Raw genomic sequence first — 288,358 nt, 5'->3', positions numbered from 1 at the left:
GTCTACACAACCGGCGGCTCCTGGCCGAGATGAGGTTTCCCTTAGTACCATTCTGTCTTCCCTCATTAAGCTGCATGCTGCTGTCAACGTCATGGGTGCATCTGTGTCAGATATGCAGACTAGGCTGAAGAATGTCGAGGCCCGGCCTGCAGCGTTCGATACAGGAATGCAGACGGTGCCCGTCGCCGGTTCATCAGCCTCCGCAGCGCCGGGTGGGTCCAGCCTTTCTTCTACTATAGCACCATCCCATTTCGTACCTGCTAAAATCCGGCAGGATATTCTGGAAGGAAAGGACGTCAATCTGGCGTTTCTTCTCGTGTCGACACACGAAGCCCCGGACAACAAGACCATATCCTGCGGAGAGGTCTCTATTGTGCTCAAGTCTAGGGACACAAGGCTGAACAGGAAACTCAATGTTGCCAAATTTGTGTTGGCTTTCAGCCTCTACTGGGATGTGGTGTGCTCTGTTAGCCCCCTTAGGAGGGAGGAGTTTGACCTGTATTTGTTTAAAGTCGTTGATCTAGGGTACAAATATGGAGGCACTGCCTTCTATGACTACCACCACTCCTTCTCGGCCAAGGCAGCGGCCACACTCGCTCAGTGCAAGCATGTCATAGATTGGTCACGGGTGGATACCGAGTTGTTTTGCTGTCACTTTGCGGGCCTGAAAACTCCAACTTGCACTAATTGCGGTTCTTACGCCCACACGGCCGGCTGGTGTTCAGAGAGCGGTAGCGCAGCTGGGCCTTCCGTATCTAGCGTTCTCCCCACCCAGCCAGCTAGTAGGGTTTTCGCGTCCATTGACAAGTTGGGTCGCCTGGTGAAGTACCTCGGCAAGTCACCGTTGTGCAACAACTTTAATTATGCAATATGCCACTACAATCAATGCAGATTGTTGCACTTATGTACCCTGTGTTTCAGGGCCCACCCCCGCGTTGCTTGCACGCAAAGAGAGGGGAGTCACGCATGACTAAGCGTGGTTAACGTGGATCTCCTTGCCTGTTTCCTAGCCGGACATCCAGACTCAGCTTGGGTACAGTTTGTGCTCAACGGTTTGCGGTACGGCTTCCACACAGGCTTGCTTGCCCTTCCTCAAGCCCCGCATGAGTGCAGAGATCCCGAAACGGTCACATAATTAATTCAACTCGAGCTAGACAAGGGTTATGTAATCGGCCCAGTGCAGCAGCCTCCATTTGATTGCTGGAGGGTTAACCCGGTCGGTGTGGTGACTGGTGTTAAGGCCGATTAATTGGCCTGTATTTGTGGGAGGGGCACGGTTGCCTATATCATGGCACCTCTGCCCCTCCTTCAATGAACGACGTGTCAAACTCTGGCCTCGTTCGGTGCGTGAGGATTGTCTCTGGTCAAGCTCCCAGAAGTTCGTTTCCCAGAGGTTCGTTTTGTGCGCAAGCTACTGGATCAGGTAAGTGACTGCCACGCTTTGCAGTCTCGATCTCACAAGTCCGGCCGGGAGTGCCGGCTCCCTAGGTAAAGGGAGAGCCACACTGCACTGGAGCGTCTGCCAGGCAGCTTCAGCTCCCACGTGGCATGAATCGTAGGGTGCAGGGGTCAGCGTGATCCCGATTCGAATTCCCCCCCCCTTCAATGTCTGGCACAGGCCGCTGTGCCACTAGTTAGGCAGGGTCCTTGGCAGCAGCATGGTTCCCCCCCCCCCATTTATGCCCGCACTGGCCCCATGTCATCTTGCAGCACACTTACCCGTGCGTTCCTGCTTGTGGTCTCCTCTGCTGTCTGGACGAGCTACAGGTGGCTGGTAACTGTGTGGGCTCCCCCTGGTGGCCGCTGGAGCCGATACAGTCCATGAGCAGCATTGGATGGTGCAGGCTCCCTCTTGTGGTGACTGCCGGCAGTGCAGTCCATGGCTCTGTGCTCTGTGTTGGCTCCATCTAGTGGCCACCAGAGCTATGACCACCTTGGGGAGATTTAGTTAGGGTTGTTAATAAAAAAAAAAAAAAAAAAAGGGGAATAAATAAAAGAGAAAAAAAAAAAAAAGAGAATACATGCTTTTTGATTGATATAGTTGTGTTTTAGGGAAGGGGCGTCACACTTGTTCAGTGCTAGTTAGAGGATCTCCGTATTGTTGGGCGCACGCCTCTACGCCTGGCGGTATGTCGTATGCAGGGATCTTACATGTGATTTATTCCAGGATCTGTGTCGTCCTTCTTCAAATATATTCTGCACGTTGTTCAACCATCAGGGTACAGTATGGCAGTGGCTGTGTCGTGTTACTATTCCTCTTCTCTCCTTCTGGTGGTGGGTCAGTTGTGCCACCGTCAGACTCATCAATCACTGGGGTGTTCTAGGTTCAGCTATCGCTTCTCCTTGGCTCAGGTCCTCTCGTCCCTTTTCACTCGTATTCTTCACAGTGGCATGGGTCTCGACCTACTCACAGCTTACGTCACATGATCCCGGTGTCGGTTGACAGTCAGGGCTTGATTTGTGCATACTGTATCCACAGGATATGTCACGTGCTTCAGACATAGTGGAGACTTCGGTCGACTAGAACCCCGCCAGGATGTCAGAAGGGGGCAGTGTGTCGTCTCTTCGTAGTTGGACGGTCCCTAGGCTGATGACGGAGTTGTCCAGAAGGGGTATTTCGTATCCCGCTTCTGCTAGGAAGGCTGAGTTATACCGGTTACTGGTCGTTAACTCAGGCCCTCAGCAGCAGGAAGAGGTCCCCATGGTCACAGTTCAGCATTCTCTGACACAAATCCATCTGATGTTGAATGAGAGAAGGGAAGAACTTGATTTGTATTTATTTAGGATAACGGAGTTGGGATACAAGTATGGTGGTAGTTCCTTCCACGACTACCATTGTTCTTTCTCGGCCAAGGCAGCGGCCACTTTAAGTCAGCTCCAGTTTCTCACAAATTGGGCTAACATTGATACAGAGATTTTGTAGGCATTTTGCCGGGCTTAGGGCACCTTCGTGCTCCCTGTGCCATTCAGTTGACCATTCTACTGTGTGGTGTCATAAGGCTGTTTTAAGTGAGGGGTCCAGTTCTACAGGTCCTGTTCCGGCCCGTCCGATTCACACAGATCCTCTGGTTTAGTTGGCAAGCTGGGTAGACCCATCAAACTACTCGGCAGGTCACAGATTTGTAATAATTTCAACTACGCATCCTGTAACTTCAGTCAGTGTCGCTTGCTACACATATGTACTAAACGTCTTCAGAGCCCAGTAGTCTGTTCATTAATGTGTGTTGTTAATATAGTTCGGTTGCAGCAGTTCTTACGCAGGTATTTCTGACCCAGGCTTCGTGGAGTTCCTTAGTACAGGGTTTAGGTTCGGTTTCCACACCGGGGTGGTGGCCCTTCCAGAGTCTACACACGAGAGCAGGAACTTACAGTCCGCTGACCATCACCCTTTGTTCCCACAATATCCGACAACTCCACCGTAATTTTGTCCGACGCCACTGCCAATACAGGTTTCGCGGCTATTTTTGGCAACCATTGGTTAGCAGACAGATGGCCAATCGAAGTTAGTTCCATTTCTGGGGTTTTCCGTACCTCAGCAGTTTGTGAACTCTACCCCTTAGTGACAGTGTCCTATACCTGGGGTCAAAGTTGGTCAGGTCAGACTGTGTCCTTCGTGTCCGATAATACAGCCGTCATCGAGATTCTCAATAGTGGTTCTTCTAAGTCTCCATGTGTCATGTTATTTCTTCGGCGCCTGGTCCTTCTGTCATTACAACACCAATTTTGTTACGTAGCTTTACATGTAGCCGGTAACCACAACGCGTTATCTTGTTTAATTTTACCCCTTTTTTCACAGATCTGTCCAGAAACAGACGCCATCGGGAGCCCAGTCCCTCCATACGCTGCTCTAATCCTTCCATAGACGCTCATCTCGCCACCGCTCGGTCACTGTTACTCAAGTCCCTCTCACCCAATACAGCCAGAGCCTACCAGACAGATTGGAGAGCCTTCCAGAGATTTCAGGACTCTTGTCCGCAAGGTGACACCGAGTTCGTTCCGTACATCCTGGCGTTCATAGGTTACTGTCACACCAATCTGAAACTATCCCACACCATGGTCAAGTCCTACCTCGCAGGGGTACAACATTTTAGAGCCATGAGTTTCCCTCAGTCAGGTTCATTATTTTCAATTCATGCCAGTTAAGCTACTCTGAGGGGTCTCGAGAAAAGCGACTGCGAGTCACGCACTTGCCGGCTACCCGTCACTGGCCAGCTTTTCCGCGACCTTTCCGACTTGTTAGACAAAAACCATTCGGTGCCCTGCATAGTTTGGTAATAAAAGCTGCCATGTACCCGGCCTTTTACGGGTTTTGAGACCGGCCGAGTTTACTTCCCCGGCTAACAGTAGCAGATACGTCACTCTCAGTCAGCTCTCGGCTTCGAGAGATGGTTTCATACTTTCGCTACCCACCACCAAGACCTCTCAGGTAGGCCCCCCGACCCAGGTGTTTTTCTTCCCGACCTCTCATCATTGATGTCCCGTGCGCGTGCTGCAACAGCTTCTGTCCTCTCTGCCAAACAAGCCGCCCGACAGTCCTTGCTACCATTCAACAATACTCACCTTACCGGTCCTCAATTCATAACTCATATTCGTGTTTATAAATGTTTATAGCTTTGCGATATGATAGGAATTGTTGTTCTTTTTGGCCTCCTTCAGCTATCCCTTCGACGTTGCGGTTTCGGCATAACTATAACCGCTTTAGCTAGCCAGCAGGTAGGAGTCCTTCTTTCGTGAGTGCCCCGACCACAAGTGTTAAGGCCGATTAATTGGCCTGTATTTGTGGGAGGGGCACGGTTGCCTATATCATGGCACCTCTGCCCCTCCTTCAATGAACGACGTGTCAAACTCTCCCACCCTACCCACCCTCAATCTCAGCTTCACAACAAGGGGATGGCCTCCTTCAGCTATCCCTTCGATGTTGCGGTTTCGGCATAACTCTAACCGCTTTAGCTAGCCAGCAGGTAGGAGTCCTTCTTTCGTGAGTGCCCCGACCACAAGCAAATTTTCCAATAAAAAGAGGTTAGTTTACGACTTGTCGGCCCCACATTCCATACCAGTCCCCAGTCTGAATTCTTTGACCCCCTCGGAAGAATTCTCCATGAGATACGCCTCTATCGATGAGGCTAATGAGGTCATACTCAGGTTCAGGAGAGGGGCCTGGTTATTTAAGGCGGATATCACAGATGCCTTTAAACTGCTCCCCATCCAGCCGGATCTCTGGCAGTGGCATGGGTTTAAGTGGCAAGGGCAGTACTACTTTGCCAGCAAACTGACCTTCGGGTCCAAGTCCAGTCCATGGCTCTTTGATCAGTTGGCTAGCGCTTTGCATTGGGTCTTGTCAGATGTCTTTAGGGTCAGCCATGTCACTCATTACCTGGGCGACTTTCTTCTTATCGAGCCCCCGGCACGGCAGCCTCAGGACTTACAGCGCTTGTAGACGGTATTTTCAGATCTTAATGGGCCAATAGCTTCTCATAAAGTACAAGGCCCCGACACCGCCATTACCTTTTTGGGAATACGTTTAGATACAGTGCGCTTGCAAGCGAGTCTCCTACCTGATAAGTTAGACAGGATTAGGCAGGTCGTGCATAGGTGGGCTCAAGTGAGAGTGGCTTCCAGAGCGGACCTGCAATCCCTGTTAGGCATGCTCAATTTCGCCATGCACATTATTCCCCAAGGTAGGTCCTTTATATCTAGGCTCTTGGCGCTGCTCCAGCAGGCCCGCGCGCAGGACGATATGGTACGTTTAGGTCCAGAGGTTATGGCTGACCTGGTGATGTGGGATAGGTTTTTGACACACTGGAACTGTGTGTCACTCTTCATGCCGGTGGTCTCGAACCAGTCTCCAGTAGTCCACACTGATGCCTCGTCGTCAGTTGGCTTCACCGCACTGCACGGCAACTATTGGTTCGCTAGTCCTTGGCCGCCGGAGGTCTCGTCCATCCCAGGTTTCTCTTCATGTTCCGCCTTGTTTGAGGTATATCCCTTAGTGGGGGCAGCAGTGGCCTGGGGCGAGCTATGGAGAAATTGTACGGTCCTATTTCTCACTGACAATACGGCAGTTGTGGACATCATCATGAAGGGCAGGTCTAGTTCCAAACTGGTCATGTCATTCGTGAGGAGGTTCGTCTGGCTATCTTTGATGCAAAATTTTCGTTTTAAATGTAGACACATTAGTGGAGACCACAACATCGCTGCAGATGCCCTGTCCCGCCTTAATTTTCCACTTTTCTTTCAGGTTTGTCCAGGGGCAGATCGGTTGCCAATGCCAATTCCTCACCAGTCCCAGCTGCGCTTGGACTAGTCTCTCATCCCACCGTAGCTAAGAGACTGATGGCCAATTCCTTGTCCAGTAATACTCTGAGGGCTTACAAGACAGCTTGGCGCCTCTTTCAGGAATATGAGAACACCTACCCGGCCACTGGCCTGGGGCCTATCACTCACCTATTGGGCTTCGTCGGGTTTTGCCACTCTCAATTAAACCTGTCCTATAGCACTGTTAAACTATACCTGGCAGGTATTCAGCACCATTGGTACATTCTACATCCGGACCTACCGTCACTCTTCTCTGCCCACCCTATCAAAGCGGCGTTGAAGGGTTTGCGCAAGGTGTCTGTTGTGAGACGACATGTGCTTCAGCCATTTACCGGTAGCTTGTTCAGGTCATTGACAGACAAACTGCAGGGTAAACCGTTCGGCTCGCAGGTAAGCGCTCTGGTAGAAACAGCCTTGTACCTGGCCTTCTATGGATTCCTCAGGCCAGGCCAGCTCATGGGCACCAATACGCCGGCTGGGTGCTTGCGAAAGGTCAGCTCATCCGGCGCGGGTCCATCTGTGTCCTCACCTTGGCCTTGTCCAAGACGACGCGGCTGGGGGAATCGGTGGAGGTCAGATACTTCCCCACGGCCAACAGATGGTGTCCGGTGCAGGCCTTGGATGCTTGGCTGCGTAGTATTGAGTCCAAGCCGGCATGTTCTCCCTTACTCGAACTAGGCAATGCCCGGCTAACCACCGCGGCCTTTTTTAGGTACATTTGGGTTTTGTTGACAGGTTCAGGGGTCGACCCTCTCTCGATCACAGGATATTCCTTCCGCATGCAGCTGCAGCGTCCATGCATAAGGTGCCAGTACATGTCATCAAACGGTTGGGTCGTTGGAGTTCCGCGTGTTACATGCGTTATATCCCGGATCCTCAATACGAAATGTCACTGGCTTTCCGAGTTTTGGTTTTGTAGTTTTCTGTTATTAAAGTCTTTTCAAACTCCTATGCATGGTTATTTTGGCCCCTTTAGACTACCCTTCGATAAGCAGTTCCGGCATAACTCTGCTGCTTCTAGGTAGGGGGGGGGGGGGGAGTATAGGCTTAGGTAGGGTATCCTCTCATCATGAGCCGATCCGAGCACAAGTGGTAGGCAATTAAGAGTGCCGTGTTTGTGTGAGGGGAGGCGGGGCTTTGACTATTTAAACCTGGCTCTCCTGCCCCCACTTGTCGGTTCGAACGCTTTCGACCCACCCAGGAGCCCTCCCTTCTTTTCAGGACTCATCATTGATGTGGCCCCCTTTAGGCTACCCTTCGATAAGCAGTTCCGGCATAACTCTGCTGCTTCTAGGTAGGGGGGGGTATAGGCTTAGGTAGGGTATCCTCTCATCATGAGCCGATCCGAGCACAAATATATATTGTCTTTTTCCACTAATATACAGAAAAAAGGGCTTTAGAACAGATAACTGCACCGTTGAATGGCAAATATATTTTACTTGCCACTAATACACAACAAAAAGGGCTGTGATTTTCGCACTTCACCACACAATGGCTAAAAAGCCCTTTTTATCCCACTAATACAAGCCATAAAATGCTTTAGAAAATATAACTGCACCGCATAAGGACAAATAAGACGCAGAAATATTGCCTTGTAATAAACCCTGTAAATGCCTGTATCAAACAACACTTGCACCCTAATAAGAATGGTTTGCTGGAATTACAGAGCTGTAAAATGGCAATTTGGATCCGTAGTCAGTACTGCAAGGTGTAATAGGATTGATCCTATTACCCAGGCTGTAACCTCCCCTACTGAACCCTGTTCAACATAAATGCTGTGGAATGATTCCTCCCTATCCTTTCCTGGAATATTCTTTCCCTGCACTTGTAAATCTTTTTTTTTTAGCACAAATACGTTTTTTTAGCACTGTCCCTAGCGCCTGCAGACGTCTTTCTCTGCAGTAAGTACACTGCTAAATGGCGGAATCTAAGATGGCTGCTGCTATTTCTAGGGCTGTGACATCACAGGGCTGGCTGCTGATTGGCTGCATGCATGTCATTATGGGTGATCCCGCTTTCCAGAGTTCCTTTCTACATGTCCTCACACGTGCAGCACCACGAAGCGCGAGGAAATTTGGCTTCGGAGCTAATCAAATTTTTACTGAAATTCGGATTGAATTCCACTTCTTCAGCTTCGACTTTTGATCAGAAGTTAATTAATGTGTATTATTATTGAAAATATTTTTTAGGTGAAAAAAAAAAAAAAAATGTTCAAATAAAAGTGTTTATACAAATATTTTGTCATTTGTTTAATTACCCAAATTTCACAAATTATTAACACAAAGTGCAGCGTCCCACTCAGGACACGTGGGAACTGCAAAATAGCTTTAAAACGGCATTTTCGTATTGCATGTCATTTTGTATTACAACACCTGTTGTATCCCTGTTCATAGGCTGGTCTGGTGTCATTTATAGATCCCACCAATAGATTGGGATAGCACTTAGGTCATATAAATACCTAGGTCAGGCCTAGTGACACGATTGTTGATTAGTAGTCAGTCAGTCTGTTGCTGAGTTTGAGAGAGTGCAGATCTAGCACTTCTGCTCAGATAAAAGTCTAGTCTAGGAAGGGACAAAAGAAAGGAAAGACTAAAACCCAAAGGATAAAAGCCACAAACCAGGCATAAAAGACCTTTGGGAATCCAGGTAAAAGATACTTTAGCCACAGGCAACCTCACCAAATTACTCTGGTTTACTAGGGACCTGAAGCAAAGTCACCTACCAGAAAAATTTCTACAGAACCTTCAAGCTAAGCTAAACCCAGCCAAACCTATTAAGAGTGGATCAACAGAATTCCTCTAAATTGCAAAAGACTGTATTCTGTCTGGATGTATATGCCACAACTGGAACCAACATCAGTAAAAGTTGTGAGTTGTATCCGACCACTGTCTACTTCATTCTTACCACTGGTTGTACCACCATTAACGGTACTGGCGTCACGACAAATAACACCAAGGGACCCAGCCGCCACAAGCACCCCAAACACCACTGCCATCAAGGGCATCTCGACCTTCATCTAGGCTGGTGCTTCCCTACCACAGAGTGTGCCCCAGAGGATTTTGTGCTGTCTTCCTCGACACTGTGCTGCCAGCCCAGGGAGGCCTGTGCTGCCAGCCCAGGGAGGCTTTCTGCTAACCGTGAGTAAACCGATGAACTGTGTTATTGTTTGCCTCTCATCGGCCCACCGTGCACCTCACGTGTTGCTCCTGTGGTTCTGGCTGGCTGCATATCTTTCTTGGCGTCACAAACAGGATATTAACCCTTGCGCCATATTTGAGAGACTGTCGTATGAGAATAAGCCCCTTTGCTTTATTGAGAGACTTTTACTTATCGTGCACTGTATTGGGCTACAGAACTGTTTAAACTGTTTGGAAATTGCATATAAGTGCTATACTAGTCATCAACATAAAAATCGCAGTGTTAAAAGTGAGAAAAGCAGACATTTGTGTGTCACTAAAACGGCTTGCTGTCATTGAATAGACTGTTTCTATACACTTAAGATGGCCGCCGGAGGCCTTCTTGTTTGAAAAAAATACTGCACCATCACTGTGGATAAGTTAGTGACACCCCTGAAGAGTGGGAAAATATAGTGCCGCCCATTTATGCAAAATTGTCCGGCCAGCCCTTCCTATCTTTGCTGTGTCAATTCCGAGAGGCCAACCCTGTATGCAAACGCAGCGCCGCCTCCTCTGCTTGTAGCCACATCAAAGTGAGACGCCACACACGGAAGGAGAGTGTGACATGCGTTTAACCTAAACATCGCAACATTTTCAAATGCGAGTTAACGGAGAGGATCGTATTGCTTGCCGTCCCCCAAGTAGAAATCACAACCTGTGAGTACTCCGATTTGCCCCTGCTAAAATAAGGGAGCCTCGATAGCCAGGAGCGCTGTCCAAGATTTAAACTAGCGTTGTTCAAACACTGTATTCAGCCGGCACCAAGTTTCTTAACGGGCCATACACCCGCAAGATAGCGGTTGCCCGCCGCGCAAGGAAAAAAATGTGTCTACAGCCACAGTTAACATACCTAATCATAATTTACCTGCTGTTACCATGTCAGTGCAGGAAGATAACGTGCAGCCTGACCTCCGTGGACCTCCTGCGGCAGCCGCAGCTGGTCCCAGCGCGATACCAACTGCTGCAGCACCAAGCTTAATACCTTTAACCATGCCTTATTATTTTGGGGCCCCCTGGTTCCCACGGTATTCTGGAGAAGTTCATACTTTAAGGGACTTAAAATTTTTGCTGTGTTCAGATTATACCCTATATCCCCAGAACAACAGATGGAGATTCTCCTTGCGCAATTGGAAGGAGCTGCTCTCAGAGAAGTGAAATCCTGGCAAAGCTGAGAGAGGAGGACACTGGAGCAGATATTTGAATGTCTATTCACCACCTTTGAACCCAGAACCGTGTCAGAGGTCAAGATGAGGATCTTCAGCAAGAAACAGCAATCGGGTGAGTCACTCAGAGACTTTGCATTATCTTTGCAGGAAGCCCTTAGAGTTGTTGTCCAAGAAGACCCCCATGAGGCAGAGAATTCGGATAAAGCCCTGAAAGAGCAATTTATTGAAGGTTGACAAAATGTCGCGGCTCACTGCTGTTAATGGATGATGCGGTGCTGCAAGCTAAAATTGAGGACGCCTCACCTCAATGTAAAAAAGGCTGATAGAATAGAAGAGCGAGCACTCACTCTGTGGCAAAATACTCAGATTTAATGATAAAAATCAAAAATCAATAAACAATAACACAGTAAAAAATATCACAATAAAAATAATAGTAATAAAATGCGAATAAAATATTACAATAGTAAAATGTTTGGTCGACCAGATTAGTACCGCATTCCACCTTGATAGAGGGGCATAGCTCAATAATACAATAACGGTGTCTTGAATAAGATTGAACGTGATACTAAACTGTGAATTTAAATACAAGAATATAGATCCGATGAATTCTCCGTGCAAAATGAACAGTGCTACAAATCAACAGTGCAGTAGTGTGATCAACACATATTGATAACATATAATAGAAATAACATTTAATAAAAGTAAATGTGATAAAGTGATAGGACACCTAATAGGCTTTGAGGGCCAAGAAGTTCCTCCTGTAATACTGAATAACCGCAACCAGCAGTGGCCAAGTCAGCCGTTGAAATGTCTCAGCTTAATAGCTGTATCACTTTCAATAATGGCAATAATGTAACTGTCTTTGTTCCAAAAGGTAAACTTTCCTGGGTATGGAGTCTTACCTCCTATGATAGTATACTGCTGCTGTGCACGTGTGTAGTCGTCCACTTACTGTTTGTTTGAAAATGCCGGCACTCCGCTGTGCGAGACGCGCTGACGTCCGCGCTCTCGTAGGTGCTGCTTGTAAGGCAATGGCGTCTGGTCTCGCGGTGTTACGAGTGAGACTTCCGTCCGATCTCTCTATCCGCTCAGACGCTATACAGCAGTTTGGTTATCCCAGCAAAAGTAATTATTAAAAAGTCTATTAGCGCATGGCCATGCGAAAATTCTTTCTCCTGGAGGTTATAGCTGAGTATCGCCCAGACACGTTTCGGGACTGTTCCGGTCCCTTCCTCAGTGGTAATGGCAGACACTCCTAAACCTCCTCCTTTTTAAACAATTCCTTGGTAAATGACAAGTCCCGGTTGAACAATCCAGGCGGGAATAATAGTATGTAATTATCGCCATGTTGCGATTTGGTTGCGTTTTTCATGCGTTTTTTTTGGGGGTGATGCGTTTTTTATGAAATTAAGTTCTACCTATTGCAATACATCTATGTATATAATTAAAACTCCTTAAATCAATTAAAAATCAATTAAAAATATGTAAAACATGGCATTAATCAATAAAATGGCATTGAATATAAGAATTCATCACATGTTATCTTTACAATATGGTAGAATTGATATGGAAGAGGTCGGACTGGGTGAGGGTCCCAAACCAGAGGGCGAGTCCCAGTGCCGATAGACGGCCTAACTTGGGACTCGACATCGGGGATGGGGCCCCCACCTACTATATAAAACCGAACAGTTCCATCTCTGAATTCAACCCATAAGGTATTGGAGAACCAAACTCATAGATCTGTCTGGACTCGGCTCTGGACATTCTATAAATCAAATCGCCCCCTCTCCAATGTTTTTTAATTTTCTCAAGGCCAAAAAACTGTAAATTCTCTGGGTTACTGTTATGTTTTTCTTTATAGTGTTTTGACAGTGAGTGTTTCTCATATCCTTTCTTCACATTGGAGATATGTTCCCTAATCCTTATCTTCAGGGGGCGTTTTGTCCGGCCTATATACTGACGGTTGCAGGGGCACTGGATCAAATAAATTACCCCTGATGTATTGCAAGAAATGCAATCCTCAATAGTCCATCTATATTGATTTTGGGTTGAGTGAACTTCTAGGGTCTTCCGCGGTGTAATGCTGTTCTTACACCCTATACACCGTCCACACTTATAAAATCCCTTCATTTTCATGAAGGAGCCTAGGGTGGAATTTTTCTGAATTTTTTCTGGCACTGATGGAGCTACTTTCAAGCCTAAATTAGGAGCTCTAGTAAAAGTGATTTTTGGTGTATGTGGTAGAAGGTGGCCTATCATTTTGTCACTTAACAGATATGACCAATGTGACCTTATCATTTTCTGAATTCTCTTATAATTATTGTTGAATGGGAGAATTAGTCTTATATTTAAAAATGTGTCCTCTATCTGTTGCAATGGTTTTTCTTTAAAGAATTCCTGTCGGTCTAATTGTCTTACAGTACTTAAAGCCTCATTGATTATTCCTGTGGGATATTGTTTTTCCTCAAAATAGCCCTGCATCTTTTTAGCTTCTTCCTCAAATTTTGCGTCTTCCGTACAATTACGCTTAATACGCCTAAATTGTCCCGTAGGGACATTAATTAGCCACCTCGGAAGGTGACAACTTGAGAAGGGAATAAAGTTGTTAGAGGCTGTGGGTTTTTGAAAGGTACTGCAAGAATATCTTTCATCTATTGTTTCTACTGATAGGTCTAAATATTCTGTTCTATCTTCTATTTTTGAAGTAAAAATCAGACCTTTATCATTACTATTTATGCATTTCAGGAATTCTTCCAATGAGGTCCTGTCTTTCCTCCAGATGAAAATCACATCATCGATGTAGCGCCGCCATAGGACCAGGTCGCCACCCAGTTTGTGATCAATCTGATTCATCTCCCAATCAGCTAGAAACAAATTGGCATAACTGGGGGCATACCTGGTACCCATGGCGGTGCCCCGATGCTGTAGATAATAGTCTCCCTCAAAATAGAAATAATTATGTTGTAAAATATATTTAATAGCCAACACGATAAAATCAATCTTATCTAAGGAGTCATCTCTAGTTAATTGTCTCTCAATTGCATCCAGTTACTGCATCCAGTAACTAGAGATGACTCCTTAGATAAGACTCAGATTGATTGCCTTAGATAAGACTCAGACGCCATTGCCTTGCAAGCAGTACCTACGAGAGCGTGGACGTCAGCGCGTCTCGCACAGCGGAGTGCCGGCATTTTCAAACAAACAGTAAGTGGACGACTACACACGTGCACAGCAGCAGTATACTATCATAGGAGGTAAGACTCCATACCCAGGAAAGTTTACCTTTTGGAACAAAGACAGTTACATTATTGCCATTATTGAAAGTGATACAGCTATTAAGCTGAGACATTTCAACGGCTGACTTGGCCACTGCTGGTTGCGGTTATTCAGTATTACAGGAGGAACTTCTTGGCCCTCAAAGCCTATTAGGTGTCCTATCACTTTATCACATTTACTTTTATTAAATGTTATTTCTATTATATGTTATCAATATGTGTTGATCACACTACTGCACTGTTGATTTGTAGCACTGTTCATTTTGCACGGAGAATTCATCGGATCTATATTCTTGTATTTAAATTCACAGTTTAGTATCACGTTCAATCTTATTCAAGACACCGTTATTGTATTATTGAGCTATGCCCCTCTATCAAGGTGGAATGCGGTACTAATCTGGTCGACCAAACATTTTACTATTGTAATATTTTATTCGCATTTTATTACTATTATTTTTATTGTGATATTTTTTACTGTGTTATTGTTTATTGATTTTTGATTTTTATCATTAAATCTGAGTATTTTGCCACAGAGTGAGTGCTCGCTCTTCTATTCTATCAATTTATTGAAGGTGTCAATACAGACAATTTAAAGAGCCAGCTAAAAATGCTAGCCGCCCAGCATCCAAGTGCTGCTTTCTTTAAAGAATTAGCTATCAGTATACTAGGGAAAGTCCACCAACAGAACCTTTTGGGTTTGCTGCAGTGCCAGTAGCACACCTGGTCACCCCTGTAAAACCTTTACCTGTCGTCAGTCAGGCAACTCAAGCCCCAATTCCTGAAGCAGTTGCTGCCCTTACTGAGCAAGTCCAATTCCTGACTAAAAGTCTGGAGAAAGTCCACCAAAAGTTGGAACAGTGGGAAAAACCATTATTGCTGGAGGATGAGAAACCTGTGTCCAGAAGGCTCTTCTCTCCGGACTATAAAGAGATTTATTCCAGAAATTTGGGCGGACGCCCTTCTGACCACACTAGCACCCCTAGGCGGCCTATCTGCACATACTGTCACAAGCCAGGCCATACTGAAGCAACCTGCTGGCAGTTAAACGGGCGACCCCCGAGGCCAAGGACCACCCCTCGGGAGGTAAATCAATAGGTCCAGAAGACCCCTATTGGATGCCAAGATATATAGGATCCTGTCCAGAAGTGACACTTCAAATAAATGGAGTTCCTTTTGTTGCCCTAGTTGACACAGGATCCCAAGTCACTACCATTTAACAAGCAGCATTTTAAAAATACTGGGACCAAAATCAGCTTACCCAGCCCCCAGAATCCTGGCTGAGTCTCATAGCCAGTAACGGCAAACCCGTACCAATACTTGGTTATTGGGAACCTACCATTCAAGTAGGAGGAACTACACTACCTCGACAAGGCATCATTGTGGTACAAGTCAAAGAAAATAAAAATAACCCTTTAATAGTCCTAGGAATGAATGTCCTCAGGAACTGTTATGTTGACGTGCTGGAAGCCTTGCACCAGTCAGTGCCTACTGCCTCTTCTGCTTCTAAGAAGGTAATCCAATAAACTATCCATGTACTAAATGCACAACAGAGATTCGCCAATGAAAAAGGAGAAATCTGCTGTGTCCGCATCCGAGATAATCAACCTGTGATTCTCAAACCCAATACTGAAACCCTCCTGTGGTGCCAAGCTGTAGTCGGAATTAAAGGTCAAGACTATCAAGCCCTGGTAGAGCCAGTTGTGTTGGAAGACTATCCTCTAGTTAGAGCTGCAAGAAGCCTAGTAACCGTCTCTGAAGGTAAAGTGCCAATTCGACTCCTAAACTTGAGTGATCACAGTGTAACATTAACAAAATACCGTTCCATTGCACAGCTGATCCAAGTTACATTTCAAGATGTCATCAGCGTGGCTACAGATACCAAAGAGCAACTTACTAAGAAACAACACGCACAGGACCAAAATGTAAGCACCCCCTGGTTGAAAGAACTTCATGTGGAAGATGCTTCAACGCAAGAACACCAATTGGAGGGAGTACTGAAAACCGTGAAGGAGCATCATCGTGCCTTCAGTAAGCATTCTACAGACTATGGAGAAATAGATATCATAAAACACTCCATCCCTACAGAGGGATCTGGATAGATTGGAGGCTTGGGCAGATAAGTGGCAGATGAGGTTTAACACTGATAAATGTAAAGTTATGCACATGGAAAGGAAAAATGCAAGTCACCCGTACATACTAAATGGTAATACACTCGGTAACACTGACATGGAAAAGGATCTAGGAATTTTAATAAACAGCAAACTAAGCTGCAAAAACCAGTGTCAGGCAGCTGCTGCCAAGGCCAACAAGATAATGGGTTGCATCAGAAGGGGCATAGATTCCCGTGATAAGAACATAGTCCTACCACTTTACAAATCGCTAGTCAGACCAGACATGGAGTACTGTGTACAGTTCTGGGCTCCTGTAAACAAGGCAGACATAGCAGAGCTGGAGAAGGTCCAGAGGAGGGCATCTAAAGTAATAACTGAAATGGGGCAACTACAGTACCCTGAAAGATTATCAAAATTAGGGTTATTCACTTTAGAAAAAAGACGACTGAGGGGAGATCTAATTAATATGTATAAATATATCAGGGGTCAGTACAGAGATCTATCCCATCAGCTATTTATCCCCAGGACTGTGACTGTGACGAGGGGACATCCTCTGCGTCTGGAGGAAAGAAGGTTTGTACACAAACATAGAAAAGGATTCTTTACGGTAAGAGCAGTGAGACTATGGAACTCTCTGCCTGAGGAGGTGGTGATGGTGAGTACAATAAAGGAATTCAAGAGGGGCCTGGACGTATTTCTGGAGCTTAATAATATTACAGGCTATAGCTACTAGAGAGGGGTCGTTGATCCAGGGAGTTATTCTGATTGCCTGATTGGAGTCGGGAAGGAATTTTATATTCCCCTAAAGTGGAGAAAATTGGCTTCTACCTCACAGGGTTTTTTTTGTTTTTTTTTGTTTTTTTTTGCCTTCCTCTGGATCAACTTGCAGGATAACAGGCCGAACTGGATGGACAAATGTCTTTTTTCGGCCTTATGTACTATGTTACTATGTTACTATGTTAGGTTCACACCCACCGATCAAAGAAAGGTATCGGCCTATACCACCAACTATGTACCAATCCGTAAAGCAAATGATCCAGGAGATGAAAGACTCCAATATCATCAAAGACAGCCATAGTCCATGGGCTGCACCACTAGTCCTTGTCCGGAAAAAAGACGGCAACATCAGATTCTGTGTAGATTACAGAAAAATTAACCAAATCACTCACAAGGATGCTTACCCTTTACCACACATAGAGGAATCCTTGACAGCGTTAGGATCTTCAGCCTATTTCTCTACTCTTGATTTAACCAGTGGATACTGGCAAGTACCAATGGCACCTGAAGATCGTGAGAAGACTGCATTTACAACCCCTATGGGCATATTTGAGTTCAACTGCATGCCTTTTGGACTTTGCAATGCGCCTGGAAATTTTTCAAAGATTAATGGAGCGTTGTCTGGTCCGCAATTTTTTTTAAACTGTCCTGTTGTACTTAGATGATGTCATAATTTACTCCAAATCTTATGAAGGTCACTTGAAACATCTGGCCGTAGTTTTTCAAGTTCTCATTAAACATGGACTCAAAGTCAAACCATCTAAGTGTTATCTACTCAAGCCAGAAGTCAAATACTTAGGGCATATTGTTAGCTATGAAGGTGGTAAACCAAGTCCAGAGAAGATAGCCACAGTACGAAATTGGCCTGCTCCTACTACGGTGAAAGAAGTGAGAAGTTTCCTCAGTTTCGCAGGATATTACAGACGCTTCATTCCTTACTTTGCGCAAATTGCACAGCTAATATTTGAACTTCTGAGCGGACATCCTAAATGGTATCAGAACTCTCCAATACCAGTTGAATGGAACACCGAAAGAGAAATTGCCTTCCAGCTCCTGAAAAAGAAGTTAACAGAACCACCAATCTTAGGCTATCTGAATTACCAACAGCCATTACATCTTTACACAGATGCCAGTAAGAAAGGCCTGGGAGATGTCCTGTCTCAAATACAAGAAGGTAAAGAAAAAGTCATTTCCTACACTAAGTAGATCTCTTAAAGGTACTGAAAGAAACAACCAAAACTATAGTTCAAATTGGAATTCCTCGCACTCATGTGGGCTGTTACAGAAAAATGTAAAGATTACCTTGCCGCAACACCCTTCGTGGCCTTCACAGATAACAACCCGCTAGCGCATCTTAACACCACCAAGTTGGGAGAATTAGAACAAAGATGGGCGTGAGGCCTTGCTAACTACAATTTCACAGTGAAATACAGAACAAGAAAAACAAATGAAAATGCGGATGCATTATCCCGTCTGCTGACCTAAGAAGATCTTACTACTAGAGTTGAGCGAACACCTGGATGTTCGGGTTCGAGAAGTTCGGCCGAACATTCCTGGAAATGTTCGGGTTCGGGATCCGAACCCGATCCGAACTTCGTCCCGTACCCGAACCCCATTAAAGTCAATGGGGACCCGAACTTTTCGGTACTAAAAAGGCTGTAAAACAGCCCAGGAAAGGGCTAGAGGGCTGCAAAAGGCAGCAACATGTAGGTAAATCCCCTGCAAACAAATGTGGAAATGTGGAAATTAATAAAAATAAAAATTAAATAAATAAAAATTAACCAAAATCAATTAGAGAGAGGTCCCATAGCAGAGAATCAGGCTTCACGTCACCCACCACTGCAACAGTCCATTCTCAGATATTTAGGCCCCGGCACCCAGGCAGAGGAGAGAGGTCCCGTAACAGAGAATCTGTCTTCATGTCAGCAGAGAATCAGTCTGCATGTCATAGCAGAGAATCAGGCTTCACGTCAGCCACCACTGCAACAGTCCATTGTCATAAATTTAGGCCTAGCACCCAGGCAGAGGAGAGAGGTCCCGTAACAGACAATCTGGCTTCATGTCAGCAGAGAATCAGTCTTCATATCATAGCAGAGAATAAGGCTTCACGTCACCCACCACTGTAAGAGTCCATTTTCATAAATTTAGGCCCAGCACCCAGGCAGAGGAGAGAGGTCCCGTAACAGACAATCTGGCTTCATGTCAGCAGAGAATCAGTCTTCATGTCATAGCAGAGAATCAGGCTTCACGTCAGCCACCACTGCAACAGTCCATTGTCATAAATTTAGGCCCAGCACCCAGGCAGAGGAGAGAGGTCCCGTAACAGACAATCTGGCTTCATGTCAGCAGAGAATCAGTCTTCATGTCATAGCAGAAAATCAGGCTTCACGTCACCCACCACTGTAACAGTCCATTTTCATAAATTTAGGCCCAGCACCCAGGCAGAGGAGAGAGGTCCCGTAACAGACAATCTGGCTTCATGTCAGCAGAGAATCAGTCTTCATATCATAGCAGAGAATCAGGCTTCACGTCAGCCACCAATGCAACAGTCCATTGTCAGATATTTAGGCCCAACACCCAGGCAGAGGATAGAGGTCCCGTAACAAACAATCAGGCTTCACGTCAGCCACCAGTGCAACAGTCCATTGGCATATATTTAGGCCCAGCACCCAGGCAGAGGAGAGAGGTCCCGTAACAGAGAATCTGGCTTCATGTCAGCAGAGAATTAGTCTGCATGTCATAGCAGAGAATCAGGCTTCACGTCACCCACCACTGTAACAGTCCAGTTTCATAGATTTAGGCCCAGCACCCAGGCAGAGGAGAGAGGTCCCGTAACAGACAATCAGGCTTCACGTCAGCCACCAGTGCAACAGTCCATTGGCATATATTTAGGCCCAGCACCCAGGCAGAGGAGAGAGGTCCCGTAACAGAGAATCTGGCTTCATGTCAGCAGAGAATTAGTCTGCATGTCATAGCAGAGAATCAGGCTTCACGTCACCCAACATTGGAACAGTCCATTGGCATATATTTAGGCCCCGGCACCCAGACAGAGGAGAGGTTCATTCAAATTTGGGTAGCCTCGCAATATAATGGTAAAATGGAAATAAAAATAGGATTGAATGAGGAAGTGCCCTGGAGTACAATAATATATGGTTAAGGGGAGGTAGTTAATGTCTAATCTGGACAAGGGACGGACAGGTCCTGTGGGATCCATGCCTGGTTCATTTTTATGAACGTCAGCTTGTCCACATTGGCTGTAGACAGGCGGCTGCGTTTGTCTGTAATGACACCCCCTGCCGTGCTGAATACACGTTCAGACAAAACGCTGGCCGCCGGGCAGGCCAGCACCTCCAAGGCATAAAAGGCTAGCTCTGGCCACGTGGACAATTTAGAGACCCAGTAGTTGAATGGGGCCGAACCATCAGTCAGTACGTGGAGGGGTGTGCACACATACTGTTCCACCATGTTAGTGAAATGTTGCCTCCTGCTAACACGTTGCGTATCAGGTGGTGGTGCAGTTAGCTGTGGCGTGTTTACAAAACTTTTCCACATCTCTGCCATGCTAACCCTGCCCTCAGAGGAGCTGGCCGTGACACAGCTGCCTTGGCGACCTCTTGCTCCTCCTCTGCCTTGGCCTTGGGCTTCCACTTGTTCCCCTGTGACATTTGGGAATTCTCTCAGTAGCGTGTCTACCAACGTGCGCTTGTACTCGCGCATCTTCCTATCACGCTCCAGTGCAGGAAGTAAGGTGGGCACATTGTCTTAGTAGCGTGGATCCAGCAGGGTGGCAACCCAGTAGTCCGCACGCGTTAAAATGTGGGCAACTCTGCTGTCGTTGCGCAGGCACTGCAGCATGTAGTCGCTCATGTGTGCCAGGCTGCCCAGGGGTAAGGACAAGCTGTCCTCTGTGGGAGGCGTATCGTCATCGTCCTGCCTTTCCCCCCAGCCACGCACCAGTGATGGACCCGAGCTGCGTTGGGTTCCACCCCGCTGTGACCATGCTTCATCCTCATCCTCCTCCACCTCCTCCTCATCCTCGTCCTTCTCGTCCTCCAGTAGTGGGCCCTGGCTGGCCACATTTGTACCTGGCCTCTGCTGTTGCCAAAAACCTCCCTCTGAGTCACTTCGAAGAGACTTGCCTGAAAGTGCTAAAAATGACCCCTCTTCCTCCTCCTCCTCCTCCTCCTGGGCCACCTCCTCTTCCATCATCACCCTAAGTGTTTTCTCAAGGAGACATAGAAGTGGTATTGTAACGCTGATAATGGCGTCATCTCCACTGGCCATGTTGGTGGAGTACTCGAAACAGCGCAACAGGGCACACAGGTCTCGCATGGAGGCCCAGTCATTGGTGGTGAAGTGGTGCTGTTCTGTAGTGCGACTGACCCGTGCGTGCTGCAGCTGAAACTCCACTATGGCCTGCTGCTGCTCGCACAGTCTGTCCAGCATGTGCAAGGTGGAGTTCCACCTGGTGGGCACGTCGCATATGAGGCGGTGAGCGGGAAGGCCGAAGTTACGCTGTAGCGCAGACAGGCGAGCAGCAGCAGGATGTGAACGCCGGAAGCGCGAACAGACGGCCCGCACTTTATGCAGCAGCTCTGACATGTCGGGGTAGTTGTGAATGAACTTCTGCACCACCAAATTCAGCACATGCGCCAAGCAAGGGTTGTGCATCAAACTGGCTAGTCCCAGAGCTGCAACGAGATTTCGCCCATTATCACACACCACCAGGCCGGGCTTGAGGCTCACCGGCAGCAACCACTCGTCGGTCTGTTGTTCTATACCCTGCCACAACTCCTGTGCGGTGTGGGGCCTGTCCCCCAAACATATGAGTTTCAGAATGGCCTGCTGACGTTAACCCCGGGCTGTGCTGAAGTTGGTGGTGAAGGTGTGTGGCTGACTAGATGAGCATGTGGAAGAAGAGGAGGATGAAGTCGAGTAGGAGGAGGTGGCAACAGGAGGCAAAGAATGTTGCCCTGCGATCCTTGGCGGCAGAAGGACGTGCGCCAAACAGCTCTCCGCCTGGGGCCCAGCTGCCACTACATTTACCCAGTGTGCAGTTAGGGAGATATAGCGTCCCTGGCCGTGCTTACTGGTCCACGTATCTGTGGTTAGGTGGACCTTGCCACAGATGGCGTTGCGCAGTGCACACTTGATTTTATCGGATACTTGGTTGTGCAGGGAAGGCACGGCTCTCTTGGAGAAGTAGTGCCGGCTGGGAACAACATACTGTGGGACAGCAAGCGACATGAGCTGTTTGAAGCTGTCTGTGTCCACCAGCCTAAATGACAGCATTTCATAGGCCAGTAGTTTAGAAATGCTGGCATTCAGGGCCAGGGATCGAGGGTGGCTAGGTGGGAATTTACGCTTTCTCTCAAATGTTTGTGAGATGGAGAGCTGAACGCTGCCGTGTGACATGGTTGAGATGCTTGGTGATGGAGGTGGTGGTGGTGTTGGTGGTACATCCCCTGTTTGCTGGGCGGCAGGTGCCAATGTTCCTCCAGAGGCGGAGGAAGAGGCCGAGGCGGCAGCAGCAGAAGAGGTAGCAGGGGGAGCCTGAGTGACTTCCTTGGTTTTAAGGTGTTTACTCCACTGCAGTTCATGCTTTGCATGCAGGTGCCTGGTCATGCAGGTTGTGCTCAGGTTCAGAACGTTAATGCCTCGCTTCAGGCTCTGATGGCACAGAGTGCAAAGCACTCAGGTCTTGTCGTCAGCACATTGTTTGAAGAAGTGCCATGCCAGGGAACTCCTTGAAGCTGCCTTTGGGGTGCTCGGTCCCAGATGGCGGCGGTCAGTAGCAGGCGGAGTCTCTTGGCGGCGGGTGTTCTGCTTTTGCCCACTGCTCCCTCTTTTGCTACGCTGTTGGCTCGGTCTCACCACTGCCTCTTCCTCCGAACTGTGAAAGTCAGTGGCACGACCTTCATTCCATGTGGGGTCTAGGACCTCATCGTCCCCTGCATCGTCTTCCACCCAGTCTTGATCCCTGACCTCCTGTTCAGTCTGCACACTGCAGAAAGACGCAGCAGTTGGCACCTGTGTTTCGTCATCATCAGAGACTTGCTGAGGTGTTATTCCCATGTCCTCATCATCAGGAAACATAAGTGGTTGTGCGTCAGTGCATTCTATGTCTTTCACTGCTGGGGAAGGGCTAGGTGGATGCCCTTGGGAAACCCTGCCAGCGGAGTCTTCAAACAGCATAAGAGACTGCTGCATAACTTGAGGCTCAGACAGTTTCCCTGGTATGCATGGGGGTGATGTGACAGACTGATGGGGTTGGTTTTCAGGCGCAATCTGTGCGCTTTCTGCAGAAGACTGGGTGGGAGATCATGTGAACGTGCTGGATCCACTGTTGGCCACCCAATTGACTAATGCCTGTACCTGCTCAGGCCTTACCATCCTTAGAACGGCATTGGGCCCCACCATATATCGCTGTAAATTCTGGCGGCTACTGGGACCTGAGGTAGTTGGTACACTAGGACGTGTGGATGTGGCAGAACGGCCACGTCCTCTCCCAGCACCAGAGGGTCCACTAACACCACCACGACCATGTCCACGTCCGCGTCCCTTACTAGATGTTTTCCTCATTGTTATCGTTCACCACAACAACAAAAATATTATTTGGCCCAATGTATTGTATTCAAATTCAGCTGAGTATCAATTTGAGGCCTAGTATTTAGGCGCTGGGTGACCGGTATAGATTTACTGACAGAATTAGACTTGGAAATGCACAGTAGCGTGTGTGTGAAGTTATTCTGAATGACCCTATGTGCACCTTGAATATTATATACCCTTTTAGGGATAGATTTGAAATAGCTCTGATACAGCAGAAACCACTAAATTAGGAAATTGCTAAATTGGGAATTGTATTTCAGCCCAGAACAAAAAATGTGCTTTGACGGACACTAAATAACTTGCCCAGCCAGAACAGTACAGCGGTAACGACAGATTTAGCGGGATATAAATTTGAGGCCTAGTATTTAGGCGCTGAGTGACCGGTATGGATTTACTGACAGAATTAGACTGGGATATGGCCAAAAAATAACCACACTATTGCTGGTTAAATGCACTTGGTGTGACAGCTTGACCAACCACACTACTGAGAGTTAAATGCACTTGGTGACAGGCGCAGCTTGCCCCTGATGTAGTATATGGCCAAAAAATGAACAGACTATTGCTGGTTAAATGCACTTGGTGTGACAGCTTGACCAACCACACTACTGAGGGTTAAATGCACTTGGTGACGGGCGCAGCTTGCCCCTGATGTAGTATATGGCCAAAAAATGAACAGACTATTGCTGGTTAAATGCACTTGGTGTGACAGCTTGACCAACCACACTACTGAGGGTTAAATGCACTTGGTGATGGGCGCAGCTTGCCCCTGATGTAGTATATGGCCAAAAAATAAACAGACTATTGCTGGTTAAATGCACTTGGTGTGACAGCTTCACCCTGATTTAGGCTTTAGCCAAAAAACAACCACACCATTGAGGGTAAAATGCACTTGGTGACAGGCGCAGCTTGCCCCTGATGTAGTATATGGCCAAAAAATAAACAGACTATTGCTGGTTAAATGCACTTGGTGTGACAGCTTCACCCTGATGTAGGCTTTAGCCAAAAAACAACCACACCATTGAGGGTTAAATGCACTTGGTGACAGGCGCAGCTTGCCCCTGATGTAGTATATGGCCAAAAAATAAACAGACTATTGCTGGTTAAATGCACTTGGTGTGACAGCTTCACCCTGATGTAGGCTTTAGCCAAAAAACAACCACACCATTGAGGGTTAAATGCACTTGGTCGCAGCTTGTGCTGGCGCACCACAAGACACAAAATGGCCGCCGATCACCCCAGAAAAAAGTGACTGACAAACGGTCTGGGCAGCCTAAAAACAGTGAGCAATTGAATTTCAGCAGCTCAATGATGCACAGCTGCAGATCGATCGATTAATCAAGTCCTTTGGAGGAGTTAATCTGCCTAATCTCGCCCTACTGTCGCAGCCGCAACCTCTCCCTACGCTAATCAGAGCAGAGTGACGGGCGGCGCTATATGACTCCAGCTTAAATAGAGGCTGGGTCACATGGTGCTCTGGCCAATCACAGCCATGCCAATAGTAGGCATGGCTGTGACGGCCTCTTGGGGCAAGTAGTATGACGCTTGTTGATTGGCTGCTTTGCAGCCTTTCAAAAAGCGCCAATAAAGCGTCACAAAAGCGCCAAGAAATCGACGAACACCGAACCCGAACCCGGACTTTTACGAAAATGTCCGGGTTCGGGTCCGTGTCACGGACACACCAAAATTCGTTACGAACCCGAACTATACAGTTCGAGTTCGCTCATCACTACTTACTACACAAGAAGATGTTTGGGAAGAGGTAGAAATGCCATCCTTCTACAAGAATTTTGCCCACCAAGACATTATCACCATCAAAGGGAAAAAGGTCCTTAACCTTCAACAAGTGGATCCAAAATCCCAAGTGGACAAAGAAAGATGGATCAAGCTGCAAAATGAAAGCAGAGTGTTGGGTAAACCGCAAGATTTCTTCACCAGTGGAAGAACACCAGAAAGAATCCGCAGGAGGAATGCTAATCCAGAATTGTCAAAATTATGGAGATGCAGAAAACACTTCTTTCTACAGAAGAGCCTACTATTAAAAAGGACTTTAGATCGAATTACCTGGGATTGTCTGTATCAAATATTAATACAACGCCGAGATGCAAGAATAATTCTTGAGATGTACCATGATCAATCAGGACACTTTGGCATGCAGAAAACAGAAGCCACCATCCGTAGATTCTACTGGATCGGGATGAGAGAAGACATTGAAAAGTGGTGTCTAGAGTGTTCCACCTGTGCTGTTGGAAGAAATGAAAAACATGACCAAAAAGCACCCTTACATTCCATTGTAAGCCAAACACTGCTAGAAATAGTTGCAATTGACCATGTGAAGCTGGAACCAAGTCGCTCAGGTTACACATATGCTATGACCATCATTGATCATTACACTAAATTTGTTGTAGCCGTGCCTGTCAAAGACCTGACCGCCAAAACTACTGCAGATGCTTTCTGTAAACATTTTTTGTTGCCATATGGATGCCCAGAAAGAATCCTTACAGATCAGGGATCTGCCTTTGAGTCGCAACTCTGTAAAGAACTGTGTACCTTTCACAACTGTCAGAAAATCAGGACCACAGCATACCATCCCCAAGGGAATGGGCTATGTGAAAAAAACCAAACCTTAATTGAGATGTTAAGAGCAGTACCACCTGCTACAAGATTGGCCTACTCTACTTCCTCAATTGATGTACACCTACAATAACACTATTCATTGTTCTACTGGGTATACACCCTTCTACCTTATGTCGGGCCGACAAGGTACATTGCCTGCTGATCATACTTTAGGCGTACAAGTGCCTGATGCAATCAACCCTCTACCAAAAACTGATTGGGTGAGTGAGCACCAAAGACATTTGATTGATGCAATTGTTTGACAACGCATGGAACATGCTCATGAAAAACAACAGAGAGATTATAACCAATCTGCCAAAGCAGAACCTCTCAAAATTGGTGATCGTGTGTGGTTAAAAAATAACCATCATACCAGCAAATTAGATAGCAAATGGGAGAGAGAACTTTACACCATTACCGCTATTCTTAATCCAGAGACTGATACTTATGAGATCACCCAAGAGTAGAGTTGAGCGAACACCTGGATGTTCGGGTTCGAGAAGTTCGGCCGAACATCCCGGAAATGTTCGGGTTCGGGATCCGAACCCGATCCGAACTTCGTCCCGAACCCGAACCCCATTGAAGTCAATGGGGACCCGAACTTTTCGGCACTAAAAAGGCTGTAAAACAGCCCAGGAAAGAGCTAGAGGGCTGCAAAAGGCAGCAACATGTAGGTAAATCCCCTGCAAACAAATGTGGATAGGGAAATGAATTAAAATAAAAATTAAATAAATAAAAATTAACCAAAATCAATTGGAGAGAGGTCCCATAGCAGAGAATCTGGCTTCACGTCACCCACCACTGTAAGAGTCCATTTTCATAAATTTAGGCCCAGCACCCAGGCAGAGGAGAGAGGTCCCGTAACAGAGAATCTGGCTTCATGTCAGCAGAGAATTAGTCTGCATGTCATAGCAGAGAATGAGGCTTCACGTCAGCCACCACTGCAACAGTCCATTGGCATATATTTAGGCCCAGCACCCAGGCAGAGGAGGGAGGTCCCGTAACAGAGAATCTGGCTTCATGTCAGCAGAGAATCAGTCTGCATGTCATAGCAGAGAATGAGGCTTCACGTCAGCCACCACTGCAACAGTCCATTGGCATATATTTAGGCCCAGCACCCAGGCAGAGGAGGGAGGTCCCGTAACAGAGAATCTGTCTTCATGTCAGCAGAGAATCAGTCTGCATGTCATAGCAGAGAATGAGGCTTCACGTCAGCCACCACTGCAACAGTCCATTGGCATATATTTAGGCCCAGCACCCAGGCAGAGGAGGGAGGTCCCGTAACAGAGAATCTGTCTTCATGTCAGCAGAGAATCAGTCTGCATGTCATAGCAGAGAATGAGGCTTCACATCAGCCACCACTGCAACAGTCCATTGGCATATATTTAGGCCCAGCACACACACAGGCAGAGGAGAGAGGTCCCGTAACAGAGAATCTGTCTTCATGTCAGCAGAGAATTAGTCTGCATGTCATAGCAGAGAATGAGGCTTCACGTCAGCCACCACTGCAACAGTCCATTGGCATGTATTTAGGCCCAGCACACACACAGGCAGAGGAGAGAGGTCCCGTAACAGAGAATCTGGCTTCATGTCAGCAGAGAATCAGTCTGCATGTCATAGCAGAGAATGAGGCTTCACGTCAGCCACCACTGCAACAGTCCATTGGCATATATTTAGGCCCAGCACCCAGGCAGAGGAGGGAGGTCTCGTAACAGAGAATCTGGCTTCATGTCAGCAGAGAATCAGTCTGCATGTCATAGCAGAGAATGAGGCTTCACGTCAGCCACCACTGCAACAGTCCATTGGCATATATTTAGGCCCAGCACACACACAGGCAGAGGAGAGAGGTCCCGTAACAGAGAATCTGTCTTCATGTCAGCAGAGAATTAGTCTGCATGTCATAGCAGAGAATGAGGCTTCACGTCAGCCACCACTGCAACAGTCCATTGGCATATATTTAGGCCCAGCACCCAGGCAGAGGAGGGAGGTCCCGTAACAGAGAATCTGTCTTCATGTCAGCAGAGAATCAGTCTGCATGTCATAGCAGAGAATGAGGCTTCACGTCAGCCACCACTGCAACAGTCCATTGGCATATATTTAGGCCCAGCACCCAGGCAGAGGAGGGAGGTCCCGTAACAGAGAATCTGTCTTCATGTCAGCAGAGAATCAGTCTGCATGTCATAGCAGAGAATGAGGCTTCACGTCAGCCACCACTGCAACAGTCCATTGGCATATATTTAGGCCCAGCACCCAGGCAGAGGAGGGAGGTCCCGTAACAGAGAATCTGTCTTCATGTCAGCAGAGAATCAGTCTGCATGTCATAGCAGAGAATGAGGCTTCACGTCAGCCACCACTGCAACAGTCCATTGGCATATATTTAGGCCCAGCACCCAGGCAGAGGAGGGAGGTCTCGTAACAGAGAATCTGTCTTCATGTCAGCAGAGAATTAGTCTGCATGTCATAGCAGAGAATGAGGCTTCACGTCAGCCACCACTGCAACAGTCCATTGGCATATATTTAGGCCCAGCACACAGGCAGAGGAGAGAGGTCCCGTAACAGACAATCTGGCTTCATGTCAGCAGAGAATCATTCTGCATGTCATAGCAGAGAATCAGGCTTCACGTCACCCAACATTGGAACAGTCCATTGGCATATATTTAGGCCCCGGCACCCAGACACAGGAGAGGTTCATTCAACTTTGGGTAGCCTCGCAATATAATGGTAAAATGAAAATAAAAATAGGATTGAATGAGGAAGTGCCCTGGAGTCCAATAATATATGGTTAAGGGGAGGTAGTTAATGTCTAATCTGGACAAGGGACGGACAGATCCTGTGGGATCCATGCCTGGTTCATTTTTATGAACGTCAGCTTGTCCACATTGGCTGTAGACAGGCGGCTGCGTTTGTCTGTAATGACGCCCCCTGCCGTGCTGAATACACGTTCAGACAAAACGCTGGCCGCCGGGCAGGCCAGCACCTCCAAGGCATAAAAGGCTAGCTCTGGCCACGTGGACAATTTAGAGACCCAGAAGTTGAATGGGGCCGAACCATCAGTCAGTACGTGGAGGGGTGTGCACACGTACTGTTCCACCATGTTAGTGAAATGTTGCCTCCTGCTAACACGTTGCGTATCAGGTGGTGGTGCAGTTAGCTGTGGCGTGTTGACAAAAGTTTTCCACATCTCTGCCATGCTAACCCTGCCCTCAAAGGAGCTGGCATTGACACAGCTGCCTTGGCGACCTCTTGCTCCTCCTCTGCCTTGGCCTTGGGCTTCTACTTGTCCCCCTGTGACATTTGGGAATGCTCTCAGTAGCGCGTCTACCAACGTGCGCTTGTACTCGCGCATCTTCCTATCACGCTCCAGTGCAGGAAGTAAGGTGGGCACATTGTCTTTGTAGCGTGGATCCAGCAGGGTGGCAACCCAGTAGTCCGCACAGGTTAAAATGTGGGCAACTCTGCTGTCGTTGCGCAGGCACTGCAGCATGTAGTCGCTCATGTGTGCCAGGCTGCCCAGGGGTAAGGACAAGCTGTCCTCTGTGGGAGGCGTATCGTCATCGTCCTGCCTTTCCCCCCAGCCACGCACCAGTGATGGACCCGAGCTGCGTTGGGTGCCACCCCGCTGTGACCATGCTTCATCCTCATCCTCCTCCACCTCCTCCTCATCCTCGTCCTCCTCGTCCTCCAGTAGTGGGCCCTGTCTGGCCACATTTGTACCTGGCCTCTGCTGTTGCCAAAAACCTCCCTCTGAGTCACTTCGAAGAGACTGGCCTGAAAGTGCTAAAAATGACCCCTCTTCCTCCTCCTCCTCCTCCTCCTCCTCCTGGGCCACCTCCTCTTGCATCATTGCCCTAAGTGTTTTCTCAAGGAGACATAGAAGTGGTATTGTAACGCTGATAACGGCGTCATCGCCACTGGCCATGTTGGTGGAGTACTCGAAACAGCGCAACAGGGCACACAGGTCTCGCATGGAGGCCCAGTCATTGGTGGTGAAGTGGTGCTGTTCTGTAGTGCGACTGACCCGTGCGTGCTGCAGCTGAAACTCCACTATGGCCTGCTGCTGCTCGCACAGTCTGTCCAGCATGTGCAAGGTGGAGTTCCACCTGGTGGGCACGTCGCATATGAGGCGGTGAGCGGGAAGGCCGAAGTTACGCTGTAGCGCAGACAGGCGAGCAGCAGCAGGATGTGAACGCCGGAAGCGCGAACAGACGGCCCGCACTTTATGCAGCAGCTCTGACATGTCGGGGTAGTTGTGAATGAACTTCTGCACCACCAAATTCAGCACATGCGCCAAGCAAGGGATGTGCGTCAAATTGGCTAGTCCCAGAGCTGCAACGAGATTTCGCCCATTATCGCACACCACCAGGCCGGGCTTGAGGCTCACCGGCAGCAACCACTCGTCGGTCTGTTGTTCTATACCCCGCCACAACTCCTGTGCGGTGTGGGGCCTGTCCCCCAAACATATGAGTTTCAGAATGGCCTGCTGACGTTTACCCCGGGCTGTGCTGAAGTTGGTGGTGAAGGTGTGTGGCTGACTGGATGAGCAGGTGGAAGAAGAGGAGGAGGAAGCCGAGAAGGAGGAGGTGGCAACAGGAGGCAAAGAATGTTGCCCTGCGATCCTTGGCGGCGGAAGGACGTGCGCCAAACAGCTCTCCGCCTGGGGCCCAGCCGCCACTACATTTACCCAGTGTGCAGTTAGGGAGATATAGCGTCCCTGGCCGTGCTTACTGGTCCACGTATCTGTGGTTAGGTGGACCTTGCCACAGATGGCGTTGCGCAGTGCACACTTGATTTTATCGGATACTTGGTTGTGCAGGGAAGGCACGGCTCTCTTGGAGAAGTAGTGGCGGCTGGGAACAACGTACTGTGGGACAGCAAGCGACATGAGCTGTTTGAAGCTGTCTGTGTCCACCAGCCTAAATGACAGCATTTCATAGGCCAGTAGTTTAGAAATGCTGGCATTCAGGGCCAGGGATCGAGGGTGGCTAGGTGGGAATTTACGCTTTCTCTCAAATGTTTGTGAGATGGAGAGCTGAACGCTGCCGTGTGACATGGTTGAGACGCTTGGTGACGGAGGTGGTGGTGTTGGTGGTACATCCCCTGTTTGCTGGGCGGCAGGTGCCAACGTTCCTCCAGAGGCGGAGGAAGAGGCCGAGGCGGCAGCAGCAGAAGAGGCCGAGGCGGCAGCAGCAGAAGAGGTAGCAGGGGGAGCCTGAGTGACTTCCTTGGTTTTAAGGTGTTTACTCCACTGCAGTTCATGCTTTGCATGCAGGTGCCTGGTCATGCAGGTTGTGCTCAGGTTCAGAACGTTAATGCCTCGCTTAAGGCTCTGATGGCACAGCGTGCAAACCACTCGGGTCTTGTCGTCAGCACATTGTTTGAAGAAGTGCCATGCCAGGGAACTCCTTGAAGCTGCCTTTGGGGTGCTCGGTCCCAGATGGCGGCGGGCAGTAGCAGGCGGAGTCTCTTGGCGGCGGGTGTTCTGCTTTTGCCCACTGCTCCCTCTTTTGCTACGCTGTTGGCTCGGTCTCACCACTGCCTCTTCCTCCGAACTGTGAAAGTCAGTGGCACGACCTTCATTCCATGTGGGGTCTAGGACCTCATCATCCCCTGCATCGTCTTCCACCCAGTCTTGATCCCTGACCTCCTGTTCAGTCTGCACACTGCAGAAAGACGCAGCAGTTGGCACCTGTGTTTCGTCATCATCAGAGACATGCTGAGGTGGTATTCCCATGTCCTCATCATCAGGAAACATAAGTGGTTGTGCGTCAGTGCATTCTATATCTTTCACCGCTGGGGAAGGGCTAGGTGGATGCCCTTGGGAAACCCTGCCAGCGGAGTCTTCAAACAGCATAAGAGACTGCTGCATAACTTGAGGCTGAGACAGTTTCCCTGGTATGCATGGGGGTGATGTGACAGACTGATGGGGTTGGTTTTCAGGCGCCATCTGTGCGCTTTCTGCAGAAGACTGGGTGGGAACTAATGTGAACGTGCTGGATCCACTGTCGGCCACCCAATTGACTAATGCCTGTACCTGCTCAGGCCTTACCATCCTTAGAACGGCATTGGGCCCCACCATATATCGCTGTAAATTCTGGCGGCTACTGGGACCTGAGGTAGTTGGTACACTAGGACGTGTGGATGTGGCAGAACGGCCACGTCCTCTCCCAGCACCAGAGGGTCCACTAACACCACCACGACCATGTCCACGTCCGCGTCCCTTACTAGATGTTTTTCTCATTGTTATGGTTCACCACAACAACAAAAATATTATTTGGCCCAATGTATTGTATTCAAATTCAGCGGGATATAAATTTGAGGCCTAGTATTTAGGGGCTGGGTGACCGGTATGGATTTACTGACAGAATTAGACTTGGAAATGCACAGTAGCGTGTGTGTGAAGTTATTCTGAATGACCCTATGTGCACCTTGAATATTATATACCCTTTTAGGGATAGATTTCAAATAGCTCTGATACAGCAGAAACCACTAAATTTTTAAATTGCTAAATTGGGAATTGTATTTCAACCCAGAACAAAAAATGTGCTTTGACGGACACTAAATAACTTTCCCAGCCACAACAGGACAGCGGTAACGAGAGATTTAGCGGGATATAAATTTGAGGCCTAGTATTTAGGCGCTGGGTGACAGGTATGGGTTTAGTGACAGAATTAGACTTGGAAATGCACAGTAGCGGGTGTGTGTGAAGTTATTCTGAATGACCCTATGTGCACCTTCAATATGATCTACCCTTTTAGGGATAGATTTCAAATAGCTCTGATATAGCAGAAACCACTAAATTATGAAATTGCTAAATTGGGAATTGTATTTCAACCCAGAACAAAAAATGTGCTTTGACGGACACTAAATAACTTTCCCAGCCACAACAGGACAGCGGTAACGAGAGATTTAGCGGGATATAAATTTGAGGCCTAGTATTTAGGCGCTGGGTGACAGGTATGGGTTTCGTGACAGAATTAGACTTGGAAATGCACAGTAGCGGGTGTGTGTGAAGTTATTCTGAATGACCCTATGTGCACCTTCAATATGATCTACCCTTTTACGGATAGATTTCAAATAGCTCTGATATAGCAGAAACCACTAAATTATGAAATTGCTAAATTGGGAATTGTATTTCAACCCAGAACAAAAAATGTGCTTTGACGGACACTAAATAACTTTCCCAGCCACAACAGGACAGCGGTAACGAGAGATTTAGCGGGATATAAATTTGAGGCCTAGTATTTAGGCGCTGGGTGACAGGTATGGGTTTCGTGACAGAATTAGACTTGGAAATGCACAGTAGCGGGTGTGTGTGAAGTTATTCTGAATGACCCAATGTGCACCTTGAATATTATATACCCTTTTAGGGATAGATTTCAAATAGCTCTGATATAGCAGAAACCACTAAATTATGAAATTGCTAAATTGGGAATTGTATTTCAACCCAGAACAAAAAATGTGCTTTGACGGACACTAAATAACTTTCCCAGCCACAACAGGACAGCGGTAATGAGAGATTTAGCAGGATATAAATTTGAGGCCTAGTATTTAGGCGCTGGGTGACAGGTATGGGTTTAGTGACAGAATTAGACTTGAAAATACACAGTAGCGGGTGTGTGTGAAGTTATTCTGAATGACCCTATGTGCACCTTGAATATTATATACCCTTTTAGGGATAGATTTCAAATAGCTCTGATATAGCAGGAACCACTAAATTATGAAATTGCTAAATTGGGAATTGTATTTCAACCCAGAACAAAAAATGTGCTTTGACGGACACTAAATAACTTGCCCAGCAACAACAGTACAGCGGTAACGAGAGATTTAGCGGGATATAAATTTGAGGCCTAGTATTTAGGCGCTGGGTGACAGGTATGGATTTAGTGACAGAATTAGACTGGGATATGCACAGTAGCGGGTGTGTGTGAAGTTATTCTGAATGACCCAATGTGCACCTTGAATATTATATACCCTTTTAGGGATAGATTTTAAATAGCTCTGATATAGCAGAAACCACTAAATTATGAAATTGCTAAATTGGGAATTGTATTTCAACCCAGAACAAAAAATGTGCTTTGACGGACACTAAATAACTTTCCCAGCCACAACAGGACAGCGGTAACGAGAGATTTAGCGGGATATAAATTTGAGGCCTAGTATTTAGGCGCTGGGTGACCGGTATGGATTTAGTGACAGAATTAGACTTGGAAATGCACAGTAGCGGGTGTGTGTGAAGTTATTCTGAATGACCCTATGTGCACCTTGAATATTATATACCCTTTTAGGGATAGATTTCAAATAGCTCTGATATAGCAGGAACCACTAAATTATGAAATTGCTAAATTGGGAATTGTACTTCAACCCAGAACAAAAAATGTGCTTTGACGGACACTAAATAACTTTCCCAGCCACAACAGGACAGCGGTAATGAGAGATTTAGCGGGATATAAATTTGAGGCCTAGTATTTAGGCGCTGGGTGACCGGTATGGATTTAGTGACAGAATTAGACTGGGATATGGCCAAAAAATAACCACACTATTGCTGGTTAAATGCACTTGGTGACGGGCGCAGCTTGCCCCTGATGTAGTATATGGCCAAAAAATGAACAGACTATTGCTGGTTAAATGCACTTGGTGTCACAGCTTGACCAACCACACTACTGAGGGTTAAATGCACTTGGTGACGGGCGCAGCTTGCCCCTGATGTAGTATATGGCCAAAAAATAAACAGACTATTGCTGGTTAAATGCACTTGGTGTGACAGCTTCACCCTGATGTAGGCTTTAGCCAAAAAACAACCACACCATTGAGGGTTAAATGCACTTGGTGACAGGCGCAGCTTGCCCCTGATTTAGTATATGGCCAAAAAATGAACAGACTATTGCTGGTTAAATGCACTTGGTGTGACAGCTTCACCCTGATGTAGGCTTTAGCCAAAAAACAACCACACCATTGAGGGTTAAATGCACTTGGTGACAGGCGCAGCTTGCCCCTGATTTAGTATATGGCCAAAAAATGAACAGACTATTGCTGGTTAAATGCACTTGGTGTGACAGCCTCACCCTGATGTAGGCTTTAGCCAAAAAACAACCACACCATTGAGGGTTAAATGCACTTGGTGACAGGCGCAGCTTGCCCCTGATTTAGTATATGGCCAAAAAATGAACAGACTATTGCTGGTTAAATGCACTTGGTCGCAGCTTGGATGCACTTGGTCGCAGCACCGCACAAGACACAAAATGGCCGCCGATCACCCCAGAAAAAAGTGACTGACAAACGGTCTGGGCAGCCTAAAAACAGTGAGTGAGCATTTGAATTTCAGCAGCTCAATGATGCACAGCTGCAGATCGATCGATTAATCAAGTGAAGTCCTTTGGAGGAGTTAATCTGCCTAATCTCGCCCTACTGTCGCATCCGCAACCTCTCCCTATGCTAATCAGAGCAGAGTGACGGGCGGCGCTATGTGACTCCAGCTTAAATAGAGGCTGGGTCACATGGTGCTCTGGCCAATCACAGCCATGCCCATAGTAGGCATGGCTGTGACGGCCTCTTGGGGCAAGTAGTATGACGCTTGTTGATTGGCTGCTTTGCAGCCTTTCAAAAAGCGCCAAGAAAGCGTCACAAAAGCGCCAAGAAAGCGACGAACACCGAACCCGGACTTTTACGAAAATGTCCGGGTTCGGGTCCGTGTCACGGACACCCCAAAATTCGGTACGAACCCGAACTATACAGTTCGAGTTCGCTCATCCCTACCCAAGAGGACAAATCATGTGTAGTACATCGAAATCACCTTAAACTGTGTCTCAAGGAAGATACCCAAGAATAAACTCTTCAAGAAGAAACTGTTCAAGAGGAAATTCAATCTCCGTAGTGCTTCCGTGGGGTTCCATTCTGTGGTTCCGTTCCATTCCGCACCGCATCTCTGGATTTGCGGACCGATTCAAGTGAATGGGTCAGCATCTGTGATGTGGAATGCACACGACTGGTGACCCATGTATTGCGGAACCTCCGTATGCGGCCTGCAGCACAGGCACAGAGCCCTTACTTTTGTGTGAAAGAGGCCTTATAGAGGAAGTGATGCAATTACTAAGGCGTTGGCTGAATAGGCAAATTTTAACTCAAAGAATACCAATTTAACTCTTTAACTTCAAAATCTTGCATCCAGATTTGAAACACATTTTACAGCAATGTTAAATAAAATATAAAAAAACACAAAAAAAAACCCACACACACAACATCCACACACAAAAAAAATGCATCAAACACGCAATAGTTTGGGAGACAAAAAAATATGGAACTTATCCTGATGACTATCGAATGTTATGCATCCCGGAATCCATGTGCATTATGCTTGCGGAGTGAAATTGCAACTTTTTTGCGACTTTTTAAATAGTTCCAATAATAAATCTGTCTAGAGATTCATTTACATAAGAACACGCCTACTTTCAGAAAACTGGCGAACATAGTGCAGAGCAGAAAAAAGTTGCACATTTGTGCGGAGTTTTAGCGTTTGGGACTTATTTTGGGGGCTTTTTCACTCCATTATTCTGACCTGAGCTAATAATAAATCTGGCCCTGCAACTTTTTCGTAAAGATGTGCAACTTTTGTAAAGCTGCTTACTGACGGATAAACTGCTATTGTCAACCCACATTTATTACAGTCTTAAAGGGCCGATCATAAATCTGACTTGGGTAAAACTGTCTTTAGCCATATATTAAAGTGGAGTGAGCTGTCAGAGTCATGATAAATCTGGCCCATAGAGTCCTTACACACATGAATTTGGCTTTGGTGTTTTCTTACTGGCAAAAAAGCCAGAATAAATGTAAGATATAAAAATTTGATTTCTTAGTTAATACCTTTGAATGGATAGCTGAAAGGATGATAGCAAAATTGCAAGCTTTCGAGACTACTCTGGTCTCTTCCTGAATAGACTCAAAAGCTTGCAATTTCATCATCTTTTCAGTTAGCCATAAAAGGTATAAATTGAGGAATCACATTTTGATATCTTCTTTTTACTGGCTAACAGGGTACAAAGATATTTTTAGCTTCAGCAAAATAAGTGTATGCATTTTTCTCCTGGTGCCTAAGTTTGTTTGCTGTGGTTTTTGTGGCATTTTTTCCTGGTATTTTTTAAATGCTATCCGCTTTTGCTGCTTAGAGAATGTGTTGCAAATCTTTATTATTGCATCAATGTAAAAAATAGTGGAAAGGGAATAAATCCAAAAATATATCCTCCTTAGGTCTGATAGGTTTGCCTCCAGTAATACCATTGCTCCCCTGGCAGATTGATCCAATGTCGGTTGTGCCGCCACAATTCTGGTGGTGGGCGCATTGTTGCTGTTAGAATACCAGGTTATGCTATCTTGTTGATCTTTGGGCTCCTGATGAAATAGAGAGAAATGCGTCGAGCCAGAGAATGTTTTAGATAACTAGTTAACATTGATACAATGCAACAATTTTAGCAAGTCAGTGTAGGAGTACATGGTGGGGGCGTTTGGTCTCTCTCGGGTTACAGACGCTCGAATCTTGGGAGAGATACATATGTAGATATGGTTGTCACTCTCATGAGCAAACTGAGTGAAATAACTACATTGTAATTATATTACTTCCTGCACAACTTCTCCTTCACATAGTACTGCATTTAAGGCAGATTGATACTACATTGCCTGAGTAAGAGGGGGATGTGAAGACAGTTATCTGGTTCAGGTTCTGCTCCATGCCCTGCTGCTGCTGGGTGGTTTCTTCCTGAGGTGGCTGAAGAAAACTGCTCATCAGAGACTCAAGACTTAAGTTGCTGCTGATGGAGCTGGTGCTGCTCCTGCCCCTCCAGCCCAGCAGTCAAGGCAGTGGAGCATGAGCTTCGTGAGAATGAGAGATGGCATGAGTAGGCAGTGACCAACCAACTACAAAGGATAGTCTCGATAGTAGTTGAGTTTTGCATCTCTCTCAGAAGGTGTAAAAAAAGGCCAACATTTTGGACCCCGTAGTGAGGGTCTAACATTGCAGAAAGCCAGTAGTCATCTCTCTGCTTAATAGTGATACTGCAGCTGTAACTACGCAAGTGACTCAGCATCCATCTGGCAATTTGCACAATGGACTTGGAGGGACTCCCTGTCTCCATCTTTACTGCGTACTGCCATGGTCTGTTGGGGTCAACTGTGTTGTTTTCATCCCCCTCTAGCACCTCCTGCTCCTCTCCTGTTGGATGGGCAGATAAACCACCTTGTTCTGTATAGAATTCCTGGGTGTTTATGTCCCCCTCTTCGTCCTCCTCCTCCTGTGTTAGTTCAGCCTCCACAGTGCTCAGGTGACTGCAAGATGTAAGCACTACATCTCTTGTCTCTTGCCAGTCAGATTTATCAGCATCCACTCCACGATGTGAAGGAGTGGAATGACATCCTCAAAGGGCCTGAACAAACGGCAGGTGACATGCAAAGTTACACTGGAGAGTAGTCCTGTCCGTCTGACATCAAGAAATCGGTCACAGGTTTCCTCTGCTAATACAGTCAGTCCAACATGTGGAGGTGGAGTTCCAATGTGTGGAAACATTGCATATGAGTAGAGTTGAGCGGACACCTGGATGTTCGGGTTCGAGAAGTTCGGCCGAATTTCCCGAAAATGTTCGGGTTCGGGATCCGAACCCGATCCGAACTTCGTCCCGAACCCGAACCCCATTGAAGTCAATGGGGACCCGAACTTTTCGGCACTAAAAAGGCTGTAAAACAGCCCAGGAAAGGGCTAGAGGGCCGCAAAAGGCAGGAACATGTAGGTAAATCCCCTACAAACAAATGTGGATAGGTAAATTAATTAAAATAAAAATTTAATAAATAAAAATTAACCAAAATCAATTGGAGAGAGGTCCCATAGCAGAGAATCTGGCTTCACGTCACCCACCACTGGAACAGTCCATTCTCAGATATTTAGGCCCCGGCACCCAGGCAGAGGAGAGAGGTCCCATAACAGAGAATCTGGCTTCATGTCAGCAGAGAATCAGTCTTCATGTCAGAGCAGAGAATCAGGCTTCACGTCAGCCACCAATGCAACAGTCCATTGTCAGATATTTAGGCCCAGCACCCAGGCAGAGGAGAGAGTTCCCGTAACAGAGAATCTGGCTTCATGTCAGCAGAGAATCAGTCTTCATGTCATAGCAGAGAATCAGGCTTCACGTCACCCACCACTGTAACAGTCCATTTTCATAAATTTAGGCCCAGCACCCAGGCAGAGGAGAGAGGTCCCGTAACAGACAATCTGGCTTCATGTCAGCAGAGAATCAGTCTTCATGTCATAGCAGAGAATCAGGCTTCACGTCACCCACCACTGTAACAGTCCATTTTCATAAATTTAGGCCCAGCACCCAGGCAGAGGAGAGAGGTCCCGTAACAGACAATCTGGCTTCATGTCAGCAGAGAATCAGTCTTCATGTCATAGCAGAGAATCAGGCTTCACGTCACCCACCACTGCAACAGTCCATTTTCATCAAATTTGGGCCCAGCACCCAGGCAGAGGAGAGAGGTCCCGTAACAGACAATCTGGCTTCATGTCAGCAGAGAATCAGTCTTCATGTCATAGCAGAGAATCAGGCTTCACGTCAGCCACCAATGCAACAGTCCATTGTCAGATATTTAGGCCTAGCACCCAGGCAGAGGAGAGAGGTCCCGTAACAGACAATCTGGCTTCATGTCAGCAGAGAATCAGTCTTCATATCATAGCAGAGAATCAGGCTTCACGTCAGCCACCAATGCAACAGTCCATTGTCAAATATTTGAGCCCAGCACCCAGGCAGAGGAGAGAGGTCCCGTAACAGACAATCTGGCTTCATGTCAGCAGAGAATCAGTCTATATATCATAGCAGAGAATCAGGCTTCACGTCAGCCACCAATGCAACAGTCCATTGTCAGATATTTAGGCCCAGCACCCAGGCAGAGGAGAGAGGTCCCGTAACAGACAATCTGGCTTCATGTCAGCAGAGAATCAGTCTTCATATCATAGCAGAGAATCAGGCTTCACGTCAGCCACCAATGCAACAGTCCATTGTCAGATATTTAGGCCCAGCACCCAGGCAGAGGAGAGAGGTCCCGTAACAGACAATCTGGCTTCATGTCAGCAGAGAATCAGTCTTCATATCATAGCAGAGAAACAGGCTTCACGTCACCCACCACTGCAACAGTCCATTTTCATAAATTTAGGCCCAGCACCCAGGCAGAGGAGAGAGGTCCCGTAACAGACAATCTGGCTTCATGTCAGCAGAGAATCAGTCTTCATATCATAGCAGAGAATCAGGCTTCACGTCAGCCACCAATGCAACAGTCCATTGTCAGATATTTAGGCCCAGCACCCAGGCAGAGGAGAGAGGTCCCGTAACAGACAATCTGGCTTCATGTCAGCAGAGAATCAGTCTTCATATCATAGCAGAGAATCAGGCTTCACGTCACCCACCACTGCAACAGTCCATTTTCATAAATTTAGGCCCAGCACCCAGGCAGAGGAGAGAGGTCCCGTAACAGACAATCTGGCTTCATGTCAGCAGAGAATCAGTCTTCATATCATAGCAGAGAATCAGGCTTCACGTCAGCCACCAATGCAACAGTCCATTGTCAGATATTTAGGCCCAGCACCCAGGCAGAGGAGAGAGGTCCCGTAACAGACAATCTGGCTTCATGTCAGCAGAGAATCAGTCTTCATATCATAGCAGAGAATCAGGCTTCACGTCACCCACCACTGCAACAGTCCATTTTCATAAATTTAGGCCCAGCACCCAGGCAGAGGAGAGAGGTCCCGTAACAGACAATCTGGCTTCATGTCAGCAGAGAATCAGTCTTCATATCATAGCAGAGAATCAGGCTTCACGTCAGCCACCAATGCAACAGTCCATTGTCAGATATTTAGGCCCAGCACCCAGGCAGAGGAGAGAGGTCCCGTAACAGACAATCTGGCTTCATGTCAGCAGAAAATTAGTCTGCATGTCATAGCAGAGAATCAGGCTTCACGTCACCCAACATTGGAACAGTCCATTGGCATATATTTAGGCCCCGGCACCCAGACAGAGGAGAGGTTCATTAAACTTTGGGTAGCCTCGCAATATAATGGTAAAATGAAAATGAAAATAGGATTGAATGAGGAAGTTCCCTGGAGTACAATAATATATGGTTAAGGGGAGGTAGTTAATGTCTAATCTGGACAAGGGACGGACAGGTCCTGTGGGATCCATGCCTGGTTCATTTTTATGAACGTCAGCTAGTCCACATTGGCTGTAGACAGGCGGCTGCGTTTGTCTGTAATGACGCCCCCTGCCGTGCTGAATACACGTTCAGACAAAACGCTGGCTGCCGGGCAGGCCAGCACCTCCAAGGCATAAAAGGCTAGCTCTGGCCACGTGGACAATTTAGAGACCCAGAAGTTGAATGGGGCCGAACCATCAGTCAGTACGTGGAGGGGTGTGCACACGTACTGTTCCACCATGTTAGTGAAATGTTGCCTCCTGCTAACACGTTGCGTATCAGGTGGTGGTGCAGTTAGCTGTGGAGTGTTGGCAAAACTTTTCCACATCTCTGCCATGCTAACCCTGCCCTCAGAGGAGCTGGCCGTGACACAGCTGCCTTGGCGACCTCTTGCTCCTCCTCTGCCTTGGCCTTGGGTTTCCACTTGTTCCCCTGTGACATTTGGGAATGCTCTAAGTAGCGCGTCTACCAACGTGCGCTTGTACTCGCGCATCTTCCTATCACGCTCCAGTGCAGGAAGTAAGGTGGGCAGATGGTCTTTGTAGCGTGGATCCAGCAGGGTGGCAACCCAGTAGTCCGCACAGGTTAAAATGTGGGCAACTCTGCTGTCGTTGCGCAGGCACTGCAGCATGTAGTCGCTCATGTGTGCCAGGCTGCCCAGGGGTAAGGACAAGCTGTCCTCTGTGGGAGGCGTATCGTCATCGTCCTGCCTTTCCCCCAGCCACGCACCAGTGATGGGCCCGAGCTGCGTTGGGTGCCACCCCGCTGTGACCATGCTTCATCCTCATCCTCCTCCACCTCCTCCTCGTCCCCCTCGTCCTCCAGTAGTGGGCCCTGGCTGGCCACATTTGTACCTGGCCTCTGCTGTTGCAAAAAACCTCCCTCTGAGTCACTTCGAAGAGACTGGCCTGAAAGTGCTAAAAATGACCCCTCTTCCTCCTCCTCCTCCTCCTGGGCCACCTCCTCTTCCATCATCGCCCTAAGTGTTTTCTCAAGGAGACATAGAAGTGGTATTGTAACGCTGATAACGGCGTCATCGCCACTGGCCATGTTGGTGGAGTACTCGAAACAGCACAACAGGGCACACAGGTCTCGCATGGAGGCCCAGTCATTGGTGGTGAAGTGGTGCTGTTCCGCAGTGCGACTGACCCGTGTGTGCTGCAGCTGAAACTCCACTATGGCCTGCTGCTGCTCGCACAGTCTGTCCAGCATGTGCAAGGTGGAGTTCTACCTGGTGGGTACGTCGCATATGAGGCGGTGAGCGGGAAGGCCGGAGTTACGCTGTAGCGCAGACAGGCGAGCAGCGGCAGGATGTGAACGCCGAAAGCGCGAACAGACGGCCCGCACTTTATGCCGCAGCTCTGACATGTCGGGGTAGTTGTGAATGAACTTCTGCACCACCAAATTCAGCACATGCACCAGGCAAGGGATGTGCGTCAAACCGGCTAGTCCCAGAGCTGCAACGAGATTTCGCCCATTATCGCACACCACCAGGCCGGGCTTGAGGCTCACCGGCAGCAACCACTCGTCGGTCTGTTGTTCTATACCCCGCCACAACTCCTGTGCGGTGTGGGGCCTGTCCCCCAAACATATGAGTTTCAGAATGGCCTGCTGACGTTTACCCCGGGCTGTGCTGAAGTTGGTGGTGAAGGTGTGTGGCTGACTGGATGAGCAGGTGGAAGAAGAGGAGGAGGAAGCCGAGAAGGAGGAGGTGGCAACAGGAGGCAAAGTATGTTGCCCTGCGATCCTTGGCGGCGGAAGGACGTGCGCCAAACAGCTCTCCGCCTGGGGCCCAGCTGCCACTACATTTACCCAGTGTGCAGTTAGGGAGATATAGCATCCCTGGCCGTGCTTACTGGTCCACGTATCTGTGGTTAGGTGGACCTTGCTACAGATGGCGTTGCGCAGTGCACACTTGATTTTATCGCTTACTTGGTTGTGCAGGGAAGGCACGGCTCTCTTGGAGAAGTAGTGGCGGCTGGGAACAACATACTGTGGGACAGCAAGCGACATGAGCTGTTTGAAGCTGTCTGTGTCCACCAGCCTAAATGACAGCATTTCATAGGCCAGTAGTTTAGAAATGCTGGCATTCAGGGCCAGGGATCGAGGGTGGCTAGGTGGGAATTTACGCTTTCTCTCAAATGTTTGTGAGATGGAGAGCTGAACGCTGCCGTGTGACATGGTTGAGACGCTTGGTGACGGAGGTGGTGGTGGTGTTGGTGGTACATCCCCTGTTTGCTGGGCGGCAAGTGCCAACGTTCCTCCAGAGGCGGAGGAAGAGGCCGAGGCAGCAGAAGAGGCCGAGGCGGCAGCAGCAGAAGAGGCCGAGGCGGCAGCAGCAGAAGAGGTAGCAGGGGGAGCCTGAGCGACTTCCTTGTTTTTAAGGTGTTTACTCCACTGCAGTTCATGCTTTGCATGCAGGTGCCTGGTCATGCAGGTTGTGCTAAGGTTCAGAAGGTTAATGCCTCGCTTCAGGCTCTGATGGCACAGAGTGCAAAGCACTCAGGTCTTGTCGTCAGCACATTGTTTGAAGAAGTGCCATGCCAGGGAACTCCTTGAAGCTGCCTTTGGGGTGCTCGGTCCCAGATGGTGGCGGTCAGTAGCAGGCGGAGTCTCTTGGCTGCGGGTGTTCTGCTTTTGCCCACTGCTCCCTCTTTTGCTACGCTGTTGGCTCGGTCTCACCACTGCCTCTTCCTCCGAACTGTGAAAGTCAGTGGCACGACCTTCATTCCATGTGGGGTCTAGGACCTCATCGTCTCCTGCATCGTCTTCCACCCAGTCTTGATCACTGACCTCCTGTTCAGTCTGCACACTGCAGAAAGACGCAGCAGTTGGCACCTGTGTTTCGTCATCATCAGAGACATGCTGAGGTGGTTTTCCCATGTCCTCATCTTCAGGAAACATAAGTGGTTGTGCGTCAGTGCAGTCTATGTCTTCCACCGCTGGGGAAGGGCTAGGTGGATGCCCTTGGGAAACCCTGCCAGCAGAGTCTTCAAACAGCATAAGAGACTGCTGCATAACTTGAGGCTCAGACAATTTCCCTGATATGCATGGGGTGATGTGACAGACTGATGGGGTTGGTTTTCAGGCGCCATCTGTGCGCTTTCTGCAGAAGACTGGGTGGGAGATAATGTGAACGTGCTGGATCCACTGTCGGCCACCCAATTGACTAATGCCTGTACCTGCTCAGGCCTTACCATCCTTAGAACGGCATTGGGCCCCACCATATATCGCTGTAAATTCTGGCGGCTACTAGGACCTGTGGTAGTTGGTACACTAGGACGTGTGGATGTGGCAGAACGGCCACGTCCTCTCCCAGCACCAGAGGGTCCACTAACACCACCACGACCATGTCCACGTCCGCGTCCCTTACTAGATGTTTTCCTCATTGTTATCGTTCACCACAACAACAAAAATATTATTTGGCCCAATGTATTGTATTCAAATTCAGCTGAATATAAATTTGAGGCCTAGTATTTAGGCGCTGGGTGACAGGTATAGATTTACTGACAGAATTAGACTTGGAAATGCACAGTAGCGTGTGTGTGAAGTTATTCTGAATGACCCTATGTGCACCTTGAATATTATATACCCTTTTAGCGATGTATTTAAAGTAGGCCTGATACAGCAGAAACCACTAAATTAGGAAATTGCTAAATTGGGAATTGTATTTCAACCCAGAACAAAAAATGTGCTTTGACGGACACTAAATAACTTTCCCAGCCAGAACAGTACACCAGTAACGACAGATTTAGCGGGATATAAATTTGAGGCCTAGTATTTAGGCGCTGGGTGACAGGTATAGATTTACTTACGGAATTAGACTTGGAAATGCACAGTAGTGTGTGTGTGAAGTTATTCTGAATGACCCTATGTGCACCTTGAATATTATATACCCTTTTAGGGATAGATTTCAAATAGCTCTGATACAGCAGAAACCACTAAATTAGGAAATTGCTAAATTGGGAATTGTATTTCAAACCAGAACAAAAAATGTGCTTTGACGGACACTAAATAACTTGCCCAGCCAGAACAGTACAGCAGTAACGACAGATTTAGCGGGATATAAATTTGAGGCCTAGTATTTAGGCGCTGGGTGACAGGTATAGATTTACTGACAGAATTAGACTTGGAAATGCACAGTAGCGTGTGTGTGAAGTTATTCTGAATGACCCTATGTGCACCTTGAATATTATATACCCTTTTAGGGATAGATTTCAAATAGCTCTGATACAGCAGAAACCACTAAATTAGGAAATTGCTAAATTGGGAATTGTATTTCAACCCAGAACAAAAAATGTGCTTTGACGGACACTAAATAACTTTCCCAGCCAGAACAGGTATAGATTTACTGACAGAATTAGACTGGGATATGGCCAAAAAATAACCACACTATTGCTGATTAAATGCACTTGGTGTGACAGCTTGACCAACCTCACTACTGAGGGTTAAATGCACTTGGTGACAGGCGCAGCTTGCCCATGATGTAGTATATGGCCAAAAAATGAACAGACTATTGCTGGTTAAATGCACTTGGTGTGACAGCTTGACCAACCACACTACTGAGGGTTAAATGCACTTGGTGACGGGCGCAGCTTGCCCCTGATGTAGTATATGGCCAAAAAATGAACAGACTATTGCTGGTTAAATGCACTTGGTGTGACAGCTTCACCCTGATGTAGGCTTTAGCCAAAAAACAAGCACACCATTGAGGGTTAAATGCACTTGGTGACAGGCGCAGCTTGCCCCTGATGTAGTATATGGCCAAAAAATAAACAGACTATTGCTGGTTAAATGCACTTGGTGTGACAGCTTCACCCTGATGTAAGCTTTAGCCAAAAAACAACCACACCATTGAGGGTTAAATGCACTTGGTGACAGGCGCAGCTTGCCCCTGATGTAGTATATGGCCAAAAAATAAACAGACTATTGCTGGTTAAATGCACTTGGTGTGACAGCTTCACCCTGATGTAAGCTTCAGCCAAAAAACAACCACACCATTGAGGGTTAAATGCACTTGGTGACAGGCGCAGCTTGCCCCTGATGTAGTATATGGCCAAAAAATAAACAGACTATTGCTGGTTAAATGCACTTGGTGTGACAGCTTCACCCTGATGTAGGCTTTAGCCAAAAAACAACCACACTATTGAGGGTTAAATGCACTTGGTGACAGGCGCAGCTTGCCCCTGATGTAGTATATGGCCAAAAAATAAACAGACTATTGCTGGTTAAATGCACTTGGTGTGACAGCTTCACCCTGATGTAAGCTTTAGCCAAAAAACAACCACACCATTGAGGGTTAAATGCACTTGGTGACAGGCGCAGCTTGCCCCTGATGTAGTATATGGCCAAAAAATAAACAGACTATTGCTGGTTAAATGCACTTGGTGTGACAGCTTCACCCTGATGTAGGCTTTAGCCAAAAAACAAGCACACCATTGAGGGTTAAATGCACTTGGTGACAGGCGCAGCTTGCCCCTGATTTAGTATATGGCCAAAAAATAAACAGACTATTGCTGGTTAAATGCACTTGGTGTGACAGCTTCACCCTGATGTAAGCTTTAGCCAAAAAACAACCACACCATTGAGGGTTAAATGCACTTGGTGACAGGCGCAGCTTGCCCCTGATGTAGTATATGGCCAAAAAATAAACAGACTATTGCTGGTTAAATGCACTTGGTGTGACAGCTTCACCCTGATGTAGGCTTTAGCCAAAAAACAACCACACCATTGAGGGTTAAATGCACTTGGTGACAGGTGCAGCTTGCCCCTGATGTAGTATATGGCCAAAAAATAAACAGACTATTGCTGGTTAAATGCACTTGGTGTGACAGCTTCACCCTGATGTAAGCTTTAGCCAAAAAACAACCACACCATTGAGGGTTAAATGCACTTGGTGACAGGCGCAGCTTGCCCCTGATGTAGTATATGGCCAAAAAATAAACAGACTATTGCTGGTTAAATGCACTTGGTGTGACAGCTTCACCCTGATGTAGGCTTTAGCCAAAAAACAACCACACCATTGAGGGTTAAATGCACTTGGTCGCAGCTTGTGCTGGCGCACCACAAGACACAAAATGGCCGCCGATCACCCCAGAAAAAAGTGACTGACAAACGGTCTGGGCAGCCTAAAAACAGTGAGCAATTGAGTATCAGCAGCTCAATGACCCACAGCTGCAGATCGATCAATAATCAAGTCCTTTGGAGGAGTTAATCTGCCTAATCTCGCCCTACTGTCGCAGCCGCAACCTCTCCCTACGCTAATCAGAGCAGAGTGACGGGCGGCGCTATGTGACTCCAGCTTAAATAGAGGCTGGGTCACATGGTGCTCTGGCCAATCACAGCCATGCCAATAGTAGGCATGGCTGTGATGGCCTCTTGGGGCAAGTAGTATGACGCTTGTTGATTGGCTGCTTTGCAGCCTTTCAAAAAGCGCCAAGAAAGCGTCACAAAAGCGCCAAGAAAGCGACGAACACCGAACCCGAACCCAGACTTTTACGAAAATGTCCGGGTTCGGGTCCGTGTCACGGACACCCCAAAATTCGGTACGAACCGAACTATACAGTACGAGTTCGCTCATCCCTACATATGAGGCGATGTAGGGGAACACCATTCTGCCTTTGCAGGTCAAGGAGGGCGTGTTTTGCACAGTAAAAGTGGCTAATGTGCATGCACAGTTTTCTTGACATTTTCAAGATATCTTGCAGTTGGGTGGAACCGTGTGACAGCCAGATTGAAGACGTTTGCCATGCAGCCCTACTTCATGAAGTGTCGACAAAATGTTCTTACCCTTATCGGTGAACATGGTTCCTATCTCCAGTTGGTGATGAGATTTCTTGGTTGATGACGCGGAGCAGTTCCTGCCTGGTGTGACCCAGTTCACTCAGGCTGAACAGGTGCAGAACCGCCTGACAACGTCGTGCTTTGCATAGGTTAGTATGATGAAGGACCACTCTGAAATGTGCATACAGTTTAGGCCTGAGGAAAAGGTGGAGGATGAGGAAGCAGAGGATATTGGCACAGAAATCCTATGTTTAGGACTTGTAGGCGGCATTGCCATCACCTGACTAAGTTGCTGGTGTGCCTGGGCCAGAACCACATTTACCCATTGGGCTGTAAAGGACATATATTGTCAATGATCATAGTTACAGCTCCGCACATCAGTGCTGAAGTAAACTGTACCAGACGCCGAAAGGCTCAAGGACTGGCCCACCTTCTGCTTAACATACGTGTGCAGAGCTGGTATGTATTTTTTTGGAAAAGTAATGATGGCCTGGGATTCTCCACCTTGGGTGGGCACAAGTCATCAGTTCTCTGAAATGTTTAGAGTCCACAATATGGACAGGGAGGGACTGTAGTACCAGCAACTTGGCCAGGTGAATGTAGGTATTATTATTATTATTATTATTAATATTATTATTAATAAAGCTCCATTCATTCCATGGCATTGTACATATGAAAAAGGGTATACATACATAATACAAGCAGGTGCAATCAGCATGAACAAGATGAGTCACAAACTGGTACAGAAGGAGAAAAGACCCTGCCTGCGAGGGCTTACAATCAGCTTCAGTACCGTTTGATAAGTTTACACATACTGTTGTCTCTTTGCAATTGCCTCAGTGATCGATTGCTGCCGAAACATGTGACAAGTAGGTAGAGGAGCATTAGGAGCAATAGATGAAGGGAAGGAAGAACAGCTTCCTTCTGCTGAGGTTGAGGAGCCCTGACTGCTGGAGAAGGGGTGGTGATGCTCCATGTGTTGACTCAGGGTGGTGGCGCCAACTTAGCACCCTGACCGTGCTTCACCTTTTTCCCACATATCACATAAACCAGACTTATGGCCACGTCCCTGACCACTCGCAACATGTTCTCCCACCCGACTGTCATTATCATTAGCTGCACGCCTAAGGGATGAAGTCTGTGCTGACCTGTAGTTGCTGACTGTCCTCACTAAGCTTGTCCTCACTGAAAGTGAGAAAGACCACGGCACTTGGATTTTAGATATACAAATTGCTTGTTTATTTTAATCCATCCAAATGAAGTTATAGATAGCTCTAGCCTGCTGCTGTGGCTGCTGCTACCACCATCCCTCCTTCTGCTACTCTTTGTGCCAGCTAAAGCAACTTTTTTGCCACTGCCATTGTTTTTAAGGGCCCAGGCAGCTGTCTGTTGGCTATAGTGTGCAGTAACTTAATCAGTAATGTAACTATGTAGTTAAGTATGAATGACGCAGCAGGTGAACTAGATAAATGTGCCTATATATTAGACCACCTGTTGACACTGAGTCTGATTATGTAAGGCTATGTATAACAGAACAGATGAATAATGAATGGTGCAGCAGTTGGAAAATATAGACAGGGTGATTACACTGAGCCTGCACTATCCCTGCAGTCTCCCTATGCTCTCTCCACAGTGTCTAAAAACTCTCCTTACAATCTCCCTACACTGTCCTTGCACTCTCCTTATCCAATATTGTACAATTGAAAGCTTTCTAAAACACTGTCCCTAGCCCTTACCATGTCTCTCCCTGTGCTCAGTTCACAGTGAAATGGCAGCTACCGCGTGGGATGAAGCTTAGGGCCGCAACTTCACAGGGTATGGCTATCTGCTAATTGGCTGGCTACATGGCATTATGGGTCATATCAAATTCCTGGGCTTCTTACTTTCACTTTGTAACAGCCATTTGTAGCTTTGTAGCATTTGTAGACAAAATCCAAGCTTATGGGATTTTAATGTCACTTTTCGTTACTTGAAATGTATCTAAAAAAGTTTAGAGAAAAAAGAAGATAAAGAAGTAGGGAGGATATTTCACTTGTTAGTCTGGGAAATTCTTATGTTTGCATGCTATTTAGTGTGAGAAAAACAACCAAAGTTATTTATCACCTGCTGTAGGCTGGCATTAAGAAGGAGGTTGGCGCGCTTCTCTTTGCTGGATAAGCAGAGCTTCTCTGCAGGAGAGAACAGCTTTATACAGTAGTATAAAGACTTGGTAAACTGTAGATTTCCATAAACATCTTTTCTTTCAGTAGCAATGTTAATTAAGATTCTGGAGTGTGATTTTGGAAATGTGTGGGTGAAGTAGTAGGTAGAGTTGAGCGAACACCTGGATGTTCGGGTTCGAGAAGTTCGGCCGAACATCCCGGAAATGTTCGGGTTCGGGATCCGAACCCGATCCGAACTTCGTCCCGAACCCGAACCCCATTGAAGTCAATGGGGACCCGAACTTTTCGGCACTAAAACGGCTGTAAAACAGCCCAGGAAAGGGCTAGAGGGCTGCAAAAGGCAGCAACATGTAGGTAAATCCCCTGCAAACAAATGTGGATAGGGAAATTAATTAAAATAAAAATTAAATAAATAAAAATTAACCAAAATCAATTGGAGAGAGGTTCCATAGCAGAGAATCTGGCTTCCCGTCACCCACCACTGGAACAGTCCATTCTCAGATATTTAGGCCCCGGCACCCAGGCAGAGGAGAGAGGTCCCGTAACAGACAATCTGGCTTCATGTCAGCAGAGAATCAGTCTTCATGTCATAGCAGAGAATCAGGCTTCACGTCACCCACCACTGTAAGAGTCCATTTTCATAAATTTAGGCCCAGCACCCAGGCAGAGGAGAGAGGTCCCGTAACAGACAATCTGGCTTCATGTCAGCAGAGAATCAGTCTTCATATCATAGCAGAGAATCTGGCTTCCCGTTACCCACCACTGGAACAGTCCATTCTCAGATATTTAGGCCCCGGCACCCAGGCAGAGGAGAGAGGTCCCGTAACAGACAATCTGGCTTCATGTCAGCAGAGAATCAGTCTTCATATCATAGCAGAGAATCAGGCTTCACGTCAGCCACCACTGCAACAGTCCATTGTCATAAATTCAGGCCCAGCACCCAGGCAGAGGAGAGAGGTCCCGTAACAGACAATCTGGCTTCATGTCAGCAGAGAATCAGTCTGCATGTCATAGCAGAGAATGAGGCTTCACGTCACCCACCACTGCAACAGTCCATTTTCATAAATTTAGGCCCAGCACCCAGGCAGAGGAGAGAGGTCCCGTAACAGAGGATCTGGCTTCATGTCACCAGAGAATCAGTCTGCATGTCATAGCAGAGAATCAGGCTTCACGTCACCCACCACTGCAACAGTCCATTTTCATTAATTTAGGCCCAGCACCCAGGCAGAGGAGAGAGGTCCCGTAACAGAGGATCTGGCTTCATGTCAGCAGAGAATCAGTCTGCATGTCATAGCAGAGAATCAGGCTTCACGTCAGCCACCACTGCAACAGTCCATTGTCATAAATTCAGGCCCAGCACCCAGGCAGAGGAGAGAGGTCCCGTAACAGACAATCTGGCTTCATGTCACCAGAGAATCAGTCTGCATGTCATAGCAGAGAATGAGGCTTCACGTCAGCCACCACTGCAACAATCCATTGGCATATATTTAGGCCTAGCACACAGGCAGAGGAGAGGTTCATTCAACTTTGGGTAGCCTTGCAATATAATGGTAAAATGAAAATAAAAATAGGATTGAATGAGGAAGTGCCCTGGAGTCCAATAATATATGGTTATGGGGAGGTAGTTAATGTCTAATCTGGACAAGGGACGGACAGGTCCTGTGGGATCCATGCCTGGTTCATTTTTATGAACGTCAGCTTGTCCACATTGGCTGTAGACAGGCGGCTGCGTTTGTCTGTAATGACGCCCCCTGCCGTGCTGAATACACGTTCAGACAAAACGCTGGCTGCCGGGCAGGCCAGCACCTCCAAGGCATAAAAGGCTAGCTCTGGCCACGTGGACAATTTAGAGACCCAGAAGTTGAATGGGGCCGAACCATCAGTCAGTACGTGGAGGGGTGTGCACACGTACTGTTCCACCATGTTAGTGAAATGTTGCCTCCTGCTAACACGTTGCGTATCAGGTGGTGGTGCAGTTAGCTGTGGCGTGTTGACAAAAGTTTTCCACATCTCTGCCATGCTAACCCTGCCCTCAGAGGAGCTGGCCGTGACACAGCTGCCTTGGCGACCTCTTGCTCCTCCTCTGCCTTGGCCTTGGGCTTCCACTTGTTCCCCTGTGACATTTGGGAATGCTCTCAGTAGCGCGTCTACCAACGTGCGCTTGTACTCGCGCATCTTCCTATCACGCTCCAGTGCAGGAAGTAAGGTGGGCACATTGTCTTTGTAGCGTGGATCCAGCAGGGTGGCAACCCAGTAGTCCGCACAGGTTAAAATGTGGGCAACTCTGCTGTCGTTGCGCAGGCACTGCAGCATGTAGTCGCTCATGTGTGCCAGGCTGCCCAGGGGTAAGGACAAGCTGTCCTCTGTGGGAGGCGTATCGTCATCGTCCTGCCTTTCCCCCCAGCCACGCACCAGTGATGGACCCGAGCTGCGTTGGGTGCCACCCCGCTGTGACCATGCTTCATCCTCATCCTCCTCCACCTCCTCCTCATCCTCGTCCTCCTCGTCCTCCAGTAGTGGGCCCTGGCTGGCCACATTTGTACCTGGCCTCTGCTGTTGCCAAAAACCTCCCTCTGAGTCACTTCGAAGAGACTGGCCTGAAAGTGCTAAAAATGACCCCTCTTCCTCCTCCTCCTCCTCCTCCTCCTGGGCCACCTCCTCTTCCATCATCGCCCTAAGTGTTTTCTCAAGGAGACATAGAAGTGGTATTGTAACGCTGATAACGGTGTCATCGCCACTGGCCATGTTGGTGGAGTACTCGAAACAGCGCAACAGGGCACACAGGTCTCGCATGGAGGCCCAGTCATTGGTGGTGAAGTGGTGCTGTTCTGTAGTGCGACTGACCCGTGCGTGCTGCAGCTGAAACTCCACTATGGCCTGCTGCTGCTCGCACAGTCTGTCCAGCATGTGCAAGGTGGAGTTCCACCTGGTGGGCACGTCGCATATGAGGCGGTGAGCGGGAAGGCCGAAGTTACGCTGTAGCGCAGACAGGCGAGCAGCGGCAGGATGTGAACGCCGGAAGCGCGAACAGACGGCCCGCACTTTATGCAGCAGCTCTGACATGTCGGGGTAGTTGTGAATGAACTTCTGCACCACCAAATTCAGCACATGCGCCAAGCAAGGGATGTGCGTCAAATTGGCTAGTCCCAGAGCTGCAACGAGATTTCGCCCATTATCACACACCACCAGGCCGGGCTTGAGGCTCACCGGCAGCAACCACTCGTCGGTCTGTTGTTCAATACCCCGCCACAACTCCTGTGCGGTGTGGGGCCTGTCCCCCAAACATATGAGTTTCAGAATGGCCTGCTGACGTTTACCCCGGGCTGTGCTGAAGTTGGTGGTGAAGGTGTGTGGCTGACTGGATGAGCAGGTGGAAGAAGAGGAGGAGGAAGCCGAGAAGGAGGAGGTGGCAACAGGAGGCAAAGAATGTTGCCCTGCGATCCTTGGCGGCGGAAGGACGTGCGCCAAACAGCTCTCCGCCTGGGGCCCAGCTGCCACTACATTTACCCAGTGTGCAGTTAGGGAGATATAGCGTCCCTGGCCGTGCTTACTGGTCCACGTATCTGTGGTTAGGTGGACCTTGCTACAGATGGCGTTGCGCAGTGCACACTTGATTTTATCGGATACTTGGTTGTGCAGGGAAGGCACGGCTCTCTTGGAGAAGTAGTGCCGGCTGGGAACAACATACTGTGGGACAGCAAGCGACATGAGCTGTTTGAAGCTGTCTGTGTCCACCAGCCTAAATGACAGCATTTCATAGGCCAGTAGTTTAGAAATGCTGGCATTCAGGGCCAGGGATCGAGGGTGGCTAGGTGGGAATTTACGCTTTCTATCAAATGTTTGTGAGATGGAGAGCTGAACGCTGGCGTGTGACATGGTTAAGACGCTTGGTGACGGAGGTGGTGGTGGTGGTGTTGGTGGTACATCCCCTGTTTGCTGGGCGGCAGGTGCCAACGTTCCTCCAGAGGCGGAGGAAGAGGCCGAGGCGGCAGCAGCAGAATAGGCCGAGGCGGCAGCAGCAGAAGAGGTAGCAGGGGGAGCCTGAGTGACTTCCTTGGTTTTAAGGTGTTTACTCCACTGCAGTTCATGCTTTGCATGCAGGTGCCTGGTCATGCAGGTTGTGCTCAGGTTCAGAACGTTAATGCCTCGCTTCAGGCTCTGATGGCACAGCGTGCAAACCACTCGGGTCTTGTCGTCAGCACATTGTTTGAAGAAGTGCCATGCCAGGGAACTCCTTGAAGCTGCCTTTGGGGTGCTCGGTCCCAGATGGCGGCGGTCAGTAGCAGGCGGAGTCTCTTGGCGGCGGGTGTTCTGCTTTTGCCCACTGCTCCCTCTTTTGCTACGCTGTTGGCTCGGTCTCACCACTGCCTCTTCCTCCGAACTGTGAAAGTCAGTGGCACGACCTTCATTCCATGTGGGGTCTAGGACCTCATCGTCCCCTGCATCGTCTTCCACCCAGTCTTGATCCCTGACCTCCTGTTCAGTCTGCACACTGCAGAAAGACGCAGCAGTTGGCACGTGTGTTTCGTCATCATCAGAGACATGCTGAGGTGGTATTCCCATGTCCTCATCATCAGGAAACATAAGTGGTTGTGCGTCAGTGCATTCTATGTCTTTCACCGCTGGGGAAGGGCTAGGTGGATGCCCTTGGGAAACCCTGCCAGCGGAGTCTTCAAACAGCATAAGAGACTGCTGCATAACTTGAGGCTGAGACAGTTTCCCTGGTATGCATGGGGGTGATGTGACAGACTGATGGGGTTGGTTTTCAGGCGCCATCTGTGCGCTTTCTGCAGAAGACTGGGTGGGAGATAATGTGAACGTGCTGGATCCACTGTCGGCCACCCAATTGACTAATGCCTGTACCTGCTCAGGCCTTACCATCCTTAGAACGGCATTGGGCCCCACCATATATCGCTGTAAATTCTGGCGGCTACTGGGACCTGAGGTAGTTGGTACACTAGGACGTGTGGATGTGGCAGAACGGCCACGTCCTCTCCCAGCACCAGAGGGTCCACTAACACCACCACGACCATGTCCACGTCCGCGTCCCTTACTAGATGTTTTTCTCATTGTTATGGTTCACCACAACAACAAATATATTATTTGGCCCAATGTATTGTATTCAAATTCAGCGGGATATAAATTTGAGGCCTAGTATTTAGGCGCTGGGTGACCGGTATGGATTTAGTGACAGAATTAGACTTGGAAATGCACAGAAGCGTGTGTGTGAAGTTATTCTGAATGACCCTATGTGCACCTTGAATATTATATACCCTTTTTGGGATAGATTTCAAATAGCTCTGATATAGCAGGAACCACTAAATTATGAAATTGCTAAATTGGGAATTGTATTTCAACCCAGAACAAAAAATGTGCTTTGACGGACACTAAATATCTTGCCCAGCAACAACAGTACAGCGGTAACGAGAGATTTAGCAGGATATAAATTTGAGGCCTAGTATTTAGGCGCTGGGTGACAGGTATGGGTTTAGTGACAGAATTAGACTTGGAAATACACAGTAGAGGGTGTGTGTGAAGTTATTCTGAATGACCCTATGTGCACCTTGAATATTATATACCCTTTTTGGGATAGATTTCAAATAGCTCTGATATAGCAGGAACCACTAAATTATGAAATTGCTAAATTGGGAATTGTATTTCAACCCAGAACAAAAAATGTGCTTTGACGGACACTAAATATCTTTCCAAGCAACAACAGTACAGCGGTAACGAGAGATTTAGCAGGATATAAATTTGAGGCCTAGTATTTAGGCGCTGGGTGACAGGTATGGGTTTAGTGACAGAATTAGACTTGGAAATACACAGTAGCGGGTGTGTGTGAAGTTATTCTGAATGACCCTATGTGCACCTTCAATATGATCTACCCTTTTAGGGATAGATTTCAAATAGCTCTGATATAGCAGAAACCACTAAATTATGAAATTGCTAAATTGGGAATTGTATTTCAACCCAGAACAAAAAATGTGCTTTGACGGACACTAAATAACTTTCCCAGCTACAACAGGACAGCGGTAACGAGAGATTTAGCAGGATATAAATTTGAGGCCTAGTATTTAGGCGCTGGGTGACAGGTATGGGTTTAGTGACAGAATTAGACTTGGAAATACACAGTAGCGGGTGTGTGTGAAGTTATTCTGAATGACCCAATGTGCACCTTGAATATTATATACCCTTTTAGGGATAGATTTCAAATAGCTCTGATATAGCAGAAACCACTAAATTATGAAATTGCTAAATTGGGAATTGTACTTCAACCCAGAACAAAAAATGTGCTTTGACGGACACTAAATAACTTTCCCAGCTACAACAGGACAGCGGTAACGAGAGATTTAGCGGGATATAAATTTGAGGCCTAGTATTTAGGCGCTGGGTGACAGGTATGGGTTTAGTGACAGAATTAGACTTGGAAATACACAGTAGCGGGTGTGTGTGAAGTTATTCTGAATGACCCTATGTGCACCTTCAATATGATCTACCCTTTAAGGGATAGATTTCAAATAGCTCTGATATAGCAGAAACCACTAAATTATGAAATTGCTAAATTGGGAATTGTATTTCAACCCAGAACAAAAAATGTGCTTTGACGGACACTAAATAACTTTCCCAGCTACAACAGGACAGCGGTAACGAGAGATTTAGCAGGATATAAATTTGAGGCCTAGTATTTAGGCGCTGGGTGACAGGTATGGGTTTAGTGACAGAATTAGACTTGGAAATACACAGTAGCGGGTGTGTGTGAAGTTATTCTGAATGACCCAATGTGCACCTTGAATATTATATACCCTTTTAGGGATAGATTTCAAATAGCTCTGATATAGCAGAAACCACTAAATTATGAAATTGCTAAATTGGGAATTGTACTTCAACCCAGAACAAAAAATGTGCTTTGACGGACACTAAATAACTTTCCCAGCTACAACAGGACAGCGGTAACGAGAGATTTAGCAGGATATAAATTTGAGGCCTAGTATTTAGGCGCTGGGTGACAGGTATGGGTTTAGTGACAGAATTAGACTTGGAAATACACAGTAGCGGGTGTGTGTGAAGTTATTCTGAATGACCCTATGTGCACCTTCAATATGATCTACCCTTTTAGGGATAGATTTCAAATAGCTCTGATATAGCAGAAACCACTAAATTATGAAATTGCTAAATTGGGAATTGTATTTCAACCCAGAACAAAAAATGTGCTTTGACGGACACTAAATAACTTTCCCAGCTACAACAGGACAGCGGTAACGAGAGATTTAGCAGGATATAAATTTGAGGCCTAGTATTTAGGCGCTGGGTGACAGGTATGGGTTTAGTGACAGAATTAGACTTGGAAATACACAGTAGCGGGTGTGTGTGAAGTTATTCTGAATGACCCAATGTGCACCTTGAATATTATATACCCTTTTAGGGATAGATTTCAAATAGCTCTGATATAGCAGAAACCACTAAATTATGAAATTGCTAAATTGGGAATTGTATTTCAACCCAGAACAAAAAATGTGCTTTGACGGACACTAAATAACTTTCCCAGCTACAACAGGACAGCGGTAACGAGAGATTTAGCAGGATATAAATTTGAGGCCTAGTATTTAGGCGCTGGGTGACAGGTATGGGTTTAGTGACAGAATTAGACTTGGAAATACACAGTAGCGGGTGTGTGTGAAGTTATTCTGAATGACCCAATGTGCACCTTGAATATTATATACCCTTTTAGGGATAGATTTCAAATAGCTCTGATATAGCAGAAACCACTAAATTATGAAATTGCTAAATTGGGAATTGTACTTCAACCCAGAACAAAAAATGTGCTTTGACGGACACTAAATAACTTTCCCAGCTACAACAGGACAGCGGTAACGAGAGATTTAGCAGGATATAAATTTGAGGCCTAGTATTTAGGCGCTGGGTGACAGGTATGGGTTTAGTGACAGAATTAGACTTGGAAATACACAGTAGCGGGTGTGTGTGAAGTTATTCTGAATGACCCAATGTGCACCTTGAATATTATATACCCTTTTAGGGATAGATTTCAAATAGCTCTGATATAGCAGAAACCACTAAATTATGAAATTGCTAAATTGGGAATTGTACTTCAACCCAGAACAAAAAATGTGCTTTGACGGACACTAAATAACTTTCCCAGCTACAACAGGACAGCGGTAACGAGAGATTTAGCAGGATATAAATTTGAGGCCTAGTATTTAGGCGCTGGGTGACAGGTATGGGTTTAGTGACAGAATTAGACTTGAAAATACACAGTAGCGGGTGTGTGTGAAGTTATTCTGAATGACCCAATGTGCACCTTGAATATTATATACCCTTTTAGGGATAGATTTCAAATAGCTCTGATATAGCAGAAACCACTAAATTATGAAATTGCTAAATTGGGAATTGTACTTCAACCCAGAACAAAAAATGTGCTTTGACGGACACTAAATAACTTTCCCAGCTACAACAGGACAGCGGTAACGAGAGATTTAGCGGGATATAAATTTGAGGCCTAGTATTTAGGCGCTGGGTGACCGGTATGGATTTAGTGACAGAATTAGACTGGGATATGGCCAAAAAATAACCACACTATTGCTGGTTAAATGCACTTGGTGACGGGCGCAGCTTGCCCCTGATGTAGTATATGGCCAAAAAATGAACAGACTATTGCTGGTTAAATGCACTTGGTGTCACAGCTTGACCAACCACACTACTGAGGGTTAAATGCACTTGGTGACGGGCGCAGCTTGCCCCTGATGTAGTATATGGCCAAAAAATAAACAGACTATTGCTGGTTAAATGCACTTGGTGTGACAGCTTCACCCTGATGTAGGCTTTAGCCAGAAAACAACCACACCATTGAGGGTTAAATGCACTTGGTGACAGGCGCAGCTTGCCCCTGATTTTGTATATGGCCAAAAAATGAACAGACTATTGCTGGTTAAATGCACTTGGTGTGACAGCTTCACCCTGATGTAGGCTTTAGCCAAAAAACAACCACACCATTGAGGGTTAAATGCACTTGGTGACAGGCGCAGCTTGCCCCTGATTTTGTATATGGCCAAAAAATGAACAGACTATTGCTGGTTAAATGCACTTGGTGTGACAGCTTCACCCTGATGTAGGCTTTAGCCAAAAAACAACCACACCATTGAGGGTTAAATGCACTTGGTGACAGGCGCAGCTTGCCCCTGATTTTGTATATGGCCAAAAAATGAACAGACTATTGCTGGTTAAATGCACTTGGTGTGACAGCTTCACCCTGATGTAGGCTTTAGCCAAAAAACAACCACACCATTGAGGGTTAAATGCACTTGGTCGCAGCTTGTGCTGGCGCACCACAAGACACAAAATGGCCGCCGATCACCCCAGAAAAATGTGACTGACAAACGGTCTGGGCAGCCTAAAAACAGTGAGCAATTGAGGATCAGCAGCTCAATGATCCACAGCTGCAGATCGATCAGTTAATCAAGTCCTTTGGAGGAGTTAATCTGCCTAATCTCGCCCTACTGTCGCAGCCGCAACCTCTCCCTACGCTAATCAGAGCAGAGTGACGGGCGGCGCTATGTGACTCCAGCTTAAATAGAGGCTGGGTCACATGGTGCTCTGGCCAATCACAGCCATGCCAATAGTAGGCATGGCTGTGATGGCCTCTTGGGGCAAGTAGTATGACGCTTGTTGATTGGCTGCTTTCGCAGCCTTTCAAAAAGCGCCAAGAAAGCGTCACAAAAGCGCCAAGAAAGCGACGAACACCGAACCCGAACCCGGACTTTTACGAAAATGTCCGGGTTCGGGTCCGTGTCACGGACACCCCAAAATTCGGTACGAACCCGAACTATACAGTTCGAGTTCGCTCATCCCTAGTAGTAGGCATTTGATATATGAATATAGTTATACATTAATTTCATATATTAAAGTTGCTTCCAGATCTCCAATTCACAAAAACAAGACAAAACATTGTGTACGCACATGTGACATGATCTAAGGAAAAAAGACACATAATGTATCACCTTTTAAATGGTATCTGTCTGCGGATTTGTACCTATTAAACTGGCTGATCTGTTACATGTGCACTTGGCAGGTGAAGGCATTTGTGTTGGTCCCATGTTTAGATGTGCCCGCATTGCTGAGTAAAATGATGGTTTAATATATGCAAATAAGCCTCTGGGAGCAACCTGGATATTGCTATTACACCAGGAGGCTCTGCTCTCTCTGCAACTGATGTGCCATCTCAACTTTGATTTACAGGACCAGGCATCATCACAACTGACCCTGTCAATCAAAGTGCAGAGAGTGCGGTAGTTGCAGAGAGAGCAGAGTCTCTAGGTGTAACAGCAACACCTCCGTTGCTCCTAGAAGCTTATTTTCATACATTAAAATATCATTTTTCTCAGAAATGCAGGCACATTTGAACATTAGGCCAACAGAGAATCATTCAGCTGCCAAGCACACATCTTAGAGATGACCACATTTTTTAAAATTTGTTGAATAAAAAAATAAAACAAAGTGGCTGATTCTACACAAATCAAATGGGCTCTAATTTGCCTGCAAAATTCTATATGACACTCTAAGATCTCCTAGGTCTCCTGACCCCTTTTGATTGCCTGCATTGTATTTGCCCTACCCCTACTGAAACCACTGTAGCTAAAAATGCCACCACTACTGCTACCACCAACACAGCTATGCATGGGGTCCTCCAACTACACCTGATACTCCTCTTCATGTCAGTCTAAATGCTTATGCTGATGCTTCTCACACAACTCATTAACAGGGAGACTATCTTGAGTTTCTTCTATAGCCCATGGGGTTATGTTGCCTTTTCTCAGAAAAAAATCAAAGACAACCCACTAGTAGTGGGCAGAGAAGACAGATATGATTCAAGTGAAAGGCATTTCTGGGGCTGCAACAAGGTGGAGAAGAAGGAATGCTGTGACCCCTGTCTACAAGGCACGGTGTCAGGCTCAGAGGTGACCTCTGAGCATTTCAAGCCACAATTTCATCCTCTTTGTCCTCAATAATGTGACACCTATTAGCAGCAAGCAAGAACTGTAGCCTATTACTATTACCACTGGCTGGATGACTGGTGCTGCCACTGCTGTTTGCACTACTACCCTCATTCTGACTCTCAGATGATTAGTCATGGGTCTTTTGTTTTCCACTCTTCCATTTACCAGACATTTTGTTATGGGGCCTATAAATGAAAAGTCTGCAAATGTTATTTCAGATATTTAAAGAGAGAGGCACAATTAAATGTCCCTCCCCTTCTACAAAGACACTGCACACTGATAATAACATTTTAAAGTGGTAATACAATGTGTGGAATGAAACGGCTATATTAATGTAGTTATTACAGTACAATTCACTAATAATGCTCGGTATGTTGATGCAATACAATGCATTAACGGCTAACTGGTATGTAAATGCTGCTGTTGCAGCACAATGTGTTCAGGAATATGGGTAATTTGATGTAGTTAACAATTAACTAGTATATAAATAATGTTATTGCAAAACAACGCATTCAATAACAATGCATGGAAATATTGACGTAATGCAATTTGTTAATGGTTGTCTGGTATATAAATTCTGTTATTGCAGCACAATGCGTTCAGTAATAATGCGGGTATCTTGATGCAATACAGTGCGTTAACTAGCAAAAATGCTGCTGTTGCAGCAGGTGTTTAGTAATAATGCACAGTAATCTTGATGCAATACAATGAATTAATGGTAACTGGTATATAAACGCTGTTATTGCAGCACAAACTTTTAGCTTAGTGAAGCAGACACAGGCAGGAGCCCGATTCACTCAGCTAATCCTGGCATAGCACATGGTTACAGGGTACCCATTGCTGTGCCAGGATTTAGTAAGCCTCTGGAGGGCACGGGCCAGAGCAGCAATGTTCGCAGCTCTATGCGCTGCGGCCCCATTGATGAACTGTAGAGCCCGTGCTGAGTAGTCAATGGTGTACAGTAAAGTGTAAGGGAAAGGTGCACTTTAGGGAGGGAAAAGTCTATTAACTCCTTAAGGACACAGGGCGTACAGGTACGCCCTTGTGCCCTGGTACTTAAGGACACAGGGCGTACATGTACGCCCTGTGCATTTTCGATCACTGCCGTGCGGCTGGCAGTGATCGGAACCCGGTGCCTGCTCAAATCATTGAGCAGGCACCTAGGCTAAATGCGCGGGGGGGTCCCGTGACCCCCCCATGTCAGCGATCGCGGCAAACCGCAGGTCAATTCAGACCTGCGGTTTGCTGCGATATCTGCAGTTTATGATCCCCGCGGTCCCTGACCGCGGGGATCAGAAACTTTAGGATTCAAAACGTTGTCCAGTATTCCTCCCCCTGCACCCCTGAGTTATTTGGGCACGGTGGGAGGTGCAGGGGGAGGGTTGCGGGCGGTGCGGGCGGTGCGGGAGGCGGGCGGTGCGGTAGGCGGGATCGCGATCCCCCGCCCGCCTCCCATTGCGTAATCGTTGGCGTCTAGTGGGTATACCAGGGTGCCAGCACATTGCTGGCACCCTGGTATAAACGGCTGACATCGGTGATGCGATGTCAGCCGTTTAACCCTTTCCATACAGCGGTCCATACGGACCGCTGTATGGAAAAGGTTAACAGCTCAGGGAGCTCCCTCCCTCTCCCATCGGGGGGCTGCTGTGCCTTTGCAGTCCCCCGAATGGAGAGGGAGAGAGCTTTCAGGCAGCCCCCCAAGCCCCGTCCTTACCCTTCCCCGTCTGCGCAGTTCTGAACACTACTGAGCAGACGGGGAAGGTTCCCATGGCAACAGGACGCCTTCTCAGGCGTCCTGCTGTCCATGGTTCTGAACAGATCTGTGCTGAAAGCATAGATCTGTTCAGACAAAGTGTAAGTAAAATACAGTACAGTACAATATATATTGTACTGTACTGTATTATGCAGACATCAGACCCACTGGATCTTCAAGAACCAAGTGGGTCTGGGCCAAAAAAAAAGTGAAAAAAGTGAAAATAAAGTAAAAATCAAAAAACACATTTATCACTGATTAAAAATGAAAAAAATAAAATTCCCTACACATGTTTGGTATCGCCGCGTCCGTAACGACCTGATCTATAAAACGGTAATGTTACTTTACCCGAACGGTGAACGCCATAAAAATAAAAAATTAAAAACTATGATGAAATTGGAATTTTGCCCACCTTACTTCCCAAAAAAGGTAATAAAAGTGATCAAAAAAGTCGCATCTACGCCAAAATTGTAACAATCAAACTGTTATCTCATCCCGCAAAAATCATACCCTACCCAAGATAATCGCCCAAAAACTGAAAATGTTATGGCTCTTAGACTATGGAAACACTAAAACATGATTTCTTTTGTTTCAAAAATGAAATCATTGTGTAAAACTTACATAAATAAAAAAAAGTATACATATTAGGTATAGCCGCGTCCGTATTGACCGGCTCTATAAAAATATCAATTGACCTAACCCCTCAGATGACCACCGTAAAAAAATAAAAATAAAAACGGTGTAAAAAATGCCATTTTTTGTCATCTTCCGTCACAAAAAGTGTAATAGCAAGCAATCAAAAAGTCATGTGCACCCCAAAATAGTGCCAATCAAACCATCATCTCATCCCACAAAAAATGAGACCCTACTTAAGATAATCGCCAAAAAATTGAAAAAACTATGGCTCTTAGACTATGGAGACACTAAAACATTTTTTTTGTTTTAAAAATGAAATTATTGTGTAAAACGTACATAAATAAAAAAAATTGTATACATATTGGGTATCACCGCGTCCGTGACAACCTGCTCTATAAAATTACCACATGATCTAACCTGTCAGATGAATGGTGTAAATAACAAAAAAAAAAAACGGTGCCAAAAAAGCAATTTCTTGTTACCTTGCCGCACAAAAAGTGTAATATAGAGCAACCAAAAATCATATGTACCCTAAACTTGTACCAACAAAACTGCCACCCTATCCCGTAGTTTCTAAAATGGGGTCACTTTTTTGGAGTTTCTACTCTAGGGGTGCATCAGGGGGGCTTCAAATGGGACATGGTGTCAGAAAAACCAGTCCAGCAAAATCTGCCTTCCAAAAACCGTATGGCATTCCTTTCCTTCTGCGCCCTGCCGTGTGACCGTACAGCGGTTTACGACCACATATGGGGTGTTTCTGTAAACTACAGAATCAGGGCCATAAATATTGAGTTTTGTTTGGCTGTTAACCCTTGCTTTGTAACTGGAAAAAAAATATTAAAATGGAAAATCTGTCAAAAAAGTGAAATTTTGAAATTGTGTCTCTATTTTCCATTAAATCTTGTGCAACACCTAAAGGGTTAACAAAGTTTATAAAATCAGTTTTGTATACCTTGAGGGGTGTAGTTTCTTAGATGGGGTAACTTTTATGGAGTTTCTACTCTAGGGGTGCATCAGGGGGGCTTCAAATGGGACATGGTGTCAAAAAACCAGTCCAGCAAAATCTGCCTTCCAAAAACCGTATGGCATTCCTTTCCTTCTGCGCCCTGCCGTGTGCCCGTACAGCGGTCTACAGCCACATATGAGGTGTTTCTGTAAACTACAGAATCAGGGCCATAAATATTGAGTTTTGTTTGGCTGTTAACCCTTGCTTTGTAACTGGAAAAAAAATATTAAAATGGAAAATCTGCCAAAAAAGTGAAATTTTGAAATTGTATCTCTATTTTCCATTAAATCTTGTGCAACACCTAAAGGGTTAACAAAGTTTATAAAATCAGTTTTGTATACCTTGAGGGGTGTAGTTTCTTAGATGGGGTAACTTTTATGGAGTTTCTACTCTAGGGGTGCATCAGGGGGCTTCAAATGGGACATGGTGTCAAAAAACCAGTCCAGCAAAACCTGCCTTCCAAAAACAAACGGCGCACCTTTCACTCTACGCCCCGCTGTGTGGCCGTACAGTAGTTTACGGCCACATATGGGGTGTTTCTGTAAACGGCAGAGTCAGGGCAATAAAGATACAGTCTTATTTGGCTGTTAACCCTTGCTTTGTTAGTGGAAAAAATGGGTTAAAATGGAAAATTAGGCAATAAAATGAAATTCTCAAATTTCATCCCCATTTGCCAATAACTCTTGTGCAACACCTAAAGGGTTAACAAAGTTTGTAAAATCAGTTTTGAATACCTTGAGGGGTGTAGTTTATAGAATGGGGTCATTTTTGGGTGGTTTCTATTATGTAAGCCTCGCAAAGTGTCTTCAGAGCTGTAGTGGTCCCTAAAAATTGGGTTTTTGTAAATTTCTGAAAAATTTCAAGATTTGCTTCTAAACTTCTAAGCCTTGTAACATCCCCAAAAAATAAAATATCATTCCCAAAATAATTCAAACATGAAGTAGGCAAATTTTTCCAAATTTTTGGTAAATTTGACATTTTTTTATGCAAAAAAAATTTTTTTTTTTTTAACTATTTTTTACCAGTGTCATGAAGTACAATATGTGACGAAAAAACAATCTGAGAATGGCCTGGATAAGTCAAAGCGTTTTAAAGTTATCATCACTTAAAGTGACACTGGTCAGATTTGCAAAAAATGGCCTGGTCCTAAGGTGTAAAAAGGCTGTGTCCCTAAGGGGTTAAAAATACAAAATGCCTTAATGAAGTATATTACTAAAAGTATTATTATAGCATTAGGGACATTTTACCAAAAAGTTAATCAAACATTTAGTTACTCGTTAATTACATTTTTCTCTGTATCCTTTTAGTCCCCCTTTCCTACATTCATTGGTAAACCCACATGCTTAGTAGCTTCCCTGCTCCTTCCCCTTCCCTAATTACTGTCATAGGGATCTCATTGTGAAGATACCTTTTTATTCATTCAATCCTAACTTCTACATTCAGAAAAAGATACAGCTCTATCTCTGTCTAGACAGTAGTGAAGAAAGTTGTGGGGCGTTATGCATATGTATCTCTGAGGCTATATGTGATGGACAGTTTTCTATGTAGGGGAAGTTAAGCTAATTGTAATACATCCTGGGAGATGCAGGTGCTTGATGTTCTGCTGCCCACCCACAAAAAGGGAAGAAAGTCCTGCAGATAATGTGAATAAAAAGTTTACATTTTTGTATGGAAACTCTGTTAAATTTCCACATGTCATCTAAGAGCTAATATCTGATCAATTGCTGTGAGCACATTCTCTACATTTATCTTGAATTAGTTTTGTAACTATCTGCCATTATATTTCAAAATTATCATCAAATATGAACATACAAAAATAGGGCTGCTTTTCTCTCTCTACCAATATACAAGTGAATTGTATTTGTTATAAATTAATATAAAGGTTAATATTAGGTTTATTGCTGTATTTGTGTTATCATATCATTACCGTGTTATATAATTCTGCCACCCTGTGGTCATTCTTGTTATAGTTTTTCTTGACTGTATTATGTAAATCCCATTGCCTTTGCTCTCTGTTCTACTCCTCCATTTCAGTGACATCATATCCTGTTTGTTCTGTTCCTGTGTGCTTTCTTCTACAGCAGACTCAGAGCTGGTGAGAGCATTTCGTTTTGACCTCTAATATCCAATAATGTCCTCTATATGTCTTTGCTCAAGGTAAACTCAATAAATTACCAAAGCATTTCCATTGTATCCTCCTCACTGGAGCTTCACATGCAACTGGTACCACGACCAAGGGATATTAGGGATCATCTGTCTACCATTGCTTGTACAGAGATTACTACTCACAACCAGCCAGAGACTTCTCTAATCTACATCTGTGGCAGAATAGTCAAAACGAAGCCTAAATCTACAGTGTTTGCATGTCTACTTGCAGTCTGCAAGTAGGCAAGCATAGAGCTGTCCGCCATCTTACATGCCCGTGGCTGCATAAGCACAGCGAGTAAGCTGAAATACTGTCTTAAAGAGACAGTACAACTTTAACAGGATTAACATGTCCACAAGAGGCTCCGTGGATTTCTTGGTGACTGAACATACAGAAACTCAGCCTGTTCCCAAAAACTCAGATATACAGGAAGCAGAGTCCATGTTCACTGAAGAACAAACTGTACGATCTAAATATGTTATCAAACCAACACAAATGATTAGAGAGAACTTTGAGGCAACCAAAGAAGAGTTCAGTGACAATTTAAGGCTACTTTCACATTAGCGTTCGGGGCTCCGCTTGTGAGTTCCGTTTGAAGGCTCTCACAAGCGTCCCCGAACGCATCCGTACTGCCCTAATGCATTCTGAGTGGATGCGGATCTGCTCAGAATGCATCAGTCTGGCACCGTTTGTCCTCCACTCCGCTCAGCAGGCAGATACCTGAACGCTGCTTGCAGCGGCAAACGGATCCGTCCAGACTTACAATGTAAGTCAATGGGGACGGATCCATTTGAGGTTGACACAATATGGCTCAATTTTCAAATGGATCCGTCCCCCATTGACTTTCAATGTAAAGTCTGGACGGATCCGTCTGAAGCTACTTTCACACTTAGAATTTTTCTACAATATAATGCAGACGGATCCGTTCTGAACGGATCCCATCGTCTGCATTAAATGAGCGGATCCGTCTGGGCAGACCCCAGACGGATCCGCTCTGAACGCAAGTGTGAAAGTAGCCTAAATGAGTTATGGCAAAGAACTGAACACTATATAGCAGCTCTTTCACGCTATAACAATGATGCATCAAAGTTAACCACTGCGTTAAATCCTTTAACTAACGCCTATGTTCGCTGTCAGCGACTGTCTGCAAAGTACATCACCTTTCTGAACGATTCCGATTTTGATGATACTTCAGAAGAGTTGAGAGAGAGAAAGAATTTCCTCAAAGAGAAGGATGCCTTAGTACAAGACTCTAAGAGTAAGGCAGAACTCCACATTGCACACTTGCAAGCAGTGAGATCCCATCATTCAACTTCAACCAAATATACGCTTGATCTTTCAAAACCTCTCGTTCCAGAAGGTCAGCGTTACATGACAAGCTTATAGAGATCCAGGCAGAAGCAGAGTAAGCTAGTGTTAGAAGTTCCTTTGCTAAGAAGGAGGCAGAAATGGCAAAGAAGAAAGCAGAAATGGAGGCAGAGGCAGAAACCCAACTAAAAATTCTCCAAACTCAAAGGGAAGAAGCAGCTACCTTAGCTAAACTGAAGGTCTTCGAGCAAGCATTAGGGCAAGGCACCGACCTAGACTGTTTAATCCCAGGAGAAGTGGAAGACTCAGCCGACCGCACTGCTCCCCCTGCTAAATCGCATGTACCAACGCCACTTCTAAATCACCAACTGGGTGAACCCACAGAACACCAGATATCGTCATCCATCAATCACAATGTCATTTCTAGCGTCAAGCCAGCTGATCCTCCAGAGACTAAACCACAGCTTAAACCTTATGCCACATCATTCTGTCCTGATCAATCTAAGGTTTATATGCCAGAGCCCCTATATGCCCCAAAGACACCACAATGCAATCCAGTTACAAGGAATGGGTGATCAGACATGTTGGACTTTGCCAGATACATGATGCACAGGGAGCTGATAAACATTAGTCTCTCAAAGTATGATGACCATGGTAAAAACTACAGAGCCTGGAAATCAACCTTTAAATCAGCAACCAGCGATCTTTACCTTACTGCCAAGGAAGAACTTGACTTGCTTGTCAACTGGTAAGGCCCAGAATCTGCAGAACGCATAAAGACTAGTGAAGACCAAGCATGCTCGACTGAACAACACCAGTTCGGCTCGAGCATCTCAATGCTCGGCACATGGTGTTATTCGGCCGAATACCTCATGTGCTCAAGCGCAATGCTCAAGTCTCCGCCCTGCATGTTTCTTGGCTGCTAAGCAGCCAATAAACGTGCAGGTAAGTACTACCCTCACTGTAATGCCATAGCCATGTTGGCTTGTGGCATTACAATGATTGGCTGACCGTAACGCGTCATCGGGTGCTATATAGCAACCGATGACGCATGTTCGGCTCATTCTTAGTCAGAGAGTGCTGTGCTGAGGAAGGAACAGACAGTGTAGGGAGTGATTGAAAAGTTTTGGTGGTAAAAATATTCTTAAAAGACCCAAAAGTCCTTTTAATAACTATTGTGTGTGGCAGCAGCAATCTATATTTTTAGCGCAACCTAAAAATATAGAGAGAGGACAGCAGTCCAGTGAGGGAGGGATCTGCTGCACCGCAACAGACTGGAAGAGGCAGTGGGGTGGCAAAAGGGAGAAAGTGGGCCACACCAAACAGGCCCGCAACTGTTCCACGGAGCACCCGCTTGCGGAAATCTCTCTTGCCAAGGGGTAGGTGTTCTGCAGTATGCACTTTTTTGAGGAAAGTGCAGACGACAAAAGAATAGTATTTTGCAACCTGTGCCATACCGAAAGGATCTGGGGGCGTGAACACTAGCAACCTCACCACCATCAGCATGATCCACCACATGGCACCATAATAAGTGGGACAAACTCCTGGGTCCACAATCTGTGTCTGCGGGTCACACCACTGCCTCCTCTTCCCCTGTGTTACGTGCTGGCCAATATACTGTCAAAGGCACAGGCCCGGATACCTCCCGTCCTGCAATTGAACTTTCGCAAGCACCATCTGCGACCACATCCACTGCCGTGTCCCAGCGCAGCATCCAAATGTCCTTACCCCAGGCATTTGAAGCGCAAATACCCATCTACCCACCCACAGGCCATGCGCAGCTTTCCAAATTGCTGGACCTGGAAATGTTGCCATTTAGGCTTGTGGACTCAGAGGCCTTGTGATGGACGAACATCGGCTGGGACAATTCACAAACACGATCGCGCAAACTCGATCAAATGTTCGCAAACTGCAATTTTGCGTCGGGCCCCATTCATTTTAATGGTAGGCAAACCTAAAAGTGCACAAATCATCCCACAACATGGACAGCGACATGCCAGAGCGGGGTCAATGGCAAAAAATCCCCCCAAAAATATATATTTTAATCAGGGAAAAATGTTATGCTTTTTAAAGGGAAATTCGCAGAAATGTGCCCTGCTGGAGCCTCGAATTTTTTTATTTTAGGTCTTAAAAATTAGGCATTCAGAAATTGTGATTATGTGGCTCAAGGTGCATTATGCGGTCAATGGATAGAAATTTTAATATAGGCAACTGGAGTACAGGCCCCAAGCATTAGACATTCACTGGACAGAAACGAAAAAGTAATTGTGGCTGGAGGTATATTAGACGGTCATTGGATATCAATTTTACTGCAGGCCAGTGGACTACAGGCGCCAAAAATTATTCACTCACCGTGCAGAAAAGAACAATTGATAATGTGGCTGGAGGTACATTAGGCGGTCAACATATAACAATTTTACTGTTGGCCAGTAAAAACAGATGTCAAATACATATGTTTAAAATAACAAAAAATATAAAATTGGATTAAAAACATGGCTAACGAAATCCCCCTCTTGAAAAAAACCCAAATGATAATAGTTGAAATTTGATAACATTTGGTCGTCACAGGTCTTGAATTCCTACGAAGTCCCAAACATCAGGCATTCACTGAACAGAAAAGAACAAGTAATTATGCGGCTGGAGGAATATTAAACGGTCATTGGATATCAATTCTACTGTAGGCCAGTACAAATAGATGTCAAATACATATGTTTAAAAGAACAAAAAATATAAAATTGGATTAAAAACATGGCTCACAAAATCCCCTCTCTTGAAAAACTGCCAAATGATAATAGTTGAAATTCTATAACACGTGGTCGTCACTGGTGTTAAATTCCTCCAAGTTTTTCAAGGGTCGTGCGACCTAAGCGTGGCTTGAACCACCCACTGACTAATTTTTTATTTTAGGTGCATAAAAATTATATCTTTATTATTTCTATTTAAAAGTTGAACTCTAAATGTGATTAAAAGTCCTCAGAATGAGCGGTGAGACTATTGTATATGTTTATATACCCCTCTTGGTATATGTCACTGGATGGGATAGCTCCTGATACAGTTCTCAGGGCTTGCCCAAATCCCTATCTCTTTATAGCAACTTTATATTTAGTTGCACTATGTCTCTACTATGAGGGCTCACTCCGCTCAGTCTGATTCTAAAATGTGTGCGCCCGCTTCCCTACATGTTTCGCCGAGCCTTCGGCGTCCTCAGGGGATATGCAGGTTTGGCGTATCCCCTGAGGACGCCGAAGGCTCGGCGAAACATGTAGGGAAGCGGGCGCACACATTTTAGAATCAGACTGAGCGGAGTGAGCCTTCATAGTAGAGACATAGTGCAACTAAATATAAAGTTGCTATAAAGAGATAGGGATTTGGGCAAGCCCTGAGAACTGTATCAGGAGCTATCCCATCCAGTGACATATACCAAGAGGGGTATATAAACATATACAATAGTCTCACCGCTCATTCTGAGGACTTTTAATCACATTTAGAGTTCAACTTTTAAATAGAAATAATAAAGATATAATTTTTATGCACCTAAAATAAAAAATTAGTCAGTGGGTGGTTCAAGCCACGCTTAGGTCGCACGACCCTTGAAAAATTTGGTTATATATTGTAATAGCGTGGCCACCCCCTGTAGGACCTATCAGTCTGTTGCACATATAAAATTCCTCCAAGGTCCCAAACATTAGACATTCACCGGACAGAAAAGGTCTTTTATGCCACTATATTTACCTAAGACAAGGACCATCATTTGTTCTGGGTGGTGGCGGATATTTGTGGGCTGTCATGAGGAAATTTAATTAAACGTGGTCATCACAGGTGTTGAATTCCTCCGAAATCCATGCCTCATTCATTTTTAGAAATGTGAGGTAGTCCACACTGTCGTGAGCTAGACGAGTGTGCTTATAGGTTGCTAGGCCTGTTGGAGACTTTCGGTTCTTCTGTGTTGTGAATGTATCAGTTGTCTCCACCTTCTGAGACCATATTAAGGGACCGTTAGGGTCAGTAGGGCCCAGGTACAAGAGTATGAGCCCCCTACCATCGACGGTGGCTCATACAGTTAGGAGGTCAGGGGTAGGATTTAGATATGCTTAGTTTGTTACCAGCTTCCTTTTCCCTGTTTCCACTCCTAATTGCTACCTTACTTCCCCTCATTGTACGGGGGAGAAGTTTCCCCCACTCCCCACCGTGATAACCAGTCAGTCATCAGTCGGTAGCTGGAAGCAGTGTAGCAGTGCAGTGTGGAAGTGGCAACAGGCCTTGCTGAAGTTGATATGCTTAGGGGACAAACAGCACACTGCCGCAGAGCTGTGGCAGGGGATAAGATAACTTACTGAGCCGTGACTCTCACCACTCAACCTAGAACCAGGCTTGGTTGTGTCTGATAATGGCCATAAGTTGGTGGCGGCTTTGGAGCTCAGCAAGCTCACACATACCATGTCTAGCCCATGTCTTAAACTTAATGGTTCAGTGGTTTCTCAAAACTTACCCCAATTTGCCTGAGCTACTGGTGAAGGTGTGCCGTGTGTGTGCACAGTTTATTAGATAAAGTCCCTTTTAGGAACCCTCGGGATATTATTAGTAATAACACATCTATGGTCTATTCAGACCCTAAATTCCCTGTAGGGGTCCCTAACTGAAAATAAAAATATTTCTTTATTAGTTATTATTTTAAAATAAATGAACCAAACAACTATAGAAAACTATTAAAATAATCAGTGTCTGATGGAGGGTACAATTGGAGTGTATGAATGTATTTGCCTTTGTCACATGTAGCCACTATGGAGTGCAGTGCCTCCCATTCATTTATATGGGGTATAGCTGCACTTACAAGCCTCTGCTAATACTTTGTTTGTGCATTCATACAATGTGATGGCAGATTGGGCTCTCCTATTAAGATCCTTTTATCGTTCGGCCTTTAAATTCAGGCTGGACAACACTGAAACAATGTTGCTAGGTTTGTGTGTACTTTTGAAGCTGCCACTAGTCTGCTCAATTCACTTGTCTCTAGGCTACACTCTACACTTTTGTGCTACTGACTGCTCTATTTCATCCATAGAAGTCACTGTTCGCGCTAAACTGCTCATGTGGCATGCTCAATTCCACTCCTCAATGTCTGGTGCTGTCTCTGCAGCGTACTCTTTTATTACTAGTCCCTAACATTTCAGGCACTGTTTAAAATACAGGACGTCATACCACCCCTCCCGACATGTTTCGCCACGCTCGGTGGCTTCGTCAGGGGATGTGGGGTATGTGGACGCCGCGCGCATGTCTCGACCCTCCTAAATAAATTTCTAGGTCCCGCCCACCTGTCCCAAGTTTCCCTTCAGCCAATCACTGTGGGCGCTCCGGTAAGGTCCTCAAGTCAAAGCACAGGATGTCTCTCTGACACACATCCTGTGCACTATTCTCCTCCCCCTTAGTGACTCACTGCTGACGTCACATTTGTTTCGTCAGATGACTAGTGGGGCGGTACCCACCAGGGCGGTACCCGGTAAGGTCCTCAAGTCAAAGCACATGATGTCTCTCTGACGCACATCCTGTGCGCTATTCTCCTCCCCCTTAGTGACTCACTGCTGACGTCACATTTGTTTCGTCAGATGACTAATGGGGCGGTACCCACCAGGGCGGTACCCGGTAAGGTCCTCAAGTCAAAGCACATGATGTCTCCCTGACGCACATACTGTGCGCTATTCTCCCCCCCCCCCCCTTTGTGACTCACTGCTGACGTCACACTTGTTTCGGCAGATGACTAATGGGGCAGTACCCACCAAAGCGAATTAGGTGAGATCGTCACTTCTCTCCACCTTTTGTTCTCCCAACCCCATCTCCTTCTCCTTAATTACACTTTTAACCCATCCATGTCCCTCATTGACATACTATATTTAATGCATGCCACCTTACTGTATACACCATTAGGTGCAGAATTAGTCTGCAATTTACATTCTGTATGAGGGGGACGGACAAGCAGCGTTTTTGGAGTATGGGGTTTAACACTCTGTCAGTCACAATGGGTTGATGTTTTAATATTAATTATATTTTCAATATAACCTATGGAGTCCCCACTATTTTTAAGGATATGTCCACAGGGGCTCCACAGACATCTGACCTGTATTTGGACCCATTCTCGGAGCTGCCTATATCAGTTGTCCACCATACTTTATACATGACCAAGAGAGCTCTTTTGCTCTAAATCATATATATCCATGCGTATGATGCTACGGCTGTCTCTTTTAATATGGATTAGGTGGTATTTTGATAGTCGGGCCGCAATAATTCCTCAATTAAACTGGGGTCTGAGATGCAATTTTTCCTAGTTTATTGCTTCAATTTCTTATCACAGATTATTTTAGTTTGCAATCAAGTATGTATATTTCCTTAAATTGTGCTATGTCAGATAAAGGCCGTATATGAGAAACCCTCATTAAGGCCGCCCGGACTCATAGTTTGTAATCTGTGTATCCATCTGGCCTCCTCCTGCAGAAGCTTTATGTCCAAATTCCCACTCCTAGGTCCCAGGGTTTTTCTCTCCAATCCCCAGAACTTAAGGACTTCCAAATTACCACCATGTACATATGTTATATGCCTGTAGAGTGACGTATCTTTACCCGTGTTGATGGTGCTAATGTGACCAGATATTCTACGCCTCAATTCCTGAGTGGTTTTACCCACATATAACTTTGGGCAGTTGCATGATGCAATGTAAATAATGCCACTGCTTCGGCAATTAAAGAACTCTTTGATAACATAAGTACGTCCATCCATGGGGTTTTTAAATTGTTTTACTTTAGGTAGGAATTTGCAAAAGGTACAGTTCCCACAGGGGAAGGATCCAGTGATACTGGATTTCAGCCAGCTTGTGTTTGTCATTTGTCTTTCAGGTAGGAAGCTATGGACGAGTTTGTCCCTCAGATTTGGTCCTCTCCTATACGTCACACTGGGGTATGATGGTGATACGTCTCGCAGTTGTTCATCACTGGTAAGTACCTGCCAATGTTTCTTTTCTCTGTGTGTGTGCACATTTCCAAAAGTCATTGACAGCTTGAGCCGGTCTGTCAATGCTGCAGCAGCTTTTGAAATTGCCAGCTCACCGGCTGTTGTTGCTAAGTGAGCAGGCGCTGGAACTCTACATTTCACATGTTGGCCAGGCTTAGTGAGCAGCAGCAACATGGTTGTCGCCTTTCCAGTCAGCTTCCACTATTCAAAAGCAAGGAGTGGGCATGGATGTCTGACCTCTGTGAGGTTTTAAGAAACTTTAAGGAATAAACACAGATGTTGAGCGATGATAACGCTATTATCGGCGTAACTATCCCACTTCTATGTCTACTCAAACGCTCGCTACTCCCAATAAAGGAGGGTGCTTTGCATGTGGAAGAGGTTAAAATTGGGGAAGACATTACACAGGGTGATAGCCAGACCACTATCAGTTCGTCTTCTCAGCGCAAAATCGACAATAAAGAGGAGGAGGAGCAGGAGACGGTTTTCTCCGCTACAGAGGGTAGTACCCATGAAAGTTTAATTCCACCTGTACCAACAGGGTGGGTGGACAGAAGAGGAGGAAGAGGATAAGGAGATTGAGCGTGATCCTCCTGATGACGACAGCAAAGTCTTGCCTGTTGGTACTCTGGCACACATGGCTGACTTCATGTTAGTCTGCCTTTCCTGCGATCCGCGCGTTAGACGCATTTTGGCCAACATGGATTACTGGTTGTTCACCCTTCAACTTCTTATCTCTAATTCCTCTGGTGGAGAGGATGAGCAAAACGGTAGACCCAGAAGATCCTTGTTGAAAAATTGCTCCAAAAAATTTCATCTGACAACACTGGCGGCATATTCCCTAGTTCCTTGGCCAACCGAGGAGGAGAGACAAGGGGAACACACAGCAGTTCCAACAGAGGCAGGGCAACACTCTCCAAAGCCTGGGACAGCTTCATGACACCCCGCCAGCACCCTCACCCTGATGCTCGGCCTAGTGTCACAAGGAGGGAAAATTTTGGTAGATGGTGAAGGAGTACATAGCAGACCATGTCAGCGTCCTCAATGATCCCTCAGTGCCTTACAACTACTGGGTGTCGAAGCTGGACACTTGGCACAAACTCAGTGCCTTACAACTACTGGATGACCAATCTTGACACTTGGCACAAACTGGCGCTCTATGCCTTGGAGGTGCTGGCCTGCCCTGACGCCAGCGTTTTGTCTGAGCTGGTATTTAGTGCTGCTGGTGGCATTATAACAGATAAGCATATCCACCTGTCAACTGAAAATGCTGACAGATTGACTTTTAGAAAAATGAACAAGGCCTGGGTTGAGCATAAATTCTGGACTGCACTAGAGGAAAGCTAATGAACATAAAGGCAATGTAAATGTGTTGTTTATAATCTACTGAATACACTGTATTCCCATGCACCCCTTCCACCACAAACAAGGGTATATGGTTGAATCTTCCTTTTCTCATCCTCCTTCTCCTCTTCCATCATATCAACATGCTTATTTATGGCATATATGCCCTTCGCATATAATGTTTTTGTCACGGCCTATGGTGTGCGTAGTGACATTTTCCTTCACTTGGTTGCCCGTGACTACGTTTGGTGTTGTATGCATGTGGTGGCAATGTATCGGCTTTCTGGCTGATCCCCAGGACATGGTTGCCACGCTTGCCGTTGCCCGCGGCAACAGGTGAAGTGTGTGTATATGTGTGTACTTCCCCTTTAAGTGGCCGTCTTCCCTTGCTTTGTGTTGGAAGGGTTAACTTCCTTCCTAATGTGTGTGCACTGGGTGTGTCTGTGTGTGGGTGTGGCTACATGGGCTATAAAGTCTCAGTTAAGATCAGTAGTCTGAGGGGTACTTCAGCCATGGCTAGCTGGAGTCAGCCTCCTGTGTTATACCATCTGCCAGTGGGGGCCACCCTTGTGGTCATAGGTTCATGTATGGTGTTGTGAAGATGTTGCTTTGGTCTCTTTATTTATTGCAGCTTATGGTTTCCTGGGTTCCCGTGTGGTGTGTGCTGTGTCCTTTGTGTTGTTGTGGACAACAGCACTTGTACATGGGTTCCAGGTTGTGTGTCTGTGGCAGGTAGGTGTGGCACTAGTTTCACTTACCTGCCATTGCCATATGTCTGTTTATGTTTCCCCTTTCTTTATATAGCTTGGCCAGTGAGACTCTTGTTCATCTAGGAGGAACAGGTAGTCTTACCCAGCTCCTAGTCCAGGGCCACCCTGAGGGCTAGCAGGAATATCAGGTTCCAGAGTATGAGCCCTCCTACCATCAGGGTCGGCTCATACGGCTAGGAGACAGGGTCAGAATTAGGGATTGATAGGAGGTGACCTGCTCCCTGATTCCTGTCCTGGCCTTGCATCGACCATCCATCTTCTGGCATCGCACGGCTGAGGGTTTTCCCCATCCTCAGCCGTGACAGTTTTACAGGGTCAGCTCAGCTGCAGGCCCTCGTATAAAAATTTTTTTAGAGGGTCAGCTTACCAACAGGCCCTCACCTATAATGTATTACAGGGTCAGCTCACCAGCAGGCCCACACCTAAAACGGTTTATAGGGTCAGGTCCCCTGCTTGCCCGCACCTAAAATCTTTTCTAGGGTCAGCTCACCTGCAGGTCCTCACCGAATTATATCTAATAGGTAATATGCGTGCATGCTGCCTTGCTTGGATGTGGTAGAAGTAGCCATTTCTCAGGCTCCCTCTCCGGAATCGAACACTGATTCACTGTTTGAAATAGATTGAAGTGGATAGCTCACCACTTTTCTCAGTGTGGTAAAGGTGCTCAAGTCAAAGACTGATCACCCAATCAGTCAAGGTAAAATGGAAAAAATGCAAAAGAGCGACTGGCACTCACTGTGTGGGTCACAACATCGGCAAATGTATTGACATAAAATTACAGCAATACAATTCTATCAATATAATTAAAAGTCTCTGTATCCCAGAGTGTATTCATAAAAGATATTTTGAAATAATGCATGCAAGTTAATACATAAAATATCCCCCCTAAAAAAATGAGTTAAATCAAATAAAATCCGCTTTCCACTTGTCTATCAGTCCTGGATAGATGACGTGTGCAACTAATTTAGTCACTGCCTAAGTTGAAATATCCATTGATAAGATATATCGATTTAGGACAATGTTCCTTTAACTACAAGCAATTGGCATCCGGACGGTACTGACTTCTTTCAAGTCTGTGTATTCAGATAAAATCCACCAAGTGTGGCGTTCAGTCTTTCCTCACCGTAGTTAGGTTGTATAGGGTGGTCACAGGCTGTGGAGAGATATTGCTCACCGGTGTCTGCAGATGTCCGGCACTCTCGTTCACCTGCCTTCCACACTGTGCTGCTGCACTTACTTCTGGCGTCCTCGCACTCTGTTCTAGGTCACGTGCTCCTTGTTGACTGTCTTCAATGAATGGACTTGTAGATTCTGGACCTTCTGATTTCTCATTCTCTCTGAAGCACCTTTAAGCTACATGCCTTTGACCGCAGACTCGTGAGCCCAGGAACGCTGCCGACACCTGCCTGCATGTGTGGTAGGTAGAAACAAGTTCCTGCATGTGTGGTAGGTAGAAACAAGTTTCGTCTTGTTTCTACCTACCACACATGCAGGCAGGTGTCACACATGTGGTATCGCCGTACTCAGGAGAAGTTGGGTAATGTGTTATGGGGTGTCATTTTACATATACCCATGCTTGGTGAGAGAAATATCTTGGCAAAAGACAACTTTTCCCATTTTTTTATACAAAGTTGGCATTTGACCAAGATATTTATCTCACCGAGCATGGGTATATGTAAAATAACACCCCAAAACACATTCCCCAACTTCTCCTGAGTACGGCGATACCACATGTGTGACACTTTTTTGCAGCCTAAATGCGCAAAGCGGCCCAAATTCCTTTTAGGAGGGCATTTTTAGACATTTGGATCCCAGACTTCTTCTCACGCTTTAGGGCCCCTAAAAAGCCAGGGCAGTATAAATACCTCACATGTGACCCCATTTTGGAAAGAAGACACCCCAAGGTATTCAATGAGGGGCATGGCGAGTTCATAAAAAAAAAAATGGGGGCACAAGTTAGCGGAAATTGATTTTTTTTTTGTTTTTTCTCACAAAGTCTCCCTTTCCGCTAACTTGGGACAAAAATGTAAATCTTTCATGGACTCAATATGCCCCTCACAGAATACCTTGGGGTGTCTTCTTTCCGAAATGGGGTCACATGTGGGGTATTTATACTGCCCTGGCATTTTAGGGGCCCTAAAGCGTGAGAAGAAGTCTGGAATATGAATGTCTAAAAAATGTTACGCATGTGGATTCCGTGAGGGGTATGGTGAGTTCATGTAAGAATTTCTTCTTTGACACAAGTTAGTGGAATATGAGACTTTGTAAGAAAAAAAAATAATAAAATTTCCGCTAATGTTGAGGGAAGTGTTAGATTTAAATATATATGTATATATATGCCCTTACATATATGCATGAATATTGGCCCTTTTATATTGTGTATATGTACATGCAGGTAGATGTGCCCCAAACATCTATATGTGTGTATCTGCCATGGCTCTCCCCCAGATATATATATATATATATATATATATATATATATGGGCCTATAACTGCCCATGTATGCCCCAGGTTTATAGTGAGCATATATATATATATATATATATATATATATATATATATATATATATATATATATATACTTAATATTCCCCCCATAGGCACAGCGTTCAGCCAGTTCCTGCAGGGGGGTGGATATGTCTCCAGGTGACTGGTGACTTCAAAGGCCTTTTGTTTAGTTTATCAGCCTAGTTACTATGTTCTGCCCCTCCTTATGTTTGTGACATGGCTGGGCGTGTGGTGCTGCTAGCCTCAGGGGGGCCAACTGGCAGGCATACGTCACAGTCACACTATGATGTCACATCCCTCAGGAGGGTGGGGTGTTTGAGGCTGATATAGGAGCCTGAAACCAGGAACAAGGGTCTCTTGGAATCTGGACTACAATGAGGGAACAGCTCGCTGAAGGAAGAGAGGCCACATGCGGCCACATGCTCCTGGAAATGGCTGAGTACCAACTATCCCCACCCCTGGCTGCTGACCTCATGTACCCTGGAAGCAGCCCAGACACCCCCTTATAACCCTTGGTTACCCCCACCTCTCCTGCCCTGAGTTCCCCCTATAATCCTAATATCCCCTGTGTTCCCCCAGGATTGTAGATCCCTCATATCCCCTGTTCCGTAATACCCCTGGTTATTATTGCCAGGATTGGGTGGGCTGCTGGAAAAGTGTATGCATGTGTATTATTTCAATTGTAGTTAGAAGTTGGGGAGGACTTGGGACTGTGTTAGTGTAGTATAGTGTGTGTACTTATATTGTTGTGTGCTGCTATAAATATATATATCTATTGCATTGATATAGATATATATAGTTATAAGTAGGGATGAGCGAACTCGAACTGTATAGTTCGGGTTCGTACCGAATTTTGGGGTGTCCGTGACACGGACCCGAACCCGGACATTTTCGTAAAAGTCCGGGTTCGGGTTCGGTGTTCGTCGCTTTCTTCGCGCTTTTGTGACGCTTTCTTGGCGCTTTTTGAAAGGCTGCAAAGCAGCCAATCAACAAGCGTCATACTACTTGCCCCAAGAGGCCATCACAGCCATGCCTACTATTGGCATGGCTGTGATTGGCCAGAGCACCATGTGACCCAGCCTCTATTTAAGCTGGAGTCACATAGCGCCGCCCGTCACTCTGCTCTGATTAGCGTAGGGAGAGGTTGCGGCTGCGACAGTAGGGCGAGATTAGGCAGATTAACTCCTCCAAAGGACTTGATTAACTGATCGATCTGCAGCTGTGGATCATTGAGCTGCTGATCCTCAATTGCTCACTGTTTTTAGGCTGCACAGACCGTTTGTCAGTCTCATTTTTCTGGGGTGATCGGCGGCCATTTTGTGTCTTGTGGTGCGCCAGCACAAGCTGCGACCAAGTGCATTTAACCCTCAATGGTGTGGTTGTTTTTTGGCTAAAGCCTACATCAGGGTGAAGCTGTGACACCAAGTGCATTTAACCAGCAATAGTCTGTTCATTTTTTGGCCATATACAAAATCAGGGGCAAGCTGCGCCTGTCACCAAGTGCATTTAACCCTCAATGGTGTGGTTGTTTTTTGGCTAAAGCCTACATCAGGGTGAAGCTGTCACACCAAGTGCATTTAACCAGCAATAGTCTGTTCATTTTTTGGCCATATACAAAATCAGGGGCAAGCTGCGCCTGTCACCAAGTGCATTTAACCCTCAATGGTGTGGTTGTTTTTTGGCTAAAGCCTACATCAGGGTGAAGCTGTCACACCAAGTGCATTTAACCAGCAATAGTCTGTTCATTTTTTGGCCATATACAAAATCAGGGGCAAGCTGCGCCTGTCACCAAGTGCATTTAACCCTCAATGGTGTGGTTGTTTTTTGGCTAAAGCCTACATCAGGGTGAAGCTGTCACACCAAGTGCATTTAACCAGCAATAGTCTGTTCATTTTTTGGCCATATCCCAGTCTAATTCTGTCACTAAATCCATACCGGTCACCCAGCGCCTAAATACTAGGCCTCAAATTTATATCCAGCTAAATCTGTCCCTAGTGCTGTAGCTGGGCGAGTTATTTAGTGTCCGTTCAAGCACATTTCTTGTTCTGGGTTGAAATACAATTCCCAATTTAGCAATTTCATAATTTAGTGGTTCCTGCTATATCAGAGCTATTTGAAATCTATCCCAAAAAGGGTATATAATATTGAAGGTGCACATAGGGTCATTCAGAGTAACTTCACACACACCCGCTACTGTGTATTTCCAAGTCTAATTCTGTCACTAAATCCATACCGGTGACCCAGCGCCTAAATACTAGGCCTCAAATTTAATTCCCTCTAAATCTCTCGTTAACCACCGCTGTACTGTTGTTGCTGGGCAAGATATTTAGTGTCCGTCAAAGCACATTTTTTGTTCTGGGTTGAAGTACAATTCCCAATTTAGCAATTTCATAATTTAGTGGTTTCTGCTATATCAGAGCTATTTGAAATCTATCCCAAAAAGGGTATATAATATTGAAGGTGCACATAGGGTCATTCAGAATAACTTCACACACACCCGCTACTGTGTATTTCCAAGTCTAATTCTGTCACTAAACCCATACCTGTCACCCAGCGCCTAAATACTAGGCCTCAAATTTAAATCCCTCTAAATCTCTCGTTACCGTTGTCCTGTTGTAGCTGGGAAAGTTATTTAGTGCCCGTCAAAGCACATTTTTTGTTCTGGGTTGAAGTACAATTCCCAATTTAGCAATTTCATAATTTAGTGGTTCCTGCTATATCAGAGCTATTTGAAATCTATCCCAAAAAGGGTATATAATATTGAAGGTGCACATAGGGTCATTCAGAATAACTTCACACACACCCGCTACTGTGTATTTCCAAGTCTAATTCTGTCACTAAACCCATACCTGTCACCCAGCGCCTAAATACTAGGCCTCAAATTTAAATCCCTCTAAATCTCTCGTTACCGTTGTCCTGTTGTAGCTGGGAAAGATTATTTAGTGTCCCGTCAAAGCACATTTTTTGTTCTGGGTTGAAGTACAATTCCCAATTTAGCAATTTCATAATTTAGTGGTTTCTGCTATATCAGAGCTATTTGAAATCTATCCCAAAAAGGGTATATAATATTGAAGGTGCACATAGGGTCATTCAGAATAACTTCACACACACCCGCTACTGTGTATTTCCAAGTCTAATTCTGTCACTAAACCCATACCTGTCACCCAGCGCCTAAATACTAGGCCTCAAATTTAAATCCCTCTAAATCTCTCGTTACCGTTGTCCTGTTGTAGCTGGGAAAGTTATTTAGTGCCCGTCAAAGCACATTTTTTGTTCTGGGTTGAAGTACAATTCCCAATTTAGCAATTTCATAATTTAGTGGTTCCTGCTATATCAGAGCTATTTGAAATCTATCCCAAAAAGGGTATATAATATTGAAGGTGCACATAGGGTCATTCAGAATAACTTCACACACACCCGCTACTGTGTATTTCCAAGTCTAATTCTGTCACTAAATCCATACCGGTGCACCCAGCGCCTAAATACTAGGCCTCAAATTTAATCCCTCTAAATCTCTCGTTACCCCGCTGTACTGTTGTTGCTGGGCAAGATATTTAGTGTCCGTCAAAGCACATTTTTTGTTCTGGGTTGAAGTACAATTCCCAATTTAGCAATTTCATAATTTAGTGGTTTCTGCTATATCAGAGCTATTTGAAATCTATCCCTAAAAGGGTATATAATATTGAAGGTGCACATAGGGTCATTCAGAATAACTTCACACACACCCGCTACTGTGTATTTCCAAGTCTAATTCTGTCACTAAATCCATACCTGTCACCCAGCGCCTAAATACTAGGCCTCAAATTTAATTCCCTCTAAATCTCTCGTTACCCCGTGTACTGTTGTAGCTGGGCAAGATTATTTAGTGTCCGTCAAAGCACATTTTTTGTTCTGGGTTGAAGTACAATTCCCAATTTAGCAATTTCATAATTTAGTGGTTTCTGCTATATCAGAGCTATTTGAAATCTATCCCTAAAAGGGTATATAATATTGAAGGTGCACATAGGGTCATTCAGAATAACTTCACACACACCCGCTACTGTGTATTTCCAAGTCTAATTCTGTCACTAAACCCATACCTGTCACCCAGCGCCTAAATACTAGGCCTCAAATTTATATCCCGCTAAATCTCGTCCCTTAGTGCTGTTAGCTGGGCAGAGTATTTAGTGTCCGTCAAGCACATTTTTTGTTCTGGGTTGAAGTACAATTCCCAATTTAGCAATTTCATAATTTAGTGGTTTCTGCTATATCAGAGCTATTTGAAATCTATCCCTAAAAGGGTATATAATATTGAAGGTGCACATAGGGTCATTCAGAATAACTTCACACACACCCGCTACTGTGTATTTCCAAGTCTAATTCTGTCACTAAACCCATACCTGTCACCCAGCGCCTAAATACTAGGCCTCAAATTTAATCCCTCTAAATCTCTCGTTACCGTTGTCCTGTTGTAGCTGGGCAAGTATTTAGTGTCCGTCAAAGCACATTTTTTGTTCTGGGTTGAAGTACAATTCCCAATTTAGCAATTTCATAATTTAGTGGTTTCTGCTATATCAGAGCTATTTGAAATCTATCCCTAAAAGGGTATATAATATTGAAGGTGCACATAGGGTCATTCAGAATAACTTCACACACACGCTTCTGTGCATTTCCAAGTCTAATTCTGTCACTAAATCCATACCGGTGACCCAGCGCCTAAATACTAGGCCTCAAATTTAAATCCCTCTAAATCTCTCGTTACCCACCGCTGTACTGTTGTTGCTGGGCAAGATATTTAGTGTCCGTCAAAGCACATTTTTTGTTCTGGGTTGAAGTACAATTCCCAATTTAGCAATTTCATAATTTAGTGGTTTCTGCTATATCAGAGCTATTTGAAATCTATCCCTAAAAGGGTATATAATATTGAAGGTGCACATAGGGTCATTCAGAATAACTTCACACACACCCGCTACTGTGTATTTCCAAGTCTAATTCTGTCACTAAACCCATACCTGTCACCCAGCGCCTAAATACTAGGCCTCAAATTTAAATCCCTCTAAATCTCTCGTTACCGTTGTCCTGTTGTAGCTGGGAAAGTTATTTAGTGCCCGTCAAAGCACATTTTTTGTTCTGGGTTGAAGTACAATTCCCAATTTAGCAATTTCATAATTTAGTGGTTCCTGCTATATCAGAGCTATTTGAAATCTATCCCAAAAAGGGTATATAATATTGAAGGTGCACATAGGGTCATTCAGAATAACTTCACACACACCGCTACTGTGCATTTCCAAGTCTAATTCTGTCACTAAATCCATACCGGTGACCCAGCGCCTAAATACTAGGCCTCAAATTTAATTCCCTCTAAATCTCTCGTTACCCCCCGCTGTACTGTTGTTGCTGGGCAAGATATTTAGTGTCCGTCAAAGCACATTTTTTGTTCTGGGTTGAAGTACAATTCCCAATTTAGCAATTTCATAATTTAGTGGTTTCTGCTATATCAGAGCTATTTGAAATCTATCCCTAAAAGGGTATATAATATTGAAGGTGCACATAGGGTCATTCAGAATAACTTCACACACACCCGCTACTGTGTATTTCCAAGTCTAATTCTGTCACTAAATCCATACCGGTGACCCAGCGCCTAAATACTAGGCCTCAAATTTAATTCCCTCTAAATCTCTCGTTACCCCCCGGTGTACTGTTGTTGCTGGGCAAGATATTTAGTGTCCGTCAAAGCACATTTTTTGTTCTGGGTTGAAGTACAATTCCCAATTTAGCAATTTCATAATTTAGTGGTTTCTGCTATATCAGAGCTATTTGAAATCTATCCCTAAAAGGGTATATAATATTGAAGGTGCACATAGGGTCATTCAGAATAACTTCACACACACGCTTCTGTGCATTTCCAAGTCTAATTCTGTCACTAAATCCATACCGGTGACCCAGCGCCTAAATACTAGGCCTCAAATTTAATTCCCTCTAAATCTCTCGTTACCCACCGCTGTACTGTTGTTGCTGGGCAAGATATTTAGTGTCCGTCAAAGCACATTTTTTGTTCTGGGTTGAAGTACAATTCCCAATTTAGCAATTTCATAATTTAGTGGTTTCTGCTATATCAGAGCTATTTGAAATCTATCCCTAAAAGGGTATATAATATTGAAGGTGCACATAGGGTCATTCAGAATAACTTCACACACACCCGCTACTGTGTATTTCCAAGTCTAATTCTGTCACTAAATCCATACCGGTGACCCAGCGCCTAAATACTAGGCCTCAAATTTAATTCCCTCTAAATCTCTCGTTACCCACCGTTGTACTGTTGTTGCTGGGCAAGATATTTAGTGTCCGTCAAAGCACATTTTTTGTTCTGGGTTGAAGTACAATTCCCAATTTAGCAATTTCATAATTTAGTGGTTTCTGCTATATCAGAGCTATTTGAAATCTATCCCTAAAAGGGTATATAATATTCAAGGTGCACATTGGGTCATTCAGAATAACTTCACACACACACGCTTCTGTGCATTTCCAAGTCTAATTCTGTCACTAAATCCATACCGGTCACCCAGCGCCTAAATACTAGGCCTCAAATTTATATCCCGCTGAATTTGAATACAATACATTGGGCCAAATAATATATTTGTTGTTGTGGTGAACCATAACAATGAGAAAAACATCTAGTAAGGGACGCGGACGTGGACATGGTCGTGGTGGTGTTAGTGGACCCTCTGGTGCTGGGAGAGGACGTGGCCGTTCTGCCACATCCACACGTCCTAGTGTACCAACTACCTCAGGTCCCAGTAGCCGCCAGAATTTACAGCGATATATGGTGGGGCCCAATGCCGTTCTAAGGATGGTAAGGCCTGAGCAGGTACAGGCATTAGTCAATTGGGTGGCCGACAGTGGATCCAGCACGTTCACATTATCTCCCACCCAGTCTTCTGCAGAAAGCGCACAGATGGCGCCTGAAAACCAACCCCATCAGTCTGTCACATCACCCCCATGCATACCAGGGAAACTGTCTCAGCCTCAAGTTATGCAGCAGTCTCTTATGCTGTTTGAAGACTCCGCTGGCAGGGTTTCCCAAGGGCATCCACCTAGCCCTTCCCCAGCGGTGAAAGACATAGAATGCACTGACGCACAACCACTTATGTTTCCTGATGATGAGGACATGGGAATACCACCTCAGCATGTCTCTGATGATGACGAAACACAGGTGCCAACTGCTGCGTCTTTCTGCAGTGTGCAGACTGAACAGGAGGTCAGGGATCAAGACTGGGTGGAAGACGATGCAGGGGACGATGAGGTCCTAGACCCCACATGGAATGAAGGTCGTGCCACTGACTTTCACAGTTCGGAGGAAGAGGCAGTGGTGAGACCGAGCCAACAGCGTAGCAAAAGAGGGAGCAGTGGGCAAAAGCAGAACACCCGCCGCCAAGAGACTCCGCCTGCTACTGACCGCCGCCATCTGGGACCGAGCACCCCAAAGGCAGCTTCAAGGAGTTCCCTGGCATGGCACTTCTTCAAACAATGTGCTGACGACAAGACCCGAGTGGTTTGCACGCTGTGCCATCAGAGCCTGAAGCGAGGCATTAACGTTCTGAACCTGAGCACAACCTGCATGACCAGGCACCTGCATGCAAAGCATGAACTGCAGTGGAGTAAACACCTTAAAACCAAGGAAGTCACTCAGGCTCCCCCTGCTACCTCTTCTGCTGCTGCCGCCTCGGCCTATTCTGCTGCTGCCGCCTCGGCCTCTTCCTCCGCCTCTGGAGGAACGTTGGCACCTGCCGCCCAGCAAACAGGGGATGTACCACCAACACCACCACCACCACCTCCGTCACCAAGCGTCTCAACCATGTCACACGCCAGCGTTCAGCTCTCCATCTCACAAACATTTGATAGAAAGCGTAAATTCCCACCTAGCCACCCTCGATCCCTGGCCCTGAATGCCAGCATTTCTAAACTACTGGCCTATGAAATGCTGTCATTTAGGCTGGTGGACACAGACAGCTTCAAACAGCTCATGTCGCTTGCTGTCCCACAGTATGTTGTTCCCAGCCGGCACTACTTCTCCAAGAGAGCCGTGCCTTCCCTGCACAACCAAGTATCCGATAAAATCAAGTGTGCACTGCGCAACGCCATCTGTAGCAAGGTCCACCTAACCACAGATACGTGGACCAGTAAGCACGGCCAGGGACGCTATATCTCCCTAACTGCACACTGGGTAAATGTAGTGGCAGCTGGGCCCCAGGCGGAGAGCTGTTTGGCGCACGTCCTTCCGCCGCCAAGGATCGCAGGGCAACATTCTTTGCCTCCTGTTGCCACCTCCTCCTTCTCGGCTTCCTCCTCCTCTTCTTCCACCTGCTCATCCAGTCAGCCACACACCTTCACCACCAACTTCAGCACAGCCCGGGGTAAACGTCAGCAGGCCATTCTGAAACTCATATGTTTGGGGGACAGGCCCCACACCGCACAGGAGTTGTGGCGGGGTATAGAACAACAGACCGACGAGTGGTTGCTGCCGGTGAGCCTCAAGCCCGGCCTGGTGGTGTGTGATAATGGGCGAAATCTCGTTGCAGCTCTGGGACTAGCCAATTTGACGCACATCCCTTGCTTGGCGCATGTGCTGAATTTGGTGGTGCAGAAGTTCATTCACAACTACCCCGACATGTCAGAGCTGCTGCATAAAGTGCGGGCCGTCTGTTCGCGCTTCCGGCGTTCACATCCTGCTGCTGCTCGCCTGTCTGCGCTACAGCGTAACTTCGGCCTTCCCGCTCACCGCCTCATATGCGACGTGCCCACCAGGTGGAACTCCACCTTGCACATGCTGGACAGACTGTGCGAGCAGCAGCAGGCCATAGTGGAGTTTCAGCTGCAGCACGCACGGGTCAGTCGCACTACAGAACAGCACCACTTCACCACCAATGACTGGGCCTCCATGCGAGACCTGTGTGCCCTGTTGCGCTGTTTCGAGTACTCCACCAACATGGCCAGTGGCGATGACACCGTTATCAGCGTTACAATACCACTTCTATGTCTCCTTGAGAAAACACTTAGGGCGATGATGGAACAGGAGGTGGCCCAGGAGGAGGAGGAGGAGGATGAGGAAGAGGGGTCATTTTTAGCACTTTCAGGCCAGTCTCTTCGAAGTGACTCAGAGGGAGGTTTTTTGCAACAGCAGAGGCCAGGTACAAATGTGGCCAGCCAGGGCCCACTACTGGAGGACGAGGAGGACGAGGATGAGGAGGAGGTGGAGGAGGATGAGGATGAAGCATGGTCACAGCGGGGTGGCACCCAACGCAGCTCGGGTCCATCACTGGTGCGTGGCTGGGGGGAAAGGCAGGACGATGACGATACGCCTCCCACAGAGGACAGCTTGTCCTTACCCCTGGGCAGCCTGGCACACATGAGCGACTACATGCTGCAGTGCCTGCGCAACGACAGCAGAGTTGCCCACATTTTAACCTGTGCGGACTACTGGGTTGCCACCCTGCTGGATCCACGCTACAAAGACAATGTGCCCACCTTACTTCCTGCACTGGAGCGTGATAGGAAGATGCGCGAGTACAAGCGCACGTTGGTAGACGCGCTACTGAGAGCATTCCCAAATGTCACAGGGGAACAAGTGGAAGCCCAAGGCCAAGGCAGAGGAGGAGCAAGAGGTCGCCAAGGCAGCTGTGTCACGGCCAGCTCCTCTGAGGGCAGGGTTAGCATGGCAGAGATGTGGAAAACTTTTGTCAACACGCCACAGCTAACTGCACCACCACCTGATACGCAACGTGTTAGCAGGAGGCAACATTTTACTAACATGGTGGAACAGTACGTGTGCACACCCCTCCACGTACTGACTGATGGTTCGGCCCCATTCAACTTCTGGGTCTCTAAATTGTCCACGTGGCCAGAGCTAGCCTTTTATGCCTTGGAGGTGCTGGCCTGCCCGGCAGCCAGCGTTTTGTCTGAACGTGTATTCAGCACGGCAGGGGGCGTCATTACAGACAAACGCAGCCGCCTGTCTACAGCCAATGTGGACAAGCTGACGTTCATAAAAATGAACCAGGCATGGATCCCACAGGACCTGTCCGTCCCTTGTCCAGATTAGACATTAACTACCTCCCCATAACCATATATTATTGGACTCCAGGGCACTTCCTCATTCAATCCTATTTTTATTTTCATTTTACCATTATATTGCGATGCTACCCAAAGTTGAATGAACCTCTCCTCTGCCTGTGTGCTAGGCCTAAATATATGCCAATGGACTGTTGCAGTGGTGGCTGACATGAAGCCTGATTCTCTGCTATGACATGCAGACTAATTCTCTGCTGACATGAAGCCAGATTGTCTGTTACGGGACCTCTCTCCTCTGCCTGGGTGCTGGGCCTAAATTTATGACAATGGACTGTTGCAGTGGTGGCTGACGTGAAGCCTGATTCTCTGCTATGACATGCAGACTGATTCTCTGCTGTCATGAAGCCAGATTGTCTGTTACGGGACCTTTCTCCTCTACCTGGGTTCTGGGCCTAAATTTATGAAAATTGACTCTTACAGTGGTGGGTGACGTGAAGCCTGATTCTCTGCTATGATATGAAGACTGATTCTCTGCTGACATGAAGCCAGATTGTCTGTTACGGGACCTTTCTCCTCTGCCTGGGTTCTGGGCCTAAATTTATGAAAATTGACTCTTACAGTGGTGGGTGACGTGAAGCCTGATTCTCTGCTATGATATGAAGACTGATTCTCTGCTGACATGAAGCCAGATTGTCTGTTACGGGACCTTTCTCCTCTGCCTGGGTTCTGGGCCTAAATTTATGAAAATTGACTCTTACAGTGGTGGGTGACGTGAAGCCTGATTCTCTGCTATGATATGAAGACTGATTCTCTGCTGACATGAAGCCAGATTGTCTGTTACGGGACCTTTCTCCTCTGCCTGGGTTCTGGGCCTAAATTTATGAAAATTGACTCTTACAGTGGTGGGTGACGTGAAGCCTGATTCTCTGCTATGATATGAAGACTGATTCTCTGCTGACATGAAGCCAGATTGTCTGTTACGGGACCTTTCTCCTCTGCCTGGGTTCTGGGCCTAAATTTATGAAAATTGACTCTTACAGTGGTGGGTGACGTGAAGCCTGATTCTCTGCTATGATATGAAGACTGATTCTCTGCTGACATGAAGCCAGATTGTCTGTTACGGGACCTTTCTCCTCTGCCTGGGTTCTGGGCCTAAATTTATGAAAATTGACTCTTACAGTGGTGGGTGACGTGAAGCCTGATTCTCTGCTATGATATGAAGACTGATTCTCTGCTGACATGAAGCCAGATTGTCTGTTACGGGACCTTTCTCCTCTGCCTGGGTTCTGGGCCTAAATTTATGAAAATTGACTCTTACAGTGGTGGGTGACGTGAAGCCTGATTCTCTGCTATGATATGAAGACTGATTCTCTGCTGACATGAAGCCAGATTGTCTGTTACGGGACCTTTCTCCTCTGCCTGGGTTCTGGGCCTAAATTTATGAAAATTGACTCTTACAGTGGTGGGTGACGTGAAGCCTGATTCTCTGCTATGATATGAAGACTGATTCTCTGCTGACATGAAGCCAGATTGTCTGTTACGGGACCTCTCTCCTCTGCCTGGGTGCTGGGCCTAAATATATGCCAATGGACTGTTGCAGTGGTGGCTGACGTGAAGCCTCATTCTCTGCTATGACATGCAGACTAATTCTCTGCTGACATGAAGACAGATTCTCTGTTACGGGACCTCTCTCCTCTGCCTGGGTGCCGGGGCCTAAATATCTGAGAATGGACTGTTCCAGTGGTGGCTGACGTGAAGCCTCATTCTCTGCTATGACATGCAGACTAATTCTCTGCTGACATGAAGACAGATTCTCTGTTACGGGACCTCCCTCCTCTGCCTGGGTGCTGGGCCTAAATATATGCCAATGGACTGTTGCAGTGGTGGCTGACGTGAAGCCTCATTCTCTGCTATGACATGCAGACTAATTCTCTGCTGACATGAAGACAGATTCTCTGTTACGGGACCTCCCTCCTCTGCCTGGGTGCTGGGCCTAAATATATGCCAATGGACTGTTGCAGTGGTGGCTGACGTGAAGCCTCATTCTCTGCTATGACATGCAGACTGATTCTCTGCTGACATGAAGCCAGATTCTCTGTTACGGGACCTCTCTCCTCTGCCTGTGTGTGTGCTGGGCCTAAATATATGCCAATGGACTGTTGCAGTGGTGGCTGACGTGAAGCCTCATTCTCTGCTATGACATGCAGACTGATTCTCTGCTGACATGAAGCCAGATTCTCTGTTACGGGACCTCTCTCCTCTGCCTGTGTGTGTGCTGGGCCTAAATATATGCCAATGGACTGTTGCAGTGGTGGCTGACGTGAAGCCTCATTCTCTGCTATGACATGCAGACTAATTCTCTGCTGACATGAAGACAGATTCTCTGTTACGGGACCTCCCTCCTCTGCCTGGGTGCTGGGCCTAAATATATGCCAATGGACTGTTGCAGTGGTGGCTGACGTGAAGCCTCATTCTCTGCTATGACATGCAGACTGATTCTCTGCTGACATGAAGCCAGATTCTCTGTTACGGGACCTCTCTCCTCTGCCTGTGTGTGTGCTGGGCCTAAATATATGCCAATGGACTGTTGCAGTGGTGGCTGACGTGAAGCCTCATTCTCTGCTATGACATGCAGACTGATTCTCTGCTGACATGAAGCCAGATTCTCTGTTACGGGACCTCTCTCCTCTGCCTGTGTGTGTGCTGGGCCTAAATATATGCCAATGGACTGTTGCAGTGGTGGCTGACGTGAAGCCTCATTCTCTGCTATGACATGCAGACTAATTCTCTGCTGACATGAAGACAGATTCTCTGTTACGGGACCTCCCTCCTCTGCCTGGGTGCTGGGCCTAAATATATGCCAATGGACTGTTGCAGTGGTGGCTGACGTGAAGCCTCATTCTCTGCTATGACATGCAGACTAATTCTCTGCTGACATGAAGACAGATTCTCTGTTACGGGACCTCTCTCCTCTGCCTGGGTGCCGGGGCCTAAATATCTGAGAATGGACTGTTCCAGTGGTGGGTGACGGGAAGCCAGATTCTCTGCTATGGAACCTCTCTCCAATTGATTTTGGTTAATTTTTATTTATTTAATTTTTATTTTAATTCATTTCCCTATCCACATTTGTTTGCAGGGGATTTACCTACATGTTGCTGCCTTTTGCAGCCCTCTAGCTCTTTCCTGGGCTGTTTTACAGCCTTTTTAGTGCCGAAAAGTTCGGGTCCCCATTGACTTCAATGGGGTTCGGGTTCGGGACGAAGTTCGGATCGGGTTCGGATCCCGAACCCGAACATTTCCGGGATGTTCGGCCGAACTTCTCGAACCCGAACATCCAGGTGTTCGCTCAACTCTAGTTATAAGCAAATACATATAGTGTGTGAATAAATCCCTGCAGAGCATTACACCTCTGCATTGCTTTGTCCCTGCAGAGTCCTGACCATTAACCCCTTCACAACATGAGGCCCAGCTTCTGCCCTGCAAGTCCCTGCAGAGCATAAACACCCTTTCCTGAGAAACCCTTGCCCCGCCTTACCCAAAACCCTGTGTTCCTTGGCCTGCAGGTATTAACCCCTGCAGGGCCACAATTGTGTGATTAACCCACTTGTGCCCCCGTAGGGACAGTGAGTAGCCAGGCGGGTGTATAACCGATAATTGTATGTATGTAAGTGCATTATTGTAAGTATAGCTAGTGTGTGGGGTGGAATTTGGGGTTGTGCTGTGTAGTGTAGTTAGGTTTGTATTGTGTTTATTGTAGTACCGTTTCTATACTGCGGTGTGTACTTCTATATGTATATATATTCATATCCATTGATCTATGAATATATATAGATATAGCATATTGTTAGACTTGTATAATTGTATTGTGTAATAAATATTCTTTATTGTTCATAATACAGTGTATGGTGTTTTTAGTAGTCGCCGCCGTAGTATAGTGATAGTAAGTCGCACGTAGTGTAGTTCAGTGTAGTGTATAGGTAACAGAGGTAGTTAACATAGTTAACCTATTTATATATTATGATGAAGGCATAAATAGGCGGAGTCATCACTAGACGGCTCCTCCTATTTATGAATATTAATTATTGAGATTTGCATAAATATCAATAATTAATATCCCCTTTAACAGCTAACTTGGGCCAAAAAAATGTCTGAATGGAGCCTTACAGGGGGGTGATCAATGACAGGGGGGTGATCAGGGAGTCTATATGGGTGATCACCCCCCTGTAAGGCTCCATTCAGACGTCCGTATGTGTTTTGCGGATCCGATCCATGTGTCCGTGGATCCGTAAAAATCATACGGACGTCTGAATGGAGCCTTACAGGGGGGTGATCAATGACAGGGGGGTGATCAGGAAGTCTATATTGGTGATCACCCCCCTGTAAGGCTCCATTCAGACGTCCATATGTGTTTGCGGATCCGATCCATGTATCCGTGGATCTGTAAAAATCATACGGATGTCTGAATGGAGCCTTACAGGGGGGTGATCAATGACAGGGGGTGATCAGGGAGTCTATATTGGTGATCACCCCCCTGTAAGGCTCCATTCAGACGTCCGTATGTGTTTTGCGGATCCGATCCATGTATCCGTGGATCTGTAAAAATCATACGGATGTCTGAATGGAGCCTTACAGGGGGGTGATCAATGACAGGGGGGTGATCAGGGAGTCTATATGGGTGATCACCGCCCTGTCATTGATCACCCACCTGTAAGGCTCCATTCAGACATCCGTATGTGTTTTGTGGATCCGATCCATGGGGTGATCATGGGTGATCAGGGGTTCATAAGGGGTTAATAAGTGACAGGGGGGGTGTAGTGGTGTAGTGGTGTTTTGTGGTACTTTACTGAGCTACCTGTGTCCTCTGGTGGTCGATCCAAGCAAAAGGGACCACCAGAGGACCAGGTAGCAGGTATATTAGACGCTGTTATCAAAACAGCATCTAATATACCTGTTAGGGGTTAAAAAAATCGCATCTCTAGCCTGCCAGCGAATGATCTCCGTTGGCAGGCTGGAGATCCTGTCTCTTACCTTCCGATCCCGTGAACGCGCGCGCCTGTGTGCATGCGTTCACAGGAAATCTCGCCTCTCGCGAGATGACGCACGGATGCGTCCAGGAGGAATAAATCAACTGCCTCCCAGACGCATCCGTGCGTACAGCGGTCGGGAGACGGTTAATGCTCGGGTTCTCCCATTGACTTTCAATATACTCGGGTGCTCGGTAGAGCACCCAAGTATCCTGAGGTGTTTGGCCAGAGCACTTGATCAACACTAGTAAAGATATCAAGAGCAGTTCATGCAGACCACTCAAAGGAAGGTCTCGCTGCAGCATGGGAGAGATTTGAAAAGACCTATGGCAGTTCTGAAGCTATAGAAAGCGCCTTATTTAAGAGACTTCAAGCCTTCTCAAAAATAACTGGCAAGGACAATTGCAAGCTCCAGGATCTGAGAGACCTACTAAAGGAATTAGAATTGTCTAAAATGGACCCACATCTGCCATGACTGAGTTACCTTGATACTGCCCATGGTGTCAATCTAATTGCATTGAAACTACCACACGGCATGCAACACTTGTTCTGGTCATGTAGAGACTTATGGCAGAAGAGTCACTGGATACCATCTCCTCCATAAAAGGGAACATTCATATACCCTTGCCAACATTGAATGTGACCAGAAACCTAATGAAAGATATGAAATTCCTACTCCAGAAGCTGCATACCATCATTCCCACCTGAAACATCTAGCTAATGAGATTTCTCCTATGGACATGAATACTGACATCGTACTCTTGCACGGGAGAGACATTCTGAGGGTCCACAAAGTATGGCAACAATGCAATGGTCCTGACAACTGCCCATATGCACAAAGACTCGACCTAGGCTGGGTGATTGTGGGCGATGTATGTATAAATAAGAGCCACAAACCATCTCAAGTGAACTCCTTCATAACTTTTGTGATAAAAAATGGTCACACAACTCACTTTGAACCATGTGTTGATTATTAAGAGGTAAAGGAAAAGCTTTCTAACCTCATTAAGACACCAGACATCATTCCTACCCTTTATGACAACTTACGAAGATAAGTGTTTTGTACAACACCAGAAGACAACAGATTGGCCTTATCCATAGATGACAAAGAATTTTTTAAAATAATGGACAATGGTTTCTTCAAAAATGCATCTAACCTCTGGGTTGCACCTTTACCTTTCCGTGCTATAAGAGACAGACTTCCTGATAACCGGATACAGGCACTATCCAGATTTATCTCTTTGCTAAATACTTTAAAAAACATACCCAAAATTAAAAATCATTTTGTGGCCTTCATGGAAAAGATATTTCACCATATTTGACCATGCAGAGCTGACTCTACCTTTGCAAAAGCATGAAGAATGCTGGTGCCTTCCCTCCTCTGGAGTATATCACCGACTGAAACCAAACCAGATAAGAGTGGTATTCGACTCAAGTGCCAAATATAATGGCGTATCTCTGAATGACGTTCTTCTCACCAGTCCAAACCTGACGAATAATCTGGTAGGAGTACTTACTGCAGACATTGAACAATTATTCCACTGCTTTATCATATGGCAAAAACACAGAAATTATCTCAGGTATCTTTGGCACAGAGACATTGAAACCAGCAAGGAAATGGTTGAATACTGCATGAAGGTGCACGTGTTCGGTAACAGTCCTTCACCTGCTGTTGCTACATATGGCCTATGTAGGGCTGCCTCTGATGGGGAGTCAGTGTTTGGGGAAGATGCCCAAAACTTTGTTGAAAGAGATTTGTACGTGGACGACGCACTCAAATCCTTGCCCACAGCAGAGGAAGTCATAGATCTGCTCAAAAGGACAGCACAAGGTCCGGAGTTTTTGCTGAACCAGGATAAAGAAACTCCTACTCAAGACATCTTCAATCTCCAAGACCCTCATGAAGATCCAGAGATTCACCCTGAAGTTAGCACCCTTGTCACAAAGTCTGAAAGGACGTCTGGTTTGGGCTGTCACCGCTTTGAACGCTTCTCCAGATGCCAGTGGGTCAAAGCTCGTTCACACCATTGCAAGGTTAGTCAACATTGTACATTGCTTTCGTGCTGACAAACATAATGCTGAATGTTGCAGTTTGCACATGCACCTCTCACTGCAGAAGATATTGTCCTAAGTGAGTTGCTTGTGTTACGTAACGTACAGCAGAGTGCCTTTTATATGGAACTGAAATGTATACATGACAAGCAAGATATCCCAAAAAACAGCCCCATTGTCAGCTTGAAACCAGCAATAGACGATCACGGCATCCTGAGGGTTGTTGTTCACCTAAACAAGGCTAAGTTAGAAATTTCAGAAAGGAATCCCCTCATTATTTCTGCCAATCACCATGTTACTACACTGCTGATACGGCATTATCATGAAAAAATCAAGCACCAAGGCAGACATTTCACTGAGTACTTAACTCTTCTTCGAGGATTAAGGAAGTGGCAGCAGGTCAAGCCAAACTTACAAATACAGCCAGATCCATAAATATTGGGACATTGACACAATTCTGAAATGTTTTGCTCTATACACTACCACAATGGATTTGAAATAAAACAAACAAGATGTGCTTTAAATGCAGACTGTCAGCTTTAATTTGAGGGTATTTACATCCAAATCAGGTGAACGGTGTATGAATTACAACAGTTTGCATATGTGCCTCCCTCTTTTTAAGGGACCAAAATTAATGGGACATAATAATAATCATAAATCAAACTTTCACTTTTTAATACTTGGTTGCAAATCCTTTGCAGTCAATTACACCATGAAGTCTGGAACGCATAAACATCACCAGATTCTGGGTTTCATCCCTAGTGATGCTCTGCCAGGCCTCTACTGCAACTGTCTTCAGTCCCTGCTTGTTCTTGGGGCATTTTCCCTTCAGTTTTGTCTTCAGCAAATGAAATGCATGCTCAAATCGTATTCAGGTCAGGTGATTGACTTGGCCAATGCATAACATTCCACTTCTTTCCCTTAAAAAATTCTTTGGTTGCTTTTGCAGTATGCTTTGGGTCATTGTCAATCTGCACTGTGAAGCGCCGTCTAATAAGTTCTGCAGCATTTGGCTGAATATGAGCAGATAATATTGCCTGAAATACATCAGAATTAATCCTGCTGCTTTTGTCAGCAGTCACATCATCAATAAATACAAGAGAACCAGTTCCATTGTCAGCAATACATGCCCATGCCATGACACTACCACCACCATGCTTCACTGATGAGTAGAGTTGAGCAGACACCTGGATGTTTGGGTTCGACGGGTTCGGCCGAACTTCACAAAAAAGTTAGAGTTCGGGACCCAAACTTGACCCCGAACCTGAACCCCATTGAAGTCAATGGGGACCTGAACTTTTGAGCACTAAAATAGCTGTAAAAATGTCATGCAAAGGGTTAGAGGTCTGCCAGCAAAATATGGTTAAGAGCATGACAAGTGCTCTGCAAAGAAAAGTGGATAGGGAAATGACTTTAAATAACATAAAATACGTAAAAAAAAATAATAAAAATCTTGATCTAGGAGGATGAGGTCCATATGGAGTAAGAACTTGAGGAGGCGGTGGATGTAGCGGTGTAGGTGTAAGCGGCAGTAGAGGAGGACAAGCTCAGGCCATGTGTCCAATTTGGAGACCCAGAAGTTGAAAGGTGCAGACCCATCATTCAGTATGTGTAGGTATGTGCAAACATAGTGCTCCACCATGTCGCACATCCCCGTGATGTTCACAATGCAATTGGATATCTTCTCTATCAACTTTCGATGTTCTTTTATGCACCGACCATGGTGATCATGGGTGGCAGGGATTCAGGGTTCCAGGCCGGAGATGGAGCATGAGAAATGGATACCACATCCAAAGGAGGTCAATGGATGAAATTAAATGTAATCGAGCGGAAATGTGGGACAAAGTATTGAAGCATAAGCTCCCAAGTTAAGGAGGGGGCGCGCGGCAATTACCCACTCCTGACTCTGGGAAGTAGTGACGATAAATAACAATAAAGGACTCTTAAGATGCCCTGTTATTGGAATGATTAATAAAAAAATTATAGGGAATAAGACTGTGGTATTTTGGATTTGAAAACGTTAGCCAGGAGAGCCCCTGCTGCCGCTTTGCTGACTCTAGATAACTTCTGCCTGATCGCACGTCCCTGTGATGTCCACCATCCACCATCCATTTGAATATCTTCTCTATCAACTTTTGATGTTCTTTTCTGAGCCTACCATATTGATCATGGTTATCGGCAAATCAGGGTTCCAAGCCGGAGAGGGAGCGTGAGAAAGCGAGACCACTACCAAGGGAGTTTGTTTCAAATTAAATATGATAGAGTGGAAATATGGGACAAAGTATTGAAGCACAAATGTTAAAGTTTAAGCATTTAATGAAAGGAGGTGGCGCAAATTAATTAAAGAAGAATTTCTGAAATTTTGTTCTCTGTCACCTATGCACAGCAGGGGTTTATATCCGGCAAAATTAGAAAAATGTCACCTGACAATGTAACAGACAATTTTTAGAAATGTATGTTCCTGTCACCTATGCAGAGGTGCCCCCGTGACGGCAACCATCCATTTGGATATCTTCTATATCAACTTTTGATGTTCTTTTCTGAGCCTACCATGTTGATCACGGTTATCGGCGAATTAGGGTTCCACGCCGGAGAGGGAGCATGAGAAAGAGAGACCACATCCAACGGAGATAAATGGATTACATTTTTTTTGATCGAGCGGAAATATGGGTAAAGTTATTGAAGCGCAAATGTGGGGCAAATTATTGAAGCGCAAATGTGCGACAACTTCTTAAAGTTTGAGCATTGAATGAAAGGAGTTGGCGCGCATCAATTAAAGAAGAATTTCAGATTTTTTTTTCCTCTGTCACCTATGCAGAGCAGGGGTTTATTTACGTCCAAAATTGTAAAATGTCAATCAAAAAATGTAAAATAATTTTTTTTGAAATTTATTAAGCTGTCTACTAGGTATAGCAGTGGTACATCACACCCAAAAATTTATGAATTTCACCAGAAAATGTAACAAATGTGTGAATTTTTTAAAACTGTCTACTAGGTATAGCAGTGGTACATCACACCCAAAAATTGGTGAATCTCACCCAAAAATGTAACAGACAAATTAGTGAAATGACATAAATAAAATAAAATATGTACAAATAAAAAAAGAAATTGGATTTATGAGGTGGAGGCCCATATGGAGTAGGAGTTTGAGGAGGCGGTGGACGTAGCGTTGTAGGTGGAAGCAGCGTTGAAGGAGGACGAGGTAGCCAGCACTGGTTTTTGGTTTCATTTTTTATTTTTTTTATTAGTTACACTCCAAAAGAGTGTGAAATATCCAAAATACAACAATGAGCAATTGCCAATTGCGCTGTAGTATAACAATGGCTGGTTAAGGCCGGTATACATGTCTATTCTGCACAAGGTACGGACAAGTCCTGTGGGATCCATGCCTGGTTCATTTGAATGAACCTGAGGTTGTCCACATTGGCCGCAGACAGGCGGCCGTGCTTGTCTGTGATGACGCCCCCTGCCATGCTAAACACACGTTCAGACAATACACTGGCTGCAGAGCACGCCAGCACCTCCAAGGCATAAAGGGCAAGCTCAGGCCATGGGCCCAATTTGGAGACCCAGAATTTGAAGGGGGCAGACCCATCAGTCATTACGTATAGGAGTGTGCACACATACTGCCCCACCATGTTGCACGTCCCCGTGATGTTCACAATCCAATTGGATATCTTCTCTATCAACTCTCAATGTTCTTATCTGCGCCTACTTTGTTGATCATGGTTAGTAACAAATAAGGGTTCCACGCTGGAGAGGGAGCGTGAAAAAGGAATACCACATCCAAGGGATGTTAATAGTTTTAAATTAAATGTGATTGAGTGGAAAAGTGGGACAAATTATTGAAACGCAAATGTGGGACAAGTTGTTAAAGTTTAAGCATTGAATGAAAGGAGGGGGCGCGCGTCAATTAAAGAAGATTTTTTATAATTTAATTCCTTGTCACCTATACAGAGCAAGGCTTTGTATACGGCAAAATTGGTAAAATGTCACCTGAAAATGTAACAGACGATTTTTTGAAATTTATGTCCCCATCACCTTTGCAGAGCAGGGCAAAAATGGTCAAATGTCACCCACAAATCTAACAGACAAATTAGTTAAATGTTTTTACCTGTCTACTAGTTATAGCAGGGGTATATCACAGCAAAAAATTGATGAATTTCACCCGAAAAATTTTACAGACAAATTAGTGAAATGACATAAATGAAAAAAACTAATTTTGATTTATGAGATGGAGGTCCATATGGAGTAAGGATTTGAGGAGGCGCTGGACATAGTGGTGTAGGTGGAAGCGGCGGTGGAGGAGGACGAGGAAGCCAAGACTGTTTTTTGGTTTTAAATATTTTTTTTTATTAGGTTACGCTACAAAATAGTGGGAAATATCCAAAATACAACAATAAGCAATTGCGCTGTAGTATAACAATGACAGGGTAAGGCCGGTATACATGTCTATTCTGCACAAGGTACGGACTAGTCCTGTGGGATCCATGCCTGGTTCATTTTAATGAACGTGAGCTTGTCCACATTGGCTGTGAACAGGCGGCTGCACTTGTCTGTGATAACGCCCCTGCCGTGCTAAGCACACATTCAGACAATACACTGGCTGCAGAACAGGCCAGCACCTCCAAGTCGTAAAGGGCAAGCTCAGGCCATGTGCCCAATTTGGAGACCCAGAAGTTGAAGGAGACAGACCCATCAGTCAGTACGTGTAGGTGTGTGCACACATACTGCTCCACGATGTTGCTGAAATGCTGCCTCCTGCTAAGACGTTCCATCAGATGATGGTGCTGGTAGTTGTGGCGTGCTGACAAAGCTTTTCCCCATTTCGGCCATGCTAACCCTGCCTTCTGAGGTGTTGGTGGTGCCCCAGCTGTGTTGGCGACCTCTTCCTCCTCCTCTGCCTTCGCCTTGTGCTTCCACTATGCCCCCGCTATCATGTGGGAAAGCCACCAGCAGCGCGTCTATCAGCGTGCGCTTGTACTCGCGCATCTTACAATCACGCTCCGGTGACGGAATTAAGGATGGTACGTTGTCCTTGTAACTGGGATTCAGTAGCGTGGCCACCCAGTAATCAGCTCAAATTAGAGCTGTTTTTTGACACCATGTCCCATTTGAAGCCCCCTGATGCATCCCTAGAGTAGAAACTCCAAAAACGTGACCCCATTTTGGAAACTATGGGATAAGGTGGCAGTTTTTTTGGTACTATTTTAGGGTACATATGATTTTTGGTTGCTCTATATTACACTTTTTGTGAAGCAAAGTAACAAAAAAATAGAAATTCAGAAATGTCATCTCCATTTGCCATTGACTCTTGTGGAACACTTAAAGGGTTAACAAATTTTGTAAAATCAGTGTTGAATACCTTGAGGGGTGTAGTTTCTTAAATGGGGTACATTTTTGGAGTTTCTACTCTAGGGGGGCATCAGGGGGGCTTCAAATTGGACATGGTGTCCAAAAACAAGTCCAGCAAAAACTGCCTTCCAAAATCCATATGGCATTCCTTTCCTTCTGCGCCCTGCTGTGTGCCTGTACAGAGGTTTACTTTGTAAACTAAAGAATCAGGGAAATAAATATTGAGTTTTGTTTGGCTGTTAACCCTTGCTTTGTTATGGGAAAAAATGGATTAAAATTGAAAATTTGCCAAAAAATGCCTGTTTTGGCACCGTTTTTAATTGTTATTATTTACAACGTTCATGCTCCCTCCCTCTGTCTCCCCATCCTTTCCGGGGGCTGCAAAGGCACAGCAGCCCCCCGATGGGAGAGGGAGGGAGCTCCCTCCCTCTTCACCTCTTCCATACAGTGGTCCCTACGGACCACAGCATGGAAGAAGTTAAAACGGCGGACATCTGCACAGATGTCTGCTGTTTGAATCGGAGTGTCAGCAATCAGGCTGACACTCTGATTCAACCGCTCAGCCATCCTAAAAATTAACAGGAGGCGGGCGGAATATCGCACACCCGCCCCCCGCACTGAAGCACGCCTCCCGCCCGCCTCCCGCACCGCCCGCAATCCTCCCCCCGCTGCGCCTGCAGGCACAAAAACACGGAGGGATGCATAGAAATTTAGGCACTTTGGGGTTCCTGATCCCTGCTGTCACGGACGACAGGAATCAGAAACTTGCATAAGCGCTAAAAACCTTCAGTTTGTAGCGATCGGCAATGCGGGGGGGGGGGGGGGGTCACAGGACCCCCTTAGGCATTGTCACAAGGTGCCTGCTGAATAACTTTAACAGGCACCCTGTTACGATCACTGCCGGACGTGCGGCAGTGATAAAAAACTAAACAGGAGGTACCGGTACGCTCTGGGTCCTTAAGGACTCAGGAAACAGGGCGTACCGGTACGCCCTAAGTCCCTAAGGGGTTAAGGAACCTCTGCACCGCCAAATTCAGCACATGCACCAGGCAAGGGATGTGCGTCAGACTGGCTAGTTCCAGAGCCGCTACGAGATTTCGCCCATTATCGCACACCGCCAGGCCGGGCTTGAGACTCACTGGCACCAACCACTTATCGGTCTGTTGTTTAAGGCCCGTTCACAGCTCCTGTGTGGTGTGGGGTTTGTCCCCCAAGCAGATATGTTTTTAAACTGCCTACTGTTGTTTACCTCTGGCTGTGCTGAAGTTGGTGGTGAAGGTGTTACACTGACCGGATAAGGAGCGAGTAGATGATGAGGAAGCAGCGTAGGAGGAGGAAGCAACAGGAGGCAAACTGAAGCTCCCTGCAATCCTTGGTGGTGGAAAGACATGCGCCAAACTGTTATCCGCCTCAGGCCCAGCCGCAACTGCATTTACCCAGTGTGCTGTTAGGGAGATATAACATCCCTGACAGTGCTTACTGGTCCACGTTTGCGTAGTTAGGTGAACCTTGCCACAGATGGCATTGCGCAGTGCACACCTGATTTTGTGCCCCACTTTGTTGTGCAGGGAAGGGATGGCACGCCTGGAAAAGTAGTTGCGGCTGGGCATGACGTACTGTGGGACAGCCACCACCATAAGGCTTTTAAAACTCTCTGTCTCCACCGGTCGTTATGCCAGAATTTCAAAGACCAGTAATTTTGAAATGCTGGCATTCAGGGCCAGGGATCACGGGTGGGTAGGGAGGTACTTCCTCTTCCTCTCCAGTGTTTTGGAGATGGAGAGCTGAATGCTTCCGTTGGACATTGTGGAGATGCTTGGTGATCCAGGTGGTGGTGGTTGCTGGCAGATCCTCTGTTTGCGGGATGGCAAGTGCCACTGTCACTCCAGAGGTGAAGAGGCCAAGACTGCAACAGAAGAGAAAGCAGGAGGAGCCCTTTCTTGGTTTTTAAGGTGTATACTCCACTGCAGCTCATGCTTTGCACTTAGATGCCTGGTCATGCAGGTTGTGCTCAGGTTTAGAATGCTTATGCCTCGGTCCCTTGCTGTGGTGGGCACTAGTAGCAGGCGTACTGTCTAGGGGACGGCCGCTCCTCTTTTGCACCCTGCTCCCTCTTCTGCTGTGCTGGTGGCTCTGTGCGACTACTGTCTCTTGCTCCAAACTTTACAGGTCATTCACATGACCTTGATTCCATGTGGGGTTGAGGGCCTCATCGTCCTCCACATCATCTTCCACCCAGTCTTCACCCCTGCCCTCCTTGTCAGTCTGCACACTTTCGAAAGCAACAGCACTTGGCACCTGTGTTTCGTCATCGTAGGAGATGTGCTGCGATGGTCCTCTCATTTACTCATCTTGAAACATAAGTGGTTGGGCATCGGTGCACTCAATCTCTTCCACTTCTGGGGCAGGGCTAGGTGGATGGCCCTGGGAAACAAACTGAAAAATGATGCAAAGGCACCAGATGTAGGGTATTACCAAAAATGGGTGTTTTTTTTTTTTTAACCCAGATTATTATTGCAGTATTTCAAGCTTGTATTTCACACTAAAAAATGCAGCATAGGCCCCAGATGTAGGGTATTGCCAAAAATGGGTGATTTTTTAAACCCAGAAAATTATTGAAAATTTGCAAGCTTTTATTTCACACTGACAAATGCTGCAAAGGCACCAGATGTAGGATATTGCCAGAAATTGGTGTTTTTTTTTAAACCCAGGTTATTATTGCAGTATTTCAAGCTTGGATTTGAATGTCACAAATGCACATATGCTGTGCTGGTGGACTGAACTTGCCCGCCCACCTAACTAACAGACGGATAAAAGTTATTTTTCTGTGTCACTGGGCTCAGGGCAGGGTAAAAGATTGAGCACTGCGCCCACAGAACTAAATCTTTGTAGATCGCTGAGTTAACAAGCACTTCTGATTAAAGATTCTTTCCTATTCTCTCCCTCACAGTATCAACATCCTCTCCCTACACTAGTAACAGTAGAGTGACGCGCAGCGCTACGTAACTCCAGCTTATATAGAGGCTGGGTCACATGCTGTATTCGCCAATCACGGCCATGCCATTAGTAGGCATTGTTGTGATGGCTTCATGAGGGCACAGAGTTAAATGCTTGTTGACAGGCTGAAAAATTCTATCTGAATTTATCCATTTTCCTATCTACATTTATGTACACTGTATCTCTCAGTTTCTTTGTTAGAGGCAGGAACTCCTGCCAGTCATTTTGATGTGCTTTCCCTAAGCAGGAGAGACAGCTTTTCCCTTGTTGGATGATTCTCCTCTTTTCTATTTTCCTTCCTCCATTAGTTTATATCATTTTTTTCTCCCACTATTGTGAAACACATTTACAGCAGTTTTATTCCTTTATTCTTCCTTCTTCCAGAAGAGAAGACGCTGATTTAAAGGCTTTAAATGTAAATCTAAAGGACATGTAGCTGTGGTCAGTGTTCTATTTAATTGTGCTCTACGTCAGTCTTTCCATTGATAAGTGGAAATGATCCATGTTTAAGCTGTTTTCCCAAACCAACATGAATTTCTTTTTTGTAGCTTAAATCTTTTAAATTCTGTTTTATTTAAAATAGATCAGGAGTTACACTTCAGTTGTGGGTTCCATTAGCCTTATATATTTATATACTAGAAACATATAGTCAGGTCCATAAATATTGGGACATCAACAAAATTCGAACATTTTTGGCTCTATACACCACCTCAATGGATTTGAAATGAAACAAACAAGATGTGCTTTAACTGCAGACTGTCAGCTTTAATTTAAAGGGTATTTACATCCAAATCAGGTGAGCGGTGTAGGAATTACAACAGTTTGCATATGTGCCTCCTACTTGTTAATGGACCAAAAGTAATGGGACAATTGGCTCCTCAGCTGTTCCATGGGCAGATGTGTGTTATTCCCTCATTATCCCAATTACAATGAGCATATAAAAGGTCCAGAGTACATTTCAAGTGTGCTATTTGCATTTGGAATATGTTTCTGTCAACTCTCAAGATGAGATCCAAATAGCTGTCACTATCAGTGAAGCAAGCCATCATTGGGCTGAAAAAACAAAACAAACCCATCAGAGAGATAGCAAAAACATTAGGCGTGCCCCAAAACAACTGTTTGGAACATTCTTAAAAAGAGCTCAGGAACACCAAAAGACCTGGAAGACCACGGAAAACCACTGTGGTGGATGACCGAAGAATTCTTTCCCTGGTTAAGAAAACACCCTTCACAACAGTTTTGCCAGATCAAGAACACTCTCCAGGATGTAGGTATATGTGTGTCAAAGTCAACAATCAAGAGAAGACTTCACCAGAGTGAAAACAGAGGGTTCACCACAAGATGTAAACCATTGGTGAGCCTCAAAAACAGGAAGGCCAGATTAGAGTTTGCCAAATGACATCTAAAAAAACCTTCACAGTTCTGGAACAGCATTCTATGGACAGATCAGACCAATATCAACTTGTAGAAGAGAAGAGTATAGAGAAGGAAAGGAACTGCTCATGATCCTAAGCATACCACCTCATCAGTGAAGCATGGTGGTCGTAGTGTCATGGCGTGGGCATGTATGGCTGCCAATGGAACTGGTTCTCTTGTTTTTATTGATGATGTGACTGCTGACAAAAGCAGCAGGATGAATTCTGAAGTGTTTCAGGCAATATCTGCTCATATTCAGCCAAATGCTTCAGAACTCATTGGATGGCGCTTCACAGTGCAGATGACAATGACCCAAAGCATACTGCAAAAGCAACCAAAGAGTTTTTTAAGGGAAAGAAGTGGAATGTTATGCAATGGCCAAGTCAATCACGTGACCTGAAACCGATTGAGCATGCATTTCACTTGCTGAAGACAAAACTGAAGGGAAAATGCCCCAAGAACAAGCAGGAACTGAAGACAGTTGCAGTAGAGGCCTGGCAGAGCATCACTAGTGATGAAACCCAGCGTCTGGTGATGTCTATGCGTTCCAGACTTCAGGCTGTAATTGACTGCAAAGGATTTTCAACCAGTATATAAAAGTGAAAGTTTGATTTATGATTGTTATTCTGTCCCATTACTTTTGGTCCCTTAACAAGAGGCACATATGAAAACTGTTGTAATTCCTACACCGTTCACCTGATTTGTATGTAAATACCCTCAAATTAAAGCTGACACTGCAGTTAAAGCACATCTTGTTTGTTTAATTTAAAATCCTTTGTGGTGGTGTATAGAGCCAAAAATGTTAGAATGGTGTCTATGTCCCAATATTTATAGACTTGACTTTATTTAAGTGTATACTGGGATTTACCATTAGTGTAAATGGACCACAAAGGTGTATAATAATGTACTTCTTGCCATAAAAAATACAGTTGTTATAAAGTTGCATTCCATGCACATAAGTTTAGTATGAAGTACCAACAGAGTGCCTATTAGAGATAAGCAAATTGAAGTTGACAAAGTGGAATTTGATTAGAAATTAAGGAAAAAGTCTGAATTTTACCACGCTTCGTGGTAACAAATAAAAATGTTTCCTAAAATCACTGCTACACATGTTAGGACATGGAGCAAGGAACTCTGGGAGCAAGGAACTCTGGGAACGAGAAATCACCCACAATGCCATGTATGCAATCAGCAGCCAGCCCTGTGATGTCTTAGCCCAATAAAAAGCCTCAGCCATCTTGGATTCAGCCATGTTTTCAGTGTACTTAGTGCAGAGAGTGACATCAGCAGGCGCTAGGGACAGTTTTAGAAAAGACTTTAAAACTTTTATTTTGCTGTATATAAGTTCAGGGAAAGGATAGGGAGTAATAATTCCACAGTATTGAAGCAGAACTGGATTTAGCAGGGGAGTTTACAGCCTGGGTAATAGGAACAATCCTATTGCACCTTCCTGTACTGACTGCAGATCCAAATTGTCATTTTACAGCTCTGTAAATTCAGCAAACCATTCTTGTTATTGTGGTGCAAGTGTTGTTTGATACAGCAATTAACAGGGTTTATTACAAGGAAATATTTATATGTCTTATTTACCCTTGTGCGGTTAAGTTATATGTTCTAAAGGACTTAGTGGGTAAAAAGGGCTTATTTGCCGTTGTGTGTTGAAGTGAGAAAATTACAACCCTTTTTGGTGTGTTTTAGTGGCAAAAATAAATAAATATATTATTTGCCATTCAGGAGTTCAGTTTTATGTTCTAAAGCCCTTTTTGGCATGTATTTATGGCACTAAAATATATATTATTTGCCGTTCAGCTGTGTAGTTATACTGTATGTTCTAAAGCCTTTTAGGAGTTTTCTGCTATCTGGCTGCGACTTTGCGGCTTTGAAGCAGGGTCCTCATGTGGAGTTCACTACCTCTGCTATCTATCAGCAAATGGTGGGTGTGAGGACATGGCTGACAGAAAATATGAATCCATATCCCTGACACCTCTCCCCCTTTTAGAGGGCGCTAGGGGAAGCACATTTTCCCTCTCTGGTGGCGAATGGCAAAGTGGTACGGCTGGAGCACCAGGCTCCCGCGTACCCACCTCCCATTCGTTCCTGACCCATGGAGTCACCCGGACTGAGCCTGACACAAGGCCACAATTTCTGGCATCAGTCGGTACTATAAACGGCCGCATGAAGTCGGCTGGTTGTAGTACCGGGAAGCTGGAAAGGGCATCCTTCAGCGCATTTAAGGCCGTCTCACAGTTGTTTGTCCAAAAGACTGTGGAGGGCAGCTTCTTCCTGGTGCGGTCTGTCATGGGCCTCGCCAGGCTATTATAGTGGGGTACGAACTCCCTATAGTGCCCCGGCGGTGCCCAGGAAGGACATCACCTGGTGCTTGTCCCGGAGGGTGAGCCAGGATAAGCTGGCATCCACTCTCCCAGGTTCCGGTTCCGAAGCTTCCCTGCCCGCCCGGGGACCCTCGCTTATGCCCAGATGGCACTATCTGGCGTAAGGGTCAAACCTGCTTGGCAGATATGCCCGAGCACCTGCGACAGATGCTCTCAAGGATCCTCCAATGTAGGATCGAAGACGGCAATTACCCGCAGGTACGCAGCCGCGTACCCTTCAAGTCCCTTAAGCAGCTTGACCATCCGCTTAGAATTGCAGGGGCATACTCTATGCCCAACAGCATCTCGTGGACTCCGTCCTTCCGGGCGTGTTGGTGAACAGTTCCCGGAAGGGGCGGCATTCTGGGAGGGCACCTGCCTCCCGCTCATGATGCGCCTGCATTAGGTTCACTAGCGTGGTCCAGGGTGACCAGCTACATCCTGGCATTGAGCTGCTGGTCCATGAGGTACGGCCCCTCCCAGGCCGCCTGAAGCTTGTCCTGAGGTACGGAAACCAGCATCCATGCTTTCTGACCCAACTGGTGGGTCCTCTCACAAGCCATCTGGGCGTACCCCTGCTTCTGGATGGTCTGGGCCTGCCCCATATTGTCGTGCACCAACCGCAACAAGTCCTGTGCCTTTTCCTGGAAACACACGACACACCCGATGACTGACACCCCAGGGCTGGCTACATCTCACGTCCAGGCCTCTGTCTTAGCGACCCCTGGGTATCTGGCCATTGCAATCTCGCGCACAATACACAAAAACTCTGCCCTGAATGGATAATGTACCACGAATTGTTGGTCCCTAGGCCATGACTCCGGTGAGCCCTGCTGGACCATTTCCCGGCACAACCGTCCTTGGTCCCAGACCGCCCTCTGGAGGTCTGAGTCAGAGGGAGGCAGTGCTGCTTGCTCCCTGAGAGCATTCAGGCTGGCGTCAGCCACTAACGCCACCTGAAACCCCTGACCGGACGTGACCAGAATAGACGAGACTGCCACGTCCTCTGTCAGGTCCCCGGGACTTGTCTCCACCTGACTCGGCAGCCACTGGGTCGGAAGGGGGAAAGCTATCAGACCTCTGAGGGGCCCCTAGGGTCTAGCACTCCCACTGCACGTGACAGCAGCAATGGCCGCGACCACCGCTGGTAGTGCCTGCTTTCCCTTGGTTTCTGGCCAAGTTGCCAGTCCAGATGGACTGACCTGGCCCTCTGACATCCCAGTTGGGTAGGAACCCTGCATCGAGGCTTCACCTGGCAGCCCTACTTCTCCTGGGACAGCCCTGACCTCATTTGCATCCTCCTCCCCCACAGCTGTCTGCCCCCTGCTTGTCCTCTCAGTAGCCACACCTGAAGACAACAGGTCCCAGCATGCTTGCTGGCCACACCCTGGGGCATCAGCACAGCTGGTGTGAATGACCCCCCTCCACCTTGAGGGAAGAGGCACACATTACATTCCCCACCCCCACATCCCAATCAACAGGCATGTTATGAACAATAACAGTATGAACAGGGGTGGACATGACATCACATTCTGGGTGATCGGACATCGGGGTATCGGCGGCCATGTACTTATACACAAGCCACCCCAGGTCCATCCCCAAAACACTGGCAGGGATATTTGAGTCCAAATAGACCCTGGTGACGGGCAGCGCCAGTTCTACTCCTCCGATCCTGGAGACAGTAAGGGATCTCCTGGGCAGTAAATCATGGGGTGCCACCAGTTCAAGCCGTACCAGAGTCTTCTTAGCGCCGGTGTCTCTAAGTCCCATGGCCACGGCCTGCCCCACGGTGACCATTATCTATATGGAAACACTACCCAGGGCCGGCCTTTGGGGTGTGCGGGCTGTGCGGCCGCACAGGGCGCCATAGCAACAGGGGCGCCGGGCGGCCGACAGCCCGCAATGTAATATGGGCAGGCTAGGCGGCACTTATGTTTTCCCACGGGGCGGGCGGGCCCCCGCCCCCTCCATCTCCCCCTCCCCTGTATTCGGCAGGGGGCGCACGTTGCGGTTTAAAAAAAAAAAACTTCGGGCGGCGGGCGGCTGGCGGCGCCCCTCATTCTGCGCCGCCTGAGTGGCTGAGCCTGCCTGCGCCTGCTGTGTGCTGTTAGTGTAGCGTGGCCGAGCTCTGTTCGATCCGCAGTACAGGAGCTTTTGTTTCCTGTACCCGGCCGGACTGACAGGAAGTGCTCACTTAGTGTGCACTTCCTGTCAGTCCGGCCGGGTACAGGAAACAAATGCTCCTGTACCGCGGATCGAACAGAGCTCGGCCACGCTACACTAGAGGTGGAAATGAGAGTGATGGGGGGGGGGAGAAATAATGAGAGTGATGGGGGGGGGGAGAAATAATGAGAGTGATGGGGGGGGGGGAGAAATAATGAGAGTGATGGGGGGGGGGAGAAATAATGAGAGTGATGGGGGGGGGAGAAATAATGAGAGTGATGGGGGGGGGAGAAATAATGAGAGTGATGGGGGGGGGGAGAAATAATGAGAGTGATGGGGGGGGAGAAATAATGAGAGTGATGGGGGGGGAGAAATAATGAGAGTGATGGGGGGGGAGAAATAATGAGAGTGATGGGGGGGGGAGAAATAATGAGAGTGATGGGGGGGGGAGAAATAATGAGAGTGATGGGGGGGGAAGAAATAATGAGAGTGATGGGGGGGGGAGAAATAATGAGAGTGATGGGGGGGGAGAAATAATGAGAGTGATGGGGGGGGGGGAGAAATAATGAGAGTGATGGGGGGGAATAATGAGAGTGATGGGGGGGGGGAATAATGAGAGTGGGGGGGGGAGAATAATGAGAGTGATGGGGGGGGAGAATAATGAGAGTGATGGGGGGGGAGAATAATGAGAGTGATGGGGGGGAGAATAATGAGAGTGATGGGGGGGGAGAATAATGAGAGTGATGGGGGGGGGAGAATAATGAGAGTGATGGGGGGAGAATAATGAGTGATGGGGGGAATAATGAGAGTGATGGGGGGGGAATAATGAGAGTGAGGGGGGTGGGAGAATAATGAGAGTGAGGGGGGGGGAGAATAATGAGAGTGATGGGGGGGAGAATAATGAGAGTGATGGGGGGGAAAATAATGAGAGTGATGGGGGGAGAATAATGAGAGTAATGGGGGGGGGGGAATAATGAGAGTGACAATGGAGTCCCCAGAGCCAGACTGCAGCCAGAGTCCAGATCATCTTATTGTCCTGGTGGTAAGTAGACAATGCAATATGTTTATTATTTAATTGTTTAGTTATTAATACTACATTGGAAACAAATTTTCTCAGCTGGACACCGGCCGACACTGCGCATGCGCTGGGAGCCTCACCAGCGGTTAGGGTAGGGAAAAAGCACTGGCCCGTACGTAAATTTTTCCCTTCCCTAACCGCTGGTGAGGCTCCCGGTGCATGCGCAGTGTCGGCCGGTGTTCAGCTGAAAACATCCATCCGATCACTGCGCATTGGCCCATAGTTTTTCCCTACCCTAACCGCCGGCGAGGCTGCTGGCGCATGCGCTGCTGTGAAATTTCCCTAACCTGTCGTTGTGCGCCTGCGCGATGCTGCACACCTCCTCACGTCATGTCCGGTGCGACCGGAAGTGACGAGGGTAGGGAAATCTCACGAACTAGGGAAGTATAACATTACACCGGCCTTTGGGGTGTGAGGGCTGGTAACTACTTGGTTGGATAGTCAGCCAGCCTATGCCATGATGCCAGCAACAAGCATTTTTTTTTTTTTTTTTGGGGGGGGGGGCGCCACAAGGTTAGCTCGCACAGGGCGCCTGAACACCTAAGGCCGGCCCTGACACTACCGATAACGTTATCCTCTTCGAAAGAGCAAGTTCTATAAGACCACAAGGAAGGGACTTATTAATGTTTAAATTTAATGCACGATAGTGCAGTGCAATACAAAAAAGACGTGTCAGATTAAAGCAGAATATACATACAATAACAATGCAGTGAACAGCTAAAATAAAAGGGATAAAATACAGAATAATGGCTTACTGAGATGCAACAGTTATATTCTGGCTGTGGGGGCTGTGGGGAAGCTGAGGATACGGGCAGTCACTCCAAAAGATGTGGATTCCCAAAATTGCTGACACCTAACTGTTCCCTACCACCTATTTTTATCCCCCCTCTGCCGAGTGGTGGGCTGTGATGGAAGGGCTGTGATGGAACCTCCCTCCTTCGGTACGGCCTTTTGGGACGTCTGAGATTGTTCAGGTTTTTGCCCCTACCTTCACAAACGGCTGACCGATGTGGCAATATGAATCACAGCGATTCCTCGCCATCAGACAGGGACTGCGAGTACAGATAAGATCCCATAATCTGAGTCGACCCGTCCTGGTCATACAGACACCAAATATGATCCACAAAATACTGATTAAGGGGTGCGATATACCTACTTCTGCAAAATACTGATTAAAGGGTTCTATATAACTGCTTCCACAAAATACTGATTGAAGGGTGCTATCTACCTGCTTCCACAAAATACTGATTGAGGGGTTCGATATACCTGTTTCCACAAAATACTGATTAAGGGGTTTGATATTCCTGCTTCCGAAAAATACAGATTGAGGGGTGCGATATACCTGCTTCCACCAAATATTGATTCAGGTGTGCTATATACCTGTTTCCACAAAATACTGATTGAGAGGTTTGATATACTTGCTTCCACAAAATACTGATTGAGGGGTTTGATATGGCTGCTTCCACCAAAGATTAATTTAGGTGTTCTGTATACCTGTTTCCACAAAATACTGCAATATACCTGCTTCCACAAATAGTGCTCTTCTCTAGTGACTTTGGCACAGGATCATTTTGAAAATTACAGGCAGAGGAAGAGGCCGTTCCCCAGGGGTGGTATGGATCGGGCAGGTGCACCAGACCAGAGTCTAATTGGGAAGTTGGAGAAGGTGCATGCGATTACGTCAAAGGACGCACCAGAGTTGTTTGAGTGGCTCACTCAGCCTTCTGCACCCTCTTCATTCTGTTTATCTGCATCCTCCTCACTCTCTGCTGTGTGCACCACCAAAATCACCAACATCACCACCACTATAACTACTCCACTCGAGTCAGAGGAATTATTTTCCCATCCATTCCCAGTCCCAGACCTTATCAATGTGCAGCCATTCTTGGCATCGGATGAGGAAGAGGAGGTAGCAACGGCCACCAACAAGCGGTCTGGCGACAATACCCAGATCAGCCCAAGGAGGGTGGTCCCCGCTGTTGCTGCCTACTCTGAGATCTCTAATGTCAGTGGTGTTGAAGGTGATAATGATAACATGTCGATGGGTGCCCACAAGAGAGAAAGAGGAGGGGAGTTCAGAGGGAGAGACAGAGCAGAAGATAGGGAGGAGATAGAGGAAAAGCAGACAGAACTCACAGTGCACAGGAGACAAAAAGCAGACTGCAAATGTATCTGGAGCGAGCCATCCACTGTGCATGGTCACATCTTGCGATCCCAAGATGCCGGCACATGGCTCCGCAGTGTGGGCTTTTTTTTTACGTGTCAGCTGCTGACAATAGTGTGATCATCTGCAGCCAGTGCTGTCAACACATAAGTTGCGGTAAGCCCAACACTCACCTAGGGATGACCGCTTAAGAAGGCACCTGGCCTCTTATCACTGAGCCCAGTGGGAGCAATGCCGTCAGAACTCACAAAGCAACACTTAGGCGGGCGAGTATTCCGCGCAGATGCGATGCGTGAGTTGAACGCATTGCACCCGCACTGAATCCCGACCCATTCATTTCTATGGGGCTGTTCACATTAGCGGTGATTTTCACGCATCACTTGTGCGTTGCGTGAAAATTGCAGCATGCTCTATATGCGTTTTTCACGTAACGCAGGCCCCATAGATATGAATGGGGTTGTGTGAAAATCACAAGCATCCGCAAGCAAGTGCGGATGCGGTGCGATTTTCACGCACGTTTGCTAGGAGACGATCATTATTATTTTCCCTTATAACATTGTTATAAGGGAAAATAATAGCATTCTGAATACAGAATGCATAGTAAAATAGCGCTGGAGGGGTTAAAAAAAATAAAAAATAATTTAACTCACTTTAATCCACTTGATCGCGCAGCCGGCATCTCTTCTGTCTGTCTTCTGTGCTGTGTGCAGGAACAGGACCTGTGGTGACGTCACTCCGGTCATCACATGATCCATCACATGATCTTTTACCATGGTGATCACCACAGCTCCTGTTCCTGCACACAGCACAGAAGACAGACAGAAGAAATTCCGGCTGCGCGATCAAGTAGATTAAGGTGAGTTAAATTATTTTTATTACATTTTTAACCCCTCCAGCGCTATTGTACTATGCATTCTGTATTTAAAATGCTATGATTTTCCCTTATAACCATGTTATAAGGGAAAATAATACAATCTACAGAACACCGATCCCAAGATCGAACTTCTGTGAAGAAGTTCGGGTTTGGGTACCAAACATGACGTTTTTTCTCACGTGCGTGCAAAACGCATTACATTACGAAAAATCGTGCATGCTCCCGCAACGCAACCGCACATTTTCCCACAACGCCCGTGTGAAAGAGGCCTCATGGCACTCCATGTCCTGCCTCTTCTCCTTCCCCTCTCTCCTCCCATTTGTCCTCCACTCCACCTTCCACCGTGCCGTTGTCGCATTCATCTGGCAGAAGGCAGGCTTCCGTGGCCCAAATGTTCGAGCATAAAAAGTTGATGATGCCGGATCACCCTCTTGCCCAATGGCTGACCGCCAACTACTGCCATATAGACTGGAAGGAAATATTTCTCTGAGAAGGGCATCCCAAAACTATATGGCCACATTCAGTGGCAATTGAATATATCTCTGGCACACAGTGTCGGTGCCAAGATAGATCTGACCCAGTGGCGTTGCTAGGGCTGGTGTCACTCGGTGCGGTAGAAAATGGTGTCAGCCCATCAGACCAAAATATGTTATATAATGTGGGCAAAATATACCTAATTACATAACTTTCCCAATACATAAACTTATTTTTATGTGAAAAATTGCTATTTTAATTTTTGCTTTAAAGTGATACACTTTGGTGCCAGGTGGTATACCATAATAAAAATGCCAGGGTACACCACCTGGCACCAAAGAGTATCAGTAATAAAAATGTAAAATAGCCTTTTTTCACATAAAAATAAGTTTATTTATTGGGAATGTTATGTAATTAGGTATATTTTGCCCACATTATGTACTGTGGGACTCTTTATTTATTACATATAAATATAGGGGACACGTACTGTGCAGTATAAATATTGCTATTGCCAAAGTCAGGAGGTAGGCAGGCTGGCAGCTTCAACAGCCCTCCGATGCGGCGCTTGCAGGAGTGTCACTGTATGGGCCTGCGCCTGCACACTGGATATTCCTATGCTTCTGCCAGTAATCGGGAAACCAGTGCGCAGGCTCGAACATCCAGATCCTCGGCACAGGCACGGGATTTGGCCACTGGAGGAGAAGGACAAGCTGAAGACACTGGGCGGGCCACCTGTGTGAGTGAGTCACTGCTGTCACGTGGACGTGACCAGGGCAGGTGCAAGGATTTTTTGGCAACACAAACTAAGCTACATCTCAGCGACCCCGCCCACAGCTCACCTTGTCCTGGTTCTGTCTGCAGCAGCTGGCTTCTCCTCTGTGTGGTCCTGGTATCTTCGCTCTGCTTCAATCGCTGGTGTGAGGACTGTACTTTTCGCCCTATAAGACGCACATAGGTTTTAGAGGAGTATAATAAGAAACAATATTTTCTATTAGACCTCAGGTCAGACCACCAATCAGACCCCCAATGTTAATCATACCTCAAATCAACCCCCCTATCAGCTGTCAGCCCCCATCCATCATGCCCCTCATGTCAGCCATCATGCCGTCATGTCAGTCCCCCATGTCAGCCGTCAGCACCCCATCCATCATGCCCATGATAGCCGTCAGCCCCCATCCATCATGCCCCCTATGTCAGCCGTCAGCCCCTATCCATCATGCCCCTCATATCAGCTGTCAACCCCCGTCCATTATGCCCCCTAATGGGGGACAATGTTGGAGTCTGCACCATCAGGGGGGGTGACATGATGAGGGACAATGTTGGAGTCTATGCCAAATGGGGGGGGGGGTGATGTCACCCCCCTTCCCCATGGCACAGACTCCAACATTGTCCCTCCATTCATCATTGTCCCGGGTCCCCTCATCATGTCACCCCCCCCCCCCCCCATGGGTGGCACATTTCTTTTCTTCCCCTCCAGGCTTCATGGTACAGACATGTTGTACATTTTGTCCCCCATCTCTTCTCTTCCCCTCTTTTACAATGCAGCCCCCCCCCCCTCCTCCAATCAACTCAGCAGCTCCTCTGGGCTGAGAATGATCAGTAGAACTGTACCTGATATATCACTGGGGTCTGGCTGGAGTGGGGTCGGGTCCTGGCTGGCTCCAGTCTCAGCCTTAAGTTGTCTTCTCCAGTCCAGCAGGGTCGGCCAACAAGTCGTGCCTCACTCAGTCTTCTCTGTGTTCTTCTGCTGCCAGCCTGGAGAGGCAGCTTTACAGGCCACAGCAGAGCAACTCCGCCTCCTCGCCTCCCTCCATCCAGAGTCCTCCAGACAGCTGCGCAGGCGCTGCCATCCGCTGCGGCCCCACTGATGGACTCAGTCACGCCTCCTTGGACCTGAGCGCCTCACACACCGCACGGCACACACGTAGGCTGGCCAGGCAAGACAGTAGCAGCCGCCAGCCAGACCTACCTAGGTGATGAATTTAACACATTTAAATTGCACTGCAGTAAGTCAGTCCGGTGGCCGGTGGGGGCAGGTGACACCCCATCAGACTGGTGTCACCCGGTGCGGCCCGCACCCCCCGCACCCCCTTGCAACGCCACTGATCTGACCACAGACATGTGGTCTAGCAAACACGGGCTAGGAAAGTACATAACTTTTACTGATCATGGGGAGAACCTTCTGATGGCCGTCAAGCATGTAACCTGTAGCACCTGTGTGAAATTAGTGTTACTGCCATGGATTGCATGCAGGTCTGCCTCCTCTTTTTCTCCTCCTCCTACTCCAGCCTCGGTCTACTTCTCTGTTGACTACTCCTTTTCCACTGCTAATGCCTCTTCCTCTGCTCCCTCCAAGCTCCCCAGAACCTATTCGACGTGCCAGGTGAGACGTTGCCATGCTTTGCTGTGGCTGTTGTGCCTGGAAGCCAAGAGCCACACTGGTCCGGCACTGCTTTCAGCTCTGCGGTCACTGGCTGATCAGTGGCTAACCACGCTCAATTTGACAGTTGGTAAAGTGGTGTGCGACAACGGTGCCAATCTGCTGAGCGCACTGAAACTGGGCAAAATTACACACATGCCTAAAGTCCTAAACTTAGTTGTGCAGCAATTTGTTGCCTAATACCCCGGGGTCCAGGACATCTTGCGGCAGGCCAAGAAAATCTCTGGCCATTTTTCAAGATCTTACACTGCCATGGCTTGCCTTGCCAGGCTTCACTTGTGGCCAAAGCTGGCAAAATTTGCCATGGAACTCTTGGCTTGCTCCTCGTCGAGTGTCCTGTCCGAAAGGACGTTCAGCGCAGCAGGAGGGGTCGTGACACATATCTACCATCACCCAAAACAAAGACTGGTCCTTGTCTTATGTATATACAGCAGCATAAAATGCATTTGCTGTCAGGTGAATGCATCATTTTTGTGGCCTGTACTCCACTGGCCTGCAGTAAAATTGTTATCCACTGACCACCTAAATATACTGTATCTCCAGCCACTTAATCACTTGTTCTTTTCTATCTGTTGAATGCCTAATGTTTGGGGCCTGTACTCCACTGGCCTCCAGTAAAATTGTTTTCCACTGACCACCTAAATATACTGTACCTCCAGCCACTTAATCACTTGTTCTTTTCTGTCCGGTGAATGCCTAATGTGTGGGGCATGTACTCCACTGGCCTGCAGTAAAATTGTTATCCACTGACCGCCTAATATACCTCCAGAATGAGATACACAAGGGGGGAGGTCGATTGAACAGAGTTCAAATGACTAAGAGAGATGGAGAAACGTACGAAAGCGCTAAACCAAGCTAGGGGTGGGTAGAAAATGTAATATCTTGGTGGTACAGTAGTACCCAATATAAAGTTAAATAAAATAAAAGTGCAAGGTAGATTAAAAGGTACAAGGTAGATTGAAACCGATAGACAGATCAGGTTCAATTCCTGCTACGGTGTCAGCAGGAGATTAAAAACAAGCAGTTAAAAACATGAAATAAAATGGATGGGAAACATCAAGTGAGGCACTTACTTCACTGGGGGGTCGGTAGGCACATAACACCTGTGACGGTTCCTCCCTGGCCAGGATCGTGTGTAGAATCTCAGTGAATGATGACAGTGAGGCACAGCGCTTCTGATCAAATCACCTTTATTGTATAATATATGGCTCAAAGCGTTTCGGGGATCAAGGTTTCCCCTTCATCAGGAGCAAGTATAATACAGTGTCACTTATGGCATGTCAGGTCTATAAATACACAGGTCAATTAGGAATTTGGCGCAAAAAAGACCAAAACCGGAAGTGATGGGGTGTCACTTCCGGTCGGTGGAACGCAGACTGCGTTCCAAAAGGCGGAAATAGAGTGTTCAAATGAGGCTGGAGATACTAAAGAGATTAAACAGAAATAATAAACTGTGGTCAGATCAGTTAGGGTGTAATCTAGTGGAGCGCTTATAGTTAGGAAGTGCAGACTATGGGGACGTGGCCGAGGACAAGTATTAATGTGGAGGGATGGAGAGATCCAATGTACTTCCTCCCGGTGGAACGCTTGGTGGAACGCATGTTCGGGGGGCGGGGTTTGCAGAAATAATGCAGAGATAATAATAGAAAGATAATAAAGAAATAATAAATAATGAATAATATAATTGAATTAAATAATAAGTAAGGGTATAGTCCTTATATTTGGAAGTGAGGGCTATGGGGACGTGCAGTGGCGTAGCGTGGGTTGCCAGCACCCGGGGCGAGCCATGTATTGCGCCCCCCCCCCCTCCCAACCTGTGGACACGCCCCTTTTACAGCTAATGTAGCAGTCCTATGTAACACCACAGATAACATGGTGACAACGCTCTAAGTACAGATGATGTAGTAGATGGGTATAAGGCCCCAGAATTCAGAACACGCACAGTGTGACCTGAAGTCTGGGGCCAGGATGCAGCAGGGATGCGCCAAATTCTCAATCCACCCCCCCCCCCACCCCCGAACCCTACCGTATAACAAATATGTGTTTGGACATTACATACATCACTACAAAATATACAGTATAATACAGCACCACATACCTCATCCATCCAGTGACGTCTCCTGTGATGTAGACTTTCCTCAGCATCTTCATTCAGAGATAAGACCGCCATGACACCTTCTTTCAGCCACGTCACATCTCTGCAGAGTTTTATTAATATTAGTTATTATTATTATATATAATGCCCCACTCTGTATAATGACCCCTCTGTAATATTAGGATATATAATGGGCCATTATATATCCTAATAATACAGAGGGGGCCATTATATATAATAATTATCCAGAGGGTCCATTATATATCCTAATATTACAGAGGGGTCATTATATATAATAATTATACAGAGGGGCATTATATATATATAATATTAATACAGAGGGGGCCATTATATATCCTAATATTACAGAGGGGTCACTATATATAATATACAGAGAGGCCATTATATATTATAGTTATACAGAAGGGGCCATAATAAATAATAATTATACAAAGGAGCCATTATATATTATACAGAGGGGCCATTATATATTATAATAATACAGAGGGGCCATTATATATTATAGTTATACAGAAGGGGCCATAATAAATAATAATTATACAAAGGAGCCATTATATATTATACAGAGGGGCCATTATATATTATAATAATACAGAGGGGCCATTATATATCCTAATATTACAGAGGGGCCATTATATATTATAGTTATACAGAGAGGCTATTAATAATGGGCCCTCTGTATAATTATTATATATTATGGCCCCCTTGTATAATTCTAATATATAATGGCCCCTCTGTATTATTATAATATATAATGGCCCCTCTGTATTATTATAATGGCCCCTCTGTATAATATATAATGGCTCCTTTGTATAATTATTATTTATTATGGCCCCCTCTGTATAACTATAATATATAATGGCCTTCTGTATAATGTATCATGGCCCCTCTGTATAATATAAAACGGTACCCATTCTTTAAATATACTGGCCACCTCCATAGTGCCCCCAGTATGGCCCCCAGTACTTACATAAAAAAAAAAAAAAAGTACTCACCTCTCTTCATCACCTCTTGCAGTCTTTGCTTGGGCGTCCCGGCGCAGGCAGTCAGGAACACATCACCGTGGCCTCCTGCGCCGCGTCATCGCGTCATCTCGCGAGACCCGGCGCAGGCAGTCAGGAACACATCACCGTGGCCTCCTGCGCCGCGTCATCGCGTCATCTCGCGAGACCCGGCGCAGGAGGTCACGGTCATATAATCACGATCTCCTGGACTCCTGCGCCGCTCTACTGCGTTTTAAAGCTTGATGCCAGGCGGAACGGAGGGGATGGGAGCCATAGGCTTCCATCACCCTCATTTTACTGCCTTCTGCCTGGCGCCCCCTACAATTTGGCGCCCGGGGCAACGGCCCCCCTGGCCCCCCCCACGCTACGCCCCTGGGGACGTGACCGAGGACAAGTATTATTGTTGCAGAGGGACTTCCTCCCGGTGGAACGCTTGGTGGGACACACGTTTGGGGGGCGGGGTTTGCGGTGGTACTGTGCGCATGTCTCTATCTGGCAGCACGGAGGGGCCGGTGGGTGTATGAGGTATTGCCTGTGTGCTCACGTGATACTGATCACATGACCGTGATAGGTACCGAGTGTGCTTACGGGGAAATGATGTGTAAATCATTTAGCATGCGGTGGATGGTGGCATTTGAAAGGTATACATAAAAATACATCAGAATACATGAAGATTATCGGTGTAATAAAAAAGAAGGTCCAGTGGATACATATACATAGCGAGTGGTAAGATACCAGATCTGAAACCCCCCATATACAGATATAAGGGACAGTAGAAGGGAAATCTGTAAAAAATATATAATACATATATATATATATATATATATATATGCCAGGCATGTCCAAACTGCGGCCCTCCAGCTGTTGCAAAACTACAACTCCCAGCATGCCCTAATAGCTGTAAGCTATCCAGGCATTCTGGGAGTTGTAGTTTTGGAACAGCTGGAGGGCCGCAGTTTGGCCTGATATATGCAAATAATACATGCAATGAGAAATATAGAATGGAAGTAGAAATAGAAATGGAAAAAAAGTAAAAATGTAAATACATCAGAAAAAAAAAAAATATATATAATTAATAAAAAAAAAAAAAAAAAAAATATATATATATATATATATATAAAGTAAGTATATATATATATATATATATATATATATATATATTATAATAGACAATAAATAATGGGAACTATAAATATATATATATATATATATATATATATATCTATATATATCTATCTATATCTATATATATATATATATATATATATATATATATATATGTATACAGTTGCAAGAAAAAGTATGTGAACCCTTTTGTATGATATGGATTTCTGCACAGATTGGTCATAAAATGTGATCTGATCTTCATCTAAGTCACAACAATAGACAATCACAGTCTGCTTAATCTAATAACACACACAGAATTAAATGTTACCATGTTTTTATTGAACACACCATGTAAACATTCACAGTGCAGGTGGGAAAAGTATGTGAACCCCTAGACTAATGACATCTCCAAGAGCTAATTGGAGTGAGGTGTCAGCCAACTGGAGTCCAATCAATGAGATGAGATTGGAGGTGTTGGTTATAGCTGCCCTGCCCTATAAACAACACACACCAGTTCGGGGTTTGCTTTTCACAATAGGCATTGCCTGATGTGAATGATGCCTCGCACAAAAGAGCTCTCAGAAGACCTACGATTGAGAATTGTTGACTTGTATAAAGCTGGAAAGGGTTATAAAAGTATCTCCAAAAGCCTTGCTGTTCATCAGTCCACGGTAAGACAAATTGTCTATAAATGGAGAAAGTTCAGCACTGCTGCTACTCTTCCTAGGAGTGGCCGTCCTGTAAAGATGACTGCAAGAGCACAGCACCGACTACTCAATGAGGTGAAGAAGAATCCTAGAGTGTCAGCTAAAGACATACAAAAGTCTCTGGCATATGCTAACATCCAGTGGCGTAACTACCGGGGAAGCAGGGGAAGCAGCTGCTTCGGGGCCCGGCTGCCAAGGGGGCAGTTTATTTTCAAGTTAGTTAAATATCGTGTTCAGGGCCCCTTCACAGCAGCCGCTAGTGTGATCTAATTTTACTGTCTGCTAAAAGTCTCCTGGTCTGGGATTCGAACCCACAACCTCCAATCTATTAGTGAATCAGTGGCGAAGCATTTACCCTCACAGCCATAAAGGCTGCATTACAACTGACTGGAAAAAAAAATAAAAAATACATCTATACACATGACAGCTGCCCAAACACACCTAGCACTGCTATATCTGTATATGACAGCTGTCCCTGCACACTCAGCTCTGCTATATCTCTATATATGACAGCTGCCCCAGCAAACCCAGCTCTACTACATCTATACACATGACAGCTGCCAAAACACAGCCAGCTCTGCTACATCCATACACATGACAGCTGCCCCCAACACACCAGCACTGCTATATATCTATATGACAGCTGTCCCAGCACACTCAGCTCTGCTATATCTCTATATATGACAGCTGCCCCAGCAAACCCAGCTCTACTACATCTATACACATGACAGATGCCTAAACACACCCAGCTCTGCTACATCTATACACATGACAGCTGCACCAGCACACTCAGCTCTGCTATATCTCTATATATGACAGCTGCCCCAGCAAACCCAGCTCTACTACATCTATACATGACAGATGCCCAAACACACCCAGCTCTACTACATCTATACACATGACAGCTGCCGAAACACAGCCAGCTCTGCTACATCTATACACATGACAGCTGCCCCCAACACACCAGCACTGCTATATATCTATATGACAGCTGTCCCAGCACGCTCAGCTCTGCTATATCTCTATATATGACAGTTGCCCCAGCAAACCCAGCTCTACTACATCTATACACATGACAGATGCCTAAACACACCCAGCTCTGCTACATCTATACACATGACAGCTATCATATATAGAGATATAGCAGAGCTGAGTGTGCTGGAACAGCTGTCATATAGAGATATATCTGAGATACTGCTATATCTGTATGACAGCTGTCTCAGCACATTCAGCTCTGCTACATCTCTATATATGAGCAGCTGCCATGTGTATAGATGTACACTTAGCCAGCTATAACAGTAGAAGTCTCATATTTTTTCAGGCAGCATCAAGGCAGCTCCTATGGTCTAGTGGTTAGCTGCTCTGCCTCTGAAGCAGAAGGTCGTGGGTTCGAATCCCAGCAGACTCTTTTCTGAAATACAAGCACTGAGTCCATATAAGGACATACAGGGCGGGACACAATACAAGGCGGGACACAGGAAGAGGCTGCATCGCATCGCTGACATGGAGGTAAGTAGAAGTGTTTATTATTATTTTTTTAATACCCGACTGTTACTGCCATGGGGGGAGCGGAAGGCACCTGATACTGGCACATGGGGGGGAGTGGGGTTGGCACCTCATACTGGCATGGGGGGGGGGGGGGTCGGGGGGGGGGGAGAGAGGCACCTGATACTGGCATGGGGGGGCGAGGGAGAGAGGCACTTGATACTGGCACTTTTTTTGTGGTGGTGGTGGGGGGGAAGATGGCACTATGATACTGGGACATGGGGGGGGGGAGGCACCTGATACTGGCACCTGGAGGGGAGAGGGGGGGTTGGCACTTGATACTGGCACATGGGGGGGGGAGGCACCTGATACTGGCACATGGGGAGGGTGGAGGGAGAGAGGCACTTGATATTGGCACTTTTTAGTGTGGGGGGGGGGAGATGGCACTATGATACTGGGACATGGGGGGGAGGAGAGAGGCACTTGATACTGGCATGTGGGGGGGGGGTTGGCACTATGATACTGACACATGGGGGAGAGGCACTTAATACTGGCACTTTTTTGCGGGGGAGATGGCACTATGATACTGGCACATGGGGGGAAGAGAGAGGCACTTGATACTGGCACATGGGGGGTGGGAAGGAGAGAGGCACTTGATACTGGCACATGGGGGGAGATGGCACTATGATACTGGGACATGTGGGGGGGGGAGAGGCACTTGATACTGGCACATTATTGGGGGGCATTATGGGGGACACTAGGCTGGCAGCCTATCAGAGGCCGGACACTGAGGGGCATCTACTGGGGCACTATATATGGGGCATTTTATACTGGTACATTTTGGGGGGCACTAGCAGGAAGGGGGGAGAGGAGCACTATGGGGGAATTTACTGGGGGCACTATATAGGGGTATTTTATACTGGCACATTATGGGGGCACTATGGGGACATTAGCTCAACTGGGGGCATTACAAGGGTGTATTTTTTGCACTGTCACATTATAAGGAGAATTATTACTACTGGGGGGGGGCATTATGGTGTGTTTTATTACTGCCCCATGGTATGACCCCCTAGTAGCAGCACCAGCCTCTCCCTGTTCTGCTATCCCTCTGCCCCTTTCTCCAAATCCTTATTATAAAATCTTTCTCATTAGGATAAAACACAACATCAGCTCCGCCGAGCCCCCGGCCAAAGTGTGGAAGTGGCGTCCGAGATCCCCAAGGGCCGAGCCAAGTAACTGTAAGTGTTCATGTGGAGTATGTTGATGTTATGCACATATAGCCTACACTGTGCCCCACAATATACAGTATACCGCTACACTGTGCCCCACAATGTACAGTATACCTCTATACTGTGCCCCACAATGTACAGTATACCTCTATACTGTGCCCCACAATGTACAGTATACTGCTACACTGTGCCCCACAATATACAGTATACCTCTACACTGTGCCTCACAATATACAGTATACTGCTACTGTGCCACACAATATACAGTATACCGCTACACTGTGCCACACAATATACAGTATATCTCCACACTGTGCCACACAATATACAGTATACCTCTACACTGTGCCACACAATATACAGTATACCGCTACACTGTGCCACACAATATACAGTATACCTCTACACTGTGCCTCACAATATACCGCTACACTGTGCCACACAATATACAGTATACCGCTACACTGTGCCTCACAATATACCTCAACACTGTGCCACACAATATACAGTATACCTCTACACTGTGCCACACAATATACAGTATACCGCTACACTGTGCCACACAATATACAGTATACCTCTACACTGTGCCTCACAATATACCGCTACACTGTGCCACACAATATACAGTATACCGCTACACTGTGCCTCACAATATACCTCAACACTGTGCCACACAATATACAGTATACCGCTACACTGTGCCTCACAGTATACCGCTACACTGTGCCACACAATATACAGTATACCGCTACACTGTGCCACACAATATACAGTATACCTCTATACTGTGCCACACAATATACAGTATACCGCTACACTGTGCCAAAGGAGTGGGGTTTACACAGGAGGAGGGAGGTGCGAAGCGCGCTGAGGGGGGCCCTTACAAATATTTGCTGTGGGGCCTAGTCACTTCTAGTTACGCCCCTGCTAACATCCCTGTTGGCGAATCTACGATATGTAAAACACTAAACAAGAATGGATTTCATTGTAGGATACCACAGAGGAGGCCATCGCTGCCCAAAAAAAAACATTGGTGCACGTTTACAGTTTGCACAAGAGCATCTAGATGTTCCACAGCAGTACTGGCAAAATATTCTGTGGACAGATGAAACCAAAATTGAGTTGTTTGGAAGAAACATACAACACTATGTGTGGAGAAAAAGAGACACAGCACACCAACATCAAAACCTCATCCCAACTGTAAAGTATGGTGGTGGGGGCATCATGGTTTGGGGCTGATTTGCTGCGTCAGGTCCTGGACGGATTGCTATTATTGAAGGAAAAATGAATTCACAAGTTTATTAAGACATTTTGCAGGAGAACTTAAGGCCATCTGTCCACCAGCTGAAGCTCAACAGAAGATGGGTGTTGCAACAGGACAACGACCCAAAGCATAGAAGTAAATCAACAACAGAATGGCTTAAACAGAACAAAATACGCCTTCTGGAGTGGCCCAGTCAGAGTCCTGACCTCAACCCGATTGAGATGCTGTGGCATGACCTCACACCAGACATCCCAAGAATATTGCTGAACTGAAACAGTTCTGTAAAGAGGAATGGTCAAGAATTACTCCTGACCGTTGTGCACGTCTGATCTGCAACTACAGGAAACGTTTGATTGAAGTTATTGCTGCCAAAGGAGGTTCAACCAGTTATTAAATCCAAGGGTTCACATACTTTTTCCACCTGCACTGTGAATGTTTACATGGTGTGTTCAATAAAAACATGGTAATATTTAATTCTTTGTGTGTTATTAGTTTAAGCAGACTGTGATTGTCTATCGTTGTGACTTAGATGAAGATCAGATCACATTTCATGGCCAATTTGTGCAGAAATCCATATCATTCCAAAGGGTTCACATACTTTTTCTTGCAACTGTATATACAGTACAGACCAAAAGTTTGGACACACCTTCTCATTCAAAGAGTTTTCTTTATTTTCATGACTATGAAAATTGTAGATTCACACTGAAGGCATCAAAACTATGAATTAACACATGTAGAATTATATACATAACAAGTGTGAAACAACTGAAAATATGTAATATTCTAGGTTCTTCAAAGTAGCCACCTTTTGCTTTGATTACTGCTTTGCACACTCTTGGCATTTTCTTGGTGAGCTTCAAGGGGTAGTCACCTGAAATTCTGAAATGTCTTCCAACAGTCTTGAAGGAGTTCCCAGAGATGCTTGGCACTTGTTGGCCCTTTTGCTTTCACTCTGCGGTCTAGCTCACCCCAAACCATCTCGATTGGGTTCAGGTCCGGTGACTGTGGAGGCCAGGTCATCTGGCGCAGCACCCCATCACTCTCCTTCATGGTCAAATAGCCCTTACACAGCCTGGAGGTATGTTTGGGGTCGTTGTCCTGTTAAAATATAAATGATGGTCCAACTAAACGCAAACTGGATGGAATAGCATTCCGCTGCAAGATGCTGTGGTAGCCATGCTGGTTCAGTATGCCTTCAATTTTGAATAAATCCCCAACAGTGTCACCAGCAAAGCACCCCCACACCATCACACCTCCTCCTCCATGCTTCACGGTGGGAACCAGGCATGTAAAGTCCATCCGTTCACCTTTTCTGCGTCGCACAAAGACACGGTGGTTGGAACTAAAGATCTCAAACTTGGACTCATCAGACCAAAGCACAGATTTGCACTGGTCTAATGTCCATTCCTTGTGTTCTTTAGCCCAAACAAGTATCTTCTGCTTGTTGCCTGTCCTTAGCAGTGGTTTCCTAGCAGATATTCTACCATGAAGGCCTGATTCACACAGTCTCCTCTTAACAGTTGTTCTAGAGATGTGTCTGCTGCTAGAACTCTGTGTGGCATTGACCTGGTCTCTAATCTGAGCTGCTGTTAACCTGCGATTTCTGAGGCTGGTGACTCGGATGAACTTATCCTCCGCAACAGAGGTGACTCTTGGTCTTCCTTTCCTGGGGCGGTCCGCATGTGAGCCAGTTTCTTTGTAGCGCTTGATGGTTTTTGTGACTGTACTGTCACAACCAGACAGCTGAGAAGCTCTGACAGAGGCCTTTTAGAACCTCCTCCTTGAGTTCTCTTTGTTGTGCTGTTCAGTTCCTCATCTCGTTAGCCTCTCTCAGCTGTCATGGAGTTGGACTGATTGCTTCCCTTTAAATTCCTCCCCATGATGCATTACTGGGCGGCTTATACTACTTCCTGGAGTGTGTGTGCATGCTGATCTTGTTTTCCAGTCTGCTACAAAGTTAAGTGCTGAACATTTATCTGTTATTTTCTGTTTGCTGGATCCCAGGTGACCCTGACTCCCTCCGTGTCTGGTGTAGGGAGCCAGTGGTCGTGTCCCCTCACTATTGTAGGGTGTTAAGGGGTTATATAGTCGAGGTTCCGTGGATATGCAACCTTCCACCTCTGGGATCTTTGCATAGGCTGAGCAGCCAGGGAAAGTCTCAGGTCTTGCGCAGGGGTCTCCCTTTTGGTTCCTTAGCTTTGGATCCACTCAGTCATATATGCATGTTGCTTTGTCTTGTTTCCTGTACACCGTCCGTGACATTATAAGCCGCCAAAACCGTCTCAAGCATGGATCCGGTTTCACTTTTGGCTGCACGCTTCCAGGGTCTTTCATTGGAGGTAGCTGATCTCCGTAAGACTTTTTCTCAGCTTCAAGTGACCGGTTCAGCTTGCGTTCATGGAGTTTGTTCTGAGCCTAAGATCTCGCTCCCGGATACGTTCTCCGGGGGTAGTGAGAATTTTGTGCGTTTTAGAGAGGCTTGCAAACTCCATTTTCGCCTTCTTCCCCATTCCTCTGGTGATGAGGAACGGAGGGTGGGGATCATTATATCGCTGCTCAGGGGTAACGCTCAGTCCTGGGCCTTTTCGCTGCCGGAGGGGGCACGGCCTCTCCATTCAGTGGATGAATTCTTTTTAGCCCTGGGTCAGATATATGATGATCCGGATCGTATTGCTCTGGTCTAGAGTCTAGACTATGTCTATTATGCCAGGGTAAACAATCCGCAGAAATATACTGCTCAGAATTTCGGAGATGGCAGTTGATACTGGTTGGAATGATGCTGCACTCCGAAGTCAATTTTGCCATGGTCTTTCAGAGGGATTGAAAGATGCATTTGCCTTTCATGAGAGGCCTATTTCTTTGGACTCTACTATGTCTCAGGCCGTTCGTATTGACAGGTGTCTTAGAGAGAGAGGAGAGATGTCACCTTCCTGTCATACTCAGTCCCAGGACAGTGCAGCGGTCTCATTCTGTGCGCAGGGGTCTCAGTCGCTGTCAGCCCCTTCTGAGCAGGAGCCCATGCAGCTGGGGTTGATTGCTTCTGACAATAGAAGATTCAGCTCGCATGGGAGGGTTTGTTTTTGTTGTGGAGGTATAAATCATTTGGCAAATATTTGCCCCTCTAGGAGATTCAGGCAGTTTTCTGGGAGTAATAAAGAAACAAACAGGAAAAAAATATTTTAAAAATGTTCCGTCTGTTACTATTGGCAGGGTTGAGGCGGAAATTGAAGGTTTTCTGTTTGCTTGTAGTTCCCGTTTTGTCCTGCCGGCTAGGGTGGCGCTAGAGAGCAAGAACATTTTTTGTGAGATTTTTGTGGATAGTGGAGCAGCGGTCAATCTCATTGATAATCAATTTGCGATAACTCATGGTTTCCAGTTGCGCACTTTGGGAAAGGATATTTCTGTTTTTGCTATTGATTCCGCTCCACTTTCTCAGAAATCATTAAAGGGCATAGTTCACAATATCTGTTTAATTGTGAGTGATGCTCATGTTGAGGATGTGTCATGTTTCGTCCTTAGCGGTTTGCCTACTCCTCTAGTGTTGGGGCTACCCTGGCTCACTAAACATAACCCCACCATTGATTGGCAAGCAAGGCAAATAAATGGTTGGAGTGACTTTTGCAGAGAGAATTGCCTCACGACATCTGTTTCTGAGGTTGCTACTAAGACTGTACCATCTTTTCTCTCTGAATTTTCGGATGTCTTCTCTGAGAGTGGAGTTCTGGATTTGCCCCCGCACAGGGAGTACGATTGCCCTATTAATCTCATCCGAGGCGCCAAACTGCCTAAATCTCGTTTATACAATCTTTCCCAACCTGAGAGGATTGGTATGCGTGCTTATATCTCTGAGAGTCTGAGAAAAGGACACATACGACCCTCGAAGTCACCTGTTGCCGCTGGTTTTTTCTTTGTTAAGAAAAAAGATGGTTCTTTAAGACCTTGTCTGGATTTCAGGGAGCTGAACAGTATCACTATTCGTGACCCTTATCCGCTTCCTCTGATCCCGGACCTGTTTAACCAGGTTGTTGGGGCTAAAGTCTTTTCCAAATTAGATCTAAGAGGGGCATACAACCTGGTCAGGGTCAGAGAAGGAGACGAATGGAAGACGGCCTTCAATACCCCTGAGGGCCATTTTGAGAATTTGGTTATGCCTTTTGGTTTGATGAATGCCCCAGACGTTTTTCAGCATTTCGTGAACAGCATTTTTTATCATTTGATGGGAAAATTTGTATTAGTGTATTTGGATGACATTTTGATTTTTTCTCCTGATTTCAAAACTCGTAAGGAACATTTACGTCAGGTCTTGCTCATCCTGCGGGAGAATTAATTATATGCGAAACTGGAAAAATGTGTGTTTGCGGTTCCTGAAATTCAATTTCTGGGGTTTCTTCTCTTCGCTTCTGGTTTTCGCATGGACCCCGAGAAGGTCCGCGCTGTGCTTAAGTGGGAGCTTCCTGAGAATCAGATGGCGCTGATGCGGTTTTTGGGCTTTGCCAATTATTACAGGAAGTTTATTTTGAATTATTCCTCTATTGTTAAACCACTCACTGATATGACCAGAAAGGGGGTAGATTTTTCTTCTTGGTCAGTAGAGGCGCGTAAGGCTTTTTCTAATATCAAGGAGAGTTTTGCTTCCGCTCCCATCTTGGTGCAACCTGATATTTCTTTACCCTTCATAGTTGAGGTTGATGCTTCTGAGGTGGGTGTGGGGGCGGTCTTGTCTCAGGGTTCCTCTCCTGCCAAATGGCGACCGTGTGCCTTTTTCTCGAAAAAACTCTCCTCCGCAGAGAGAAATTACGATGTGGGAGATAGGGAATTGTTGGCCATCAAGTTGACTTTTGAGGAATGGCGCCATTGGCTAGAGGGAGCCAGACACCCTATTACCGTATTTACTGACCATAAAAATCTGGCCTACTTGGAGTCAGCCAAGCGTCTGAACCCGAGACAGGCCAGATGGTCTTTGTTCTTTTCTAGGTTTAATTTGCCCTGTCACGTTGTTTTCCAGGAGGCAGGAATTTTGAAGACCCGGGTCCCATTTTGGCTGAAGGTGTGGTGGTCTCTGCTCTTTTTTCTGAAGTGGAGGCAGAGGTGCAGGCAGCCCAGTCAGAGGCTCCTGATCTTTGTCCTCCTGGGAGGTTGTTTGCACCTCTCGCTTTAAGACACAAGATTTTTAAGGAACACCACGATACGGTCCTTGCTGGGCACCCAGGGGCAAGAGCCACACTGGATCTCATCGCTCGGAGATTCTGGTGGCCTGCGCTTCGTAAGTCGGTTGAGGGTTTTGTGGCAGCCTGCGAGACTTGCGCTTGTGCCAAAGTCCCTCATTCACGGCCATCAGGTCCTCTCCTTCCCTTACCCATTCCTTCCCGTCCTTGGACACATCTGTCCATGGACTTTATAACGGACCTGCCTCGTTCCTCGGGGAAGACTGTGATTCTGGTGGTGGTGGACCGTTTTAGCAAAATGGTGCATTTCATCCCTTTTCCTGGTTTGCCCAATGCTAAGACGCTGGCGCAGGCATTTATTGATCACATTGTCAAATTGCACGGTATTCCTTCAGACATAGTCTCTGATAGGGGCACGTAGTTTGTTTCCAGATTCTGGAAGGCTTTCTGTTCTCGCTTGGGGGTTCGGTTGTCATTCTCTTCTGCTTTCCACCCGCAGTCGAATGGCCAGACAGAGCGCATCAATCAGAATCTGGAGACATATCTGCGCTGTTTTGTGGCGGAGAATCAAGAGGATTGGTGTTCTTTTTTGTCCCTTGCTGAGTTTGCTTTAAATAACCGTCGTCAGGAGTCCTCTGATAAGTCACCATTTTTTGGTGCATATGGGTTTCATCCGCAGTTTGGGACTTTCTTGGGAGAGGGGTCTTCTGGTTTACCTGATGAGGACAGATTCTCCTCGTCTTTGTCATCTATTTGGCAAAAGATTCAGGATAATCTAAAGAGCATGAGTGAGAGATATAAGCGTGTGGCAGATAAGAGACGTGTGCTTGGTCCGGACCTGAATGTTGGTGATCTGGTATGGTTGTCTACCAAGAAAATCAAATTGAAGGTACCCTCCTGGAAGTTGGGTCCTAGGTTTATTGGGCCTTACAAAATCCTGTCTGTCATCAATCCTGTTGCCTACCGTCTTGATCTTCCTCAGACTTGGAAGATCCATAATGTTTTTCATAAGTCCTTATTGAAACCTTATTTTCAACCAATTGTACCCTCGCCTTTGCCTCCTCCTCCGATTATGGTTGATGGGAATCTTGAATTTCAGGTCTCTAGGATTGTGGATTCTCGTTTTGTCCGCGGTTCTCTTCAGTACCTTGTTCATTGGGAGGGTTATAGTCCTGAGGAGAGGATGTGGGTCCCAGTGACGGACATTAAGGCCTCTCGTCTCATCAGGGCTTTCCATAGGTCCCATCCTGAGAAGGTGGGCTCTGAGTGTCCGGAGTCCACTCGTAGAGGGAGGGGTACTGTCACAACCAGACAGCTGAGAAGCTCTGACAGAGGCCTTTCATAACCTCCTCCTCGAGTTCTCTTTGTTGTGCTGTTCAGTTCCTCATCTCGTTAGCCTCTCTTAGCTGTCATGGAGTTTGACTGATTGCTTCCCTTTAAATTCCTCCCCATGATGCATTACTGGGCGGCTTATACTACTTCCTGGAGTGTGTGTGCATGCTGATCTTGTTTTCCAGTCTGCTACAAAGTTAAGTGCTGAACATTTATCTGTTATTTTCTGTTTGCTGGATCCCAGGTGACCCTGACTCCCTCCGTGTCTGGTGTAGGGAGCCGGTGGTCGTGTCCCCTCACTATTGTAGGGTGTTCAGGGGTTATATAGTCGAGGTACGTGGATATGCAACCTTCCACCTCTGGGATCTTTGCATAGGCTGAGCAGCCAGGGAAAGTCTCAGGTCTTGTGCAGGGGTCTCCCTTTTGGTTCCTTAGCTTTGGATCCACTCAGTCATATATGCATATTGCTTTGTCTTGTTTCCTGTACACCGTCCGTGACATGCACTTAGGGACACTTTCAAAGTTTTCCCAATTTTTCGGACTGACTGACCTTTATCAGTCAGTAATGATGGCCACTAGTTTTTCTTTACTTAGCTGCTTTTTTCTTGCCATAATACAAATTATAACAGTCTATTTAGTAGGACTATCAACCGTGTATCCACCTGACTTCTCCACAACGCAACTACCTCTTAAAGCTCATCAAGAGAATGCCAAGAGTGTGCAAAGCAGTAATCAAAGCAAAAGGTGGCTACTTTGAAGAATCTAGAATATGACATATTTTCAGTTGTGTCACACTTTTTTGTTATGTATATAATTCCACATGTGTTAATTCATAGTTTTGATGCCTTCAGTGTAAATCTACAATTTTCATAGTCATGAAAATAAAGAAAACTCTTCGAATGAGAAGGTGTGTTCAAACTTTTGGGTTGTACTGTATATATATATATATATATATATATATATATATACACAAATGTACGAAAAGGAAAGAAAATAAAAAGTATATATATGTGTACATGCTTAAGGTTATAATAAACATATATACATGCATAAAAATAAAAGAAAAGGGCATAGGGTGTGGAACCCTGGCAGTAAATCACTCAGTAGTCATTCAGTAATTGTCAGTAATATACCTCCAGCCACATAATCACTTTTTCTTTTCTGTCCGGTGAATGTCTAATGTTTGGGGCCTGCAGTAAAATGGTTATACACTGACCGCCTAATATACCTCCAGCCACATAATTACTTGTTCTGTTCTGTCAGGTAAATGCATAATTTAACCTGTTGGAGACATATGAAGTACTGGTACGGTATGATGTCCTGGTGCTTAAGGACACATGACGTATCGGTACGTCATGTGTAGTTCCGATCACCGTCACGCGGCGGGCGGTGATCGGAACTGGGTGCCTGCTGAAATCAATCATCAGGCACCCTGGGACAATGTGCGGGGGGAGGGTCCTCAATTTAGACCTGCCATTTGCGGCATTTACGGGTCGTTCCGGCGGGGATTGGCGGTGCCATCGGGTGACGAGCTTGTGAGATTCAGCCCCCTGGATCTCACAGGCAGGAAGCTGTTAGTAATACTACAGCCAATGCATTCCAATACAGAAGTATTGGAATGCATTGTAAAGGGGATCAGACCCCCAAAAGTCCCAAAGTTGGACAAAAAAATAAAGTGAACAAAAAGTTTCCCCCCCATAAAATTCAAAGTTTCAAGTAAAAATAAAATAAAAACATAATTTCCACTAAATAAAATTAAAAAATGGGTAAAAAAATAGGGAAAAACATAAAAGTAGACTTATCACATGACCTAACCTCTCAGATGAACACCGTAAAAAAATAAAAATAAAAACTGTGCTAAATAAACAGTTACAACAAGCAAGCAATCAAAAAGGCGTATGCCCATTAAAATAGTACCAATCTAACCGTCACCTCATCCCGCCAAAAATTAGCCCCTACCTAAGACAATCGCCCAAAAATATAAAAATAAACTATGGCTCTGAATATGGAGACACTAAAACATTATTTTTTTTTGTTTTAAAAAAGTTATTATTGTGTAAAACTTAAAGGGAATCTGTCACCTAGTTTGAGCATATTAAACTGTTAATATTGCAATGTTCGCTAAACTACCGTCATTCCAGCAAGGGTCTTCTTTCTTTTATTCATGTTGTCATTTAGATAAAAAAGCGATTTTTTGTTTATGATAATGAACTTTCAAGGTGCCCAGGCGGGCGTTATTCCTCTCCTCTAGTGCCCAGTAACGCTCCCCTGCAGTGCCCAGCCCGCCTTTATTTCAAGCCCAGCACGCCTCCTCATAAAAAAATTTACTCCTACAGTACTCGGCACCGCCCACTCCGCTACTTCATATAATTTATTCAACAGAGGAACCTTACATCCTCCTTTCTTGCCCATGAAATCTCGCAAAATCTCGAACGGCTCCTGAGGGCAACAGCCTCAATAGTGTCAATGGGCATGCCCCGAGCCCAGTGACTCAATCAGAGCGCTGTTGCCCTCAAGAGCCGTAGGATCGGACAGGCGCAGGCAGTCAGCGATACTGCGGCTGCTCGAGATTTCATGTAAAAAAAAAAAAAAAAAACGGTGTAAAAAAAGCTATTTTTTGTCACCTTACATCACAAAAAGTGTAATAGCAAGCAATCAAATAGTCATACGCACCTCAAAATAGTACCAATCAAACAATAATCTCATCCTGAAAAAAATGAGCCCCTACACAAGACAGTCGCCCAAAAAATAAATAAAACTATGGCTTTCAGAATGTGAAGACACTAAAGAATAAAAAAAATATATATAAATACTTTGTTATGTAAAACTGAAACAAACAATATTTGGTATTGTCGCATCCGTGACAACCTGCTCTATAAAAATACCACATGATATAACTTGTCAGATGATTGTTGTAAATAACAAAAATAAAAACGAACCAAAGAACCAAAAATCATATGCACCCTAAAATACCAAAACTGCCACCCTATCCCATAGTTTCTAAAATAGGGTAACTTTTGGGGAGTTTCTACTCTAGGGGTGCATCAGGGAGGATTCAAATGGGACATGGTGTCAAAAAACAGTCCAGCAAAATCTGCCTTCCAAAAAACATATGACATTCCTTTCCTTCTGCGCCCTGCCGTGTGCCCGTACAGCAGTTTACGACCACATATGGGGTGTTTCTGTAAATTACAGAATAAGAGCCATAAATATTGAGTTTTGTTTGGCTGTTAACCCTTGCTTTGTAATGGGAAAAAATTATTAAAATGGGAAATCTGTCAAAAAAGTGAAATTTTTAAATGTTATCTCTATATTCCATAAATTTTTGTGGAACACCTAAAGGGTTAACAAAGTTTGTAAAATCAGTTTTAAACACCTTGAGGGGTGTAGTTTCTAGAATGGGGTCATTTTGGGGTGGTTTCTATTATGTAAGCCTCACAAAGTGACTTCAGACCTGGGGACTTTAGACATATGGGGAATGTAAAGTAAAAACTATTTTTGTAGGTATTACTCTGTATTATAGAAGTAGAGAAATTTTAACTTGGAAATTAGCAAATTTTTCAACATTTTTCAAAATGTTGTATTTGTTTTATAAATAAAAATAACATTTTTTGACCCCATTTTTCCAGTGTCATAAAGTACAATATGTGACGAAAAAACAATCTCAGAATGGCCTGGATAAGTGAAAGAGTTTTAAAGTTATCACCACAAGTTAAACTGGTCAGATTTGCAAAAAATGGCCTGTCCTTAAAGGTGGTTGTCCAAGTTATGAAAAAAATGTAATATAGCATTGAAATATAACTGAGATAAACAAGGTTTCTGAAAAAAATAAATATATATATATATATTTCCTAATTTCCCTGGTTCTCTTCTGGCCCTTTGTTTACATGCAATAAAAACAATCTCTGCCCCTCCCCCTGCTCTGCTAAGGGAGTGGATACAAGAGCTGCCCTGAGTGACATGTCTGCATGCTGGGAGAATCAGCAGCATGTTGTATGTGTAGGACTACAAGTCCCAGCTGTATAATGCCACTGCTAATACACACATGATCTTCCCCCTACCTTCGTGTGCAATGCTCTCTGTAGTCCTTCAGCTTCTGTGCCCAGAATTGTCTCCTCACTGCCTGTAGAGCTGTGCAGTTGAAGGGGTTAAGGATCCTAGCAGAGAGTAGACAACAGTGAAGGGGGAGGCGTGGCCAGCACAGCGACGTCTCGTTTATAGGCTTGTAAACGCCCTTCATCAGAGCAGGGAGAGAAGCTGACATCACAGGTCATGTGACCCTCTGTGAAATCTGAGAAACCAGCCACAGGAGATAAAGTGAGTGAATTGGAAAGCTGTTACATTTGCTTAGTTAGGAACATAGAAAGAACAAAAAAAATAACTCGGATAACCCCTTTAAGGTGAAATATGGGTGTGTCCTTAAGGGGTTAAGGAGCCTATTCTCCACTGGCCCATAGTAAAATTGTTATACACTGACCGTCTAATATACCTCCAGCCACATAATCACTTGTTCTTTTATGTCAGGTGAATGCATAATTTTTGGGGCCCGTAATCCCGTGGTCTAAAAAAAAAAATTTCTAGGCTCCAGCAGGGCACATTTTTGAGAATTTCCCTTTAAGACGTATAAAAAAGGCCCCTCATTAAAATAAATTTTTTGGGGGAATTTTTGCCATTGATCCCCTTCTGGTATTTCACTGTCCATGTCGTGGAACTATTTGTGCACTTCTAGTAAGCATTTGGTGGCTGCAAATGGAACTGCAAATGGTTACTGCAAATGGAACTATTTGTGCACTTCTAGCAAGTATTTGGTGGCTGCAAATATGACCTGAAAGTTTTTCAGGTTCGCCTGCCATTAAAGTGAATAGGGCCCGCCGCGAACGAGCGGTTTGCGAACATTTGATCGCAAATGCGTGTTCACGTTCGAGAAACATCCTGGCCGATGTTTCTACATCACTAGTCAACATATGCAGCGTCACCATAAAGTGGCCAGGGAAAACGGTTGCTCTGATATGGTGGTCCAGCCTGCTGCAGCAACCACGACCCAGTGACACGCAGTCGATTTCAGGCAGTCAAGGCTCCAACACCTGAGCTGAAGGGAGATGTCTGTCCTTCCCATCATCTGCTGGTCCTGATGCTCCTTCTACTCCTCCAACTCCTCGTCAGTAGAGTTGAGCGGACACCTGGATGTTCGGGTTCGAGAAGTTCGGCCGAACTTCCCGGAAATGTTCGGGTTCGAGATCCGAACCCGATCCGAACTTCGACCCGAACCCGAACCACATTGAAGTCAATGGGGACCCGAACTTTTCGGCACTAAAAAGGCTGTAAGACAGCCCAGGAAAGGGCTAGAGGGCTGCTAAAGGCAGCAACATGTAGGTAAATCCCATGCAAACAAATGTGGATAGGGAAATGAATAAAAATAAAAATAAAATAAATAAAAATTAACCAATATCAATTGGAGAGAGGTCCCGTAGAAGAGAATCTGGCTTCATGTCAACCACCATTGGAACAGTCCATTCTCAGATATTTAGGCCCCGGCACCCAGACAGAGGAGAGAGGTCCCGTAACAGACAATCTGGCTTCATGTCAGCAGAGAATCAGTCTGCATGTCATAGCAGAGAATCAGGCTTCACGTCAGCCACTACTGCAACAGTCCATTGGCATATATTTAGGCCCAGCACCCAGGCAGAGGAGAGAGGTCCCGTAACAGAGAATCTGTTTTCATGTCAGCAGAGAATCAGTCTGCATGTCATAGCAGAGAATCAGGCTTCACGTCAGCCACCACTGCAACAGTCCATTGGCATATATTTAGGCCCAGCACCCAGGCAGAGGAGAGAGGTCCCGTAACAGAGAATCTGTCTTCATGTCAGCAGAGAATCAGTCTGCATGTCATAGCAGAGAATCAGGCTTCACGTCAGCCACCAGTTCAACAGTCCATTGTCATATATTTAGGCCCAGCACCCAGGCAGAGGAGAGAGGTCCCGTAACAGAGAATCTGGCTTCATGTCAGCAGAGAATTAGTCTGCATGTCATAGCAGAGAATCAGGCTTCACGTCAGCCACCACTGCAACAGTCCATTAGCATATATTTAGGCCCAACACCCAGGCAGAGGAGAGAGGTCCCGTAACAGAGAATCTGTCTTCATGTCAGCAGAGAATCAGTCTGCATGTCATAGCAGAGAATCAAGCTTCACGTCAGCCACCACTGCAACAGTCCATTGGCATATATTTAGGCCCAGCACCCAGCAGAGGAGAGAGGTCCCGTAACAGAGGATCTGGCTTCATGTCAGCAGAGAATCAGTCTGCATGTCATAGCAGAGAATCAGGCTTCACGTCAGCCACCACTGCAACAGTCCATTGTCATATATTTAGGCCCAGCACACAGGCAGAGGAGAGAGGTCCCGTAGCAGAGAATCTGTCTTCATGTCAGCAGAGAATCAGTCTGCATGTCATAGCAGAGAATCAGGCTTCACGTCAGCCACCAGTGGAACAGTCCATTGTCATATATTTAGGCCCAGCACCCAGGCAGAGGAGAGAGGTCCCGTAACAGAGAATCAGGCTTCATGTCAGCAGAGAATCAGTCTGCATGTCATAGCAGAGAATCAGGCTTCACGTCAGCCACCACTGCAACAGTCCATTGGCATATATTTAGGCCCAGCACCCAGGCAGAGGAGAGAGGTCCCGTAACAGAGAATCTGTCTTCATGTCAGCAGAGAATCAGTCTGCATATCATAGCAGAGAATCAGGCTTCACGTCAGCCACCACTGCAACAGTCCAATGGCATATATTTAGGCCCAGCACCCAGGCAGAGGAGAGAGGTCCCGTAACAGAGGATCTGGCTTCATGTCAGCGGAGAATCAGTCTGCATGTCATAGCAGAGAATCAGGCTTCACGTCAGCCACCACTGCAACAGTCCATTGTCATATATTTAGACCCAGCACCAAGGCAGAGGAGAGAGGACCCGTAACAGAGAATCAGTCTGCATGTCATAGCAGAGAATCAGGCTTCAGGTCAGCCACTAGTGCAACAGTCCATTGTTATATATTTAGGCCCAGCACCCAGGCAGAGGAGAGAGGTCCCGTAACAGAGGATCTGGCTTCATGTCAGCAGAGAATCAGTCTGCATGTCATAGCAGAGAATCAAGCTTCACGTCAGCCACCACTGCAACAGTCCATTGTCATATATTTAGGCCCAGCACCCAGGCAGAGGAGAGAGGTCCCGTAACAGAGAATCTGTCTTCATGTCAGCAGAGAATCAGTCTGCATATCATAGAGAAGAATCAGGCTTTACGTCAGCCACCACTGCAACAGTCCATTGGCATATATTTAGGCCCAGCACCCAGGCAGAGGAGAGAGGTCCCGTAACAGAGAATCTGTCTTCATGTCAGCAGAGAATCAGTCTGCATGTCATAGCAGAGAATCAGGCTTCACGTCAGCCACCACTGCAACAGTCCATTGTCATATATTTAGGCCCAGCACCCAGGCAGAGGAGAGAGGTACCGTAACAGAGAATCTGTCTTCATGTCAGCAGAGAATCAGTCTGCATGTCATAGCAGAGAATCAGGCTTCACGTCAGCCACTACTGCAACAGTCCATTGGCATATATTTAGGCCCAGCACCCAGGCAGAGGAGAGAGGTCCCGTAACAGAGAATCTGTTTCATGTCAGCAGAGAATCAGTCTGCATGTCATAGCAGAGAATCAGGCTTCACGTCAGCCACCACTGCAACAGTCCATTGGCATATATTTAGGCCCAGCACCCAGGCAGAGGAGAGAGGTCCCGTAACAGAGAATCTGTCTTCATGTCAGCAGAGAATCAGTCTGCATGTCATAGCAGAGAATCAGGCTTCACGTCAGCCACCAGTTCAACAGTCCATTGTCATATATTTAGGCCCAGCACCCAGGCAGAGGAGAGAGGTCCCGTAACAGAGAATCTGGCTTCATGTCAGCAGAGAATTAGTCTGCATGTCATAGCAGAGAATCAGGCTTCACGTCAGCCACCACTGCAACAGTCCATTAGCATATATTTAGGCCCAACACCCAGGCAGAGGAGAGAGGTCCCGTAACAGAGAATCTGTCTTCATGTCAGCAGAGAATCAGTCTGCATGTCATAGCAGAGAATCAAGCTTCACGTCAGCCACCACTGCAACAGTCCATTGGCATATATTTAGGCCCAGCACCCAGCAGAGGAGAGAGGTCCCGTAACAGAGGATCTGGCTTCATGTCAGCAGAGAATCAGTCTGCATGTCATAGCAGAGAATCAGGCTTCACGTCAGCCACCACTGCAACAGTCCATTGTCATATATTTAGGCCCAGCACACAGGCAGAGGAGAGAGGTCCCGTAGCAGAGAATCTGTCTTCATGTCAGCAGAGAATCAGTCTGCATGTCATAGCAGAGAATCAGGCTTCACGTCAGCCACCAGTGGAACAGTCCATTGTCATATATTTAGGCCCAGCACCCAGGCAGAGGAGAGAGGTCCCGTAACAGAGAATCAGGCTTCATGTCAGCAGAGAATCAGTCTGCATGTCATAGCAGAGAATCAGGCTTCACGTCAGCCACCACTGCAACAGTCCATTGGCATATATTTAGGCCCAGCACCCAGGCAGAGGAGAGAGGTCCCGTAACAGAGAATCTGTCTTCATGTCAGCAGAGAATCAGTCTGCATATCATAGCAGAGAATCAGGCTTCACGTCAGCCACCACTGCAACAGTCCAATGGCATATATTTAGGCCCAGCACCCAGGCAGAGGAGAGAGGTCCCGTAACAGAGGATCTGGCTTCATGTCAGCGGAGAATCAGTCTGCATGTCATAGCAGAGAATCAGGCTTCACGTCAGCCACCACTGCAACAGTCCATTGTCATATATTTAGACCCAGCACCAAGGCAGAGGAGAGAGGACCCGTAACAGAGAATCAGTCTGCATGTCATAGCAGAGAATCAGGCTTCAGGTCAGCCACTAGTGCAACAGTCCATTGTTATATATTTAGGCCCAGCACCCAGGCAGAGGAGAGAGGTCCCGTAACAGAGGATCTGGCTTCATGTCAGCAGAGAATCAGTCTGCATGTCATAGCAGAGAATCAAGCTTCACGTCAGCCACCACTGCAACAGTCCATTGTCATATATTTAGGCCCAGCACCCAGGCAGAGGAGAGAGGTCCCGTAACAGAGAATCTGTCTTCATGTCAGCAGAGAATCAGTCTGCATATCATAGAGAAGAATCAGGCTTTACGTCAGCCACCACTGCAACAGTCCATTGGCATATATTTAGGCCCAGCACCCAGGCAGAGGAGAGAGGTCCCGTAACAGAGAATCTGTCTTCATGTCAGCAGAGAATCAGTCTGCATGTCATAGCAGAGAATCAGGCTTCACGTCAGCCACCACTGCAACAGTCCATTGTCATATATTTAGGCCCAGCACCCAGGCAGAGGAGAGAGGTACCGTAACAGAGAATCTGTCTTCATGTCAGCAGAGAATCAGTCTGCATGTCATAGCAGAGAATCAAGCTTCACGTCAGCCACCACTGCAACGGTCCATTGTCATATATTTAGGCCCAGCACCAAGGCAGAGGAGAGAGGACCCGTAACAGAGAATCTGTCTTCATGTCAGCAGAGAATCAGTCTGCATGTCATAGCAGAGAATCAGGCTTCACGTCAGCCACCAGTGCAATAGTCCATTGTTATATATTCAGGCCCAGCACCCAGGCAGAGGAGAGAGGTCCCGTAACAGAGGATCTGGCTTCATGTCAGCAGAGAATCAGTCTGCATGTCATAGCAGAGAATCAAGCTTCACGTCAGCCACCACTGCAACAGTCCATTGTCATATATTTAGGCCCAGCACCCAGGCACAGGAGAGAGGTCCCGTAACAGAGAATCTGTCTTCATGTCAGCAGAGAATCAGTCTGCATATCATAGCAGAGAATCAGGCTTCACGTCAGCCACCAGTGCAATAGTCCATTGTCATATATTCAGGCCCAGCACCCAGGCAGAGGAGAGAGGTCCCGTAACAGAGGATCTGGCTTCATGTCAGCAGAGAATCAGTCTGCATGTCATAGCAGAGAATCAAGCTTCACGTCAGCCACCACTGCAACAGTCCATTGTCATATATTTAGGCCCAGCACCCAGGCACAGGAGAGAGGTCCCGTAACAGAGAATCTGTCTTCATGTCAGCAGAGAATCAGTCTGCATGTCATAGCAGAGAATCAGGCTTCACGTCAGCCACCACTGCAACAGTCCATTGGCATATATTTAGGCCCAGCACCCAGGCAGAGGAGAGAGGTCCCGTAACAGAGAATCTGTCTTCATGTCAGCAGAGAATCAGTCTGCATGTCATAGCAGACAATCAGGCTTCACGTCAGCCACCACTGCAACAGTCCATTGGCATATATTTAGGCCCAGCACCCAGGCAGAGGAGAGAGGTCCCGTAACAGAGAATCTGTCTTCATGTCAGCAGAGAATCAGTCTGCATGTCATAGCAGAGAATCAGGCTTCACATCAGCCACCAGTGCAACAGTCCATTGTCACATATTTAGGCCCAGCACCCAGGCAGAGGAGAGAGGTCCCGTAACAGAGGATCTGGCTTCATGTCAGCAGAGAATCAGTCTGCATATCATAGCAGAAAATCAAGCTTCACGTCAGCCACCAGTGCAACAGTCCATTGTCATATATTTAGGCCCAGCACCCAGGCAGAGGAGAGAGGTCCCGTAACAGAGAATCTGGATTCATGTCAGCAGAGAATCAGTCTGCATGTCATAGCAGAGAATCAGGCTTCACGTCAGACACCACTGCAACAGTCCATTGGCATATATTTAGGCCCAGCACCCAGGCAGAGGACAGAGGTCCCGTAACAGAGAATCTGTCTTCATGTCAGCAGAGAATCAGTCTGCATGTCATAGCAGAGAATCAGGCTTCACGTCAGCCACCACTGCAACAGTCCATTGTCATATATTTAGGCCCAGCACCCAGGCAGAGGAGAGAGGTCCCGTAACAGAGAATCTGTCTTCATGTCAGCAGAGAATCAGTCTGCATGTCATAGCAGAGAATCAGGCTTCACGTCAGCCACCACTGCAACAGTCCATTGGCATATATTTAGGCCCAGCACCCAGCAGAGGAGAGAGGTCCCGTAACAGAGGATCTGGCTTCATGTCAGCAGAGAATCAGTCTGCATGTCATAGCAGACAATCAGGCTTCACGTCAGCCACCACTGCAACAGTCCATTGGCATATATTTAGGCCCAGCACCCAGTTAGAGGAGAGAGGTCCCGTAACAGAGAATCTGGCTTCATGTCAGCAGAGAATCAGTCTGCATCTCATAGCAGAGAATCAGGCTTCACGTCAGCCACCACTGCAACAGTCCATTGGCATATATTTAGGCCCAGCACCCCAGCAGAGGAGAGAGGTCCCGTAACAGACAATCTGTCTTCATGTCAGCAGAGAATTAGTCTGCATGTCATAGCAGAGAATCAGGCTTCACGTCACCCAACATTGGATCAGTCCATTGGCATATATTTAGGCCCAGCACCCAGCAGAGGAGAGAGGTCCCGTAACAGAGGATCTGGCTTCATGTCAGCAGAGAATCAGTCTGCATGTCATAGCAGAGAATCAGGCTTCACGTCAGCCACCACTGCAACAGTCCATTGTCATATATTTAGGCCCAGCACCAAGGCAGAGGAGAGAGGTCCCGTAACAGAGAATCTGTCTTCATGTCAGCAGAGAATCAGTCTGCATGTCATAGCAGAGAATTAGGCTTCACATCAGCCACCAGTGCAACAGTCCATTGGCATATATTTAGGCCCAGCACCCAGGCAGAGGAGAGAGGTCCCATAACAGAGGATCTGGCTTCATGTCAGCAGAGAATCAGTCTGCATGTCATAGCAGAGAATCAGGCTTCACGTCAGCCACCACTGCAACAGTCCATTGGCATATATTTAGGCCCAGCACCCAGTTAGAGGAGAGAGGTCCCGTAACAGAGAATCTGGCTTCATGTCAGCAGAGAATCAGACTGCATCTCATAGCAGAGAATCAGGCTTCACGTCAGCCACCACTGAAACAGTCCATTGGCATATATTTAGGCCCAGCACCCAGGCAGAGGAGAGAGGTCCCGTAACAGAGAATCTGTCTTCATGTCAGCAGAGAATTAGTCTGCATGTCATAGCAGAGAATCAGGCTTCACGTCACCCAACATTGGATCAGTCCATTGGCATATATTTAGGCCCAGCACCCAGCAGAGGAGAGAGGTCCCGTAACAGAGGATCTGGCTTCATGTCAGCAGAGAATCAGTCTGCATGTCATAGCAGAGAATCAGGCTTCACGTCAGCCACCACTGCAATAGTCCATTGTCATATATTTAGGCCCAGCACCAAGGCAGAGGAGAGAGGTCCCGTAACAGAGAATCTGTCTTCATGTCAGCAGAGAATCAGCCTGCATGTCATAGCAGAGAATCAGGCTTCACATCAGCCACCAGTGCAACAGTCTATTGTCATATATTTAGGCCCAGCACCCAGGCAGAGGAGAGAGGTCCCGTAACAGAGGATCTGACTTCATGTCAGCAGAGAATCAGTCTGCATATCATAGCAGAAAATCAAGCTTCACGTCAGCCACCACTGCAACAGTCCATTGGCATATATTTAGGCCCAGCACCCAGGCAGAGGAGAGAGGTCCCGTAACAGAGAATCTGTCTTCATGTCAGCAGAGAATCAGTCTGCATGTCATAGCAGAGAATCAGGCTTCACGTCAGCCACCACTGCAACAGTCCATTGGCATATATTTAGGCCCAGCACCCAGCAGAGGAGAGAGGTCCCGTAACAGAGGATCTGGCTTCATGTCAGCAGAGAATCAGTCTGCATGTCATAGCAGAGAATCAGGCTTCACGTCAGCCACCACTGCAACAGTCCATTGTTATATATTTAGGCCCAGCACACAGGCAGAGGAGAGAGGTCCCGTAACAGAGAATCTGTCTTCATGTCAGCAGAGAATCAGTCTGCATGTCATAGCAGAGAATCAGGCTTCACGTCAGCCACCAGTGCAACAGTCCATTGTCATATATTCTAGCCCAGCACCCAGGCAGAGGAGAGTGGTCCCGTAACTGAGAATCTGGCTTCATGTCAGCAGAAAATCAGTCTGCATGTCATAGCAGAGAATCAGGCTTCACATCAGCCACCACTGCAACAGTCCATTGGCATATATTTAGGCCCAGCACCCAGGCAGAGGAGAGAGGTCCCATAACAGAGGATCTGGCTTCATGTCAGCAGAGAATCAGTCTGCATGTCATAGCAGAGAATCAGGCTTCACGTCAGCCACCACTGCAACAGTCCATTGGCATATATTTAGGCCCAGCACCCAGGCAGAGGAGAGAGGTCCCGTAACAGAGAATCTGGCTTCATGTCAGCAGAGAATCAGTCTGCATCTCATAGCAGAGAATCAGGCTTCACGTCAGCCACCACTGCAACAGTCCATTGGCATATATTTAGGCCCAGCACCCAGGCAGAGGAGAGAGGTCCCGTAACAGAGAATCTGTCTTCATGTCAGCAGAGAATTAGTCTGCATGTCATAGCAGAGAATCAGGCTTCACGTCACCCAACATTGGATCAGTCCATTGGCATATATTTAAGCCCAGGCACCCAGGCAGAGGAGAGAGGTCCCGTAACAGAGAATCTGTCTTCATGTCAGCAGAGAATTAGTCTGCATGTCATAGCAGAGAATCAGGCTTCATGTCACCCAACATTGGAACAGTCTATTGGCATATATTTAGACCCCGGCACCCAGACAGAGGAGAGGTTCTTTCAACTTTGGGTAGCCTCGCAATATAATGGTAAAATGAAAATAAAAATAGGATTGAATGAGGAAGTGCCCTGGAGTACAATAATATATGGTTAAGAGGAGGTAGTTAATGTCTAATCTGCACAAGGGATGGACAGGTACTGTGGGATCCATGCCTGGTTAATTTTTATGAACGTCAGCTTGTCCACATTGGCTGTAGACAAGCGGCTGTGTTTGTCTGTAATGACGCCCCCTGCCGTGCTGAATACACGTTCAGACAAAGCGCTGGCTGCCGGGCAGGCCAGCACCTCCAAGGCATAAAAGACTAGCTCTGGCCACGTGGACAATTTAGAGACCCAGAAGTTGAATGGGGCCGAACCATCAGCCAGTACGTGGAGGGGTGTGCACACGTACTGTTCCACCATGTTAGTGAAATGTTGCCTCCTGCTAACACGTTGCATATCAGGTGGTGGTGCAGTTAGCTGTGGCGTGTTGACAAAACTTTTCCACATCTCTGCCATGCTAACCCTGCCCGCAGAGGAGCTGGCCGTGACACAGCTGCCTTGGCGACCTCTTGCTCCTCCTCTGCCTTGGCCTTGGGCTTCCACTTGTTCCCCTGTGACATTTGGGAATGCTCTCAGTAGCGCGTCTACCAACGTGCGCTTGTACTCGCGCATCTTCCTATCACGCTCCAGTGCAGGAAGTAAGGTTGGCACATTGTCTTTGTATCGTGGATCCAGCAGGGTGGCAACCCAGTAGTCCTCACACATTAAAATGTGGGCAACTCTGCTGTCGTTGCGCAGGCACTGCAGCATGTACTCGCTCATGTGTGCCAGGCTGCCCAGGGGTAAGGACAAGCTGTCCTCTGTGGGAGGCGTATCGTCATCGTCCTGCCTTTCCCCCCAGCCATGCACCAGTGATGGGCATAAGCTGCGTTGGGTGCCACCCCGCTGTGACCATGCTTCATCCTCATCCTCCTCCACCTCCTCCTCATCCTCGTCCTCCTCGTCCTCCAGTAGTGGGCCCTGGCTGGCCACATTTGTACCTGGCCTCTGCTGTTGCAAAAAACCTCCCTCTGAGTCACTTCGAAGAGACTGGCCTGAAAGTGCTAAAAATGACCCCTCTTCCTCCTCCTCCTCCTCCTCCTGGGCCACCTCCTCTTCCATCATCGCCCTAAGTGTTTTCTCAAGGAGACATAGAAGTAGTATTGTAACGCTGATAACGGCGTCATCGCCACTGGACATGTTGGTGGAGTACTCGAAACAGCGTAACAGGGCACACAGGTCTCGCATGGAGGCCCAGTCATTGGTGGTGAAGTGGTGCTGTTCTGTAGTGCGACTGACCCGTGCGTGCTGCAGCTGAAACTCCACTATGGCCTGCTGCTGCTCGCACAGTCTGTCCAGCATGTGCAAGGTGGAGTTCCACCTGGTGGGCACGTCGCATATAAGGGGGTGAGCGGGAAGGCCGTAGTTATGCTGTAGCGCAGACAGGCGAGCAGCGGCAGGATGTGAACGCAGGAAGCGCGAACAGACGGCCCGCACTTTATGCAGCAGCTCTGACATGTCGTGGTATTTGTGAATGAACTTCTGCACCACCAAATTCAGCACATGCCAAGCAAGGGATGTGCGTCAAACCGGCTAGTCCCAGAGCTGCAACGAGATTTCGCCCATTATCGCACACCACCAGGCCGGACTTGAGGCTCACCGGCAGCAACCACTCGTCGGTCTGTTGTTCTATACCCCGCCACAACTCCTGTGCGGTGTGGGACCTGTCCCCCAAACATATGAGTTTCAGAATGGCCTGCTGACGTTTACCCCGGGCTGTGCTGAAGTTGGTGGTGAAGGTGTGTGGCTGACTGGATGAGCAGGTGGAAGAAGAGGAGGAGGAAGCTGAGTAGGAGGAGGTGGCAACAGGATGCAAAGAATGTGGCCCTGCGATCCTTGGCGCCGGAAGGACGTGCGCCAAACAACTCTCCGCCTGGGGCCCAGCTGCCACTACATTTACCCAGTGTGCAGTTAGGGAGATATAGCATCCCTGGCCGTGCTTACTGGTCCACGTATCTGTGGTTAGGTGGACCTTGCCACAGATGGCGTTGCGCAGTGCACACTTGATTTTATCGGATACTTGGTTGTGCAGGGAAGGCACGGCTCTCTTGGAGAAGTAGTGCCGGCTAGGAACAACATACTGTGGGACAGCAAGCGACATGAGCTTTTTGAAGCTGTCTGTGTCCACCAGCCTAAATGACAGCATTTCATAGGCCAGTAGTTTAGAAATGCTGGCATTCAGGGCCAGGGATCGAGGGTGGCTAGGTGGGAATTTACGCTTTCTCTCAAATGTTTATGAGATGGAGAGCTGAACGCTGCCGTGTGACATGGTTGAGATGCTTGGTGACGGAGGTGGTGGTGTTGTTGGTACATCCCCTGTTTGCTGGGCGGCAGGTCCAACGTTCCTCCAGAGGCGGAGGAAGAGGCCGAGGCGGCAGCAGCAGAAGAGGCCGATGCGGCAGCAGCAGAAGAGGCGGCAGCAGCAGAAGAGGTAGCAGGGGGAGCCTGAGTGACTTCCTTGTTTTTAAGGTGTTTACTCCACTGCAGTTCATGCTTTGCATGCAAGTGTCTGGTCATGCAGGTTGTGCTAAGGTTCAGAACGTTAATGCCTCGCTTCAGGCTCTGATGGCACAGCGTGCAAACCACTCGGGTCTTGTCGTCAGCACATTGTTTGAAGAAGTGCCATGCCAGGGAACTCCGTGAAGCTGCCTTTGGGGTGCTCGGTCCCAGATGGCGGCGGTCAGTAGCAGGCGGAGTCTCTTGGCGGCGGGTGTTCTGCTTTTGCCCACTGCTCCCTCTTTTGCTACGCTGTTGGCTCGGTCTCATCACTGCCTCTTCCTCCGAACTGTGAAAGTCAGTGGCACGACCTTCATTCCATGTGGGGTCTAGGACCTCATCGTCCCCTGCATCGTCTTCCACCCAGTCTTGATCCCTGACCTCCTGTTCAGTCTGCACACTGCAGAAAGACGCAGCAGTTGGCACCTGTGTTTCGTCATCATCAGAGACTTGCTAAGGTGGTATTCCCATGTCCTCATCATCAGGAAACATAAGTGGTTGTGCGTCAGTGCATTCTATGTCTTCCACCGCTGGGGAAGGGCTAGGTGGATGCCCTTGGGAAACCCTGCCAGCAGAGTCTTCAAACAGCATAAGAGACTGCTGCATAACTTGAGGCTCAGACAGTTTCCCTGATATGCATGGGGGTGATGTGACAGACTGATGGGGTTGGTTTTCAGGCGCCATCTGTGTGCTTACTGCAGAAGACTGCGTGGGAGATAATGTGAACGTGCTGGATCCACTGTCGGCCACCCAATTGACTAATGCCTGTACCTGCTCAGGCCTTACCATCCTTAGAACGGCATTGGGCCCCACCATATATCGCTGTAAATTCTGGCGGCTACTGGGACCTGTGGTAGTTGGTACACTAGGACGCATGGATGTGGCAGAACGGCCACGTCCTCTCCCAGCACCAGAGGGTCCACTAACACCACCACGACCATGTCCACGTCCGCGTCCCTTACTAGATGTTTTCCTCATTGCTATCGTTCAGCACAACAACAAAAATATTATTTGGCCCAATGTATTGAATTCAAATTCAGGCCTTTTTTTACAGACAACTACAACTATCTGGCTATCTATTTAGGTACCGTATTACACTAATACAGGCACAGCAGTAACCACAGATTTAGCTGACTATGAATTTGAGGCCTAGTATTTAGGCACTGGGTGACAGGTATACGTTTTACGGACAGAATTAGACTGGGATATGCACAGTAGCGTGTGTGTGAAGTTATTAAGAATGACCCTATCAGAACCTTGATTCTGATATACCCTTTTAGGGATGTATTTAAAGTAGGTCTGATACAGCAGAAACCACTAAATTAGGAAATTGCTAAATTGGGAATTGTATTTCAACCCAGAACAAAAAATGTGCTTTGACGGACACTAAATAACTTGCCCAGCCACAACAGTACAGCAGTAACGACAGATTTAGCTGGATATAAATTTGAGGCCTAGTATTTAGGCGCTGGGTGACAGGTATAGGTTTACTGACAGAATTAGCCTTGGAAATGCACAGTAGCGTGTGTGTGAAGTTATTCAGAATGACCCTATGTGCACCTTGAATATTATATACCCTTTTAGGGATAGATTTCAAATAGCTCTGATACAGCAGAAACCACTAAATTAGGAAATAGCTAAATTGGGAATTGTATTTCAACCCAGAACAAAAAATGTGCTTTGACGGACACTAAATTACTTGCCCAGCCACAACAGTACAGCAGTAACGACAGATTTAGATGGATATAAATTTAAGGCCTAGTATTTAGGCGCTGGGTGACAGGTATAGGTTTACTGACAGAATTAGACTTGGAAATGCACAGTAGCTTGTGTGTGAAGTTATTCAGAATGACCCTATGTGGACCTTGATTGTGATATACCCTTTTAGGGTTGTATTTAAAGTAGGCCTGATACAGCAGAAACCACTAAATTAGGAAATTGCTAAATTGGGAATTGTATTTCAACCCAGAACAAAAAATGTGCTTTGACGGACACTAAATAACTTGCCCAGCCACAACAGTACAGCAGTAATGACAGAGTTAGCTGGATATAAATTTGAGGCCTAGTATTTAGGCGCTAGGTGACAGGTATACGTTTACTGACAGAATTAGACTTGGAAATGCACAGTAGCGTGTGTGTGAAGTTATTCAGAATGACCCTATGTGCACCTTGAATATTATATACCCTTTTAGGGATATATTTCAAATAGCTCTGATACAGCAGAAACCACTAAATTAGGAAATTGCTAAATTGGGAATTGTATTTCAACCCAGAACAAAAAATGTGCTTTGACGGACACTAAATTACTTGCCCAGCCACAACAGTACAGCAGTAACGACAGATTTAGATGGATATAAATTTAAGGCCTAGTATTTAGGCGCTGGGTGACAGGTATAGGTTTACTGACAGAATTAGACTTGGAAATGCACAGTAGCTTGTGTGTGAAGTTATTCAGAATGACCCTATGTGGACCTTGATTGTGATATACCCTTTTAGGGTTGTATTTAAAGTAGGCCTGATACAGCAGAAACCACTAAATTAGGAAATTGCTAAATTGGGAATTGTATTTCAACCCAGAACAAAAAATGTGCTTTGACGGACACTAAATAACTTGCCCAGCCACAACAGTACAGCAGTAATGACAGAGTTAGCTGGATATAAATTTGAGGCCTAGTATTTAGGCGCTAGGTGACAGGTATACGTTTACTGACAGAATTAGACTTGGAAATGCACAGTAGCGTGTGTGTGAAGTTATTCAGAATGACCCTATGTGCACCTTGAATATTATATACCCTTTTAGGGATATATTTCAAATAGCTCTGATACAGCAGAAACCACTAAATTAGGAAATTGCTAAATTGGGAATTGTATTTCAACCCAGAACAAAAAATGTGCTTTGACGGACACTAAATAACTTGCCCAGCCACAACAGTACAGCAGTAACGACAGATTTAGCTGGATATAAATTTGAGGCCTAGTATTTAGGCGCTGGGTGACAGGTATAGGTTTACTGACAGAATTAGCCTTGGAAATGCACAGTAGCGTGTGTGTGAAGTTATTCAGAATGACCCTATGTGCACCTTGAATATTATATACCCTTTTAGGGATAGATTTCAAATAGCTCTGATACAGCAGAAACCACTAAATTAGGAAATAGCTAAATTTTGAATTGTATTTCAACCCAGAACAAAAAATGTGCTTTGACGGACACTAAATTACTTGCCCAGCCACAACAGTACAGCAGTAACGACAGATTTAGATGGATATAAATTTAAGGCCTACTATTTAGGCGCTGGGTGACAGGTATAGGTTTACTGACAGAATTAGACTTGGAAAAGCACAGTAGCTTGTGTGTGAAGTTATTCAGAATGACCCTATGTGCACCTTGATTGTGATATACCCTTTTAGGGTTGTATTTAAAGTAGGCCTGATACAGCAGAAACCACTAAATTAGGAAATTGCTAAATTGGGAATTGTATTTCAACCCAGAACAAAAAATGTGCTTTGACGGACACTAAATAACTTGCCCAGCCACAACAGTACAGCAGTAACGACAGAGTTAGCTGGATATAAATTTGAGGCCTAGTATTTAGGCGCTGGGTGACAGGTATACGTTTACTGACAGAATTAGACTTGGAAATGCACAGTAGCGTGTGTGTGAAGTTATTCAGAATGACCCTATGTGCACCTTGAATATTATATACCCTGTTAGGGATATATTTCAAATAGCTCTGATACAGCAGAAACCACTAAATTAAGAAATTGCTAAATTGGGAATTGTATTTCAACCCAGAACAAAAAATGTGCTTTGACGGACACTAAATAACTTGCCCAGCCACAACAGTACAGCAGTAACGACAGATTTAGCTGGATATAAATTTGAGGCCCAGTATTTAGGCGCTGGGTGACAAGTATAGGTTTACTGACAGAATTAGACTTGGAAATGCACAGTAGCGTGTGTGTGAAGTTATTCAGAATGACCCTATGTGCACCTTGAATATTATATACCCTTTTAGGGATAGATTTCAAATAGCTCTGATACAGCAGAAACCACTAAATTAGGAAATTGCTAAATTGGGAATTGTATTTCAACCCAGAACAAAAGCTGTGCTTTGACGGACACTAAATAACTTGCCCAGCCACAACAGTACAGCAGTAACGACAGATTTAGCTGGATATAAATTTGAGGCCCAGTATTTAGGCGCTGGGTGACAGGTATAGGTTTACTGACAGAATTAGACTTGGAAATGCACAGTAGCGGGTGTGTGAAGTTATTCAGAATGACCCTATGTGCACCTTGAATATTATATACCCTTTTAGGGATAGATTTCAAATAGCTCAGATACAGCAGAATCCACTAAATTAGGAAATTGCTAAATTGGGAAATGTATTTCAACCCAGAACAAAAACTGTGCTTTGACGGACACTAAATAACTTGACCAGCCACACCAGTAACGACAGATTTAGCTGACTATAAATTTGAGGCCTATTCTTTAGGCGCTGGGTGACAGGTATAGGTTTACTGACAGAATTTGACTTGGAAATGCACAGTAGCTTGTGTGTGAAGTTATTCAGAATGAACCTATGTGCACCTTGAATCTGATATACCCTTTTAGGGATAAATTTAAAGTAGGCCTGATACAGCAGAAACCACTAAATTAGGAAATTGCTAAATTGGGAATTGTATTTCAACCCAGAACAAAAACTGTGCTTTGACGGACACTAAATAACTTGACCAGCCACACCAGTAACGACAGATTTAGCTGGATATAAACTTGAGGCCTAGTATTTAGGCGCTGGGTGACAGGTATACGTTTACTGACAGAATTAGACTGGGATATGGCCAAAAAATAACCACACTATTGATGGTTAAATGCACTTGGTGTGACACCTTGACCAACCACACTACTGAGGGTTAAATGCACTTGGTGACAGGCGCAGCTTGCCCCTGATGTAGTATATGGCCAAAAAATAAACAGACTATTGCTGGTTAAATGCACTTGGTGTGACAGCTTCACCCTGATGTAGGATTTAGCCAAAAAACAACCACACCATTGAGGGTTAAATGCACTTGGTGGCAGCTTGTGCTGGCGCAACACAAGACACAAAATGGCCGCCGATCACCCCAGAAAAAAGTGACAGAAAAACACTATGGGCAGCCTAAAAACAGTGAGCAATTTTAATAGCAGCAGTTCAATCATCCACAGCTGCAGATCGATCACTGGATGGAGTCTTTTGGAGGAGTTAATAAGCCTAATCTCGCCCTACTGTCGCAGCCTCAACCTCTCCCTACGCTAATCAGAGCAGAGTGACGGGCGGCGCTATGTGACTCCAGCTTAAATAGAGGCTGGGTCACATGGTGCTCTGGCCAATCACAGCCATGCCAATAGTAGGCATGGCTGTGACGGCCTCTTGGGGCAAGTAGTATGACGCTTGTTCATTGGCTGCTTTGCAGCCTTTCAAAAAGCGCCAAGAAAGCGACGAACACCGAACCCGAACCCGGACTGTTACGAAAATGTCCGGGTTTGGGTCCGTGTCACGGACACCCCAAAATTCGGTACGAACCCGAACTATACAGTTCGGGTTCGCTCATCCCTACTCGTCAGTCATTACGTCAGCAATCGATCATCAAAGCGATTACCATGAGACAACAGTATGAGTGCACTCATCCAATGGCACAGAAGCTGAATGTGCTCTTGGCCAGGTTGCTGGTGCTGCAGTCCCTCCCTTTTCAAGTGGTGGACTCAGAGAACTTATGGCTTGTGCCGAGCCAAGGTGGAGAGTCCAAAGTCATCATTTATTTGCCAAAAAGGCAGTACCAGCCCTGCACACTTACGTTATGTAGAACAGAAGGTGGGCCAGTCCTTGAGCCTGTCGGTGTCTGCCAAAGTGCACGGCAGCGCTGACATGTGGAGCTGTAACTACGGTCAGGGACAATCCATGTCCTTTACTGCCCACTGGGTCAATGTGGTTCCTGCATAGCCACACCAGCAACTTGGCCACATTGTCACGCTGTTGGTCCTGCAACAGTGAACGCCTCTGCCTCCTCATCCTGCACCGTGTTCTCAGCCTCCACTGCAGGGACAATTTGCAGTCTCCCTCCAGCATGCCACGTGGGCAGGTCATGTCATTGTCAGGCGTTATGATGCCGTTCTGCACCTCGTTTGCCTGGGCAAACAGAGTCACACAGGAGAGGAACTGCTCGGTGTCCTTCATCAAGAAATCGAATCCTGGTTTTCTCCACGACAACTCAAAATCGGAACCATGGTGACCGACTACAGGAAGACCATGGTGTAGGCACTGCATCAAGGAGGGCTGAGCCATGCACCCCGCATCACACACGTGTACTATCTGGTTGTCTAGTGGCTCCTGAAGTCTTCCACCCATCTGCAAGACATCCTAAAAATGGCCAGGAAACTTCATGTCCTGGAACAAATGCTGGCAAATCTGGCTGGTCAGGGGACTGGAGACATGGCATCTATATCTCACGGCAACATGAGCTCTGTGGGGGCTGAACTGGAGGAGGAGGACATTTGAGTACAAGTAATGTTTTTTTCTACACAGGGAAATGAGGAATATGAGGCAGAAGACCCAGACACACCGTGGCAGTATGCAGTAAAGATGGAGACCGGGAGTCCCTCTGACTCACTTGCACAAATGGGCCATTCGGCAGAGGGATGACTTCTGGCTCTCCAACTTGTTGGACCCTCACTACCGGTCCAAATTGGGGGCCTTATTACACCCGCTGAGAGGGAGGACAAACTGAACTACTACAGAGACATCCTATGTAGTCAGTTGGCCGATGCCAATCTGCACCATAGTCCATCCTCTAGCAGGTCGGACCGGGCTGGCCCTCTGTGCTCACATTCCTCTGCTATAGCTGCTGTGGCAGGGTGGGGAAGTAGGAGCAGTTCCAGCATCCATCAGCAGCAACTTAAGTCTAGAAACTACTCACCAGCAGCAGCAGCTAGACTTGGAGCTGGACCTGAACCAACAGCTGGTAACATACTTGGACAGCCCCTTGCCACCCTATATTGAAGATCCACTGGACTACTGCACAGCCAAACTTGATTTGTGGCCGCAATAAGATGTTCTGCCAGGCCAGTAGTGTGGCATCAGAGCGGTGAGGGCCATAGTTACCCCAAGAAGAACTCGCCTATCCACCCAAAATGTGGAGAGACTGACCATTGTCAAGATTTATCAGGCGTGGATCAGCCAAGAATTCCACCCACCAATGCCTGATGCATCAGACTAGATCATCCATGGTGCCACACCAACACTGTGACAAAATAGACTGGTTTCTTCTGGCTACCTGCCTCAGCTACTATTCTGATTCTGCCACCCACTTGATGCCACATATCTAATGACAAGTGCTCCTTCTTTCACCCACCATCTTCAGCTGCTACTGGTATTGCCACCCACCTCCCCACTCTGTCACTGGGCCACTCTGTGGCCTCCTGATGCTGCTGCCATCTCCACACTGTCATTTGGCTAACCTGTGGCTTCCTCCTGATGCTGCTGCTGCCACCTGTGTACTCTGTCATTGTGCCATTCTGTGGCCTCCTGATGCTGCCATCTCCACACTGTCACTGTGCCACTTTGTATCCTCCTCCTGATGCTGCTGCTGCCACCTCCACACTCTGTCGTTGGGCTACTCTGGGGTCTCTTCATGCTGCTTCCACCTCACCACTAGGTCATAGGGCCACTCTGTGGACTTTGCATGCTATTCCCACCCTCCCCACTTCATGATTGGGCCACTATTTTGCCTTTCAGCCTTGCTGACATCATCGTTTATTTGACCCTTCTTCTGATCTGTCAGAAGGAAGGAAAAATGAGACACACAATGGACCCTGTCTATGTAACAGTTGTAAGGCCTGCATTATATGGTCCCTATTTTGCATTAGAATTGGCTTATGATTTGCTAGTTAAAAGCAGGAGTGGGTACAAAACACAGAAGACATGCAAATATTCCATTCTCGTGTCATCTCTGTTTTGGATCCACTCCTGTTTTTTTGCCTTTAGCAATACTGATTGATTACTGACCAAATGCTGACCGAGTGAAGATGAATGCTCCACTGACAGGACATGTTTTTTGGGAGTTATTGTTCTGATGGATCAGAGGATGGGCAAAATAATCAGTGACTTCAACACAAACTTACTGCTGACACCCTCTCCACTCTTTCAGGGGGATGGGGCTCTACTTATATAAGAGTTTAATAGAACAGGTTCTGTAGACATCTGTGTGGAATCAGCTGCAGCGGTGTAAAAGGAGTGCTCTTCTTCTTGACGCTAATATTGATCTGTAAGGCTGAGTTCACATTTGAGTTATTTGATCAGTTTTGGCCCCGTAACTGCACAAATAATAATTTTTCAAATTCCTCAAAGGTACAAAGTTGGAGGGGCTAGGAGCAGCCTTGAAGTCACAGTAATCTTATGAAGAGAAATTCACAGTTTATATCATAGATACTACACACAAAGGTTTAAGGCTTATAACATAAAAAGACTGTACAAGGCACAACATGGATTCTCCACCCTCACAATTCCCCAATTTTGAGATATTCACTTATCGCGGGTGACAAATACACATACTTTAGCTGGACATTCCTCTTGCTGCTGGTTTTCCCAGATTCTGCATATCTGTATCTGCATGAGGAATCATCTCAACATGTCTCATAGTCTCTTCTACTTCTGTTCTTGTTACACACTCTGTTTAAGCACATCAATGTGAGCGTAACTACTATGTAGATGAGTGGAATAATCAACAAAATCTGTATATTTAGGCACCTCATGTATGTTAAGCTCATCATGTGACATCATAAATGTGGCTGGAGTCAACCGGACAAGAGTACAGGTTCCAGAAGCTCCAGGTTGAATCCACTTATATACTGCCACTCCACAGGCAAAATAAAGATTACCAGGAAGAGTATGGTTATAGTTAAATGATAGAGTAGAATATAGGCAGCCACAGTGACCGCTACACTTTTATTGTACAAACACCATATTTGACCATCATCATTGGTGCTACCTATCTCTCCTCCCAAACCACAAGAGTAATTATCATTTGTCTCGGGGGTGACTACAGACCCAGTGTTGTTTTTACAATCTTCACTATCCTGTATTGCATGTTTAAACTTATTATTATGTTCCCTTGATGTATTATGAAGGGTCCTTTGTACTCCTGTTATCATGAGGACATCAATTTGTTAATAACCTTTAGCTAGGGCAAAGGAGACCAACACTGGAAAGTCAAAGTTTCACAAATGAAACCTCAACACTCTCTTTCTGTTCAACTTTTCCCCATCAAAGTCCGATACTCAGTCTTATTTTCCTGGGCAGTGATATTGTCTTGTCACCAGGGGGCCTCAATACACCCTGCTGTAAGGGGACTGCTGTAGAATTGAAGTTAAGGCTATCATCTCCTGGCCTCCTGATTGAGAAGAAGTCTTTGCCGTTCATGTTAGTCAATTCTGACCATGGTACTGGAATGGCCAGATAAAGCATAGTCTTTAAACTCACAGGACTGGGTGCATATCCAACAGTTCTTGTAATTGTCCGCATCTGTCATATTCCTTATCATGACCTGATGATGCCTAAAAAGGGCATTGCCCTCGTCACTTTTCAGTTTCACATACAGAGCGTGAATGTTCAGGGCCAGAGTTAGTAGTACAAGAATCCTCATCCTTAGGGTAAGGCACTTTGTTACAATGTGAGACTTGAATCCAGTTAGGCATTCCTTCCACCTTTACAGAGGTTGCTGTTTTCAGCAACACTTGGAAGAGACCATCAAATCTGGGATCAAGGGTTTTCCTCACATGCTCTTTATCACCACCCAATCTCCAGGTTCAAGAATGTGTGTACTCTCTACTGAGTCGGGTTCTGGAATGGAAGCAAAAACTTGTTTATGAGTGTGATCTAATCTTTCAGTAAGGGCCTTCATAGCTGACCATACTATCTGTCTGTAACTGCAGTTGTTGAGGAAAATACAGTCCTAGCCTTGGGGCACTGCCAAACAATACCTCAAATGGGGATAACCCTGTCTTGTTTGAAGTGGTTCTTATGGAATATAAGGCTAGAGGCAAACACTCTGTCCAGGACCTCTGGGTCTCCTGTATGGCCTTCTGTATGTTCAGTTTCAATGTGCCATGCAGGCGCTCAACTCGGCCACTGCTGGGGATGGTAAGCTGTATGGAAGGCTTAGATCACCCCTAATGCTTGCACAACCTCTCTCATCACTTCACCTGTAAAGTGGGAACCTCTGTCTAACTCGATAACTTCAGGAACACCATACATGCATATCAGTTCACTGACCAGTTTCTTTGCAGTATTTCAAAAGAAGGGCTGGGCACTCTCAATAAATGGAGCATGTGGTACTTTATTAACTAAAACACTATAATAATAAAATAGCAATAACAATGATGTAAAACAATACTGATAAAATAACACTGCAATTAATTAGCTATCTAAAATGGTGTGTCTGGCCAGACTCAATAGTACCTGCAGACAATCAGAACAATTAATAAAACCACAGAGTTCCAATGAAACACAATGATTATCCTTAGATCCACCATCCCTAAATTTTCTCAACAATAATCACAAGTCCAAAATTTCATAAAAAAAGAGTGGTAATTATTTCTCAATATTCGATCCAATGTCCAAACATCTACATATAATCGTGGGTTGTCCGAATTTTTGTGTATTAGTTAGTCTGTATAACAAGCAAGTTGCAACATCAAGAGATATCTTCAAAATAGGACTATGTGTCGATTATGTTTTTTGTCGCAAATACTTATTCCATCTATGGTTGTGTTGTCTACTAATGAAATAGATGTACGCAGGCGGATCCAATCGACAGTCCGCGGCGTCCCGCGTGGTTATCCAGATACGATCTTCCACTGCTGCTTTTTTCACGTGAGTATCGACTTTAATGTGGAATAGTAATATACGACTTGTCCCAACAATTTTCAAAGAAATTTCGACAACTAGTAATATACGACTTGTCCCAACAATTTTCGAAGAAATTTCGACAACTATGTCCTTTGCTTTAACTAAGAGCCCCGAAACGTGTTTGGTACTGGACCCCCCTATTCAACACAAGGACCACCAACTCCTACAGCTTCGAATCCTTTTGGAGAAAATCTATTGAGGATATATTACATACATCTGTGGAGCCGTGGATTGTGAAAGAGACTACTGGCGCCAGTAAGTGAAAGCTTGTTAAAGCAAAGGACATAGTTGTCGAAATTTATTCGAAAATTGTTGGGACAAGTCGCATATTACTAGTTGTCGAAATTTCTTCGAAAATTGTTGGGACAAGTTGTATATTACTATTCCACATTAAAGTCGATACTCACGTGAAAAAAGCAGCAGCGGAAGATCGTATCTGGATAACCGCGCGGGACGCCGCGGACTGACGATTGGATCCGCCTACGCACATCTATTTCGTGAGTAGACAACACAACCATAGATGGAATAAGTATTTGCGACGAAAAGCATAATCGACACATAGTCCTATTTTAAAGATAGATGTTGCAACTTGCTTGTTATATAGACTAACTAATGCACAAAAATTCGGACAACCCACAATTATATGTAGATGTTTGGACATTGGATCGAATACTGAGAAATAATCTCGAATATAATTACCACTCTTTTTTTTACAAAATTTTGGACTTGTGATTATTGATGCGAAAATTTTTGGATGGTGGATCTAAGGATAATCATTGTGTTTCATTATAACTGTGGTTTTATTAATTGTTCTGATTGTCTGCAGGTACTATTAAGTCTGGCCAGACACTCCATTTTAGATTGCTAATTGATTGCAGTGTTATTTTATCAGTATTGTTTTACATCATTGTTATTGCTATTTTATTATTATTATAGTGTTTTATTTAATAAAGTACCACATACTCCATTTATAGAGAGTGCCCAGCCCTTCTTTTGAAATATTGTTCAAGCTTATAGATTGGGTGAATCTGTGGGCTGAGAGCACCCATCCGGGCCACCTCACACAGCAGTGCGGTCTAATTCTGGTTCATTCTAAATCCCAGTTTCTTTCCAGTGTTCTTGGAAGTGGCTTTGGCTATTGGGAAGCCTTCCATCCAAGCTAAAAAGAGATCAACACACACGAGAACAAACTCATACACTCCTACCTTTGGTAGTTGTATGTAGTCTATCTTCAGTCTCTGAAACAGGTAAAGTGGCCTAGGGGTGTGCTTGCTTGGAGGCTTCACCACTTGGCTGGGGTTGTTCAATGCACAGACCATGCATCCTTGTAGAGACCAAACGGCTACTGCAGAAAACCCTGGAGCAATCCACCCTTAATTTACCACACTTACCATGGCACCTTTCGACAGATGTGTAGGCCCATGGGCCTCCTGAGCCATAGCCGTATACAGAGGGCATGATAGAGATATTTTGTCTTTGTTACTCCATAGTCCTTGGTCATCGGGCCCAGACCCGTGTTTAGTCCATAGTTCTTTTTCTTCGGGTGGGGCTTGCTCAGACAATTTGATCAGAGTGTCTTTGAATATATTCACAGGCTTTAAGGCTCTTACCGAGGTGGCATCAGCACTAAGTGGCCTTTTGCCTCTGCCATTGTACACCTTGTGTGAGCCTTAACCTTTACAATAACAACTTCTTCTGGCAACAGTAAAGAGTTCATTAGTTCAAACACAGAGTCTTTTTTTTAATTGGGCTGGCCTGCTGATGTCAAAAAGTCTCTGGCCTGCCAAATTGGTCCATAATCATGTGCAATATTAAAGGAATACCTGGAATCCATGTAGATGTTAACCTTCTTCCTTTCTACCATCTTATACGCCTCAGTGAGTGCCTTCAGCTCTGCCTCCTGCGCAGACATGTGTGGAGGGAGTGGTTCAGCAATGGCTACCTCATACTGTGTGACCACTGCATATCCAGTGTGGAACGGCCATCCTCTCCAATAAACCTCCTTCCATTTACAAAATACTCAACATCAGGGTTATCAAGAGGTTTTTCATGCATATTAGAAAATTCAGAAGTTTATTGTTGCATCAACTGTATACATTCATGAGGATCATTTTCAGCTAAATCAGACAAAATGCTACTTATGTTACCCTCCCCCATTTCTGAATCTGTGATTGGTAACAAAGTAGCAGGATTCAGAGTAGTACATCTTTTGAAATAAATATTGTCTGGCATGAGGAGGGCACATTGGAGTCTGACTTGTCTAGCCACAGAAATATGTTTTGGTTGCACCTATGTGAGAACACCCTGTATGTCATGGGGAGTTTGCACAATTACCGGGTAGTCAAACACTACTTCTGAGGCTTTTTACAATCATTGCCTGCACTGCCGAGACTTCCCTGATGCAGGAGGGAGCGCCTCGAGAAACAGGATCTAATCTAGCTGAGAAGTATGCCACTGGGCGTTGACGATCACCATGCTTCTGAGTAATGACTGAGAGGGGGGAGGGGTGTTGCTTCACTCGAGGGGGCTGACATCTTGACTTAAGATACAGAGTAACCGAAGATACAGTGAGTTTCCCTATGTCTGTGTCATGGAACCATGAACCAGACGTACAACAAGAGATAAGTGGAAAATAAGAAGGTTTTATTGAAGAGCAAGCCGTAGCAAAGTCCGAACGGATGGCTAAACCGAAGCAGGGTCTTGCGGAGACAGAGGTCAGGAACCAGAAGGGTAGTCAGACGAAGCCAGGAACAGGAACCAACGGGGTAGTCAGACGAAGCCGGAATCAGGAACCAACGGGGTAGTCAGACGAAGCCGGAATCAGGAACCAACGGGGTAGTCAGACGAGGCCAGGATCAGGAACCAGAAGCAGCAGCAGTCTTGGAAGCATGTGAACACAGGAGGACCAAGCAAGGAACTGAAGCCACAGACCTCCTATATATATGAGCTAGGCATCCAGCTCCTCCCAGTGGGAAGGAGGAGCCGCAGGGTGGGAGGCTACAAGAAAACCCAGAAACCAAGATGGCCGCCAGCACATGTCAAACGAAGGGAACAGCAAGGAGGTAAGACCATGACAGTCTGTTCATCATTGTTTATTTTATTTTTTTATATACAGTAATATCCATACAGTGCGGCAATCCTCTCCTCTGAGATATTCGGTCCGTACATCAGTATCCTGGCTTTTACCATTCGGGTGGCCTCACCCTCCTCGGGCGATGATGCCTCTGCCATGGTACAATTCCGGTCCAGCTCGGTAACTCCACAATCAGATCTCTCCTGGGCCGGGTGCTGGCAATTCCTCCACGGCTCTCCAACAAATCTTTTAAGGTAGCCCGTTTTAGCTTGTCATTAGTACTTTCCATGTGTTCAGCTACCCTCCTGGGAAATAAAGGACCATCCCACCGCTGTGCCACCAATTGTTACGGTTGCCTGGCTGAGGGTTGGACCACTTAGATGTCCTTGTCCCCAAATTCTAGAGAGCGCTGTTAGGTTCCTTTTAGCAGTCATCCATGTTCCTGTAAGTGTAGATGAAATCCAGAGAGCTCTTACAAGGGCTAATGATTAGTGATGCTCTACAAAATAAGTCAAAGCACGAATTGAGGGTAAGAAGCAGAATCTCTCTTTGCTGAGGGCTACCCGCCCGTATTTATGCAGGTCCCCATCTGGTGGACACTCCCCTAGGGGGACCAGATGGAAGACTGTGACACAGGACAGATAAACAACAATTCAGGACACACAGATACAATACATCCCCACAATGCATCCTGGTTTCCTCCTCTCTGCCCCAGAGACAACCGAGGAGTAATTCAATTATCTCTCAGGACAAAGGGAGATCGCCACTATACACGTGGGGACAACAGGACAGAAATCACCATTCAAACATATACTGTCACAACCCTTGCAGTAAACATAGACACGTACCCTGGAGACAACCAAGGAGTAATTCCATTATCTCTCAGGACAAAGGGAAATCGCCACTATACATGTAGGGACAACAGGACAGAAATCACTACTCAAACATACAATGTCACAACCATTACAGTAAACATAGACATGTAACACATCTCCAGATAGCTCCGGTCTGAGTGCATATTATTAGGTAAATGGCACTCAGACTACATGAATACAGTAGAATCGCCAAGGAGCCAAAGTCTTTACTTTCACATAGTCTTTTGTTATCCGAATGGGCTCCATGGCATAGCAATCTGGGGTATCACTGTTCAAATCGGGCAAGTACCAAATGACCCGGCTTTCATGTCTTAAATAACTGAAATATATTGTTGCAACAAAGTATCAGCCAGAGTGCAACTGTAACAATCCAGAATAGAATCATTTCACTCCTTTTTTTTTTACCTAAAACCACACACCTCCCTGTGTTTTTGTGATGATTCCATCAGTAAAGCTGATTTTACTCACAGTAAACTTGGCTGTGTGACCTTCCTCTACTAGTTAGCTTACTAGTTAGCAACACACACAAGGTCAGATTTCTAGCTCACACAGACATAAATAATTATTTCCCATACATTAACACACACAAAAGCCCTTGAACTTATTAACAAATACAATTTTCTGGACCTCCATACACTCACACTAAGTACCTCACATACATTGCCTTGTTATTTTCTCTTAAAATTGCAGACAGTGTTCTCGCTATCAAACACTCCAATGCCGTGACATCACTCCCCCACAGCTGCAAGCAAGCAAGCAACCCCCTCTGTCTCACTCTTCATACTCAGCTTTCCGTCTCCATATGTTCTCTATCTTGGCAAACAGAGTTTCTACTGGTTCTGCGACATATTCACCAGGCAACAGGTCACACAGATACACAGACAGGCAAAACATTATACTTCCTCTGCGCTGCACCGAGGAAGTTTCCACAATCAGTTCTCCATTTGAATCTCATCCTGTAATCATCCGCAGTCCAGCTGAATACATCTCTACTGTCTCTTTTCTACTCTCTCTCTCTCACTATTTGTCTGGCAGTTTTCATCTTTTTCTCCCCAGACTTACTTGGTATGGTTCCCATGGTCTGTCTCAGTCCAATCCCAAGATTTGGGTCTGGCTCACAAGGTACTTTAACAGCTCAAATCCTCAATTAAGTCCTTCCATGAAGGCAGACGTCAGAAGTTTTTCTCCCATTTGTCCCGCAGCATCCCACCCCATGTCAGTCCGGACAGTTTTTAGTCTAGGGTATTATTAACAGTTCTCTGTCACCCTCTAGGGTATTATTAACCAGGTTATACTGTGCCTCCCCTAACTTCAGGGCTACCAAGTAATTTAAGTCTGCCCATGTTGATCTGTAAGTTGCCTGTATCTGATGTAACATTTGGGATGTGGGCATGGGTTGCGTCAGTGGATCAGCTATCCTTGACAGTAGTCCCAGTTGGTCCTTTGAACTCCATGGGACATGCTGTATAAGGTGCTGTTCAAAATATTGGGGAGCCTGAGGAGGTCATGCTGCCTGTTGACCATCTTGGCCATTTCCACCACCAGCTCTATCAGAGGCGGCAGGTGCCTGAGGGTCCTGTGGTATCATCCCTGTTCTCAATAGTACTGGATATAATCCAGTACGGTATCTAGGGGCACCACACACTCTGCAGGTTTCAGTCCAATCTGGTCTCCAATTCCTACAGGTTCAGCATACCTATCCCTCCAGTCCCTGTGCAGGGGCCGTGGGAGAGGCATGTATCCTTGGAGGATTATACGCTGGTGGACCTCCAGATTTAACCTTTTTGGTTTCCTCTTCAGGGTCTTTTTTAGTACAACGTTCCCCTGAAAACCTGTGGCTTCCAACCTTCGGTTTCTATCTATCTTTCAATAGTTTTTATAGCATTTTTAACAATTACAAAAATATATGTAAAAAATATATGTATATGTACGATGTGCAAGGTACAAAGAAAGATACATAACATCTTAATAACAGTAACCAAAGTAGGGCTCCTGTGCGGAGGACCCTTTAAGAGTATTATTTACTTGTGCTGCCTGTAGAGGAAAATTGTTAATTGTGCTGAGAAAGGTGGCTACCTATGTCCAAACTGGTGAAGCCAATGGCTAGAGCCAACTCTGTTTCCATTGAGGTGTTGGCTTATATCTATAGAGGCTGGTTTATGGAGGCTCCATGGCGTGGGACAATATGGGGAAGTCTCCCAGGGGCTCCAATTTACCTGAAATCTACCATAGACCCCACCGCTCAAAGCAATAACCCTCTCAAAAGAGTAGGTGGTGTTAAGTGCAGATACTAATTCAGAGAGGTCTGAGGCGTCAGGGGTCTTCCATTTTTGTAGGAGTAATAATTTTGCTGCTACGCATATTATGCAGAACAAAGCCCTCATGCGGGCTGGTAGGAAATCAGCTCCTATGAATAAAGGGACCAGTTGCGGAGACCAGGTTATCTCGCAAGGCATAATCCGTTCCAGTAGATCTCGGAAAGTGGACCAATATCCTTGGATGTTAGGCCACAGGATATGGAACAAGGTGCCCCTGCAGCCGCAGCCCCCCAGCATAGGTTAGAGACATGAGCATACATTAGAGTCAATCTGTCTGGTGTATAATACCATCTAAGCACTGTTTTTACAGCTGACTCTACATGGGAAGTGCATTTAAGGTGTTTGTGAATCACTCTGAGGGCCTGCAACCATTCCTTTTCAGAAATAGACAAGTTCAAGTCCCTCTCCCAAGAGATCATAGGATGAGAGCGTTTAAAATGTGTCGTCTGAAGGATGGAGTTATATAGGGGCTTCAAACCCTTCATGTTGCCCATAATATATAGTTTAGCTAGTTTATCTATTTTAACCCCGGAAGGTTGCAGGTCAAATGGCGGATCTGTAGGTATTTAAAGAATTCCCTGCTCGGGATAGAAAACTTTTCACATATCTGTTGGAACAGCTGTAATATCCCTTTGTCTAAAAGGTCTCCCACAGTGTGAATATTGGCTGAAATCCAAAGTGACAGGTCAGAGTGAGGGAGTAGAGACCTGAGCAGAGAGACGGGAAGGGAGGCAAGTGTAGGAGGATCATCAGCATCTGCAATTACATGATACGTGGACCATGCCTTCAGCGATGCCTGCACCGTCGGGCCTAGACAGTAAGGAGTAGAAATCTTCCAAAATGATAAGTATAACACCTCCCTCAAGGAGTATGGGGCGGCTTGTGATGCCTCCAGATTTACCCAGGGTAGATCCTGGAACAACTGAGCCCAGCCCTTCAGCATTGAGACCAGTGTAGATATATAGTTCAATTTTAGATCTGGTAGTGCTAAACCTTCCATATGTCTTTCCCTAGTTAAGATATTATGAGCAATCCTGGGGTGTTTTCCTTCCCAAATATATTTAGAGAGTAACGCTTGTGCTCGGGAAAAGAACCTCTCCGGGAGAATAATATGCAGGGTGCGATAAATATATTAAAACTTAGGGAGGATAAACATTTTGAACGTAGCAATCTTGCCCATCCACGAGGCGTTATATTTAGCAAATTCTATCAGTTCTTTTTCTGTGGAAATTAAGAGAGGGTCATAGTTTAGTGCGTACAATTGGGCCGGGGTCTGTGACATGTTGATGCCTAGATATTTAATGCTATGGTGCTTCCAATCAAAGTCCAAGTGTTACGAAGGTTCAACACCAAGGCTTCTGGTAGGTTAATAGGTAGAGCTTGCGTTTTGGAGGAATTAAGGTGGTAGTACAAAAGGTCACCATAATGAGAGATTTGGGTCATAACTGCTGGCAGGGACTCTTCTGGATTCGTGAGGGTTAGGCACACGTCATCTGCATATAAGGATATTACATGTGGTCACCCACCTACGGTAGCCCCTGAAATATTGGTGTCCTGTCTAATCGCCTGGGCCAACGGTTACATAGCTATTAGAAAAATAAGGGGAGATAGGGGACATCCTTGTATATTGGGCAGACTAGATGGGCCAAATGGTTCTTATCTGCCAACACATTCTATGTTTCTATGCCTTGTCTAGTTCCATTCGTGAGCTCGAACACATCCGAGGCTCCATTTACAAACGTTCTGGCCGTAGGGTTACTATAGAGTGGTCTAACGGCGGTGAGTATGGGGCCAATGAAACCCAGTTTTTCAAGCACAGAGAAGGCGAATGACCAACGAAGTCTGTTGAACGCCTTCTCGGCGTCCAATGCCAAGGCCAATGCGGGAATCCCACTCTTATGTACATGATGAAAAATACCTAACATGCGTCTTGTGTTATAATAGGTCTGACAGGTCTGACAAAGCCGGCCTGGTCCATATGAATAAGGGAAGGTAGAATTTTGGCTAAATAGGTGGCCAATAACTTTGCATATATTTTAGGAGGGAGATAGGCCTAAAATTCTGGGGTCTAACCGGTGATTTGCCGGGTTTAGGCAGGGTGATAATAAGGGCTTGTAGATTTTCAGCCACCAAAAAAACACCAAGGTAATAGCTGGGTCAGACCATTTGATATTTTCTATGGAGGAATTTTGCGCGTAAGGGAGGAGTGCTCTATACACAAGAAACATATAAATCCTGGAATACATATTATGAACCCCAGAATGAAATGAGTAATTCCTAGCAGATGCATGGTGGATACACCAGCTGTCATCGTATAGCTCCTCCTTCCAGAAGGTAGTAGCGAGGGAAGGGGTGGCCCGCATTGGTGAGGTGGAAGTATCCACAGACGGATCTGCTGTCAGATTAAAATCTCCACATATCACCAATTTTCCATGTTGTTTCTTATGGACCAGTTTCATTAACTTGTGAAATAAATGTATTTGACCATTGTTCGGAGCATACAGAGACACTATGGTAAATAATACATTATTGAGAGTGCATATTAGTATAACAAATCGGCCATGAGGATTTATGTGGTCAGCTACATGGGAAAATGCTACTGTGTTTTTGATAGCTAGCATGACCCCCCCTGAATTTGGTGTGAAAGTGTGATTGAAAAATGTGTGGAAACTGCGTATGTCTCAGCCTGAAAGCATCACGCTGAAGCAAATTATTCTCTTGTATCCCTAGAACATCACACTGTAATACCTTAGATTCTTTCCACAGGTGCGCTCTGCGCATTGGGCTGTTCAAGCCTTTGGCATTCATGCTAGCAAATGTAATTACCATGATAGATTAAAATAAACAGCATTCTATTACTAGCAGGTAATATCATAGATATTGGACACAGAACGTCTCCCAGCGAGGATGTCTGAATCTCCTGGACAAAGGTAGCACGAGAGAGGACAGGCATAGTATGAGCATCTAGAGAAATTAACCCCCAAGAACACAGGAGGTAAGACATCAAACTTAAACAGAAGTAGAACATAGTAAGCCTAAAAGAGGCTCAATACAGGAAGTAAGGCAAATATCCCATCTGCAACATAGGATTGAGGCAGGATAGAATGACAAAACCCGTACAAACATACAGCAGCTGAAGGCAAGGCATACTCGCTTGGTTCAGCATACTCCTGACCAGTCTTTACTGACTTTGGCTGGAGCATGGCGATGATCTTCCACTGCGGAGAACACGGGGATGTTCCAACTTTGCAAGAATGTCAGTCCCTCTTCCAGGTTCTTGATCATGTGGAAAGCACCGTGGTGAATCAGCAGGCGGACTGGAAAACCCCAGCGGTACGGTACATCAGCACTTCTAAGGGGCTGACCTGATAGGTGAGAGGGCCCTCCTCAAACGCAGTGTAGCTGCAGATAAATCTGCAAATAAGAGTACCTTGTGGAAGGGTCCAGGGAGCCCTCCATTTTTCCTCGCTGAAGACAGTAGCTGTTCTTTGATCCTGAAGAAATGGACTCTGGCTAACACATCCCGCGGCACTGAGTCCTCCAGATGTCGCTGTCGAGGGCAATCTGGCAGAGCTGCTTTCGGAAGAGACCGCACATAGTCATGGATTTCTTTGGGAGACACCGATTCCGGAATCCCTCTCAACTTGATATTGTTGCGTCTGCTTCTATCTTCCAGGTCGGCCATTTTGGCCTTAATCATTTCCGCCTCTAGCTCTGTGTGAGTGTAAATTAGGGCGTTGTGTGAGGATGCAAAGCCCCCAAATTTACTTTCCAGATGGTCTGTTCGGACCCCCAGCTCATCGATATTAGTACGCAGAGGCGCTATGATGGACTTTATGTCCAGCAGCAAGAATCGCCGCTGCAGTATCAGCATTTAACGCATGGCGGTATCTGTGAGGGCTGTATTGGACACCGGTAATGCTAGTAGCATCATTTCCCCATCATCTCCTGAGCCTGCAGAAAAGCTCTTTGATTCCCGGCTTAGGGGTAAATCAGCAGCCGCATGTCGGGCGTTTAATAGCGCGGGTTCCTGCTGAGAGAAGGGAGAAGCTGAAGGAGGCTCCCGTGGTGTAAGGCGGGGTGGGAAGCTGTGACTCACCGGTTGTTGTGCTCCTTCCGAGCTCTGAGGCCACTCTATCCTGCTGGCTGGCGTACGCGGATCTCCCAGCTCCAGCTGGGTGGGGAGCGCTGAGTCAGACAGTGATCTCTGCAAGGATGAGTCAGTAGAGCTATGCGGGAGGTCTTGTGTTGTTGTGCGCTCAGAGGGAGAGATCACTTCACTTCCGGCGCCATCTTGGATTTCTTCTGCATCTCTGGAGAAGTAGAATTTCGTAAGTTTTGGCTGTTTAGCTGACTTCTTCCAGCGCCCAGTCATGTCTTGTGAGGGTTTCCTCAAGTTTTAGGCAGAAAAGGAGTAACGCTGGGCTTTGTAATGTCGCTTATTTAAGTGCTATCCCGGAAGCTCAGGCTCTACACAACCATCCACCTAGGCAGCCAGACCACACCCACGATTTCTATCTCTCTCACTACCTTAATCCAGATGCTAACTACATATTCACATGCATGATCCTTAATCCACCCATTGTCGGTGTGCTTGAACCTTTCCCAAACCTCTAAACTGAGTTTTCCATGCTTCATACCTGCTTTTTCCAACACTTTGTCAACTTTCTTTAACCCATCTTTGCCACCTCTCTTTTCTACCAGTTGTTTAGCTGTCTCATAATCTTCGGGAACGCTGTTCTGGTTACCCATTGTCTATTCCTGAATCTGTGCTTACTAGGGGGAAACTAGACGTCTATTTTCTCCACAACAGCTTCCCCACCCTATCCTCAGGTGTACTTCTGTGCTACTATAAAGCCAAAGCCTCTCTAAGCTGCTGGCCCTTTCCCCTAGCTTCCTACCAGATTCTACATACACCATAAGCAATGACAAATACGTATACAGTTACTCCTAGAACAATCCCAAGCAATTTCCAGCTAAAGTCCTGGTTTGAATCCGTCAACCACTCATGCGTTTGTCTGCTAGCCCTTTCTTAAACATAAACTAAGCAAAACTGTAAAGTTACCTTATTTTCTGCCAAACCCTTGAACAAGACAAATGCCAGACAGTGAAGTACAGACTAATTGTAAGAAAAAGCTCTTACCTAAGTGCTGATTTTCATTTGTTTGTCTCGGTATGGCACGTCCAGGCGTCGGGGGTCTCAGCAGGAGGAACTTAGTCATGCCCAACGTATCTGGCGCCAAGTTTATGTTGGGCCAAAAACCTCAATGCCGGATGGGTGGTGGACTCCAAATTAGAAGTTTATGTGAGTACTCAGAGAAGTACTCACAGGCACAGTGCTGTGTATCAAGTGTTCCAACTTTATTGAAAGTAAGCAGAGATGATATACCGTTTTTCTGGATCATTTCCAAAGTGGGAGAAATAATTAAGCATTTACATCATAACTCAATCTGAATCTGAAATAAGCATTTCTTGGCTATATGCCTGAAGCATCTCCTTAATCTTAAATGTGGGTGTTCGTCACGGACTCGTCCTGCTAATAATTGTACAAATTCCTCAAAGGGACAAAGTTGGAGGGGCTAGGAGCAACCTTGAAGTCACAGTAAACTTACACAAAGAAATTCACAGTTTATATCATAGATTCTACATGCAAAGATTTAAGGCTTACAACATAAAATGCCTGTACAAGGCACAACATGGAGACTCAGAGTCCCTCACAGTCCTGGGTTTGAATCCAACCCAGTTCAACATCTGTATGGAATTTGTATGATCTCTCCATGTTTGGGGATGTGGATGTTTGGTCTCCCCTAAGTGTTTCCTCCATCACTCTGAAGACCTACAGATAAGTCACTTTGGAATTTGGATTCTGTGCCCCACTAGGATTAGGGACTGATGTGAGTTACAATAATCTCTGTATAGTGCTGTAAACTATGTAAACCCTATAAAAACAATAAAACAAATAAACCACATCAACTGTTCTTGGGCCATAATATTCAGCTTATCTATATGGTTTTCGCTAAATACCTCCATGACCCTGTGAGAACAAAGTGGACTATGAATAGTTTTGCTGCTCTAACATGTGTCCTGTGCTTATCATGGTAAATCTAAAGTTATTTGTCTTAAATTCATAAGTCCATGCCCAATCTCCTAGAGTCAGATGAGGTGCAATAATTAGAGAGAGAAATTGTTGAAGTTCAACAATTCAGCAACACAGCAGTCTTGTTTTACCATGTTATTAATACTGTATGGCAGTTTATGCACATTTAAAGAACAGGATGACCAAATAGAGTATGGTACTAATAAATAATTAGCGGAATGAAACATTTAACATGTGGAATAGTATTATTCAACTACATTACCATTTGGCCTCATGCAAATTCGAATTTTATCAGCACTTTGAAGAATCATACAATTAGAAATAAATAACTCAGCCCCGTGAGTGCTCTGCAATTTCCTTTTGTATAAATTAGGACTTAAGTTAATCTCACAATAACAGTGGCAGTAATTAATGTTAACGTCCTGAATGGACCACTATCACATGAACCTTCCATTGTCTCTAATGAACCTTCATGTGTGATAGTGCCCTGCCTGTCAGAATTCCTATTTAATTAATAACATTCCATTAGCACTGACTGTTGCATCCTTTGTGTAGTCCCAAAAGTCAAAACTTCTAATTCATTTAGACTATTTTCCTTATAATACAGACTTATTGTTACTGTAACTAGGCACACAACCTGGAGAAGAGGGAATATTGACTAATTAGTAACATTCTCTCCTTCTCAAGTTTGTGACCAATTTGTGAAAATAGCTTTTCTTGTATGTGTCAGAGATACTTAAAGTGAAACTGTCACCTCCTGAAAGCCCTATTAAAGGGAATCTGTCAGTAGTTTTATGGTGTCCTAACTAAGGGTAACATACACTAGTGACAGGTCCCCTTAGCAAAATGCTGGGTAACTTTCTGTAATTGATTTAGCCATTTTGCCAAAATCTTGTATTAAACAGCCCCAGCCCATGCCAAACGAGTCCCCATATTCATGAGCTCCTGGGTCTCCCCGACCACCTGCTGCTGATTCATATGGAAAAACTGTTAATGAGATGTAGATGAGCTCATGAATATGAGGACTTATGGGCATGTGCTGTAGCTGTTAAACTCCAGTAGCATAAAACTGGTGACAGATTCCCTTTAAGGAAAGTACTACATGAATAGAACTGATGCTGCTGACTCCATATTGCCAATTTATATGTTCTTACTCCATTCTCCCCTGGTGCTAAAATACATTGAGAGTTAAGATGAGCTAATCAATTATATAGAATCCAAATTTGACCCACATTTTTTGGAAGATTCAAATTCTATAGAAGAAAGAGACCAGAATGTCATCCACAGTTTTTTAGAATAACTGAAGCACTTTCGATTTGGGTGAAATAAAGATGGACGGTCAAATACAAATTAGTGATCTGGGACTAGCAACAGCAGTACTATTCATAAAGCACTATATCTATTAGAGCCTGCAGAAGGTGAAACTACATTTAACACAAAGGGTCACATTTAACTGTCTTTGTTGTTCATATTAACCAATCAGCGGTCAACTTTCATTTCCTAAACTGTAATAGAAAAGCTGTACTGCACTTGGAAAGGTTTTCTTTCAGAGTTTTGATAAATCTGAGCTAGTAAGTTTTTTTAATGCCATTTCCCAAATCAGCTTTATTATAATTATATAAAAATGGTAAACAGTTTCGGACCTACTCCTTCATACAAAAGAGTATGAGGTATAAGGTATGCTCTATAAGAAAGTGTCCTGCTCAGGTAATAATCTATTAAATGGATGCACATTCATCTGACTGGCCACTAGGGATGAGCGAACCCGAACTGTATAATTCGTGACATGGACCCGAACATTTTCGTAAAAGTCCGGGTTCGGTGTTCGGCGCATTCTTGGCGCTTTTTGAAAGGCTGCGAAGCAGCCAATCAACAAGCGTCATACTACTTGCCCCAAGAGGCCATCACAGTCATGCCTACTATTAGCATGGCTGTGATTGGCCAGTGCAGCATGTGACCCAGCCTCTATTTAAGCTGGAGTCACGTAGCGCCGCACGTCACTCTGCTCTGATCAGTGTAGGGATAGGATGCAGCTGCTGCTGTTAGGGCGAGATTAGGCAGGGATTTACTCTTCCAAAACACTTAATGAAGTGATCGATCTACAGCTGTGAATCATTCAACCTCTGCTATTTAAATGCTCACTGTTTTTAGGCTGCCCAGAGCGTTTTTCTGTCACTTTTTTCTGGGGTGATCGGCGGCCATTTCGTGTCTTGTGGTGCACCGGCACAAGCTGCCACCAAGTACATTTAACCAATAGTGTTTTTTTTTTTTTTTTTTTGCTATATCCTATATCAGGGGCTTGGCTGTGCTTACTATTTTATTGAGGGGTGAAATACAATTGCCAAAATAGCAGTACCCTAAATCTGGTGTTTCAGCTGTGGCTAGCCAATTGTAATACTGTCTGCTGTCTGGCAAAGGATATATTTTTTTGTGGGTTGAAATACAATTCCCAAATTAGCAATTCCCTAAATCAGTGGTTTCCCGCTGTAGCAGGCCAAGTTTAAAACTATCCATAAAAGGGTATATTACATTAAAGGTGCTGATAGGGTCATCCTCAATAACTTCACACGCTACCGTGCAAGTCTAATTCTGTCCGTAAACATATACCTGTCATCCAGGGCCTAAATACTAGGCCTACAATTTATATTCAGCTAAATCTGTGGTTATTGCTGTGGCTGGTCAAGTTATTTAGTGTCCGTCAAAGCACAGTTTTTGTTCTGGGTTGAAATACAATTCCCAACTTAGCAATTCCCTAAATCAGTGGTTTCTGCTGTATCAGGCCAAGTTTAAATCTATCCATAAAAGGGTATATTACATTGAAGGTGCTGATAGGGTCATCCTCAATAACTTCACACGCTACCGTGCATTTCCAAGTCTAATTCTGTCCGTAAACGTATACCTGTCATCCAGGGCCTAAATACTAGGCCTACAATTTATATTCAGCTAAATCTGTGGTTACTGCTGTGCCTGTATTAGTGTAATACGGTACCTAAATAGATAGCCAGATAGTGTTAGGTGCCTGTAAAAAAAAGGCCTGAATTTGAATTAAATACATTGGGCCAAATAATTTTTTTCTTATTGTGGTGAACTGTAACAAAGAGGAAAACATCTAGTAAGGGACGCGGACATGGTCGTGGTGGTGTTAGTGGACCCTCTGGTTCTGAGAGAGGACATGACCGTTCTGCCACAGCCACACGTCCTAGTGTACCAACTACCTCAGGTCCCAGTAGACGCCAGAATTTACTGAGATATTTGGTGGGGCCCAATGCCGTTCTAAGGATGGTAAGGCCTGAGCAGGTACAGGCATTAGTCAATTGGGTGGCCGACAGTGGATCCAGCACGTTCACATAATCTCCCACCCAGTCTTCTGCAGAAAGCTCACAGATGGCGCCTGAAAACCAAGCCCATCAGTCTGTCACATCACCCCCATGCATATCAGGGAAACTGTCTGAGCCTCAAGTTATGCAGCAGTCTCTTATGCTGTTTGTAGACTCTGCTGGCAGGGTTTCCCAAGGGCATCCATCTAGCCCTTCCACAGCGGTGGAAGACATAGAATGCACTGACGCACAAACACTTATGTTTCCTGATGATAAGGACATGGGAATACCACCTCAGCACGTCTCTGATGATGACGAAACACAGGTGCCAACTGCTGCGTCTTTCTGCAGTGTGCAGACTGAACAGGAGGTCAGGGATCAAGACTGGGTGGAAGACGATGCAGGGGACGATGAGGTCCTAGACCCCACATGGAATGAAGGTTGTGCCACTGACTTTCAGAGTTCGGAGGAAGAAGCAGTGGTGAGACTGAGCCAACAGCGTAGCAAAAGAGGGAGCAGTGGGCAAAAGCAGAACACCCGCCGCCAAGAGACTCAGCCTGCTACTGACCGCCGTCATCTGGGACCGAGCACCCCAAAGGCAGCTTCAAGGAGTTCCCTGGCGTGGGAGTTCTTCAAACAATGTGCTGATGACAAGACCCGAGTGGTTTGCACGCTGTGCCATCAGAGCCTGAAGCAAAGCATTACCTTCTGAACCTTAGCACAACCTGCATTACCAGGCACCTGAATGCAAAGTATGACTGCAGTGGAGTAAACACCTTAAAAACAAGGAACTCACACAGACTCCCCCTGCTACCTCTTCTGCTGCTGCCGCCTCTGCCTCTTCCTCCGCCTCTGGAGGAACGTTGGCACCTGCCGCCCAGCAAACAGAGGATGTACCACCAACACCACCACCTCTGTCACCAAGCATCTCAACCATGTCACACAGCAGCGTTCAGCTCTCCATCTCACAAACATTTGAGAGAAAGCGTAAATTCCCACCTAGCCACCCTCGATCCCTGGCCCTGAATGCCAGCATTTGTAAACTACTGGCCTATGAAATGCTGTCATTTAGGCTGGTGGACACAGATAGCTTCAAACAGCTCATGTCGCTTGCTGTCCCACAGTGTGTTGTTCCCAGCCGGCACTACTTCTCCAAGAGAGCCGTGCCTTCCCTGCACAACCAAGTATCCGATAAAATCAAGTGTGCACTGCGCGACGCCATCTGTGGCAAGGTCCACCTAACCACAGATACGTGGACCAGTAAGCACGGCCAGGGACGCTATATCTCCCTAACTGCACACTTGGTAAATGTAGTGGCGGCTGGGCCCCAGGCGGAGAGCTGTTTGGCGCACGTCCTTCCGCCACCAAGGATTGCAGGGCAACATTCTTTGCCTCCTGTAGCCTCCTCCTCCTCTTCTTCCACCTGCTCATCCAGTCAGCCACACACCTTCACCACCAACTTCAGCACAGCCCGGGGTAAACGTCAGCAGGCCATTCTGAAACTCATATGTTTGGGGGACAGGTCCCACACCGCACAGGAGTTGTGGCGGGGTATAGAACAACAGACCGACGAGTGGTTGCTGCCGGTGAGCCTCAAGCCCGGCCTGGTGGTGTGCGATAATGGGCGAAATCTCGTTGCAGCTCTGGGACTAGCCGGTTTGACGCACATCCCTTGCCTGGCACATGTGCTGAATTTGGTGGTGCAGAAGTTCATTCACAACTACCCCGACATGTCAGAGCTGCTGCATAAAGTGCGGGCCGTTTGTGCGCGCTTCCGGTGTTCACATCCTGACGCTGCTCGCCTGTCTGCGCTACAGCGTAACTTCGGCCTTCCCGCTCACCGCCTCATATGCGACGTGCCCACCAGGTTGAACTCCACCTTGCACATGCTGGACAGACTGTGCGAGCAGCAGCAGGCCATAGTGGAGTTTCAGCGGCAGCACGCACGAGTCAGTCGCACTGCGGAACAGCACCACTTCACCACCAATGACTGGGCCTCCATGCGAGACCTGTGTGCCCTGTTGTGCTGTTTCGAGTACTCCACCAACATGTCCAGTGGCGATGACGCCGTTATCAGCGTTACAATACCACTTCTATGTCTCCTTGAGAAAACACTTAGGACGATGATGGAAGAGGAGGTGGCCCACGAGGAGGAGGAGGAGGAGGAAGAGGGGTCATTTTTAGCACTTTCAGGCCAGTCTCTTCGAAGTGACTCAGAGGGAGGTTTTTTGCAACAGCAGAGGCCAGGTACAAATGTGGCCAGCCAGTGCCCACTACTGGATGACGAGGAGGACGAGGATGAGGAAGAGGTGGAGGAGGATGAGGATGAAGCATGTTCACAGCGGGGTGGCACCCAACGCAGCTCGGGCCCATCACTGGTGCGTGGCTGGGGGGAAACGCAGGACGATGACGATACGCCTCCCACAGAGGACAGCTTGTCCTTACCTCTGGGCAGCCTGGCACACATGAGTGACTACATGCTGCAGTGCCTGCGCAACGACAGAAGAGTTGCCCACATTTTAACGTGTGCGGACTACTGGGTTGCCACCCTGCTGGATCCCCGGTACAAAGACAATGTGCCCACCTTACTTCCTGCACTGGAGCGTGATAGGAAGATGCGCGAGTACAAGCGCACGTTGGTAGACGTGCTACTGAGAGCATTCCCAAATGTCACAGGGGAACAAGTGGAAGCCCAAGGCGAAGGCAGAGGAGGAGCAAGAGGTCGCCAATGCAGCTGTGTCACGGCCAGCTCCTCTGAGGGCAGGGTTAGCATGGCAGAGATGTGGAAAAGTTTTGTCACCACGCCACAGCTAACTGCACCACCATCTGATACGGAACATGTTAGCAGGAAGCAACATTTCACTAACATTGTGGAACAGTACGTGTGCACACCCCTCCACGTACTGACTGATGGTTCGGCCCCATTCAACTTCTGTGTCTCCAAATTGTACACGTGGCCAGAGCTAGCCTTTTATGCCTACGAGGTGCTGGCCTGCCCGGCGGCCAGCGTTTTGTCTGAACGTGTAGTCAGCACGGCAGGGGGCGTCATTACAGACAAACACAGCCGCCTGTCTACAGCCAATGTGGACAAGCTGACGTTCATAAAAATGAACCATGCATGGATCCCACAGGACCTGTCCATCCCTTGTGCAGATTAGACATTAACTACCTCCCCTTAACCATATATTATTGTACTCCAGGGCACTTCCTCATTCAATCCTTCTTTTATTTTCCTTTTACCATTATATTGCGGGGCAAACCAAAGTTGAATGAACCTCTCCTCTGTCTGGGTGCCGGGGCCTAAAAATATCTGACAGTGGCCTGTTCCAGTGTTGGGTGACATGAAGCCTGATTCTCTGCTATGACATGAAGCCTGAATCTCTGCTATGGGACCTCTCTCCTCTGTCTGGGTGCCAGGGCCTAAAAATATCTGACAGTGGCCTGTTCCAGTGTTGGGTGACATGAAGCCTGATTCTCTGCTATGACATGAAGCTTGATTCTCTGCTATGGGATCTCTCTCCTCTGTCTAGGTGCCGGGGCCTAAAAATATCTGACAATGGCCTGTTCCAGTGCTTGGGTGACGTGAAGCCTGATTCTCTGCTATGACATGAAGCCTGATTCTCTGCTATGGGACCTCTCTCCTCTGTCTGGGTGCCGGGGCCTAAATATCTGACAATGGCCTGTTCCAGTGGTGGTTGACGTGAAGCCTGATTCTCTGCTATGACATGAAGCCTGATTCTCTGCTATGACATGAAGCCTGATTCTCTGCTATGACATGAAGCCTGAATCTCTGCCATGGGACCTCTCTCCTCTGTCTGTGTGCCGGGGCCTAAAAATATCTGACAGTGGCCTGTTCCAGTGGTGGGTGACATGAAGCCTGATTCTCTGCTATGACATGAAGCCTGATTCTCTGCAATGGGACCTCTCTCCTCTGTCTGGGTGCCGGGGCCTAAAAATATCTGACAATGGCCTGTTGCAGTGGTGGGTGACATGAAGCCTGATTGTCTGCTATGACATGAAGCCTGATTCTCTGCTATGGGACCTCTCTCCTCTGTCTGGGTGCCGGGGCCTAAATATCTGACAATGGCCTGTTCTAGTGATGGGTGACGTGAAGCCTGATTCTCTGCTATGACATGAAGCCTAATTTTCTGCTATGACATAAAGCCTGATTCTCTACTATGACATGAAGCCTAAATCTCTGCTATGGGACCTCTCTCCTCTGTCTGTGTGCCGGGGCTTAAAAATATCTGACAGTGGCCTGTTCCAGTGGTGGGTGACGTGAAGTCTGATTCTCTGCTATGACATGAAGCCTGATTCTCTGCTATGACATAAAGCCTGATTCTCTACTATGACATGAAGCCTAAATCTCTGCTATGGGACCTCTCTCCTCTGTCTGTGTGCCGGGGCCTAAAAATATCTGACAGTGGCCTGTTCCAGTGGTGGGTGACGTGAAGCCTGATTCTCTGCTATGACATGAAGCCTGATTCTCTGCTATGGGACCTCTCTCCTCTGTCTGGGTGCCGGGGCCTAAAAATATCTGACAATGGCCTGTTCCAGTGCTTGGGTGACGTGAAGCCTGATTCTCTGCTATGACATGAAGCCTGATTCTCTGCTATGGGACCTCTCTCCTCTGTCTGGGTGCCGGGGCCTAAATATCTGACAATGGCCTGTTCCAGTGGTGGTTGACGTGAAGCCTGATTCTCTGCTATGACATGAAGCCTGATTCTCTGCTATGACATGAAGCCTGATTCTCTGCTATGACATGAAGCCTGAATCTCTGCCATGGGACCTCTCTCCTCTGTCTGTGTGCCGGGGCCTAAAAATATCTGACAGTGGCCTGTTCCAGTGGTGGGTGACATGAAGCCTGATTCTCTGCTATGACATGAAGCCTGATTCTCTGCAATGGGACCTCTCTCCTCTGTCTGGGTGCCGGGGCCTAAAAATATCTGACAATGGCCTGTTGCAGTGGTGGGTGACATGAAGCCTGATTGTCTGCTATGACATGAAGCCTGATTCTCTGCTATGGGACCTCTCTCCTCTGTCTGGGTGCCGGGGCCTAAATATCTGACAATGGCCTGTTCTAGTGATGGGTGACGTGAAGCCTGATTCTCTGCTATTACATGAAGCCTAATTTTCTGCTATGACATAAAGCCTGATTCTCTGCTATGACATGAAGCCTAAATCTCTGCTATGGGACCTCTCTCCTCTGTCTGTGTGCCGGGGCTTAAAAATATCTGACAGTGGCCTGTTCCAGTGGTGGGTGACGTGAAGTCTGATTCTCTGCTATGACATGAAGCCTGATTCTCTGCTATGACAGAAAGCCTGATTCTCTGCTATGACATGAAGCCTGAATCTCTGCTATGGGACCTCTCTCCTCTGTCTGTGTGCCGGGGCCTAAAAATATCTGACAGTGGCCTGTTCCAGTGGTGGGTGACGTGAAGCCTGATTCTCTGCTATGACATGAAGCCTGATTCTCTGCTATGGGACCTCTCTCCTCTGTCTGGGTGCTGGGGCCCAAAAATATCTGACAATGGCCTGTTTCAGTGTTGGGTGACGTGAAGCCTGATTCTCTGCTATGACATGAAGCCTGATTCTCTGCTATGACTTGAAGCATGATTCTCTGCTATGACATGAAGCCTGAATCTCTGCTATGGGACCTCTCTCCTCTGTCTGGGTGCCGGGGCCTAAAAATATCTGACAATGGCCTGTTCCCGTGATGGGTGACATGAAGCCTGATTCTCTGCTATGACATGAAGCCTGATTCTCTGCTATGGGACCTCTCTCTCTGTCTGGGTGCCGGGGCCTAAATATGAGGACAGTGATTGGCTGCAGAAGTCGCGTGTGTATCCAGGCTCTAAAGAAATGGGTGAGTATATAATGTTTTTTTTAATTTGAAAACAACAAAGGGGTTGTTCAAAATTTTTAATTATCATGGACAACCAGTTAAAATTCTCCTAGGGGACAATCCTAAATCTTAAAATGTTTAATTTTCACTTTGCTCCGGTCACCTAATAAACCTTTTCTCTAAATTACTAAAAGGTCATTAACACTTTAAGCCACATTCTTATCACAAAAGCTAATACTTGAGCTAAAATGAGTGTTTAAAAGGCCAGAGATCCGAGATAAGGAGTCATCAGCTGAGCTGCTGGATGTGAAACATTAAGAATACAGATCCTGAAACTAGAAAATCTCAAGGCTCTACAGAGAATTTTTTATTTTTTTTATAAAGACCATTTGAAAAAATGATTTTAGCTCAAAATAAGTGTAATACAATAATAAAAATTTGTCCCCAAAGGTGTCCATAGCCTTTAATACAATAGGGGAAATGTATCAACCCCTTTACACCAGATAACTGGCATCAAAACATAGCAAAGTTTGGGGCATGCTCTACTTGCACAAAATTTGGGAATGTTATTGAGGTTTTATGCCCCCACTAGCCAATTTTACAAAAAGAAAGGGGTCCAGCAAGAGGCCAAATGTATTTATATTTAGGGCCCAGGGAGTGGTGAGTATGGTGCTCCTAGTACTAGCACTGGTATTATTAACCACTCCTGAAGTCTGCATTAAGGGGACCGAAGGGGTGAACAAAAATGTACTGTGGGAACTAGTCAGTTCTAGCTATGCCACTGCATTCGTCTTTTAATAATTCTGGCACATCTGACGCCAGAGGGGGATATATTAAGACCTGCCTGTAAACAGCCAATCTTAATAAATGTCCCAATTGTCTTTGATATCAGCTAGCTATCTAAACTAGAGCTTCGAAGGAGATGATGGCTATCCAACAGAATACTAATCAGTAGGCTTAGTCCTTCACAATAGATGTAACATTCAGATCCTTTGTTTGGATGTAAATTAAATCTACAGTAAATCCATAAAAATAATGCAACTTCTCTTCAATACTGGCAAGTGACAATTTTGCAGGAATTTTAACTAAATGCAATATATGTGCACATTTACACGACCATGCTTTTTCAGGCCAATACTGTAAAACAAAACATGCAATGCAACAGCTCTCTGCAAACCAAATAAAGTACAAAATTGCTTCATAATTGTGAATAAGTGCTATACTTATAAATTAGAGATGCTTGGCAAATCATTTTGTAAAAAATTATTTGAGCCCGCCTGCCGCACGTCAGGCCAATGTTGCGGACTGCAAACTGTGGGTCCACAAAACACAGGCAACAGCAATGTGAGCTCTGCATCAGTCGGTCTGCAATTCACAAGATACATTGAAAGATAGGACATGTCCTATCTTTTGTGGCATGGATCCAGAAGCCCTTCTGTGGGCCTCCAGGTCCGTGCCTCTGCATCGCAAAAGATAGGACATGTCTTATCTTTTGCCTCACCTTGCAGATCGTGGACCCATTGAAGGCAATGGGTCCATACTGTGATGCAGCGTTCACATGACTGGTGCACCCAAGCAGCATGGTGAATGGGGAATAACTGTCATACAATATAAAATGTTTGGGACTGGGTATATTACATATGATTGTGTACATGGTATCTTTCTGTATACTGTATAGAGATGAGCAAATCAAAGTTGATGAAGCAGAATCAAATTTTTTCCTAAAATGGCTGCTGCACATGTTAGGACATGGAGCAAAGAACTCTGGGAACGAGGTATCACTCACAATGCCATGCATGCAGCCAATCAGCCCCTGTGATGTCACAGCCCAATAAATAGCCTCAGCCAAATGGGATTCTGCCATTTTCCAGTGTGCTTAGTTCAGGGAGAGACGTCAGCAGGCGATAGGGAAAGAGAAAATACTTTATTGTGCTGAAAAAATGATTTACAATTTTAGGGAAAGATTATTCAAGGTGTAGGGAAAGGATAGGGAGGCATCATCTACACTATAAAAGGAGAACAGAGTGCAATAAGAGAGTGTACAGCCTGGGTAATAGGAGCGATTCTATTACACCTATCTGCACTAATTGGGGATCCAAATTGCAGTTATACTGCTTCTTTTAGGTTGTTTGCACCATATAATACATCAGTAATTCCAGCAAACCTTGCTTGTGATTGTGGTGCAAGTTCTCTGTGATACAGCCATTTACTGGGTGTATTAATAGGAAAGATACGTACGTCCTATTAGCTGCTCTGCATTGATTTGACATTGGGGGGTGGAGGGTGTATTACTAGGGGGAAAAAAAGGAAAAAATATATGTCTTAATTGCCATTCAGCTGTGAAGTTACATTGTACTACAGCCATTTATGTGATGTATTAAAAGGAAATATATGTACGTCCCATTAGCCATTCTGCGGTGAATTGTGATTGTTATATTTCTTTTTTGGGGTGTATTAATATGAAAAGAAAATGAAAAAGTATATGTCATATTTGCCGTTCAGCGGTGAAGTTACATTGTACTACAGCCCTTTACGCGGTGTATTAAAAGGAAATATGCATACATCCCATTAGCCAATCTGCGGCAAATTGTGAGTGCTATATTTCTTTTTTTGGGGCGTGGTAATAAGAAAAAGAATACATCCTAGTAGCCGCTCTGCGTTGATTTTGCATTTATTTTACTTTATTTGGGGGGTGTATTAATAGGAAAAAAAAGGAAAAAGTATCTGTCATAAGTGCCATTCAGCGGTGAAGTTACATTGTACTACAGTCATTTACGTGGTACATTAAAAGAAAATATACGTACGTCCCATTACTTGTTCTGCAGTGAATTGTGATTGTTATATTTCTTTTTTTAGGGTGTGGTAATAGGAAAAAGAATACATCTTAATTGCCATTCTGCAGTGAATTGTGATTGTTATTTGGTGCCACTTTCCTAATATTCTTAGTTTTTACTTCCAAATAACTGATAACTTAATATTTTCCATATTTATTAACTATATAGTATTCCAACTTAGAAAAAAAATGCATCACGATTTTTAAGCGTCTCTGATGCATTTTTTTGTGTACATGTGCGTTTTATGTGGGTAAGTTTTCTTTCATTGAAAATTATAGTAGTTCATATTAATTATCCAAATATACAGTCGTGGCCAAAAGTTTTGAGAATTACATAAATATTGGAAATTGGAAAAGTTGCTGCTTAAGTTTTTATAATAGCAATTTGCATATACTCCAGAATGTTATGAAGAGTGATCAGATGAATTGCATAGTCCTTCTTTTTTTTTTTTTTTATTGAAAATTTTTATTGTTTTCAATTTTTTCAAGGCAAAGTACATTTTCCAATAAGTAAGGCGTACAACAATACAAGTGACATAGTCATAAGCGAAGATCACCTAAAGTAAGGTGTCACAAATAAAAACAAGAAACCACGTTTTGGCTTAACCTGGAAACGTTACAGGAACTTCTCCTAGGTATAAATTCCTTGAAGCTTTTTTACTTTCGTAACTCTCTCTAATACACCCCTTCAGGTAACAAAGTGTTATCAATTAATACCACTCCCCCCCTCCCTCTCATTCCCCCCCACCTGCACACATATATCATAGAATTGTGAACTTTATTTTTGCACTTTTATGCTTAACCTGACTTTGCTGTCAAGTTTATACTTCTTGCTGATACCTGTCACGTTTTGGCTTAACCGGTTAAGCCAAAACGTGACAGGTATCAGCAAGAAGTATAAACTTGACAGCAAAGTCAGGTTAAGCATAAAAGTGCAAAAATAAAGTTCACAATTCTATGATATATGTGTGCAGGTGGGGGGGAATGAGAGGGAGGGGGGGAGTGGTATTAATTGATAACACTTTGTTACCTGGAGGGGTGTATTAGAGAGAGTTACGAAAGTAAAAAAGCTTCAAGGAATTTATACCTAGGAGAAGTTCCTGTAACGTTTCCAGGGTGTCCAAGTTTTTAGGAAGGAAGGTCTAGATTGTGCCTCCCAGTGTGAAATTTCCTCTAGTCTATATATCTGGTCAACTTTATTCGTCCAGTGTTCAATACTGGGGATTTCAGAGAATAACCAGTGGGTAGGTAAAAGTAATCTAGCCGCTGCCAAAAGGAGAGTAAAGAGGGATTTTCTATGTTTGTCTAGATTTTCCATCCCTAAAGATAACAGTGTCAATTCAGGGGAACAAGGAAGGGATGACTCACATATCTGGTTACATATTTTGGTGATTGTGTGCCACCATGGGTTAACCTTTTCGCACGCCCACCAAATATGTAAGAAGGTTCCTTTGGTGTTGTGGCATCTCCAACACAGATCAGAGGCTGACGTACTGTACCTATAGGTTTTATCTGGGGTTCTATACCATTGCATAAGAATCTTGTAGCCGTTTTCTTGGACTCGTATGCATCTAGATAATTTGTGTGGTAGGATTAAGATTCTTGAAGTTTCCTGAGGAGTCAGTGATCTTTGTAGATCTTTTTCCCACTTGCCTACTATTGCTGGTTTAACAAAGGAGGTAGGGGATTTCAGGTGGTTATAAACTGTGGAGAGAGGTTTAGGAGGGTATCGCTTATTGGTTAGCATTTCCACCAACCATTTTGTTTCTTCCGATACATGAGAATTTTTAACCCTACTGAGTTTTTCAGTCTTAAGAAAGCGTAACAGGGTGGGATTATGGATCTGTGTCCCTAAGAGTTTGCATATTTCCGAGTCAGAAATGATACACCCTTCTGTATCTAGGAATTGGGTTATGGGGATCAATGAGGACCTAATAAGCAACGGGCAGCTTTCTCTCAGTTCTTTGGGGGCCAAGTTAATTATGTCCTTTATGAGCATAAGAGAGGTGAGAGGTATTGGAGCTCCGCTGATGGACGAGAAACCGCCCCAGACCCTTAAAGTGCTGCGTACAATAGGGTTAGGTATTGAGGGTTGGGACGGGGGTAGTCTGTCAGCCAGCAACAGGGCCCTGGGAGAGGAGGGAAGGAGAGCAGTCTCTAACGTGAGCCAGGATTTATGTGTGGGCTCCCTAATCCAATCAATAGCTCTGGAAAGCTGAATGGCTTGCATATAAGATTTAGGATCAGGAAGGCCAATACCTCCTCTGGTTCTGGGTTTAGTTAAGGTATCGAAGGAGATACGGGGGTTTTTGCCTTGCCAGATAAATTGCATAGTCCTTCTTTGACTTGAAAATTAACTTAAGCCCCCAAAAACCTTTCCACTGCATTTCATTGCTGTCATTAAAGAACCTGCTGAGATCATTTCAGTAATTGTCTTGTTAACTCAGGTGAGAATGTTGACGAGCACAAGGCTGGAGATCATTATGTCAGGCTGATTGGGTTAAAATGGCAGACTTGACCTTTTAAAAGGAAGGTAATGCTTGAAATTATTGTTCTTCCATTGTTAACCATGGTGACCTGCAAATGAAACGTGTGCAGCCATCATTACGTTGCATAAAAATGGCTTCACAGGCAAGGATATTGTGGCTACTAAGATTGCACCTCAATCAACAATTTATAGGGTCATCAAGAACTTCAAGGAAAGAGGTTCAATTCTTGTTAAGAAGGCTTCAAGGCATCCAAGAAAGTCCAGCAAGCGCTAGGATCGTCTCCTAAAAAGGATTCAGCTGCGGGATCGGAGTGCCACCAGTGCAGAGCTTGCTCAGGAATGGCAGCAGGCACGCACAGTGAGGCGAAGACTTTTGTAAGATGGCCTGGTGTCAAGAAGGGCAGCAAAGAAGCCACTTCTCTCCAAAAAAAACACATCAGGGACAGCTTGATCTTCTGCAGAAAAAATGGTGAATGGACTGCTGAGGACTGGGGCAAAGTCATATTCTCCGATGAAGCCTCTTTCCGATTGTTTGGGGCATCAGGAAAAAGGCTTGTCCGAAGAAGAAAAGGTGAGCGCTACCATCAGTCCTGTGTCATTCCAACAGTAAAGCATCCTGAGACCATTCATGTGTGGGGTTGCTTCTCATCCAAGAGAGTGGGCTCACTCACAATTTTGCTAAAAAACACAGCCATGAATAAAGAATGGTACGAAAAAAACACTCTCCAACAGCAACTTCTTCAAACAATGCATTTTCCAGCACGATGGAGCACTGTGCCATAAGGCAAAAGTGATAACTAAGTAGCTCGGGGACCAAAATGTTAACATTTTGGGTCCATGGCCTGGAAACTCCCCAGATCTTAATCCCATTGAGAACTTGAGGTCAATCCTCAAGAGCCGGGTGGACAAACAAAATCCCACTAATTCTGACAAACTCCAAGAAGTGATTATGAAAGAATGGGTTGCTATCAGTCAGGAATTGGCCCAGAAGTTAATTGAGAGCATGCCCAGTCGAATTGCAGAGGTCCTGAAAAAGAAGGGCCAACACTGCAAATACTGACTCTTTGCATAAATGTCATGTAATTGTCGATAAAAGCCTTTGAAACATATGAAGTGCGTGTAATTATATTTGACTACATCACAGAAACAACTGAAACAAAGATCTAAAAGCAGTTTAGCAGCAAACTTTGTGAAAACTAATATTTGTGTCATTCTCAAAACTTTTGGCCACGACTGTAGTGTGTGCAAAATATTCTAGTCAACAAAATTACGATATACACATAAAATCCAACAACAAAAGCGATACTGTTTCTAAATTGTTTTTAAAATAGACCATAAGTCTCTTTTAGGAGTATCAGCTCTTTAGATTATAATGATACATCTCTTTAAATTATAATGAAACATTCATCTTTTAATCAATGAGGTAAACTGATTGTATCTATATTAATATATATACACAAATCTCTCTATTCCACATTCAGTGCTATATATATACTTCTTATAAATGTTCTTCTGAAAAGACCTCAAATCTAGACATGTGGGCTTCCCGCTGAGGGGAGATCAGAGTGCTGATACAACAGCCTTCCCATCAGCGAAGGGCACCCATCCTTTTTCTACAGGAAGCCGAAGATTTCTAACTCTGCACTGAGTCCCCCAGGTAAGAATGTATCAAAATTGAAAATTTATCTGGATTCTAATCGTGACATTCTAGTGATATGATTTCCCCCTCTCCAATGTTTGGCTAACCTGTTGGATCTTTATTGTGAAATTGTTTGAAATGCTTGGAGAACAAATGTTTTTTGTATCCGTTTTTTATATTCATTATATGCTCCGATATTCTCTTTTTAAGTGTTCTTTTTGTCCTCCCTATATATTGTTTCTTACAGGGACACTCAATGATGTATATGACATCTGTTGAGTTAGATGTAAAAAATTCCCTTATTTCATAGGAAAAAGTGTTCCGTGTGGAGTTGATCTTTATTGTCTTTTTTGAGATTGTATTATTTTTGCAATTGCTGCATTTTTCACATAAAAGCCTTTTAAATCTAGTCAATTATGCATAGAATGTTCTTCTCTTTTTAGAGTTTTAATAGTCGGTGCTATTTTTGAACCTAAGTTTGGAGCTTTCATGTAGGTAATTTGGGGGTAGTGGTCATCAATAATTTTATCTTTTAGACTGTAATGCCAATGGCATTTTATACTCTGTTCTATTTTTGTATATTATAGATTAAAGGGTAGAATGATCCGTAGAACTTCTCCTTTTTCTTCATTTCCTGTATCTATAGTACCTGTTGCAAAAAAAGATTGTCTTTCCATATTTCTCACTTTAGATAGGGATGTCTCTAGGACACTAAGTGAGCATTTCTTTGCCATAAAATGCTCCCTCAATTCCTTCGCCTCCTCCTCAAATTTATTATTATTCGTACAATTTTGTTTAATCTTGCGGAACTGTCCAACAGTATATTCAAAAGCCATCTGGGAAAATGACAGCTTGAATACAAAATATAGCTGTTTTTTGTTACCGGTTTATGATACATAATTCACATCATTTTTTGATTGTGTACTGTGATCTCTAGATCCAGAGATTCAAGTTGGCATTTACTCACATTTGAGGAAAAATGCAAGTTATTATTGTTTTGTTTAATTCATCTAAAAACTTTTAAAGCTTTGCTTCTGTATCTAGCCATGTAAAAATAATATCATCAATGTATCTGTGCCAGAGTAACAGGTCTGCCCCCGGTCTTGGCTCAATATGTTATTGTTCCCAGTGTGCCATAAATAAATTAGCATAACTGGTAGCAAATCTGGTACCCATGGTTCACCTTGTAAAAAATAACTTGTCTCAAAATTAAAATAGTTATGTGTTAATATATACTGTACCCCTTCTGTTATATAATTAATTTGTTTCGTACATAGATGATCATCCCTCTCTAACTAAGTCTTCATTGCTGTAAGTCCTTGATTATGATCAATTATGGTGTCTAGTGTACCTATAATCCAATTTAGTTTGTAATTTAACCTCTTAAGGACCGGGCTCATTTTCACCTTAAGAACCAGGCCATTTTTTGCAAATCTGACCAGTATCATTTTAAGTGTGAATAACTTTAAAACGCTTTTACTTATCCGAGCAATTCTTATTTTTTTTTTTTTTTTTGTCACATATTGTACTTCATGACACTGGTAAAATGGAATAAAAAAAATATTTATAAAAAAATACCAAATTTACCAGAAATTATAAAAAATAGCTAATTTCCAAATTTCTATTTCTCTACTTCTATAATACATAGTAATACCTCCAAAAATAAAAATTAATTTATATTCCCCATATGTCTACTTCATGTTTGGATCATTTTGTGCATGCCATTTTATTTTTTGAGAATGTTAGAAGGCTTAGAAGTTTAGAAGCAAATCTTGAAATTTTTCTGAAAATTTCTAAAACCCACTTTTTCAGGACCATTCCAGGTCTGAAGTCATTTTGTGAGGCTTATATTATAGAACCCACCCAAAAATGACCCCATTTTATAAACTACACCCCTCATGGTATTCAAAACTGATTTTTACAAACTTTATTAAGCCTTTAGGTGTTCCACAAGAATTTACCAGAAAATAGAGATAAAATTTCAAAATTTCACATTTTTTCTGCAGATTTTCCATTTTAATCCATTTTTTCCAGTTACAAAGCAAGGGTTAACAGCCAAACAAAACTCAATATTCATGGCCCTGATTCTGCAGTTTACAGAAACACCCCATATGTGGTTGTAAACTGCTGTATGGGCACACGGCAGGGCGCAGAAGGAAAGGAATGCCATACGGTTTTTGGAAGGCAGATTTTGCTGGACTGGTTTTTTGACACCATGTCCCATTTGAATGCCCCCTGATGCACCCCCTAGAGTAGAAACTCCAAAAAAGTGACCCCATTTTAGAAACTACAACCTTCAAGGTATACAAAACTGATTTTACAAACTTTGTTAACCCTTTAGTTGTTCCACAAGAATTAATGGAAAATAGAGATAAAATTAAAAATGTTTCCCTTTTTTGGCAGATTTCCATTTTAATATTTTTTTTCCAGTTACAAAGCAAGGGTTAACAGCCAAACAAAAATCAATATTTATGGCGCTGAATCGGACACCCGGCAGGGCGCAGAAGGAAAGAAATGCCGTACGTTTTTTGAAAAGCAAATTTTGCTTGACTGGTTTTTTGACACCATGTCCCATTTGAAGCCCCCCTGATGCACCCCTAGAGTAGAAACTCCCAAAAAGTAACCCCATTTTTGAAATGGGATATCAGATCGGATAGTTTGGCAGCTTTGTTGGTACTATTTTAGGGTACATATGATTTTTGGTTGCTCTATATTACACTTTTTGTGAGGCAAGGTAACAAGAAATAGCTGTTTTGGCACCGTTTTTATTTTTTATTTACAACATACATCTGACAGGTTAGATCATGTGATATTTTTATAAAGCAGGTTATTACGGACACGACAATACCTAATATGTTTTACACGATTATTTCATTTTAGAAACAAAAAAATCATGTTTTAGTGTCTCCATAGTCTGAGAGCCATGGTTTTTTCAGTTTTTGTGCAATTATCTTGGGTAGGGTATGATTTTTGCAGGATGAGATGACGGTTTGATTGGCACCATTTTGGGGTGCGTATAACTGTTTGATCCCTTGCTATTGCACTTTTTGTGATTTACGGTATTCACCTGAAGGTTTAGGTCATGTGATATTTTTATAGAGAAGGTTATTACGAACGCGGCAATACTTAATATGTGTAGTGCATTTAAAAAAAAATATATTAATCAGTGATAAATGTTTTTTGCTTTTGTTTTTTACTTTTTTCACTTTTTTTGGACCCAGACCCACTTGATTCTTGAAGATCCAGTGGGTCTGATGTCTGTATAATACAATACAGTACACTATATAGTGTACTGTATTGTATTTTCACTTTACACTTAGTCTGATCAGATTTCTGCCTTTAGCACCCTATCTTTGTGATCCTGTCAAGAATCAGGGGCTGAAACAGCACAGCAGCCCCCCGATGGGAGAGGGAGGGAGCTCCCTCCCTGTTAACCCCTTCCATACAGCGGTCCCAACGGACCGCGGCATGGAAGGAGTTAAATGGCTGACATCTGTAAGCACGGATGTCAGCCGTTTCAAGCAGTGCTAACCGCTTGGCCATCCTGAGAGGGGGGGGCAGGCGGATGATCGGACGCTCGACCACCCCCCTCCGCACCAACCACTCCTCCCTCCCCCGCACAGCCCGCCAGCACATAAGAATGAGGGCTGCAGAGGGTGGGGTTAAAAATGAAAAGTTAGGTTATTTTGAAGTTTCTGATCCCCGCGGTCACGGACCACAGGGATCAGAAACTTTCGAAAGCGCTGCAAACCACAGGTCTGAATTGACCTGCGGTTTGCAACGTTCGCCAATACGGGGGGGGGGGGGTCACAGGACCCCCCTCGGCATTATCACAGCAGGCACTCTGTTCCGATCACCGTCCGCTGCACGGCGGTGATCGGAAATTAAAAAAAACTTAAGTACCAGGACATCAGGGCGTATCTGTACGCCCTGTGTCCCCAAGAGGTTACATTTTTAATAATCTATATAATCTGCGTTGTATCTTTTATATATGCAAAGATGTTTTTCACTGTAGGTTGTAACATTCTATCAAGAGATGAGCGAATCATCACTATGGGGGCATCTACTGAGGCCACAAAGAAGGGTTTTTTTATATGGGGGAAGGGGGGAGAGGAACACTATGGGGGCTTCTACTGAGGCCACAAAGAAGGGGTATTTTATATGGGAGGCTCTGTATAGGGGCATTTTATACTGGGGCACATTATGGTGGGTACTATCGGGAAGGGGAGAGAGGAGTACTGTGGGCTCATCTATGGAGGGCACTAAGAAGGGATATTTTATACTAAAAGATTATGGGGGACACTGAGGGCATCTACTGGGGCACTATATAGGCACTTTTTTACTGGTACATTTTGGGGTTACTAGGAAGAAGGGGTAGAGGAGCACTATGGGGGCATTTACTGGGGGCACTATATAGGGATATTTTATACTGGCACATTTTGGGGGCACTATGGGCACATTAGCTCAACTGTGGGCATTAAAAGGGGGTATTTTTTGCACTAGTTAAAGGAGAATTATTACTACTGGGGGCATTATGATGGGTTTTATTACTACTGGGGGTCTATTTGGAACATGATTACTAATATGAGCACTATGGGAGCATTATTACATGTGAGGCACAGTGGGGACATGTTAGGGGCACTGTAGGAGCACTATTACTACAATATGTGCTCTAGCAGAGAATTATTACTAATGGTGGGACTTTTGGGACCACTATTACTGTGGGGGCACCTTGGCACAGTATCAGCTTTCCACAATAACTTTTTGGGGGACGTTATGTTTACACTATTAGTGTCAGGAACACTATTTGATGGGCGTAGTTATTTTAGGACACTGCTTGCCAATCATTATTGAAGGGCACTATCTGTATTGTACTAGTATTATCAGGGGGTGTATCTGTTTCTGAAGTATAATATTGGGGAGCACAGTGGGCACAGTACTTGGGGTAGTAGGATGCTTTGTCCAGAAGATGGGAGGATGATGGAAAAGAAGTAAACTAACATTTTGTTTGTCAAACTGCAGAGACGAGAAATGGCTGAAAACTGGTGGTCTGGTCTGAAGGTTTGAAAGGGGAATATGAGGAAAGAGAACATCTACATCAAAGGAGACGTCACTGGCATTAAGAGGTATGGGGCACTGTATTACCCTGTATGTTCTGTAGTGATGGGAGGGTGGGTATAGAATTTAGCCCACACTGTAGCAGCCTGACCCCAGACTTCAGGTCACTGTGCGTGTTCTGAATTCTGGTGGCTCACACCCATCTACTACATTATCTCTACTCAGAGAGTTATAACTGTGTTATCTGTGGTGTTACGTATAACTGTAATTGATATCTACTGCATTATCTGTATAAAAAGGGGTGTGGCCACATGTGGGGGGGGCAACACTTGGCTTGTCCTGGGTGCTGGCAACCCACGCTACGTCACTGATAAAATTACAGCCAGTTTTGTTGTGCATTAGTGGTAAAATAAAATATATTTGCCATTCAGGTGTGCAGTTATATATTCTAAAGGACTTTTAGTTGTGTATTAGTCGAAAAAGGAAAAAAATATTTGACGTGCAGTGGTGCGGTTATATGTTCTAAAGCCTTTTGTGGCGTGTATTAGTGGAAAAAGAAAAAATATATTTGCCGGTCAGTGGTGCAGTTATATGTTCTAAAGCCTTTTGTGGCGTGTATTAGTGTAAAAAGAAAAAATATATTTGCTGGTCAGCGGTGCAGTTATATGTTCTAAAGCCTTTTGTGGCATGTATTAGTGGAAAAAGAAAAAATATATTCGCAGGTCAGCGGTGCAGTTATATGTTCTAAAGCCTTTTGTGGCTTGTATTAGTGGAAAAAGAAAAATATATATTTGTCGATCAGCGGTGCAGTTATCTGTTCTAAAGCCTTTTGTGATGTGTATTAGTGGCAAAATAAAAATATATTTGCCGGTCAGCGGTGCAGTTATAATTTCTAAAGCCTTTTGTGGCTGGTATTAGTGGAAAAAGAAAAATTATATTTGCCGGTCAGCAGTGCAATTATATATTCTAAAGCCTTTTGTGTCGTGTATAAGTGGAAAAAAATAAGGGCCTATTTGACGTTCAGCAGTGCGGTTATATGTTCTAAAGACATTTTTGTTGTGTAATAGTTAGTGATGGATGAACATCTGCCGGGACGGTTCACGGACATTTGATCGCGTTTGTGGCGGGTCCCATTCATTTTAATGGCAGGCGAACCTGAAAAATCTTCAGCTCATATTTGCAGCCAAGAAATAATTACTAGAAGTGCACAAATAGTCCCAAAACATGGACAGTGACATACCAGATGTATTATTCGAATTTGCGATCTCCATTCATGATTTTTTTCAATACGAAATATCGGCAATATTATTTTCGCGTGTGCGCATGCGCAAATGCACTATAGAGTACCCAAATGCACTATAAAGAAAGTATTATTATATTGGTATATAACACCCCGCTTCAATCAGTTTTTTGGGGGGACGACTGTAGAAATTTTGGGGGGACGACACCAGTAGAAATTATTTGTTCCAATAACACTTGTCCCTCTATATACCTGACATATCGCAGCAGAACCGCACACAACTGTCGCACAATACAAATGCACTATAAGATAGTTTCTAACATAGAAAGTATATTATAACATTGTACAAGGAAGGTAATCCATTAGAATATACATAAAAAAACACCCATTTTGAGATAATACATTTGCGGCCTTTGCTGCATTTGTCACAGTGAAATACAAGCGTTAGATACTGCTGTTATATTCTGTTATTAAAAAACACCCATTTTAGGCAAGATAATAAATTTGCGGCCTTTGCTGCATTTGTCACAGTGAAATACAAGCATTAGATACTGCTTTTATATTCTGTTTTTTTTTAAAAAACACCCATTTTGGGTAAGATAATTAATTTGCGGCCTTTGCTGCATTTTTCACAGTGAAATACAAGCTTTAGATACTGCTGTTATATTCTGTTATTAATAAAAATCCATTTTGGGCAACATAATAAATTTGCGGCCTTTGCTGCATTTGTCAGAGTGAAATACAAGCGTTAGATATTGCTGTTATATTCTGTTATTAAAATAACACCCATTTTAGGCAAGATACTATATTTGCGGCCTTGCTGCATTTGTCACAGTGAAATACAAGTGTTAGATACTGTTGTTATATTCTCCTGTTGCAGGGAGAAGATGTGGTCAATCTGTGCCAGCTACACGTACAAGTGAAACACCTTCCTCAGGTGCGAGTAGGCGACAGAACCATCAGCGTTATTTGATAGAGCCTAATGCGGCTCAAAGAATGGTGAGACCAGAAAAAGTACAGGTAATAGTAAATTGGGTGGCTGACAGTGCCTCCAGTTCCTTCACATTGTCTCCCACCCAGTCTCATGCTGAAAGATCAGAGTTAGCACCTGCAGCCCATGTCCATCAGTCCTTCTTCACCTCACCCCCTTGTAAATTAGCCAAGCAGTCTGAGCCCCAAGTCATGAAGCAGACTCTTCTGCTTTTTGATGACTCTGCTAGCAGGCTTTCCCAGGGCCATCCACATAGCCCTGCCCCAGAAGTGGAAGAGATTGATTGCACCGATGCCCAACCACTTATGTTTGAGGATGGACCACCGCAGCGCGTCTCAGATGATGACCAAACACAGGTGCCAACTGCTGTGGCTTTCTGCAGTGTGCAGAATGACAAGGAGGGCAGTGGTGAAGACTAGGTGGAAGATGATGTGGAGGACGATGAGGTCCTCAACCCCACATGGAATCAAGGTCATGCGAGTGACCTGTGTAGTTCGGAGAAATAGGCGGTAGTCGCACAGAGCCACCAGCACAGCAGAAGAGGGAGCAGGGTGAAAAAGTGGAGCGGCCGTCCCCTAAACAGTACGCCTGCTACTGCCCACCGCAGCATGGGACCAAGCACACCAAAGCCAGCCTTGCTGTTCATCAGTCCACGGTAAGACAAATTGTCTATAAATGGAGAAAGTTCAGCACTGCTGCTACTCTCCCTGGGAGTGTCCTTCCTGTAAAGATGACTGCAAGAGCACAGCACAGACTGCTCAATGAGGTGAAGAAAAATCCTAGAATGTCAGCTAAAGACTTACAAAAGTCTCTGGCATATGCTAAAATCCCTGTTAGCAATTCTACGATACGTAAAACACTAAACAAGAATAGATTTCATGGGAGGATACGACAGAGGAAGCCTCTGCTGTCCAAAATAAAACATTGCTGCACGTTTACAGTTTGCACAAGAGCACCTGGATGTTCCACAGCAGTACTGGCAAAATATTCTGTAGACAGATTAAACCAAAGTTGAGTTGTTTGGAAGAAACACACAACACTATGTGTGGAGAAAAAGAGGCACAGCACACCAACATCAAAACCTCATCCAAACTGTGAAGTATGGTGGTGGGGGCATCATGGTTTGGGGCTGCTTTGCTGCATCAGGGCCTGGACAGATTGCTATCATCGAAGGAAAAATGAATTTCCAAGTTTATCAATACATTTTGCAGGAGAACTTAAGGCCATCTGTCCACAGAAGATGGATTTTGCAACAGGACAATGACCCAAAGCATAGAAGTAAATCAACAACAGAATGGCTTAAACAGAAGAAAATATGCCTTCTGGAGTGGCCCAGTCAGAGTCCTGACCTCAACCCAATTAAGATGCTGTGGCATGACCTCAAGAAAGCGATTCACACCAGGCATCCCAAGAATATTGCTGAACTGAAACAGCTCTTTCTTTTTTTATATTAACAATTTTTATTGTTTTTACTAAATGTTCACACATATCCATGAGAATGAAGTCATAGCTTAGTCATATGAATTACAGACATATGAATTACATACAAGAATGAATGAACGGGGCGAGGATAAGCCCATATCAGTCTCACAGTGGGGATATGGGTTATTACTGAAATACAATCAATAACATAACTGTAGTAACAGAAAAATGACATGAGGTGATGCCAATGTATCAGTATAATTAAGATACTAAGCAGTCGACATGACAATAACTCACAGGTATAGATAATCAGTGTGGGGAGGTGGGTTATGAGAATTTCCTATACTCTCTCCAGGGAGACCAAATTAGGAGAAAAGTGTGTCTTGATCTCAACTCCCAATGGGAAATCTCTTCTAGTCTATAGATCTGATCAACCTTGTTAACCCATTGTTGAATCTTTGTAATTTCTGGTGAGAGCCAATGGGATGGGAGAAGGGTTCTGGCTGCTGCTAAGAGCAGAGAAGAACTGAAACAGTTCTGTAAAGAGGAATTGTCAAGAATTACTCCTGACCGTTGTGCACGTCTGATCTACAACTCCAGGAAACGTTTGGTTGAAGTTATTGCTACCAAAGGAGGTTCAACCAGTTATTAAATCCAAGGGTTCACATACTTTTTCCACCTGCAATGTGAATGTTTACATGGTGTGTTCAATAAAAACATGGTAACATTTAATTATTTGTGTGTTATTAGTTTAAGCAGACTTTGATTGTCTATTGTTGTGACTTAGATGAAGATCAGATCACATTTCATGGCCAATTTGTGCAGAAATCCATATCATTCCAAAGTGTTCACATACTTTTTCTTGCAACTGTATATATTGCTGCCAGATATAACTATAGTCCTTAAAAGGACTTTTGGGTATCTAACAATTTTTAGCAATGTAGTGCAGGTTGCACTAAAAATATATATTGCTGCCACACACAATAGTCCTTAAAAGGACTTTTGGGTCTCTAACAAGTTTTAGTAAGTCAGCACAGGTAGCGCTAAAAATATATATTGCTGCCACACACAATAGTCCTTAAAGGGTCTTTTGGGTCTATAATAAGTATAGAAACTATAATATTGCTATTTCAATCCCTACACTATCTCTCCCTTCTGCTTTCCAGCTCTCCCTGACTAATACTGAGCTGAACACGTGTCATCGGTTTCTATATGGCACCCGATGACGCGTTCCGGACAGCCAATCACTGTAATGCCAGCAGCCAACATGGCTACGGCATTACAGTGAATGGCAGTACTTACCTGCACGTTTATTGGCTGTGTAGAAGCCAACAAACGTGCAGGGAGGAGCCTCGAGCATCACACTCGAGCACACTTGGTATTTGGCCAAACACCGCGAATGTGCAGATCATTGCCATGCTCAAGCCGAATTAGTGTTCGGCCAAGCATGCTCGCTCAACTGTAAGGCTACTTTCACACTCGTTTTGGCTTTCTGTTTGTGAGATCCGTCATGGTCTCTCACAAGGAGTCCAAAATGGATCAGCCCTAATGCATTTTGAATGGAAAAGGATCTGCTCAGAATGCATCAGTTTGCATCAGTCTCCATTCCGCTCTGGAGGCAGACACCAATGCTGTCTGCTTGATGAAACTGAGTCAAATGGATCCGTCCTGGCACACAATATAAGTCAATGAGGATGGATCAGTTTTCTCTGACACAATCTGTCACAATAGAAAACAAATCCGTCTCCCATTGACTTTGTAACAGGGAAACGGCGGTGCTCTACCTTTTTGCAGCACCAGCAGCGTCCCGCTGATAAAGTGGGAGGAGGAGCCAGCGTCGGACGTGGCCGGCGTCCTCATCTCCTTGGCAACAAGGTGGTGGGGAAGACCTGGCTGCGCACTCTTACTCAGCGTGGCCGGCATCCTCCATCCCTGAGCGTCGACGGATATGAGTCGTCACTCAGGGTTTTGGCTGGGGCTGACACAGGGTCATGTGATGCTGGCCACGTCACGTGATCTTTCAGTTTGGCCTATTTAACAGGCAACTTGCTGGCCACAAGTTGCCTGTAATTCGTCTTACAACTCCACTAGCGTTTTCCTGCATGTGTGATTTTGTGAACTCGACCACGGATTGTACTCGACTCTTGATCCTGCGTAATCCCTTTGTACTAACATGACCTCCTGGCTCCTGATCTTGACTTGTATTTTGACCTTGATCTTGTGTAATCCTTTTGTACTGAAGTGATCTCCTGGCTCCTGACCTCGGCTTGTATTTGACCTTGATCCTGTGTTATTCCTTTGTACTGACGTGACCTCCTGGTACTTGAACTCGGCTTCCATTTTATTCTGGTTTTGCTTATGGTTGGTTATTTGCTTGTTTCATTACTACCCAGCCTGGTAGCTTACGTTTCTGTCTTAGTCTTTTGTTTTCTCCCACCTTGTTCCCTCCCTGTAGACCCCTGCACGTACTTAAGCTAGGGACTGTCGTCCAGTTGCGCACCCTCGGTTACGACTGACAGTGCAAGTAGGTAGGGATAGTTGAGCTTAGGGCTGCACTATCCCTATTAAATTGTGTCAGAATCACAGGCCTACCTGAAACCATGGACGCCATGAGAGTCCTTACAGATCAGGTGCAGAATCTCGCCCAAATGGTGCAGGAATTGGCAGATTGGCAGCAGCAGTTGCTTCAGACCCCACCTATAACGGCCTCCTCTCTTCAGAATCTTGAACCTCATGTTAAGGTACCTGATCGGTTTTCAGGAGAGCGTAAGCATTTTTTGACTTTCAAGGAGAGCTTTAAAGGGATTCTGTCACCTCCCCTAACCCAAAATCCGATTTTAAAGCAGCCATGCAGCACAGCTTACCTTGATTAGGCTGTGCTCTTTTATCTTGTAATCCGTCCAGTAGTTTCTGTAAAAAACGACTTTTATGGATATGCAAATGAGCCCTGAATGTGCCCAGAGGGGCGTTTTGTTCCTCTTAGAGAGCCCAGTACCGCCCCTAATACAGTGCCCAGCCCGCCTTCCTTGCACTGTCTAACCGCCCCCAGCCTCCCACAGCCTCTCCTCCCTCTCCTCCCCCTCCCTCACGGCCAAACGAACTCTCGCACAGGGCTGCGCCTGTGCGATCAGCAGGAGACTGAGGGCAGGAGCTTCATCCTCGTCACTGGGCATGCGCCGAGCCCAGTGACGTCCGTTTCTCGCTCTTCCCTCAGTTAGCCTGGTAGGAAGCGCAGAGGATAGCCGATCGCTGCTGCACCCTGCGCTTTCTCCAGCCTGCCTGCCTGCCTGCCTGCCACAGTGAAGCCAGCCAGCGATTTATTTCCCCACAGTCTCCTGCTGATCGCACAGGCGCAGCCCTCAGTGGGTACTGCGCCTGTGCAAGAGTTCGTTCGGCCGTGAGGGAGGGGGAGGAGAGGGAGGAGAGGCTGTGGGAGGCTGGGGGCGGTTAGACAGTGCAAGGAAGGCGGGCTGGGCACTGTAAGAGGGGCGGTACTGGGCTCTCTAAGAGGAACAAAACGCCCCTCTGGGCACATTCAGGGCTCATTTGCATATCCATAAAAGTCGTTTTTTACAGAAACTACTGGACGGATTACAAGATAAAAGAGCACAGCCTAATCAAGGTAAGCTGTGCTGCACGGCTGCTTTAAAATCGGATTTTGGGTTAGGGGAGGTGACAGAATCCCTTTAAGCTCTATTTTCGTTTACGCCCATACTCTTCAGGTTCTGAACAACAAAGAGTAGGCATTATTATCTCTTTGTTGCAGGGAGACCCACAAGAATTGGCTTATTCTCTGCCACCGGACTCCCTTTGTCTGACCACTGTCAAAGTGTTTTTTTCAGGCACTAGGTAAATTTTACGACAAACCCGATAGGTCAGCAGTGGCAGAGTGTCAATTAAAGTCTCTTAGTCAAGGAAACAGGCCGGTGAAAAAATATTGCACTGCGTTCCAAAAATGGCGTATTTCTTCTGGCTGGAAAGATCCAGCACTTAAATGCCAGTTCAGGTTAGGGCTCTCTGAGGACCTGAAGGATATGTTAGTCAGTTACCCCTTGCCGGACACCTTAGAACAGACAATGACTTTAGCCATTAGAATGGACCGATGTATCAGGGAGAGACAAAGAGAACGTTTTACTTTTCCACAGGAGGTAGTTAAACCCGATTCCCCACCCTTGAGAACCAAATTGGAGGATCACCTAGAGGAACCCATGCAGCTGGGAATTACCAAAGACGCCAGAGGGGTGCCTGGCTGCCTGGCTGCCTGCTTCTATTGTGGTGAAGCAGATCATTGGTTGCAGCAATGTCCTAAACTTCCACCTTCCAGGAAATTCCCACGTTCTGACACCCAGAAGGATAAGGTACTCCCTAAGGTGGTAAAACAAAAAAAGTATTTTTACCTGTGGTTATTTCTTTTGGCACTTGTAAAGGTTCTGGGGAGGCAGTCATTGATTCTGGGTCAGCTTCTAATTTTATTGACCACAAATTCACCCTTTCCATAGGTTTGCCCATTTTGTTTCTTGCTAACCCTATTCACATTTTTGCAATTGACTCCACTCCTTTGGTTGGCGGGATGGTGGAATATTGTACCCCTGAGGTGACCTTGGTAGTGGGGGCCTTTCAAAATCTGCCAGTGGAGATAGTTCTTGATATGCCTTGGCTCCAGGTTCATAACCCAGTTATCAACTGGTCCACGGCTTAATTTGAGAAATGGGGGGTAAATTGTGATTACCGCTGTCTACCGGTTGGTCAAGCTAGTGTTTCTACGGCAGGGGGGTTGCTAGGGTCTAAAAAATTCCGAGGCCCAAGCACCAATGCATATGGCCCAATTCCCTAAGTTGAACAACCGCATCCCCCATCCCCTGCAAACACTAGCACTGCAGATTTTTTACTGTACTTGCTATCCCTCTCACATCCAGGGCCCCCCAGGTGACGTCTCCTCTGATGTAGATCTTCTCTGTCATCATCTTCTCCATTCGGTCCGGACACGTCTCTCAGCTGCCTCGTCTCTGCAGAGTGTGACGCACAGACATCTTAGCTTCCTTACTTTTCTCTACCCCCAAATACTATCCTGTAGAAAAATGAGTGCCCCCCATAGTAACAGTACTCCTCATAGTCCCACCAATAGTAATTCCCTTCTAGAATGTTCTTATTAGTAATCCTACCCCCTACTGGACCCAACAGAGAAAATGTTTCACAAGAGTGCCTCCATTATTAGAAGAGCCCTCCAGTATTAATAATACCCTTGCAGAGCTCCCAGTAGAAATAAGGCCCCCTATCATTCCCCCAGTGGTAATAAGGCTCTCCAAAGAGCCCTCAGTAGTAATAAGGCCCCCATAGTGCTCTTAGTAGAAATAATGCGGATCCCTTCTATAGAGCCCCCAGTAGTAATAAGAACGCCTATTGTCCCCTGGATTTAAAATGCCTCCACAGTGCCCCCAGTATTTATACTGCCCCCTACTGTTATAATGCTTGCCCTGAAGCACCCCAAGTATTTATAATGCCTCCTGCAGTGCCCCCTGCAGTTATATTTCCCCCTACTGTTATACTGCTCGCCCTGAAGTGCCCCCAATATTTATAGTGCCGCCTGCAGTACCCCCTGTAGCTATATTCCTCCATTTACTGTCCTCAGAAATTATAATTCCTTAGCACCTCCGCCATACAGTCCCATGTAAATAACACTATTTCCCTCCCTCCGCCATAGAGTCCCATATAAATACCATCTCTCCAGCCCCCTCCAATATACAGTCCCATGTAAATAACATCCCTCTCTATCTACAGCACTCTCCAAAATACAGCCCAATGTAAATAACATCACACCATCTCTCCTGCCCTTTCCAACATACAGTCCCATGTAAATAACATCACCTCCTCAATATTCAGTTCCATATAAAGAACATCACTCCCTCCCCCAGACACCTTCAACATACAGTCCCATATAAATAAAATCACCCCCTCCCCAGCTACCCCAAACATGCAGTCCCATGTAAATAACATTACCCCTTAAAATTCAATCCCATATAAATAATATCACTCCCTCCCAAAGCTGCCTTCAACATGCAGTCCCATATAAATAACATCACCCTACCACAGCCACTTCCAAATTTCAGTCCCATGTAATTAACATCACTCCATCTCACTGTCCCATGTAAATAACTTCCCTCTCTTCAGCCCTAACATACAGTCCCAGTTAAATAACTACAACTACCAACATTGCTCTGCCTCTCACACTGAGTAATCTTCACTTACCTCTCCTAATGTAGCAGATCTCACCTCAGCCTCTTCCCAGGGCTTCTCTTCACTGCTGAGCGGTCCTTTCCTGCACTGGTCACATGATGGTGACATCACCTCAGGTCCTTTTCAGCTACTGCATTTAGAACTGTTCACATGGCCTGTGAGGCCATCACATGTCCTTCAGCTCTTGCAGTGCATTCGATTCAATTGTATTGCCATCTTGAGGATGGCAATACAGTTATATCTAACAGGCAGGCAGGACATTCGGGGCATGGGACACAACATCAGGGGCCGAGGCCCTGAATGTTTTGACCTAGAAATGCCCCTGCCCCATGGAGTCGAAAATTCTCCCTAAGTATATCAACGATTATTTTGATGTTTTTTCCATGACCGATGCTTACTTCCTTCCCCCTCATAGACCCTATGGTTGTGCCATCGACCTCATCCAAGGGTCTAAGTACCCTAAGGGTCCTATTTATAATTTGTCCGGTCCTGAACAACAGTCTATGAGGGATTACTTGAAGGAGAGTTTACAAAAAGGACATATTAGACCCTCAATGTCCCCTATGGGAGCTGTTTTTTTTTTTTCGTGGGAAAGAAGGATGGTAGATTGAGACCATGTATTGATTACAGGGAGCTAAATAAAATTACTATTAAGAACTGGTACTCTTTGTCGTTGATCCCATACCTGTTTAATCAAATACATGGAGCTCATTGGTTCACTAAACTCGATCTTAGGGGGGTGTATAATCTTATCCGAATTAAGGAGGGGGATGATTGGAAAACAGCCTTTAATACCCCAGAGGGCCATTACGACTATTTAGTGATGCTGCATAGTTTAAACAATGCACTGGCGGTTTTCCAAAATTTTGGCAATGCCATTTTCAGACAATTTATTGGGAAATCCGTGATCGTCTATTTGGATGATATTCTAATTTATTCACCTGACTGGGATTTGCATATTATACACACTAGACAGATACTGGAGGTTCTTTGGAAGAACCAATTATTCGTTAAGGGTGAAAAGTATTGGTTCAACCAGACCAAGAGAAACCTTTTGTGTTTGAAGTAGACGGTTCTGAGGATGGGGGTCACCAACCCAAGGGTCACCAGCCCTTTACTAACTTAAGACCTTGTGCTTTCTGTTCTCATAAATTCTCTCCTACTGAGAGAAATTACGACATCGTAAATCGGGAGTTACTCCCGATTAAGCAGGCCTTTGAGGAATGGTGTCACTTTTTGGAGGGGGCTCAATATCGTGTCACTGTGCTTAAGGATCATAAGAATTTAACATTTTTGGAGTCTGCTAAGTGTTTGAATCACAGACAGGCTAGGTGGGCATTGTTCTTTTCTCTTTTTAACTTCTGCTATACTTTCAGGCCAGGAAGCAAAAATGTCAAGGCACATGCCCTATCCCGAAGTTTTTGTGCCTTTCAATCTCCTGATCCATCAGAACCTATATTGACGGTAGGTATTATTGTGGCTTCAGTCTCTTCTGATTTGACAACCGAGATTACAGCGGAACAATACTCGGCTCCAGTACTGTCTCCTAAAGATAAGTTGTTTGTCCCTGGTAATTTGCGCCTCCGGCTATTAGGTGAGTGTCATAATGCTGTTTCTAGAGGTCATCTGGGCATTAATGCCACCAAGGAACTAGTTTCCAGGTTTTATTGGTGGCCCACCTTGTCCAGAGATGTCTATTCATATGTATCCTCTTGTGAGGTTTGTGCCAGGTCCAAGACTCCTAGGTCTCGTCAGGTGGTGAGTTGCAACCTCTACCCATCCCTAGTAGGCCTTGGTCTCATGTATCCATGGATTTTATGACCGATCTTCTGATGTCTGAGGGTAAGACAATTGTGTGGGTTGTGGTTGATAGGTTTAGCAAAATGTGTCATTTTATCCCCCTGCCAAATATTACCCAATGCTAAAAATGTAGCCTTTCTTTTTGTTGACCACATAGTTTGTTTACATGGTATTCCAAACAATATTGTTTCTGATAGAGGCGTTCAGTTTGTTTCAAAATTTTGGATGGCCTTTTGTCATAAATTGAATTTGTCTTTCTCTTCCGCCTTCCATCCCGAAACCAACGGTCAAACTGAACGACTAAAACAGTCCCTGGAACAATATTTAAGGTGTTATGTCTCTGACAACCAACATAGTTGGGCATAATACTTGTCCGATTTTCGTAGTTAAAGAACTGTGCACAGTCTGGGCCCAGGTTCAGTCAAACCTGAAGAAAGCCCAGGAGGTTCAGAAGTTTAATGCGGACAAAAGGCGTTCTCGAGCTGTAAATTTTGGGTTGGGAGACAAGGTGTGGTTGTCCACTAAGAATTCGCGTCCTAAAGTACCTTCGGGTAAATTTGCACATCGATTTCTTGGTCTGTATGAGATTATTGAGATTATTAACCCCGTGTATTTTAAGTTGCTATTACCTGACTCCTTTCGTATTCATAATGTGTTTAACAAAGCTTTATTAAAAAAGTTAGTGCCGTCTGTATCTCCTGCACAGGAGTTTCCGTCACCAGTGAAGGTTGTCGGTCAACTAAAATACGAGGTTTCTAGAATCCTTAATGTAAGGAAAATTCATAATTCTTTGCAGTATTTGGTTCACTAGAGAGGTTTTGGTTCAGAAGAGAGGTCTTAGGTGCAAGTTTGATTGGAAAATTTCATCTGGCACACCCTGAGAAATCGGATCCGGTGAGTAAGGGTCCAGTGGCCCTTCGTAGAAGGGGGGTACTGTAACAGGGAACCGGCGGTGCGTCCCACTGATAAAGAGGGAGAAGGAGCCGGCATTAGACTTGACCAGCGTCCTCATCTCCCTGGCAACAAGAAGGGCCGGAGAACCCGGTAGCGCACGCTTCCTCAGTGCGTCCGGCATCCTCAATCCTCAATCCTCTAGGCAACGAGCAGGGGCAGGAACGAGCACCAACAGATATGAGTAGGCGCTCAGGGTTTTGGCTGGGGCTGACGCAGGGTCACGTGACGCTGGCCACGTCACGTGATCATTCAGTCTTACAACTCCACTAGCGTTTTCCTGCATATGTAATTTTGTGAACTCGACCTCGGCTTATATTTGACTCTTGATCCTGCGTGATCCCTTTGTACTAACGTGACCTCCTGGCTCCTGACCTTGACTTGTATCTTGACCTTGATCCTGTGTAATACTTTTGTACTGACGTGATCTCCTGGCTCCTGACCTTGGCTTGTATTTGACCTTGATCCTGTGTTTTTCCTTTGTACTGTGTTATCAGTGACTTATGAGTATAAGTGTGCATACATAGATACAGTGGGATGCGAAAGTTTGGGCAACCTTGTTAATCGTCATGATTTTCCTGTATAAATCGTTGGTTGTTACAATAAAAAATGTCAGTTAAATATATCATATAGGAACACACAGTGATATTTGAAAAGTGAAATGAAGTTTATTGGATTTACAGAAAGTGTGCTATAATTGTTTAAACAAAATTAGGCAGGTGCATAAATGTGGGCACTGTTGTCCTTTTATTGATTACAAAACCTTTAGAACTAATTATTGGAACTCAAATTGGCTTGGTAAGCTCATTGACCCCTGACCTACATACACAGGTGAATCCAATTATGAGAAAGAGTATTTAAGGGGGGCAATTGTAAGTTTCCCTCCTCTTTTAATTTTCTCTGAAGAGTAGCAACATGGGGGTCTCAAAACAACTCTCAAATGACCTGAAGACAAACATTGTTCACCATCATGGTTTAGGGGAAGGATACAGAAAGCAGTCTCAGAGATTTCAGCTGTCTGTTTCCACAGTTAGGACTATATTGAGGAAATGGAAAACCACAGGCTCAGTTCAAGTTAAGGCTCGAAGTGGCAGACCAAGAAAAAATCCGGGATAGACAGAAGCGATGAATGGTGAGAACAGTCAGAGTCAACCCACAGACCCAAAGACCTACAACATCATCTTGCTGCAGATGGAGTCACTGTGCATCGTTCAACCATTCGGCGCACTTTACACAAGGAGATGCTGTATGCGAGAGTGATGCAGAGGAAGCCTTTTCTCCGCCCACAGCACAAAAAGTGCCGCTTGAGGTGGGCTAAAGCACATTTGGTCAAGCCAGCTTCATTTTAGAATAAAGTGCTGTGGACTGATGAAACTAAAATTTTGTTATTTGGCCATGACAAAGGGCGTTATGCATGGGGGAAAAATAACACAGCATTCCAAGAAAATTACCTGCTACCTACAGTAAAATATGGTGGTGGTTCCATCATGCTGTGGGGATGTGTGGCCAGTGCAGGGATTGGGAATCTTGTCAAAGTTGAGGGACGCATGGATTCCACTCAGTATCAGCAGATTCTGGAGATCAATGTCCAGGAATCAGTGACAAAGCTGAAGCTGCTCCGGGGCTGGATCTTTCAACAAGACAACAACTCTAAACATTGTTCAAAATCCACTAAGGCCTTTATGCAGAGGAACAAGTACAACGTTCTGGAATGGCCATCTCAGTCCCCAGACCTAAATATAATTGAAAATCTGTGGTGTGACTTAAAGAGAGCTCTCCATGCTCGGAAGCCATCAAACCTGAATGAACTAAAGATGTTTTGTAAAGAGGAATTGTCCAAAATACCTTCAACCAGAATACAGACTCTCATTGGAACCTACAGGAAGCGTTTAGAGGCTGTAATTTCTGCAAAAGGAGGATCTACAAAATATTGATTTCATTTCTTTTTTGTGGTGCCCAAATTTAAGCAACTGCCTAATTTTGTTTGAACAATTATAGCACACTTTCTGTAAATCCAATAAACTTCATTTCACTTCTCAAATATCACTGTGCGGGTCTCCTATATGATATATTTAACTGACATTTTTTATTGTAACAACCAACAATTTATACAGGAAAATCATGCCGATTAACAAGGTTGCCCAAACTTTCGCATCCCACTGTAGCTGTTAGTCACTAATAGCTGTACACAGGGAAGATGTTATCAGTGATTGATAGCTTTCTCTTTGTAACTGTGTATACATAGAGAGCTATCAGTCACTGATAGCATATTTCCCATATTTACCGGATCTGGCGGGACAGTCCCAGAATTTGATGGCTGTCCCGCAGTCCTGAAACGGCTGAGGTAGGTACCACTCTTCTATGGATACAGAGACAGCTGATTGTAATCGTGAGGCAGAGACCTGTCTACTCCCCACTTCACCATTAAGGTGCCACCGGTCCACAGCAGCAGCACAATGTGATCAGACTATACCTTCGGCCTTGGACAGCTCATAGAGTCCCATGGCTTTCAGTATCACTTCTATGCTGATGACACACAAATTTACCTATCTGCTCCAGATATTACCTCCTTCTTCTCCTCTCAATTTTTAAAAACTTAACATGGATAAAACAGAATTTATTATTCCCCCCATCTCACTCAGCTCCCGCATCAGACATTTCTATCACAGTCTATGTGCTCCCTGCTTCACTCTTCTGCTGATCTCTGGCACTCCCCTCTAAGGCTGCACATTGCACTGCTGGCTGTGGGAGGAGCGCTGAAAGCCTGGGAATAAGCCTCCTGCACAGCCAACAGCGCTGATGTGTATGGGAATGTGTTCTCGGGGAAGCACGTGAATATTTGTGTTATTTTTTTTCTTTCATGTAGTTAGAGAGGACACTGGGGGCTAAAGAGGGCCACAAGGAGGATATAACACTATGAGGGGGTACACAAGTGAGCATAACTACAATGAGGGGGCACATATCTGGCCATAATTACATTGCGGGGCCACATATCTTGCCATAACTACAGTCAGAGGGTACAAACTGAGCTTATCTACTGTAAGGGGCACAAAGGTTAGCTTACCTACTGCGAGGAACACAAAGGTGGGCATAAATACTGTGAGGGGGCACAAAAATGGGCATATCTACTATGACTGGGACAAAAGTGGGCAAAACTACTGTGAGGGGGCACAGAGGTGGGCATAACTACTGCGAGGAGCACAAAGGTGGGTATAACTACTGTGAAGGGGCATAAATATGAGCATAACTACTGTGACATGCACAAAGGTGGGCATAACTACAGTGAGGAGCCATAAGGAGGACATATCTACTGTAAAGCGGCAGAAAGGTGGGCATAACTACTGTGAAAGGACACAAAGGTGGGCATAACTAATGTGAGAAGGCACAAAGTCCAGCATAACTAATGTGAAGGAGCATAAAGGTGAGCATGACTACTGTGAACCGGTGCAAAGATGGGCATAACTACTGTAATGGTCATAAAGATGTTCATAGATACAGTGAGGGGCCACAGGGAGGACATAACTATTATGAAGAGGCCACAATGTGGGCATAACTACTGTTAGGGGGGCACATTGTGAGCATTTATGCTGTAAAGGAGGCACAATAAGGGGACAATTACTGTGAGGAGGCACAATGTAGGTATAAGTACTGTATGGTAGCACTGTAGACATTTCCCTGTATAACAGGGAAATGCCCTGTTATACATTGGGATGGATCAGTCTTCCAGGGCCAGCACAGTTCACCCTTGTAGGTTATTACCAGATACAGTCACCATCCCTTCCTTATGTGTTTATTCTTTTTTTTAGATGAGGTAGGACCAGTTGGGTCTTTTGTTTATTGCAAGGAGTATTGGTACCGCCATGTACCCTATGATAGATTTTATTAGGTGGGACTGGGTGAGTATAGTTATGCATTGGTGAGCGAAAATCTGAATCCTTGCCCCGGGTTCAAGAAAGTATAGCTACACCTCTGGTTGGCAGGCAGACAGCAAAATTAGCAAGATGGGGCATTGGCAGCAAGGAGAGGTCTTTTGATCGCATTCAGCCTGCCTAGACTGAGAAAATACATACATTTATGCTGCATCTTTAATGAATTTAAACCCCCACCCCCCAAGAAAATAGTAACATTTAAACCGCGTGGAAAGTTAGTACATGGAAAGTGATGATTGAGGCATTAGTGTCATGATGCAGGACCCTGTTTTGCCTGGACATTGAAAAACTGCTGGCATCAATGCAGTACTCATGTACATATATGCTGCGCCTTAAATGAATATAACCCCACCCTGAAGAAAATGTAAACATTTCAACCATGTGGAAAGTGAGTACACGAAAACTGACCATGAGACAATAGTGACTGTGGCATGCATTGCAGGCTCCAACTTTGCCTGGACTGTGAAAAAATTGTATTGATGCAGTAATACAGTACAATTTTGCTCCGCCTTTTAATTTTTTTAACCATGTTAATACCCTGCCCCCCACCTAGAATTTTAAAATTGTAACCGTGTGGAAAGTGAGTACCATGTGACATCAGGCATCAGGCATTAGTAGCAGTGACATGATGCATTGCAGGCTCCAACTTTGTCTGGACTGTGATAAAATGGTGGTATTGATGCAGTAACCCAATACAATTATGCTGCACACCCACCCCCAAAGAAATTAAAAATTTCAACCATGTTGAAGCAGCATCAAACAGGAATTTTACATGCAGGGAGCCTACAGGCAATGTCAGGCAGCAGATGAACCGTGAGCCAGCGCCGGGAATCGGGTAAGTATCAGTCCCTAAGCAGGTGTGCCCAGGCGGTGGTGGTATGGTTGCCAAACGCGTGGCCCCCACCCCCTCTTAGATGCACAACTCATTTAATGTTGCTTATTGCTATAAATTCTAGTGGGAACCCAGGCCATTGCCATGGAAAAGTGGCTTACTCCTAGTAATTTTTAGTTGCTTTCAGCAGACTGTATTAGGACTTAGCCTCTGAATTTTAAGGTATACAAAGCCATAAGATATCTATAGGCCATTGCTGTAGTTCTGTTCCAGTTTTATAGAGAATCTGTGCCTTTTTTATACTGTTTTACAGGGATATTCTCTAGTAGAAGAATTGCTTTATCACTTCAGAATACAGTGTGATATAAAGGTGCCATGCAAAGACAGAGAGTGCTCATTTCTCGCCATGTAGAAGATCTGTGCACACACCTATGCCTTACTCAATGATTAGGTATTCAGTTGGATAAAGGGGGTAAATGGTTTGTTAGGCAGTGTCTTTTTAAAAACTGTTATTTTTTGGGGTCTGAGACTCCATGAGGCTTGACCACTAATTTTGAAAATGTCAGCACTTATTTTGCAGCAATATTATATGTTATTTTACAAAAGTAATTTTCCTTTATTTTGTTGCCCATACATTCCCATGTAATATGATTATGAAATAGTTTTATGCCACCAATGTAGTTCTATGACGAGGTGGCAAAAAGAATCACTGCTGCTAACTGAATTAATCAAAATCTAAGACCTGTGCAGTTAAAAAGCATATAGATATAATCGCTCCTAGGCTTGTCAGTTGCACAGAGCTCAGATTACTGTCTCTTCTGTGCCAACATTCTTTGAATCCAACAGTTTAATTCTGAACTATAAAACTGTTCAAGCTGCAGTCTTTGTTGAACTGAAGGTGAGTTTTACATAGAAGAAATCAGTAGCTTAAAAGAGAAGAGGCAATCGGAGCTGTATGGAGAGAACTAAATAATGAGAAAGGAATTGTCTCTACCTTGCTTTGTGCCCCTTAGGAAGACAGCTCTTCCTTCTATGAGACAGCTCAAGATATTTTAAGGTGAGTGCCATGTCTACCCTTAAAAGCAACTGTGGAATACAGAAAATAATAGGGGTAGCAGTGAGCTATAGTAAAACAGTTGAACTTTACTTTACAATTCTTTATCTTTAGGTAGTCAGTACAGTTCATACTGTAGGTATGGTAAAGCAATAATATAAATGTTGGTTCAGCTGTGTTCCTAGTAACAGGCTTAGTAATTGTGCTCGAGTAGTTTTCCTTGTCTCTATATCTGTCTATACTTTGTCCACACCCTAGCACCTAGGTACTGGATATAGACAATTTCTTGCTTGTATTTACCAGTGCCTTGTGCGGTATTCCAGAACCAACAGAGGAATTACATGTGAGGTCATGGTGTGAGCAATAGGTGGGCCGAGGTAAATACAGTTTTGGTTACTCACGGTTACGTTGTCCCTGGGCAGGCTCGCATAAGTGATAAGGAGAACGACACAAGAATTCTCTGGGGCCCGGGCCATAGCTTGGTTATGCCCCTCCCCACACTCGGCTGTAGTGGAAATGGAAATGGACATTCTGAACATGCCAACCAGAGCCCTCCTTTTAGGCCACCAAAATATCTTAGCTGGCCCCCTATCTCACTACCCGATTGCCAAAGCAACCTTAGGTGCCTGGAAGGCGCTGTCCTCCTCTCACTGTGCCATTCCTTTTCCCTCCCCACTTCTTTCACTAAAGGATGTTATTGATACGGCTCCCATGGCACTGAGAACAGCTACATCACAAAACCTCCTTACCTCAGCTTTGGGACTGCTGTCACTCTTTGACCAATCTGGTACTATATTAGACACAGACTACATGAATAAGTTACTGTCCCCTCGTCCATGCGACTGCTTTACAGTTGCATACCTGAGAGCTTACGTGAACCAACACATACACAAGAGCGACCTAATGCGCCCCCTAGTTTGGCTCGAATTTGTGATATCACTTCCCTCAGCTCCAAGGAGGCTTATTTCGCAAATTTATGGCAAACTTCGCTCACCGCATATATTAGCCAAACCTGCCTTTATAAAATACTGGGAAACAGACCTGAATATCACCATTCCTTTCGCCTCGCTCCACAAAATCCTTGAATCACCACACAGGGCCTCCCGCTGTGTCCGAATTCAAGAGAATGGATATAAAATACTAACAAGATGGTACAATACGCCAGACAAATATGCAATATTTTCTCATTCCAATTCGGACACATGCTGGAGGTGCCTCAGAGAGAGAGGGACCTTCCTCCACATATGGTGGACATGCCATCGGATACTTAATTGGTGGACAGAAATTTTTTCAATTGCAAACAAAGTATGTCACACCTCTTTTAAACCGTCCCCTCAACTGGCTTTACTTTCTCTCAATCAAGATATAGACGCTCCACATACACCCTTCATCTTTCTACAATTATTGATTGCAGCCCGCCTCGTACTTCCTAGACTCTGGAGACAAAGCCAAACACCATCCATAGACCAATGGTTGCAGAAAGTTGACCAGATACATAGATTCGAGGAACTCTCCTCATGGGAAAATCGTACACACACTACCTTTGTCAAAAAATTGCATTTTTGGTCGACCTACAGGTCTCCTCAAGAATGAAGTACCCCCTCCCCCCCACATCCTCTAAATGTCTCATCTATTAGTTTGATAATTAGATAGTCATGAACCTTCTACTGTGTTGAGAATAAAACATGTCCCCCACCTAGCCAATTACATACCCCTTTCCACCTTCTACCCAGACTGGGATGTAACTGCCATTTTAGGGCCATGAAACATACGCCGCATACACAAGCGGTTTGGAACTCTCTGCATTTCCGTAACTATTACTGATTAATATGTATTACTGTACCTTTTGGATTTCACCTTAGGCATGTGTAACCATAATGTATTCACAATGCTCATTATCTGTATACTGACTTGGCCTGCAAGCCACACCTTGGTACCCTGTTACCCCTTGTTCTTTATTGAAAAATCAATAAAAACATAATAAAATAAAATAAAAAATAAAAAAATAATTCTCTGGGGCACACTCTGGTGTAAGGGACACAGGCCAGATGGTGGTTTGAGGTGCCCTTGATGGTCTGTATTAATGTGCCTATGGCAAGGCCCCTTGTAGTCGTGACGCCAGTACCTTTTGTGGTGGTACAGCCATTTACTGTAGTGTTTGCCATTAAATTTGATAGGAAGGATAAATATTATAAAAATGGTCCTCCTACCTAAACTTCTATACCTCGATAGAGCTGCTCCTATATCGCTACCCAGGAAACATTTTGCTAACATAGAGAGGATATTCACCCCTTTTCTATGGAACAAATCCTGCCCTAGAATAGCAAAACATTCCCTACAGGCACCTTATGTACGAGGAGGTCTGGCACTGCCTAACCTCTCTTCATACTATGCAGCGGTGCAGTTAAGCTATACAGGGTGGTGGATTAGAGCAGACGCCAGTAATCCAGCAGCAGTGTTGGAAGCAGCTTTGGTGGGGTCCTATGAGGCTCTTACAAATTTAGCATACAGAGAGGGGATGGTCCACACTAAATATTATACGCTGACAATGGCAGCCACGGTGGCAATTTGGGTCAAATGGGTGAAGGTGCACACAATTGAAGACTGCCGGGAGTGCTGGTCGCCTTACTTACCGCTATGGAGGAATAAGAACTTAACAGAACCAGTTTCATTAACTGACTTTGAATTCTGGCCCCAAAAAGGAGTAAGATACCTTGCCCAGCTTTATGATGATGGCTTCTTCAAATCTTTCCTTAGCTTAAATCGTGACTTTAATTTGCCCCAGAGTTAATTTTCCCCCTAGATATTTCCAGCTTTGGCATGCCTGTCGTGCTCAATTTGGGAAAGACCCGATGAAACTGGAGTGTGGTCCCATTAAGGCGGCGGTAAGGAGAGCTAATTTGTCAAGGCCGGTCTCGACACTGTATGTGGCATTGATGGCTGCACAGGACTCTCCTTTATATAAGTCTTTTGTTAAGTGGAAAGGGGAGATAAACAACTTAGATACCCCACAGTTGAAGGAACTAAGTCTTACTTGGAGATCCACTGTTGTTAGTGCTAGAGACCAACTTATTCAGGTGAAGTGGCTACACAGAGTGTACTACGCATCAAGGAAATAGTTTAAAATGCCCAAGTTGTCGGGCCCCCAGTGTACAAGATGTGGAGTTGAGAATGGCTGTTTCTTACATATGGTTTGGCATTGCCCGACTATTCAAGATTTCTGGTTGGAGATTCATACCTACATTAACTCTAAAGTTGTCCTTCCAAATATTTGTACACCATCAATAAGTTTATTGGGGCTAGTTAACGAAATTGTCCCCAAAAAATACAGTAGACAACTTTACAGACTCCTACTGTATTATGCGAGGAAAACTATACTCCTTAACTGGAATCCACCCAATTGTCCTACGTTGAAACATTGGATACAACTGATTAACTCAAATCTGGAACTATATAAATTTGTATATGAACAGAGAGGAACCCCTGACCGCTTCATGAAAGTATGGGATCCCTGGATTAACGGCCAAACAATGCTACCTTGAGTTACATATGGTTTTGTCCATTCCGATGGAGGAGTGTATGTCTGGAAGTGTTTATGGTGTCTGATATATCTTTGATATATCTTTGATGTAGAACGGAATCAATGCAATTTTTTCCCTATTTTTATTTTTTTGCTACTGTTACGATTTCAAGCATTTTTAGCAAATGTATTTTAAAATTGTGATTTTTGATACTGACTAGGGATGAGCGAACTCGTACTGTATAGGTTCGGGTTCGTACCGAATTTTGGGGTGTCCGTGACACGGACCCGAACCCGGACATTTTCGTAAAAGTCCGGGTTCGGGTTCGGTGTTCATCGCTTTCTTGGCGCTTTTTGACGCTTTCTTGGCGCTTTTTGAAAGGCTGCAAAGCAGCCAATCAACAAGCGTCATACTACTTGCCCCAAGAGGCCGTCACAGCCATGCCTACTATTGGCATGGCTGTGATTGGCCAGAGCACCATGTGACCCAGCCTCTATTTAAGCTGGAGTCACATAGCGCCGCCCGTCACTCTGCTCTGATCAGCATAGGGAGAGGATGCGGCTGCGACAGTAGGGTGAGATTAGGCAGATTAACTCCTCCAAAGGACTTGATTAATTGATCGATCTGCAGCTGTGGATCATTGAGCTGCTGATACTCAATTGCTCACTGTTTTTAGGCTGCCCAGACCGTTTGTCAGTCACTTTTTTCTGGGGTGATCGGCGGCCATTTTGTGTCTTGTGGTGCGCCAGCACAAGCTGCGACCAAGTGCATTTAACCCTCAATGGTGTGGTTGTTTTTTGGCTAAAGCCTACATCAGGGTGAAGCTGTCACACCAAGTGCATTTAACCAGCAATAGTCTGTTTATTTTTTGGCCATATACTACATCAGGGGCAAGCTGCGCATGTCACCAAGTGCATTTAACCCTCAATGGTGTGGTTGTTTTTTGGCTAAAGCCTACATCAGGGTGAAGCTGTCACAACAAGTGCATTTAACCAGCAATAGTCTGTTTATTTTTTGGCCATATACTACATCAGGGGCAAGCTGCGCCCGTCACCAAGTGCATTTAACCCTCAGTAGCGTGGTTGGCCAAGCTGTCACACCAAGTGCATTTAACCAGCTATAGTCTGTTCATTTTTTGGCCATATACTACATCAGGGGCAAGCTGCGCCCGTCACCAAGTGCATTTAACCCTCAGTAGTGTGGTTGGTCAAGCTGTCACACCAAGTGCATTTAACCAGCAATAGTCTGTTCATTTTTTGGCCATATACTACATCAGGGGCAAGCTGCGCCTGTCACCAAGTGCATTTAACCCTCAGTAGTGTGGTTGGTCAAGCTGTCACACCAAGTGCATTTAACCAGCAATAGTGTGGTTATTTTTTGGCCATATCCCAGTCTAATTCTGTCAGTAAATCCATACCGGTCACCCAGCGCCTAAATACTAGGCCTCAAATTTATATCCCGCTAAATCTGTCGTTACCGCTGTACTGTTCTGGCTGGGCAAGTTATTTAGTGTCCGTCAAAGCACATTTTTTGTTCTGGGTTGAAATACAATTCCCAATTTAGCAATTTCATAATTTCGTGGTTTCTGCTGTATCAGAGCTATTTGAAATCTATCCCTAAAAGGGTATATAATATTCAAGGTGCACATAGGGTCATTCAGAATAACTGCACACACACGCTACTGTGCATTTCCAAGTCTAATTCTGTCAGTAAATCCATAACGGTCACCCAGCGCCTAAATACTAGGCCTCAAATTTATATCCCGCTAAATCTGTCGTTACCGCTGTACTGTTCTGGCTGGGCAAGTTATTTAGTGTCCGTCAAAGCACATTTTTTGTTCTGGGTTGAAATACAATTCCCAATTTAGCAATTTCATAATTTAGTGGTTTCTGCTGTATCAGAGCTATTTGAAATCTATCCCTAAAAGGGTATATAATATTCAAGGTGCACATAGGGTCATTCAGAATAACTGCACACACACCCGCTACTGTGCATTTCCAAGTCTAATTCTGGCACTAAATCCATACCTGTCACCCAGCGCCTAAATACTAGGCCTCAAATTTATATCCCGCTAAATCTGTCCTTAGTGCTGTAGCTGGGCGAGTTATTTAGTGTCCGTTCAAGCACATTTCTTGTTCTGGGTTGAAATACAATTCCCAATTTAGCAATTTCATAATTTAGTGGTTTCTGCTATATCAGAGCTATTTGAAATCTATCCCTAAAAGGGTATATAATATTCAAGGTGCACATAGGGTCATTCAGAATAACTTCACACACACGCTACTGTGCATTTCCAAGTCTAATTCTGTCAGTAAATCCATACCGGTAACCCAGCGCCTAAATACTAGGCCTCAAATTTATATCCCGCTAAATCTGTCGTTACCGCTGTACTGTTCTGGCTGGGCAAGTTATTTAGTGTCCGTCAAAGCACATTTTTTGTTCTGGGTTGAAATACAATTCCCAATTTAGCAATTTCATAATTTAGTGGTTTCTGCTATATCAGAGCTATTTGAAATCTATCCCTAAAAGGGTATATAATATTCAAGGTGCACATAGGGTCATTCAGAATAACTTCACACACACGCTACTGTGCATTTCCAAGTCTAATTCTGTCAGTAAATCCATACCGGTAACCCAGCGCCTAAATACTAGGCCTCAAATTTATATCCCGCTAAATCTGTCGTTACCGCTGTACTGTTCTGGCTGGGCAAGTTATTTAGTGTCCGTCAAAGCACATTTTTTGTTCTGGGTTGAAATACAATTCCCAATTTAGCAATTTAATAATTTAGTGGTTTCTGCTATATCAGAGCTATTTGAAATCTATCCCTAAAAGGGTATATGATATTCAAGGTGCACATAGGGTCATTCAGAATAACTTCACACACACGCTACTGTGCATTTCCAAGTCTAATTCTGTCAGTAAATCTATACCGGTCACTTAGCGCCTAAATACTAGGCCTCAAATTATTTTCAGCTGAATTTGAATACAATACATTGGGCCAAATAATATTTTTGTTGTTGTGGTGAACGATAACAATGAGGAAAACATCTAGTAAGGGACGCGGACATGGACATGGTCGTGGTGGTGTTAGTGGACCCTCTGGTGCTGGGAGAGGTCGTGGCCGTTCTGCCACATCCACACGTCCTAGTGTACCAACTACCTCAGGTCCCAGTAGCCGCCAGAATTTACAGCGATATATGGTGGGGCCCAATGCCGTTCTAAGGATGGTAAGGCCTGAGCAGGTACAGGCAGTAGTCAATTGGGTGGCCGACAGTGGATCCAGCACGTTCACATTATCTCCCACCCAGTCTTCTGCAGAAAGCGCACAGATGGCGCCTGAAAACCAACCCCATCAGTCTGTCACATCACCCCCATGCATACCAGGGAAACTGTCTCAGCCTCAAGTTATGCAGCAGTCTCTTATGCTGTTTGAAGACTCCGCTGGCAGGGTTTCCCAAGGGCATCCACCTAGCCCTTCCCCAGCGGTGGAAGACATAGAATGCACTGACGCACAACCACTTATGTTTCCTGATGATGAGGACATGGGAATACCACCTCAGCATGTCTCTGATGATGACGAAACACAGGTGCCAACTGCTGCGTCTTTCTGCAGTGTGCAGACTGAACAGGAGGTCAGGGATCAAGACTGGGTGGAAGACGATGCAGGGGACGATGAGGTCCTAGACCCCACATGGAATGAAGGTCGTGCCACTGACTTTCACAGTTCGGAGGAAGAGGCAGTGGTGAGACCGAGCCAACAGCGTAGGAAAAGAGGGAGCAGTGGGCAAAAGCAGAACACCCGCCGCCAAGAGACTCCGCCTGCTACTGACCGCCGCCACCTGGGACCGAGCACCCCAAAGGCAGCTTCAAGGAGTTCCCTGGCATGGCACTTCTTCAAACAATGTGCTGACGACAAGACCCGAGTGGTTTGCACGCTGTGCCATCAGATCCTGAAGCGAGGCATTAACGTTCTGAACCTGAGCACAACCTGCATGACCAGGCACCTGCATGCAAAGCATGAACTGCAGTGGAGTAAACACCTTAAAACCAAGGAAGTCACTCAGGCTCCCCCTGCTACCTCTTCTGCTGCTGCCGCCTCGGCCTCTTCTGCTGCTACCGCCTCGGCCTCTTCCTCCGCCTCTGGAGGAACGTTGGCACCTGCCGTCCAGCAAACAGGGGATGTACCACCAACACCACCACCACCTCCGTCACCATGCGTCTCAACCATGTCACACGGCAGCGTTCAGCTCTCCATCTCACAAACATTTGAGAGAAAGCGTAAATTCCCACCTAGTTACCCTCGATCCCTGGCCCTGAATGCCAGCATTTCTAAACTACTGGCCTATGAAATGCTGTCATTTAGGCTGGTGGACACAGACAGCTTCAAACAGCTCATGTCGCTTGCTGTCCCACAGTATGTTGTTCCCAGCCGGCACTACTTCTCCAAGAGAGCCGTGCCTTCCCTGCACAACCAAGTATCCGATAAAATCAAGTGTGCACTGCGCAACGCCATCTGTGGCAAGGTACACCTAACCACAGATACGTGGACCAGTAAGCATGGCCAGGGACGCTATATCTCCCTAACTGCACACTGGGTAAATGTAGTGGCAGCTGGGCCCCAGGCGGAGAGCTGTTTGGCGCACGTTCTTCCGCCGACAAGGATCGCAGGGCAACATTCTTTGCCTCCTGTTGCCACCTCCTCCTACTCGACTTCCTCCTCCTCTTCTTCCACCTGCTCATCTAGTCAGCCACACACCTTCACCACCAACTTCAGCACAGCCCGGGGTAAACGTCAGCAGGCCATTCTGAAACTCATATGTTTGGGGGACCGGCCCCACACCGCACAGGAGTTGTGGCAGGGTATAGAACAACAGACCGACGAGTGGTTGCTGCCGGTGAGCCTCAAGCCCGGCCTGGTGGTGTGTGATAATGGGCGAAATCTCGTTGCAGCTCTGGGACTAAACAGTTTGACACACATCCCTTGCTTGGCGCATGTGCTGAATTTGGTGGTGCAGAAGTTCATTCACAACTACCCCGACATGTCAGAGCTGCTGCATAAAGTGCGGGCCGTCTGTTCGCGCTTCCGGCGTTCACATCCTGCTGCTGCTCGCCTGTCTGCGCTACAGCGTAACTTCGGCCTTCCCGCTCACCGCCTCATGTGCGACGTGCCCACCAGGTGGAACTCCACCTTGCACATGCTGGACAGACTGTGCGAGCAGCAGCAGGCCATAGTGGAGTTTCAGCTGCAGCACGCACGGGTCAGTCGCACTACAGAACAGCACCACTTCACCACCAATGACTGGGCCTCCATGCGAGACCTGTGTGCCCTGTTGCGCTGTTTCGAGTACTCCACCAACATGGCCAGTGGCGATGACGCCGTTATCAGCGTTACAATACCGCTTCTATGTCTCCTTGAGAAAACACTTAGGGCGATGATGGAAGAGGAGGTGGCCCAGGAGGAGGAGGAGGAGGAGGAAGAGGGGTCATTTTTAGCACTTTCAGGCCAGTCTCTTCGAAGTGACTCAGAGGGAGGTTTTTGGCAACAGCAGAGGCCAGGTACAAATGTGGCCAGCCAGGGCCCACTACTGGAGGACGAGGAGGATGAGGATGAGGAGGAGGTGGAGGAGGATGAGGATGAAGCATGGTCACAGCGGGGTGGCACCCAACGCAGCTCGGGTCCATCACTGGTGCATGGCTGGGGGGAAAGGCAGGACGATGACGATACGCCTCCCACAGAGGACAGCTTGTCCTTACCCCTGGTCAGCCTGGCACACATGAGCGACTACATGCTGCAGTGCCTGCGCAATGACAGCAGAGTTGCCCACATTTTAACGTGTGCGGACTACTGGGTTGCCACCCTGCTGAATCCACGCTACAAGGACAATGTGCCCACCTTACTTCCTGCACTGGAGCGTGATAGGAACATGCGCGAGTACAAGCGCACGTTGGTAGACGCACTACTGAGAGAATTCCCAAATGTCACAGGGCTAAGGCAGAGTAGGAGCAAGAGGTCGCCAAGGCAGCTGTGTCACGGCCAGCTCCTCTGAGGGCAGGGTTAGCATGGCAGAGATGTGGAAAAGTTGTGTCAACACGCCACAGCTAACTGCACCACCACCTGATACGCAACGTGTTAGCAGGAGGCAACATTTCACTAACATGGTGGAACAGTACGTGTGCACACCCCTCCACGTACTGACTGATGGTTCGGCCCCATTCAACTACTGGGTCTCTAAATTGTCCTCGTGGCCAGAGCTAGCCTTTTATGCCTTGGAGGTGCTGGCCTGCCCGGCGGCCACCGTTTTGTCTGAACGTGTATTCAGCACGGCAGGGGGTGTCATTACAGACAAACGCAGCCGCCTGTCTACAGCCAATTTGGACAAGCTGACGTTCATAAAAATGAACCAGGCATGGATCCCACAGGGCCTGTCCGTCCCTTGTCCAGATTAGACATTAACTACCTCCCCTTAACCATATATTATTGTACTCCAGGGCACTTCCTCATTCAATCCTATTTTTATTTTCATTTTACCATTATATTGCGAGGCTACCCAAATTTGAATGAACCTCTCCTCTGTCTGGGTGGCGGGGCCTAAATATATGCCAATGGACTGTTCCAATGTTGGGTGACGTGAAGCCTGATTCTCTGCTATGACATGCAGACTAATTCTCTGCTGACATGAAGCCAGATTCTCTGTTACGGGACCTCTCTCCTCTGCCTGGGTGCTGGGCCTAAATATATGCCAATGGACTGTTGCACTGGTGGCTGACGTGAATCCTGATTGTCTGTTACGGGACCTCTCTCCTCTGCCTGGGTGATGGGCCTAAATATCTGACAATGGACTGTTGCATTGGTGGCTGACGTGAAGCCTGATTCTCTGCTATGATATGAAGACTGATTCTCTGCTGACATGAAGCCAGATTGTCTGTTACGGGACCTCTCTCCTCTGCCTGGGTGCTTGGCCTAAATTTATGAAAATGGACTGTTGCAGTGGTGGCTGACGTGAAGCCTGATTCTCTGCTATGACATGCAGACTGATTCTCTGCTGACATGAAGCCAGATTCTCTGTTACGGGACCTCTCTCCTCTGCCTGGGTGCTGGGCCTAAATTTATGCCAATGGACTGTTCCACTGGTGGCTGACGTGAAGCCTGATTGTCTGTTACGGGACCTCTCTCCTCTGCTTGGGTGCTGGGCCTAAATATCTGACAATGGACTGTTGCATTGGTGGCTGACCTGAAGCCTGATTCTCTGCTATGATATGAAGACTGATTCTCTGCTGACATGAAGCCAGATTGTCTGTTACGGGACCTCTCTCCTCTGCCTGGGTGCTGGGCCTAAATTCATGAAAATTGACTCTTACAGTGGTGGGTGACGTGAAGCCTGATTCTCTGCTATGACATGCAGACTGATTTTTCTGCTGACATGAAGACAGATTCTCTGTTACGGGACCTCTCTCCTCTGCCTGGGTGCTAGGCCTAAATATATGCCAATGGACTGTTGCACTGGTGGCTGACGTGAAGCCTGATTGTCTGTTACGGGACCTCTCTCCTCTGCCTGGGTGATGGGCCTAAATATATGCCAATGGACTGTTGCACTGGTGGCTGACGTGAAGCCTGATTGTCTGTTACGGGACCTCTCTCCTCTGCCTGGGTGCTTGGCCTAAATTTATGACAATAGACTGTTGCAGTGGTGGCTGACGTGAAGCCTGATTCTCTGCTATGACATGCAGACTGATTCTCTGCTGACATGAAGACAGATTCTCTGTTACGGGACCTCTCTCCTCTGCCTGGGTGCTGGGCCTAAATATATTCCAATGGACTGTTGCACTGGTGGCTGACGTGAAGCCTGATTGTCTGTTACGGGACCTCTCTCCTCTGCCTGGGTGCTGGGCCTAAATATATGCCAATGGACTGTTGCACTGGTGGCTGACGTGAAGCCTGATTGTCTGTTACGGGACCTCTCTCCTCTGCCTGGGTGCTGGGCCTATATATCTGACAATGGACTGTTGCATTGGTGGCTGACGTGAAGCCTGATTCTCTGCTATGATATGAAGACTGATTCTCTGCTGACATGAAGCCAGATTGTCTGTTACGGGACCTCTCTCCTCTGCCTGGGTGCTGGGCCTAAATATCTGACAATGGACTGTTGCATTGGTGGCTGACGTGAAGCCTGATTCTCTGCTATGATATGAAGACTGATTCTCTGCTGACATGAAGCCAGATTGTCTGTTACGGGACCTCTCTCCTCTGCCTGGGTGCTGGGCCTAAATTTATGAAAATGGACTCTTACAGTGGTGGGTGACGTGAAGCCTGATTCTCTGCTATGATATGAAGACTAATTCTCTGCTGACATGAAGCCAGAATGTCTGTTACGGGACCTCTCTCCTCTGCCTGGGTGCTTGGCCTAAATTTATGAAAATGGACTGTTGCAGTGGTGGCTGACGTGAAGCCTGATTCTCTGCTATGACATGCAGACTTATTCTCTGCTGACATGAAGACAGATTCTCTGTTACGGGACCTCTCTCCTCTGCCTGGGTGCTGGGCCTATATATATGCCAATGGACTGTTCCACTGGTGGCTGACGTGAAGCCTGATTGTCTGTTACGGGACCTCTATCCTCTGCCTGGGTGCTGGGCCTAAATATCTGACAATGGACTGTTGCATTGGTGGCTGACGTGAAGCCTGATTCTCTGCTATGATATGAAGACTGATTCTCTGCTGACATGAAGCCAGATTGTCTGTTACGGGACCTCTCTCCTCTGCCTGGGTGCTGGGCCTAAATTTATGAAAATGGACTCTTACAGTGGTGGGTGACGTGAAGCCTGATTCTCTGCTATGACATGCAGACTGATTCTCTGCTGACATGAAGACAGATTCTCTGTTATGGGACCTCTCTCCTCTGCCTGGGTGCTGGGCCTAAATATATGCCAATGGACTGTTGCACTGGTGGCTGACGTGAAGCCTGATTGTCTGTTACGGGACCTCTCTCCTCTGCCTGGGTGCTGGGCCTAAATATATGCCAATGGACTGTTGCACTGGTGGCTGACATGAAGCCTGATTGTCTGTTACGGGACCTCTCTCCTCTGCCTGGGTGCTGGGCCTATATATCTGACAATGGACTGTTGCATTGGTGGCTGACGTGAAGCCTGATTCTCTGCTATGATATGAAGACTGATTCTCTGCTGACATGAAGCCAGATTGTCTGTTACGGGACCTCTCTCCTCTGCCTGGGTGCTTGGCCTAAATTTATGACAATGGACTGTTGCAGTGGTGGCTGACGTGAAGCCTGTTTCTCTGCTATGACATGCAGACTGATTCTCTGCTGACATGAAGATAGATTCTCTGTTACGGGACCTCTCTCCTCTGCCTGGGTGCCGGGGCCTAAATATCTGAGAATGGACTATTCCAGTGGTGGGTGATGTGAAGCCAGATTCTCTGCTATGGGACCTCTCTCCAATTGATTTTGGTTAATTTTTATTTATTTAATTTTTATTTTAATTCATTTCCCTATCCACATTTGTTTGCAGGGGATTTACCTACACTTTGCAGCCCTCTAGCCCTTTCCTGGGCTGTTTTACAGCCTTTTTAGTACCGAAAAGTTCGGGTCCCCATTGACTTCAATGGGGTTCGGGTTCGGGACGAAGTTTGGATCGGGTTCGGATCCCGAACCCGAATATTTCCGGGAAGTTCGGCCGAACTTCTCGAACCCAAACATCCAGGTGTTCGCTCAACTCTAGTCATAAACTTTTGATAAGGACTGTATAAGCTCTGTATATACAGGGTGTATCTCACACGGCCTGACCCACAGTAGGCCCCAATTAAAGAATTGTGCACCAAATGGCGATATTTCAAATATCTGAATATAACCCAAATGTATAAAGGGTGTATCTCACAATGACGTATGCAGCAAAGGCTGCCAAATAAACTTTTTTGCCCAAATGTGTGTTTGTTTAATAACTGAATATGGCAGCAGTATATAACCCCAGTATATACACGGCTTGACCCACAGTAGGCTTCACTTAGAGATTTGTGCACCAAATGGTGGTATTTCAAATATCTGAATATAACCTCTGTACATACAGGGTGTATCTCACACGCCCTGATCCACACTAGGCCGCAATTTCTTTTGTTGGCCCAAAATGGCTGCATTTCAAATATCTGAATAGAACCCCTGTATATACAAGGTGTATCTCACACGCCCTGATCCACACTAGGATGCTATCAAAGAATTGTGCCCAAAATGGCTTTATTTCAAATAACTGAATAGAAAAGACAGTATGTAAAGGTGGTATCTCACAATGACATCTGCAGCAAAGGCTGCCAACTAAATTTTTTGAGCTGTTTGTTTAATAACTGAATTTTATAGCAGTATATAACCTTGGAATTTCACACGTGCTGATGCTGATGCTGCAAGGCCTGAAAAATAGTGGAATTTGGCAAAAAAATGTGTTTTTAAAAATACAAGAAAATGATGGCTGTATTTCTAACTTAAATTGCACACTGACTAATCCAGATGTTGTATTTTGCCAAAAAAGTATTTTTTTTTGTAACAGAATATGAAAGCTGTATACAGTGGGATGCGAAAGTTTAGGCAACCTTGTTAATTGTCATGATTTTCCTGTATAAATCATTGGTAGTTACGATAAAAAATGTCAGTTAAATATATCATATAGGAGACGCACACAGTGATATTTGAGAAGTGAAAAGAAGTTTATTGGATTTACAGAAAGTGTGCTATAATTGTTTAAACAAAATTAGGCAGGTGCATAGATTTGGGCACTGTTGTCATTTTATTGATTCCAAAACCTTTAGAACTAATTATTGGAACTCAAATTGGCTTGGTAAGCTCAGTGACCCCTGACCTACATACACAGGTGAATCTAATCATGAGAAAGAGTATTTAAGGGGGTCAATTGTAAGTTTCCCTCCTCTTTTAATTTTCTCTGAAGAGTAGCAACATAGGGGTCTCAAAACAACTCTCAAATGACCTGAAGACAAAGATTGTTCACCATCATGGTTTAAGGGAAGGATACAGAAAGCTGTCTCAGAGATTTCAGCTGTCTGTTTTCACAGTTAGGAACATATTGAGGAAATGGAAGACCACAGGCTCAGTTCAAGTTAAGTCTCAAAGTGGCAGACCAAGAAAAATCTTGGATAAACAGAAGCGATGAATGGTAAGAACAGTCAGAGTCAACCCACAGACCAGCACCAAAGACCTACAACATCATCTTGCTGAAGATGGGGTCACTGTGCATCGTTCAACCATTCGGCGCACTTTACACAAGGAGATGCTGTATGTATGTGGGAGTGATGCAGAGGAAGCCTTTTCTCCGACCACAGCACAAAAAGTGCCGCTTGAGGTGGGCTAAAGCACATTTGGTCAAGCCAGCTTCATTTTGGAATAAGGTGCTGTGGTCTGATGAAACTAAAATTGAGTTATTTGGCCATAACAAAGGGCGTTATGCATGGGGGAAAAATAACACAGCATTCCAAGAAAAACACCTGCTACCTACAGTAAAATATGGTGGTGGTTCTATCATGCTGTGGGGCTGTGTGGCCAGTGCAGGGACTGGGAATCTTGTCAAAGTTGAGGGACGTGTGGATTCCACTCAGTGTCAGCAGATTCTGGAGACCAATGTCCAGGAATCTGTGACAAAGCTGAAGCTGTGCCAGGGCTGGATCTTTCAACAAGACAACAACCCTAAACAGTGCTCAAAATCCACTAAGGCATTTATGCAGAGGAACAAGTACAACGTTCTGGAATGGCCATCTCACTCCCCAGACCTGAATATAATTGAAAGTCTGTGGTGTGACTTAAAGAGAGCTGTCCATGCTTGGAAGCCATCAAACCTGAATAAACTAAAGATGTTTTGTAAAGAGGAATGGTCCAAAATACCTTTAACCAGAATACAGACTCTCATTGGAACCTACAGGAAGCGTTTAGAGGCGGTAATTTCTTCAGAGCTCCTGGCCGGTCGGAACCGACTTTGCTAGCGAACGGGAGGCTTTGCCTCAGAGTCTGCTACCTCAGGATCTCTGTTCTTCTTTTAATGATTAAATGCGCCCACCTAATTTACTGGACCTCTACTAAAATATTGCATGGCCATGCGATAAAAATCTCCAGCTATAACTACTGTTCCAGCACACAGCAACGGACGCCGCTGATAAGGTATTACTCCTGCCTGTTGAGTCCCGCGATACTGTGTCGTCATCGGCCCGAGACGTGCGACGTGAGACGCCTAAGAAGCCGGCACTGGTCGCCTCTCGTGGAAGGATCGTAAGACGCGATACAGCGGGACGCGGTACCAGGAACCAGGTAGGAACCTGAATTGTTAATTTGAACACGGAGTGGCTTAAAAACTTATCTCCCTGGGCGGTCATATTAACATCTGGAAGAGGAACGACAACTCTGAAGGGACTTTTCATGCTACAGTGCTAGAATCACCCATTATCTGTATGCACTGGAGATTAATCACTGCTCTAAGTGACTTGTCATAGGAATTTTTGGGACACCTCCATTGACTTGCAGTTTGCGGCACCATAAGCACCAATAGTGATTATTCACTGCAAGAAACTAGGTGCTTTAAAGAGACTTTTGGAACACCAATTATCTAAGGATTGTGGCAATAGGATTCCCTCCCCGATATCAGTATACTTTTAGGCATTGGTATCAATTGTATTTTTACTGTATTTTAGTGTATGAATTATGTATGATTGGAATTGATTTATTTATTGGACTCAGCAGGTCCTATTATGATAAATATATCCTTATATCCTATGGTCCAAGTGTTGTGAGTGCTCACTCCTCTTCTTTTTTTAATTATTCATATCACTTTGGGGTCGGGCACCCGATTTGTGAGTTAGCAGAACCCGTCATAGCCACTAGGCGAGAGCCAACCACCCATTTATCCTTATAATCTAGATGTTGTATATTGCCAAAAAAGTGTTTTTTTTGGTAACAGACTATGAAAGCTGTATATATTAAACTTGTATTTAGCACTTGCAGATCAGGAAAATAGTGTTTTTTGCCAAATAAGTGTGTTTAAAAACCCCCAGAAAATGATGGCTGTATTATTAGCTTAAATTGCATACTGATTAATCTAGATGTTGTATCTTGCCAAAAAAGTGTTTTTTTTTTGGTAACAGAATATGAAAGCTGTATATATTAAACTTGAATTTAACACTTGCAGATCTGGAAAATAGTGACATTCATTCAGTGTAATTTTTTATTAGCCGCTGGTGACAGTGACATTACTTGCACTATACCTCCTGTATAACGTTTGTGCATCCTATTTATCAGTGACATTCATTTGGTGTAATTTTTTATTAGCAGCTGGTGACAGCGGCATTACTTGTGCTATACCTCCTATTTAACGTTTGCGAATCCTAAATATCAGTGACATTCATTCAGTGTAATTTTCAATTAGCTGCTGGTGACAGTGACATTACTTGCACTATACCTCCTGTGTAACATTTGCGCATCCTAAATATCAGTGACATTCATTCAGGGTAATTTTTTATTAGCCTCTGGTGACAGCGACATTACTTGCAATATACCTCCTGTATAACATTTGTGCATCATAAATATCAGTGACATTAATTTGGTGAAATTTTTTATTAGCCACTGGTGACAGCGACATTACTTGCACCATACCTCCTGTATAACGTTTGCGCATCCTAAAATGATCTGTGACAACAGGCTGGAAGAGGCAGTGGGGTGGCAAAAGGGAGAAGGCAAGCCACACCAAACATGCATGCAACTGTTCCCCGGAGCACCCCCTTGTAGAAATCTCCCTTGCCAAGGTGTTCCACAGTCTTTCGCTTTTATGAGTAAAGTGCATGCGATAAAATAATTGTCATTTGCAACCTGTGCCTTATCAAAATGACCAGGGGTATGAACAGCATGATCCGCCACATGGCATCAAAGCACCCTAATAGGTGGGCCGAACGCCTGGGTCCACAATCAGTGTCTGCGGGTCACACCACTACCTCCTCTTCCCCTGTATTATGTGCTGGCCAATTCCCTGTCCAAGACGCAGGCCCAGATGCCTCCGGCCATGCACCTGGACCTTCCCAAGCACCATCAGCTACTTCTGTGTCCCAGCGCAGCATACAGATGTCTATACCCCAGACCTTTGAACGAAAGCACAAATACCCAGCCACCCACCCACAGGCCATAGCACTAAATGCGTACCTTTCCAAATTTCTTGTGCTGGAAATGTTGCCATTTAGGCTTGTCAACACTGAGGCTTTCTGCAGCCTGATGGCGATGGCTATCCCGCGTTACTCTGTCCCCAGCCGCCAATATTTTTTACGGTGTGCAGTCCCAGCCTTACACCAGCATGTGTTCCGTAACATCACCCGTGCCCTGACCAACACAGTTATTGGGAAGGTCCACTTAACGACTGACACAAGGACAAGTGCTTTTGGCCAGGGATGCTACATTTCCCTGATGGCACACTAAGTAAGTGTTCTGGAGGCCAGGAGCGAGTCGTACCCTGGGACGGCACAGGAGCTACCGACACCAAGGATTGCGGGCCCTAATTCCATCAGGGTTTCCGCCACCACCTACGTTAGTGGCTGTAACCCCCCCTTCTCCTCCCCCGCCTCCTCCTTCACTTCCACCTCTAAATTATCAACTTGTAGCATCAGTCAGACATCAGTCTGCAGTTGGGAAGTGGCAACAGGTCGTGCTTAAACTGATCTGCTTAGATGACAAAGAGCACATTACCGCAGAGCTGTGGCAGGGGATAAGGGACCAGTCTGAGCTGTGGCCATCGCCACTCAACCTAGAACCAGGCATGGTTGTGTCTGATAATGGCCATAACTTGGTGGTGGCTTTCGAGCTCGGCAAGCTCACACACATACCATGCCTAGCCCACGTATTCAACCTTGTGATTCAGCGGTTTCTCAAAACCTACCTCAATTTGCCTGAGCTACTGGCGAAGGTGCACCACGTGCGAATTGGATGATGATGATGAGGAGGAGGAGGAGCAGGATACGGTTGCCTCCGCTACAGAGGATAGTACCCATGGAAGTTTCATTCCATCTGTTCAGTGTGGATGGGTAGAAGAGGAGGAAGAGGATAAGGAGATTGAGAGTCATCCTTCTGATGAGTACAACAAAGTCTTGTCTGTTGGGACTCTGGCACACATGGCTGACTTCATGGTATGCTGCCTTTCCGATGACCCTCGCATTATACACATTTTGTCCAACACTGATTACTGGTTATTCACCCTTCTCCACCCCCGTTACAAAGAGAACTTCTCATCTCTCATTCCTGCAGTGGAGAGGACTAGCAAAATGGTGCAATACCAGAAGGTCCTTGTGGAAAAATTGCTCCAAAAATTTCCAGCTGACAAAGCTGGCTGCAGAGTACGTAAATACACTCTCTGCCAGCATTTTATCAGAGAGTATATTTTGTGCTTCTGGGGGCATAATAACTGATAAGTACATCCACCTGTCATCTGAAAATGCTGACCGATTGACTGTTATAAAAATGAACAACGCCTGGATTGCCCCTGACTTCTCTATTCCACCAGAGGAAAGTGGCTTAACATAAAGGTACTCTAAATGTGACTTTTATGGTGTAATGAATACACTGTATTCCCATGCATCCCTTCCACCACTAAAAGGAATATGGCTCAATCTCCATTTTCTCATCCTCCTCCTCCATTATATCAACATACTTGTTAGGCTGCCACCTGTGAAGTTTCTCATTTATCCAGGTGATGGTATATCTGTAAAGAATAAATCAAGGCAACTGGACTTACTGTAGATTTCTTGAAAACGTTTCACTCGTTCTTCCAACAAGCTTTCTCAATTCTGCCACATACAATGCTATCTTGACATCTTTTTCTTGGAGGTCATTCTCACCTACTGACTCCAATTAGGAAAATTCAATCAACACCTTTGACCCCATGCTGGGTATAATGACCTCTGACCCGATGTTTGGCATAATTACCATATGTTGATTCAGTTACATATTTATTCCCAGAGAATTCTTGTACAGTCACTCAGAATTGAGAAAGCTCGTTGGAAGAACGAGTGAAACGTTTTCAAGAAATCTACAGTAAGTCCAGTTGCCTTGATTTATTCTTTACAGATATACCATGGCTTGGATAAATGAGAACCTTCACAGACATTTTGCAACACATTTTTTTTTTTGGGGGGGGGGAACCCTTAAACTTGTATGAGAATATGAAAAGACAGCAAGAAAACTGGCAGACTATAGAAAACACCTGCGTTTCAACCTCAGATGCCGAAAACAGGGGCAGCATCCATTTGGACTCCACGGTGAAGGGTCACAGAGCTGAGATGATTCTATAAAAAGCCCAGAAGCAACTACTAAATGAATGGGTACGACAGACCCATTTCACGGTTGAAGCCTTGAAACAAACTATCAGTCAGCTGGAAGAGGACCTGACTTTGCAGCTACCCCCTGAAACGTGGAGGAAAGTAGCAGATTTCACAGTACACGCACAGCTAGCTCAGCACACTAAGAGCAAGGAGAGGCAGTAGAACAAGTTCTGCATTTTGTTATCCCAAACTGCAAACAGCCATAGCAGTGAAGAACTGACATGGAGGCGAAAGGAGGAAACAAGGACAGTGCAAAACAAAGAGAAATGGGTGCAGAATCTTTCAGACCGGGTTCTCACCCAGCCTGAGATTGATGTCCTTGCTAAAGTGTTGAATTTCGCAATCACACCAAGTACCATACCAATTGTTGATATTATTTCAGCCCACTGAAGCCTCAATCCACAGCAACAAAGTACCACAGGGTGAGTCTGAACAACTTCACTTTAAAGTGTCTGCAGCTCTGGCCAGTGCCAAACCACCTCCTTCAAACTTGACTACAGAAGAAAGGAGGGCGGTTACATCCCTAAAGAAAGACACAAACATCACCATCCTGCCTGCGGATAAAGGAAGATGCATGGTTGTACTTAATACATCTGACTACGATGCAAAGGTGACCACACTCCTGGATTATAACAACACATATGAGGCCCTAAGACGAGACCCAACCAGTGGCTACAAGAAGAAGGTTATAGAACTTCTATAACAACTAGAAAAGGACAAAATCATTGATCGGGCCATGTATCTTCGCCTCTACCCTGGGGAAGCCCCTCCATGTATTTATGGACTTCCTAAGATACATAAGGATGGGACCCCTCTCAGGCCAATTGTCAGCAGCATCAACTCTGTGACCTACAATGTGGCAAAATACTTAGCCAGAATCCTAGCGCCCTTGGTTGGAAAAACACAACATCACATACAGAACTCTCAGGATTTCACCACCAAAAATTCAGAACTTGGTATTGAGCACAGAAGAAACAATGGTCTCCTATGATGTTACATCCCTCTTCACCTGCATGCCCACTACAGAGGCAATTGAAACAGGAAACAACACCTTAGGCTGCAGAACAGAACTCAGACCAAGTGTGTGCCTTACTGGACCTTTGTCTGAGTACCACCTACTTAAATTATAAGGACTACAAGCAAAAGCATGGCTGTGCTATGGGATCGCCAGTCTCACCTATTGTAGCGAACCTGTATATGGAGGAAGTAGAAAAGAAAGCCCTGACCACTTTCAAGGGAATTACACAGAGTCATTGATTCAGATATGTGGATGACACTTGGGTTAAAATTCATAAACAAGAGTTACGGGCTTTCACCAACCACATCAACTCAGTGGATCATAACATCAATTTCATGCGGGAAGAAGCTGGGAATAGAGGTCTATCGAAAACCAACACACACAGACCAGTACCTGCTATTTGATTCACACCATCCTCTAGACCACAAACTGGGAGTCATCCAGACTCTACATCACCAGGCAGACAAAATCCCCACCAGCACAGAGGCCAAAGTGAAGGAATTCAAACCTCAGAGGGGCACTTAAAACTTGTGGGTATCCAGTTTGGGCCTTTGTCAAAACAGAAGGAAGGAGAAGAAAGAGCACCAAGACTATCAGTGAGGGCGAGAAGCATGACAGACGCAAGAATATGGTTATCCCATATGTAGCTGGAGTGTCTGAGAAACTCAAAAGGATTTTTAATAAACATCACATCCCTGTCTGCTTTAAACCCAGCAACACACTGAGGAAACAACTGGTTCACCCCAAAGACCCAACGCCTAAACACAAGATGGACAACATTGTGTATGCAGTCCAGTGCAATGAGGAATGCTCAGAACTGCATATCGGCGAAACAAAACAACAACTACATCAGCGTATGGCTCAGCATAGAAGTGCCAAAACCTCTGGTCAAGATTCAGCCGTCTACTTACATCTAAGAGAAACAAGTCACACCTTTGAAGACAGTCAAGTACGTATTTTGGACAAGGAGGCCGATTGGTACAAACGTGGTGTGAAGGAGGCCATCTACGTAAAAATTGAGAAGCCAAGGTTGAATAGGGGCGGGGGGGGGGGGGGGGGGTTAGACATCTATTGTCTGTATAATAGTATTTGAGGGTCACCAGCAGGCCATCAATCATAATTTTTCAAGGGTGTGTAGGATGCCCTCCTTTATGTGTAATAAAGGGTGTATTGTAGTGCCGGTTCCTTGTATTTTTTGGGCAGCACTTGCACTTTATATACACGTAAATATACAGGAAAGAATGTTTCCTAACAATTTTTCCTCTAAAATCGATTTCATCTTTGGTTTTCTGCGTATTATTGTCATTCTGTAAAAGTGGCGTACTACTCGGACAGCATCATTCCCCGCAGCGACCTGGGAGTCCAAGATGCATCCAGACATCTTCCCCATGCTGTCCCTGAACCATTTTAGTGGTGTTTCCATCAATTTTTTACCTTTTCATGTGAACCAGACACCCTCCCCTCTCCAGAGCAGGGGTGCCTGGTTTAATGCTCTGGTTCTCCCATTGACTTCCATTGTGCTCGAGTGCTCTGTAGAGCATCCGAGCATCCCAAGGTGTTCTACTCGAGCACCCGAGCACTTTGGTGCTAGACCAACACTATTAATTACAAGATATACTTAATATTTTCACATAAACCTATATATCAACCTGCTCAGCTCCCCCCTGCTCTATAACATGCTGCCATCATTATCTGTTCTGATAGTTGTCAAATGTTTTGGGTGGAGTTAAACATTTTCACATACTGTACCTTTGCTTCCAGATCTCTAGTATGTCTCAAATAATTCACATGCCAAGATATACATTCTCATTAATTTCTTAATTTCAGCCCACTCACTCCATATGTCTAGCCCAAATCACTATTTTAACATCTTTGAATAGCTAAAATTAAGAAATGAAGTTGAAGACTGAGTACATAAAAGTACCATAAGTATCAGAAATAATTATAATGTTTATAGGCAGCTGATGCAAGGAACAAAAACAAGTTCCAAAGAAAGTTCCATTGAACTGCTCTTTTTCTTTTCAATTTTATTTTTATTGATTTTATAATTTAGTCCGTTACAATTACAGAAATAAGGAAAACGTATAAACACTTAACATATACGATACATAGTCATAGAAGTATCAGGGTGTTATAGCGTCAATGGGTATGATGAACAGATATAGTGCAACAGGCAAAGTAAGTTCACTTAGGCAGAGCGGTCATGCAACCACGGACAAGGGGTGGTTAGGCCCATGGATCGCCTGACCTCAAGGCCAATAGGTAGTGTGAGGACGCAATCATAAAGAGCGAGCCATACAGACGTGGACAAAATTGTTGGTACCCTTTGGTCAATGAAAGAAAAAGTCACAATGGTCACAGAAATAACTTTAATCTGACAAAAGTAATAATAAATTAAAATTCTATAAATGTTAACCAATGAAAGTCAGACATTGTTTTTCAACCATGCTTCAACAGAATTATGTAAAAAAATAAACTCATGAAACAGGCATGGACAAAAATGATGGTACCCCTAGAAAACACAGAACATAATGTGACCAAAGGGACATGTTAATTCAAGGTGTGTCCACTAATTAGCATCACAGGTGTCTACAACCTTGTAATCAGCCATTGGGCCTATATATATGGCTCCAGGTAATCACTGTGTTGTTTGGTGATATGGTGTGTACCACACTCGACATGGACCAGAGGAAGCAAAGGAAAGAGCTGTCTCAAGAGATCAGAAAGAAAATTATAGACAAGCATGTTAAAGGTAAAGGCTATAAGACCATCTCCAAGCAACTAGATGTTCCTGTGAGTACAGTTGCACATATTATTCATAAGTTTAAGATCCATGGGACTGTAGCCAACCTCCCTGGACGTGGCCGCAGGAGGAAAATTGATGACAAATCTAAGAGACGGATAATCCGAATGGTAACAAAAGAGCCTAGAAAGACTTCTAAAGAGATTCAAGGTGAACTTCATGCTCAAGGAACATCAGTGTCAGATCGCACCATCCGTCGTTGTTTGAGCCAAAGTGGACTACATGGGAGACGACCAAGGAGGACACCATTGTTGAAAACGAATCATAAAAAAGCAAGACTGGAATATGCCAAACTACATGTTGACAAGCCACAAAGCTTCTGGGAGAATGTCCTGTGGACAGATGAGACAAAAATCGAAGTTTTTGCCAAGGCACATCAGCTGTATGTTCACAGACGAAAAAATGAAGCATATCAAGAAAAGAACACTGTCCCTACTGTGAAACATGGAGGAGGCTCTGTTATGTTCTGGGGCTGCTTTGCTGCGTCTGGCACAGGGTGTCTTGAATCTGTGCAGGGTACAATGAAATCTCAAGACTATCAAGGAATTCTAGAGAGAAATGTACTAGCCAGTGTCAGAAAGCTTGGTCTCAGTCGCAGGTCATGGGTCTTGCAACAGGACAATGACCCAAAACACACCGCTAAAAACACCCAAGAATGGCTAAGAGGAAAAAATTGGACTATTCTAAAGTGGCCTTCTATGAGCCCTGACCTCAATCCTATTGAGCATCTTTGGAAGGAGCTGAAACATGCAGTCTGGAAAAGGCACCCTTCAAACCGGACACAACTGGAGCAGTTTGCTCATGAGGAGTGGGCCAAAATACCTGCTGAGAGGTGCAGATGTCTCATTGACAGTTACAGGAAGCGTTTGATTGCAGTGATTGCCTCAAAAGGTTGCGCAACAAAATATTAAGTTAGGGGTACCATCATTTTTGTCCATGCCTGTTTCATGAGTTTATTTTTTTACATAATTCTGTTGAAGCATGGTTGAAAAACAATGTCTGACTTTCATTGGTTAACATTTATAGAATTTTAATTTATTATTACTTTTGTCAGATTAAAGTTATTTCTGTGACCATTGTGACTTTTTCTTTCATTGACCAAAGGGTACCAACAATTTTGTCCACGTCTGTATATGAGAGGTGAACAGAACAGTGCCCATCCCATCATATTTGGTGGTTTAACTATCAAGCTTTATCTAAATAGAGGCGCCAAGCCAACAGCAGCGCTGTGTTCTGATATAATTTTTGTATGCATCGTATACAAAACCTTTAACACAGGATATAACACAACTAGAAAAAGGAACGGGGGGGGGGAGGGGAGTTTTGGGGAGTGGTGAAAGGGCGAGGGCTCAGAATCGATGGTTTAGAGTCAGTCCGTGTTGGAATGTGTCAGAGATGAGAGTTGTTGTAGTACCTGAGAGGATGACCGAAACTCTGTCCAGACCTGCCAAATTTTTTGGAATTTGGAGTGGGATCTTTGTTCCCATGCTGATAATTCTTCCTTCAGGAAGATGAAATTGACTTTTTGTAACCATTGAGCTATAGTAGGGGCTCTCGGTTGGTTCCATTGTTGTGGTATTAAGGATTTGGCTGCGGCCATGAGATGTTGGAAGAGAGTCCTATTCCCAGGGGAGATATTTTCTAAACTAATGTTTAGAAAGATGGAGGGTAAAGTGGGATCTGAGGTCATAGAGCAGATTTGGCTGGACAATTTCAAGACTTCAGACCAAAATGGGGTAAAAACAGGACAAGACCACCACATGTGTAGGTATGTGCCTTGTGCGGAGTTGCACTTCCAACATATGTCTGTATCCAAGCATCCCATTTGTTTAAGCCTGACTGGGGTGCGGTACCATCTAGAGATAAGATTAAAAGAGTTCTCTTGAAGTCTAATACAACGTGAGATGCAGTGGGAATTCTTGTAGATCTGTTTGGATTCCTGCGAGGTCCATGTGGTATCAAGATCTTTACCCCACTCTGAAATGTATGACCTGTCTGAAGGGGAGCTAATGATTTGTAAGATGGAATACACTTTGGAGAGGAGGTGCAGTGGTGGTTTTATATGGGATATCAATTCCTCATAGGAAGTAAGATTCCTTGGGGTATCAACCTGACGTAGATAAGGAGATATAAGTTTTGTTATGTGCAGTTTTTGAATATGTTGAAGAGGTGTGCTATCTAGTGGATTCCCCCCGATGTCAGTATTGAGGAAATCGGCAAGACATATTTTATTTAGTATTTGGGGATTGAGTTTTACTTCTTTAGACTTTGGTAGATATAAATCCAAGGTATCGGCTGTAGTCATTAGAGGAGAGAGAGTGGGACTAATATCTTTTTTGTATTTATTCTAAATCTTTAAGGTGGTTTGAGTGATGGCATTCTTGGAGAATTGGCTAGGAGGTTTGTGCGCTTCTTTGTCATGTTGACAAAGGAGGGATCTTAACGGGAATTTGGTAAGGTAAGATTCTAATCTAAAACTAAGCCTTTTGTCTCCTTCACGTAGCCATTGAACTACTCTAGATAAATGTACAGCATCGTAATAATGTCTCCAATCGGGCAAGGACATGCCCCCCCTTATTTTGTGTTGGGCTAACAAGTTGTGGCTCAATCTGGGTCTATTGCCACGCCAAAGGTAGTTGCTGATCAATCTCCTTTTGTTTGTGAAGAATTGCGCAGGTAGTGGAATGGGGAGGGTTTGGAAAAGGTATAGTAGTTGGGGAACGAGGATGGATTTAATCAGGCTCTTCCTCCCCATCCATGATAAAAATGGTAGGGCCCAGGAGTCTAAGGTTGACTTAAAGTTTGGTAAGATGGGGGCGTAATTTAGAGTGTACAAATCTTTCCAGGTGGGACTGATTTTTAATCCGAGGTATGTGATGTGCTTTTTAGGCCAATGGCATGGGTACCGTGATTGGAGTTGAGCGGACTCTCTGTTGTGTAGATTAAAGCCTAGAGCTTCGGATTTAGTAGTGTTGATTTTGAAATTAGAGATCTGCCCGTATTCCTTAAATAGTGTTTGAAGGGCGGGGAAGGCCGCCGCGGTATGTGTCCTTGTACCATCGTTAAAACCTTTAATGTCTGGGTGCATTCCGATGGCCGTCAGTTGAGGTTCTAATGATAGAATAAGCAGGATTGGGGAAAGTGGACAGCCTTGACGTGTCCCATTTTTTATGTGGAAAGGGGCTGAGAGAGACTGATTAATGCGTAGTCTAGCTGTGGGTCTGGAGTACATGACAAAGATCGCATCAATGAGAAGGCTTGGGGAAATCCAAAGTGTTGCAGGACCTGTTTCATGAAAAGCCAGTCCACCCTGTCAAAAGCCTATTCTGCATCGGTCCCCAGTAGTACCAGTGGTTGCTTACTGTGAGACACAATTTGGATTAATGAGAGAATCCTCATGGTATTGTCCCTTCCCTTTCTTCCGGACACAAATCTGACCTGTTCGGGGGAGATCAAGTCAGGTATAATAGGTTTGAGTCTATTTGCTAAGAGATTAGCACATAGTTTTAGGTCATTATTCAAGAGTGAAATAGGTCTGAAACTACCACAGTTAGTAGGATCTTTACCCTCTTTGTGTATAAGGGTAATGTAGGCCTCTAAATCTTGTTGAGGTATATCTGAGCCCGAGAGGTAGGAGTTCAGCGTGTCCGTTAGCTGGGGGAGAAGGACTGAAGAGAATGTGTCATAGTAGGAATAAGGTAAGCCATCTGGGCCCGAGGCCTTGTTTTTGGGGCACTTTTTGAGTGCTGAGCGAACCTCTTCCCTAGAGAACGGCTTAAGAAGGGATGAGTGTGACTTGGGATCTATTTTGGGAAGTTCTAACCGTGAGAGGAAATCCGAGATGGCCGACTGGCGCAAGCTCTGCTCATGCACTCCAGATTCTGTGGGTATTTGGTATAAGGAAGTGTAATATCGTATAAATTCAGTCTCTATATCTGATGGGGCTGAAGAGATTTTACCTGATTCCTCTCTGATCTCAGTAATGTTTGTATGGGTTTTTTTTCTTTTAATGAGGGACATCATTAATTTAGAGGTTTTATCTCCGTGTGCATAGAATGCATGTTTGGTTGACATGTATATTTTTGCGGAAGACAAATTTTATGCATCTTTGAGTTGGAGACGGGCTTCCGTGAGTTTTTGGAGATGGGAGGTTGACAGGGACTGTTTATGAATTTTTTCTAGTTTAAGAATTTCGGAGTATAATGACTGTATTTTGTGGTCTCTCTGTTTTTTGTGGAACGTACCTGCTGAAATGAATTCTCCACGAATAGTGGCCTTGTGCGCTTCCCAGACAAAAGGGATCGAAGTGCCCTTGTCTCGATTTTGTTTAAAGTATAATTCTAGACAAGTTTTAATCTTATTGTGTATCGAGGGGATGGACAATAATGTTTCGTTAAGCCTCCATGGGGGTTTATCCTGAGGTGTATTTTTAATGAGCAGAGACATTTCTAGGGGAAAATGATCAGAATGTAAACTAGGGCCAATAGATATAGAACGAAGTTTGGGAAGTGAGGATTGTTGAAGAAAAAAATTGTCTATTCTGTGGTAGGAGTTATGTGGGGTTGAATATAGGGTGTAGTCTCGATCAGTGGGATGGTCAAAATGCCAAACATCTCTTAGGGAAAGCAGTTGTAGGGTATTTTTAATATGATTGATTGCCCTGTGAGATAGGGCAGACTTCCCGGTGGATGTATCCAGCTTGGGTTCTAATGCTAGGTTGAAGTCCCCACCTACTACTAACAATCCCTGTTTCATAGCATTTATTAATGTAAGGACGTCATGTAGCCAAGGGGCTTGTTTTGTATTTGGGGCATATAAATTAGCTAACGTGACTAATATGCCATCTAGTTTCCCAACTAGGATCAAGAATCTGCCATCCTTATCTTTTTGTTGGAGGATTGGGTCAAAGGATACACGTTTTGGCTACTCCTCTCGAATTCTTGGTAGGAGTGTGGGAATGAAACCATTTGTCAAAGAAGTGCCCTCGCAAAGTTGGTGTCTTTTCTTCGCGAAAATGAGTTTCTTGAAAGAAAATGACATCTGTGTGGGGTTTTTTCAAAGCGTGTAGGATCTGACTGCGTTTAACTACTGCGTTAAGACCTCTTACATTGTAAGAGGTGAATTTTATGTTAGCCATATGACAGTGAGAATGACTTGTGTTTTTGGAGGAGGTGTGGACTGAGGTAAAGTGTGTAATAACAATTCTTGAGCATCTATTCCTATAACTTTATGTTATACCATTCCTGTGTTATTTGTACTAGAAGTTATGAGTAAATTGCTATCTATTTGCAGTAAGGGTACAGAGGGGTGGTAACAAGTTGATGGTGTGTGTACCTGCACAGACTCACTATATCCAATCAGTGCTGCCATTTTCAGACTGTGCAGTTACACAACCCCAACTGGTTACCACCCATCTGTACCCTTACTGAAGGCTAATAGCAATTAATTCATAACTTCTAGTAAAAATAATAAAGGAATGGCATAACATAGAAACAGAAGAAAAGATGTTCCAGAATAGTTATTACATGGGTAATGCACAAAGCTATTAACCTACTATTTGCCTCTGCCAAAATTGTTATGTTACCTGCTGGTTATGGTTATGCCCACTCCCAAATGTGATTCTCCACATTATAGAGCCCCACAGTGGCTCAATCATCATGTCCTGTCCATTTTTGCTCTTACCTGTATTTGATTATGTCATTTGAAATGAATAAAAAGATTTTTTTATCGTGATATATCCTCGCTCTTTTGTTGTATAGTTTGTGGTAGGTTGAGGAGTTGGGTATTGCATTTGGGTAGTTGTAGGTTATGAATGCACAAAGCTATTAAAACAGACATGTCAGGGGTGGTGAAAGGTCCTCTTTAAGAGCGGCTCACAGCAGGCCTTATAGGCAACTAACTACCTGTCACACTCGTGTGTGGGAGGAAAACACCACACCGAGCATAGGGGGGAAAGGGGATATCGGAATAAGGCCTGTAAACTAGGGAAGAAAGATGGACACATCCTAGAGAAAACCCTAACTCTAGTCCTGACAGACTACCAGTTAGAACAGGCCCCAAAGGTAGATAACTTCATACACCAGATACTTAGAATCCTATCTCACCCTATAGGATCCTGAAACTAATGTCAGGACTGAGTCTACCTGTTCCTCCAAAGGGAAGAATGAACAGGAGTCTCCCTCAGGCCTAATGAAAAACAACAGGGAAAGGCAACACACACATATATATCAAAATAAAATACAAAAGGGAATGGAAACACTTATCTTCATTAAAGTTTTGGTAGCACGAGGAACTCAGCCGAGAACCAAACGCAAGCTAACCACAAGTCCAACAGAAGCTATAAACCGCATAGCATAGTGGGAGAAACAACAATAAATAGAAGGTTAATTTACCACAATAGCAACACCTGGCCTGGGGATAGAAGTTGTGGAAAGCACCAGAAACAACAGACATCATTTGATCCCAAAGGAAAACATGTCAGATCAAACCATGTGTTGCCAGTCTCAAAGATCTCCTGCCACCTGTCGTGGGAACGTCCGTGACAGTACCTCCCCTTCTACGGGTGACCTCCGGGCACCAAGGACCAACCTTATCCAGATGAGATCTGTGAAAGGCGACTGGCATACACGTCAGATGCTGGTACCCACATCCCCTCATCTGGTCCATAACCCTTCCAGTGAACAAGACACTGAAGAGATTTACGGAGAATTCGAGAGTCAATAATCTTAACGATCTGGAATTCAAAACTACTGTCCACCATGACAGGAGCAGGTGGCAAGGAGGACGACTCAAAAGGTTCAACATATCACTTCAACAAAGATTTGTGAAACACATTATGAATTTTCAGAGCCTGAGGAAATTCAAGATGAAAAGCTACAGGATTAATAATGGCAGTGATCTTATATGGCCCAATAAACCTTGGACCGAACTTCCAAGAAGGAACCTTCAACTTACTATTTCTTGTGGACAGCCACACAAAATCACCCACACTTAGGTCCGGGCCATTCATATGTTTCCTGTCAGCCACATGTTTATACTTGTTGCCCGTATTCATCAAGTTATTTTGAATTTTCCAGAATATAGAAGACAATGGTGATGAAAAACGTTCCTCCTCAGGGATACCGGAAGTATCCAAACCAGAGAATGTGCCAAATTGCGGGTGAAACCTATATGCCCCAAAAAACGGTGACTTACCAGTGGACTCCTGTCTACGATTGTTTATGGCAAACTCTGCCAAAGACAAAAACGAGAACCATTCCTCCTGGTTCTCAGAGACAAACATCTTAAGTAAGTCTCCAGACTCTGATTACTGCGCTCCATCTGTCCATTCATCTGAGGATGAAAAGCAGAAGAAAAAGACAGTTGTACCCACAGCCAAGTACAGAACAACCTTCCAGAATCTGGACACAAACTTGAGTCTCACGATCCAAGACCACGTCAGAGGGAATGCCATGAAGTTTCACAATGTTGCGCAAGTGTTTTAGCATTAGGTAGGTCAGGCAATGCTATAAAGTACAATGCTAAAGCGATCAACTACCACCAGAATAACTGTCTTTCCAGACGATATAGGAAGATCAGTAATAAAATCCATAGACAAGTGAATCCATGGTCTGGACGTGATGGGCAACGGAAGTAGAGATCCAGAAGGTCGAATATGTGTCACCTTAGCGCATGCACAGATACTACAGGCCGACACATAGTCCTCAACAACTTACGCAACCCCGGCTACCAGAATCTACGAGAGATGAGGTCGGCAATGGATCTACTCCCAGTGTCTCGTAAGAACCATACAGTGATGTTCCTCAAACACCTTATGACGCAATTCTGATGGAACAAACAATTTCCCAGAAAGGCAAGACTCTGGTGCATCTCTCTGAGCCTCTAACACCTTCACCGCTAGGTCAGGGTATACAGCAGATATCACCACCCCTTCCAACAATATCGGACTCGGATTTTCAAAATCGCCACCTCCACGAAAACTATATGACAAGGCATCTAACCCCAAGATGATAAGTGACAATGAAATTGAATCTGGTGAAAAACATAGACCATCTGGCCTGCCTCAGGTTCAGTCATTTAGCTGACTTCAGGTAAACCAGATTTTTGTGATCTTTGAACACAGTGGTCAAATGAATCACCCCTTTCAACCAATGATGCCACTCCTCAAAAGCCAACTTAATTGCCAGCAACTCTCTGTTACTCACATTGTAATTTCTCTCTGCAGCAGAGAGTTTTTTAGAGAAAAATGCACGTGGACACCATTTATCAGGTGACGGGCCCTGCAATAATACTGCTTATACCACCACCTCGGACGCATAAACTTCCACAATGAAAGGTTGTGATACATCCGGCTGTACCAATATAGGGGCAGAAGAGAAGCACTCCTTATCCGCAGAAAAGGTTTGCAACACTGAATCAGACCACACTAAGACATCCGTCCCTTTTTTTGTCATGTCAGTTAAGAGTTTTACCACTGTCAAATAGTTCTGAAGCAATTTTTGGTAATAGTTGGTGAACCCCAAAAACAGGATAAGAGCCTTCAGATTTTCAAGTCGATGCCAGTCAAATGCAACATGGACTTTCTCTGGATCCATTCAAAACCCTAACGATGAGAGCAGGTAGCCCAAGAACTGCACCTTGTGTACAGCAAAAACACACCTCCCCTAATTTTGCGTAAAATGTATTATCTCTTAGGATCTGTAACACCTGTCTAATGTGATCCTGATGTATCTCCACATCTGGAGAATAAATTATTATGTCATCCAAATACACAACAACAAACCTTCCCACCAGGTGATGAAAAATTGTATTCACAAAATGCTGGAAAACCGCAGAAGCATTGGTCAACCCAAAAGGCATGACAAGGTTCTCAAAATGACCCTATGTGATATTAAAAGCTGTCTACCATTCATTCCCTTCCTTGATCCTGACCAGATTATATGCCCCTCTTAAAGAGGACCTTTCACCAGAATAAAACTTCTAAACTAACTTTACAGGCATGTAGAGCGGCGCCCAGGGACCCCCCTGCACTTACTGTTATACCTGGGCGCCGCTCCGTTCTTCCGTTATTGCCTCCAGTATCTTCATAGTTAGGCTCCACCCAAGGGAACCTGCCGGCGCCTCCTTCTCCCATGCTGCAGCGCTGGCCAATCACAGCGCTCAGCTCATAGCCTGAGAGGTTTTTTTCTCTCTCAGGCTATGAGCTGAGCGCTGCGATTGGCCAGCGCTACAGCATGGGAGAATAAGCCGACGGCAGGTTCCCCTGGGTGGAGCCTAACTATGAAGATACCAGAGGCAATAACAGGAGAACGGAGCGGCGCCCAGGTATAACAGTAAGTGAAGGGGGGTCCCTGGGCGCCGCTCTACATGCCTGTATAGTTAGTTTAGAAGTTTTATTCTGGTGAAAGGTCCTCTTTAAATCCAACTTGGAGAACACATCAACAACCTTTTTAAGCAAATCAGGAATCAAAAGAAGGGGGTAAGGATCATGGACAGTAATCTGATATGATCAAAGACCTCTGTCCTTTTTTTAACAAAGAAAAACCCTGCTGCAATTGGAGATTTGGAAGGTATTATGTATCCTTTAGCCAAATTTTCGGTAATATACTCTCTCATGGCCGTTCTTTCAGGTCCAGACAGGTAATACAACCTAGATTTGGGCAATTTAGCTCTGGGAATAAGGTTGATAGGACAATCATATTCCTAAAGCGGACGTAAATCCTGGCATCCACTTTCAGAAAATGCATTGGCAAAATCAGATATAAAAGAGGGTAATGTTTTAGTGGTTAAAGCAGAAAAAGATGTGTTCAGACAATTGTCATTGCAATAATCACCCCAATCCAGAATCTGTCTAGCTTGCCAATCGATAGTTGGATTGTGCCTGCTTAACCATGGTAAACCCAGAACCAACGGAGCAAGGAGACCCTCCAACACAAAACACAAGATTAATTCCTGATGAAAGTCACACACTCTTAATTGGATGTCATGCACCATCTGAAATAAACACTTCTGAGTTAGAGGTGCAGAAACAATAGCAAAAATTGAAATGTTTTTCTGTAATGCATTTGGAGACAACCCATGTGTACATACGGACGAACTGGGCATCAATCAGGCTCACCCCTGCCCCACAGTCTTGGACACTAGCGCCACCTCAGCAGTCAGGAGAAATTGAGTACTACCAGGCAAAGACAAATGCATATTTTCTGACACTCCTCCCACCCCTTCAAAAGTCATATGGGATTTAAACGTCCCCATTTATTTTTTATTTTTTTTAACTCCCGCTAACTCCATGGGTTCATCCCTAGACATAAACCAAAGAGTATCTTCACCCAAAGTGTCACAAGAAGACGATAAGTTATGTGATAGTATGTCCTGAGAGTGGGGACCCCTTGATCTCTCTCTCTCAGGAGTCTATCAATGCATACTGCAAGAGACATAGCGGCTTCCAGAAACTCAGGATTCTCATGAAAGGCCAAAGCGTCCTTCAGCCTCTCTGACAAAACTGATACAGATAGCCGGATCATTCCACTCAGTATCTGCAGCCCATCTCCTAAACTCAGAGCAATAGATCTCAGCAGAACGCTCTGCCTGACGAAGGCCACGTAGCTTGGTCTCGGCCAGGAAGGCCTGATCCAGGTCATCATAAATGAGACCCAGAGCTTTGAAAAATTAATCCACTGACCTGAGAGACTGAGATTTGGTCGGCAGAGAAAAAGCCCATGACTGAGCGTCCCCCTTAAGCAACAAAATAAACACACCAACTCTCTGATTCTCATCCCTAGATGAGTGTATAAAATACAATTTGCAGGATTCCCTAAACAAAATGAAATTATCACTTCCCCCAGAGAATCTGTCCGAGAGGAAAAATTTAGGCTCAAGACAGGACTGGTAACTAGTCATGATCAAGTATGCTCCGCCATGCTCGAGTCTCCTCCCCGCACATTTTATGGATGCTGTGCAGCCAATAAACGTGCAGGTAGGTACTGCCCTCACTGTAATGCCAGTAGCCATGTTGGCTACTGGCATTATAGTGATTGGCAGGCCGGAACGCGTCATCGGGTGCTATATAGCACCCGATGACTCATGTTCGGCTCATTCGTAGTAAGGGAGAGCTGAGCACAGTAAGAGACAGAGAGTGTAGGTGAAGGTGCACCATGTGTGTGCAAATTTCCACAAGTTATTGACAGCTTCAGTCAGTCTGTCAACGCTGCAGCAGTGCTTGAAATTGCCAGCTTACCGGCTGTTGTGCGGCATGAGCACATGCTGGAATTCCACATGCCACATATTAGCCAGGCTTTGTGAGCAGCAGAGGGCAGTAGTGGAATACCAGCTGCAACATGGTCGTCACTTTTACAGTCAGTTTCCGCTATTCACAAGCGAGGAGTGGAACCTTGTACCGAACTTTAGGATTTTTGGACCCCGGACCCAAACCCAAACTTTTCAGTAAAAGTTTGGGTTCGAGTTCGGTGTTTGGCTATTTAATGGTGCTTTTTAAAAAGGCTGCAGAGCAGCCAATCAATAAGCGTTTTACTCATGTGCCCTTAGAAGCCATCACAGCCATGCCTACTAATGGCATGGCTGTAATTGGCCAGTGCAACATGTGACCCAACCTCTATATAAGCTGGAGTCACGTAGCACTGCACGTAACTCTGCTCTGATTAGTGTAGGGATAGGATGCTGCTGCTCTGAGGGAGAGAATAGGAAAGAATCTTTAATCTGAAGTGCTTGTTAACTCAGCGATCTACATAGATTTGGTTTTGTGGGTGCAGTGCACAATCTTTTTACCCTGCCCTGAGCCCAGTGACACAGAAAAATAACTTTTATCTGTCCGTTAACTAGGTGGGCGGCGGCAGCCATTTAATGCAAGCTCTGTGCACCAGCACAGCATATGTGCATTTGTGACATTCAAATACAAGCTTGACATACTGCAATAATAATCTGGGTTTAAAAAAATCAAAAAAAAAAATTCAAGACCCTACGTCTGGTGCCTTTTCAGCATTTGTCAGTGTGAAAGACAAGCTTGAAATACTTCAATAATTTTCTGGGTTTAAAAAAACACCCATTTTTGGCCAAATACAAAATTTGCGGCCTGAGCTGCATCTGTCAGTATGAAATGCATGCGTTAGATATTGTTGTTATATTCTGTCATTAAAAAAACAACCCATTTTGGGCAAAATACTAAATTTTCAGCCTTAGCTGCATCTGTCAGTGTGAAATACATGCTTTAGGCACTAGTTTTCTAATCTGTTATTAACAAAACACCTATTTTGGGCCAAATACAAAATTTGCTGCCTTGGCTGCATCTGTCAGTGCGAGATACAAGCTTGAAATACTGCAATAATATTCTGGGTTTAAAAAAACACAAATTTTTGGCAATATCCTACATCTTGGGCTATGCTGCATTTGTAAGTGTGAAATACAAGCTAGAAATACTGCAATAATATTCTGGGTTTAAAAAAACACCAATTTTGGGCAAAATACTAAATTTGCATCCTTTGCTGCATCTGTCAGTGTGAAATACACGCGTGAGATACCGATGTTCTATTCAGATATTAATAAAACACCCATTTTGGGCTAAATACTAAATTTGCAGCATTTGCTGCATCTGTCAGTATGAAATACATGCGTTAGATACTGTTGTTATATTCTGTCATTAAAAAACACCCATTTTGGGCAAAATACTAAATTTGCAGCCTTTGCTGCATCTGTTAGTGTAAAATATACACGTTAGATACTGGTGTTATATCCTGTCATAAAAAATAAAATAAAAAACATTTTTGGGCCAAATACTAAATTTGCAGCATTAGCTGCATCTGTCAGTGTGAAATACATGCTTTAGATACTGGTGTTCTATTCTGTTATTTAAAAAAAAACACCCACTTTGGGCCAAATACTAAATTTGCAACCTTTGCTGCATCTGTCAGTGTAAAATACACACGTTAGATACTGGTGTTCTATTGTGTTATTCGCAAAAAAAATAAAAAATTTTGGGCCAAATACTAAATTTGCAGCCTTGGCTGCATCTGTCAGTGTGAAATACATGCTTTAGACACTAGCGTTCTAATTTGTTAATAACAAAACACCTATTTTGGGCCAAATACAAAATTTGCTGCCTTGGCTGCATCTGCCAGTGTGAGATACAAGCTTGAGATACTGCAATAATATTTTGCGTTTAAAAAAAACACCAATTTTTGGCAATATCCTACATCTTGGGCTATGCTGCATTTGTAAGTGTGAAATACAAGCTAGAAATGCTGCAATAATATTCTGGGTTTAAAAAAACTAAAATTTTGGGCAAAATACTAAATTTGTGGCCTTTGCTGCATCTGTCAGTGTGAAATACACGCGTTAGATACTGGTGTTCTATTCTGATATTAATAAAACAACCATTTTGGGCTAAATACAAAATTTGCAGCCTTTGCTGCATCTGTCAGTATGAAATACACACGTTAGATACTGGTATTTAGAGTTGAGCAAACCCTAACTGTAAAGTTCGGGTTCGTACCGAACTTTACGTTTTTCGGCACCTTGACCCGAACCTGAACATTTACGTAAAAGTTCGGGTTCGGGATCGGTGTTCGGCACTTTCTTGGCGCTTTTTGAAAGGCTGCACAGCAGCCAATCAACAAGCGTCATACTACTTGCCCCAAAAGGCCATCCCAGCCATGCCTACTATTGGTATGGCTGTAATTGGCCAACTGCAGCATGTGACCCAGCCTTTTTTTAAGCTGGAGTCACGTAGCGCCGCCCGTCACTCTGCTCAGATTAGTGTAGGGAGAGGCTGCAGCTGCTGTGAGGAAGAGATCAGGGAGAAATCTTATCAAGAACTGTTTTTTGTACTCAGCGATCTACAGCAAATGTGTTTTGTGGGTGCAGTGCACAATTTTTTTAAGCCTGCCCTGAGCCAACTACTGCTGAAAACAGTATTTCTTCAGTTAGTCAATATCAATACATAATCGGCAGCCATTTTAGACAGCAATAGTGCTCCAGCACAAGCTATCTGCATGTCTGCAAGTCCAAAAATACAGCTTTTTGCTTACTGGGATAAAAAAAAATACATCTGTTAAATATAGTGCACATCTGGGATTACACGTGCATAAGTGATTGTCACATTTAGGACAGAAATACAGCTTTTTAGTTACTGGGGTAAAAAAAAACTCTAATATATTGCACATCTGGGATTACACGTGCATAAGTAACTGTCACATTTAGGTCATAAATATGGCTTTGGCATACTGGGGTGAAAAAAGCCTCTGATATGCTGCACATCTGGAATTACACATGCATAAGTGACTGTCACATTTAGGCCAGAAATACAGCTTTTTGGTTACTGGGGTGAAAAAAAGACTCTGATATATTGCACATCTGGGATTAGACAAGCACAAGTGACTGTCACATTTAGGCCAGAAATACGGCTTTTTGGCTACTGGGGTGAAAAAAGCCTCTAATATATTGCACATCTGGGATTACACGTGCATAGGTGACTAACACATTTAGGCCATAAATACGGCTTTGGCATAATGGGGTGAAAAAAGCCTCTGATATATTGCACATCTGGGATTACACGTGCATAAGTGACTGTCACATTTAGGCCAGAAATACATCTTTTTGCTTACTGGGGTGAAAAAACCCTCTAATATACTGCACATCTGGGATAAGACAAGCATAAGTAACTGCCACATTTAGGCCAGAAATACGGCTTTTTGGTTACTGGGGTGAAAAAACCCTCTGATATACTGCACATCTGGGATAAAACGTGCATAAGTGAGTGTCACATTTAGGCCACAAATACCGCTGTCATAAAGAGTTTAAAAAAATTGGAGTGCAATTTGGCGGTTAATTATTTTTAACAGACTTAACCACTTTTTACTTTGCTTTGTAAACGCTAACTATGAGCAAACATCTAATAAGGTAAGCGGTCATGGTCGTGGTGGTGGTGTTGATGGAGCCTCTGGTGCAGGGAGAGGACGTGGCCGTTCTGCCACAGCTACATGTCCTACTGAACCTACTACCTCAGGTCCAAGTAGCCGCCAGAATCTACAGCAATATTCGGTCGGGCCTAATGCCATTCTAAGGATGGTAAGGAATGAGCAAGTACAGGCAATAGCCAATTGGGTGGCTGACAGTGGATCCAGCACGTTCAACTTCACATTATCTCCCTCCTAGTCTTCTGCAGAAAGCGCACAGGTGACGCCTGAAACCCATGCCCATCAGTCACATCACCCCCGTGCATATTGGGGAACCTGTCTGAGCCTTAAGTCATGCATCAGTCTCATATGTTGCTTGAAGACTCTGCTGGCAGGGTTTCCCAAGGGCATCCACCTAGCCCTTTCCCAGGGGTGGAAGACATAGAATGCACTGACGCACAACCACTTATGTTTCCTGATGAGGACATGGGAATACCACCTCAGCACATATCTAATGATGATGAAATACAGGTGCCACCTGCTGCGTCTTTCTGCAGTGTGCAGACCGAAAAGGAGGTCAGGGAGGACGACTGGGTGGAAGACGATGCAGGGGACTATGAGGTCCTAGACCCCACATGGAATGAAGGTTGTGCCACTGACTTTCAGAGTTCAGAGGAAGAGGCAGTGGTGAGACCGAGCCAACAGTGTAGCAAAAGCGGGAGCAGGGTGCAAAAGCAGAGCAGCCGTCACCAAAACAGTTCGCCTGTTACTGGCCACCGTCACCAGTGACCGAGCACACCAAAGGCAGCGTCAAGGAGTTCCCTGGCATGGCACTTCTTCACACAATGTGCTGACGACAAGACCCGAGTGGTTTGCACGCTGTGCCATCAGAGCCTGAAGCGAGGCATTAACATTTTGAACCTTAGCACAACCTGCATGACCAGGCATCTACATGCGAGACACGGGCTGCAGTGGAGTAAGCACCTTCAAAACCAAGAAAGGGCTCAGGCCCCTCCTGCTGCTGCCTCGGCCTCTTCCTCCGCCTCTGGAGGAACGTTGGCACCTTTCACCCAGCAAACAGAGGATGTGCCACCAACAACACCACCTCTGTCACCAAGCATCTCCACTATGTCACATGGAAGCATTCAGCTCTCCATCTCACAAACCTTTGAGAGAAAGCGTAAATTCCCAACTAGCCACCCTCGATCCATGGCCCTGAATGCCAGCATTTCTAAACTGTTGGCCTTTGAAATGCTGTCATTTAGGCTGGTGGAGACGGACAACTTCAAACAGCTCATGTCGCTTGCTGTCCCACAGTTTGTCATTCCCAGCCACCACTACTTCTTCGGGAGAGCTGTGCCCTCCCTGCACAACCAAGTATTGGATAAAACCAAGTGTGCACTGAGCAACACCATCTGTGGCAAGGTCCACCTAACCACAGATATGTGGACCAGTAAGCATGGCCAGGGACGCTTTATCTCCCTTACTGCACACTGGGTAAATGTAGTGGTGGCTGAGAGCTGTTTGGCGCACGTCCTTCCGCCACCAAGGATCGCAGGGCTTCATTATTTGCCTCCTGTTGCCTCCTCTTCCTACTCGGCTTCCTCCTCCTCTTCTACCACCTCCTCATCCGGTCAGCGACAGACCTTCAGCACCAATTTCAGCACAGCCAGGGGTAAACGTCAGCAGGCCAAGCTGAAACTGATGTGTTTGGGGGACAGGCCCCACACCGCGCAGGAGTTGTGGCGGGGTATAGAACAACAGACCGACGAGTGGTTGCTGCCAGTGGGCCACAAGCCCAAGATAATTGGCAGAATCTCGTTGCAGCTCTGGGACTAGCCGGTTTGACGCACATCCCTTGCCTGGCACATGTGCTGAATTTGGTGGTGCAGAATTTCATTCACAACTTCCTCGACATGTCAGAGATGCTGCATAAAGTGCGGGCCGTCTGTGCGCGCTTCCGGCGTTCACACCCTGCCGCCACTCGGCTGTCTGCTCTACAGCGTAACGTCGGCCTTCCCGCTCATATGCGACGTGCCCACCAGGCGGAACTCCACCTTGCACATGACTGGGCCTCCATTCGAGACCTGTGTGCCCTGTTGTGCTGTTTCGAGTACTCCACCAACATGGCCAGTGGCGATGATGCCGTTATCAGCGTTACAATACCACTTCTATGTCTCCTTGAGAAAACACGATGGCGATGATGGAAGAGGATGTGGCCCAGTACGAGGAGGAGGAAGAGGGGTCATCTCTAATACTTTCAGGCCAGTCTTTTAGAAGTGGCTCAGAAAGAGGATTTTTGCAACAGCAGAGTCCAGGTACAAATTTGGCCAGCCAGGACCCACTACTGGAGGACGAGGAGGATGAGGATGAGGATGAGGAGGAGGATAGGGTTCACAGCGGGGTGGCATCCAATGCAGCTCAGGCCCATCACTGGTGTGTGGCTGGGGGGATACGGAGAACGCAGACGATACGCCTCCCACAGAGGACAGCTTGTCCTTACCTCTGGCTGTGCATGGGTGACATGGGCCTAAATCTCTCAAAATCCTCTGTTCTATTGCTGGGTGACAAGAACCCCCTTTTGCCGTGAATGAACCCCTGCTGTGCCTGGGTGACAGGGGCCTAAATCTCTCAAAATCCTCTGTTCTATTGCTGGGTGACAAGAACCCCATTTTGCCGTGAATGAACCCCTGCTCTGCATTGCTGACAGGGAACTAAATTTAATGAAAACATCTGTTACTGATCGGAAGATGCGTGACTACAAGTGCACGCTGATGGCATTCCCACCTGACAGCCGGGGCACAGTAGAAGCACAAGGCGAAGGCAGAGGAGGAGGAAGAGGTCGCTAACGCATCTGGGGCCCCACCAGCACCTGAGAAGGCAGGGTTAGCATGGCCCAAATGTGGAAAAGCTTTGTCAGCCTTGGAGGTGCTGACCTGCCCTGCAGCCAGTGTATAGTGTGAACGTGTGTTTAGCACGGCAGAGAGCATTATCACAGGCCGCAGCCAATGTGGACAAGCTTACGTTTATTAAAAAGAACCAGGCATGGATCCCACAGGACTTGTCCGTACCTTGTGCAGAATAGACATTTATACCAGCCTCAACCATCCATTCTTGTACTCAAGTACACTTATTCTTTGTTTTATTTTGTTATATGTCCCAATATTTTGGGGGATACCCCAATTTAAAAATAATAAATAACACAAATTAGTGTTGGCTACCTGTTCCTCCTCACTGCCGATTCCACCTACACCGCCACGTCAACCTACACCGCCACATCCCCCCATCCACCGCCTCCTCAACCTCCTACTCCTAGATCCAGATTGTTATTTTTAATTTTTCTGTGTTTTATGTTATTTTAAGTCATTTCCCTATCCACATTTGTTTGCAGAACAGTTGCCATGCTCTTAAGCACATTTGATGCCTTTTGCAGCCCTCTAGCCCTTTCCAGGACTATTTTAGAGCCATTTTAGTGCCCAAAAGTTCGGGTCCCCATTGACTTCAATCGGGTTCGGGGTCAAGTTCTAGTCACGAACCCTAACTTTTTTGTGAAGTTCGGCCGAACTCGTCAAACCCAAACATCCAGGTGTCCGCTCAACTCAAATTTTGGGCCTTTGATGCATTTGTCACAGTCCAATACAAGCTTTAAATATAGCAATTATATTCTGGGTTAAAAAAAAAAAAAAGACCCTTTTTGTGCAAGACACTACATTTGAGTCCTTTCCTGCATTTTTGACAGTCAAATACAATCTTTAAATACTGCAATTATATTCTGGGTTTAAAAAAACACCCATATTGTGCAAAACCCTACATTTGGGGCCTTTGCTGCATTTATGACAGTCCAATACAAGCTTTAAATACTGCAGTTATATTCTTGGTTAAAAAAAAAACACCCATTTTGTGCAAGACACTACATTTGGGGCCTTTGCTGCATTTGTTACATTCAAATACAAGATTTATATATAGCAATTATATTCCGGATTTTAAAAAAAATACCCTTTTTGTGCAAGACACTCACTACATTTGGGGCCTTTCCTGCATTTGTGACAGTCAAATACAATCTTTAAATTCTGCAATTATATTCTGGGTTTAAAAAAAACATGAAATTATAACATTGTACAAGAAAGGCAATCCATTAGAATATATATAAAGATAAAACATAACCTTTAATAATGTTACTATGAGGGTCCATTCACACGTCCGTAAGTGTTTTGGGGATCCAAAATTGCGCAATTTGCGGACTGCATATCGCCATCACTATAATAGAAAATGCCTAATCTTGTCTGCAATTGCGAACAAGAATAGGACATGTTCTATTTTTGGGGGGAAACGGAAGCACGGATGCGGAAGTACGGACAGCACATTCCGGCACCATTGAAAATGAGTGGGTCTGCACCTATTCCACAAAATTGCGGAACAGATGCAGACCCATTTTATGGAAAAGATATCCCTCAAAATGAAAATAAATTAAATTATTAAAGTTAAGCAAAAAGCATAGTAGGCAATAACAAGTGCTCAGCGGCACTAAATCAGGTGCTCGCGGCACTAAATCAGAAAACATATGTCTTACTACAATCCAGGGGGTTCCAGTGCACATCCATGAATCCCGGAGGGAAAGCAAAAAACATCCCTGGGCTAGATGATGATGTGGTATTGAAGGACAGGGTGGGCAAGGAACTGTCTCTGATATTGCCCTACAGGGGGGGTGCTATTCTGGCCCTGATAGCCTAACCACAGACCACCCACCCTGATAAGAGCGACCCCGCCTGGAACCTTAACCTATATAAAAATGGCCCTAGTAAGCCCCTAGGCCCCTGACTTCCAGGTGATCACTATATAGATCTATGTGTTTTTGACTCATTATAAAAGTATATTATAAGTATATTGCACCCCTCTGTGTATCACACCTATTGATAGCACACCTATACCAGTCCTTAAAAGGAATTTTGTGGCTCTATTAGCTAGTGTTTGGTGTCCCTAACAGCCTGTCCCTGCTCCACACAGCAACCTCTCCCTACACTGGCAAAACACTGAATGTAAAATGGCGGCCAGATCAGGTTTATTTATAAGGTAGGGAGAATGTCCATGTGCTGAAATGTCTCAATTGACTGTCCTGTACCACCTGATGGATGTGTCATGGGTCAAAGTTCTACACAATGTAAAAGAATATGGCGGGCGCGAATATCTCCATATGTTTGCATGTTTGGCGAATCGCGAACACGCAAAGTTCGCCGCAAAACAACCACCAGGCGAACCGCAAGGCCATCTCTAGTGCTATATAGCACCCAATGATGCGTTCGGGCTAGCCAATCACTGTAATACCAGTAGCCAACATGGCTACTGGCATTACAATTATGGAAGTACATATCTGCACCTTTATTAGCTGATTAGCAGCCGCAAAACATGGTGGGAGGAGACTTGAGCATGGCGCTCAAGCATATGTGGTACTATGCTGAGCATAGCAATGCTCGAGCCGAACAGGTATTCGGCCGAAAATGCTCGCTCAACACTAGTAAGGATTAGAGTTGAGCGGACACCTGGATGTTCGCAATTGTTGGGTTCGGCCAAACTTCACAAAAAAGTTTGAGATCAGGACATGAACTTGACCCGAACTTGACCCTGAACCCCATTGAAGTCAATGGGGACCCGAACTTTTGAGCACTAAAATGGCTCTAAAAATGTCATGGAAAGGGCTAGAGGGCTGCAAATGGCATCAAAATGTGGTTAAGAGCATGGCAAGTGCTCTGCAAACAAATATGGATAGGGAAATGACTTCAAATAACATAAAATATGTAAAAATAAAAAATAATAATCTTGATCTAGGAGGGCGAGGTCCCTATGGAGTAGGAGGTTGAGGAGGCAGTGGATGTGGCGGTGTAGGTAGAAGCGGCAGTGGAGGAGGAGGAGGTACCCTACACTGGCTTTTGGTTTTAAATAAATTGTATTTTTTTAATTAGGGTACACCCCAAAACATTGGGAAATATAACCTGTGATAACCCCCTCCAGCCATGCTAAACAAATGTTCAGACAATACATTGGCTGCAGGGAAGGCCAGCACCTCCAAAGCGTAAAGGGCAAGCTCAGGCCATGTGCCCAATTTGGAGACCCAGAAGTTCAAGGGGGCAGACCCATCAGTAAGTACGCCTAGGCGTGTGCACACATACTGTTCCACCATGTCGCACGTCCCCGTGATGTTTACGATTCAATTGGATATCTGCTCTATCAACTTTCGATGTTCTTTTCTGCGCCTACCATGTTAATCACAGTTAGCGGCGAATAAGGGTTCCTTGTCGGAGAGGGAGCGTAAGAAAGGTAGACCACATACCAGGGAGTTTAATTGTGGTAAATGAGATATGATCGAGCGAAAAAGTGGGACAAATTATTGAAGCGCAAATGTGGGACAAGTTTTTAAAGCTTTAAAGTTTAAGCATTGAATGAAAGGAAGGAGCACGTATCAATTAAAGAAGAATTTTAGAAATTTAATTCCCTGTCACCTATGCAGAGCAGTGGTTTGTATATGGCGAAATTGGTAAAATGTCACCTGACAATGTAACAGACGATTTTTTGAAATTTATTTCCCTATCACCTATGCAGAGCAGTGGTTTAATCATGGCAAAAATGGTCAAATGTCACCCAAGAATGTAGCAGACAAATTAGTGAAATGTTTTACCTGTCTACTAGGTATAGCAGGGATATATCACACACAAAAATTGGCAAATTTCACCCAAGTATGTAGCAGACAAATTCATGATTTTTTTTACCTGTCTACTAAGTATAGAAGTGGTATATCACACCCAAAAATTGGTGAATTTCACTCGAAAATGTAACAAACATTTTAGTGAAATGTTTTTACCTGTCTACTAGATATAGCAGTGGTATATCACACCCAAAAATTGGTGAATTTTGCAGAAAATGTAACAGAAAAAATTGCGAAATGTTTTTACCTGTGGTATATCACACCTGAAAATTGGTGAATTTCAACAGAAAATGTAACAGACAAATTAGTGATTTTTTTTACCTGTCTACTAGGTATATCAAACCCAAAAATTAGTGAATTTCACCGAATATGTTACAGACAATCTAGTGAAATGTTACCTGTCTACTAGTTATAACAGTGGCATATCACACCCAAAAATTGGTAAATTTCAACAGAAAATGTAACAGACAAATTAGTGATTTTTTTTTGCCTGTCTATTATTGGTAATTTGTCTGTTACATTTTTTGGTGAAATTCACCAACTTTTGGGATTGATATACCACTGCTATACCAGCAGTGGTATATCAAACCCAAAAATTGGTGAATTTCACCAAAAAATGTAACAGACAAATTAGTGACATTTTTTTTCCTGTCTACTAGCTATAGCAGTGGTATATAACACCCAGAAATTGGTGATTTTTACCCAAAAATGTAACAGACAAATTTGTGAAATGTTTTTACGATACCTGTCTACTAGGTACAGCAGGAGTATATAACAACAACCAAAAATTGGTTAATTTCACCCGAATATGTAACAGACAAATTAGTGATTTATTTTTTTACCTGTCTACTAGGTATAGAGGTGGTATATCACACCCAAAAATTGGTAAATTACACCTGAAAATGTAACAGACAATTTTTTTTTTACCTGTCTACTAGGTATAGCAGTGGTATATCACACCCAAAAATAGGTTAATTTCACCCGAAAATGTAACAGACAAATTAGTGAAATGTTGTTACCTGTTTACTAGGTATAGCAGTGGTATATCACACCCAAAAATTGGTGAATTTTACCCAAAAATGTAACAGACAAATTAGTAAAATGTTTTTTTCCTGTCTACTAGCTATAGCAGTGGTATATCACACCCAAATTTTTTAGAATTTTACCCGAAAATGTAACAGACAAATTTGTGAAATGTTTTTACGATACCTGTCTACTAGGTACATCAGGGGTATATCACACCCAAAAATTGGTTAATTTCACCCGAATATGTAACAGACAAATTAGTGACTTTTTTTTTACCTGTCTACTAGGTATAGCAGTGGTATATCACACCCAAAAATTGGCAAACTTCACCTGAAAATGTAACAGACAAATTTGTGAAATATTTTTACCTGTCTACTAGGTACAGCAGGAGTATATCACACCCAAAAATTTGTGAATTTCACCCGAATATGTAACAGACAAACTAGTTAAACTAGTTACCTACTAGGTATAATAGTAGTATATCACACCCAAAAATTTGTGAATTTCAACAGAAAATGTAACAGACAAATTAGTGATTTTTTTTAACTGTCTACTAGGTATAGCAGTGGTATTTCACACCCAAAAATTGGTGATTTTGACCCGAAAATGTAACAGACAAATTTTGTGAAATGACATAAAATAAGTACAAATTAAAAATAAATAAACTCCATATGGAGTAGGAGTTTGAGGAGGTGGTGTACGTAGCGGTGTAGGTGAAAGTGATGGTGGAGGAGGACAAAGTAGTCAACACTGATTTTTGGTTTAATTTTTTTTTTTAATTAGGGTACACTCCAAATGAGTGGGAAATATCCAAAATACAACAATGAGCAATTGCGCTGTAGTATAACAATGGCTTGTTAAGGCTGGTATACAAGTCTATTCTGCACAAGGTACGGACAAGTCCTGTGGGATCCATGCCTGGTTCAATTTAATGAACGTGAGCAACACACATTGGCTTTGGACAGGCAGCTGCACTTGTCTGTGATAACGCCCCCTGCCGTGCTAAACACATGTTCAAACAATACGCTGGCTGCAGGGCAGGCCAGCACCTCCAAGGCATAAAGGGCAAGCTCAGGCCATGTGCCCAATTTGGAGACCCAAAAGTTGAAGGGGGCAGCATGTTGGTGAAAAGCTGCCTTCTGGTAAGACGTTTAATATCAGGTGGTGGCGCTGGTTCTTGTGGTGTGCTGACAAAGCTTTTCCACATTTCAGCCATGCTAACGCTGCCTTCTGAGGTGCTGGTGGTTTCCCAGCTGCATTGGTGACCTCTTCCTCCTCCTCTGCCTTGTGCTTCCACTGTGCCCCAGCTGTCAGGTGGGAATGCCACCAACAGCGCGTCTACCAGTGTGCGCTTGTACACACGCATTTTACTATCACGCTCCAGTGGCGGAATTAAGGGCGGTACATTGTCCTTGTAACGGGGATCCAGCAGTGTGGCCACCCAGTAATCAGCACAAGTTTGAATGTGGGCAACTCGGTGGTCGTTTCGGAGACACTGCAGCATGTAATCGCTCTTGTGTGTCAGGCTACCTGTGGAAGGTGTACTGTCTGTATACTCTGTATCTCCCCAGCCACGCACCAGTGATGGCCATGAGTTGGTTTGGGTGCACCTTACTGTGAACACGGTTCTTCCTCATCCATCTCCTCATCCTCCACCTCGTCATCCTCCAAAACTGTGCCCTGGCTGGACAATTGTGTACCTGGTAGTCATTGGTAGTTAAATGGTGCTTTTCCGCAGAGCGACTTACCCGTGCGTGCTGCAGCTGAAACTCTACTAAAGCTGCTACGAGATTTTGCATATTATCGCACAATACCAGGCCAAGCTTGAGGCTCACTGGCACTAACCACTCATCGGTCTGTTGCTCAATGCCTGTCCTCAGCTCCTGAGCAGTGTGTTTTTTTCCCCCCCAAACAGATAAGTTTTAAAACTGCCTGCTGTCGATTACCCCTGGCTGTGCTGAAGTTGGTGGTGAAGGAGTTACACTGACCGGATGAGGAGCCTGTAGAGGATGAGGAAGCAGAGTAGGAGGAAGAAGCAACAGGAGGCAAACTGAAGCGCCCTGCAATTCTCGGTGGTGGAAGGATATGCACCAAACTGCTATCCGCCTCAGGCCACTGCATTTACCCAGTGTTCTGTTATGGAGATATAACATCCCTGACCGTGCTTACTGGTCCACATATTCGTAGTTAAGTGGACCTTTCCACAGATGGCGTTGCGCAGTGCACACCTTATTTTGTCCCCCACTTGTTGTGCAGGGAAGGGATGGCACACCTGGAAAAGTAGTGGCGGCTGGGCACGACGTACTGTGGGACACCATAAGGTTTTAAAACTCTCCGTTTCCACCAGACAGAATGACAGCATTTCAAAGGACAATAATTTTGAAATGCTGGCATTCAGGGCCAGGGTGGGTAGGGGGGGGGGGGGTACTTCCACTTCTGCTCCAAGGTTTAAGAGATGGAGAGCTGAACGCTTCCGTGGGACATTGTGGAGATGCTTGGTGACCCAGGTGGTGGTGTTACTGGTAGATATACTGTTTACGGGGTGGCAGGTGCCACTGTTACTCCAGAGGTGGATGAAGAGGCCGAGACTGCAGCAGAAAAGTAAGCAGGAGGAGCCAGAGACCTTTCTTGGTTTTTCAGGTGTCTACTCAACTGCAGCTCATGCTTTGCACTTAGATGCCTGGTCATGCAGGTTGTGCTCAGGTTGAGAACGTTGATGCCTCACTCCAGGCTCTGATTGCACAGAGTGCCAACCACTCGTGTCTTGTCGTCAGCACATTGTCTGAAGAACTGCCATGCCAGGGTACTGCTTGGAGCTGGCTTTGGTGTGCTCGGTCCCATGCTGCGGTGGGCAGTAGCAAGCGTGCTATCTAGGGGACGGCCACTCCACTTTTGCACCCTCTTCTGCTGTGCTGGTGGCTTTGTGCGACCACCGACTCTTCCTCCAAACTACACAGGTCACTTGCATGACCTTGATTCCATGTGGGGTTGAGGACCTCATCGTCCTCCACATCATCTTCCACACAGTTTCTACCCCTTCCCTCCTTGTGGGTCTGCACACTTTGGGAAGCCAAAGCAGTTGGCACCTGTGTTTTGTCATCATCCGAGACGTGCTATGGTGGTCCTCCCATGTGCTCATCTTGAAACCTAAGTGGTTGGGCATCAGTGCACTAAATATCTCTTCCACTTCTGGGGCAGGTCTATGTGGATGGCCCTGGGAAACCCTGCTAGCAGAGTCATCAAAAAGCAGAAGAGATTGCTGCATGAGTTGGGGCTCAGACTGCTTGGCTGATTTGCAAGGGTGTAAGGTGAAAGACTGATGGACATGGGCTGCAGGTGCCAACTCTGATTTTTCAGCAGGAGACTGGGTGGGAGACAATGAAAAGGAACTGGAGGCACTGTTGGCAACCCAATCTACTATCGCCTTTACTTGTTCTGGCCTCACCATTCGTAGAGCTGCATTAGGCCCGGCCAAATACCGCTGAAGGTTCTGTCGCCTACTCGCACATGAGGAAAGTGTTTCACTTGTGCGTGCAGCTAGCACAGATCGACCACGTCCTCTTCCTGCAACAGGAGCTCCACCAGCAGCATCACGACCAGGGCCAGGTCCCTTATTTGACGCTCTCCTCATATTTCTCAAATTTAGGTTATTGCCCAAAATGGGTATTTTTTTTATAACAGAATAGTACAACAGTAACTAACGCGTGTATTTCACACTGACAGATGCAGCAAAGGCTGCAATATTAAGTACTTTGCCCAAAATGGGTGATTTTTTTAAACCCAGAATATTATTGCTGTATTTTAAGCTTGCATCTCACACTGACAGATGCAGCCAAGACCGCAAATCTGGTATTTGGCCCAAAATGGGTGTTTTTTCAATAACAGAATAGAAAAACACTATTTAATGCATGTATCTCACACTGACAGATGCAGCCAAAGCCACAAATTTAGTATTTTGCCCAAAATGTTTTTTTTTTTTTTAAATAACAGAATATGACAGCATTATATAACACTTGTATTTCACAATGACAGGTGCAACAAGGGCTGTAAAATGTAGTATTTTGCCCCAAAATTGTGTTTTTTTAAAACCAGAAAATTATTGCTGTATTTCAAGCTTGTATTTAACAATGACAGATGCAGCAAACGCCACAAAATTAGGATTTTACCTAAATGGGTGTTTCTTTAATAACAGAATATGACAGCAATATATAACACTTGAATTTTATACTGACAGATACAGCATGGGCTGTAAAATGTATTATTTTGCCCAAAAAGGGTGTTTTTTAAAACCCTGATTATTTTTGCTGTATTTCAAGCTTAAATTGCACACTGACTAATGTGGCATAGGCTCCAGATGGAGTGTATTGCCAAAAATGGCTGTTTTCTAAAACCAGAAAATTATTGCTATGTTTCAAGCTTAAATTGCACACAGACAAATGCTGCAAAGGCCACAGATGTAGGGTATTGCCAAATAATATGGGGTGCTGCGCCAGATGACCTGGCCTCCACAGTCACCGGACCTGAACCCAATCGAGATGGTTTGGGGTGAGCTGGACCGCAGAGTGAAGGCAAAAGGGCCAACAAGTGCTAAGGATCTCTGGGAACTCCTTCAAGATTGTTGGAAGACCATTTCAGGTGACTACCTCTTGAAGCTCATCAAGAGAATGCCAAGAGTGTGCAAAGCAGTAATCAAAGCAAAAGTTGGCTACTTTGAAGAACCTAGAATATGACATATTTTCAGTTGTTTCACACTTTTTTGTTATGCATATAATTCAACATGTGCTAATTCATAGTTTTGATGCCTTCAATGAGAAACTACAATTTTCATAGTCATAAAAATAAAGAAAATTCTTTGAATGAGAAGGTGTGTCCAAACTTTTGGTCTGTACTGTATATCAATTATTTTTACCTATAGGTTTCCTTGTAGGACCAACTCCTTGCCTGATGGATCATGTGATGGACCATGTGATGAGCGTAGTGACGTAATCAAAGGTACTATTCCTCACAGATAAAGACAGAAGAGATGCGGGCTGCGCAAACAAGTGGATTAAGGTGAGTTAAATTATTTTTTATTTTTGTTAACCCCTTCAGCTTTATTTTACTTAGCATTCTGTATTCAGAATGCTATTATTTCCCCTTATAACCATGTTATAAGGTAAAATAATACAATCTAGACAGCCTTGAACCCAAATCTTAACTTCTGTGAAGAAGTTTGTGTCTGGGTACCACATTCAGTTTTTTATCACGCGCGTGCAAAACGCATTGCACCCGCGTGATAAAAACTGAACAACGGAACACAATCGCAGTCAAAACTAACTGCAATTGCGTACCTACTTGCGCAGGTTTGCCGCAACGCATCCGGACCTTATCCGGACACGCTTGTGTGAAAGAGGCCTAAAAACTAAACCGCAAAAGTGGAAAATCACACTGTCCTTAAAAGGGTAAGGGTGGGTTTGCATATGCGTTCATGATTTCCTTATACTGTCCTGTTATTAAAGGGTTGCAACAGGATATAAAAGAATTTAAAGATGGAATGCAAAACAGAACCCTTTACAGGCATTCCGTTTTGTTCTGTCCTAAAACATTTCTATGAGCACAAATAACGGTTCAGTTTTGTTCCTTTATGTATGATGGAAAAAAACTGTCCTGTCGAAAAAAAATTAAAAGTCCTGGTTAATATTCTTGTCATGCTGCTTAAAGGGTTAAACATTGATTATCATATATATCTGTGTATGAAATTATATAGGAAATCTTTCCACGACTCTGAATCCTGATAATTGCTAATATTTTTCCTGATAGATAACTTTGAACAGATGTCCATTGTAAAAAACTGTTTGCATATTCACCCAATGGAAAATATAAGTAGCATTTTATCAAGCTATCCAGAGTGAGAAGCAAAATTAGCTGTTAAGGTTTGATCACACAGCAGTAGGGATGAGCGAACTCGAACTGTATAGTTCGGGTTCGTACCGAATTTTGGGGTGTCCGTGACACGGACCCGAACCCGGACATTTTCGTAAAAGTCCGGGTTCGGGTTCGGTGTTCGTCGCTTTCTTCGCGCTTTTGTGACGCTTTCTTGGCGCTTTTTGAAAGGCTGCAAAGCAGCCAATCAACAAGCGTCATACTACTTGCCCCAAGAGGCCATCACAGCCATGCCTACTATTGGCATGGCTGTGATTGGCCAGAGCACCATGTGACCCAGCCTCTATTTAAGCTGGAGTCACATAGCGCCGCCCGTCACTCTGCTCTGATTAGCGTAGGGAGAGGTTGCGGCTGCGACAGTAGGGCGAGATTAGGCAGATTAACTCCTCCAAAGGACTTGATTAACTGATCGATCTGCAGCTGTGGATCATTGAGCTGCTGATCCTCAATTGCTCACTGTTTTTAGGCTGCCCAGACCGTTTGTCAGTCACATTTTTCTGGGGTGATCGGCGGCCATTTTGTGTCTTGTGGTGCGCCAGCACAAGCTGCGACCAAGTGCATTTAACCCTCAATGGTGTGGTTGTTTTTTGGCTAAAGCCTACATCAGGGTGAAGCTGTCACACCAAGTGCATTTAACCAGCAATAGTCTGTTCATTTTTTGGCCATATACAAAATCAGGGGCAAGCTGCGCCTGTCACCAAGTGCATTTAACCCTCAATGGTGTGGTTGTTTTTTGGCTAAAGCCTACATCAGGGTGAAGCTGTCACACCAAGTGCATTTAACCAGCAATAGTCTGTTCATTTTTTGGCCATATACTAAATCAGGGGCAAGCTGCGCCTGTCACCAAGTGCATTTAACCCTCAATGGTGTGGTTGTTTTTTGGCTAAAGCCTACATCAGGGTGAAGCTGTCACACCAAGTGCATTTAACCAGCAATAGTCTGTTTATTTTTTGGCCATATCCCAGTCTAATTCTGTCACTAAATCCATACCGGTCACCCAGCGCCTAAATACTAGGCCTCAAATTTATATCCCGCTAAATCTGTCCTTAGTGCTGTAGCTGGGCGAGTTATTTAGTGTCCGTTCAAGCACATTTCTTGTTCTGGGTTGAAATACAATTCCCAATTTAGCAATTTCATAATTTAGTGGTTTCTGCTATATCAGAGCTATTTGAAATCTATCCCTAAAAGGGTATATAATATTCAAGGTGCACATTGGGTCATTCAGAATAACTTCACACACACCCGCTACTGTGTATTTCCAAGTCTAATTCTGGCACTAAACCCATACCTGTCACCCAGCGCCTAAATACTAGGCCTCAAATTTATATCCAGCTAAATCTGTCCCTAGTGCTGTAGCTGGGCGAGTTATTTAGTGTCCGTTCAAGCACATTTCTTGTTCTGGGTTGAAATACAATTCCCAATTTAGCAATTTCATAATTTAGTGGTTTCTGCTATATCAGAGCTATTTGAAATCTATCCCTAAAAGGGTATATAATATTCAAGGTGCACATTGGGTCATTCAGAATAACTTCACACACACCCGCTACTGTGTATTTCCAAGTCTAATTCTGGCACTAAACCCATACCTGTCACCCAGCGCCTAAATACTAGGCCTCAAATTTATATCCCGCTAAATCTGTCCTTAGTGCTGTAGCTGGGCGAGTTATTTAGTGTCCGTTCAAGCACATTTCTTGTTCTGGGTTGAAATACAATTCCCAATTTAGCAATTTCATAATTTAGTGGTTTCTGCTATATCAGAGCTATTTGAAATCTATCCCTAAAAGGGTATATAATATTCAAGGTGCACATTGGGTCATTCAGAATAACTTCACACACACCCGCTACTGTGTATTTCCAAGTCTAATTCTGGCACTAAACCCATACCTGTCACCCAGCGCCTAAATACTAGGCCTCAAATTTATATCCCGCTAAATCTGTCCTTAGTGCTGTAGCTGGGCGAGTTATTTAGTGTCCGTTCAAGCACATTTCTTGTTCTGGGTTGAAATACAATTCCCAATTTAGCAATTTCATAATTTAGTGGTTTCTGCTATATCAGAGCTATTTGAAATCTATCCCTAAAAGGGTATATAATATTCAAGGTGCACATTGGGTCATTCAGAATAACTTCACACACACCCGCTACTGTGTATTTCCAAGTCTAATTCTGGCACTAAACCCATACCTGTCACCCAGCGCCTAAATACTAGGCCTCAAATTTATATCCCGCTAAATCTGTCCTTAGTGCTGTAGCTGGGCGAGTTATTTAGTGTCCGTTCAAGCACATTTCTTGTTCTGGGTTGAAATACAATTCCCAATTTAGCAATTTCATAATTTAGTGGTTTCTGCTATATCAGAGCTATTTGAAATCTATCCCTAAAAGGGTATATAATATTCAAGGTGCACATTGGGTCATTCAGAATAACTTCACACACACCCGCTACTGTGTATTTCCAAGTCTAATTCTGGCACTAAACCCATACCTGTCACCCAGCGCCTAAATACTAGGCCTCAAATTTATATCCCGCTAAATCTGTCCCTAGTGCTGTAGCTGGGCGAGTTATTTAGTGTCCGTTCAAGCACATTTCTTGTTCTGGGTTGAAATACAATTCCCAATTTAGCAATTTCATAATTTAGTGGTTTCTGCTATATCAGAGCTATTTGAAATCTATCCCTAAAAGGGTATATAATATTCAAGGTGCACATTGGGTCATTCAGAATAACTTCACACACACCCGCTACTGTGTATTTCCAAGTCTAATTCTGGCACTAAACCCATACCTGTCACCCAGCGCCTAAATACTAGGCCTCAAATTTATATCCCGCTAAATCTGTCCTTAGTGCTGTAGCTGGGCGAGTTATTTAGTGTCCGTTCAAGCACATTTCTTGTTCTGGGTTGAAATACAATTCCCAATTTAGCAATTTCATAATTTAGTGGTTTCTGCTATATCAGAGCTATTTGAAATCTATCCCTAAAAGGGTATATAATATTCAAGGTGCACATTGGGTCATTCAGAATAACTTCACACACACCCGCTACTGTGTATTTCCAAGTCTAATTCTGGCACTAAACCCATACCTGTCACCCAGCGCCTAAATACTAGGCCTCAAATTTATATCCCGCTAAATCTGTCCTTAGTGCTGTAGCTGGGCGAGTTATTTAGTGTCCGTTCAAGCACATTTCTTGTTCTGGGTTGAAATACAATTCCCAATTTAGCAATTTCATAATTTAGTGGTTTCTGCTATATCAGAGCTATTTGAAATCTATCCCTAAAAGGGTATATAATATTCAAGGTGCACATTGGGTCATTCAGAATAACTTCACACACACCCGCTACTGTGTATTTCCAAATCTAATTCTGTCACTAAACCCATACCTGTCACCCAGCGCCTAAATACTAGGCCTCAAATTTATATCCCGCTAAATCTCTCGTTACCGCTGTCCTGTTGTGGCTGGGAAAGTTATTTAGTGTCCGTCAAAGCACATTTTTTGTTCTGGGTTGAAATACAATTCCCAATTTAGCAATTTCATAATTTAGTCGTTTCTGCTATATCAGAGCTATTTGAAATCTATCCCTAAAAGGGTAGATCATATTGAAGGTGCACATAGGGTCATTCAGAATAACTTCACACACACGCTTCTGTGCATTTCCAAGTCTAATTCTGTCACTAAATCCATACCGGTCACCCAGCGCCTAAATACTAGGCCTCAAATTTATATCCCGCTGAATTTGAATACAATACATTGGGCCAAATAATATATTTGTTGTTGTGGTGAACCATAACAATGAGAAAAACATCTAGTAAGGGACGCGGACGTGGACATGGTCGTGGTGGTGTTAGTGGACCCTCTGGTGCTGGGAGAGGACGTGGCCGTTCTGCCACATCCACACGTCCTAGTGTACCAACTACCTCAGGTCCCAGTAGCCGCCAGAATTTACAGCGATATATGGTGGGGCCCAATGCCGTTCTAAGGATGGTAAGGCCTGAGCAGGTACAGGCATTAGTCAATTGGGTGGCCGACAGTGGATCCAGCACGTTCACATTATCTCCCACCCAGTCTTCTGCAGAAAGCGCACAGATGGCGCCTGAAAACCAACCCCATCAGTCTGTCACATCACCCCCATGCATACCAGGGAAACTGTCTCAGCCTCAAGTTATGCAGCAGTCTCTTATGCTGTTTGAAGACTCCGCTGGCAGGGTTTCCCAAGGGCATCCACCTAGCCCTTCCCCAGCGGTGAAAGACATAGAATGCACTGACGCACAACCACTTATGTTTCCTGATGATGAGGACATGGGAATACCACCTCAGCATGTCTCTGATGATGACGAAACACAGGTGCCAACTGCTGCGTCTTTCTGCAGTGTGCAGACTGAACAGGAGGTCAGGGATCAAGACTGGGTGGAAGACGATGCAGGGGACGATGAGGTCCTAGACCCCACATGGAATGAAGGTCGTGCCACTGACTTTCACAGTTCGGAGGAAGAGGCAGTGGTGAGACCGAGCCAACAGCGTAGCAAAAGAGGGAGCAGTGGGCAAAAGCAGAACACCCGCCGCCAAGAGACTCCGCCTGCTACTGACCGCCGCCATCTGGGACCGAGCACCCCAAAGGCAGCTTCAAGGAGTTCCCTGGCATGGCACTTCTTCAAACAATGTGCTGACGACAAGACCCGAGTGGTTTGCACGCTGTGCCATCAGAGCCTGAAGCGAGGCATTAACGTTCTGAACCTGAGCACAACCTGCATGACCAGGCACCTGCATGCAAAGCATGAACTGCAGTGGAGTAAACACCTTAAAACCAAGGAAGTCACTCAGGCTCCCCCTGCTACCTCTTCTGCTGCTGCCGCCTCGGCCTATTCTGCTGCTGCCGCCTCGGCCTCTTCCTCCGCCTCTGGAGGAACGTTGGCACCTGCCGCCCAGCAAACAGGGGATGTACCACCAACACCACCACCACCACCTCCGTCACCAAGCGTCTCAACCATGTCACACGCCAGCGTTCAGCTCTCCATCTCACAAACATTTGATAGAAAGCGTAAATTCCCACCTAGCCACCCTCGATCCCTGGCCCTGAATGCCAGCATTTCTAAACTACTGGCCTATGAAATGCTGTCATTTAGGCTGGTGGACACAGACAGCTTCAAACAGCTCATGTCGCTTGCTGTCCCACAGTATGTTGTTCCCAGCCGGCACTACTTCTCCAAGAGAGCCGTGCCTTCCCTGCACAACCAAGTATCCGATAAAATCAAGTGTGCACTGCGCAACGCCATCTGTGGCAAGGTCCACCTAACCACAGATACGTGGACCAGTAAGCACGGCCAGGGACGCTATATCTCCCTAACTGCACACTGGGTAAATGTAGTGGCAGCTGGGCCCCAGGCGGAGAGCTGTTTGGCGCACGTCCTTCCGCCGCCAAGGATCGCAGGGCAACATTCTTTGCCTCCTGTTGCCACCTCCTCCTTCTCGGCTTCCTCCTCCTCTTCTTCCACCTGCTCATCCAGTCAGCCACACACCTTCACCACCAACTTCAGCACAGCCCGGGGTAAACGTCAGCAGGCCATTCTGAAACTCATATGTTTGGGGGACAGGCCCCACACCGCACAGGAGTTGTGGCGGGGTATAGAACAACAGACCGACGAGTGGTTGCTGCCGGTGAGCCTCAAGCCCGGCCTGGTGGTGTGTGATAATGGGCGAAATCTCGTTGCAGCTCTGGGACTAGCCAATTTGACGCACATCCCTTGCTTGGCGCATGTGCTGAATTTGGTGGTGCAGAAGTTCATTCACAACTACCCCGACATGTCAGAGCTGCTGCATAAAGTGCGGGCCGTCTGTTCGCGCTTCCGGCGTTCACATCCTGCTGCTGCTCGCCTGTCTGCGCTACAGCGTAACTTCGGCCTTCCCGCTCACCGCCTCATATGCGACGTGCCCACCAGGTGGAACTCCACCTTGCACATGCTGGACAGACTGTGCGAGCAGCAGCAGGCCATAGTGGAGTTTCAGCTGCAGCACGCACGGGTCAGTCGCACTACAGAACAGCACCACTTCACCACCAATGACTGGGCCTCCATGCGAGACCTGTGTGCCCTGTTGCGCTGTTTCGAGTACTCCACCAACATGGCCAGTGGCGATGACACCGTTATCAGCGTTACAATACCACTTCTATGTCTCCTTGAGAAAACACTTAGGGCGATGATGGAAGAGGAGGTGGCCCAGGAGGAGGAGGAGGAGGAGGAGGAAGAGGGGTCATTTTTAGCACTTTCAGGCCAGTCTCTTCGAAGTGACTCAGAGGGAGGTTTTTGGCAACAGCAGAGGCCAGGTACAAATGTGGCCAGCCAGGGCCCACTACTGGAGGACGAGGAGGACGAGGATGAGGAGGAGGTGGAGGAGGATGAGGATGAAGCATGGTCACAGCGGGGTGGCACCCAACGCAGCTCGGGTCCATCACTGGTGCGTGGCTGGGGGGAAAGGCAGGACGATGACGATACGCCTCCCACAGAGGACAGCTTGTCCTTACCCCTGGGCAGCCTGGCACACATGAGCGACTACATGCTGCAGTGCCTGCGCAACGACAGCAGAGTTGCCCACATTTTAACCTGTGCGGACTACTGGGTTGCCACCCTGCTGGATCCACGCTACAAAGACAATGTGCCCACCTTACTTCCTGCACTGGAGCGTGATTGGAAGATGCGCGAGTACAAGCGCACGTTGGTAGACGCGCTACTGAGAGCATTCCCAAATGTCACAGGGGAACAAGTGGAAGCCCAAGGCCAAGGCAGAGGAGGAGCAAGAGGTCGCCAAGGCAGCTGTGTCACGGCCAGCTCCTCTGAGGGCAGGGTTAGCATGGCAGAGATGTGGAAAACTTTTGTCAACACGCCACAGCTAACTGCACCACCACCTGATACGCAACGTGTTAGCAGGAGGCAACATTTCACTAACATGGTGGAACAGTACGTGTGCACACCCCTCCACGTACTGACTGATGGTTCGGCCCCATTCAACTTCTGGGTCTCTAAATTGTCCACGTGGCCAGAGCTAGCCTTTTATGCCTTGGAGGTGCTGGCCTGCCCGGCAGCCAGCGTTTTGTCTGAACGTGTATTCAGCACGGCAGGGGGCGTCATTACAGACAAACGCAGCCGCCTGTCTACAGCCAATGTGGACAAGCTGACGTTCATAAAAATGAACCAGGCATGGATCCCACAGGACCTGTCCGTCCCTTGTCCAGATTAGACATTAACTACCTCCCCATAACCATATATTATTGGACTCCAGGGCACTTCCTCATTCAATCCTATTTTTATTTTCATTTTACCATTATATTGCGAGGCTACCCAAAGTTGAATGAACCTCTCCTCTGCCTGTGTGCTAGGCCTAAATATATGCCAATGGACTGTTGCAGTGGTGGGTGACGTGAAGCCTCATTCTCTGCTATGACATGCAGACTAATTCTCTGCTGACATGAAGACAGATTCTCTGTTACGGGACCTCCCTCCTCTGCCTGGGTGCTGGGCCTAAATATATGCCAATGGACTGTTGCAGTGGTGGGTGACGTGAAGCCTGATTCTCTGCTATGACATGCAGACTAATTCTCTGCTGACATGAAGACAGATTCTCTGTTACGGGACCTCTCTCCTCTGCCTGTGTGTGTGCTGGGCCTAAATATATGCCAATGGACTGTTGCAGTGGTGGCTGACGTGAAGCCTCATTCTCTGCTATGACATGCAGACTAATTCTCTGCTGACATGAAGCCAGATTGTCTGTTACGGGACCTCTCTCCTCTGCCTGTGTGTGTGCTGGGCCTAAATATATGCCAATGGACTGTTGCAGTGGTGGCTGACGTGAAGCCTCATTCTCTGCTATGACATGCAGACTAATTCTCTGCTGACATGAAGACAGATTCTCTGTTACGGGACCTCTCTCCTCTGCCTGTGTGTGTGCTGGGCCTAAATATATGCCAATGGACTGTTGCAGTGGTGGCTGACGTGAAGCCTCATTCTCTGCTATGACATGCAGACTAATTCTCTGCTGACATGAAGCCAGATTGTCTGTTACGGGACCTCTCTCCTCTGCCTGTGTGTGTGCTGGGCCTAAATATATGCCAATGGACTGTTGCAGTGGTGGCTGACGTGAAGCCTCATTCTCTGCTATGACATGCAGACTAATTCTCTGCTGACATGAAGACAGATTCTCTGTTACGGGACCTCCCTCCTCTGCCTGGGTGCTGGGCCTAAATATATGCCAATGGACTGTTGCAGTGGTGGGTGACGTGAAGCCTCATTCTCTGCTATGACATGCAGACTGATTCTCTGCTGACATGAAGCCAGATTGTCTGTTACGGGACCTCCCTCCTCTGCCTGGGTGCTGGGCCTAAATATATGCCAATGGACTGTTGCAGTGGTGGCTGACGTGAAGCCTCATTCTCTGCTATGACATGCAGACTGATTCTCTGCTGACATGAAGCCAGATTGTCTGTTACGGGACCTCTCTCCTCTGCCTGTGTGCTAGGCCTAAATATATGCCAATGGACTGTTGCAGTGGTGGCTGACGTGAAGCCTCATTCTCTGCTATGACATGCAGACTGATTCTCTGCTGACATGAAGCCAGATCGTCTGTTACGGGACCTCTCTGCTCTGCCTGTGTGCTAGGCCTAAATATATGCCAATGGACTGTTGCAGTGGTGGGTGACGTGAAGCCTCATTCTCTGCTATGACATGCAGACTGATTCTCTGCTGTCATGAAGCCAGATTGTCTGTTACGGGACCTCTCTGCTCTGCCTGTGTGCTAGGCCTAAATATATGCCAATGGACTGTTGCAGTGGTGGGTGACGTGAAGCCTCATTCTCTGCTATGACATGCAGACTGATTCTCTGCTGACATGAAGCCAGATTGTCTGTTACGGGACCTCTCTCCTCTGCCTGTGTGCTAGGCCTAAATATATGCCAATGGACTGTTGCAGTGGTGGCTGACGTGAAGCCTCATTCTCTGCTATGACATGCAGACTAATTCTCTGCTGACATGAAGCCAGATTGTCTGTTACGGGACCTCTCTCCTCTGCCTGGGTGCTGGGCCTAAATTTATGACAATGGACTGTTGCAGTGGTGGCTGACGTGAAGCCTGATTCTCTGCTATGACATGCAGACTGATTCTCTGCTGACATGAAGCCAGATCCTCTGTTACGGGACCTCTCTCCTCTGCCTGTGTGTGTGCTGGGCCTAAATATATGCCAATGGACTGTTGCAGTGGTGGCTGACGTGAAGCCTCATTCTCTGCTATGACATGCAGACTGATTCTCTGCTGACATGAAGCCAGATTCTCTGTTACGGGACCTCTCTCCTCTGCCTGTGTGTGTGCTGGGCCTAAATATATGCCAATGGACTGTTGCAGTGGTGGCTGACGTGAAGCCTCATTCTCTGCTATGACATGCAGACTAATTCTCTGCTGACATGAAGACAGATTCTCTGTTACGGGACCTCCCTCCTCTGCCTGGGTGCTGGGCCTAAATATATGCCAATGGACTGTTGCAGTGGTGGCTGACGTGAAGCCTCATTCTCTGCTATGACATGCAGACTAATTCTCTGCTGACATGAAGACAGATTCTCTGTTACGGGACCTCTCTCCTCTGCCTGGGTGCCGGGGCCTAAATATCTGAGAATGGACTGTTCCAGTGGTGGGTGACGGGAAGCCAGATTCTCTGCTATGGAACCTCTCTCCAATTGATTTTGGTTAATTTTTATTTATTTAATTTTTATTTTAATTCATTTCCCTATCCACATTTGTTTGCAGGGGATTTACCTACATGTTGCTGCCTTTTGCAGCCCTCTAGCTCTTTCCTGGGCTGTTTTACAGCCTTTTTAGTGCCGAAAAGTTCGGGTCCCCATTGACTTCAATGGGGTTCGGGTTCGGGACGAAGTTCGGATCGGGTTCGGATCCCGAACCCGAACATTTCCGGGATGTTCGGCCGAACTTCTCGAACCCGAACATCCAGGTGTTCGCTCAACTCTACACAGCAGGTAACTTCACAAATCCAGATTTTTCGGACAATGCATTTCTTGAACTGAATGCTCCTTTCTGTTTTGAGGACTTGAATATACGCAAAGGCCACTCTATTTTACTACATGCCTAGGGGTAAAGTGTGTAGCACTATAACATGGCACACACTGCAAAATTGCTGTTTTAGGTGGCACCGTGTGAGGCTCTATGATAGTCATAGGACACAGTGTGTGGCACTGTGATAGAAAGCACATATGTCAATAGCATTATACTAAGCTTACTTTCTCAGAATGAAGGGTGAGGATCTGCTGCAATAGATGCAGCAAAGATGGCTAGGAGTCAAACTCAGCATAGGCAAAGAGAAATTGTCATGACAGTCTGGGACAAATGGAGAAGAAAAGGGAAAGAATGTCTACAATCCAAAATACTTATGTTGTCAGTCACTTAGTAAAACTGTCTGCCTGGTTGCTTCTGTTCAGTACTATATTCAGTTGCATTGTCTGCAGTGAGATGATGGATGGATTGTTTGTGACACAACTCCCAGTATATCCTTAATATTTTTCAGGTCATACTGGGAGTTGTAGTTCCAAAACTACAGTTTACAAGTAGCTGGGGGTAACCTGACTTGGCAATAAATATATACACTAAAATGAAATTAAAAAGAAACCAGCCCTTTACTGCACAGTAAACCCTATGCTAGATAATATTTTATATCTATCTATCTATCTATCTATCTATCAGCCACAGGGCCGTACGTGCACCTACACATTGGGATGTACTGACTAACCCCCTTTTTTCTCTACTAGATAATGGTACAGGCACACAGTTAAGCGCTTAGCGCTTGTAAAAACGCAGGCACAGCTCTGATGGCAGCATTCATATGTAATTCAGTCCAGGCAGATCTAACAGTATTCCCAATAGCTCAAGAATCTAAATATGTCCTCTGCTGACAGGAAAGGGGAGGGTTAAAGGTGAAAAAATAGTATGAGTTGATAAAAACCACCCTCTATTGTATTCAAACCCAAGACCCCAGCAGACAATAATGCTAGCCACTGTGCTGGGTAACAACTTTATCATGTTTAACGGGGCTTGTTCATTATTGTATTATGACCTGAGGAAGGCGTAGGTTCACTGCTGAAAGAAAAGCCAGAATATTGATGGTAAACAACTTCACTGCATTCTTGGTTTCATGTCAGCAGCACCCACATCCAGCTTCTTGTGCTATTGGGAATAAATAGAGCACTAAGAAGTCATTATATTTAACTGAAAGTGTACTTTAAATAAATGTAATTATAGATTTTGTCAGAAAAATATATATATTCTTAACTGACTGGAGTGCTCTTTCCAGTGACAGCATTTTGTTTTTCACTTAGTTTAATACTGCATTATATGACAGCTTTAATAAGTTCATGCAGTTTTGCTATTAAAGAATGTTATGCCCATGTTTCATGTCTTTTATAGTACAACTTGTTATACACATTCTCACTAAAGCATTATACTTGCAGCCATATAAATCAGGGAAGGGTACAGTCATCTTCCTGTGGATATATTAACACTTAATTTAATTTTACTTTTTTTAATCATTTAAACCCAATTATGCAAATTTGTATAAAAAAATCTGAAATTATTAAATTGTACTTGAATAACAATGCTGAACTGCACAATAAGATCATGGCAGCATAGCTCTTTTGATTACATGAGTGGATCCAGATAAATGAATCTGTCTTTTATTTAGCCACTATTCATTTATGAAGATTATTTGATTTTTGCAGCTCGTAAAAAAAGGCATAATGCAGGAACTGTACTTCTCTAGTGCATGTCTTATAGATTTGTTACATTTTGTTATCGTAATTCCAATTTTGTTTTTGTCAATTTCATGATATTTTATATGTGCTGTATATACTGTATATACAGTAAAAGGAATAAAGGAATACAGGCATACAGTAAAAGAGGAATATTTTTCTTGTAAATCAATGTGTTACCATAGGAAACGTCTATTATTAACAGACCTCTGAAATGAATGAATAAAGAAATATATAATTAGTTAATTTGAAAATAATATACCATAGATGTGATAATTGCACCAAATTTTTCATTTATTGTGTTTGTAGCTATCATACACCTGCATGACAAAATGTCATTATGCAGTAAAATATGCCGTACCATGGTACTACATAAAGGGTTTAATACTCAGACAAAATAAGGAGCTTATATGATACAAACAAACAGGAGCGGGCTGGTAATAGACCCTACACTGCTGCCAGTAGGGTTCATAAAGATCTGATGATCCCAGAGTTAAAAGGGTATTCCTGGCTCCAGATGTTGATGACCTATCCTCAGGATAGGTCATTATTAGCTGATTGGTGAGGTTCCCCAACCATTCAGCTGTTCCCTGCTGCTGAGCTAGCACTTTGAATGGAACAGGAAACACAGGACCTTTCAATGTGTAGTGGCCATGCTGGGTTACTACAGATAAGCTCCCGCTGAAGTGAATAGGACCTGAGGAGAAGTAACCCGGCATGGCCATTAGACTTTGAACGGAGCTGTGCTTCTTGTTCCATTTAAAGTTCCAGTTCCAGCACTGGAGGCTGCAGAGAACATTTAATAGATGGGGAAACAGGTGTTGGACCCTCAACTGATTGGATAGGTCAGGACACGCATCTATCTTGTAAACGCAGCCAGCAAAGTGAAGGAGACTGCACAACCAACCTTCATTCATTTCTATGGGGCCGCTGAAAATAGCCAAGCACCAGCTCAGCTATTTTCGTTGGCCCCATAGAAGTAAATGAAATTGGTGGACGTGCAAGCTCGGTGCGCTCCCATTCATTTCTATGGGAATTCCGAAAATAGCCAAGTGTGCCACTCGGCTATTTTAGGCAGTACAATAGGAACACTTGGTGGTGGCCAAACCTGTCACTGCCGGCCACCACTTTGCCGGCTTCATTTTCGGCTATGTTTACAAGATAGGGGACCCACACATTTCAGACAATGAGGGAAAATTTTACCAATATGCCCCCATTTTCTGAGATTGGAATACATATTTAAATAAGGTCAGTCACTTTTGTTCTGAATTCAACTGTATTACTTTCTTCAGAAGTTGTCATAGTGATATTTTGCGCACTATGATATTGCTGACCCTGCTTATTTGTGTTGGCCCTCGCCTACAATATGGGGCAAATTTTACTTTTATTTCCAGGGCCATTTTAAGTTCCCAGTCTACCCCTGCAAACAATGTCTCTATGGGTTCTGTACTAATGAACACCATGTGCTGCCAGATGGTGCCTTTGCATGGCCTTGTGTTACATAACTATTCTATTCTACCCTGGAAGAAATATGAAAGAGCAAAATAATCTGCATGCCTTTGTAGAGTATGGACCATGGATGCTGTGTTATGTCTCTAAACACATTGGAACTAATACAGAACTTTAATATTCATATGGCCAAATACTAATTACTAGTGCTCTGCTCTTTGCTGTGCCATACTGAAAAGAGAAAATAAAAATATCCTTTGCTGGTCATTTAAGATATGCCCAGTTGGTATTGATTTGATAGTATACCTTACCAAGTCACTGTCACATGAATAGGTATAGGCTTTGACCCTTACAGAGACAAGGAAAAGTTAATTGGAGGCATATTAAAATAATACAATCAAATGCACTCTACCTTACAAGCTCTATTGAGCTATACAATAGGACTTATAGATGTTCATGGGGCCCAACTATAACTCCATAAGACTATGATTTTATAAGGAGATGTAAGTAGTTTCTTAGGATTACGATTTCTTAGGATTCTTAATGAAAAAAAAATAAAGTTGAACAGCTCAATTAGATGCTGTATTACAAACATACCCTTCTTGAAAATGGCAAAGTAGATAACTCTGTCATATGCTGCCTTATTATGTACCATGGGAGACACAGCTAGTGCCTACAGGGTCATCATATGGTACTCAGTATGCTCCCATGCAGGTAGTGTGAACCTGGCTTTGACACGTATGCATTCTAATCCTTCTGTTTCATTCTACTATTTTTGAACAATAAAGCAAATCAATAAAAAATAGTAAGGAAACACATATCCAATGAATGGAAAACCTATGATCCTGTAAATACAATCAAATTTCTCATCTAGCAAAGCATTGTACTTAATGTTATCCAGTGGTATCAACATCACTAAAATATGAATCATTACAATAGCACATACATGATGATTAAGAATGATAGTCCTGAATAGACTGTTTTGAATCTAGTAACACTGTTGGTAATGAAGAATACAGAGACGCACATACTGCGATACAGGGATAGAAAGATATTTCCCCCACAGTTGGTGCTTCTCAGAAGAATTATTTGTTTTCTAAGAAAAAGAGCTGCTGGAACCTGTTCCTTTGGCTCTCATTATGTATACAGTAATCAATATAGCAGTTGCACTTCATCAAATGTTTATTTTTATGGGACATAAAACATTTTCCATAGCAAATATATTTCACTTCATTTCCAGATTATTTTACCTCTGTCAGTTAAGGCTGGCAGAGAGAAATATGGGATTTATTCTACTGTAGAGTTCTTTGCAAGTACTATATAAAGCGTGATTTTTACATAAAATCTGGATTATTCTTTGTTGTTCAGGTGGAAAAATGTAAAGAGAAAATGGAACAATGGGGCTCAGGGACTGTAACTATTTGACTGCTGACCATATGTGGTACAATATTATATCCATAATAACAGAACTTTAAATGTCAAGCTTCATACAATCAAATCTGATCAATAATACAGAATAAGACAGAGATTATTTTCATGTTTTCATACTTATTTTTACCGATAGAAATAGCAATAACCTCTGCTGCACATTAAGGTCATATATTCAAATACAGTTTGTAACTATTTTTTTCATGCAGTGCTTTATACGTTTATGCTTTCTTTATTTCTTCTCTTTAACTCCCCCTAATTCTCTCAGAAGCAGCTACTGCATCATATCAGATATTTTACAGAAGTGCTGGACAGTATTGATGTTAATAAAGCACTGGTGGTGAGATACAAAAGTTAATATCAGCTGTAGCATCCTCTTTTTGTGTGTCTCATCTCTCTGTTTCTCTCTTACCCTGATCCTCTTCTTTTCCTTGTCCATAGCCGTGGATGGGCAACATGTGTATGTGTGTGTCTCTTTGTGAAACTCGTCTCTCCAGTGCTTATATAGGTCTTGGCTGGTCACATTACCAAGTTCAAGACCTGGCAGGCAATCGCTTTTTATTGTGTCATATATGATTAAGCAATAAAGTCACCTTGCCTTCAAATACCCCCACAAACAATGATGACATTTTCTTATGTAGCATCGCCAGCCCATTGTCCTCCCCAGGAGTTAAAGACTGACTTCTCTCCTTACAGCTGCACTATTTGGTTTGGAGTTCAACATGCTATGACACAATATACTATAGCTGAAAACTCAATGTCAGCCTTAATTCCACTACTTGGAATAATCCATGTAATTAGACAATTTTCATCAAAAACCAAGTAACCAAAATGTTATTGAGTGTTTTATGTAAATCATGTCACAAAGAGACCACAGTCAACACAATAAGAACATTAAGATGGGACAGTTCTAAACTTGAGTGTGATATCACATCATAAAAGCCATTGAAAGCCATTGAAAAATCAATTCAACATTTCTTGCCTCTGTTTACTTAACTTATTAAGAATCAAGATGAGGATTGCTATACCTCTTACTAAATAACTAAACCAGACACATGCTATGAACTTCAACCTATAAACCACATTGTAGGATTTGGACCAATATTCCCCATCCATTCTTTTTTACAGTCACATTATTAAATCATGAAACTGTGAGTGACAGTTCTTCTGCAGAACACATTCATATATTTTTCTGCACGGATATATTTGAATACATATATACCAGTATCTATCCACTCTGGGAATTGCAAATGCTAAAAAACACAAAGTGACCGAGGAAACTATCACAGAGAAGATTTAGAGAGAGCTATGAACTATGGAGTTGGAGAGGAAGAGACAGCAAAGAAATTAAAAGAGATGCATTGTCCCATATGGCTGAGTTATTGCTACATCAGAGCTACTTAAAATGTTTGAATATGATAACTTTGACTCTGATTCATGTGGTCACTAGTTTGTTGCTGTGTCATGCTTCACAATTCCCTAGTTTTGACTAATGGCAGCGCTTGAAAATTGTATGAAGCAGTAGATACAGTAAATATATTGTTTATAATTCACAGTAACTGAATTGGCTTGAATACCCACAATTCCTCTCAGAATATTATCTGCATTATCCTGCCAGAAAAGGTCATGAAAGCAAAGGAGACAAAGAAAGGTTAATAGCCTCCAGAAAATATTTGTTCTGAGAGGGTGGGAGAGGTTTTGTACAGTATGAATGTTATTAAGACAAAGCCTCAGACCTTGGTTAAATGCCGGATGGCTCCATGCAGCCTTTTAGCATTTGATATTGATATCTAATAAAAAATTGCAACTCATTAAAAAGTACTCAAAACACATAATTATAGACTATTTAATTATGCTTCATTGTTCAGGAGACTCCATACTATTCATGTAATGTTGTCTTTGTTTACTATCCATATTGTAAGCATTCAGTATACTGTATGATTTATGGGCACCTGTCTAAGAAAAAAAAAAATCCATTTCATCCCAAACATTTGTATATCCTTAAAAACAATCCTGAAATAATAACACTTTCCTCATAACTGGAGAATGGAAACAGGAACTAGCCAATAAATGTATCAAATCGGGGTCAAGCATGGCTGATCAGAAGGCCATGAATTGTTTTGCTTCCTTGTAGAACGATACAGTGCAACACTATATGTACTATGTTGTTATTTGCAGTACCTGTGCTCTCTGTATTGTATTATTCACTGCCTGGTCTACACATACTAACTTGATATGGCTGTAAGAAAACTGCACCCTTTGGAATTATTTAGGTTTTTAACATTGATTACTAATACAATTATTGTAACCTAAGTCACAATTATAGATAAACACAATCTAACTAAAATAATAGCACTCATACAGTCCATGTCTTTTACTGAGTCCATTAAGTAAAAATCCACTGCAGTTACCTCCACTAAACATTTCCTGAAACTGCAAATTGCGTAATGCTGAAGTGGAATCTTGGATCATTTCTCCTGGTCAGTGTGTTTTGGTTTATTGTATTTGGTAAATATTTATGTGATGCCTTGCATGCACAGCCCTCTTCAGGTCATGCTATATCATCTGAAAATGATTTGCTTCCAAATACAGTGTTGTGAGGGAACTTTTAGAGCAGGGAAACAGAGTTTGGAATAGAGTTAGGGTACGTCCCCATGGGACTAAATGCTAACAATTTGTTGCAGCAGATTTGGAGAAACGTAAACAGAACCACTCTATTTTATAGTGATCGACCTTTTCAGAAATCTCATCCACATGCGGCAAAAAAATCTGCAGGGTAAACTGACCAGCACTGCAGGCATAAGTTATTGGCCTCTTAACTTTGCAATGCAAAAGTTGAAAGCATAAGCCCCCCCCCCCCCCCCACCACCACCCCTTCCCTACATAAACCAGTCTATTTTTTTTTTAGTGGATCTTGCAGATTTCAGAAAAGCTTGCAGATGAATTTCTGTGAAGAAAATCAGCAGCAGAGTTGTCCTGTGTGGCTTTACACTGCATTTTTATTTTAATCCCCTAATGACCAGGCATGAGAAGTCTTTACTGACCAGACACATTTTTTTATGTAACGGTTGTAACTTTTTTATTTGTAAATATTTTGGAGACTTTTTTTACATGACACATTGGGTTTTTTATTAGTATGCTTTTTAGCAATGTTTTTTCTTCATTCAATTTTATTTGAGAAAAACTGCAAAAAATGAATATATACAGTACAGACCAAAAGTTTGGACACACCTTATCATTCAAAGAGCTTTCTTTAATTTCATGACTATGAAAATTGTAGATTCACACTGAAGGCATCAGAACTATGAATTAACACATGTGGAATTATATACATAACAAAAAAGTGTGAAACAATTGAAAATATGTCATATTCTAGGTTCTTCAAAGTAGCCACCTTTTGCTTTGATTACTGCTTTTCACACTCTTGGCATTCTCTTGATGAGCTTCAAGAGGTAGTCACCTGAAATGGTCTTCCAACAGTCTTGAAGGAGTTCCCAGAGATGCTTAGCACTTGTTGGCCCTTTTGCCTTCACTCTGCGGTCTATCTCACCCCAAACCATCTCGATTTGGTTCAGATCCAGTGACTGTGGAGGCCAGGTCATCTGGCGCAGCACCCCATCACTCTCCTTCATGGTCAAATAGCCCTTACACAGCCTGGAGGTGTGTTTGGGGTCATTGTCCTGTTGAAAAATAAATGATGGTCCAACTAAACGCAAACCAAATGGAATAGCATGCCGCTGCAAGATGCTGTGGTAGCCATGCTGGTTCAGTATGCCTTAAATTTTGAATAAATCCCCAACAGTGTCACCAGCAATGCACCCCCACATCATCACACCTCCTCCTCCATGCTTCACGGTGGAAACCAGGCATGTAGAGTCCATCCGTTCACCTTTTCTGCGTCGCACAAAGACACGGTGGTTGGAACCAAAGATCTCAAATTTGGACTCATCAGACCAAAGCACAGATTTCCACTGGTCTTATGTCCATTCCTTGTGTTCTTTAGCCCAAACAAGTCTCTTCTGCTTGTTGCCTGTCCTTAGCAGTGGTTTCCTAGCAGATATTCTACCATGAAGGCTTGATTCACACAGTCTCCTCTTAACAGTTGTTCTAGAGATGTGTCTGCTGCTAGAACTCTGGGTGGCATTGTCCTGGTCATTGAGATTTCGAACGTTCCAGATATCCCTTATATTTCTGATGGGGCTCAGAGTGAGGCTTGATACGCACTAATACTGTATGCACATGCGCAACACTAACATCTCAAGCGAGGCTTGAGGTGCATCGAGGTCACATACACCGGATCTCATCCAGAAACAGTAGCGAGGCGTGACACGCACTGGAACCTAGTGCGCATGCGCCATGTCCCTTACTACCGGAAACGCTCCCTTAAATAAGGGCGCGCGTCCTGAACTACAGAGGCACATCCCAGACAGTGCGATTGCACATTCACACAGACGCCTGTATCCTGGATATCTACCCCAAAGCGGCAGAAGGTAGGACATAATCAGATTGCACAGTGTTTTCTATGTACAACCTTTTAGAATCAGATGGCAATATAATCCTTCCTGGATACCTAGCACATATGACTAATAGCCAGACTGGATACACCATGCATCCCCATTATCCCATTTCCTGCCCTGCGCTCTCACTCTCTTCCCCCCTCCCTAATCCCTCTCATTTATTAATGGATCCGCTGCTAATTTGAATTACCTCAAGTTAGTTCTATATACTGGTGTTCCATTTCAACATAGGGATATCTTACTTAAGTTCTGTTTAAACCATTTTATCATGACAATATATGCTCTCCACTCCTGTAACGCTGCTGATGCTCACGGACTTGTAAGCATACTATGAACTTCTGTTTACATGAACATTATATCCCTTAACATGCTCTCATTGGAGATGGGACCGTATCACATTACCTGCACCAAAGATATGTCCGACCACTGACCGACAGGTGGACAAGATTACAGAATCCTCTGGACTTGAATTATTGCTTTATACCTGTGTGTCTTATTCCATGTCACTTGCCATGGCACACTATATAAATATGTATATATAAGATGTGATTACACTATTTACTTTCTTTTTCTTTCTTTTCCTTTTTGCTGTAGTCTGATGAAGGCTAATATATGGCCGAAACGTCATGAATTGTACACAGCCGCATATGTCTATTAAAAGATTCCTTTGCAACGCTATTGCTGGAGTTCTTATATTATTCTTCATTTCTTAAACTAATGATGGCCACTCGTTTTTATTTACTTAGCTGCTTTTTTATTGCCATAATACAAATTCTAACAGTCTATTCAGTAGGACTATCAGCTGTGTATCCACCTGACTTCTCCACAACGCAACTGATGGTCCCAACCCCATTTATAAGGCAAGAAATCCCACTTATTAAACCTGACAGGGCACACCTGTGAAGTGAAAACCATTTCAGGTGACTACCTCTTGAAGCTCATCAAGAGAATGCCAAGAGTGTGCAAAGCAATAATCAAAGCAAAAGGTGGCTACTTTGAAGAGCCTAGAATATGACATATTTTCAGTTGTTTCACACTTTTTTGTTATGTATATAATTCCACATGTATTAATTCATAGTTTTGATGCCTTCAGTCTGAATCTACAATTTTCATAGTCATGAAAATAGAGAAAACTCTTTGAATGAGAAGGTGTGTCCAAACTTTTGGTCTGTACTGTATATATATATCAAACTATCTCCTTATTCTTTAATTATACAAACTAACCACACAATAAATTATTAAAATTGGTTACCTATTTTATGGTGGTTTTGATATATAATATGTATAGTTTTGCATGAATGGGGGATAATGGCAACAATTTCTCATGTGGACATTAGTATTTTTCATTTTGTTTGTATTTATTATATTTATTTATTTTTTGACACTTAATATGTCTCCCAAGAGGTCACTGAAAAGCCTCAGGGAGACACATACACTTTTTTTTTTTACCATTTGGACCATTTCCACTGTAACTGGGGAGAAGTTCAAGTTCCAGGGGAAAACAGCTCCTTAAGTAGCATTGTACACAGGCAGAGCTGTTGCGGGTCTGCTAAGACCCTGCAGGTCTCCTATGTCCCCAAGATACCTGAAAATCACTTGATTTTCACTGAGCACAGGAGAAGACAGAAGCGGTAATAAATAACTTCTGTCTTCTCCTTGGGTATTGATCCAGGTTAAAAATAAAATTAAAGCCCAATACCAAGTGCTGTACAGTCAGGTCCATAAAAATTGGGACATCAACACAATTCTAACATTTTTAGCTCTATACACCACCACAATGGATTTGAAATGAAATGTACAAGATGTGCTTTAACTGCAGATTGTCAGCTTTAATTTGAGGGTATTTACATACAAATCAGGTGAACGGTGTAGGAATTAAAACAGTTTGCATATGTGCCTCCCACTTGCTTAGGGACCAAAAGTAATGGGACAGAATAATAATCATAAATCAAACTTTCACTTTTTAATACTTGGTTGCAAATCCTTTGTAGTCAATTACAGTCTGAAGTCTGGAATGCATAGACATCACCAGACGCTGGGTTTCATCCCTGATGATGCTCTGCCAGGCTTCTACTGCAACTGCCTTCAGTTCCTGCTTGTTCTTGGAGCATTTTCCCTTCCTTTTTTGTCCTCAGCAAGTGAAATGCATGCTCAATTGGATTCAGGTCAGGTGATTGACTTGGCCATTGCATAACATTCCACTTCTTTCCCTAAAAAAAACCTCTCTGGTTGCTTTTGCAGTATGCTTTGGGTCATTGTCCATCTCCTCTGTGAAGCGGCGTCCTATGAGTTCTGAAGCATTTGGCTGAATATGAGCAGATAATATTGCCCGAAACACTTCAGAATTCATCCTGCTGCTTTTGTCAGCAGTCACATCATCAATAAATACAAGAGAACCAGTTCCATTGGCAGTCATACATGCCTACACCATGACACTACCACCACCATGCTTCACTGATGAGGTGGTATGCTTAGGATTATGAGCAGTTCCTTTCCTTCTCCATACTCTTCTCTTCCCATCACTCTGGTACAAGTTGATCTTGGTCTCATTAGTCCATAGGATGTTGTTCCAGAACTGTGAAGGCTTTTTTAGATGTCGTTTGGCAAACTCTAATCTGGCCTTTCTGTTTTTAAGGCTCACCAGTGGTTTACATCTTGTGGTGAACCCTCTGTATTCACTCTGGTGAAGTTGTCTTTTGATTATTGATTTTGACACACATACACCTACCTCCTGGAGAGTTTTCTTGATCTGGCCAACAAAGCTGTTTTATTCACCAGGGAAAGAATTCTTCGGTCATCCACCACAGCTGTTTTCCATGGTCTTCTGGGTCTTTTGATGTTGCTGAGCTCACAGTGCGTTCCTTCTTTTTAAGAAAGTTCCAAACAGTTGTTTTGGCCACGCCTAATGTTTTTGCTATCTCTCTGATGGTTATATATATTTTTTTCAGCCTAATGATGGCTTGCTTCACTGATAGCGACAGCTCTTTGGATCTCATCTTGAGAGTTGACAGCAGCAGATTCCAAATGCAAGTAGCACACTTGAAATTAACTCTGGACCTTTATCTGCTCATTGTAATTGGGATAATGAGGGAATAACACACACATGGCCATGGAACAGCTGAGAAGCTAATTGTCCCATTACTGTTGGACCCTTAACAAGTGGGAAGCACATATGCAAACTGTTGTAATTCCTACACCGTTCACCTGATTTGGATGTAAATATCTTCAGATTAAAGCTGACAGTCTGCAGTTAAAGCACATATTGTTTGTTTCATTTCAAATCCATTGTGGTGGTGTATAGAGCCAAAAATGTTAGAATTGCATCAATGTCCCAATATTTATGGACCTGGCTGTATATGTACAGCGCTTGGGTGTAAGTGATTAAATAGGGCAGCATATTTTCATGACAGATCCATTTTAATGACATTATTGAATTTGATTTACTTTTACATTACTCCATATTTTGTTTTTATTATGTATGAATCCATTTGCCTACTGATGTAAATTCACATATCTTTAATGTTCCTTCTTATTGCAGCTCTCATTCATTTCTGAAAATCTTTAAAAACAGACCATTAAAATAACCAAGCAATATTATGTTAATTAGAACATTCTCCTAGTTATTTTGATTAAATCAGTTTGGCTGACCTGTTTTAGGCAGTAATAATCACAGTTCAAGACAAAGACAGAATGTATAAATGTGGCTTCATGATGACTGGAATATATTATCCTGTAAATTTCCAATACTTATCAGAAACTATAAGTAAAGGGAGATTTATCAAACGTGGTGTAAAGTAAAACTGGCGTAGTTGCCCATATCAACCAATCAGACTGATCCTTTAATTTTCCAAAGGAGCTCTGAAAAATGAATGGTGGTATCGGATTGGTTGCTTTGAGCAACTAAGCCAACTTTACTTTACACCAGTCTTGGTACACCCCTACTTCCCTATTAGTAAATAGCTGAAAACTATAGATAATGGTAGAATTTCTCAACCTGTAATCAGCCCCATCAAATAAATGTGCCATTTATAATGCCAATGTTTTATTTTGTGTGTGAGAGACCTTTAGCTACCTGCCCCTCAGGCAAAAAAGGTC

At 45.1% G+C, this 288,358-nt stretch overlaps 1 pseudogene; it reads left to right on the top strand.

Moving 5' to 3' along the window:
* The first annotated feature begins 232,467 nt into the window (after positions 1-232,467).
* LOC122931532 lies at positions 232,468-234,825 on the top strand (annotated as a pseudogene).
* The last annotated feature ends 53,533 nt before the right edge of the window (positions 234,826-288,358 follow it).

Source organism: Bufo gargarizans, chromosome 3, assembly GCF_014858855.1.
Source record: "Bufo gargarizans isolate SCDJY-AF-19 chromosome 3, ASM1485885v1, whole genome shotgun sequence".
Classification (NCBI taxonomy): Eukaryota; Metazoa; Chordata; class Amphibia; order Anura; family Bufonidae; genus Bufo; species Bufo gargarizans.
Note: the sequence above shows the minus strand (reverse complement) of the source record. Positions and strands in the feature narration are given on the sequence as shown.